Here is a 257,437-nt window from a genome sequence, read left to right on the forward strand (position 1 = left end):
TCGCGCGGGCTTGGCAAGACACACACGCAACATATCAGGACTGTGTGGGCTGACCAAGCCTCCACTCATTCCTTGAATATCAGCATAGGCCCTTGAGGACCTTGGTGTCATTGCATTTCCTACTTTGTATGCAATGGTAAAAAGGTCTCCAAATCCTGACACATTGACAGTACTGGCCAAGAGTAACTACCACACTTTACCCAAAGCCCATGTGGATCCTGTTGGTATTGCATTTCCGATTTTATATGCAATGGTAAAAAGTTTTTAAAATCCTGAAACATTAATAGTATAGGCCAAGAGTAACTACCACACCACAAATGGCCCACCCACCATTACCCATAGGTGGCGCTACAGGCCACGCCTTAATGCATAAAGATACAAGGCTTTGTGGAATGGATAAGCTCACCAAGCCCCCTTCCTTCACTTACTGGCTTGAAATAAAGGCCCTTGTGGATCTTGATGGTATTCCATTTCAGATTTGGTATGCCATTGGTAATTCTGCAGCATACATTTTTCTATACAGTTACAATTTGTCAAGAATAAACATTTTTCAATGGTTCTCAATGCTTTACACGTAAGCCAGTCAAACAAGTTCATATGAAGAATCTTGAGAATGTTTAGTACACAAATCTGAGAAAAAGTTGACTCTAAGATGAAAGGTCGATTTTTGGTGAATCTTTGAAACATGCATGCTTGGCTAATTTCTAGGGAAATTTACAATGAAATGTGTCCCCTGCTCCTCCCCGCGCATGCTCCAAATTCTCACACACTCATTCTTCCCTTGACTCGCGCGGGCTTGGCAAGACACACACGCAACATATCAGGACTGTGTGGGTTGACCAAGCCCCCACTCATTCCTTGAATATCAGCATAGGCCCTTGAGGACCTTGGTGTCATTGCATTTCCTACTTTGTTTGCAATAGTAAAAAGGTCTCCAAATCCTGACACATTGACAGTACTGGCCAAGAGTAACTACCACACTTTACCCAAAGCCCATGTGGATCCTGTTGGTATTGCATTTCCGATTTTATATGCAATGGTAAAAAGTTTTTAAAATCCTGAAACATTAATAGTATAGGCCAAGAGTAACTACCACACCACAAATGGCCCACCATTACCCATAGGTGGCGCTACAGGCCACGCCTTAATGCATAAAGATACAAGGCTTTCTGGAATGGATAAGCTCACCAAGCCCCCTTCCTTCACTTACTGGCTTGAAATAAAGGCCCTTGTGGATCTTGATGGTATTGCATTTCAGATTTGGTATGCCATTGGTAATTCTGCAGCATACATTTTTCTATACAGTTACAATTTGTCAAAAATAAACATTTTTCAATGGTTCGCAGTGTTTGGAGGAATCCGCCATTACTGCTTGCAGTTATATTTAGGATTCCTCCGTAAGGAGGAAACCTATTGTTATTGTTAGTTTTATTCTTTTTTTTTTTATTCTAGTGCCATGGGAGTCAATGGCAGCCCCTAGACCCCTTCGACAACTTTTTGTAAAATTTGGCACACTCATTAAGGACAGTTCATTCTATACCTACACCAAGTTTCAGGTCTCCCATTAGACCACTCTAGCGCCACCAACGGGTCAAAGTTGGACTTGTGTTTACACACGCAACTTTTGAACCGTATGACCGATTTTTCCGGTTTTATCAAAAACCTTTGAAAGCCTACTCCTCCTACAATTTTTGTCAAAACTTCTTCAAAATGACCAGAGATGATCTTCAGACCAAGCCTCACAAAAGTTATCGATTAGAATTGTGATCCTCACAACCGTTTGTCCGGTACAGCCAATCAAATTCAGCAGAAAAGCAGCCAAACAGGAAGTGAAGTCATATCTCAGCAAATCTTCAAGATATCAACACCAAACTTGGTATGATGACTCGGAACCCTCTTCTGAGGATATCTACACAATTTGGTGTCATGTGATCACTGGGCGTGGCCGCAGGAAGCAAAAGTGTGTTTTGGCCAATAACTATTGATTTGTTTGCCTTTATTGAGTGATTCCTTTGTCTCATGATATCTTGGGACATCCCGTGTGTGACTCATAATAATTTGTGATAATAGCCGAATTTATGCGGCCGCCATTTTGAATTCATTGAAAAACGTTTTTTCTGTACTCCTCCTACACATGTTGTCAAATCTTCACCAAATTTAGCAGAGATTATCTTCAGACCAAGCCTCACAAAATCTAACACATGGTTTTCTGATTTTTGAAACCGTTTTTCCGGTAAAGGCAATCAAAATGTGTCATTAAGCCAGCAAACAGGAAGTTGGGTTGTATCTCAGCAAATTTTTGATGGATTCACACCAAACTTGCTGCGTGTACTTGTTACCCTCTTCTGAGGATGTCTAAAATGTTTTCTGGGTTATTTGACTGCTTGGCCACCTCATTGCTGCTTGCAGCTATATTTGGAATTGGTCAGATTTGGTATCCCCTTGGTAAGTCAGCAGCATTGATTTTTCTATACAGTTACAATTTGTCAAGAATAAAAAAAATTCAATGGTTCACAATGTTTGGAGGAATCCGCCATTACTGCTTGCAGTTATATTGTTATTGTTAGTTTTATTAGGATTCCTCCGTAAGGAGGAAACCTATTGTTATTGGTGGTTTTATTATTAGGATTCCTCCGTAAGGAGGAAACCTATTGTTATTGGTGGTTTTATTATTAGGATTCCTCCGTAAGGAGGAAACCTATTGTTATTGGTGGTTTTATTATTTGTAATTCTTGTACCATGGGAGTCAATGGCAGCCCCTAGACCCCATCGACAACTTTTGGTGAAATTTGGCACACTCATTAAGGACAGTTTCTTCTATACCTACACCAAGTTTCATGTCTCCCATTAGACCACTCTAGCGCCACCAATGGGTCAAAGTTGGACTTGTGTTTACACACGCAACTTTTGAACCGTATGACTCATTTTCAAAAATGAGGTACCATTGGATTCCCTGGATCAAGCCGAGTTCAACGCACACCATGGCGTTAATTTCCGGTTATATAGATTTCCCGCCATTTCCGGTTTTATCAAAAACCTTTGAAAGCCTACTCCTCCTACAATTTTTGTCATATCTTCTTCAAAATCACCAGAGATGATCTTCAGACCAAGCCTCACAAAAGTTATCGAAGGAATTTTGATCCTCATAACCGTCTGTCCGGTACAGCCAATCAAATTCATCAGAAAAGCCGCCAAACAGGATGTGAAGTCATGTCTCAGCAAATCTTTGAGATATCAACACTAAACTTGGTAGATCGGAGGAAGACACTACAACATGTTACCATGTGCAAAAGCAAATTCATATCTCAAAAAATGATTGATATAAAGCAAATTGAACTTATCGCTAACGCTAAAATAATGCTTTACACATCAGCCAGTCAAAAACTGATACTCTGATTCAATCACAAGTTCATATGAAGACTCTTGAGAATGTTCATAACACAAATCTGTGAAAAAGTTGACTGTAAGATGAAAGGTCGATTTTTGGTGAATATTTGAAACATGCTTGCTTGGCTAATTTCTAGGCAAATTTCCAATGAATGTCTCCCCTGCTCCTCCCCGCGCGTGCTCCAAAATCTCACACACACTCAGCCTTCCCTTGACACACGCGCGGCCAAGACGCACACGCAACATTTCAGGAGAGTGTGGGCTGACCAAGCCCCCACTCATTCCTTGGTCTTTAGCAAAGGCCCATGTGGCTCTTGATGGTATTGCATTTCCGATTTTGTATGCGATGGTAAAAAGGTCTCAAATCCTGAAACATTGATAGTGTAGGCCGAGAAACACTTTAACAAAAGCCCATGTGGATCTTGTTGGTATTGCATTTCCGATTTTGTATGCAATGGTAAAATGTTATAAAAATCCTGAAACATTGATAGTATAGACCAAGAGTAACTACCACACCACAAATGGCCCACCATTACCCATAGGTGGCGCTACAGGCCACGCCCAAAAGCACAAAGATACAAGGCTTTCTGGAATGGATAGGCTCACCAAGCCCCCTCCCTTCACTTATTGGCTTGAAAAAAAGGCCCATGTGGATCTTGATGGTATTGCATTTCCGATTTTGTATGCAATGGTAAAAAGGTCTCAAAATCCTGAAACATAGATAGTATAGGCAAATAAAAACTTTAACAAAAAGCCCATGTGGATCTTGTTGGTATTGCTTTTCCGATTTTGTATACAATGGTAAAAAGTTATAAAAATCCTGAAACATTGATAGTATATACCAAGAGTAACTACCACACCACAAATGGCCCACTATTACCCATAGGTCTTCCCTTGACACACGCGAACATTCTCAAGAGTCTTCATATGAACTTGTGATTGAATCAGAGTGTGCTTGGCAAGACGCACACGCAACATTTCAGGAGAGTGTGGGCTTACCAAGCCCCCACTCATTCCTTGGTCTTTTGCAAAGGCCTTGTGGATCTTGATGGTATTGCATTTCAGATTTTGTTTGCCATGGTAAAAAGTTAAAAACATCCTGAAACATTGATAGTATAGGCCAAGAGTAACAACAACACTTTAACAAAAGCCCATGTGGATCTTGTTGGTATTGCATTTCCGATTTTGTATGCAATGGTAAAAAGTTAAAAACATCCTGAAACATTGATAGTATAGGCCAAGAGTAACTACCACACCACAAATGGCCCACCATTACCAATAGGTGTCGCTACAGGCCACGCCCTAAAGCACAAAGCACTTCACTTCTTGTGAAGATTAAAGCACTTCACTTCTTGGCTTGAAATAAAGGCCCTTGTGGATCTTGATGTTATTGCATTTCAGATTTGGTATCCCATTAGAAATTCTGCAGCATTGATTTTTCTATACAGTTACAATTTGTCAAGAATATACATTTTTCAATGGTTCGCAATGCTTTACACGTAAGCCAGTCAAACAAGTTCATATGAAGACTCTTGAGAATGTTTAGTACACAAATCTGAGAAAAAGTTGACTCTAAGATGAAAGGTCGATTTTTGGTGAATCTTTGAAACATGCATGCTTGGCTAATTTCTAGGGAAATTTACAATGAAATGTGTCCCCCGCTCCTCCCCGCGCATGCTCCAAATTCTCACACACTCATTCTTCCCTTGACACGCGCGGGCTTGGCAAGACACACACGCAATATATCAGGACTGTGTGGGCTGACCAAGCCCCCACTCATTCCTTGAATATCAGCATAGGCCCTTGAGGACCTTGGTGTCATTGCATTTCCTACTTTGTATGAAATAGTAAAAAGGTCTCCAGATCCTGACACATTGACAGTACAGGCCAAGAGTAACTACCACACTTTACCCAAAGCCCATGTGGATCCTGTTGGTATTGCATTTCCGATTTTATATGCAATGGTAAAAAGTTTTTAAAATCCTGAAACATTAATAGTATAGGCCAAGAGTAACTACCACACCACAAATGGCCCACCATTACCCATAGGTGGCGCTACAGGCCACGCCTTAATGCATAAAGATACAAGGCTTTCTGGAATGGATAAGCTCACCAAGCCCCCTTCCTTCACTTACTGGCTTGAAATTAAGGCCCTTGTGGATCTTGATGGTATTGCATTTCAGATTTGGTATGCCATTGGTAATTCTGCAGCATACATTTTTCTATACAGTTACAATTTGTCAAGAATAAACATTTTTCAATGGTTCGCAGTGTTTGGAGGAATCCGCCATTACTGCTTGCAGTTATATTTTGTAATTCTTGTACCATGGGAGTCAATGGCAGCCCCTAGACCCCATCGACAACTTTTTGTGAAATTTGGCACACTCATTAAGGACAGTTTCTTCTATACCTACACCAAGTTTCATGTCTCCCATTAGACCACTCTAGCGCCACCAATGGGTCAAAGTTGGACTTGTGTTTACACACGCAACTTTTGAACCGTATGACTCATTTTCAAAAATGAGGTACCATTGGATTCCCTGGATCAAGCCGAGTTCAACGCACACCATGGCGTTAATTTCCGGTTATATAGATTTCCCGCCATTTCCGGTTTTATCAAAAACCTTTGAAAGCCTACTCCTCCTACAATTTTTGCATATCTTCTTCAAAATCACCAGAGATGATCTTCAGACCAAGCCTCACAAAAGTTATCAAAGGAATTTTGATCCTCATAACCGTCTGTCCGGTACAGCCAATCAAATTCATCAGAAAAGCCGCAAAACAGGATGTGAAGTCATGTCTCAGCAAATCTTTGAGATATCAACACTAAACTTGGTAGATCGGAGGAAGACACTACAACATGTTACCATGTGCAAAGGCAAATTCATATCTCAAAAAATGATTGATATAAAGCAAATTGAACTTATCGCTAACGCTAAAATTATGCTTTACACATCAGCCATTCAAAAACTGATACTCTGATTCAATCACAAGTTCATATGAAAACTCTTGAGAATGTTCATAACACAAATCTGTGAAAAAGTTGACTGTAAGATGAAAGGTCGATTTTTGGTGAATATTTGAAACATGCTTGCTTGGCTAATTTCTAGGCAAATTTCCAATGAATGTCTCCCTTGCTCCTCCCCGCGCGTGCTCCAAAATCTCACACACACTCAGCCTTCCCTTGACACACGCGCGGCCAAGACGCACACGCAACATTTCAGGAGAGTGTGGGCTGACCAAGCCCCCACTCATTCCTTGGTCTTTAGCAAAGGCCCATGTGGCTCTTGATGGTATTGCATTTCCGATTTTGTATGCAATGGTAAAAAGGTCTCAAATCCTGAAACATTGATAGTGTAGGCCGAGAAACACTTTAACAAAAGCCCATGTGGATCTTGTTGGTATTGCATTTCCGATTTTGTATGCAATGGTAAAAAGTTATAAAAATCCTGAAACATTGATAGTATAGACCAAGAGTAACTACCACACCACAAATGGCCCACCATTACCCATAGGTGGCGCTACAGGCCACGCCAAAAAGCACAAATATACAAGGCTTTCTGGAATGGATAGGCTCACCAAGCCCCCTCCCTTCACTTATTGGCTTGAAAAAAAGGCCCATGTGGCTCTTGATGGTATTGCATTTCCGATTTTGTATGCAATGGTAAAAAGGTCTCAAAATCCTGAAACATAGATAGTATAGGCAAAGAAACACTTTAACAAAAAGCCCATGTGGATCTTGTTGGTATTGCTTTTCCGATTTTGTATACAATGGTAAAAAGTTATAAAAATCCTGAAACATTGATAGTATAGACCAAGAGTAACTACCACACCACAAATGGCCCACTATTACCCATAGGTCTTCCCTTGACACACGCGCGGGCTTGGCAAGACGCACACGCAACATTTCAGGAGAGTGTTCCTTGGTCTTTTGCAAAGGCCATGTGGATCTTGATGGTATTGCATTTCAGATTTTGTTTGCCATGGTAAAAAGTTCTCCAAATCCTGAAACATTGATAGTAAAGGCCAAGAGTAACAACAACACTTTAACAAAAGCCCATGTGGATCTTGTTGGTATTGCATTTCCGATTTTGTATGCAATGGTAAAAAGTTAAAAACATCCTGAAACATTGATAGTATAGGCCAAGAGTAACTACCACACCACAAATGGCCCACCATTACCAATAGGTGTCGCTACAGGCCACGCCCTAAAGCACAAAGCACTTCACTTCTTGTGAAGATTAAAGCGCTTCACTTCTTGGCTTGAAATAAAGGCCCTTGTGGATGTTGATGTTATTGCATTTCAGATTTGGTATCCCATTGGAAATTCTGCAGCATTGATTTTTCTATACAGTTACAATTTGTCAAGAATATACATTTTTCAATGGTTCGCAATGCTTTACATGTAAGCCAGTCAAACAAGTTCATATGAAGACTCTTGAGAATGTTTAGTACACAAATCTGAGAAAAAGTTGACTCTAAGATGAAAGGTCGATTTTTGGTGAATCTTTGAAACATGCATGCTTGGCTAATTTCTAGGGAAATTTACAATGAAATGTGTCCCCTGCTCCTCCCCGCGCATGCTCCAAATTCTCAGACACTCATTCTTCCCTTGACACGCGCGGGCTTGGCAAGACACACACGCAACATATCAGGACTGTGTGGGCTGACCAAGCCCCCACTCATTCCTTGAATATCAGCATAGGCCCTTGAGGACCTTGGTGTCATTGCATTTCCTACTTTGTATGCAATAGTAAAAAGGTCTCCAAATCCTGACACATTGACAGTACAGGCCAAGAGTAACTACCACACTTTACCCAAAGCCCATGTGGATCCTGTTGGTATTGCATTTCCGATTTTATATGCAATGGTAAAAAGTTTTTAAAATCCTGAAACATTAATAGTATAGGCCAAGAGTAACTACCACACCACAAATGGTCCACCATTACCCATAGGTGGCGCTACAGGCCACGCCTTAATGCATAAAGATACAAGGCTTTCTGGAATGGATAAGCTCACCAAGCCCCCTTCCTTCACTTACTGGCTTGAAATAAAGGCCCTTGTGGATCTTGATGGTATTGCATTTCAGATTTGGTATGCCATTGGTAATTCTGCAGCATACATTTTTCTATACAGTTACAATTTGTCAAAAATAAACATTTTTCAATGGTTCGCAGTGTTTGGAGGAATCCGCCATTACTGCTTGCAGTTATATTTATTATTCTTCCGCCATGGGTGTCTATGGCAGCCCCCATAAGCGCTTTGTCGAAAGTTTTGAAATTTGGCACACTCATTGGGGACAGTCCCCTGGTCCAATTCACAAAGTTTCATGTCCCATGCTTCGGCACTCTAGCGCCACCAACGGGTCAAAGTTGGAGTTGTGTTTACACACGCAACTTTTGAACCGTATGTCCCATTTTCAAAAATGAGGTACCATTGGATTCCCTGGATCAAGCCGAGTGCAATGCACACCATGGCGTCAATTTCCGGTTATATAGATTTTCCTCTATTTCCGGTTTTATCAAAAACCTTTAAAAGCCTACTCCTCCTACAAATTTTGTCAAATCTTCTTCAAAATTCCCAGACATGATCTTCAGACCAAGCTTCACAAAAGTTATCGAAGGATATTTAATTTTCAAAACCGTTTGTCCGGTACAGCCAATCAAATTCTGCAGAAAAGCCGCCAAACAGGAAGTGAAGCCATATCTCAGCAGTTCTTTGAGGCAGTGACACCAAAGTTGGTAGGCCTACTCAGAACTTTATTCTAAGGATGTCCTCCAAAAATGGTGTCATGTGACTAAAAGTGGGCGTGGCCGGAAGCATAAACGTGTTTTGGCTAATAACTGTTGAAGTGTTTACCTTAATAAAGTAATTTATTTGTCTGTTGATGTTTTGTGAGATATCAAGCTTGACCATCGATAATATTTCATAACAACCGAATTGACGCGGCCGCCATTTTGGATTTCATGGAAAAGTGTAAAAACCTTTTACACGCCCCAAATTTTGTCCAATGTTTACTAAATTTGGCACAGATGATCTTCAGACCAAGCTTCACAAAGGTGTCTGATGGATTTTCCATTTTCGAAACCGTTTGTTCGGTAGAGCCGATCAAAGGCGGCGGCGAAGCCACAAAAGACACGTTAGAGCGTAACTCAGCAACCATTTTAGCGATTGTCACCGAACTTGGGTTCCATCGTTCCCAAGAGGAGCAGAGGAGGCCTGTGGTGATATACCAGAAAAAAACACTTTAAACACTCAGTACTTTGGAACGCAAACAGATATTTCAACCAAACTTGGTGTGTTGCATGAGTGCAACAGGTTGTTGTGACTTAATTGTTGCGCAAGTGCTATGGAGGCCATGTCCTGCTCTGGACTGCTTGGCCCCTCCATTGCTGCTTGCAGCTATATTTATTATTACACTTCTTCTGTCATTGGAGTCTATGGCAGCCCCTAGAACCGTATGGTAAAAAGTTGTGAAATTTGGCACACTTATTAAGCACAGTCCCCTCTTTATATTCACCAAGTTTCATGTCTCTCATTGGAGCACTCTAGCGCCACCAACTGGTCAAAGTTGGACTTGTGTTTACACACGTAACTTTTGAACCGTATGACCGATTTTCAAAAATGAGGTACCATTGGATTCCCTGGATCAAGACGAGTTCAACACACCCTATGACGTCAATTTCCGGTTATATAGATTTTCCACCATTTTGAATTTTAAGGAAACACGTTTTTTCGCTTCAACTACTTCTATTTTTGTCAAATCTTCCCCAGAATTGGCACACATTATCATCAGACCAACCCTCACAGAAGTTATCAAAGGATATTTGATTTTCAAAACCGTTTGTCCGGTACAGCCAATCAAAATCGGCAACAAAGCAACCAAACAGGAAGTTGGGTCATATCTCAGCTAATCTTTGAGAAATCAACACCAAACTTAATATGATGACTCGTAAACCCTCTTGTGAGGCTGTCCAATTAATTTGGTGTCATGTGATCAGTGGGCGTGGCCGCAGGAAGCAAAAATGTGTTTTGGCCAATAACTGTTGATTTGTTTGCTTTTATTAAGTGATTCCTTTGTCTCATGATATGTTGGGACGTCCCGTATGTGATATATGATAACTTGTGATAGTAGCCGAATTGATCCGGCCGCCATTTTGAATTCATTGAAAAACGTTTTTTCTTTACTCCTCCTACACATGTAGTCCAATCTTCACCAAATTTGGCAAAGAGTATCTTCAGACCAAGCCTCACAAAGAGTTTCACATAATTTTTTGATTTTCAGAACGGTTTGCCCGGTACAGGGAGTCAAAATGTGCAATTAAGCCAGCAAACAGGAAGTTGGGTCGTATCTCAGCAAATCTTTGATGGATTCACACCAAACTTGCTGCATGCCCTCGGAACCCTGTTCTAAGGATTTCTTAAGTGTTTTATGGGTCATTTGACTGCTTGGCCACCACATTGCTGCTTGCAGCTATATTTATTATTATTATTACACTTCTTCTGTCATTGGAGTCTATGGCAGCCCCTAGAACCGTATGGTAAAAAGTTGTGAAATTTGGCACACTTATTAAAGACAGTCCCCTCTTCATATTCACCAAGTTTCATGTCTCTCATTGGAGCACTCTAGCGCCACCAACTGGTCAAAGTTGGACTTGTGTTTACACACGTAACTTTTGAACCGTATGACCGATTTTCAAAAATGAAGTACCATTGGATTCCCTGGATCAAGACGAGTTCAACACACCCAATGACGTCAATTTCCGGTTATATAGATTTTCCACCATTTTGAATTTTAAGGAAACACGTTTTTTCGCTTCAACTACTTCAATTTTTTTCTAATCTTCCCCAGAATTGGCACACATTATCATCAGACCAACCCTCACAGAAGTTATCAAAGGATATTTCATTTTCAAAACCGTTTGTCCGGTACAGCCAATCAAAATCGTCAACAAAGTGTTAAAAGCCTAAGCCTGTAACGGAGGGAACCTGACCACTGCCGCCGCTCAGAGACTCTCAAAGGCCAGTAAAGGGTACGCAGAGCAAGGAATGCGATCAAGGACACAAACGAATGGAATGTTAAGGCTTTATTTTGCCACCACGGTATGGTAAATAATAATGGTAATGGGGAAAATAATAAACAGGGTAAAGGGGAGGGCTGGACAGGACCAAAGAAAATAAATCAACATAAAGGTCCCACAACTAAACACAAAGCAACTGACACGCGAATGAGGTGTCCTACCCAAAAATACAGCGGTGGTCTGCCCAGGTCTAGCTAGTGTATATAAACAGTAAGTTCCTACGGGTGATGTATACCCCGGGGCAGCTCTAAACTACTCCCCAGTCCCTGAACAAAAGAACAAGAAAACGTTCTGGACAACAACACTTAACACTACAAACAAAGCGACCACACACAACACAGCCAACGACTTATTCCCCCCCCCAAACAAACACAGAGTGGCACAATATATACTGGTGGAGGGATGGTTGACGACAGGAACCAGGTGAACCGGATTATGGAGAGGAAGAGTCATGCATAGGTGTTGATGGTGTGAGTCGCGCCACCTATGGGGAACAGACAGTACAGCAGGGAACACACACACAAATACAACACAGAACACCACAGACTGGGGGTCGTAACAAAAGCAACCAAACAGGAAGTTGGGTCATATCTCAGCTAATCTTTGAGAAATCAACACCAAACTTAATATGATGACTCTGAACCCTCTTCTGAGGCTGTCCAATTAATTTGGTGTCATGTGATCACTGGGCGTGGCCGCAGGAAGCAAAAATGTGTTTTGGCCAATAACTGTTGATTTATTTGCTTTTATTAAGTGATTCCTTTGTCTCATGATATGTTGGGACATCCCGTATGTGATACATGATAACTTGTGATAATAGCCTAATTGATCCGTCGCCATTTTGAATTCATTGAAAAACGTTTTTTCTTTACTTCTCCTACACATGTTGTCCAATCTTCACCAAATTTGGCAGACAGTATTTTCAGACCAAGCCTCACAAAGGGCTTCACACGATTTTTTGATTTTCAGAACCGTTTGCCTGGTACAGGCAGTCAAAATTTGCCATTAATCAAGCCAACAGGAAATTGGGTCGTATCTCGGCAAATCTTTGATGGATTCACACCAAACTTGCTGCATGCACTCGGAACCCTGTTCTGAGGATTTCTAAAGTGTTTTACGGGTCATTTGACTGCTTGGCCACCACATTGCTGCTTGCAGCTATATTTAGGATTCCTCCGTAAGGAGGAAACCTATTGTTATTGGTGGTTTTATTATTTAGGATTCCTCCGTAAGGAGGAAACCTATTGTTATTGGTGGTTTTATTATTTGTAATTCTTGTACCATGGGAGTCAATGGCAGCCCCTAGACCCCATCGACAACTTTTTGTGAAATTTGGCACACTCATTAAGGACAGTTTCTTCTATACCTACACCAAGTTTCATGTCTCCCATTAGACCACTCTAGCGCCACCAATGGGTCAAAGTTGGACTTGTGTTTACACACGCAACTTTTGAACCGTATGACTCATTTTCAAAAATGAGGTACCATTGGATTCCCTGGATCAAGCCGAGTTCAACGCACACCATGGCGTTAATTTCCGGTTATATAGATTTCCCGCCATTTCCGGTTTTATCAAAAACCTTTGAAAGCCTACTCCTCCTACAATTTTTGTCATATCTTCTTCAAAATCACCAGAGATGATCTTCAGACCAAGCCTCACAAAAGTTATCAAAGGAATTTTGATCCTCACAACCGTCTGTCCGGTACAGCCAATCAAATTCATCAGAAAAGCCGCCAAACAGGATGTGAAGTCATGTCTCAGCAAATCTTTGAGATATCAACACTAAACTTGGTAGATCGGAGGAAGACACTACAACATGTTACCATGTGCAAAGGCAAATTCATATCTCAAAAAATGATTGATATAAAGCAAATTGAACTTATCGCTAACGCTAAAATTATGCTTTACACATCAGCCATTCAAAAACTGATACTCTGATTCAATCACAAGTTCATATGAAAACTCTTGAGAATGTTCATAACACAAATCTGTGAAAAAGTTGACTGTAAGATGAAAGGTCGATTTTTGGTGAATATTTGAAACATGCTTGCTTGGCTAATTTCTAGGCAAATTTCCAATGAATGTCTCCCTTGCTCCTCCCCGCGCGTGCTCCAAAATCTCACACACACTCAGCCTTCCCTTGACACACGCGCGGCCAAGACGCACACGCAACATTTCAGGAGAGTGTGGGCTGACCAAGCCCCCACTCATTCCTTGGTCTTTAGCAAAGGCCCATGTGGCTCTTGATGGTATTGCATTTCCGATTTTGTATGCAATGGTAAAAAGGTCTCAAATCCTGAAACATTGATAGTGTAGGCCGAGAAACACTTTAACAAAAGCCCATGTGGATCTTGTTGGTATTGCATTTCCGATTTTGTATGCAATGGTAAAAAGTTATAAAAATCCTGAAACATTGATAGTATAGACCAAGAGTAACTACCACACCACAAATGGCCCACCATTACCCATAGGTGGCGCTACAGGCCACGCCAAAAAGCACAAATATACAAGGCTTTCTGGAATGGATAGGCTCACCAAGCCCCCTCCCTTCACTTATTGGCTTGAAAAAAAGGCCCATGTGGCTCTTGATGGTATTGCATTTCCGATTTTGTATGCAATGGTAAAAAGGTCTCAAAATCCTGAAACATAGATAGTATAGGCAAAGAAACACTTTAACAAAAAGCCCATGTGGATCTTGTTGGTATTGCTTTTCCGATTTTGTATACAATGGTAAAAAGTTATAAAAATCCTGAAACATTGATAGTATAGACCAAGAGTAACTACCACACCACAAATGGCCCACTATTACCCATAGGTCTTCCCTTGACACACGCGCGGGCTTGGCAAGACGCACACGCAACATTTCAGGAGAGTGTTCCTTGGTCTTTTGCAAAGGCCATGTGGATCTTGATGGTATTGCATTTCAGATTTTGTTTGCCATGGTAAAAAGTTATCCAAATCCTGAAACATTGATAGTAAAGGCCAAGAGTAACAACAACACTTTAACAAAAGCCCATGTGGATCTTGTTGGTATTGCATTTCCGATTTTGTATGCAATGGTAAAAAGTTAAAAACATCCTGAAACATTGATAGTATAGGCCAAGAGTAACTACCACACCACAAATGGCCCACCATTACCAATAGGTGTCGCTACAGGCCACGCCCTAAAGCACAAAGCACTTCACTTCTTGTGAAGATTAAAGCGCTTCACTTCTTGGCTTGAAATAAAGGCCCTTGTGGATGTTGATGTTATTGCATTTCAGATTTGGTATCCCATTGGAAATTCTGCAGCATTGATTTTTCTATACAGTTACAATTTGTCAAGAATATACATTTTTCAATGGTTCGCAATGCTTTACACGTAAGCCAGTCAAACAAGTTCATATGAAGACTCTTGAGAATGTTTAGTACACAAATCTGAGAAAAAGTTGACTCTAAGATGAAAGGTCGATTTTTGGTGAATCTTTGAAACATGCATGCTTGGCTAATTTCTAGGGAAATTTACAATGAAATGTGTCCCCTGCTCCTCCCCGCGCATGCTCCAAATTCTCAGACACTCATTCTTCCCTTGACACGCGCGGGCTTGGCAAGACACACACGCAACATATCAGGACTGTGTGGGCTGACCAAGCCCCCACTCATTCCTTGAATATCAGCATAGGCCCTTGAGGACCTTGGTGTCATTGCATTTCCTACTTTGTATGCAATAGTAAAAAGGTCTCCAAATCCTGACACATTGACAGTACAGGCCAAGAGTAACTACCACACTTTACCCAAAGCCCATGTGGATCCTGTTGGTATTGCATTTCCGATTTTATATGCAATGGTAAAAAGTTTTTAAAATCCTGAAACATTAATAGTATAGGCCAAGAGTAACTACCACACCACAAATGGTCCACCATTACCCATAGGTGGCGCTACAGGCCACGCCTTAATGCATAAAGATACAAGGCTTTCTGGAATGGATAAGCTCACCAAGCCCCCTTCCTTCACTTACTGGCTTGAAATAAAGGCCCTTGTGGATCTTGATGGTATTGCATTTCAGATTTGGTATGCCATTGGTAATTCTGCAGCATACATTTTTCTATACAGTTACAATTTGTCAAAAATAAACATTTTTCAATGGTTCGCAGTGTTTGGAGGAATCCGCCATTACTGCTTGCAGTTATATTTGTAATTCTTGTACCATGGGAGTCAATGGCAGCCCCTAGACCCCATCGACAACTTTTTGTGAAATTTGGCACACTCATTAAGGACAGTTTCTTCTATACCTACACCAAGTTTCATGTCTCCCATTAGACCACTCTAGCGCCACCAATGGGTCAAAGTTGGACTTGTGTTTACACACGCAACTTTTGAACCGTATGACTCATTTTCAAAAATGAGGTACCATTGGATTCCCTGGATCAAGCCGAGTTCAACGCACACCATGGCGTTAATTTCCGGTTATATAGATTTCCCGCCATTTCCGGTTTTATCAAAAACCTTTGAAAGCCTACTCCTCCTACAATTTTTGTCATATCTTCTTCAAAATCACCAGAGATGATCTTCAGACCAAGCCTCACAAAAGTTATCAAAGGAATTTTGATCCTCATAACCGTCTGTCCGGTACAGCCAATCAAATTCATCAGAAAAGCCGCAAAACAGGATGTGAAGTCATGTCTCAGCAAATCTTTGAGATATCAACACTAAACTTGGTAGATCGGAGGAAGACACTACAACATGTTACCATGTGCAAAGGCAAATTCATATCTCAAAAAATGATTGATATAAAGCAAATTGAACTTATCGCTAACGCTAAAATTATGCTTTACACATCAGCCATTCAAAAACTGATACTCTGATTCAATCACAAGTTCATATGAAAACTCTTGAGAATGTTCATAACACAAATCTGTGAAAAAGTTGACTGTAAGATGAAAGGTCGATTTTTGGTGAATATTTGAAACATGCTTGCTTGGCTAATTTCTAGGCAAATTTCCAATGAATGTCTCCCTTGCTCCTCCCCGCGCGTGCTCCAAAATCTCACACACACTCAGCCTTCCCTTGACACACGCGCGGCCAAGACGCACACGCAACATTTCAGGAGAGTGTGGGCTGACCAAGCCCCCACTCATTCCTTGGTCTTTAGCAAAGGCCCATGTGGCTCTTGAGGGTATTGCATTTCCGATTTTGTATGCAATGGTAAAAAGGTCTCAAATCCTGAAACATTGATAGTGTAGGCCGAGAAACACTTTAACAAAAGCCCATGTGGATCTTGTTGGTATTGCATTTCCGATTTTGTATGCAATGGTAAAAAGTTATAAAAATCCTGAAACATTGATAGTATAGACCAAGAGTAACTACCACACCACAAATGGCCCACCATTACCCATAGGTGGCGCTACAGGCCACGCCAAAAAGCACAAATATACAAGGCTTTCTGGAATGGATAGGCTCACCAAGCCCCCTCCCTTCACTTATTGGCTTGAAAAAAAGGCCCATGTGGCTCTTGATGGTATTGCATTTCCGATTTTGTATGCAATGGTAAAAAGGTCTCAAAATCCTGAAACATAGATAGTATAGGCAAAGAAACACTTTAACAAAAAGCCCATGTGGATCTTGTTGGTATTGCTTTTCCGATTTTGTATACAATGGTAAAAAGTTATAAAAATCCTGAAACATTGATAGTATAGACCAAGAGTAACTACCACACCACAAATGGCCCACTATTACCCATAGGTCTTCCCTTGACACACGCGCGGGCTTGGCAAGACGCACACGCAACATTTCAGGAGAGTGTTCCTTGGTCTTTTGCAAAGGCCATGTGGATCTTGATGGTATTGCATTTCAGATTTTGTTTGCCATGGTAAAAAGTTATCCAAATCCTGAAACATTGATAGTAAAGGCCAAGAGTAACAACAACACTTTAACAAAAGCCCATGTGGATCTTGTTGGTATTGCATTTCCGATTTTGTATGCAATGGTAAAAAGTTAAAAACATCCTGAAACATTGATAGTATAGGCCAAGAGTAACTACCACACCACAAATGGCCCACCATTACCAATAGGTGTCGCTACAGGCCACGCCCTAAAGCACAAAGCACTTCACTTCTTGTGAAGATTAAAGCGCTTCACTTCTTGGCTTGAAATAAAGGCCCTTGTGGATGTTGATGTTATTGCATTTCAGATTTGGTATCCCATTGGAAATTCTGCAGCATTGATTTTTCTATACAGTTACAATTTGTCAAGAATATACATTTTTCAATGGTTCGCAATGCTTTACACGTAAGCCAGTCAAACAAGTTCATATGAAGACTCTTGAGAATGTTTAGTACACAAATCTGAGAAAAAGTTGACTCTAAGATGAAAGGTCGATTTTTGGTGAATCTTTGAAACATGCATGCTTGGCTAATTTCTAGGGAAATTTACAATGAAATGTGTCCCCTGCTCCTCCCCGCGCATGCTCCAAATTCTCAGACACTCATTCTTCCCTTGACACGCGCGGGCTTGGCAAGACACACACGCAACATATCAGGACTGTGTGGGCTGACCAAGCCCCCACTCATTCCTTGAATATCAGCATAGGCCCTTGAGGACCTTGGTGTCATTGCATTTCCTACTTTGTATGCAATAGTAAAAAGGTCTCCAAATCCTGACACATTGACAGTACAGGCCAAGAGTAACTACCACACTTTACCCAAAGCCCATGTGGATCCTGTTGGTATTGCATTTCCGATTTTATATGCAATGGTAAAAAGTTTTTAAAATCCTGAAACATTAATAGTATAGGCCAAGAGTAACTACCACACCACAAATGGCCCACCATTACCCATAGGTGGCGCTACAGGCCACGCCTTAATGCATAAAGATACAAGGCTTTCTGGAATGGATAAGCTCACCAAGCCCCCTTCCTTCACTTACTGGCTTGAAATAAAGGCCCTTGTGGATCTTGATGGTATTGCATTTCAGATTTGGTATGCCATTGGTAATTCTGCAGCATACATTTTTCTATACAGTTACAATTTGTCAAAAATAAACATTTTTCAATGGTTCGCAGTGTTTGGAGGAATCCGCCATTACTGCTTGCAGTTATATTTATTATTACACTTCTTCTGTCATTGGAGTCTATGGCAGCCCCTAGAACCGTATGGTAAAAAGTTGTGAAATTTGGCACACTCATTAAGCACAGTCCCCTCTTTATATTCACCAAGTTTCATGTCTCTCATTGGAGCACTCTAGCGCCACCAACTGGTCAAAATTGGACTTGTGTTTACACATGTAACTTTTGAACCGTATGACCGATTTTCAAAAATGAGGTACCGTTGGATTCCCTGGATCAAGACGAGTTCAACACACCCTATGACGTCAATTTCCGGTTATATAGATTTTCCACCATTTTGAATTTTAAGGAAACACGTTTTTTTGCTTCAACTACTTTTATTTTTGTCAAATCTTCCCCAGAATTGGCACACATTATCATCAGACCAATCCTCACAGAAGTTATCAAAAGATCTTTGATTTTCAAAACCGTTTGTCCGGTACAGCCAATCAAAATCGGCAACAAAGCAACCAAACAGGAAGTCGGGTCATATCTCAGCAAATCTTTGAGAAATCAACACCAAACTTAATATAATGACTCGGAACCCTCTTCTGAGGCTGTCCAATTAATTTGGTGTCATGTGATCACTGGGCGTGGCCGCAGGAAGCAAATATGTGTTTTGGCCAATTACTGTTGATTTGTTTGCTTTTATGAAGGGATTCCTTTGTCTCATGATATGTTGGGACATCCCGTGTGTGATACATGATAACTTATGATAATAGCCGAATTGATCCGGCCGCCATTTTGAATTAATTGAAAAACGTTTTTTCTTTACGCCTCCTACACATGTTGTCCAATCTTCACCAAATTTGGCAGAGAGTATCTTCAGACCAAGCCTCACAAAGAGCTTCACATGATTTTTTGATTTTCAGAACCGTTTGCCCGGTACAGGGAGTCAAAATGTGCCATTAAGCCAGCAAACAGGAAGTTGGGTCGTATGTCAGAAAATCTTTGATGGATTCACACCAAACTTGATGCATGCCCTCGGAACCCTGTTCTAGGGATTTCTTAAGTGTTTTATGGGTCATTTGACTGCTTGGCCACCGCATTGCTGCTTGCAGCTATATTTATTATTATTACACTTCTTCTGTCATTGGAGTCTATGGCAGCCCCTAGAACCGTATGGTAAAAAGTTGTGAAATTTGGCACACTTATTAAGCACAGTCCCCTCTTTATATTCACCAAGTTTCATGTCTCTCATTGGAGCACTCTAGCGCCACCAACTGGTCAAAGTTGGACTTGTGTTTACACACGTAACTTTTGAACCGTATGACCGATTTTCAAAAATGAGGTACCATTGGATTCCCTGGATCAAGACGAGTTCAACACACCCTATGACGTCAATTTCCGGTTATATAGATTTTCCACCATTTTGAATTTTAAGGAAACACGTTTTTTCGCTTCAACTACTTCTATTTTTGTCAAATCTTCCCCAGAATTGGCACACATTATCATCAGACCAACCCTCGCAGAAGTTATCAAAGGATATTCGATTTTCAAAACCGTTTGTCCGGTACAGCCAATCAAAATTGGCAACAAAGCAACCAAACAGGAAGTTGGGTCATATCTCAGCTAATCTTTGAGAAATCAACACCAAACTTAATATGATGACTCGGATCCCCTCTTCTGAGGCTGTCCAATTAATTTGGTGTCATGTGATCACTGGGCGTGGCCGCAGGAAGCAAAAATGTGTTTTGGCCAATAACTGTTGATTTGTTTGCTTTTATGAAGGGATTCCTTTGTATCATGATATGTTGGGACATCCCGTGTGTGATACATGATAACTTGTGATAATAGCCGAATTGATCCGGCCGCCATTTTGAATTAATTGAAAAACGTTTTTTCTTTACGCCTCCTACACATGTTGTCCAATCTTCACCAAATTTGGCAGAGAGTATCTTCAGACCAAGCCTCACAAAGAGTTTCACATGATTTTTTGATTTTCAGAACCGTTTGCCCGGTACAGGGAGTCAAAATGTGCAATTAAGCCAGCAAACAGGAAGTTGGGTCGTATCTCAGAAGATCTTTGATGGATTCACACCAAACTTGCTGCATGCCCTCGGAACCCTGTTCTAAGGATTTCTTAAGTGTTTTATGGGTCATTTGACTGCTTGGCCACCACATTGCTGCTTGCAGCTATATTTATTATTATTACACTTCTTCTGTCATTGGAGTCTATGGCAGCCCCTAGAACCGTATGGTAAAAAGTTGTGAAATTTGGCACACTTATTAAGCACAGTCCCCTCTTTATATTCACCAAGTTTCATGTCTCTTATTGGAGCAGTCTAGCGCCACCAACTGGTCAAAGTTGGACTTGTGTTTACACACGTAACCTTTGAACCGTATGACCGATTTTCAAAAATGAGGTACCATTGGATTCCCTGGATCAAGACGAGTTCAAAACACCCTATGACGTCAATTTCCGGTTATATAGATTTTCCACCATTTTGAATTTTAAGGAAACACGTTTTTTTGCTTCAACTACTTTTATTTTTGTCAAATCTTCCCCAGAATTGGCACACATTATCATCAGACCAACCCTCACAGAAGTTATCAAAGGATATTTCATTTTCAAAACCGTTTGTCCGGTACAGCCAATCAAAATCGTCAACAAAGTGTTAAAAGCCTAAGCCTGTAACGGAGGGAACCTGACCACTGCCGCCGCTCAGAGACTCTCAAAGGCCAGTAAAGGGTACGCAGAGCAAGGAATGCGATCAAGGACACAAACGAATGGAATGTTAAGGCTTTATTTTGCCACCACGGTATGGTAAATAATAATGGTAATGGGGAAAATAATAAACAGGGTAAAGGGGAGGGCTGGACAGGACCAAAGAAAATAAATCAACATAAAGGTCCCACAACTAAACACAAAGCAACTGACACGCGAATGAGGTGTCCTACCCAAAAATACAGCGGTGGTCTGCCCAGGTCTAGCTAGTGTATATAAACAGTAAGTTCCTACGGGTGATGTATACCCCGGGGCAGCTCTAAACTACTCCCCAGTCCCTGAACAAAAGAACAAGAAAACGTTCTGGACAACAACACTTAACACTACAAACAAAGCGACCACACACAACACAGCCAACGACTTATTCCCCCCCCCAAACAAACACAGAGTGGCACAATATATACTGGTGGAGGGATGGTTGACGACAGGAACCAGGTGAACCGGATTATGGAGAGGAGGAGTCATGCATAGGTGTTGATGGTTTGAGTCGCGCCACCTATGGGGAACAGACAGTACAGCAGGGAACACACACACAAATACAACACAGAACACCACAGACTGGGGGTCGTAACAAAAGCAACCAAACAGGAAGTTGGGTCATATCTCAGCTAATCTTTGAGAAATCAACACCAAACTTAATATAATGACTCTGAACCCTCTTCTGAGGCTGTCCAATTAATTTGGTGTCATGTGATCACTGGGCGTGGCCGCAGGAAGCAAAAATGTGTTTTGGCCAATAACTGTTGATTTGTTTGCTTTTATTAAGTGATTCCTTTGTCTCATGATATGTTGGGACATCCCGTATGTGATACATGATAACTTGTGATAATAGCCTAATTGATCCGTCGCCATTTTGAATTCATTGAAAAACGTTTTTTCTTTACTTCTCCTACACATGTTGTCCAATCTTCACCAAATTTGGCAGACAGTATTTTCAGACCAAGCCTCACAAAGGGCTTCACACGATTTTTTGATTTTCAGAACCGTTTGCCTGGTACAGGCAGTCAAAATTTGCCATTAATCAAGCCAACAGGAAATTGGGTCGTATCTCGGCAAATCTTTGATGGATTCACACCAAACTTGCTGCATGCACTCGGAACCCTGTTCTGAGGATTTATAAAGTGTTTTACGGGTCATTTGACTGCTTGGCCACCACATTGCTGCTTGCAGCTATATTTATTATTACACTTCTTCTGTCATTGGAGTCTATGGCAGCCCCTAGAACCGTATGGTAAAAAGTTGTGAAATTTGGCACACTCATTAAGCACAGTCCCCTCTTTATATTCACCAAGTTTCATGTCTCTCATTGGAGCACTCTAGCGCCACCAACTGGTCAAAATTGGACTTGTGTTTACACATGTAACTTTTGAACCGTATGACCGATTTTCAAAAATGAGGTACCGTTGGATTCCCTGGATCAAGACGAGTTCAACACACCCTATGACGTCAATTTCCGGTTATATAGATTTTCCACCATTTTGAATTTTAAGGAAACACGTTTTTTTGCTTCAACTACTTTTATTTTTGTCAAATCTTCCCCAGAATTGGCACACATTATCATCAGACCAATCCTCACAGAAGTTATCAAAAGATCTTTGATTTTCAAAACCGTTTGTCCGGTACAGCCAATCAAAATCGGCAACAAAGCAACCAAACAGGAAGTCGGGTCATATCTCAGCAAATCTTTGAGAAATCAACACCAAACTTAATATAATGACTCGGAACCCTCTTCTGAGGCTGTCCAATTAATTTGGTGTCATGTGATCACTGGGCGTGGCCGCAGGAAGCAAATATGTGTTTTGGCCAATTACTGTTGATTTGTTTGCTTTTATGAAGGGATTCCTTTGTCTCATGATATGTTGGGACATCCCGTGTGTGATACATGATAACTTATGATAATAGCCGAATTGATCCGGCCGCCATTTTGAATTAATTGAAAAACGTTTTTTCTTTACGCCTCCTACACATGTTGTCCAATCTTCACCAAATTTGGCAGAGAGTATCTTCAGACCAAGCCTCACAAAGAGCTTCACATGATTTTTTGATTTTCAGAACCGTTTGCCCGGTACAGGGAGTCAAAATGTGCCATTAAGCCAGCAAACAGGAAGTTGGGTCGTATGTCAGAAAATCTTTGATGGATTCACACCAAACTTGATGCATGCCCTCGGAACCCTGTTCTAGGGATTTCTTAAGTGTTTTATGGGTCATTTGACTGCTTGGCCACCGCATTGCTGCTTGCAGCTATATTTATTAGGGGCCAAGCAGCGAAGCTGCGAGGCACCTATTGTAATTGGTAGTATTATTATTATTATTATTAGGATTTCTCCGTAAGGAGGAAACCTATTGTTATTGGTGGTTTTATTATTTGTAATTCTTGTACCATGGGAGTCAATGGCAGCCCCTAGACCCCATCGACAACTTTTTGTGAAATTTGGCACACTCATTAAGGACAGTTTCTTCTATACCTACACCAAGTTTCATGTCTCCCATTAGACCACTCTAGCGCCACCAATGGGTCAAAGTTGGACTTGTGTTTACACACGCAACTTTTGAACCGTATGACTAATTTTCAAAAATGAGGTACCATTGGATTCCCTGGATCAAGCCGAGTTCAACGCACACCATGGCGTTAATTTCCGGTTATATAGATTTCCCGCCATTTCCGGTTTTATCAAAAACCTTTGAAAGCCTACTCCTCCTACAATTTTTGTCATATATTCTTCAAAATCACCAGAGATGATCTTCAAACCAAGCCTCACAAAAGTTATCAAAGGAATTTTGATCCTCATAACCGTCTGTCCGGTACAGCCAATCAAATTCATCAGAAAAGCCGCCAAACAGGATGTGAAGTCATGTCTCAGCAAATCTTTGAGATATCAACACTAAACTTGGTAGATCGGAGGAAGACACTACAACATATTACCATGTGCAAAGGCAAATTCATATCTCTAAAAATGATTGATATAAATCAAATTTAACTTATCGCTAACGCTAAAATAATGCTTTGCACATCAGCCAGTCAAAAACTGATACTCTGATTCAATCACAAGTTCATATGAAGACTCTTGAGAATGTTCATAACACAAATCTGTGAAAAAGTTGACTGTAAGATGAAAGGTCGATTTTTGGTGAATATTTGAAACATGTTTGCTTGGCTAATTTCTAGGCAAATTTCCAATGAATGTCTCCCCTGCTCCTCCCCGCGCGTGCTCCAAAATCTCACACACACTCAGCCTTCCCTTGACACACGCGCGGCCAAGACGCACACGCAACATTTCAGGAGAGTGTGGGCTGACCAAGCCCCCACTCATTCCTTGGTCTTTAGCAAAGGCCCATGTGGCTCTTGATGGTATTGCATTTCCGATTTTGTATGCAATGCTAAAAAGGTCTCAAATCCTGAAACATTGATAGTATAGACCAAGAGTAAATACCACACCTCAAATGGCCCACCATTACCCATAGGTGGCGCTATAGGCCACGCCCAAAAGCACAAAGATACAAGGCTTTCTGGAATGGATAGGTTCACCAAGCCCCCTCCCTTCACGTATTGGCTTGAAAAAAGGCCCATGTGGATCTTGATGGTATTGCATTTCCGATTTTGTATGCAATGGTAAAAAGGTCTCAAAATCCTGAAACATAGATAGTATAGGCAAAGAAACAGTTTAACAAAAAGCCCATGTGGATCTTGTTGGTATTGCTTTTCCGATTTTGTATACAATGGTAAAAAGTTATAAAAATCCTGAAACATTGATAGTATAGACCAAGAGTAACTACCACACCACAAATGGCCCACTATTACCCATAGGTCTTCCCTTGACACACGCGCGGGCTTGGCAAGACGCACACGCAACATTTCAGGAGAGTGTTCCTTGGTCTTTTGCAAAGGCCATGTGGATCTTGATGGTATTGCATTTCAGATTTTGTTTGCCATGGTAAAAAGTTATCCAAATCCTGAAACATTGATAGTAAAGGCCAAGAGTAACAACAACACTTTAACAAAAGCCCATGTGGATCTTGTTGGTATTGCATTTCCGATTTTGTATGCAATGGTAAAAAGTTAAAAACATCCTGAAACATTGATAGTATAGGCCAAGAGTAACTACCACACCACAAATGGCCCACCATTACCAATAGGTGTCGCTACAGGCCACGCCCTAAAGCACAAAGCACTTCACTTCTTGTGAAGATTAAAGCGCTTCACTTCTTGGCTTGAAATAAAGGCCCTTGTGGATCTTGATGTTATTGCATTTCAGATTTGGTATCCCATTGGAAATTCTGCAGCATTGATTTTTCTATACAGTTACAATTTGTCAAGAATATACATTTTTCAATGGTTCGCAATGCTTTACACGTAAGCCAGTCAAACAAGTTCATATGAAGACTCTTGAGAATGTTTAGTACACAAATCTGAGAAAAAGTTGACTCTAAGATGAAAGGTCGATTTTTGGTGAATCTTTGAAACATGCATGCTTGGCTAATTTCTAGGGAAATTTACAATGAAATGTGTCCCCTGCTCCTCCCCGCGCATGCTCCAAATTCTCAGACACTCATTCTTCCCTTGACACGCGCGGGCTTGGCAAGACACACACGCAACATATCAGGACTGTGTGGGCTGACCAAGCCCCCACTCATTCCTTGAATATCAGCATAGGCCCTTGAGGACCTTGGTGTCATTGCATTTCCTACTTTGTATGCAATAGTAAAAAGGTCTCCAAATCCTGACACATTGACAGTACAGGCCAAGAGTAACTACCACACTTTACCCAAAGCCCATGTGGATCCTGTTGGTATTGCATTTCCGATTTTATATGCAATGGTAAAAAGTTTTTAAAATCCTGAAACATTAATAGTATAGGCCAAGAGTAACTACCACACCACAAATGGCCCACCATTACCCATAGGTGGCGCTACAGGCCACGCCTTAATGCATAAAGATACAAGGCTTTCTGGAATGGATAAGCTCACCAAGCCCCCTTCCTTCACTTACTGGCTTGAAATAAAGGCCCTTGTGGATCTTGATGGTATTGCATTTCAGATTTGGTATGCCATTGGTAATTCTGCAGCATACATTTTTCTATACAGTTACAATTTGTCAAAAATAAACATTTTTCAATGGTTCGCAGTGTTTGGAGGAATCCGCCATTACTGCTTGCAGTTATATTTGTAATTCTTGTACCATGGGAGTCAATGGCAGCCCCTAGACCCCATCGACAACTTTTTGTGAAATTTGGCACACTCATTAAGGACAGTTTCTTCTATACCTACACCAAGTTTCATGTCTCCCATTAGACCACTCTAGCGCCACCAATGGGTCAAAGTTGGACTTGTGTTTACACACGCAACTTTTGAACCGTATGACTCATTTTCAAAAATGAGGTACCATTGGATTCCCTGGATCAAGCCGAGTTCAACGCACACCATGGCGTTAATTTCCGGTTATATAGATTTCCCGCCATTTCCGGTTTTATCAAAAACCTTTGAAAGCCTACTCCTCCTACAATTTTTGTCATATCTTCTTCAAAATCACCAGAGATGATCTTCAGACCAAGCCTCACAAAAGTTATCAAAGGAATTTTGATCCTCATAACCGTCTGTCCGGTACAGCCAATCAAATTCATCAGAAAAGCCGCAAAACAGGATGTGAAGTCATGTCTCAGCAAATCTTTGAGATATCAACACTAAACTTGGTAGATCGGAGGAAGACACTACAACATGTTACCATGTGCAAAGGCAAATTCATATCTCAAAAAATGATTGATATAAAGCAAATTGAACTTATCGCTAACGCTAAAATTATGCTTTACACATCAGCCATTCAAAAACTGATACTCTGATTCAATCACAAGTTCATATGAAAACTCTTGAGAATGTTCATAACACAAATCTGTGAAAAAGTTGACTGTAAGATGAAAGGTCGATTTTTGGTGAATATTTGAAACATGCTTGCTTGGCTAATTTCTAGGCAAATTTCCAATGAATGTCTCCCTTGCTCCTCCCCGCGCGTGCTCCAAAATCTCACACACACTCAGCCTTCCCTTGACACACGCGCGGCCAAGACGCACACGCAACATTTCAGGAGAGTGTGGGCTGACCAAGCCCCCACTCATTCCTTGGTCTTTAGCAAAGGCCCATGTGGCTCTTGAGGGTATTGCATTTCCGATTTTGTATGCAATGGTAAAAAGGTCTCAAATCCTGAAACATTGATAGTGTAGGCCGAGAAACACTTTAACAAAAGCCCATGTGGATCTTGTTGGTATTGCATTTCCGATTTTGTATGCAATGGTAAAAAGTTATAAAAATCCTGAAACATTGATAGTATAGACCAAGAGTAACTACCACACCACAAATGGCCCACCATTACCCATAGGTGGCGCTACAGGCCACGCCAAAAAGCACAAATATACAAGGCTTTCTGGAATGGATAGGCTCACCAAGCCCCCTCCCTTCACTTATTGGCTTGAAAAAAAGGCCCATGTGGCTCTTGATGGTATTGCATTTCCGATTTTGTATGCAATGGTAAAAAGGTCTCAAAATCCTGAAACATAGATAGTATAGGCAAAGAAACACTTTAACAAAAAGCCCATGTGGATCTTGTTGGTATTGCTTTTCCGATTTTGTATACAATGGTAAAAATTTATAAAAATCCTGAAACATTGATAGTATAGACCAAGAGTAACTACCACACCACAAATGGCCCACTATTACCCATAGGTCTTCCCTTGACACACGCGCGGGCTTGGCAAGACGCACACGCAACATTTCAGGAGAGTGTTCCTTGGTCTTTTGCAAAGGCCATGTGGATCTTGATGGTATTGCATTTCAGATTTTGTTTGCCATGGTAAAAAGTTATCCAAATCCTGAAACATTGATAGTAAAGGCCAAGAGTAACAACAACACTTTAACAAAAGCCCATGTGGATCTTGTTGGTATTGCATTTCCGATTTTGTATGCAATGGTAAAAAGTTAAAAACATCCTGAAACATTGATAGTATAGGCCAAGAGTAACTACCACACCACAAATGGCCCACCATTACCAATAGGTGTCGCTACAGGCCACGCCCTAAAGCACAAAGCACTTCACTTCTTGTGAAGATTAAAGCGCTTCACTTCTTGGCTTGAAATAAAGGCCCTTGTGGATGTTGATGTTATTGCATTTCAGATTTGGTATCCCATTGGAAATTCTGCAGCATTGATTTTTCTATACAGTTACAATTTGTCAAGAATATACATTTTTCAATGGTTCGCAATGCTTTACACGTAAGCCAGTCAAACAAGTTCATATGAAGACTCTTGAGAATGTTTAGTACACAAATCTGAGAAAAAGTTGACTCTAAGATGAAAGGTCGATTTTTGGTGAATCTTTGAAACATGCATGCTTGGCTAATTTCTAGGGAAATTTACAATGAAATGTGTCCCCTGCTCCTCCCCGCGCATGCTCCAAATTCTCAGACACTCATTCTTCCCTTGACACGCGCGGGCTTGGCAAGACACACACGCAACATATCAGGACTGTGTGGGCTGACCAAGCCCCCACTCATTCCTTGAATATCAGCATAGGCCCTTGAGGACCTTGGTGTCATTGCATTTCCTACTTTGTATGCAATAGTAAAAAGGTCTCCAAATCCTGACACATTGACAGTACAGGCCAAGAGTAACTACCACACTTTACCCAAAGCCCATGTGGATCCTGTTGGTATTGCATTTCCGATTTTATATGCAATGGTAAAAAGTTTTTAAAATCCTGAAACATTAATAGTATAGGCCAAGAGTAACTACCACACCACAAATGGCCCACCATTACCCATAGGTGGCGCTACAGGCCACGCCTTAATGCATAAAGATACAAGGCTTTCTGGAATGGATAAGCTCACCAAGCCCCCTTCCTTCACTTACTGGCTTGAAATAAAGGCCCTTGTGGATCTTGATGGTATTGCATTTCAGATTTGGTATGCCATTGGTAATTCTGCAGCATACATTTTTCTATACAGTTACAATTTGTCAAAAATAAACATTTTTCAATGGTTCGCAGTGTTTGGAGGAATCCGCCATTACTGCTTGCAGTTATATTTATTATTACACTTCTTCTGTCATTGGAGTCTATGGCAGCCCCTAGAACCGTATGGTAAAAAGTTGTGAAATTTGGCACACTCATTAAGCACAGTCCCCTCTTTATATTCACCAAGTTTCATGTCTCTCATTGGAGCACTCTAGCGCCACCAACTGGTCAAAATTGGACTTGTGTTTACACATGTAACTTTTGAACCGTATGACCGATTTTCAAAAATGAGGTACCGTTGGATTCCCTGGATCAAGACGAGTTCAACACACCCTATGACGTCAATTTCCGGTTATATAGATTTTCCACCATTTTGAATTTTAAGGAAACACGTTTTTTTGCTTCAACTACTTTTATTTTTGTCAAATCTTCCCCAGAATTGGCACACATTATCATCAGACCAATCCTCACAGAAGTTATCAAAAGATCTTTGATTTTCAAAACCGTTTGTCCGGTACAGCCAATCAAAATCGGCAACAAAGCAACCAAACAGGAAGTCGGGTCATATCTCAGCAAATCTTTGAGAAATCAACACCAAACTTAATATAATGACTCGGAACCCTCTTCTGAGGCTGTCCAATTAATTTGGTGTCATGTGATCACTGGGCGTGGCCGCAGGAAGCAAATATGTGTTTTGGCCAATTACTGTTGATTTGTTTGCTTTTATGAAGGGATTCCTTTGTCTCATGATATGTTGGGACATCCCGTGTGTGATACATGATAACTTATGATAATAGCCGAATTGATCCGGCCGCCATTTTGAATTAATTGAAAAACGTTTTTTCTTTACGCCTCCTACACATGTTGTCCAATCTTCACCAAATTTGGCAGAGAGTATCTTCAGACCAAGCCTCACAAAGAGCTTCACATGATTTTTTGATTTTCAGAACCGTTTGCCCGGTACAGGGAGTCAAAATGTGCCATTAAGCCAGCAAACAGGAAGTTGGGTCGTATGTCAGAAAATCTTTGATGGATTCACACCAAACTTGATGCATGCCCTCGGAACCCTGTTCTAGGGATTTCTTAAGTGTTTTATGGGTCATTTGACTGCTTGGCCACCGCATTGCTGCTTGCAGCTATATTTAGGATTCCTCCGTAAGGAGGAAACCTATTGTTATTGGTGGTTTTATTATTTGTAATTCTTGTACCATGGGAGTCAATGGCAGCCCCTAGACCCCATCGACAACTTTTTGTGAAATTTGGCACACTCATTAAGGACAGTTTCTTCTATACCTACACCAAGTTTCATGTCTCCCATTAGACCACTCTAGCGCCACCAATGGGTCAAAGTTGGACTTGTGTTTACACACGCAACTTTTGAACCGTATAACTCATTTTCAAAAATGAGGTACCATTGGATTCCCTGGATCAAGCCGAGTTCAACGCACACCATGGCGTTAATTTCCGGTTATATAGATTTCCCGCCATTTCCGGTTTTATCAAAAACCTTTGAAAGCCTACTCCTCCTACAATTTTTGTCATATCTTCTTCAAAATCACCAGAGATGATCTTCAGACCAAGCCTCACAAAAGTTATCAAAGGAATTTTGATCCTCATAACCGTCTGTCCGGTACAGCCAATCAAATTAATCAGAAAAGCCGCAAAACAGGATGTGAAGTCATGTCTCAGCAAATCTTTGAGATATCAACACTAAACTTGGTAGATCGGAGGAAGACACTACAACATGTTACCATGTGCAAAGGCAAATTCATATCTCAAAAAATGATTGATATAAAGCAAATTGAACTTATCGCTAACGCTAAAATTATGCTTTACACATCAGCCATTCAAAAACTGATACTCTGATTCAATCACAAGTTCATATGAAAACTCTTGAGAATGTTCATAACACAAATCTGTGAAAAAGTTGACTGTAAGATGAAAGGTCGATTTTTGGTGAATATTTGAAACATGCTTGCTTGGCTAATTTCTAGGCAAATTTCCAATGAATGTCTCCCTTGCTCCTCCCCGCGCGTGCTCCAAAATCTCACACACACTCAGCCTTCCCTTGACACACGCGCGGCCAAGACGCACACGCAACATTTCAGGAGAGTGTGGGCTGACCAAGCCCCCACTCATTCCTTGGTCTTTAGCAAAGGCCCATGTGGCTCTTGATGGTATTGCATTTCCGATTTTGTATGCAATGGTAAAAAGGTCTCAAATCCTGAAACATTGATAGTGTAGGCCGAGAAACACTTTAACAAAAGCCCATGTGGATCTTGTTGGTATTGCATTTCCGATTTTGTATGCAATGGTAAAAAGTTATAAAAATCCTGAAACATTGATAGTATAGACCAAGAGTAACTACCACACCACAAATGGCCCACCATTACCCATAGGTGGCGCTACAGGCCACGCCAAAAAGCACAAATATACAAGGCTTTCTGGAATGGATAGGCTCACCAAGCCCCCTCCCTTCACTTATTGGCTTGAAAAAAAGGCCCATGTGGCTCTTGATGGTATTGCATTTCCGATTTTGTATGCAATGGTAAAAAGGTCTCAAAATCCTGAAACATAGATAGTATAGGCAAAGAAACACTTTAACAAAAAGCCCATGTGGATCTTGTTGGTATTGCTTTTCCGATTTTGTATACAATGGTAAAAAGTTATAAAAATCCTGAAACATTGATAGTATAGACCAAGAGTAACTACCACACCACAAATGGCCCACTATTACCCATAGGTCTTCCCTTGACACACGCGCGGGCTTGGCAAGACGCACACGCAACATTTCAGGAGAGTGTTCCTTGGTCTTTTGCAAAGGCCATGTGGATCTTGATGGTATTGCATTTCAGATTTTGTTTGCCATGGTAAAAAGTTATCCAAATCCTGAAACATTGATAGTAAAGGCCAAGAGTAACAACAACACTTTAACAAAAGCCCATGTGGATCTTGTTGGTATTGCATTTCCGATTTTGTATGCAATGGTAAAAAGTTAAAAACATCCTGAAACATTGATAGTATAGGCCAAGAGTAACTACCACACCACAAATGGCCCACCATTACCAATAGGTGTCGCTACAGGCCACGCCCTAAAGCACAAAGCACTTCACTTCTTGTGAAGATTAAAGCGCTTCACTTCTTGGCTTGAAATAAAGGCCCTTGTGGATGTTGATGTTATTGCATTTCAGATTTGGTATCCCATTGGAAATTCTGCAGCATTGATTTTTCTATACAGTTACAATTTGTCAAGAATATACATTTTTCAATGGTTCGCAATGCTTTACACGTAAGCCAGTCAAACAAGTTCATATGAAGACTCTTGAGAATGTTTAGTACACAAATCTGAGAAAAAGTTGACTCTAAGATGAAAGGTCGATTTTTGGTGAATCTTTGAAACATGCATGCTTGGCTAATTTCTAGGGAAATTTACAATGAAATGTGTCCCCTGCTCCTCCCCGCGCATGCTCCAAATTCTCAGACACTCATTCTTCCCTTGACACGCGCGGGCTTGGCAAGACACACACGCAACATATCAGGACTGTGTGGGCTGACCAAGCCCCCACTCATTCCTTGAATATCAGCATAGGCCCTTGAGGACCTTGGTGTCATTGCATTTCCTACTTTGTATGCAATAGTAAAAAGGTCTCCAAATCCTGACACATTGACAGTACAGGCCAAGAGTAACTACCACACTTTACCCAAAGCCCATGTGGATCCTGTTGGTATTGCATTTCCGATTTTATATGCAATGGTAAAAAGTTTTTAAAATCCTGAAACATTAATAGTATAGGCCAAGAGTAACTACCACACCACAAATGGTCCACCATTACCCATAGGTGGCGCTACAGGCCACGCCTTAATGCATAAAGATACAAGGCTTTCTGGAATGGATAAGCTCACCAAGCCCCCTTCCTTCACTTACTGGCTTGAAATAAAGGCCCTTGTGGATCTTGATGGTATTGCATTTCAGATTTGGTATGCCATTGGTAATTCTGCAGCATACATTTTTCTATACAGTTACAATTTGTCAAAAATAAAAAAAAATCAATGGTTCGCAGTGTTTGGAGGAATCCGCTATTACTGCTTGCAGTTATTAGGATTCCTCCGTAAGGAGGAAACCTATTGTTATTGGTGGTTTTATTATTTGTAATTCTTGTACCATGGGAGTCAATGGCAGCCCCTAGACCCCATCGACAACTTTTTGTGAAATTTGGCACACTCATTAAGGACAGTTTCTTCTATACCTACACCAAGTTTCATGTCTCCCATTAGACCACTCTAGCGCCACCAATGGGTCAAAGTTGGACTTGTGTTTACACACGCAACTTTTGAACCGTATGACTCATTTTCAAAAATGAGGTACCATTGGATTCCCTGGATCAAGCCGAGTTCAACGCACACCATGGCGTTAATTTCCGGTTATATAGATTTCCCGCCATTTCCGGTTTTATCAAAAACCTTTGAAAGCCTACTCCTCCTACAATTTTTGTCATATCTTCTTCAAAATCACCAGAGATGATCTTCAGACCAAGCCTCACAAAAGTTATCAAAGGAATTTTGATCCTCATAACCGTCTGTCCGGTACAGCCAATCAAATTCATCAGAAAAGCCGCAAAACAGGATGTGAAGTCATGTCTCAGCAAATCTTTGAGATATCAACACTAAACTTGGTAGATCGGAGGAAGACACTACAACATGTTACCATGTGCAAAGGCAAATTCATATCTCAAAAAAGGATTGATATAAAGCAAATTGAACTTATCGCTAACGCTAAAATTATGCTTTACACATCAGCCATTCAAAAACTGATACTCTGATTCAATCACAAGTTCATATGAAAACTCTTGAGAATGTTCATAACACAAATCTGTGAAAAAGTTGACTGTAAGATGAAAGGTCGATTTTTGGTGAATATTTGAAACATGCTTGCTTGGCTAATTTCTAGGCAAATTTCCAATGAATGTCTCCCTTGCTCCTCCCCGCGCGTGCTCCAAAATCTCACACACACTCAGCCTTCCCTTGACACACGCGCGGCCAAGACGCACACGCAACATTTCAGGAGAGTGTGGGCTGACCAAGCCCCCACTCATTCCTTGGTCTTTAGCAAAGGCCCATGTGGCTCTTGATGGTATTGCATTTCCGATTTTGTATGCAATGGTAAAAAGGTCTCAAATCCTGAAACATTGATAGTGTAGGCCGAGAAACACTTTAACAAAAGCCCATGTGGATCTTGTTGGTATTGCATTTCCGATTTTGTATGCAATGGTAAAAAGTTATAAAAATCCTGAAACATTGATAGTATAGACCAAGAGTAACTACCACACCACAAATGGCCCACCATTACCCATAGGTGGCGCTACAGGCCACGCCAAAAAGCACAAATATACAAGGCTTTCTGGAATGGATAGGCTCACCAAGCCCCCTCCCTTCACTTATTGGCTTGAAAAAAAGGCCCATGTGGCTCTTGATGGTATTGCATTTCCGATTTTGTATGCAATGGTAAAAAGGTCTCAAAATCCTGAAACATAGATAGTATAGGCAAAGAAACACTTTAACAAAAAGCCCATGTGGATCTTGTTGGTATTGCTTTTCCGATTTTGTATACAATGGTAAAAAGTTATAAAAATCCTGAAACATTGATAGTATAGACCAAGAGTAACTACCACACCACAAATGGCCCACTATTACCCATAGGTCTTCCCTTGACACACGCGCGGGCTTGGCAAGACGCACACGCAACATTTCAGGAGAGTGTTCCTTGGTCTTTTGCAAAGGCCATGTGGATCTTGATGGTATTGCATTTCAGATTTTGTTTGCCATGGTAAAAAGTTATCCAAATCCTGAAACATTGATAGTAAAGGCCAAGAGTAACAACAACACTTTAACAAAAGCCCATGTGGATCTTGTTGGTATTGCATTTCCGATTTTGTATGCAATGGTAAAAAGTTAAAAACATCCTGAAACATTGATAGTATAGGCCAAGAGTAACTACCACACCACAAATGGCCCACCATTACCAATAGGTGTCGCTACAGGCCACGCCCTAAAGCACAAAGCACTTCACTTCTTGTGAAGATTAAAGCGCTTCACTTCTTGGCTTGAAATAAAGGCCCTTGTGGATGTTGATGTTATTGCATTTCAGATTTGGTATCCCATTGGAAATTCTGCAGCATTGATTTTTCTATACAGTTACAATTTGTCAAGAATATACATTTTTCAATGGTTCGCAATGCTTTACACGTAAGCCAGTCAAACAAGTTCATATGAAGACTCTTGAGAATGTTTAGTACACAAATCTGAGAAAAAGTTGACTCTAAGATGAAAGGTCGATTTTTGGTGAATCTTTGAAACATGCATGCTTGGCTAATTTCTAGGGAAATTTACAATGAAATGTGTCCCCTGCTCCTCCCCGCGCATGCTCCAAATTCTCAGACACTCATTCTTCCCTTGACACGCGCGGGCTTGGCAAGACACACACGCAACATATCAGGACTGTGTGGGCTGACCAAGCCCCCACTCATTCCTTGAATATCAGCATAGGCCCTTGAGGACCTTGGTGTCATTGCATTTCCTACTTTGTATGCAATAGTAAAAAGGTCTCCAAATCCTGACACATTGACAGTACAGGCCAAGAGTAACTACCACACTTTACCCAAAGCCCATGTGGATCCTGTTGGTATTGCATTTCCGATTTTATATGCAATGGTAAAAAGTTTTTAAAATCCTGAAACATTAATAGTATAGGCCAAGAGTAACTACCACACCACAAATGGTCCACCATTACCCATAGGTGGCGCTACAGGCCACGCCTTAATGCATAAAGATACAAGGCTTTCTGGAATGGATAAGCTCACCAAGCCCCCTTCCTTCACTTACTGGCTTGAAATAAAGGCCCTTGTGGATCTTGATGGTATTGCATTTCAGATTTGGTATGCCATTGGTAATTCTGCAGCATACATTTTTCTATACAGTTACAATTTGTCAAAAATAAACATTTTTCAATGGTTCGCAGTGTTTGGAGGAATCCGCCATTACTGCTTGCAGTTATATTTAGGATTCCTCCGTAAGGAGGAAACCTATTGTTATTGGTGGTTTTATTATTTGTAATTCTTGTACCATGGGAGTCAATGGCAGCCCCTAGACCCCATCGACAACTTTTTGTGAAATTTGGCACACTCATTAAGGACAGTTTCTTCTATACCTACACCAAGTTTCATGTCTCCCATTAGACCACTCTAGCGCCACCAATGGGTCAAAGTTGGACTTGTGTTTACACACGCAACTTTTGAACCGTATGACTCATTTTCAAAAATGAGGTACCATTGGATTCCCTGGATCAAGCCGAGTTCAACGCACACCATGGCGTTAATTTCCGGTTATATAGATTTCCCGCCATTTCCGGTTTTATCAAAAACCTTTGAAAGCCTACTCCTCCTACAATTTTTGTCATATCTTCTTCAAAATCACCAGAGATGATCTTCAGACCAAGCCTCACAAAAGTTATCAAAGGAATTTTGATCCTCATAACCGTCTGTCCGGTACAGCCAATCAAATTCATCAGAAAAGCCGCAAAACAGGATGTGAAGTCATGTCTCAGCAAATCTTTGAGATATCAACACTAAACTTGGTAGATCGGAGGAAGACACTACAACATGTTACCATGTGCAAAGGCAAATTCATATCTCAAAAAATGATTGATATAAAGCAAATTGAACTTATCGCTAACGCTAAAATTATGCTTTACACATCAGCCATTCAAAAACTGATACTCTGATTCAATCACAAGTTCATATGAAAACTCTTGAGAATGTTCATAACACAAATCTGTGAAAAAGTTGACTGTAAGATGAAAGGTCGATTTTTGGTGAATATTTGAAACATGCTTGCTTGGCTAATTTCTAGGCAAATTTCCAATGAATGTCTCCCTTGCTCCTCCCCGCGCGTGCTCCAAAATCTCACACACACTCAGCCTTCCCTTGACACACGCGCGGCCAAGACGCACACGCAACATTTCAGGAGAGTGTGGGCTGACCAAGCCCCCACTCATTCCTTGGTCTTTAGCAAAGGCCCATGTGGCTCTTGATGGTATTGCATTTCCGATTTTGTATGCAATGGTAAAAAGGTCTCAAATCCTGAAACATTGATAGTGTAGGCCGAGAAACACTTTAACAAAAGCCCATGTGGATCTTGTTGGTATTGCATTTCCGATTTTGTATGCAATGGTAAAAAGTTATAAAAATCCTGAAACATTGATAGTATAGACCAAGAGTAACTACCACACCACAAATGGCCCACCATTACCCATAGGTGGCGCTACAGGCCACGCCAAAAAGCACAAATATACAAGGCTTTCTGGAATGGATAGGCTCACCAAGCCCCCTCCCTTCACTTATTGGCTTGAAAAAAAGGCCCATGTGGCTCTTGATGGTATTGCATTTCCGATTTTGTATGCAATGGTAAAAAGGTCTCAAAATCCTGAAACATAGATAGTATAGGCAAAGAAACACTTTAACAAAAAGCCCATGTGGATCTTGTTGGTATTGCTTTTCCGATTTTGTATACAATGGTAAAAAGTTATAAAAATCCTGAAACATTGATAGTATAGACCAAGAGTAACTACCACACCACAAATGGCCCACTATTACCCATAGGTCTTCCCTTGACACACGCGCGGGCTTGGCAAGACGCACACGCAACATTTCAGGAGAGTGTTCCTTGGTCTTTTGCAAAGGCCATGTGGATCTTGATGGTATTGCATTTCAGATTTTGTTTGCCATGGTAAAAAGTTCTCCAAATCCTGAAACATTGATAGTAAAGGCCAAGAGTAACAACAACACTTTAACAAAAGCCCATGTGGATCTTGTTGGTATTGCATTTCCGATTTTGTATGCAATGGTAAAAAGTTAAAAACATCCTGAAACATTGATAGTATAGGCCAAGAGTAACTACCACACCACAAATGGCCCACCATTACCAATAGGTGTCGCTACAGGCCACGCCCTAAAGCACAAAGCACTTCACTTCTTGTGAAGATTAAAGCGCTTCACTTCTTGGCTTGAAATAAAGGCCCTTGTGGATGTTGATGTTATTGCATTTCAGATTTGGTATCCCATTGGAAATTCTGCAGCATTGATTTTTCTATACAGTTACAATTTGTCAAGAATATACATTTTTCAATGGTTCGCAATGCTTTACACGTAAGCCAGTCAAACAAGTTCATATGAAGACTCTTGAGAATGTTTAGTACACAAATCTGAGAAAAAGTTGACTCTAAGATGAAAGGTCGATTTTTGGTGAATCTTTGAAACATGCATGCTTGGCTAATTTCTAGGGAAATTTACAATGAAATGTGTCCCCTGCTCCTCCCCGCGCATGCTCCAAATTCTCAGACACTCATTCTTCCCTTGACACGCGCGGGCTTGGCAAGACACACACGCAACATATCAGGACTGTGTGGGCTGACCAAGCCCCCACTCATTCCTTGAATATCAGCATAGGCCCTTGAGGACCTTGGTGTCATTGCATTTCCTACTTTGTATGCAATAGTAAAAAGGTCTCCAAATCCTGACACATTGACAGTACAGGCCAAGAGTAACTACCACACTTTACCCAAAGCCCATGTGGATCCTGTTGGTATTGCATTTCCGATTTTATATGCAATGGTAAAAAGTTTTTAAAATCCTGAAACATTAATAGTATAGGCCAAGAGTAACTACCACACCACAAATGGCCCACCATTACCCATAGGTGGCGCTACAGGCCACGCCTTAATGCATAAAGATACAAGGCTTTCTGGAATGGATAAGCTCACCAAGCCCCCTTCCTTCACTTACTGGCTTGAAATAAAGGCCCTTGTGGATCTTGATGGTATTGCATTTCAGATTTGGTATGCCATTGGTAATTCTGCAGCATACATTTTTCTATACAGTTACAATTTGTCAAAAATAAACATTTTTCAATGGTTCGCAGTGTTTGGAGGAATCCGCCATTACTGCTTGCAGTTATATTTATTATTATTACACTTCTTCTGTCATTGGAGTCTATGGCAGCCCCTAGAACCGTATGGTAAAAAGTTGTGAAATTTGGCACACTTATTAAGCACAGTCCCCTCTTTATTTTCACCAAGTTTCATGTCTCTCATTGGAGCACTCTAGCGCCACCAACTGGTCAAAGTTGGACTTGTGTTTACACACGTAACTTTTGAACCGTATGACCGATTTTCAAAAATGAGGTACCATTGGATTCCCTGGATCAAGACGAGTTCAACACACCCTATGACGTCAATTTCCGGTTATATAGATTTTCCACCATTTTGAATTTTAAGGAAACACGTTTTTTCGCTTCAACTACTTCTATTTTTGTCAAATCTTCCCCAGAATTGGCACACATTATCATCAGTCCAACCCTCGCAGAAGTTATCAAAGGATATTCGATTTTCAAAACCGTTTGTCCGGTACAGCCAATCAAAATTGGCAACAAAGCAACCAAACAGGAAGTTGGGTCATATCTCAGCTAATCTTTGAGAAATCAACACCAAACTTAATATGATGACTCGGATCCCCTCTTCTGAGGCTGTCCAATTAATTTGGTGTCATGTGATCACTGGGCGTGGCCGCAGGAAGCAAAAATGTGTTTTGGCCAATAACTGTTGATTTGTTTGCTTTTATGAAGGGATTCCTTTGTATCATGATATGTTGGGACATCCCGTGTGTGATACATGATAACTTGTGATAATAGCCGAATTGATCCGGCCGCCATTTTGAATTAATTGAAAAACGTTTTTTCTTTACGCCTCCTACACATGTTGTCCAATCTTCACCAAATTTGGCAGAGAGTATCTTCAGACCAAGCCTCACAAAGAGTTTCACATGATTTTTTGATTTTCAGAACCGTTTGCCCGGTACAGGGAGTCAAAATGTGCAATTAAGCCAGCAAACAGGAAGTTGGGTCGTATCTCAGAAGATCTTTGATGGATTCACACCAAACTTGCTGCATGCCCTCGGAACCCTGTTCTAAGGATTTCTTAAGTGTTTTATGGGTCATTTGACTGCTTGGCCACCACATTGCTGCTTGCAGCTATATTTATTATTATTACACTTCTTCTGTCATTGGAGTCTATGGCAGCCCCTAGAACCGTATGGTAAAAAGTTGTGAAATTTGGCACACTTATTAAGCACAGTCCCCTCTTTATATTCACCAAGTTTCATGTCTCTTATTGGAGCAGTCTAGCGCCACCAACTGGTCAAAGTTGGACTTGTGTTTACACACGTAACCTTTGAACCGTATGACCGATTTTCAAAAATGAGGTACCATTGGATTCCCTGGATCAAGACGAGTTCAAAACACCCTATGACGTCAATTTCCGGTTATATAGATTTTCCACCATTTTGAATTTTAAGGAAACACGTTTTTTTGCTTCAACTACTTTTATTTTTGTCAAATCTTCCCCAGAATTGGCACACATTATCATCAGACCAACCCTCACAGAAGTTATCAAAGGATATTTCATTTTCAAAACCGTTTGTCCGGTACAGCCAATCAAAATCGTCAACAAAGTGTTAAAAGCCTAAGCCTGTAACGGAGGGAACCTGACCACTGCCGCCGCTCAGAGACTCTCAAAGGCCAGTAAAGGGTACGCAGAGCAAGGAATGCGATCAAGGACACAAACGAATGGAATGTTAAGGCTTTATTTTGCCACCACGGTATGGTAAATAATAATGGTAATGGGGAAAATAATAAACAGGGTAAAGGGGAGGGCTGGACAGGACCAAAGAAAATAAATCAACATAAAGGTCCCACAACTAAACACAAAGCAACTGACACGCGAATGAGGTGTCCTACCCAAAAATACAGCGGTGGTCTGCCCAGGTCTAGCTAGTGTATATAAACAGTAAGTTCCTACGGGTGATGTATACCCCGGGGCAGCTCTAAACTACTCCCCAGTCCCTGAACAAAAGAACAAGAAAACGTTCTGGACAACAACACTTAACACTACAAACAAAGCGACCACACACAACACAGCCAACGACTTATTCCCCCCCCCAAACAAACACAGAGTGGCACAATATATACTGGTGGAGGGATGGTTGACGACAGGAACCAGGTGAACCGGATTATGGAGAGGAGGAGTCATGCATAGGTGTTGATGGTTTGAGTCGCGCCACCTATGGGGAACAGACAGTACAGCAGGGAACACACACACAAATACAACACAGAACACCACAGACTGGGGGTCGTAACAAAAGCAACCAAACAGGAAGTTGGGTCATATCTCAGCTAATCTTTGAGAAATCAACACCAAACTTAATATAATGACTCTGAACCCTCTTCTGAGGCTGTCCAATTAATTTGGTGTCATGTGATCACTGGGCGTGGCCGCAGGAAGCAAAAATGTGTTTTGGCCAATAACTGTTGATTTGTTTGCTTTTATTAAGTAATTCCTTTGTCTCATGATATGTTGGGACATCCCGTATGTGATACATGATAACTTGTGATAATAGCCTAATTGATCCGTCGCCATTTTGAATTCATTGAAAAACGTTTTTTCTTTACTTCTCCTACACATGTTGTCCAATCTTCACCAAATTTGGCAGACAGTATTTTCAGACCAAGCCTCACAAAGGGCTTCACACGATTTTTTGATTTTCAGAACCGTTTGCCTGGTACAGGCAGTCAAAATTTGCCATTAATCAAGCCAACAGGAAATTGGGTCGTATCTCGGCAAATCTTTGATGGATTCACACCAAACTTGCTGCATGCACTCGGAACCCTGTTCTGAGGATTTATAAAGTGTTTTACGGGTCATTTGACTGCTTGGCCACCACATTGCTGCTTGCAGCTATATTTATTATTACACTTCTTCTGTCATTGGAGTCTATGGCAGCCCCTAGAACCGTATGGTAAAAAGTTGTGAAATTTGGCACACTCATTAAGCACAGTCCCCTCTTTATATTCACCAAGTTTCATGTCTCTCATTGGAGCACTCTAGCGCCACCAACTGGTCAAAATTGGACTTGTGTTTACACATGTAACTTTTGAACCGTATGACCGATTTTCAAAAATGAGGTACCGTTGGATTCCCTGGATCAAGACGAGTTCAACACACCCTATGACGTCAATTTCCGGTTATATAGATTTTCCACCATTTTGAATTTTAAGGAAACACGTTTTTTTGCTTCAACTACTTTTATTTTTGTCAAATCTTCCCCAGAATTGGCACACATTATCATCAGACCAATACTCACAGAAGTTATCAAAAGATCTTTGATTTTCAAAACCGTTTGTCCGGTACAGCCAATCAAAATCGGCAACAAAGCAACCAAACAGGAAGTCGGGTCATATCTCAGCAAATCTTTGAGAAATCAACACCAAACTTAATATAATGACTCGGAACCCTCTTCTGAGGCTGTCCAATTAATTTGGTGTCATGTGATCACTGGGCGTGGCCGCAGGAAGCAAATATGTGTTTTGGCCAATTACTGTTGATTTGTTTGCTTTTATGAAGGGATTCCTTTGTCTCATGATATGTTGGGACATCCCGTGTGTGATACATGATAACTTATGATAATAGCCGAATTGATCCGGCCGCCATTTTGAATTAATTGAAAAACGTTTTTTCTTTACGCCTCCTACACATGTTGTCCAATCTTCACCAAATTTGGCAGAGAGTATCTTCAGACCAAGCCTCACAAAGAGCTTCACATGATTTTTTGATTTTCAGAACCGTTTGCCCGGTACAGGGAGTCAAAATGTGCCATTAAGCCAGCAAACAGGAAGTTGGGTCGTATGTCAGAAAATCTTTGATGGATTCACACCAAACTTGATGCATGCCCTCGGAACCCTGTTCTAGGGATTTCTTAAGTGTTTTATGGGTCATTTGACTGCTTGGCCACCGCATTGCTGCTTGCAGCTATATTTATTAGGGGCCAAGCAGCGAAGCTGCGAGGCACCTATTGTAATTGGTAGTATTATTATTATTATTATTAGGATTTCTCCGTAAGGAGGAAACCTATTGTTATTGGTGGTTTTATTATTTGTAATTCTTGTACCATGGGAGTCAATGGCAGCCCCTAGACCCCATCGACAACTTTTTGTGAAATTTGGCACACTCATTAAGGACAGTTTCTTCTATACCTACACCAAGTTTCATGTCTCCCATTAGACCACTCTAGCGCCACCAATGGGTCAAAGTTGGACTTGTGTTTACACACGCAACTTTTGAACCGTATGACTAATTTTCAAAAATGAGGTACCATTGGATTCCCTGGATCAAGCCGAGTTCAACGCACACCATGGCGTTAATTTCCGGTTATATAGATTTCCCGCCATTTCCGGTTTTATCAAAAACCTTTGAAAGCCTACTCCTCCTACAATTTTTGTCATATATTCTTCAAAATCACCAGAGATGATCTTCAAACCAAGCCTCACAAAAGTTATCAAAGGAATTTTGATCCTCATAACCGTCTGTCCGGTACAGCCAATCAAATTCATCAGAAAAGCCGCCAAACAGGATGTGAAGTCATGTCTCAGCAAATCTTTGAGATATCAACACTAAACTTGGTAGATCGGAGGAAGACACTACAACATATTACCATGTGCAAAGGCAAATTCATATCTCTAAAAATGATTGATATAAATCAAATTTAACTTATCGCTAACGCTAAAATAATGCTTTGCACATCAGCCAGTCAAAAACTGATACTCTGATTCAATCACAAGTTCATATGAAGACTCTTGAGAATGTTCATAACACAAATCTGTGAAAAAGTTGACTGTAAGATGAAAGGTCGATTTTTGGTGAATATTTGAAACATGTTTGCTTGGCTAATTTCTAGGCAAATTTCCAATGAATGTCTCCCCTGCTCCTCCCCGCGCGTGCTCCAAAATCTCACACACACTCAGCCTTCCCTTGACACACGCGCGGCCAAGACGCACACGCAACATTTCAGGAGAGTGTGGGCTGACCAAGCCCCCACTCATTCCTTGGTCTTTAGCAAAGGCCCATGTGGCTCTTGATGGTATTGCATTTCCGATTTTGTATGCAATGCTAAAAAGGTCTCAAATCCTGAAACATTGATAGTATAGACCAAGAGTAAATACCACACCTCAAATGGCCCACCATTACCCATAGGTGGCGCTATAGGCCACGCCCAAAAGCACAAAGATACAAGGCTTTCTGGAATGGATAGGTTCACCAAGCCCCCTCCCTTCACGTATTGGCTTGAAAAAAGGCCCATGTGGATCTTGATGGTATTGCATTTCCGATTTTGTATGCAATGGTAAAAAGGTCTCAAAATCCTGAAACATAGATAGTATAGGCAAAGAAACAGTTTAACAAAAAGCCCATGTGGATCTTGTTGGTATTGCTTTTCCGATTTTGTATACAATGGTAAAAAGTTATAAAAATCCTGAAACATTGATAGTATAGACCAAGAGTAACTACCACACCACAAATGGCCCACTATTACCCATAGGTCTTCCCTTGACACACGCGCGGGCTTGGCAAGACGCACACGCAACATTTCAGGAGAGTGTTCCTTGGTCTTTTGCAAAGGCCATGTGGATCTTGATGGTATTGCATTTCAGATTTTGTTTGCCATGGTAAAAAGTTATCCAAATCCTGAAACATTGATAGTAAAGGCCAAGAGTAACAACAACACTTTAACAAAAGCCCATGTGGATCTTGTTGGTATTGCATTTCCGATTTTGTATGCAATGGTAAAAAGTTAAAAACATCCTGAAACATTGATAGTATAGGCCAAGAGTAACTACCACACCACAAATGGCCCACCATTACCAATAGGTGTCGCTACAGGCCACGCCCTAAAGCACAAAGCACTTCACTTCTTGTGAAGATTAAAGCGCTTCACTTCTTGGCTTGAAATAAAGGCCCTTGTGGATCTTGATGTTATTGCATTTCAGATTTGGTATCCCATTGGAAATTCTGCAGCATTGATTTTTCTATACAGTTACAATTTGTCAAGAATATACATTTTTCAATGGTTCGCAATGCTTTACACGTAAGCCAGTCAAACAAGTTCATATGAAGACTCTTGAGAATGTTTAGTACACAAATCTGAGAAAAAGTTGACTCTAAGATGAAAGGTCGATTTTTGGTGAATCTTTGAAACATGCATGCTTGGCTAATTTCTAGGGAAATTTACAATGAAATGTGTCCCCTGCTCCTCCCCGCGCATGCTCCAAATTCTCAGACACTCATTCTTCCCTTGACACGCGCGGGCTTGGCAAGACACACACGCAACATATCAGGACTGTGTGGGCTGACCAAGCCCCCACTCATTCCTTGAATATCAGCATAGGCCCTTGAGGACCTTGGTGTCATTGCATTTCCTACTTTGTATGCAATAGTAAAAAGGTCTCCAAATCCTGACACATTGACAGTACAGGCCAAGAGTAACTACCACACTTTACCCAAAGCCCATGTGGATCCTGTTGGTATTGCATTTCCGATTTTATATGCAATGGTAAAAAGTTTTTAAAATCCTGAAACATTAATAGTATAGGCCAAGAGTAACTACCACACCACAAATGGCCCACCATTACCCATAGGTGGCGCTACAGGCCACGCCTTAATGCATAAAGATACAAGGCTTTCTGGAATGGATAAGCTCACCAAGCCCCCTTCCTTCACTTACTGGCTTGAAATAAAGGCCCTTGTGGATCTTGATGGTATTGCATTTCAGATTTGGTATGCCATTGGTAATTCTGCAGCATACATTTTTCTATACAGTTACAATTTGTCAAAAATAAACATTTTTCAATGGTTCGCAGTGTTTGGAGGAATCCGCCATTACTGCTTGCAGTTATATTTAGGATTCCTCCGTAAGGAGGAAACCTATTGTTATTGGTGGTTTTATTATTTGTAATTCTTGTACCATGGGAGTCAATGGCAGCCCCTAGACCCCATCGACAACTTTTTGTGAAATTTGGCACACTCATTAAGGACAGTTTCTTCTATACCTACACCAAGTTTCATGTCTCCCATTAGACCACTCTAGCGCCACCAATGGGTCAAAGTTGGACTTGTGTTTACACACGCAACTTTTGAACCGTATGACTCATTTTCAAAAATGAGGTACCATTGGATTCCCTGGATCAAGCCGAGTTCAACGCACACCATGGCGTTAATTTCCGGTTATATAGATTTCCCGCCATTTCCGGTTTTATCAAAAACCTTTGAAAGCCTACTCCTCCTACAATTTTTGTCATATCTTCATCAAAATCACCAGAGATGATCTTCAGACCAAGCCTCACAAAAGTTATCAAAGGAATTTTGATCCTCATAACCGTCTGTCCGGTACAGCCAATCAAATTCATCAGAAAAGCCGCAAAACAGGATGTGAAGTCATGTCTCAGCAAATCTTTGAGATATCAACACTAAACTTGGTAGATCGGAGGAAGACACTACAACATGTTACCATGTGCAAAGGCAAATTCATATCTCAAAAAATGATTGATATAAAGCAAATTGAACTTATCGCTAACGCTAAAATTATGCTTTACACATCAGCCATTCAAAAACTGATACTCTGATTCAATCACAAGTTCATATGAAAACTCTTGAGAATGTTCATAACACAAATCTGTGAAAAAGTTGACTGTAAGATGAAAGGTCGATTTTTGGTGAATATTTGAAACATGCTTGCTTGGCTAATTTCTAGGCAAATTTCCAATGAATGTCTCCCTTGCTCCTCCCCGCGCGTGCTCCAAAATCTCACACACACTCAGCCTTCCCTTGACACACGCGCGGCCAAGACGCACACGCAACATTTCAGGAGAGTGTGGGCTGACCAAGCCCCCACTCATTCCTTGGTCTTTAGCAAAGGCCCATGTGGCTCTTGATGGTATTGCATTTCCGATTTTGTATGCAATGGTAAAAAGGTCTCAAATCCTGAAACATTGATAGTGTAGGCCGAGAAACACTTTAACAAAAGCCCATGTGGATCTTGTTGGTATTGCATTTCCGATTTTGTATGCAATGGTAAAAAGTTATAAAAATCCTGAAACATTGATAGTATAGACCAAGAGTAACTACCACACCTCAAATGGCCCACCATTACCCATAGGTGGCGCTACAGGCCACGCCAAAAAGCACAAATATACAAGGCTTTCTGGAATGGATAGGCTCACCAAGCCCCCTCCCTTCACTTATTGGCTTGAAAAAAAGGCCCATGTGGCTCTTGATGGTATTGCATTTCCGATTTTGTATGCAATGGTAAAAAGGTCTCAAAATCCTGAAACATAGATAGTATAGGCAAAGAAACACTTTAACAAAAAGCCCATGTGGATCTTGTTGGTATTGCTTTTCCGATTTTGTATACAATGGTAAAAAGTTATAAAAATCCTGAAACATTGATAGTATAGACCAAGAGTAACTACCACACCACAAATGGCCCACTATTACCCATAGGTCTTCCCTTGACACACGCGCGGGCTTGGCAAGACGCACACGCAACATTTCAGGAGAGTGTTCCTTGGTCTTTTGCAAAGGCCATGTGGATCTTGATGGTATTGCATTTCAGATTTTGTTTGCCATGGTAAAAAGTTATCCAAATCCTGAAACATTGATAGTAAAGGCCAAGAGTAACAACAACACTTTAACAAAAGCCCATGTGGATCTTGTTGGTATTGCATTTCCGATTTTGTATGCAATGGTAAAAAGTTAAAAACATCCTGAAACATTGATAGTATAGGCCAAGAGTAACTACCACACCACAAATGGCCCACCATTACCAATAGGTGTCGCTACAGGCCACGCCCTAAAGCACAAAGCACTTCACTTCTTGTGAAGATTAAAGCGCTTCACTTCTTGGCTTGAAATAAAGGCCCTTGTGGATGTTGATGTTATTGCATTTCAGATTTGGTATCCCATTGGAAATTCTGCAGCATTGATTTTTCTATACAGTTACAATTTGTCAAGAATATACATTTTTCAATGGTTCGCAATGCTTTACACGTAAGCCAGTCAAACAAGTTCATATGAAGACTCTTGAGAATGTTTAGTACACAAATCTGAGAAAAAGTTGACTCTAAGATGAAAGGTCGATTTTTGGTGAATCTTTGAAACATGCATTCTTGGCTAATTTCTAGGGAAATTTACTATGAAATGTGTCCCCTGCTCCTCCCCGCGCATGCTCCAAATTCTCAGACACTCATTCTTCCCTTGACACGCGCGGGCTTGGCAAGACACACACGCAACATATCAGGACTGTGTGGGCTGACCAAGCCCCCACTCATTCCTTGAATATCAGCATAGGCCCTTGAGGACCTTGGTGTCATTGCATTTCCTACTTTGTATGCAATAGTAAAAAGGTCTCCAAATCCTGACACATTGACAGTACAGGCCAAGAGTAACTACCACACTTTACCCAAAGCCCATGTGGATCCTGTTGGTATTGCATTTCCGATTTTATATGCAATGGTAAAAAGTTTTTAAAATCCTGAAACATTAATAGTATAGGCCAAGAGTAACTACCACACCACAAATGGTCCACCATTACCCATAGGTGGCGCTACAGGCCACGCCTTAATGCATAAAGATACAAGGCTTTCTGGAATGGATAAGCTCACCAAGCCCCCTTCCTTCACTTACTGGCTTGAAATAAAGGCCCTTGTGGATCTTGATGGTATTGCATTTCAGATTTGGTATGCCATTGGTAATTCTGCAGCATACATTTTTCTATACAGTTACAATTTGTCAAAAATAAACATTTTTCAATGGTTCGCAGTGTTTGGAGGAATCCGCCATTACTGCTTGCAGTTATATTTATTAGGATTCCTCCGTAAGGAGGAAACCTATTGTTATTGGTGGTTTTATTATTTGTAATTCTTGTACCATGGGAGTCAATGGCAGCCCCTAGACCCCTTCGACAACTTTTTGTAAAATTTGGCACACTCATTAAGGACAGTTCATTCTATACCGACACCAAGTTTCATGTCTCCCATTAGACCACTCTAGCGCCACCAACGGGTCAAAGTTGGACTTGTGTTTACACACGCAACTTTTGAACCGTATGACCGATTTTCACAAATGAGGTACCATTGGATTCCCTGGATCAAGCCGAGTTCAACGCACCCTATGACGTCAATTTCCGGTTATATAGATTTTCCGCTATTTCCGGTTTTATCAAAAACCTTTGAAAGCCTACTTCTCCTACAATTTTTGCCAAAACTTCTTCAAAATGACCAGAGATGATCTTCAAACCAAGCCTCACAAAAGTTATCAAAGGAATTTTGATCCTCATAACCGTCTGTCCGGTACAGCCAATCAAATTCATCAGAAAAGCCGCCAAACAGGATGTGAAGTCATGTCTCAGCAAATCTTTGAGATATCAACACTAAACTTGGTAGATCGGAGGAAGACACTACAACATATTACCATGTGCAAAGGCAAATTCATATCTCTAAAAATGATTGATATAAATCAAATTGAACTTATCGCTAACGCTAAAATAATGCTTTGCACATCAGCCAGTCAAAAACTGATACTCTGATTCAATCACAAGTTCATATGAAGACTCTTGAGAATGTTCATAACACAAATCTGTGAAAAAGTTGACTGTAAGATGAAAGGTCGATTTTTGGTGAATATTTGAAACATGCTTGCTTGGCTAATTTCTAGGCAAATTTCCAATGAATGTCTCCCCTGCTCCTCCCCGCGCGTGCTCCAAAATCTCACACACACTCAGCCTTCCCTTGACACACGCGCGGCCAAGACGCACACGCAACATTTCAGGAGAGTGTGGGCTGACCAAGCCCCCACTCATTCCTTGGTCTTTAGCAAAGGCCCATGTGGCTCTTGATGGTATTGCATTTCCGATTTTGTATGCAATGGTAAAAAGGTCTCAAATCCTGAAACATTGATAGTATAGACCAAGAGTAAATACCACACCTCAAATGGCCCACCATTACCCATAGGTGGCGCTATAGGCCACGCCCAAAAGCACAAAGATACAAGGCTTTCTGGAATGGATAGGTTCACCAAGCCCCCTCCCTTCACGTATTGGCTTGAAAAAAGGCCCATGTGGATCTTGATGGTATTGCATTTCCGATTTTGTATGCAATGGTAAAAAGGTCTCAAAATCCTGAAACATAGATAGTATAGGCAAAGAAACAGTTTAACAAAAAGCCCATGTGGATCTTGTTGGTATTGCTTTTCCGATTTTGTATACAATGGTAAAAAGTTATAAAAATCTTGAAACATTGATAGTATAGACCAAGAGTAACTACCACACCACAAATGGCCCACTATTACCCATAGGTCTTCCCTTGACACACGCGCGGGCTTGGCAAGACGCACACGCAACATTTCAGGAGAGTGTGGGCTTACCAAGCCCCCACTCATTCCTTGGTCTTTTGCAAAGGCCTTGTGGATCTTGATGGTATTGCATTTCAGATTTTGTTTGCCATGGTAAAAAGTTCTCCAAATCCTGAAACATTGATAGTAAAGGCCAACAACAACAAGGCCAGTAACAACAACACTTTAACAAAAGCCCATGTGGATATTGTTGGTATTTTTTTCCGATTTTGTATGCAATGGTAAAAAGTTAAAAACATCCTGAAACATTGATAGTATAGGCCAAGAGTAACTACCACACCACAAATGGCCCACCATTACCAATAGGTGTCGCTACAGGCCACGCCTTAAAGCACAAAGCACTTCACTTCTTGTGAAGATTAAAGCACTTCACTTCTTGGCTTGAAATAAAGGCCCTTGTGGATCTTGATGTTATTGCATTTCAAATTTGGTATCCCATTGGAAATTCTGCAGCATTGATTTTTCTATACAGTTACAATTTGTCAAGAATATACATTTTTCAATGGTTCGCAATGCTTTACATGTAAGCCAGTCAAACAAGTTCATATGAAGACTCTTGAGAATGTTTAGTACACAAATCTGAGAAAAAGTTGACTCTAAGATGAAAGGTCGATTTTTGGTGAATCTTTGAAACATGCATGCTTGGCTAATTTCTAGGGAAATTTACAATGAAATGTGTCCCCTGCTCCTCCCCGCGCATGCTCCAAATTCTCACACACTCATTCTTCCCTTGACACGCGCGGGCTTGGCAAGACACACACGCAACATATCAGGACTGTGTGGGCTGACCAAGCCCCCACTCATTCCTTGAATATCAGCATAGGCCCTTGAGGACCTTGGTGTCATTGCATTTCCTACTTTGTATGCAATAGTAAAAAGGTCTCCAAATCCTGACACATTGACAGTACAGGCCAAGAGTAACTACCACACTTTACCCAAAGCCCATGTGGATCCTGTTGGTATTGCATTTTCGATTTTATATGCAGTGGTAAAAAGTTTTTAAAATCCTGAAACATTAATAGTATAGGCCAAGAGTAACTACCACACCACAAATGGCCCACCATTACCCATAGGTGGCGCTACAGGCCACGCCTTAATGCATAAAGATACAAGGCTTTCTGGAATGGATAAGCTCACCAAGCCCCCTTCCTTCACTTACTGGCTTGAAATAAAGGCCCTTGTGGATCTTGATGGTATTGCATTTCAGATTTGGTATGCCATTGGTAATTCTGCAGCATACATTCTTCTATACAGTTACAATTTGTCAAGAATAAACATTGTTCAATGGTTTGCAGTGTTTGGAGGAATCCGCCATTACTGCTTGCAGTTATATTTAGGATTCCTCCGTAAGGAGGAAACCTATTGTTATTGGTGGTTTTATTATTTGTAATTCTTGTACCATGGGAGTCAATGGCAGCCCCTAGACCCCATCGACAACTTTTTGTGAAATTTGGCACACTCATTAAGGACAGTTTCTTCTATACCTACACCAAGTTTCATGTCTCCCATTAGACCACTCTAGCGCCACCAATGGGTCAAAGTTGGACTTGTGTTTACACACGCAACTTTTGAACCGTATGACTCATTTTCAAAAATGAGGTACCATTGGATTCCCTGGATCAAGCCGAGTTCAACGCACACCATGGCGTTAATTTCCGGTTATATAGATTTCCCGCCATTTCCGGTTTTATCAAAAACCTTTGAAAGCCTACTCCTCCTACAATTTTTGTCATATCTTCTTCAAAATCACCAGAGATGATCTTCAGACCAAGCCTCACAAAAGTTATCAAAGGAATTTTGATCCTCATAACCGTCTGTCCGGTACAGCCAATCAAATTCATCAGAAAAGCCGCCAAACAGGATGTGAAGTCATGTCTCAGCAAATCTTTGAGATATCAACACTAAACTTGGTAGATCGGAGGAAGACACTACAACATGTTACCATGTGCAAAGGCAAATTCATATCTCAAAAAATGATTGATATAAAGCAAATTGAACTTATCGCTAACGCTAAAATTATGCTTTACACATCAGCCATTCAAAAACTGATACTCTGATTCAATCACAAGTTCATATGAAAACTCTTGAGAATGTTCATAACACAAATCTGTGAAAAAGTTGACTGTAAGATGAAAGGTCGATTTTTGGTGAATATTTGAAACATGCTTGCTTGGCTAATTTCTCGGCAAATTTCCAATGAATGTCTCCCTTGCTCCTCCCCGCGCGTGCTCCAAAATCTCACACACACTCAGCCTTCCCTTGACACACGCGCGGCCAAGACGCACACGCAACATTTCAGGAGAGTGTGGGCTGACCAAGCCCCCACTCATTCCTTGGTCTTTAGCAAAGGCCCATGTGGCTCTTGATGGTATTGCATTTCCGATTTTGTATGCAATGGTAAAAAGGTCTCAAATCCTGAAACATCGATAGTGTAGGCCGAGAAACACTTTAACAAAAGCCCATGTGGATCTTGTTGGTATTGCATTTCCGATTTTGTATGCAATGGTAAAAAGTTATAAAAATCCTGAAACATTGATAGTATAGACCAAGAGTAACTACCACACCACAAATGGCCCACCATTACCCATAGGTGGCGCTACAGGCCACGCCAAAAAGCACAAATATACAAGGCTTTCTGGAATGGATAGGCTCACCAAGCCCCCTCCCTTCACTTATTGGCTTGAAAAAAAGGCCCATGTGGCTCTTGATGGTATTGCATTTCCGATTTTGTATGCAATGGTAAAAAGGTCTCAAAATCCTGAAACATAGATAGTATAGGCAAAGAAACACTTTAACAAAAAGCCCATGTGGATCTTGTTGGTATTGCTTTTCCGATTTTGTATACAATGGTAAAAAGTTATAAAAATCCTGAAACATTGATAGTATAGACCAAGAGTAACTACCACACCACAAATGGCCCACTATTACCCATAGGTCTTCCCTTGACACACGCGCGGGCTTGGCAAGACGCACACGCAACATTTCAGGAGAGTGTTCCTTGGTCTTTTGCAAAGGCCATGTGGATCTTGATGGTATTGCATTTCAGATTTTGTTTGCCATGGTAAAAAGTTCTCCAAATCCTGAAACATTGATAGTAAAGGCCAAGAGTAACAACAACACTTTAACAAAAGCCCATGTGGATCTTGTTGGTATTGCATTTCCGATTTTGTATGCAATGGTAAAAAGTTAAAAACATCCTGAAACATTGATAGTATAGGCCAAGAGTAACTACCACACCACAAATGGCCCACCATTACCAATAGGTGTCGCTACAGGCCACGCCCTAAAGCACAAAGCACTTCACTTCTTGTGAAGATTAAAGCGCTTCACTTCTTGGCTTGAAATAAAGGCCCTTGTGGATGTTGATGTTATTGCATTTCAGATTTGGTATCCCATTGGAAATTCTGCAGCATTGATTTTTCTATACAGTTACAATTTGTCAAGAATATACATTTTTCAATGGTTCGCAATGCTTTACACGTAAGCCAGTCAAACAAGTTCATATGAAGACTCTTGAGAATGTTTAGTACACAAATCTGAGAAAAAGTTGACTCTAAGATGAAAGGTCGATTTTTGGTGAATCTTTGAAACATGCATGCTTGGCTAATTTCTAGGGAAATTTACAATGAAATGTGTCCCCTGCTCCTCCCCGCGCATGCTCCAAATTCTCAGACACTCATTCTTCCCTTGACACGCGCGGGCTTGGCAAGACACACACGCAACATATCAGGACTGTGTGGGCTGACCAAGCCCCCACTCATTCCTTGAATATCAGCATAGGCCCTTGAGGACCTTGGTGTCATTGCATTTCCTACTTTGTATGCAATAGTAAAAAGGTCTCCAAATCCTGACACATTGACAGTACAGGCCAAGAGTAACTACCACACTTTACCCAAAGCCCATGTGGATCCTGTTGGTATTGCATTTCCGATTTTATATGCAATGGTAAAAAGTTTTTAAAATCCTGAAACATTAATAGTATAGGCCAAGAGTAACTACCACACCACAAATGGTCCACCATTACCCATAGGTGGCGCTACAGGCCACGCCTTAATGCATAAAGATACAAGGCTTTCTGGAATGGATAAGCTCACCAAGCCCCCTTCCTTCACTTACTGGCTTGAAATAAAGGCCCTTGTGGATCTTGATGGTATTGCATTTCAGATTTGGTATGCCATTGGTAATTCTGCAGCATACATTTTTCTATACAGTTACAATTTGTCAAAAATAAACATTTTTCAATGGTTCGCAGTGTTTGGAGGAATCCGCCATTACTGCTTGCAGTTATATTTAGGATTCCTCCGTAAGGAGGAAACCTATTGTTATTGGTGGTTTTATTATTAGGATTCCTCCGTAAGGAGGAAACCTATTGTTATTGGTGGTTTTATTATTTGTAATTCTTGTACCATGGGAGTCAATGGCAGCCCCTAGACCCCATCGACAACTTTTTGTGAAATTTGGCACACTCATTAAGGACAGTTTCTTCTATACCTACACCAAGTTTCATGTCTCCCATTAGACCACTCTAGCGCCACCAATGGGTCAAAGTTGGACTTGTGTTTACACATGCAACTTTTGAACCGTATGACTCATTTTCAAAAATGAGGTACCATTGGATTCCCTGGATCAAGCCGAGTTCAACGCACACCATGGCGTTAATTTCCGGTTATATAGATTTCCCGCCATTTCCGGTTTTATCAAAAACCTTTGAAAGCCTACTCCTCCTACAATTTTTGTCATATCTTCTTCAAAATCACCAGAGATGATCTTCAGACCAAGCCTCACAAAAGTTATCAAAGGAATTTTGATCCTCATAACCGTCTGTCCGGTACAGCCAATCAAATTCATCAGAAAAGCCGCAAAACAGGATGTGAAGTCATGTCTCAGCAAATCTTTGAGATATCAACACTAAACTTGGTAGATCGGAGGAAGACACTACAACATGTTACCATGTGCAAAGGCAAATTCATATCTCAAAAAATGATTGATATAAAGCAAATTGAACTTATCGCTAACGCTAAAATTATGCTTTACACATCAGCCATTCAAAAACTGATACTCTGATTCAATCACAAGTTCATATGAAAACTCTTGAGAATGTTCATAACACAAATCTGTGAAAAAGTTGACTGTAAGATGAAAGGTCGATTTTTGGTGAATATTTGAAACATGCTTGCTTGGCTAATTTCTAGGCAAATTTCCAATGAATGTCTCCCTTGCTCCTCCCCGCGCGTGCTCCAAAATCTCACACACACTCAGCCTTCCCTTGACACACGCGCGGCCAAGACGCACACGCAACATTTCAGGAGAGTGTGGGCTGACCAAGCCCCCACTCATTCCTTGGTCTTTAGCAAAGGCCCATGTGGCTCTTGATGGTATTGCATTTCCGATTTTGTATGCAATGGTAAAAAGGTCTCAAATCCTGAAACATTGATAGTGTAGGCCGAGAAACACTTTAACAAAAGCCCATGTGGATCTTGTTGGTATTGCATTTCCGATTTTGTATGCAATGGTAAAAAGTTATAAAAATCCTGAAACATTGATAGTATAGACCAAGAGTAACTACCACACCACAAATGGCCCACCATTACCCATAGGTGGCGCTACAGGCCACGCCAAAAAGCACAAATATACAAGGCTTTCTGGAATGGATAGGCTCACCAAGCCCCCTCCCTTCACTTATTGGCTTGAAAAAAAGGCCCATGTGGCTCTTGATGGTATTGCATTTCCGATTTTGTATGCAATGGTAAAAAGGTCTCAAAATCCTGAAACATAGATAGTATAGGCAAAGAAACACTTTAACAAAAAGCCCATGTGGATCTTGTTGGTATTGCTTTTCCGATTTTGTATACAATGGTAAAAAGTTATAAAAATCCTGAAACATTGATAGTATAGACCAAGAGTAACTACCACACCACAAATGGCCCACTATTACCCATAGGTCTTCCCTTGACACACCCGCGGGCTTGGCAAGACGCACACGCAACATTTCAGGAGAGTGTTCCTTGGTCTTTTGCAAAGGCCATGTGGATCTTGATGGTATTGCATTTCAGATTTTGTTTGCCATGGTAAAAAGTTATCCAAATCCTGAAACATTGATAGTAAAGGCCAAGAGTAACAACAACACTTTAACAAAAGCCCATGTGGATCTTGTTGGTATTGCATTTCCGATTTTGTATGCAATGGTAAAAAGTTAAAAACATCCTGAAACATTGATAGTATAGGCCAAGAGTAACTACCACACCACAAATGGCCCACCATTACCAATAGGTGTCGCTACAGGCCACGCCCTAAAGCACAAAGCACTTCACTTCTTGTGAAGATTAAAGCGCTTCACTTCTTGGCTTGAAATAAAGGCCCTTGTGGATGTTGATGTTATTGCATTTCAGATTTGGTATCCCATTGGAAATTCTGCAGCATTGATTTTTCTATACAGTTACAATTTGTCAAGAATATACATTTTTCAATGGTTCGCAATGCTTTACACGTAAGCCAGTCAAACAAGTTCATATGAAGACTCTTGAGAATGTTTAGTACACAAATCTGAGAAAAAGTTGACTCTAAGATGAAAGGTCGATTTTTGGTGAATCTTTGAAACATGCATGCTTGGCTAATTTCTAGGGAAATTTACAATGAAATGTGTCCCCTGCTCCTCCCCGCGCATGCTCCAAATTCTCAGACACTCATTCTTCCCTTGACACGCGCGGGCTTGGCAAGACACACACGCAACATATCAGGACTGTGTGGGCTGACCAAGCCCCCACTCATTCCTTGAATATCAGCATAGGCCCTTGAGGACCTTGGTGTCATTGCATTTCCTACTTTGTATGCAATAGTAAAAAGGTCTCCAAATCCTGACACATTGACAGTACAGGCCAAGAGTAACTACCACACTTTACCCAAAGCCCATGTGGATCCTGTTGGTATTGCATTTCCGATTTTATATGCAATGGTAAAAAGTTTTTAAAATCCTGAAACATTAATAGTATAGGCCAAGAGTAACTACCACACCACAAATGGTCCACCATTACCCATAGGTGGCGCTACAGGCCACGCCTTAATGCATAAAGATACAAGGCTTTCTGGAATGGATAAGCTCACCAAGCCCCCTTCCTTCACTTACTGGCTTGAAATAAAGGCCCTTGTGGATCTTGATGGTATTGCATTTCAGATTTGGTATGCCATTGGTAATTCTGCAGCATACATTTTTCTATACAGTTACAATTTGTCAAAAATAAACATTTTTCAATGGTTCGCAGTGTTTGGAGGAATCCGCCATTACTGCTTGCAGTTATATTTTGTAATTCTTGTACCATGGGAGTCAATGGCAGCCCCTAGACCCCATCGACAACTTTTTGTGAAATTTGGCACACTCATTAAGGACAGTTTTTTCTATACCTACACCAAGTTTCATGTCTCCCATTAGACCACTCTAGCGCCACCAATGGGTCAAAGTTGGACTTGTGTTTACACACGCAACTTTTGAACCGTATGACTCATTTTCAAAAATGAGGTACCATTGGATTCCCTGGATCAAGCCGAGTTCAACGCACACCATGGCGTTAATTTCCGGTTATATAGATTTCCCGCCATTTCCGGTTTTATCAAAAACCTTTGAAAGCCTACTCCTCCTACAATTTTTGTCATATCTTCTTCAAAATCACCAGAGATGATCTTCAGACCAAGCCTCACAAAAGTTATCAAAGGAATTTTGATCCTCATAACCGTCTGTCCGGTACAGCCAATCAAATTCATCAGAAAAGCCGCAAAACAGGATGTGAAGTCATGTCTCAGCAAATCTTTGAGATATCAACACTAAACTTGGTAGATCGGAGGAAGACACTACAACATGTTACCATGTGCAAAGGCAAATTCATATCTCAAAAAATGATTGATATAAAGCAAATTGAACTTATCGCTAACGCTAAAATTATGCTTTACACATCAGCCATTCAAAAACTGATACTCTGATTCAATCACAAGTTCATATGAAAACTCTTGAGAATGTTCATAACACAAATCTGTGAAACAGTTGACTGTAAGATGAAAGGTCGATTTTTGGTGAATATTTGAAACATGCTTGCTTGGCTAATTTCTAGGCAAATTTCCAATGAATGTCTCCCTTGCTCCTCCCCGCGCGTGCTCCAAAATCTCACACACACTCAGCCTTCCCTTGACACACGCGCGGCCAAGACGCACACGCAACATTTCAGGAGAGTGTGGGCTGACCAAGCCCCCACTCATTCCTTGGTCTTCAGCAAAGGCCCATGTGGCTCTTGATGGTATTGCATTTCCGATTTTGTATGCAATGGTAAAAAGGTCTCAAATCCTGAAACATTGATAGTGTAGGCCGAGAAACACTTTAACAAAAGCCCATGTGGATCTTGTTGGTATTGCATTTCCGATTTTGTATGCAATGGTAAAAAGTTATAAAAATCCTGAAACATTGATAGTATACACCAAGAGTAACTACCACACCACAAATGGCCCACCATTACCCATAGGTGGCGCTACAGGCCACGCCAAAAAGCACAAATATACAAGGCTTTCTGGAATGGATAGGCTCACCAAGCCCCCTCCCTTCACTTATTGGCTTGAAAAAAAGGCCCATGCGGCTCTTGATGGTATTGCATTTCCGATTTTGTATGCAATGGTAAAAAGGTCTCAAAATCCTGAAACATAGATAGTATAGGCAAAGAAACACTTTAACAAAAAGCCCATGTGGATCTTGTTGGTATTGCTTTTCCGATTTTGTATACAATGGTAAAAAGTTATAAAAATCCTGAAACATTGATAGTATAGACCAAGAGTAACTACCACACCACAAATGGCCCACTATTACCCATAGGTCTTCCCTTGACACACGCGCGGGCTTGGCAAGACGCACACGCAACATTTCAGGAGAGTGTTCCTTGGTCTTTTGCAAAGGCCATGTGGATCTTGATGGTATTGCATTTCAGATTTTGTTTGCCATGGTAAAAAGTTATCCAAATCCTGAAACATTGATAGTAAAGGCCAAGAGTAACAACAACACTTTAACAAAAGCCCATGTGGATCTTGTTGGTATTGCATTTCCGATTTTGTATGCAATGGTAAAAAGTTAAAAACATCCTGAAACATTGATAGTATAGGCCAAGAGTAACTACCACACCACAAATGGCCCACCATTACCAATAGGTGTCGCTACAGGCCACGCCCTAAAGCACAAAGCACTTCACTTCTTGTGAAGATTAAAGCGCTTCACTTCTTGGCTTGAAATAAAGGCCCTTGTGGATGTTGATGTTATTGCATTTCAGATTTGGTATCCCATTGGAAATTCTGCAGCATTGATTTTTCTATACAGTTACAATTTGTCAAGAATATACATTTTTCAATGGTTCGCAATGCTTTACACGTAAGCCAGTCAAACAAGTTCATATGAAGACTCTTGAGAATGTTTAGTACACAAATCTGAGAAAAAGTTGACTCTAAGATGAAAGGTCGATTTTTGGTGAATCTTTGAAACATGCATGCTTGGCTAATTTCTAGGGAAATTTACAATGAAATGTGTCCCCTGCTCCTCCCCGCGCATGCTCCAAATTCTCAGACACTCATTCTTCCCTTGACACGCGCGGGCTTGGCAAGACACACACGCAACATATCAGGACTGTGTGGGCTGACCAAGCCCCCACTCATTCCTTGAATATCAGCATAGGCCCTTGAGGACCTTGGTGTCATTGCATTTCCTACTTTGTATGCAATAGTAAAAAGGTCTCCAAATCCTGACACATTGACAGTACAGGCCAAGAGTAACTACCACACTTTACCCAAAGCCCATGTGGATCCTGTTGGTATTGCATTTCCGATTTTATATGCAATGGTAAAAAGTTTTTAAAATCCTGAAACATTAATAGTATAGGCCAAGAGTAACTACCACACCACAAATGGTCCACCATTACCCATAGGTGGCGCTACAGGCCACGCCTTAATGCATAAGGATACAAGGCTTTCTGGAATGGATAAGCTCACCAAGCCCCCTTCCTTCACTTACTGGCTTGAAATAAAGGCCCTTGTGGATCTTGATGGTATTGCATTTCAGATTTGGTATGCCATTGGTAATTCTGCAGCATACATTTTTCTATACAGTTACAATTTGTCAAAAATAAACATTTTTCAATGGTTCGCAGTGTTTGGAGGAATCCGCCATTACTGCTTGCAGTTATATTTAGGATTCCTCCGTAAGGAGGAAACCTATTGTTATTGGTGGTTTTATTATTTGTAATTCTTGTACCATGGGAGTCAATGGCAGCCCCTAGACCCCATCGACAACTTTTTGTGAAATTTGGCACACTCATTAAGGACAGTTTCTTCTATACCTACACCAAGTTTCATGTCTCCCATTAGACCACTCTAGCGCCACCAATGGGTCAAAGTTGGACTTGTGTTTACACACGCAACTTTTGAACCGTATGACTCATTTTCAAAAATGAGGTACCATTGGATTCCCTGGATCAAGCCGAGTTCAACGCACACCATGGCGTTAATTTCCGGTTATATAGATTTCCCGCCATTTCCGGTTTTATCAAAAACCTTTGAAAGCCTACTCCTCCTACAATTTTTGTCATATCTTCTTCAAAATCACCAGAGATGATCTTCAGACCAAGCCTCACAAAAGTTATCAAAGGAATTTTGATCCTCATAACCGTCTGTCCGGTACAGCCAATCAAATTCATCAGAAAAGCCGCCAAACAGGATGTGAAGTCATGTCTCAGCAAATCTTTGAGATATCAACACTAAACTTGGTAGATCGGAGGAAGACACTACAACATGTTACCATGTGCAAAGGCAAATTCATATCTCAAAAAATGATTGATATAAAGCAAATTGAACTTATCGCTAACGCTAAAATTATGCTTTACACATCAGCCATTCAAAAACTGATACTCTGATTCAATCACAAGTTCATATGAAAACTCTTGAGAATGTTCATAACACAAATCTGTGAAAAAGTTGACTGTAAGATGAAAGGTCGATTTTTGGTGAATATTTGAAACATGCTTGCTTGGCTAATTTCTAGGCAAATTTCCAATGAATGTCTCCCTTGCTCCTCCCCGCGCGTGCTCCAAAATGTCACACACACTCAGCCTTCCCTTGACACACGCGCGGCCAAGACGCACACGCAACATTTCAGGAGAGTGGGGGCTTGGTCAGCCCCCACTCATTCCTTGGTCTTTAGCAAAGGCCCATGTGGCTCTTGATGGTATTGCATTTCCGATTTTGTATGCAATGGTAAAAAGGTCTCAAATCCTGAAACATTGATAGTGTAGGCCGAGAAACACTTTAACAAAAGCCCATGTGGATCTTGTTGGTATTGCATTTCCGATTTTGTATGCAATGGTAAAAAGTTATAAAAATCCTGAAACATTGATAGTATAGACCAAGAGTAACTACCACACCACAAATGGCCCACCATTACCCATAGGTGGCGCTACAGGCCACGCCAAAAAGCACAAATATACAAGGCTTTCTGGAATGGATAGGCTCACCAAGCCCCCTCCCTTCACTTATTGGCTTGAAAAAAAGGCCCATGTGGCTCTTGATGGTATTGCATTTCCGATTTTGTATGCAATGGTAAAAAGGTCTCAAAATCCTGAAACATAGATAGTATAGGCAAAGAAACACTTTAACAAAAAGCCCATGTTGATCTTGTTGGTATTGCTTTTCCGATTTTGTATACAATGGTAAAAAGTTATAAAAATCCTGAAACATTGATAGTATAGACCAAGAGTAACTACCACACCACAAATGGCCCACTATTACCCATAGGTCTTCCCTTGACACACGCGCGGGCTTGGCAAGACGCACACGCAACATTTCAGGAGAGTGTTCCTTGGTCTTTTGCAAAGGCCATGTGGATCTTGATGGTATTGCATTTCAGATTTTGTTTGCCATGGTAAAAAGTTCTCCAAATCCTGAAACATTGATAGTAAAGGCCAAGAGTAACAACAACACTTTAACAAAAGCCCATGTGGATCTTGTTGGTATTGCATTTCCAATTTTGTATGCAATGGTAAAAAGTTAAAAACATCCTGAAACATTGATAGTATAGGCCAAGAGTAACTACCACACCACAAATGGCCCACCATTACCAATAGGTGTCGCTACAGGCCACGCCCTAAAGCACAAAGCACTTCACTTCTTGTGAAGATTAAAGCGCTTCACTTCTTGGCTTGAAATAAAGGCCCTTGTGGATCTTGATGTTATTGCATTTCAGATTTGGTATCCCATTGGAAATTCTGCAGCATTGATTTTTCTATACAGTTACAATTTGTCAAGAATATACATTTTTCAATGGTTCGCAATGCTTTACACGTAAGCCAGTCAAACAAGTTCATATGAAGACTCTTGAGAATGTTTAGTACACAAATCTGAGAAAAAGTTGACTCTAAGATGAAAGGTCGATTTTTGGTGAATCTTTGAAACATGCATGCTTGGCTAATTTCTAGGGAAATTTACAATGAAATGTGTCCCCTGCTCCTCCCCGCGCATGCTCCAAATTCTCAGACACTCATTCTTCCCTTGACACGCGCGGGCTTGGCAAGACACACACGCAACATATCAGGACTGTGTGGGCTGACCAAGCCCCCACTCATTCCTTGAATATCAGCATAGGCCCTTGAGGACCTTGGTGTCATTGCATTTCCTACTTTGTATGCAATAGTAAAAAGGTCTCCAAATCCTGACACATTGACAGTACAGGCCAAGAGTAACTACCACACTTTACCCAAAGCCCATGTGGATCCTGTTGGTATTGCATTTCCGATTTTATATGCAATGGTAAAAAGTTTTTAAAATCCTGAAACATTAATAGTATAGGCCAAGAGTAACTACCACACCACAAATGGCCCACCATTACCCATAGGTGGCGCTACAGGCCACGCCTTAATGCATAAAGATACAAGGCTTTCTGGAATGGATAAGCTCACCAAGCCCCCTTCCTTCACTTACTGGCTTGAAATAAAGGCCCTTGTGGATCTTGATGGTATTGCATTTCAGATTTGGTATGCCATTGGTAATTCTGCAGCATACATTTTTCTATACAGTTACAATTTGTCAAAAATAAACATTTTTCAATGGTTCGCAGTGTTTGGAGGAATCCGCCATTACTGCTTGCAGTTATTAGGGGCCAAGCAGCGAAGCTGCGAGGCACCTATTGTAATTGTTAGTATTATTAGGGGCCAAGCAGCGAAGCTGCGAGGCACCTATTGTAATTGGTAGTATTATTATTATTATTATTATTATTATTATTCTTAAGACTGGGTGTCTATGGCAGGCCCTAGAAGCGCTTGGTCGAAAGTTGTGAAATTTGGCACACTCATTAGGGACAGTCCCCCGGTCCAAGTCACAAAGTTTCATGTCCCATACTTTGGCACTCTAGCGCCACCAACGGGTCAAAGTTGGAGTTGTGTTTACACACGCAACTTTTGAACCGTATGTCCCATTTTCAAAAATGAGGTACCATTGGATTCCCTGGATCAAGCCGAGTGCAATGCACACCATGGCGTCAATTTCCGGTTATATAGATTTTCCGCTATTTCCGGTTTTATCAAAAACCTTTAAAAGCCTACTCCTCCTACAAATTTTGTCAAATCTTCTTCAAAATTACCAGATATGATCTTCAGACCAAGCCTCACAAAAGTTATCGAAGGATATTTGATTTTCAAAACCGTTTGTCCGGTACAGCCAATCAAATTCTGCAGAAAAGCCGCCAAACAGGAAGTGAAGCGATATCTCAGCAGTTCTTTGAGGCAGTGACACCAAAGTTGGTACGCTTACTCTGAACTTTATTCTAAGGATGTCCTCCAAAAATGGTGTCATGTGACTAAAAGGGGGCGTGGCCGGAAGCATAAACGTGTTTTGGCTAATAACTGTTGAAGTATTTACCTTAATAAAGTAATTTCTTTGTCTCTTGATGTCTTGTGAGATATCAAGCTTGACCATCGATAATATTTCATAACAACCGAATTGACGCGGCCGCCATTTTGGATTTCATGGAAAAGTGTAAAAACCTTTTACACGCCCCAAATTTTGTCCAATGTTTACTAAATTTGGCACAGATGATCTTCAGACCAAGCTTCACAAAGGTGTCTGATGGATTTTCAAATTTTCGAAACCGTTTGTTCGGTAGAGCCGATCAAAGGCGGCGGCGAAGCCACAAAAGACACGTTAGAGCGTAACTCAGCAACCATTTTAGCGATTGTCACCGAACTTGGGTTCCATCGTTCCCAAGAGGATCAGAGGAGGCCTGTGGTGTTACACCGGAAAAAAACACTTTAAACACTCAGTACTTTGGAACGCAAACAGATATTTCAACCAAACTTGGTGTGTTGCATGAGTGCAACAGGTTATTGTGACTTAATTGTTGCGCAAGTGCTATGGAGGCCATGTCCTGCTCTGGACTGCTTGGCCCCTCCATTGCTGCTTGCAGCTATATTTATTATTATTATTATTATTCTTAAGACTGGGTGTCTATGGCAGGCCCTAGAAGCGCTTGGTCGAAAGTTGTGAAATTTGGCACACTCATTAGGGACAGTCCCCTGGTCCAAGTCACAAAGTTTCATGTCCCATACTTTGGCACTCTAGCGCCACCAACGGGTCAAAGTTGGAGTTGTGTTTACACACGCAACTTTTGAACCGTATGTCCCATTTTCAAAAATGAGGTACCATTGGATTCCCTGGATCAAGCCGAGTGCAATGCACACCATGGCGTCAATTTCCGGTTATATAGATTTTCCGCTATTTCCGGTTTTATCAAAAACCTTTAAAAGCCTACTCCTCCTACAAATTTTGTCAAATCTTCTTCAAAATTACCAGATATAATCTTCAGACCAAGCCTCACAAAAGTTATCGAAGGATATTTGATTTTCAAAACCGTTTGTCCGGTACAGCCAATCAAATTCTGCAGAAAAGCCGCCAAACAGGAAGTGAAGCCATATCTCAGCAGTTCTTTGAAGCAGTGACACCAAAGTTGGTACGCCTACTCGGAACTTTATTCTAAGGATGTTCTCCAAAAATGGTGTCATGTGACTAAAAGGGGGCGTGGCCGGAAGCATAAACGTGTTTTGGCTAATAACTGTTGAAGTGTTTACCTTAATAAAGTAATTTTTTGTCTCTTGATGTCTTGTGAGATATCAAGCCTGGCCATTGATAACTTTTCATAATAACCGAATTGACGCGGCCGCCATTTTGGATTTCATGGAAAATATCAATATTCATCATATTTTTAACATGGTTTTTTTTTCTCAAATCCTCTCAATCCTCTTAAACTTCTTCAACGTTCTTCTTCCTCAATCTTTCAGCTACAGCCACCATTTAAACTTTAAAATGTTGACAAAACCCTAAACTATTTTTTCAGTAATTCAGCCTTTTGATATATTTTCAACTTTTTTTTATATCACTGATTATGTTTCATTAGTTTTTCAAACCGTTTCTGAGATTTACATGGGTGTCTATGTGAGAGTCTAGAGTGCTGACTGAAACGCTTAGAGTGGAGGGGAGCTTCGAAATCAGTTTCAAAAAGTATTTCTAGTTTGCCAGCATTGCCACAATTTTCACTCTTCATGCTTCATTTTTGGATCAATAGATAGCTAATTATGTGTTGGTCGTAGACAGTTGTCTGTGGAATCCAACAGACTTACACATTTTTTCAGAGCCCCACAAAAGCGAGACAAAGTCCAACTCTCGCCCCATAGAGACCAATGCAAATCTAGTGACACATTTCTCAGACAAAGCACAAGGATGACGATTTCTAAACTGCCAGTAGAGTCGTATTTCTGTCCGCACAGACATATAAAGGACATCTCTGGTTTCGGCAGAGTCTTGGGTCTCGGAAAATATCCTCATTTTTTTTATTGGACTTATAGTTTTGCGTCTAGGTTAACTTGTTTGAGGTGTGGATGCTAGGTAAACGTATATTATTCTCTCTGCCAAGCTTGTTAGCAATCATAGCTGCACCATCACCGTGGCAACCAAACAAACACGTTAGAGACCAATGCAAATCTAGTGACACATTTCTCAGAAAAAGCACAAGGAAGACGATTTCTAAACTGCCAGTAGAGTCGTATTTCTGACCGCACAGACATATAAAGGACATCTCTGGTTTCGGCAGAGTCTTGGGTCTCGGAAAATATCCTAATTTCTTTTATTGGACTTATAGTTTTGCGTCTAGGTTAACTTGTTTGAGGTGTGGATGCTAGGTAAATGTATATTATTCTGTCTGCCCAGCTTGTTAGCAATCCTAGCTGCACAATCACCGTGGCAACGAAACAAACACGTTTTTGAAACTGCTGGTAGAGTCCTATTTCTGACCGCACAGACATATAGGATATCTATGGTATGGTATAAGATTACCGCAAGAGCTGGATTTACTGCTTCATTTTGAAAACTAAGTCGATCATACGAGGTAAGACAAGTTTCTTCACATGTGTTATCAATATTGTCAACATTGTTCAAATTAAAAGTCAAACGTTTTTAGTTACGAAGCATTTATTTGTAGAACTACAGTAGGACTGGAGTGACGTGAGCAAAAAGAAAAACGATTTAGCTAATTTTGGGAAACCTGGATAATAAACATTAGCTAGGACCACCATGTACACTTTAAGCTAAATATTTATACCTTTTTGGGGCAATTTAGTCGATTGTGGAATATAGTAAAACCTTGGTAGTTACGCAGAGGAGTAACTACGCTGCTAGTTAGTTTTTCGACGTCACCCAATCGGTGCTTGTTGACAGGCAAGCAGCAAATCTCTTCTTATATCAACGTTTTGTGTGTGTGTGTGAAGTAAATAGTTACTAGCAATACTATGTCATATTTTAGCTAAACATCAGTAACTTTTTGGGCCAATGTTGTTGCTTCCGTACATTTGCCTGAGGTTGGGATAGGTAGGTTCAGAACTGCCTGGAAACTGGTGTGCTACTGTAGTTGGATAAGTTTAGCTTGTTGATTTTCTCATGTCATGAAACATCCTTCTATATTTTTGCAGATAGCTATACCCATCCATCATACAGACATGATTTTAGGATGTTTGTATCTTACTATTCGCAAGGAAGGTGTGAAAGGGCTGTCCACAGTTCAACATTATGGTTTATCGGATTTGGGAAGAACACACTGCAGGCTACCAATTTGATTTTTTTCTGTTGTAGAGGTGAAGGAAGACTATCGCTGCAAGAGGAGGAGGCAGCTGACTGTTGATTACCAGCACACAGGAGGAGGATCTACTGAACCAGGAACTGCTGGAGGAAGACCAGGACGAGATGGAAAAATGAGATTGAACCTGATACCCAGCCAGGAACATCATCTGGGTATGTATCAATGTATATTATTTGTTTCTGTTTCCCATAAGACTAATACTCATAATAATCAGATTATTATGCTAAAACCTGTAGTCCCTCCTTTGTCGTCACTTCACACAACCCATATTCCCTAGAATGGAAAACATCCTGTAACACAGTGGTTCTCAAACCGGTCCTCAGGTACCACCTGTCCTGCATATGAGATGTTTTCCTGCTCCAACACACCTGATTCAAATAAATGGGTCGTTATCTAGCTCTGTAGAAGCCTGGTAACAAACATGCATTTGAATCAGGTGTGTTGGAGCAGGGAAACATCTAAAACATGCAGAACAGGTGGTATTTGAGGACAGGTTTGAGAACCACTGCCTGGCTATGCTAATCGTAAAAATAGGACTGAAAATAAAACAAAAGTAGTTTCTTGCGCGCCGAAATGTAATGGCAAACGACTTTGCTTGCTTTGCAATAGGAACTGTTTTCAGTTTTGGCAGTCATCTGAGTGTGACCAGTATCGTGACAAGGCGTAGATGAAAAAGGATGTGTTTATTGGTGTTGTCTTCCCCCTGCCTCTTTATCTCCCTGTCTTCTCCCTCTCTTCTCTCAACAGGGATTGCAGTTGAGTTTATGCATTTAAATATATCTTCTGCTTCGCAGTTATTTATAAAAAAAATGATTTACAGTAGATAGTTTGAAAGTTTGTTGTTGTATGTTTTGCTGAGATATCATTCCCCTCACAGTTTAATGTTCAAAACAAATAAAGTGTGTGTTTTATTGAACACATAAAATGCATATTTCAGTGGTGGTGTCCGTTATTTTCAGATGCAATTTATTGTATGCAAAGGTATTTGAGAAGTGGTCATGTGAAATGAATCTTGACATTCTAAATGCTTTAGCCTGTTTTCTCATTTATCACTAGAATGGTCATAACTTTTTAACAATACATTTATATCTGTCTGCTATTCTATATTGCCCACACAATTATGTAAGTGTCATACACTCAGGCAGCGGCGAAGCCGCCAAACGAGACGCAAGAGCCTATCTCAGCAACCATTTGTGCGATTGTCACCTAACTTGGGTTCCATCGTTCCCACGAGGAGCAGAGTAGGCCTGCAGTGTTATACCAGAAAAATAACTTTGAACTCTCAGTACTCTTGAACGCAAACATATATTTCAACCAAACTTGGTGTCTTGCATGAGTGCAACAGGTTATTGTGACTTAATTGTTGCGCAAGTGCTATGGAGGCCATGTCCTGCTCTGGACTGCTTGGCCCCTCCATTGCTGCTTGCAGCTATATTATTAGGATTCCTCCGTAAGGAGGAAACCTATTGTTATTGGTGGTTTTATTATTTGTAATTCTTGTACCATGGGAGTCAATGGCAGCCCCTAGACCCCATCGACAACTTTTTGTGAAATTTGGCACACTCATTAAGGACAGTTTCTTCTATACCTACACCAAGTTTCATGTCTCCCATTAGACCACTCTAGCGCCACCAATGGGTCAAAGTTGGACTTGTGTTTACACACGCAACTTTTGAACCGTATGACTCATTTTCAAAAATGAAGTACCATTGGATTCCCTGGATCAAGCCGAGTTCAACGCACACCATGGCGTTAATTTCCGGTTATATAGATTTCCCGCCATTTCCGGTTTTATCAAAAACCTTTGAAAGCCTACTCCTCCTACAATTTTTGTCATATCTTCTTCAAACTCACCAGAGATGATCTTCAGACCAAGCCTCACAAAAGTTATCAATGGAATTTTGATCCTCATAACCGTCTGTCCGGTACAGCCAATCAAATTCATCAGAAAAGCCGCCAAACAGGATGTGAAGTCATGTCTCAGCAAATCTTTGAGATATCAACACTAAACTTGGTAGATCGGAGGAAGACACTACAACATGTTACCAGGTGCAAAGGCAAATTCATATCTCAAAAAATGATTGATATAAAGCAAATTGAACTTATCGCTAACGCTAAAATAATGCTTTACACATCAGCCAGTCAAAAACTGATACTCTGATTCAATCACAAGTTCATATGAAGACTCTTGAGAATGTTCATAACACAAATCTGTGAAAAAGTTGACTGTAAGATGAAAGGTCGATTTTTGGTGAATATTTGAAACATGCTTGCTTGGCTAATTTCTAGGCAAATTTCCAATGAATGTCTCCCCTGCTCCTCCCCGCGCGTGCTCCAAAATCTCACACACACACTCAGCCTTCCCTTGACACACGCGCGGCCAAGACGCACACGCAACATTTCAGGAGAGTGTGGGCTGACCAAGCCCCCACTCATTCCTTGGTCTTTAGCAAAGGCCCATGTGGCTCTTGATGGTATTGCATTTCCGATTTTGTATGCAATGGTAAAAAGGTCTCAAATCCTGAAACATTGATAGTGTAGGCCGAGAAACACTTTAACAAAAGCCCATGTGGATCTTGTTGGTATTGCATTTCCGATTTTGTATACAATGGTAAAAAGTTATAAAAATCCTGAAACATTGATAGTATAGACCAAGAGTAACTACCACACCACAAATGGCCCACCATTACCCATAGGTGGCGCTACAGGCCACGCCTTAATGCATAAAGATACAAGGCTTTCTAGAATGGATAAGCTCACCAAGCCCCCTTCCTTCACTTACTGGCTTGAAATAAAGGCCCTTGTGGATCTTGATGGTATTTCTGATTTGGTATGCCATTGGTAATTCTGCAGCATACATTTTTCTATACAGTTACAATTTGTCAAGAATAAACATTTTTCAATGGTTCGCAGTGTTTGGAGGAATCCGCCATTACTGCTTGCAGTTATATTTAGGATTCCTCCGTAAGGAGGAAACCTATTGTTATTGGTGGTTTTATTATTTGTAATTCTTGTACCATGGGAGTCAATGGCAGCCCCTAGACCCCATCGACAACTTTTTGTGAAATTTGGCACACTCATTAAGGACAGTTTCTTCTATACCTACACCAAGTTTCATGTCTCCCATTAGACCACTCTAGCGCCACCAATGGGTCAAAGTTGGACTTGTGTTTACACACGCAACTTTTGAACCGTATGACTCATTTTCAAAAATGAGGTACCATTGGATTCCCTGGATCAAGCCGAGTTCAACGCACACCATGGCGTTAATTTCCGGTTATATAGATTTCCCGCCATTTCCGGTTTTATCAAAAACCTTTGAAAGCCTACTCCTCCTACAATTTTTGTCATATCTTCTTCAAAATCACCAGAGATGATCTTCAGACCAAGCCTCACAAAAGTTATCAAAGGAATTTTGATCCTCATAACCGTCTGTCCGGTACAGCCAATCAAATTCATCAGAAAAGCCGCAAAACAGGATGTGAAGTCATGTCTCAGCAAATCTTTGAGATATCAACACTAAACTTGGTAGATCGGAGGAAGACACTACAACATGTTACCATGTGCAAAGGCAAATTCATATCTCAAAAAATGATTGATATAAAGCAAATTGAACTTATCGCTAACGCTAAAATTATGCTTTACACATCAGCCATTCAAAAACTGATACTCTGATTCAATCACAAGTTCATATGAAAACTCTTGAGAATGTTCATAACACAAATCTGTGAAAAAGTTGACTGTAAGATGAAAGGTCGATTTTTGGTGAATATTTGAAACATGCTTGCTTGGCTAATTTCTAGGCAAATTTCCAATGAATGTCTCCCTTGCTCCTCCCCGCGCGTGCTCCAAAATCTCACACACACTCAGCCTTCCCTTGACACACGCGCGGCCAAGACGCACACGCAACATTTCAGGAGAGTGTGGGCTGACCAAGCCCCCACTCATTCCTTGGTCTTTAGCAAAGGCCCATGTGGCTCTTGATGGTATTGCATTTCCGATTTTGTATGCAATGGTAAAAAGGTCTCAAATCCTGAAACATTGATAGTGTAGGCCGAGAAACACTTTAACAAAAGCCCATGTGGATCTTGTTGGTATTGCATTTCCGATTTTGTATGCAATGGTAAAAAGTTATAAAAATCCTGAAACATTGATAGTATAGACCAAGAGTAACTACCACACCACAAATGGCCCACCATTACCCATAGGTGGCGCTACAGGCCACGCCAAAAAGCACAAATATACAAGGCTTTCTGGAATGGATAGGCTCACCAAGCCCCCTCCCTTCACTTATTGGCTTGAAAAAAAGGCCCATGTGGCTCTTGATGGTATTGCATTTCCGATTTTGTATGCAATGGTAAAAAGGTCTCAAAATCCTGAAACATAGATAGTATAGGCAAAGAAACACTTTAACAAAAAGCCCATGTGGATCTTGTTGGTATTGCTTTTCCGATTTTGTATACAATGGTAAAAAGTTATAAAAATCCTGAAACATTGATAGTATAGACCAAGAGTAACTACCACACCACAAATGGCCCACTATTACCCATAGGTCTTCCCTTGACACACGCGCGGGCTTGGCAAGACGCACACGCAACATTTCAGGAGAGTGTTCCTTGGTCTTTTGCAAAGGCCATGTGGATCTTGATGGTATTGCATTTCAGATTTTGTTTGCCATGGTAAAAAGTTATCCAAATCCTGAAACATTGATAGTATAGGCCAAGAGTAACTACCACACCACAAATGGCCCACCATTACCAATAGGTGTCGCTACAGGCCACGCCCTAAAGCACAAAGCACTTCACTTCTTGTGAAGATTAAAGCGCTTCACTTCTTGGCTTGAAATAAAGGCCCTTGTGGATGTTGATGTTATTGCATTTCAGATTTGGTATCCCATTGGAAATTCTGCAGCATTGATTTTTCTATACAGTTACAATTTGTCAAGAATATACATTTTTCAATGGTTCGCAATGCTTTACACGTAAGCCAGTCAAACAAGTTCATATGAAGACTCTTGAGAATGTTTAGTACACAAATCTGAGAAAAAGTTGACTCTAAGATGAAAGGTCGATTTTTGGTGAATCTTTGAAACATGCATGCTTGGCTAATTTCTAGGGAAATTTACAATGAAATGTGTCCCCTGCTCCTCCCCGCGCATGCTCCAAATTCTCAGACACTCATTCTTCCCTTGACACGCGCGGGCTTGGCAAGACACACACGCAACATATCAGGACTGTGTGGGCTGACCAAGCCCCCACTCATTCCTTGAATATCAGCATAGGCCCTTGAGGACCTTGGTGTCATTGCATTTCCTACTTTGTATGCAATAGTAAAAAGGTCTCCAAATCCTGACACATTGACAGTACAGGCCAAGAGTAACTACCACACTTTACCCAAAGCCCATGTGGATCCTGTTGGTATTGCATTTCCGATTTTATATGCAATGGTAAAAAGTTTTTAAAATCCTGAAACATTAATAGTATAGGCCAAGAGTAACTACCACACCACAAATGGTCCACCATTACCCATAGGTGGCGCTACAAGCCACGCCTTAATGCATAAAGATACAAGGCTTTCTGGAATGGATAAGCTCACCAAGCCCCCTTCCTTCACTTACTGGCTTGAAATAAAGGCCCTTGTGGATCTTGATGGTATTGCATTTCAGATTTGGTATGCCATTGGTAATTCTGCAGCATACATTTTTCTATACAGTTACAATTTGTCAAAAATAAACATTTTTCAATGGTTCGCAGTGTTTGGAGGAATCCGCCATTACTGCTTGCAGTTATTAGGGGCCAAGCAGCGAAGCTGCGAGGCACCTATTGTAATTGGTAGTATTATTATTATTATTATTATTATTATTATTATTCTTAAGACTGGGTGTCTATGGCAGGCCCTAGAAGCGCTTGGTCGAAAGTTGTGAAATTTGGCACACTCATTAGGGACAGTCCCCCGGTCCAAGTCACAAAGTTTCATGTCCCATACTTTGGCACTCTAGCGCCACCAACGGGTCAAAGTTGGAGTTGTGTTTACACACGCAACTTTTGAACCGTATGTCCCATTTTCAAAAATGAGGTACCATTGGATTCCCTGGATCAAGCCGAGTGCAATGCACACCATGGCGTCAATTTCCGGTTATATAGATTTTCCGCTATTTCCGGTTTTATCAAAAACCTTTAAAAGCCTACTCCTCCTACAAATTTTGTCAAATCTTCTTCAAAATTACCAGATATGATCTTCAGACCAAGCCTCACAAAAGTTATCGAAGGATATTTGATTTTCAAAACCGTTTGTCCGGTACAGCCAATCAAATTCTGCAGAAAAGCCGCCAAACAGGAAGTGAAGCGATATCTCAGCAGTTCTTTGAGGCAGTGACACCAAAGTTGGTACGCTTACTCTGAACTTTATTCTAAGGATGTCCTCCAAAAATGGTGTCATGTGACTAAAAGGGGGCGTGGCCGGAAGCATAAACGTGTTTTGGCTAATAACTGTTGAAGTATTTACCTTAATAAAGTAATTTCTTTGTCTCTTGATGTCTTGTGAGATATCAAGCTTGACCATCGATAATATTTCATAACAACCGAATTGACGCGGCCGCCATTTTGGATTTCATGGAAAAGTGTAAAAACCTTTTACACGCCCCAAATTTTGTCCAATGTTTACTAAATTTGGCACAGATGATCTTCAGACCAAGCTTCACAAAGGTGTCTGATGGATTTTCAAATTTTCGAAACCGTTTGTTCGGTAGAGCCGATCAAAGGCGGCGGCGAAGCCACAAAAGACACGTTAGAGCGTAACTCAGCAACCATTTTAGCGATTGTCACCGAACTTGGGTTCCATCGTTCCCAAGAGGATCAGAGGAGGCCTGTGGTGTTACACCGGAAAAAAACACTTTAAACACTCAGTACTTTGGAACGCAAACAGATATTTCAACCAAACTTGGTGTGTTGCATGAGTGCAACAGGTTATTGTGACTTAATTGTTGCGCAAGTGCTATGGAGGCCATGTCCTGCTCTGGACTGCTTGGCCCCTCCATTGCTGCTTGCAGCTATATTATTTTATTATTATTATTCTTAAGACTGGGTGTCTATGGCAGGCCCTAGAAGCGCTTGGTCGAAAGTTGTGAAATTTGGCACACTCATTAGGGACAGTCCCCCGGTCCAAGTCACAAAGTTTCATGTCCCATACTTTGGCACTCTAGCGCCACCAACGGGTCAAAGTTGGAGTTGTGTTTACACACGCAACTTTTGAACCGTATGTCCCATTTTCAAAAATGAGGTACCATTGGATTCCCTGGATCAAGCCGAGTGCAATGCACACCATGGCGTCAATTTCCGGTTATATAGATTTTCCGCTATTTCCGGTTTTATCAAAAACCTTTAAAAGCCTACTCCTCCTACAAATTTTGTCAAATCTTCTTCAAAATTACCAGATATGATCTTCAGACCAAGCCTCACAAAAGTTATCGAAGGATATTTGATTTTCAAAACCGTTTGTCCGGTACAGCCAATCAAATTCTGCAGAAAAGCCGCCAAACAGGAAGTGAAGCGATATCTCAGCAGTTCTTTGAGGCAGTGACACCAAAGTTGGTACGCTTACTCTGAACTTTATTCTAAGGATGTCCTCCAAAAATGGTGTCATGTGACTAAAAGGGGGCGTGGCCGGAAGCATAAACCTGTTTTGGCTAATAACTGTTGAAGTATTTACCTTAATAAAGTAATTTCTTTGTCTCTTGATGTCTTGTGAGATATCAAGCTTGACCATCGATAATATTTCATAACAACCGAATTGACGCGGCCGCCATTTTGGATTTCATGGAAAAGTGTAAAAACCTTTTACACGCCCCAAATTTTGTCCAATGTTTACTAAATTTGGCACAGATGATCTTCAGACCAAGCTTCACAAAGGTGTCTGATGGATTTTCAAATTTTCGAAACCGTTTGTTCGGTAGAGCCGATCAAAGGCGGCGGCGAAGCCACAAAAGACACGTTAGAGCGTAACTCAGCAACCATTTTAGCGATTGTCACCGAACTTGGGTTCCATCGTTCCCAAGAGGATCAGAGGAGGCCTGTGGTGTTACACCGGAAAAAAACACTTTAAACACTCAGTACTTTGGAACGCCAACAGATATTTCAACCAAACTTGGTGTGTTGCATGAGTGCAACAGGTTATTGTGACTTAATTGTTGCGCAAGTGCTATGGAGGCCATGTCCTGCTCTGGACTGCTTGGCCCCTCCATTGCTGCTTGCAGCTATATTTATTATTACACTTCTTCTGTCATTGGAGTCTATGGCAGCCCCTAGAACCGTATGGTAAAAAGTTGTGAAATTTGGCACACTTATTAAGCACAGTCCCCTCTTTATATTCACCAAGTTTCATGTCTCTCATTGGAGCACTCTAGCGCCACCAACTGGTCAAAGTTGGACTTGTGTTTACACACGTAACTTTTGAACCGTATGACCGATTTTCAAAAATGAGGTACCATTGGATTCCCTGGATCAAGACGAGTTCAACACACCCTATGACGTCAATTTCCGGTTATATAGATTTTCCACCATTTTGAATTTTAAGGAAACACGTTTTTTCGCTTCAACTACTTCTATTTTTGTCAAATCTTCCCCAGAATTGGCACACATTATCATCAGACCAACCCTCGCAGAAGTTATCAAAGGATATTCGATTTTCAAAACCGTTTGTCCGGTACAGCCAATCAAAATTGGCAACAAAGCAACCAAACAGGAAGTTGGGTCATATCTCAGCTAATCTTTGAGAAATCAACACCAAACTTAATATGATGACTCGGATCCCCTCTTCTGAGGCTGTCCAATTAATTTGGTGTCATGTGATCACTGGGCGTGGCCGCAGGAAGCAAAAATGTGTTTTGGCCAATAACTGTTGATTTGTTTGCTTTTATGAAGGGATTCCTTTGTATCATGATATGTTGGGACATCCCGTGTGTGATACATGATAACTTGTGATAATAGCCGAATTGATCCGGCCGCCATTTTGAATTAATTGAAAAACGTTTTTTCTTTACGCCTCCTACACATGTTGTCCAATCTTCACCAAATTTGGCAGAGAGTATCTTCAGACCAAGCCTCACAAAGAGTTTCACATGATTTTTTGATTTTCAGAACCGTTTGCCCGGTACAGGGAGTCAAAATGTGCAATTAAGCCAGCAAACAGGAAGTTGGGTCGTATCTCAGAAGATCTTTGATGGATTCACACCAAACTTGCTGCATGCCCTCGGAACCCTGTTCTAAGGATTTCTTAAGTGTTTTATGGGTCATTTGACTGCTTGGCCACCACATTGCTGCTTGCAGCTATATTTATTATTATTACACTTCTTCTGTCATTGGAGTCTATGGCAGCCCCTAGAACCGTATGGTAAAAAGTTGTGAAATTTGGCACACTTATTAAGCACAGTCCCCTCTTTATATTCACCAAGTTTCATGTCTCTTATTGGAGCAGTCTAGCGCCACCAACTGGTCAAAGTTGGACTTGTGTTTACACACGTAACCTTTGAACCGTATGACCGATTTTCAAAAATGAGGTACCATTGGATTCCCTGGATCAAGACGAGTTCAAAACACCCTATGACGTCAATTTCCGGTTATATAGATTTTCCACCATTTTGAATTTTAAGGAAACACGTTTTTTTGCTTCAACTACTTTTATTTTTGTCAAATCTTCCCCAGAATTGGCACACATTATCATCAGACCAACCCTCACAGAAGTTATCAAAGGATATTTCATTTTCAAAACCGTTTGTCCGGTACAGCCAATCAAAATCGTCAACAAAGTGTTAAAAGCCTAAGCCTGTAACGGAGGGAACCTGACCACTGCCGCCGCTCAGAGACTCTCAAAGGCCAGTAAAGGGTACGCAGAGCAAGGAATGCGATCAAGGACACAAACGAATGGAATGTTAAGGCTTTATTTTGCCACCACGGTATGGTAAATAATAATGGTAATGGGGAAAATAATAAACAGGGTAAAGGGGAGGGCTGGACAGGACCAAAGAAAATAAATCAACATAAAGGCCCCACAACTAAACACAAAGCAACTGACACGCGAATGAGGTGTCCTACCCAAAAATACAGCGGTGGTCTGCCTAGGTCTAGCTAGTGTATATAAACAGTAAGTTCCTACGGGTGATGTATACCCCGGGGCAGCTCTAAACTACTCCCCAGTCCCTGAACAAAAGAACAAGAAAACGTTCTGGACAACAACACTTAACACTACAAACAAAGCGACCACACACAACACAGCCAACGACTTATTCCCCCCCCCAAACAAACACAGAGTGGCACAATATATACTGGTGGAGGGATGGTTGACGACAGGAACCAGGTGAACCGGATTATGGAGAGGAGGAGTCATGCATAGGTGTTGATGGTTTGAGTCGCGCCACCTATGGGGAACAGACAGTACAGCAGGGAACACACACACAAATACAACACAGAACACCACAGACTGGGGGTCGTAACAAAAGCAACCAAACAGGAAGTTGGGTCATATCTCAGCTAATCTTTGAGAAATCAACACCAAACTTAATATAATGACTCTGAACCCTCTTCTGAGGCTGTCCAATTAATTTGGTGTCATGTGATCACTGGGCGTGGCCGCAGGAAGCAAAAATGTGTTTTGGCCAATAACTGTTGATTTGTTTGCTTTTATTAAGTGATTCCTTTGTCTCATGATATGTTGGGACATCCCGTATGTGATACATGATAACTTGTGATAATAGCCTAATTGATCCGTCGCCATTTTGAATTCATTGAAAAACGTTTTTTCTTTACTTCTCCTACACATGTTGTCCAATCTTCACCAAATTTGGCAGACAGTATTTTCAGACCAAGCCTCACAAAGGGCTTCACACGATTTTTTGATTTTCAGAACCGTTTGCCTGGTACAGGCAGTCAAAATTTGCCATTAATCAAGCCAACAGGAAATTGGGTCGTATCTCGGCAAATCTTTGATGGATTCACACCAAACTTGCTGCATGCACTCGGAACCCTGTTCTGAGGATTTATAAAGTGTTTTACGGGTCATTTGACTGCTTGGCCACCACATTGCTGCTTGCAGCTATATTTATTATTACACTTCTTCTGTCATTGGAGTCTATGGCAGCCCCTAGAACCGTATGGTAAAAAGTTGTGAAATTTGGCACACTCATTAAGCACAGTCCCCTCTTTATATTCACCAAGTTTCATGTCTCTCATTGGAGCACTCTAGCGCCACCAACTGGTCAAAGTTGGACTTGTGTTTACACACGTAACTTTTGAACCGTATGACCGATTTTCAAAAATGAGGTACCGTTGGATTCCCTGGATCAAGACGAGTTCAACACACCCTATGACGTCAATTTCCGGTTATATAGATTTTCCACCATTTTGAATTTTAAGGAAACACGTTTTTTCGCTTCAACTACTTTTATTTTTGTCAAATCTTCCCCAGAATTGGCACACATTATCATCAGACCAATCCTCACAGAAGTTATCAAAAGATCTTTGATTTTCAAAACCGTTTGTCCGGTACAGCCAATCAAAATCGGCAACAAAGCAACCAAACAGGAAGTCGGGTCATATCTCAGCAAATCTTTGAGAAATCAACACCAAACTTAATATAATGACTCGGAACCCTCTTCTGAGGCTGTCCAATTAATTTGGTGTCATGTGATCACTGGGCGTGGCCGCAGGAAGCAAATATGTGTTTTGGCCAATTACTGTTGATTTGTTTGCTTTTATGAAGGGATTCCTTTGTCTCATGATATGTTGGGACATCCCGTGTGTGATACATGATAACTTATGATAATAGCCGAATTGATCCGGCCGCCATTTTGAATTAATTGAAAAACGTTTTTTCTTTACGCCTCCTACACATGTTGTCCAATCTTCACCAAATTTGGCAGAGAGTATCTTCAGACCAAGCCTCACAAAGAGCTTCACATGATTTTTTGATTTTCAGAACCGTTTGCCCGGTACAGGGAGTCAAAATGTGCCATTAAGCCAGCAAACAGGAAGTTGGGTCGTATGTCAGAAAATCTTTGATGGATTCACACCAAACTTGATGCATGCCCTCGGAACCCTGTTCTAAGGATTTCTTAAGTGTTTTATGGGTCATTTGACTGCTTGGCCACCGCATTGCTGCTTGCAGCTATATTTAGGATTCCTCCGTAAGGAGGAAACCTATTGTTATTGGTGGTTTTATTATTTGTAATTCTTGTACCATGGGAGTCAATGGCAGCCCCTAGACCCCATCGACAACTTTTTGTGAAATTTGGCACACTCATTAAGGACAGTTTCTTCTATACCTACACCAAGTTTCATGTCTCCCATTAGACCACTCTAGCGCCACCATTGGGTCTAAGTTGGACTTGTGTTTACACACGCAACTTTTGAACCGTATGACTCATTTTCAAAAATGAGGTACCATTGGATTCCCTGGATCAAGCCGAGTTCAACGCACACCATGGCGTTAATTTCCGGTTATATAGATTTCCCGCCATTTCCGGTTTTATCAAAAACCTTTGAAAGCCTACTCCTCCTACAATTTTTGTCATATATTCTTCAAAATCACCAGAGATGATCTTCAAACCAAGCCTCACAAAAGTTATCAAAGGAATTTTGATCCTCATAACCGTCTGTCCGGTACAGCCAATCAAATTCATCAGAAAAGCCGCCAAACAGGATGTGAAGTCATGTCTCAGCAAATCTTTGAGATATCAACACTAAACTTGGTAGATCGGAGGAAGACACTACAACATATTACCATGTGCAAAGGCAAATTCATATCTCTAAAAATGATTGATATAAATCAAATTGAACTCATCGCTAACGCTAAAATAATGCTTTGCACATCAGCCAGTCAAAAACTGATACTCTGATTCAATCACAAGTTCATATGAAGACTCTTGAGAATGTTCATAACACAAATCTGTGAAAAAGTTGACTGTAAGATGAAAGGTCGATTTTTGGTGGATATTTGAAACATGCTTGCTTGGCTAATTTCTAGGCAAATTTCCAATGAATGTCTCCCCTGCTCCTCCCCGCGCGTGCTCCAAAATCTCACACACACTCAGCCTTCCCTTGACACACGCGCGGCCAAGACGCACACGCAACATTTCAGGAGAGTGTGGGCTGACCAAGCCCCCACTCATTCCTTGGTCTTTAGCAAAGGCCCATGTGGCTCTTGATGGTATTGCATTTCCGATTTTGTATGCAATGGTAAAAAGGTCTCAAATCCTGAAACATTGATAGTATAGACCAAGAGTAAATACCACACCTCAAATGGCCCACCATTACCCATAGGTGGCGCTATAGGCCACGCCCAAAAGCACAAAGATACAAGGCTTTCTGGAATGGATAGGTTCACCAAGCCCCCTCCCTTCACGTATTGGCTTGAAAAAAGGCCCATGTGGATCTTGATGGTATTGCATTTCCGATTTTGTATGCAATGGTAAAAAGGTCTCAAAATCCTGAAACATTGATAGTATAGACCAAGAGTAACTACCACACCACAAATGGCCCACTATTACCCATAGGTCTTCCCTTGACACACGCGCGGGCTTGGCAAGACGCACACGCAACATTTCAGGAGAGTGTGGGCTTACCAAGCCCCCACTCATTCCTTGGTCTTTTGCAAAGGCCTTGTGGATCTTGATGGTATTGCATTTCAGATTTTGTTTGCCATGGTAAAAAGTTCTCCAAATCCTGAAACATTGATAGTAAAGGCCAACAGTAACAACAACACTTTAACAAAAGCCCATGTGGATATTGTTGGTATATTTTTCCGATTTTGTATGCAATGGTAAAAAGTTAAAAACATCCTGAAACATTGATAGTATAGGCCAAGAGTAACTACCACACCACAAATGGCCCACCATTACCAATAGGTGTCGCTACAGGCCACGCCCTAAAGCACAAAGCACTTCACTTCTTGGCTTGAAATAAAGGCCCTTGTGGATCTTGATGTTATTGCATTTCAGATTTGGTATCCCATTGGAAATTCTGCAGCATTGATTTTTCTATACAGTTACAATTTGTCAAGACTATACATTTTTCAATGGTTCGCAATGCTTTACATGTAAGCCAGTCAAACAAGTTCATATGAAGACTCTTGAGAATGTTTAGTACACAAATCTGAGAAAAAGTTGACTCTAAGATGAAAGGTCGATTTTTGGTGAATCTTTGAAACATGCATGCTTGGCTAATTTCTAGGGAAATTTACAATGAAATGTGTCCCCTGCTCCTCCCCGCGCAAGCTCCAATTTCTCACACACTCATTCTTCCCTTGACACGCGCGGGCTTGGCAAGACATACACGCAACATATCAGGACTGTGTGGGCTGACCAAGCCCCCACTCATTCCTTGAATATCAGCATAGGCCCTTGAGGACCTTGGTGTCATTGCATTTCCTACTTTGTATGCAATAGTAAAAAGGTCTCCAAATCCTGACACATTGACAGTACAGGCCAAGAGTAACTACCACACTTTACCCAAAGCCCATGTGGATCCTGTTGGTATTACATTTTCGATTTTATATGCAATGGTAAAAAGTTTTTAAAATCCTGAAACATTAATAGTATAGGCCAAGAGTAACTACCACACCACAAATGGCCCACCATTACCCATAGGTGGCGCTACAGGCCACGCCTTAATGCATAAAGATACAAGGCTTTCTGGAATGGATAAGCTCACCAAGCCCCCTTCCTTCACTTACTGGCTTGAAATAAAGGCCCTTGTGGATCTTGATGGTATTGCATTTCAGATTTGGTATGCCATTGGTAATTCTGCAGCATACATTTTTCTATACAGTTACAATTTGTCAAGAATAAACATTTTTCAATGGTTCGCAGTGTTTGGAGGAATCCGCCATTACTGCTTGCAGTTATATTTAGGGTTCCTCCGGTAGGAGGGAACCCTATTGTTATTGGTGGTATTATTAGGATTCCTCCGTAAGGAGGAAACCTATTGTTATTGGTGGTTTTATTATTTGTAATTCTTGTACCATGGGAGTCAATGGCAGCCCCTAGACCCCATCGACAACTTTTTGTGAAATTTGGCACACTCATTAAGGACAGTTTCTTCTATACCTACACCAAGTTTCATGTCTCCCATTAGACCACTCTAGCGCCACCAATGGGTCAAAGTTGGACTTGTGTTTACACACGCAACTTTTGAACCGTATGACTCATTTTCAAAAATGAGGTACCATTGGATTCCCTGGATCAAGCCGAGTTCAACGCACACCATGGCGTTAATTTCCGGTTATATAGATTTCCCGCCATTTCCGGTTTTATCAAAAACATTTGAAAGCCTACTCCTCCTACAATTTTTGTCATATCTTCTTCAAAATCACCAGAGATGATCTTCAGACCAAGCCTCACAAAAGTTATCAAAGGAATTTTGATCCTCATAACCGTCTGTCCGGTACAGCCAATCAAATTCATCAGAAAAGCCGCAAAACAGGATGTGAAGTCATGTCTCAGCAAATCTTTGAGATATCAACACTAAACTTGGTAGATCGGAGGAAGACACTACAACATGTTACCATGTGCAAAGGCAAATTCATATCTCAAAAAATGATTGATATAAAGCAAATTGAACTTATCGCTAACGCTAAAATTATGCTTTACACATCAGCCATTCAAAAACTGATACTCTGATTCAATCACAAGTTCATATGAAGACTCTTGAGAATGTTCATAACACAAATCTGTGAAAAAGTTGACTGTAAGATGAAAGGTCGATTTTTGGTGAATATTTGAAACATGCTTGCTTGGCTAATTTCTAGGCAAATTTCCAATGAATGTCTCCCTTGCTCCTCCCCGCGCGTGCTCCAAAATCTCACACACACTCAGCCTTCCCTTGACACACGCGCGGCCAAGACGCACACGCAACATTTCAGGAGAGTGTGGGCTGACCAAGCCCCCACTCATTCCTTGGTCTTTAGCAAAGGCCCATGTGGCTCTTGATGGTATTGCATTTCCGATTTTGTATGCAATGGTAAAAAGGTCTCAAATCCTGAAACATTGATAGTGTAGGCCGAGAAACACTTTAACAAAAGCCCATGTGGATCTTGTTGGTATTGCATTTCCGATTTTGTATGCAATGGTAAAAAGTTATAAAAATCCTGAAACATTGATAGTATAGACCAAGAGTAACTACCACACCACAAATGGCCCACCATTACCCATAGGTGGCGCTACAGGCCACGCCAAAAAGCACAAATATACAAGGCTTTCTGGAATGGATAGGCTCACCAAGCCCCCTCCCTTCACTTATTGGCTTTAAAAAAAGGCCCATGTGGCTCTTGATGGTATTGCATTTCCGATTTTGTATGCAATGGTAAAAAGGTCTCAAAATCCTGAAACATAGATAGTATAGGCAAAGAAACACTTTAACAAAAAGCCCATGTGGATCTTGTTGGTATTGCTTTTCCGATTTTGTATACAATGGTAAAAAGTTATAAAAATCCTGAAACATTGATAGTATAGACCAAGAGTAACTACCACACCACAAATGGCCCACTATTACCCATAGGTCTTCCCTTGACACACGCGCGGGCTTGGCAAGACGCACACGCAACATTTCAGGAGAGTGTTCCTTGGTCTTTTGCAAAGGCCATGTGGATCTTGATGGTATTGCATTTCAGATTTTGTTTGCCATGGTAAAAAGTTATCCAAATCCTGAAACATTGATAGTAAAGGCCAAGAGTAACAACAACACTTTAACAAAAGCCCATGTGGATCTTGTTGGTATTGCATTTCCGATTTTGTATGCAATGGTAAAAAGTTAAAAACATCCTGAAACATTGATAGTATAGGCCAAGAGTAACTACCACACCACAAATGGCCCACCATTACCAATAGGTGTCGCTACAGGCCACGCCCTAAAGCACAAAGCACTTCACTTCTTGTGAAGATTAAAGCGCTTCACTTCTTGGCTTGAAATAAAGGCCCTTGTGGATGTTGATGTTATTGCATTTCAGATTTGGTATCCCATTGGAAATTCTGCAGCATTGATTTTTCTATACAGTTACAATTTGTCAAGAATATACATTTTTCAATGGTTCGCAATGCTTTACACGTAAGCCAGTCAAACAAGTTCATATGAAGACTCTTGAGAATGTTTAGTACACAAATCTGAGAAAAAGTTGACTCTAAGATGAAAGGTCGATTTTTGGTGAATCTTTGAAACATGCATGCTTGGCTAATTTCTAGGGAAATTTACAATGAAATGTGTCCCCTGCTCCTCCCCGCGCATGCTCCAAATTCTCAGACACTCATTCTTCCCTTGACACGCGCGGGCTTGGCAAGACACACACGCAACATATCAGGACTGTGTGGGCTGACCAAGCCCCCACTCATTCCTTGAATATCAGCATAGGCCCTTGAGGACCTTGGTGTCATTGCATTTCCTACTTTGTATGCAATAGTAAAAAGGTCTCCAAATCCTGACACATTGACAGTACCGGCCAAGAGTAACTACCACACTTTACCCAAAGCCCATGTGGATCCTGTTGGTATTGCATTTTCGATTTTATATGCAGTGGTAAAAAGTTTTTAAAATCCTGAAACATTAATAGTATAGGCCAAGAGTAACTACCACACCACAAATGGCCCACCATTACCCATAGGTGGCGCTACAGGCCACGCCTTAATGCATAAAGATACAAGGCTTTCTGGAATGGATAAGCTCACCAAGCCCCCTTCCTTCACTTACTGGCTTGAAATAAAGGCCCTTGTGGATCTTGATGGTATTGCATTTCAGATTTGGTATGCCATTGGTAATTCTGCAGCATACATTTTTCTATACAGTTACAATTTGTCAAAAATAAACATTTTTCAATGGTTCGCAGTGTTTGGAGGAATCCGCCGTTACTGCTTGCAGTTATTAGGATTCCTCCGTAAGGAGGAAACCTATTGTTATTGGTGGTTTTATTATTTGTAATTCTTGTACCATGGGAGTCAATGGCAGCCCCTAGACCCCATCGACAACTTTTTGTGAAATTTGGCACACTCATTAAGGACAGTTTCTTCTATACCTACACCAAGTTTCATGTCTCCCATTAGACCACTCTAGCGCCACCAATGGGTCAAAGTTGGACTTGTGTTTACACACGCAACTTTTGAACCGTAGGACTCATTTTCAAAAATGAGGTACCATTGGATTCCCTGGATCAAGCCGAGTTCAACGCACACCATGGCGTTAATTTCCGGTTATATAGATTTCCCGCCATTTCCGGTTTTATCAAAAACCTTTGAAAGCCTACTCCTCCTACAATTTTTGTCATATCTTCTTCAAAATCACCAGAGATGATCTTCAGACCAAGCCTCACAAAAGTTATCAAAGGAATTTTGATCCTCATAACCGTCTGTCCGGTACAGCCAATCAAATTCATCAGAAAAGCCGCAAAACAGGATGTGAAGTCATGTCTCAGCAAATCTTTGAGATATCAACACTAAACTTGGTAGATCGGAGGAAGACACTACAACATGTTACCATGTGCAAAGGCAAATTCATATCTCAAAAAATGATTGATATAAAGCAAATTGAACTTATCGCTAACGCTAAAATTATGCTTTACACATCAGCCATTCAAATACTGATACTCTGATTCAATCACAAGTTCATATGAAAACTCTTGAGAATGTTCATAACACAAATCTGTGAAAAAGTTGACTGTAAGATGAAAGGTCGATTTTTGGTGAATATTTGAAACATGCTTGCTTGGCTAATTTCTAGGCAAATTTCCAATGAATGTCTCCCTTGCTCCTCCCCGCACGTGCTCCAAAATCTCACACACACTCAGCCTTCCCTTGACACACGCGCGGCCAAGACGCACACGCAACATTTCAGGAGAGTGTGGGCTGACCAAGCCCCCACTCATTCCTTGGTCTTTAGCAAAGGCCCATGTGGCTCTTGATGGTATTGCATTTCCGATTTTGTATGCAATGGTAAAAAGGTCTCAAATCCTGAAACATTGATAGTGTAGGCCGAGAAACACTTTAACAAAAGCCCATGTGGATCTTGTTGGTATTGCATTTCCGATTTTGTATGCAATGGTAAAAAGTTATAAAAATCCTGAAACATTGATAGTATAGACCAAGAGTAACTACCACACCACAAATGGCCCACCATTACCCATAGGTGGCGCTACAGGCCACGCCAAAAAGCACAAATATACAAGGCTTTCTGGAATGGATAGGCTCACCAAGCCCCCTCCCTTCACTTATTGGCTTGAAAAAAAGGCCCATGTGGCTCTTGATGGTATTGCATTTCCGATTTTGTATGCAATGGTAAAAAGGTCTCAAAATCCTGAAACATAGATAGTATAGGCAAAGAAACACTTTAACAAAAAGCCCATGTGGATCTTGTTGGTATTGCTTTTCCGATTTTGTATACAATGGTAAAAAGTTATAAAAATCCTGAAACATTGATAGTATAGACCAAGAGTAACTACCACACCACAAATGGCCCACTATTACCCATAGGTCTTCCCTTGACACACGCGCGGGCTTGGCAAGACGCACACGCAACATTTCAGGAGAGTGTTCCTTGGTCTTTTGCAAAGGCCATGTGGATCTTGATGGTATTGCATTTCAGATTTTGTTTGCCATGGTAAAAAGTTCTCCAAATCCTGAAACATTGATAGTAAAGGCCAAGAGTAACAACAACACTTTAACAAAAGCCCATGTGGATCTTGTTGGTATTGCATTTCCGATTTTGTATGCAATGGTAAAAAGTTAAAAACATCCTGAAACATTGATAGTATAGGCCAAGAGTAACTACCACACCACAAATGGCCCACCATTACCAATAGGTGTCGCTACAGGCCACGCCTTAATGCATAAAGATACAAGGCTTTCTGGAATGGATAAGCTCACCAAGCCCCCTTCCTTCACTTACTGGCTTGAAATAAAGGCCCTTGTGGATCTTGATGGTATTGCATTTCAGATTTGGTATGCCATTGGTAATTCTGCAGCATACATTTTTCTATACAGTTACAATTTGTCAAAAATAAACATTTTTCAATGGTTCGCAGTGTTTGGAGGAATCCGCCATTACTGCTTGCAGTTATATTATTTATTATTATTACACTTCTTCTGTCATTGGAGTCTATGGCAGCCCCTAGAACCGTATGGTAAAAAGTTGTGAAATTTGGCACACTTATTAAGCACAGTCCCCTCTTTATTTTCACCAAGTTTCATGTCTCTCATTGGAGCACTCTAGCGCCACCAACTGGTCAAAGTTGGACTTGTGTTTACACACGTAACTTTTGAACCGTATGACCGATCTTCAAAAATGAGGTACCATTGGATTCCCTGGATCAAGACGAGTTCAACACACCCTATGACGTCAATTTCCGGTTATATAGATTTTCCACCATTTTGAATTTTAAGGAAACACGTTTTTTCGCTTCAACTACTTCTATTTTTGTCAAATCTTCCCCAGAATTGGCACACATTATCATCAGACCAACCCTCACAGAAGTTATCAAAGGATATTCGATTTTCAAAACCGTTTGTCCGGTACAGCCAATCAAAATCGGCAACAAAGCAACCAAACAGGAAGTCGGGTCATATCTCAGCTAATCTTTGAGAAATCAACACCAAACTTAATATGATGACTCGGATCCCCTCTTCTGAGGCTGTCCAATTAATTTGGTGTCATGTGATCACTGGGCGTGGCCGCAGGAAGCAAAAATGTGTTTTGGCCAATAACTGTTGATTTGTTTGCTTTTATGAAGGGATTCCTTTGTCTCATGATATGTTGGGACATCCCGTGTGTGATACATGATAACTTGTGATAATAGCCGAATTGATCCGGCCGCCATTTTGAATTAATTGAAAAACGTTTTTTCTTTACGCCTCCTACACATGTTGTCCAATCTTCACCAAATTTGGCAGAGAGTATCTTCAGACCAAGCCTCACAAAGAGTTTCACATGATTTTTTGATTTTCAGAACCGTTTGCCCGGTACAGGGAGTCAAAATGTGCAATTAAGCCAGCAAACAGGAAGTTGGGTCGTATCTCAGAAAATCTTTGATGGATTCACACCAAATTTGCTGCATGCCCTCGGAACCCTGTTCTGAGGATTTCTTAAGTGTTTTATGGGTCATTTGACTGCTTGGCCACCACATTGCTGCTTGCAGCTATATTTAGGGGCCAAGCAGCGAAGCTGCGAGGCACCTATTGTAATTGGTAGTATTATTATTATTATTAGGATTCCTCCGTAAGGAGGAAACCTATTGTTATTGGTGGTTTTATTATTTGTAATTCTTGTACCATGGGAGTCAATGGCAGCCCCTAGACCCCATCGACAACTTTTTGTGAAATTTGGCACACTCATTAAGGACAGTTTCTTCTATACCTACACCAAGTTTCATGTCTCCCATTAGACCACTCTAGCGCCACCAATGGGTCAAAGTTGGACTTGTGTTTACACACGCAACTTTTGAACCGTATGACTCATTTTCAAAAATGAGGTACCATTGGATTCCCTGGATCAAGCCGAGTTCAACGCACACCATGGCGTTAATTTCCGGTTATATAGATTTCCCGCCATTTCCGGTTTTATCAAAAACCTTTGAAAGCCTACTCCTCCTACAATTTTTGTCATATCTTCTTCAAAATCACCAGAGATGATCTTCAGACCAAGCCTCACAAAAGTTATCAAAGGAATTTTGATCCTCATAACCGTCTGTCCGGTACAGCCAATCAAATTCATCAGAAAAGCCGCCAAACAGGATGTGAAGTCATGTCTCAGCAAATCTTTGAGATATCAACACTAAACTTGGTAGATCGGAGGAAGACACTACAACATGTTACCATGTGCAAAGGCAAATTCATATCTCAAAAAATGATTGATATAAAGCAAATTGAACTTATCGCTAACGCTAAAATTATTCTTTACACATCAGCCATTCAAAAACTGATACTCTGATTCAATCACAAGTTCATATGAAAACTCTTGAGAATGTTCATAACACAAATCTGTGAAAAAGTTGACTGTAAGATGAAAGGTCGATTTTTGGTGAATATTTGAAACATGCTTGCTTGGCTAATTTCTAGGCAAATTTCCAATGAATGTCTCCCTTGCTCCTCCCCGCGCGTGCTCCAAAATCTCACACACACTCAGCCTTCCCTTGACACACGCGCGGCCAAGACGCACACGCAACATTTCAGGAGAGTGTGGGCTGACCAAGCCCCCACTCATTCCTTGGTCTTTAGCAAAGGCCCATGTGGCTCTTGATGGTATTGCATTTCCGATTTTGTATGCAATGGTAAAAAGGTCTCAAATCCTGAAACATTGATAGTGTAGGCCGAGAAACACTTTAACAAAAGCCCATGTGGATCTTGTTGGTATTGCATTTCCGATTTTGTATGCAATGGTAAAAAGTTATAAAAATCCTGAAACATTGATAGTATAGACCAAGAGTAACTACCACACCACAAATGGCCCACCATTACCCATAGGTGGCGCTACAGGCCACGCCAAAAAGCACAAATATACAAGGCTTTCTGGAATGGATAGGCTCACCAAGCCCCCTCCCTTCACTTATTGGCTTGAAAAAAAGGCCCATGTGGCTCTTGATGGTATTGCATTTCCGATTTTGTATGCAATGGTAAAAAGGTCTCAAAATCCTGAAACATAGATAGTATAGGCAAAGAAACACTTTAACAAAAAGCCCATGTGGATCTTGTTGGTATTGCTTTTCCGATTTTGTATACAATGGTAAAAAGTTATAAAAATCCTGAAACATTGATAGTATAGACCAAGAGTAACTACCACACCACAAATGGCCCACTATTACCCATAGGTCTTCCCTTGACACACGCGCGGGCTTGGCAAGACGCACACGCAACATTTCAGGAGAGTGTTCCTTGGTCTTTTGCAAAGGCCATGTGGATCTTGATGGTATTGCATTTCAGATTTTGTTTGCCATGGTAAAAAGTTCTCCAAATCCTGAAACATTGATAGTAAAGGCCAAGAGTAACAACAACACTTTAACAAAAGCCCATGTGGATCTTGTTGGTATATTTTTCCGATTTTGTATGCAATGGTAAAAAGTTAAAAACATCCTGAAACATTGATAGTATAGGCCAAGAGTAACTACCACACCACAAATGGCCCACCATTACCAATAGGTGTCGCTACAGGCCACGCCTTAAAGCACAAAGCACTTCACTTCTTGTGAAGATTAAAGCACTTCACTTCTTGGCTTGAAATAAAGGCCCTTGTGGATCTTGATGTTATTGCATTTCAGATTTGGTATCCCATTGGAAATTCTGCAGCATTGATTTTTCTATACAGTTACAATTTGTCAAGAATATACATTTTTCAATGGTTCGCAATGCTTTACACGTAAGCCAGTCAAACAAGTTCATATGAAGACTCTTGAGAATGTTCATAACACAAATCTGTGAAAAAGTTGACTCTAAGATGAAAGGTTGATTTTTGGTGAATCTTTGAAACATGCATGCTTGGCTAATTTCTAGGGAAATTTACAATGAAATGTGTCCCCTGCTCCTCCCCGCGCATGCTCCAAATTCTCACACACTCATTCTTCCCTTGACACGCGCGGGCTTGGCAAGACATACACGCAACATATCAGGACTGTGTGGGCTGACCAAGCCCCAACTCATTCCTTGAATATCAGCATAGGCCCTTGAGGACCTTGGTGTCATTGCATTTCCTACTTTGTATGCAATAGTAAAAAGGTCTCCAAATCCTGACACATTGACAGTACAGGCCAAGAGTAACTACCACACTTTACCCAAAGCCCATGTGGATCCTGTTGGTATTGCATTTCCGATTTTATATGCAATGGTAAAAAGTTTTTAAAATCCTGAAACATTAATAGTATAGGCCAAGAGTAACTACCACACCACAAATGGCCCACCATTACCCATAGGTGGCGCTACAGGCCACGCCTTAATGCATAAAGATACAAGGCTTTCTGGAATGGATAAGCTCACCAAGCCCCCTTCCTTCACTTACTGGCATCAAAATGTGCCGTTAAGCCAGCAAACAGGAAGTTGGGTTGTATCTCAGCAAATCTTTGATGGATTCACACCAAACTTGCTGCGTGTACTTGTTACCCTCTTCTGAGGATGTCTAAAATGTTTTCTGGGTTATTTGACTGCTTGGCCACCTCATTGCTGCTTGCAGCTATATTTGGAATTGGTCAGATTTGGTATCCCCTTGGTAAGTCTGCAGCATTGATTTTTCTATACAGTTACAATTTGTCAAGAATAAAAAAAATTCAATGGTTCACGATGTTTGGAGGAATCCGCCATTACTGCTTGCAGTTATATTTAGGATTCCTCCGTAAGGAGGAAACCTATTGTTATTGGTGGTTTTATTATTTGTAATTCTTGTACCATGGGAGTCAATGGCAGCCCCTAGACCCCATCGACAACTTTTTGTGAAATTTGGCACACTCATTAAGGACAGTTTCTTCTATACCTACACCAAGTTTCATGTCTCCCATTAGACCACTCTAGCGCCACCAATGGGTCAAAGTTGGACTTGTGTTTACACACGCAACTTTTGAACCGTATGACTCATTTTCAAAAATGAGGTACCATTGGATTCCCTGGATCAAGCCGAGTTCAACGCACACCATGGCGTTAATTTCCGGTTATATAGATTTCCCGCCATTTCCGGTTTTATCAAAAACCTTTGAAAGCCTACTGCTCCTACAATTTTTGTCATATATTCTTCAAAATCACCAGAGATGATCTTCAAACCAAGCCTCACAAAAGTTATCAAAGGAATTTTGATCCTCATAACCGTCTGTCCGGTACAGCCAATCAAATTCATCAGAAAAGCCGCCAAACAGGATGTGAAGTCATGTCTCAGCAAATCTTTGAGATATCAACACTAAACTTGGTAGATCGGAGGAAGACACTACAACATGTTACCATGTGCAAAGGCAAATTCATATCTCTAAAAATGATTGATATAAATCAAATTGAACTTATTGCTAACGCTAAAATTATGCTTTACACATCAGCCAGTCAAAAACTGATACTCTGATTCAATCACAAGTTCATATGAAAACTCTTGAGAATGTTCATAACACAAATCTGTGAAAAAGTTGACTGTAAGATGAAAGGTCGATTTTTGGTGAATATTTGAAACATGCTTGCTTGGCTAATTTCTAGGCAAATTTCCAATGAATGTCTCCCTTGCTCCTCCCCGCGCGTGCTCCAAAATCTCACACACACTCAGCCTTCCCTTGACACACGCACGGCCAAGACGCACACGCAACATTTCAGGAGAGTGTGGGCTGACCAAGCCCCCACTCATTCCTTGGTCTTTAGCAAAGGCCCATGTGGCTCTTGATGGTATTGCATTTCCGATTTTGTATGCAATGGTAAAAAGGTCTCAAATCCTGAAACATTGATAGTGTAGGCCGAGAAACACTTTAACAAAAGCCCATGTGGATCTTGTTGGTATTGCATTTCCGATTTAGTATGCAATGGTAAAAAGTTATAAAATTCCTGAAACATTGATAGTATAGGCCAAGAGTAACTACCACACCACAAATGGCCCACCATTACCCATAGGTGGCGCTACAGGCCACGCCCTAAAGCACAGAGATACAAGGCTTTCTGGAATGGATAGGCTCACCAAGCCCCCTCCCTTCACTTCTTGGCTTGAAATAAAGGCCCTTGTGGATCTTGATGGTATTGCATTTCAGATTTGGTATCCCATTGGTAATTCTGCAGCATAGATTTTTCTATACAGTTACAATTTGTCAAGAATATACATTTTTCAATGGTTCGCAATGTTTGGAGGAATCCGCCATTACTGCTTGCAGTTATATTTAGGGGCCAAGCAGCGAAGCTGCGAGGCACCTATTGTAATTGGTAGTATTATTATTATTATTATTATTATTATTATTATTCTTAAGACTGGGTGTCTATGGCAGGCCCTAGAAGCGCTTGGTCGAAAGTTGTGAAATTTGGCACACTCATTAGGGACAGTCCCCCGGTCCAAGTCACAAAGTTTCATGTCCCATACTTTGGCACTCTAGCGCCACCAACGGGTCAAAGTTGGAGTTGTGTTTACACACGCAACTTTTGAACCGTATGTCCCATTTTCAAAAATGAGGTACCATTGGATTCCCTGGATCAAGCCGAGTGCAATGCACACCATGGCGTCAATTTCCGGTTATATAGATTTTCCGCTATTTCCGGTTTTATCAAAAACCTTTAAAAGCCTACTCCTCCTACAAATTTTGTCAAATCTTCTTCAAAATTACCAGATATGATCTTCAGACCAAGCCTCACAAAAGTTATCGAAGGATATTTGATTTTCAAAACCGTTTGTCCGGTACAGCCAATCAAATTCTGCAGAAAAGCCGCCAAACAGGAAGTGAAGCGATATCTCAGCAGTTCTTTGAGGCAGTGACACCAAAGTTGGTACGCTTACTCTGAACTTTATTCTAAGGATGTCCTCCAAAAATGGTGTCATGTGACTAAAAGGGGGCGTGGCCGGAAGCATAAACGTGTTTTGGCTAATAACTGTTGAAGTATTTACCTTAATAAAGTAATTTCTTTGTCTCTTGATGTCTTGTGAGATATCAAGCTTGACCATCGATAATATTTCATAACAACCGAATTGACGCGGCCGCCATTTTGGATTTCATGGAAAAGTGTAAAAACCTTTTACACGCCCCAAATTTTGTCCAATGTTTACTAAATTTGGCACAGATGATCTTCAGACCAAGCTTCACAAAGGTGTCTGATGGATTTTCAAATTTTCGAAACCGTTTGTTCGGTAGAGCCGATCAAAGGCGGCGGCGAAGCCACAAAAGACACGTTAGAGCGTAACTCAGCAACCATTTTAGCGATTGTCACCGAACTTGGGTTCCATCGTTCCCAAGAGGATCAGAGGAGGCCTGTGGTGTTACACCGGAAAAAAACACTTTAAACACTCAGTACTTTGGAACGCAAACAGATATTTCAACCAAACTTGGTGTGTTGCATGAGTGCAACAGGTTATTGTGACTCAATTGTTGCGCAAGTGCTATGGAGGCCATGTCCTGCTCTGGACTGCTTGGCCCCTCCATTGCTGCTTGCAGCTATATTTATTATTATTATTCTTAAGACTGGGTGTCTATGGCAGGCCCTAGAAGCGCTTGGTCGAAAGTTGTGAAATTTGGCACACTCATTAGGGACAGTCCCCCGGTCCAAGTCACAAAGTTTCATGTCCCATACTTTGGCACTCTAGCGCCACCAACGGGTCAAAGTTGGAGTTGTGTTTACACACGCAACTTTTGAACCGTATGTCCCATTTTCAAAAATGAGGTACCATTGGATTCCCTGGATCAAGCCGAGTGCAATGCACACCATGGCGTCAATTTCCGGTTATATAGGTTTTCCGCTATTTCCGGTTTTATCAAAAACCTTTAAAAGCCTACTCCTCCTACAAATTTTTTCAAATATTCTTCACAATTACCAGATATGATCTTCAGACCAAGCCTCACAAAATTTATCGAAGGATATTTGATTTTCAAAACCGTTTGTCCGGTACAGCCAATCAAATTCTGCAGATAAGCCGCTAAACAGGAAGTGAAGCGATATCTCAGCAGTTCTTTGAGGCAGTGACACCAAAGTTGGTACGCTTACTCTGAACTTTATTCTAAGGATGTCCTCCAAAAATGGTGTCATGTGACTAAAAGGGGGCGTGGCCGGAAGCATAAATGTGTTTTGGCTAATAACCGTTGAAGTGTTTACCTTAATAAAGTAATTTCTTTGTCTCTTGATTTCTTGTGAGATATCAAGCCTGGCCATTGATAACTTTTCATAATAACCGAATTGATGCGGCCGCCATTTTGGATTTCATGGAAAATATCAATATTCATCATATTTTTTACATGTTTTTTTTTTCTCAAATCCTCTCAATCCTCTTAAACTTCTTCAACTTTCAAATCCTTCTTCTTCCTCAATCTTTCAGCTACAGCCACCATTTAAACTTTAAAATGATGAGAAAACACTAAACTATTGTTTCTGTAATTCAGCCTTTTGATATCTTTTCAACTTTTTTTAATATCACTGATTATGTTTCATTAGTTTTTCAAACCGTTTCTGAGATTTACATGGGTGTCTATGTGAGAGTCTAGAGTGCTGACTGAAACGCTTAGAGTGGAGGGGAGCTTCGAAATCAGTTTCAAAAAGTATTTCTAGTTTGCCAGCATTGCCACAATTTTCACTCTTCATGCTTCATTTTTGGATCAATAGATAGCTAATTATGTGTTGGTCGTAGACAGTTGTCTGTGGAATCCAACAAACTTACACATTTTTTCAGAGCCCCACGAAAGCGAGACAAAGTCCAACTCTCGCCCCATAGAGCCCAATGCAAATCTAGTGACACATTTCTCAGACAAAGCACAAGGACGACGATTTCTAAACTGCCAGTAGAGTCGTATTTCTTTCCGCACAGACATATAAAGGACATCTCTGGTTTCGGCAGAGTCTTGGGTCTCGGAAAATATCCTCATTTTTTTTATCGGACTTATAGTTTTGCGTCTAGGTTCACTTGTTTGAGGTGTGGATGCTAGGTAAACGTATATTATTCTCTCTGCCAAGCTTGTTAGCAATCATAGCTGCACCATCACCGTGGCAACCAAACAAACACGTTTGAGACCAATGTAAAATCTAGGGACACATTTCTCAGAAAAAGCACAAGGAAGACGATTTCTAAACTGCCAGTAGAGTCGTATTTCTGACCACACAGACATATAAAGGATATCTCTGGTTTCGGCAGAGTCTTGGGTCTCGGAAAATATCCTCATTTTTTTTATACGACTTATAGTTTTGCGTCTAGGTTAACTTGTTTGAGGTGTGGATGCTAGGTAAATGTATATTATTCTGTCTGCCCAGCTTGTTAGCAATCCTAGCTGCACCATCACCGTGGCAACAAAACAAACACGTTTTTGAAACTGCTGGTAGAGTCCTATTTCTGACCGCACAGACATATAAAGGATATCTATGGTATGGTGTAAGATCACCGCAAGAGTTGGATTTACTGCTTCATTTTGAAAACTGAGTCGATCATACGAGGTAAGACAAGTTTCTTTACATGTGTTATCAATATTGTCAACATTGTTCAAATTAAAAGTCAAATGTTTTAGTTACGAAGCATTTATTTGTAGAACTAGGACTGGAGTGACGTGAGCAAAAAGAAGAACGATTTAGCTAATTTTGGGAAACCTGGATAACAAACATTAGCTAGGACCACCATGTACACTTTAAGCTAAATATTTATAACTTTTTGGGCAATTTAGCCGATTGTGGAATATAGTAAAACCTTGATAGTTACGCGGAGGAGTAACTATGCTGCTAGTTAGTTTTTCGACTTCACCCAATCGGTGCTTGTTGACAGGCAAGCAGCAAATCTCTTCTTATATCAACTTTTTTGTGTGTGTGAAGTAAATAGTTACTAGCAATACTATGTCATATTTTAGCTAAAGATCAATAACTTTTTGGGCCAATGTTGTTGCTTCCGTACATTTGCCTGAGGTTGGGATAGGTAGGTTCAGAACTGCCTGGAAACTGGTGTGCTACTGCAGTTGGATAAGTTTAGCTTGTTGATTTTCTCATGTCATGAAACATCCTTCTATATTTTTGCAGATAGCTATACCCATCCATCATACAGACGTGATTTTAGGATGTTTGTATCTTACTATTCGCAAGGAAGGTGTGAAAGGGCTGTCCACAGTTCAACGTTATGGTTTATCGGATTTGGGAAGAACACACTGCAGGCTACTAATTTTTTTTTTCTGTTGTAGAGGTGAAGGAAGACTATCCCTGCAAGAGGAGGAGGCAGCTGACTGTTGATTACCACACAGGAGGAGGACCTACTGAACCAGGAACTGCTGGAGGAAGACCAGGACGAGGAGGAGATGGAAAAATGAGATTGAACCTGATACCCAGCCAGGAACATCATCTGGGTATGTATCAATGTATATTATTTGTTTCTGTTTCCCATAAGACTAATACTCATAATAATCGGATTATTATGCTAAAACCTGTAGTCCCTCCTTTGTCGTCACTTCACACAACCCATATTCCCTAGAATGGAAAAAATCCTGTAACACAGTGGTTCTCAAATCGGTCCTCAGGTACCACCTGTCCTGCATATGAGATGTTTTCCTGCTCCAACACACCTGATGAAATAAATGGGTCGTTATCTAGCTCTGTAGAAGCCTGGTAACAAACATGCATTTGAATCAGGTGTGTTGGAGCAGGGAAACATCTAAAACATGCAGAACAGGTGGTATTTGAGGACAGATTTGAGAACCACTGCCTGGCTATGCTATGGCTATGATCGTAAAAATAGGACTGAAAATAAAACAAATGTAGTTTCTTGCGCGCCGAAATGTAATGGCAAACGACTTTGCTTGCTTTGCAATAGGAACTGTTTTCCGTTTTGGCAGTCATCTGAGTGTGACCAGTATCGCGACAAGGCGTAGATGGAAAAGGATGTGTTTATTGGTGTTGTCTTCCCCCTGCCTCTTTATCTCCCTGTCTTCTCCCTCTCCTTTCTCAACAGGGATTGCAGTTGAGTTTATGCATTTATATATCTTCTGCTTTGCAGTTATTTATTAAAAAAAATATTTACAGTAGAAAGTTTGTTGTTTTGCTGAGATATCATTCCCCTCACAGTTTAATGTTCAAAACAAATAAAGTGTGTGTTTTATTGAACACATAAAATGCATATTTCAGTGGTGGTGTCCGTTATTTTCAGATGCAATTTATTGAATGCAAAGGTATTTGAGAAGTGGTGATGTGAAATGAATCTTGACATTCTAAATGCTTTAGCCTGTTTTCTCATTCATCACTAGAATGGTCATAACTTTTAAACAATACATTTATATCTGTCTGCTATTCTATATTAACCACACAATTATGTAAGTGTCATACACTCAGGCAGCGGCGAAGCCGCCAAACGAGACGCAAGAGCCTATCTCAGCAACCATTTGTGCGATTGTCACCAAACTTGGGTTCCATCGTTCCCACGAGGAGCAGAGGAGGCCTGTGGTGTTATACCAGAAAAAAACACTTTGAACACTCAGTACTTTGGAACGCAAACAGATATTTCAACCAAACTAGGTGTGTTGCATGAGTGCAACAGGTTATTGTGACTTAATTGTTGTGCAAGTGCTATGGAGGCCATGTCCTGCTCTGGACTGCTTGGCCCCTCCATTGCTGCTTGCAGCTATATTCTTCTTATTATTATTACACTTCTTCTGTCATTGGAGTCTATGGCAGCCCCTAGAACCGTATGGTAAAAAGTTGTGAAATTTGGCACACTCATTAAGCACAGTCCCCTCTTTATATTCACCAAGTTTCATGTCTCTCATTGGAGCACTCTAGCGCCACCAACTGGTCAAAGTTGGACTTGTGTTTACACATGTAACTTTTGAACCGTATGACCGATTTTCAAAAATGAGGTACCGTTGGATTCCCTGGATCAAGACGAGTTCAACACACCCTATGACGTCAATTTCCGGTTATATAGATTTTCCACCATTTTGAATTTTAAGGAAACACGTTTTTTCGCTTCAACTACTTTTATTTTTGTCAAATCTTCCCCAGAATTGGCACACATTATCATCAGACCAATCCTCACAGAAGTTATCAAAAGATCTTTGATTTTCAAAACCGTTTGTCCGGTACAGCCAATCAAAATCGGCAACAAAGCAACCAAACAGGAAGTCGGGTCATATCTCAGCAAATCTTTGAGAAATCAACACCAAACTTAATATAATGACTCGGAACCCTCTTCTGAGGCTGTCCAATTAATTTGGTGTCATGTGATCACTGGGCGTGGCCGCAGGAAGCAAATATGTGTTTTGGCCAATAACTGTTGATTTGTTTGCTTTTATGAAGGGATTCCTTTGTCTCATGATATGTTGGGACATCCCGTGTGTGATACATGATAACTTATGATAATAGCCGAATTGATCCGGCCGCCATTTTGAATTAATTGAAAAACGTTTTTTCTTTACGCCTCCTACACATGTTGTCCAATCTTCACCAAATTTGGCAGAGAGTATCTTCAGACCAAGCCTCACAAAGAGCTTCACATGATTTTTTGATTTTCAGAACCGTTTGCCCGGTACAGGGAGTCAAAATGTGCCATTAAGCCAGCAAACAGGAAGTTGGGTCGTATCTCAGAAAATCTTTGATGGATTCACACCAAACTTGCTGCATGCCCTCGGAACCCTGTTCTAAGGATTTCTTAAGTGTTTTATGGGTCATTTGACTGCTTGGCCACCACATTGCTGCTTGCAGCTATATTTAATATTATTATACTTAGGACTAGGAGTCTATGGCAGCCCATAGAACCGATTGGTGCGAAGTTTTGAAATTTGGCACACTGATTTGGAACGGTCTCCTGATTATCGTCACCAAGTTTCATGTCGATCCCTGAAGCACTATAGCGCCACCAAGGCGTGAAATTTGGAGGTGCCTTTACGCCCACAACTTTTGAACTTTGAGACCGTTTTTCTTAATTGAGGTATCATTGGATTCCTTGGATGCAGACGATTCGATTGAACCCTGCGACGTCATTGTCGTCACGATGGTTTTTACGTCATTTGTATTTTAAGAAATTGCTACATTTTCGAACTCGTCCTAGGCCGTTGCTCTGATTTTCATGAAAATTGCAACAGATCATCTTCAGACCATGCCGACAAAAAGTTATCAAAAGTTTATCGATAAGTCAAACCGTTCACGAGTAACGCGCCAACAATTTTGACAAGGAGCACGCCAAAGCAGACGTGAGGCCTTGTCTCTGCGACGGTTTACCGATAATGTAATCACAAGCATGTCATCTAATCATGTTCCTACCACAATCACCTTGATATGTCAAAATATGACTGAATTACAGCTGTTTATTCTTGGGTCAAATCTGACAAAGCTCGCCACGGGATAAACGGCTTCCTTTATTTTATAAAGTGACCAAACACAGCATTTCCCAGTAGCCAGAATAGCTCATTGGGATAAGACGTGCTCCTTTGAATTGCAAGGTCGTAAGATCGAAATCAGCCACAGTCACCGAGCATGTCGTGACACTGGATAATCTGTTTAGCGACGCCACAGTAGCTGTCTAGCAGTATAATCGTAATAGTAACAATAACGTTTCATTGTCATGGGATTTATAGTCAAGAAGAAATTGATTTATTGTGCTTTGTAGATACAACGCTGCTACATCTAGCCAGTGCATTTTGTCTCAAAATGACATGACTGTGTTTTATGATTTGTTTCTTTAGCTATTGAATTTCCATATCGAATGCTGCTTGGCCCCTTCATTGCTGCTTGCAGCTATATTTATTATTATTACACATCTTCTTCTGCCATGGGAGTCTATGGCAGCCCCTAGAACCGTATTGTCAGAAGTTGCGAAATTTGGCACATTCTTTGGGATCAGTCCCTTCATCAATTTCACCAAGTTTCATGTCTCCCATTCCAACCATCTAGCGCCACCAATGGGTCAAAGTTGAAGGTGTGTTTACACATGTTACTTTTGAACCATATGCCCCATTGTCCAAAATGAGGTATCATTGGATTCCCTGGATCAAGACGAGTTCAACGCACTCTATGACATCATACCCAGTTCCATAGATTCTCCGCCATTTTGAATGTAAAGAAAAAGCGTTTTTTCGCTACTCCTCCTACAATTCTTGTCGAATCTTCTTCAAAATTGCCACAGATGATCTTCAGACCAAGCCTCACAAAAATTATTCCCTGGAGCTTTAACTTTTGCAACCGTTTATTAGTTACAGCCACATCAAATTTAAGTGGCTGAATTGATGTGGCCGTCATTTTGAATATAACGTTTTTTCGCTACCTCACCTATAAGGTTTGTCCAATCTTCACCAAATTTGGCACAGACCATCTTCAGACTAAGCCACACAAAAGACATCACATGTTTTTTTGATTATCTAAACTTTTTGACTGGAACAGCCAAACAAAGTCGTCAACTAAGCCACCATAAAATAAGTGAGGTCATATCTCAGCACCTCTTTACTGCATTGACACAAAATTTGGTATACGGACTAGGGACACTGTTCTAAAGAGGTCCAAAATAGGTAATGCCATTTCACCTCTAGGTGGCGCTGCAATCAGCAACAATTTGGCACAATTTATCTTCAGATCAAGCCTCACAAAAGACATCACATGTTTTTTTGATTTTCTACACTTTTTTGACTCGAACAGCCAATCAAAGTCATCAGCCAATCAAAGTCGTCAACCAAGCCACCATAAAAGAAGTGAGGTCATATCTCAGCACCTCTTTACTGCATTGACACCAAATTTGGTATAGGGACTAGGGACATTGTTCTAAAGAGGTCCAAAATAGGTCATGCCATTTCACCTCTAGGTGGCACTGCAATAGGCAAAAATGTTGCACCATTTATCTTCAGACCAAGCCTCACAAAAGACGTTTTGATTTTTGCAACCGTTTGGTAGTTACAGCCAATCAAATTGAGGAACTGATCCGGAAAAGGGAAGTGAGGTAATATCTTAGCCAATCTTTGATGCATTGACTCCAAACTTGGTGTATGGACTCAAGGCCCTCTTATTAAGAGGTTTGAGACAGGTAGTGTCATTTGACCTCTAGGGGGCACTACAATAGGTAGGATTGTGTGTTGACCAATAACCTTTGATTTGTTTGTCTTATTTAAGTGATTCCTTTGTCTCCTGATATCTTAGTAGATCCCGTTTCTGACACAACTTGTGATACCAGCCGAATTGATGTGGCCGCCATTTTGAATGAATGAAACGTTTTTTTGCTACCTCTAGTTGTCCAATCTTCACCAAATTTGGCACAGATCATCTTCAGACCAAGCCTCACAAAAGACATCACGTTTTTTTGATTTTCTAAACCTTTTGACTGGAACAGTCAAACAAAGTTGTCAACCAAGCCACCATAAAAGAAGTGAAGTCATATCTCAGCACCTCCTTACTGCATTGACACCAAATTTGGTAAAAAGACTAGGGACCCTGTTCTAAAGAGGTCCAATAGGTCATGCCATTCCACCTCTAGGTGGCGCTGCAATAAGCAAAAAAGTATCTTCAGATCAAGCCTCACAAACTTTTTCAGATGGTTTTTAATTTTCAAAACTGTTTTTCCGGTAAAGCTGATCAAAGTCGGCGATGAAACCGCCAAAACAGGAACTGAGATCATATCTCAGGAAATATTTGCTGAGTCGCCATCAAACTTGGTACAGGTGCTCGGGACCCTGTTTCAAAGAGGTCCACAAAAGGTTGTGTCATCTAACCGCTAGGGGGCGATCATGTGTCTGACACATGTTAAATTGTGATACCAGCTGAATTGATGTGGCCGCCATTTTGAATGAATGATTGAAACGTTTTTGGTGAATATAAAAAATTCACCTAATTTGGCACAGATTATCTTCAAACCACAACCAGCTTGACATGTCAAAATAAAACTGAATTACAGCTGTTTAAACTTGGGCCAAATCTGACCACGCTTGCCACAGGAAAAACTGCTAATATTTTTACCCAGTAACTGAAATCTGTGATTTCCAATACTGAGAATAGCTCACTAGGATAAATTGGTGTCCTGGAAACTTCAACGTTAGAGGTTCGAATCCAGCCAAAGCTGACAAGCTTGTCATGCCTCTGATTCTCTGTTTAACGAGACTGTAAGCCACTGCAAAGGAAGCCAGGTACACCGTAGTCACTAGATGTCGAAAGTTTCTTCTGGGTCATCTGACCTGCTTGGCCACCACATTGCTGCTTGCAGCTATATTAATAATAATTGTATTTGTAATGCACTTTACATTTAGCTAAATCTCAAAGTGATACAGGTTAAAAACAAGAAAGGGCGCAAATAGTGACAGTTTTCCACTCCGCCGACTTTCTTTTGTTGCTACTACCTGATGACAGGCCGCCAAACAGGGGGAGACCCAGGACACGCTGGAGGGACTATGTCTCTCGGCTAGCCTGGGAACGCCTCGGGGTCCCCCAGGAAGAGCTGGTGGAAGTAGACGGGGAGAGGGAAGTCTGGGCCTCCCTGCTTAGGTCGCTGCCCCCGCGACCCGATCCCCGGACAAGCGGCAGATGATGGATGGATGGATGGATATAGGCCTACCACAATTCATACACAATGGAAATTCCAAGTGCTTTACAAATGAGCAGAAATGTAAGTGTAGTGTGTATTTATTAAAACAAACAAAAAAATTGGTACAATTGTGAAAATTATTAGTTGGAAAATTATAAAGGAGATAAATATTCAATTTTAAATTAGAACCGACGAAAAAGGTATAACTAGTTATTTTGCGCAAACATGTCAGCTCTCACTTGTGCGTAAGAGTGCTCTTGGGTGTGCGTAAATTCTGTTCTTACCCAAGAACAAATCCCAAATAAGAAAACATTGGTGAATGCCAGAATCTTCGTGAAAACTGCGTAAGTGGGGTTTGAGAACACATTTGTTCATAAGAACATTTGGTGAATGAGGCCCAATGCTCTTAAGACAGTGGAGATGGTTGTGGACTTCAGGAAGAATACAGCCCCCATAACCATTGTTGGGGGTAACAAGTTACAAAGTAATGGATTACAGTAACAATATTACTATTATAGGTAACGAAGTAAAGGATTACACATTACACTAAAAATATTGGTAAGTACACTACTTTACTAGACCTCAGGTACGCGCTTTCCTGTGTTACCCAAGCCATTTTTGCCGGTCCGAAAAGTTTAGTGGCGCTTGCATACTTGCCTGTGTGCTTGCTTGACTGGGCACCGTTGCCACAGAGACTGATTTTAGTGATTTTAGTGATGTAGCTGCTGGTCTGTAGACATTAGGCGTGTTCGACCATTGGCTGCTTCAAGTCAGCCGGGCTGCAGGCAGCTGCAGACGACGCCTGCGCTGGATGAAGTCGAACGTACCTATTGACAACCCAGTATCACATGATGCTGGGTTGGCGTAGGAGGGAAGCTGGAAAATGGATGAGACGGAGACAGGAGGGTTCAGCCAGTGGCGATATTCTCATTATTTAAACTTTGTTGCTCGAAAGGACAAAAATATTACAGTAAAATGCACTCTATGTCCAGAAGAGAGGTGTCTTTCAACTGCTGTCAACTCAGTGAGGCAAATTTCTTTGGTCAGATAGTGTGGACGGGTTTACAGTTTTTCTCAAATGCTAAAACACATTTCACAAATGTTTCCTCCATGTTCCCCAATGTCTAAACACAACACCCTTTTCTAAAGCTACATAAACACAATCACACCTTCTCACTTCAAAACTCAAACTTTCACACCAAGAAAGCAGCTCGAAGCTTTCAAAAATGTAAACACTATACGCATCATTACACACTATAGCAAAACAATTGAAAACACAATGCTCAATTTGTGAGAAGGTTCATTGTATAATAACTGCCAATGCATATTTTTAGACACTTTACAGTAATGGATCTTCTTAGATCTCTGCAGAGGATTAGGCATTTAGATTTGTTTGTTTCATATGAAGAGTATACATCTATAGTAAATTCTGCATGTACACTACTGCAAAAACAGAATCTATTGCACACAACAGTACTCTTGAAAACATTGTTGTAAGATCCAAGGACAGCATGCCGGTGGACAAGCCCTTCCAAATCCATGGCCGCACAAAGAGTAATATTACCCCCCCGTTGGCCAGGAACCTCAGTGATGGCTCTTTGGCCAATGATGTTACGGCCTCTTTGCCTTCGTTTCTGCAGGTTGTAGCCAGCCTCATCCAGGAAGAGGTACTCATGAGGTCTGGCCATCGCGTCCAACTGTAATATCCTCTGTGAAAATGTGAAAGTGCACAGGTGTTCAGAACAACAGTCAATCAGGTAGCACAGTATTGTCCAGAAGTAATGTAGGCCACACTGAGCAACACAGTATGTCCACTAACTGTACTGTGTACATGGATGTATACTTACTTGCACATACTCGTAACGTAGGTTTTTGTGTCACGCTCAAAGGGAACCCTATAGACCAGTTTCATCCACATCTTTTGGCGCCGGAGATTGTGTCTATTGTGTCCAAGCTGACATCATCAATGCTCTCAAAGTTGACATTATCGGCAATGACTTTGTCTCTGATCTCCCGGAGTCTGATGTGGTTGTTCTCACGAACCATATCCACAATGAGGGTTTCTTGTGCCGCTGTAAATAAGGCAACCCTTCCACCTGTATGTGGCATTCTTTCAACTCTAAAGAAAGAAACATGTGTTGTCAATTGACATGTTTTACAATACAGTAACAACTCATTTGAAACCAAGAGACTACTTTCACAGGCTTGTAAAATTGTATTGTGACAAAGAAAGCAATAGAGTACAATACCTGTTGTGTTGTCTGAATGCCTTGATAAAGGTAGCCACGGTGAACCTACTCAGGTTTGGACGGACTCTTAGTCCTGCTTCAGCCATTGTCATGCCATGGACAATGATATGGTCAATGACTGATGCTCGCATCTCGTCCGTAATGATGGTGCAAGGTTGTCTTGCTCTCCCACATGGACCTTCTCCTCTCCCTTGTTGGCCTCCTCCTCTTCCTCGTTGCCCTGCTCCTCTTCTTTCATGGCCAGCTCTTCTCTCTCCTCTGACTCGAATTCCGCTTCCCCTAACTCTACCTTCATCCATTGTGTTTGTTTGGAATCTTCAGCAAACTGTGCACTCTGAACTTGCTTTTATACATGTGGTAACAGCATTAGTAACAAGTGTCTTCAATTATGAGTCGTTGTGTGTAATGAATGATGCCAGAGGGCTATGCACGAAACCGGGAAAGGGATTAAGTCGGGATATTCAAGTTATCCTGGATGAATTCAGCTTTGAGTTGGTTGCACGAAAGCAGGATGAATTAAACCCAGCCAAATAACCATGGAGATTTATTCTTTGCAGCTAGCCTGCTCCCGAGCAGGCTAAAAGCAGGGCTAAGATTAATTCTGGAGTCTTGTGTTAAATCAGCTGCCGCTCTGATCCGACATAAACGTTTTTAACAGGTATTCCGCTGTTGTCTGAATGTGTTCTTATGTATTTTTTATTAACATGCATTACTTGTCATTATTGCTGTCACAAGTTTAATTTAAACCCTACTATGCAGTTGTTTTGAAATGGTTGATGAAGTTGCAACTGTGATTTCAATGAAGTCAGTAGAAAGGCGATATAGCCTACACTGCTCAAAAAAATTAAGGGAATACTAAATTAACACATCCTAGATCTGAATTAATAAAATAATCTCATTAAATACTTTTTCTTTGATTCCATTGATAATTGATCAATTTTGTGTGATTTTGTTGTCAGCATATTCAACTATGCAAAGATAAAAAATAGCCTATTTAATGAGATTATTTAATTCATTCAGATTTAGGATGTGTTAGTGTTCCCTTTATTTATTTTTGCGGTGTATAAAGTCCCATTCACCTGTGTTTCTTATTGCACCATGGCATGCCCATTTCTGAACTAAGTTTTGGATGACGAAGCATTGATATTGAGACGTGCTTTCCAACGTGAGAGATTAATACATTGTTTTACAGATATGCTTAAGTGTGGATTGAAGTCACTTATTTTTCTAGTTTCTTTATCTCCAGATACAGTTTCCTCAGTGTTTTCTTCTTGATTTCAATACCAAGGTCTAGATCCTGGAGACTTTTACCGACAGCAATCTGGGCATCTGCCAGCTCAATTAGCTTTTTCAGATGTTGAGTAGAGACATCTGACAATTTGTGAATTCTGTAAACCCATTGATAGGCACAGCAGGAATTGTGCGTGATTTAGATTTCCTTTAGCCCATACTTACTATGTTGCCAGGCTGGCTGTCAGGCTGTAGCCTACTGCGTCTGGATCCTGTTACAAATATATATTATGAGTGCTATATAACTGACTTTTATTGTGTTAATTGTTGTGTGGTTTGAGTTGTATATTATCATGTGATGCCTTCTTGCTGCATACAAATTGCCCTCCTGGAGCAGAGAATAAACTGATCTGAAATTAGTTCTCATCCATTATGGGCTAAATATGCATTTCCATACGATTTACATGATACCTCAGGCCTTCTGGAGTACAGTGACACAGTCTCCTCATCATAAGCTGCAGAAGCCCCTTCCCATACTGCAGAAGTTCCTTCCCCTTGCCATATTGAATAGACTTTGTATTGACAGGATGTGCCAAGCCATGTGCTTTTAATTAATAATACCCACTGGATCTTCGTCTGGTGGCAGGAGAGTAAGTGTGTTGCTCTTTTAAACCAAGGAAGGCCTGTGATGGAAGGGATTCAGGGTGGGACAGCTACTGACCACCTGCAAAAACTGCCCTCTTCCTACAAGGTACTTTCAGGCCTTGTGTGTCCAGCGACACAGTTACTCTCCTGCCACCAGACTGTAGCAGAATATATAGCAGGCATCTTGTAAGTAGTTTCTACATACCATTTACAAACTGTTTACATGCATATTTGCCAGCCTGCAAAATATTTATTTTATCTTGACTTGTTGCCAGGAATTTTTGTCCAGTCATGTTTGTTCTGTATGAACATTAATTGTAGAAATATATTTATCAGACACTGCTTATAGAGATTTGTGCATATGGTTGTAAAACATATTCTTACATTGGGAATAAGGGTTTGAAATTAGGCCTAGTCTTTAGGGTACATTTCCCAAGGAAAATTAATTCCTTCTGCTCACTTTTAAGGCAAAATAGGATAAATAATAATACATTTTATTTACATAGTGCTTTACATGGTAGGCTACTCAAAGACACTTTACAGTAAAACCAGCACATTTAGCACATAAACACAGATATACAGCAATACAACCAATACATGAAACAAGCATATTAAAAGCAATTACAGTGTACAACTTTCTTAGTAAGTAGATATTTTTCAGCCATTACGCTTTCAGTCGGTCCGCGATTGTCTGCCAGGCTTTTCTCTCTGTTTAATAACAACAGCCATATTTCCTTTTTTACATTTTATATGCTTCACCATGCTTCAATTCCGTAATTAGTTGGTGCTTAGCGGGTGAAAAATATGCTGCACGCGTCTTCTCCATTTCTGCATTAGTCAATCTGTGATCGATACCATGGTCTATTTAAGAAAGCCGTGAAGGTGCATGTGGTGTGATCTATAATAGGTGAGACTGTCTGGGCACCAGGGGGCGGTATTGGGGCGGAGTTCCGGCGGTGAATAAAGCTAAGCCATGTGAATCTACCCTGCTGCGTCTGTCTCCAGCTCAAAATGGAGACCGATGATGTAGGTCACAGTCTATTGCTTTTCAGAAAGGGAGATGTGGTGTGATCTATAATAGGTGAGACTGTCTGGGCACCAGGGGGTGGTATTGGGGCAGAGTTCCGGCGGTGAATAAAGTTAAGCCATGTGAATCTACCCGCCTGCGTCTGTTTTACATATCTCAAGAACCCAACACGACAGTGCACTTATCCCAACTATGTACATCTGGACTGACATAGCTTCACCTTCTCATCCTGGTTTGGCAAACGTGCCACCGAATAAGCCGCGATGAACTGATCACATTAACTCCAGCTGCGTTTTTTCAGTTATCCTGGATTTCTTTATTCTACTTTTGTGCAATAGCCCCCAGGTGTGTTCATTGTGTTCAAATATTGCTGACTGTGGCAAGCATTTTGCATCACATGAGCTTTCAGTTGAGAATATGAGCAGAGTTATTTTGCAACTTGTGTTTTAACAAGGAAACATTTGTTAAGATTTATGAGAACGGAGGATTGTGTTTTGTGAATTGTGTCTTCATGTGAAATGTGTTTATGATATTGGAAAATGATGGCTAGATTTAGTAAATGTGTTTAGACAACTGGTCATTTGGTTTAGAGGATTTGCGTTTGTGTTTTAGCATTTGAGAAAAACTGTAATATTCGTTCAAGTGAATGGCTGAGGTTTATATGCCATTTTGTTTTACATGTTTACAATTACAATACACTATGTGGAAAGGCTAAGAGATGCCCTTTATTGAAAATTAAAAAATAAAGTGATGAAAGGGCCATGATGTTTGTCCATGTATCTTTGCGGTAAATTTGGACATTTGCTTAAAAAAAATTGAAAGTAAAGTAACTAGTAGTGAAGTTACTTTTCAAATGCAGTAACTAGTAAAGTAATCTAGTTACAATTTTCAGAAGCACATTTACATTTCATTTACATTTATGCATTTAGCAGATGCTTTTATCCAAAGCAACTTCCAAGAGAGACTTCCAAGTAACTAGTAACTTGTAACTAGTTACTTTTTCTGAGTAACTACCCCAACACTGCCCATAACACAGCGGACTCCCCAGTCAACACTGTTGAGTCCTTCCGCTTCCTGGGCACTATCATTTGCCAGGACCTTAAGTGGGAGCTGAACATCAGCTCCCTCACCAGTCACCAAGAAAGCACAACAGAGGATGTACTTTCTACGGCAGCTGAAGAAATTCAACCTGCCAAGGACAATGATGGTGCACTTTTACACAGCCATCATTGAGTCCATCCTCACCTCCTCCATCACCATCTAGTTTGTTGCTGCCACTGCCAAGGACAAGAGCAGACTGCAGCGTATCATCCGCACTGCTAAGAAGGTGATTGGCTGCAATCTGCCTACCCTTGAGGACATGCACACCTTGAGGACCCTGAGGCGAGCGAGGAAGATTGTGGCCAACCCCTCCCACCCTGGACACTCCCTGTTCCAGCTACCCTTTGGCAGAAGGCTGCGGTCCATCAGGACTAAAACCTCATGCCATAAGAACAGTTTCTTTCCATCTGCTACTGGCTTCTTCAACAAGGCCAACGACTCCCACTGACATTAACTATGCACCACGCACAAGCCACCTTTTGCCCATGCTGCTCATTCAAATTCTTATTCCTATTTTTATATATATTCAATTTTTTTTATTATAATTATTTTTTAAAGGGTTTAGTTCTTAGAATTAGTTTGTACTTTTTATTTTATTTTACTTAACTTAAGATCCGTATATGTTTATTGTCTGCACCTTCCTGCCACAGTAAATTCCGTGTTTGTGTAACATTGGCCTATTGGCGAATAAACCTGATTCTGATCACGGGATTTATAAACACGAATGGATTTACATAAATCACGATTGAAATATTGGTTTATATGACCTACTACCATTTATAAGAATATAAATCATAATAAATATCTGAGTCTAACCTTCTGAGCAACTGGGACAGAAGGTGATTTACTACTTGATTCAAATTAGTGAATTGGGGGAGGATTATCTCAAATAAATCGACTGATTCATACTGTTAGGGGTGCACCGACAGAGAGAGCTATAGAGCTGCTGGTCGCCGCAAAAAAAAAAAAACATGACCAAATAGCAGCATTAGGAGATACGCGCCATTTTAGTGCAACTACTGCCATCCGGCAAGATGGCGCACTTGCTTTGTCTGTAGGCATTACTGACTGGATGGAAAAATCTCAAAAATTGCAACATCAATGCTTAAGATTAGTTGGACAAATCTCATTTCTGAAACAAGGCGATTATTTTTGTTAAATACGACATGACGACAGAATATAGCAGGTATGAACTATGTGTACAGTAGCGTTTTTTCTTCTTGCAATCGATGCATTGCTAGCCTTTGGCTAGTTTGAGGCTAACACCAGTCTATTGTCGGCAATGGTCGCTAATGCTAGCTAGCCTGGCTATGTATTTAAAGTCTAGCACTATACGTATGTACTTATTATTGTATCTGTGTACCTAGTTATGTAGCTATATGGGTAGGCGAACTCTCAGAGCTTGGTTGACTTCCATTCGAATATATTTCCAATCTATAATAAGCCTAACTATTTCGTGGAAATGTTCGAATGTTTGAGGCGTAGTATTCTCAATTCTTAGCGCGAACGATTGGTTTGCCAAATCGGATGTATGTTATTTTAATATAAGGGATGGGATGATGCAAGCATTTCCATGCATGCCTGTGCATGCGGCATGCGCTGGGGTTGCAAGGTTGCCAGGGCAACGTCTTCTCACTGCATCGCGTGCATGTTAACCTCCCGAGTTTGTAGAATTAGCTAACTAGCTTCCTGTACTGCTTTGCCAATGTGAAAAGGAGCGATAGATAAACTAGTGTTTCTTAGCTAGCTACTTCTATTTCGAAAATTGTGCACAGGTACGCTTGTTGATGTATATATGGTGACTTGCTGTCTTGTGCACGCACTTACTTACATATCTATTTGAATGTTCTTATTAAAAACATTTGTCTTCAGGGTGGTTATAGGGGTGCATGTGCTGTGCTGTGCTACTGTAGCTAACAGACACAAATGAAACATGAGCAGACTGCTGGATTATAGCAATTTATACAGCTAGTTATCTACTTTTTTCCTCCAACAAAATATTTTAAAACACAACAGCACGGAGAACAGAACACCGTGCGGCAATTTTGTGTTGACATCCCACCTAATGACTAGTCAGAACTAGGAAACTCCAGACTTGGGGACCCTTATTATTTTACCAGATATTTGACAAATAACTAGTTACACTTGTGATGCCATTCATTGTAGTTTACCATTGAGATATCAATAAATGGCACAGATCTTGGCATCGCAAATCTTAATATGTATTTTCTGTCCTTATATGCAGGTAAAATGAGTAAAGCTTCAGCTGAAACAGACCAAATGATGGAAGAGGTTAGTCTGTTAGTTTTTTTACAACACAGATGATTTAATTGCAGTTACTACTATGTTCTTGTTGTGATTATTTATTTAGCCTAGTGTATGGATTTGTGATATTTATACATCTTTTTCTTACTCTTTCCTTTGTACTAGTTCTTACTCACTGTGCAATGTTTGCCTATTGTACCACTACCTGGCCACCAAATATGGAAAAAACAAGTCACAAATCATATAATAACATACACTCACAGGGCTTGAAATGAACTTCTTTACTTGGTAGAACTGGTTCTCCAAACTTTGAAAAGTTATGAGCACCAGCTAAAATGTAGGAGCACCCACCAAAAATGTTCATATTGTCTTTTCAGCTAATTTTAACCAATCAAAATCTGCATTAAAGTTAAACACGTAAAGATTAAGTTTAAATGGTTGTTTAATGTTGGATAGAAGGTTAGGCCAATCACTGTATCAGCTCATAGCAGACACTACTGTGCATTAGGCAAATTAGAAAGCGTTTTGTAAAGAAATTGAAACAGACCATAACGATTATTTGCGCTCGCTGAAATGCTCCCTAATATATATTCAGTGTTTTGCCTAGGATTTATTCAGGGAGAATGGTAGACCTAATGTTTGCCTCCCATTCAATGAAAAACACTTGACAGGCCCTGGAAGGCACTGTGAGATACCTCGGAGTGCGAACAGGTAGCCTAACAAGAGAAACTATTTTAGCTATTCTGTGCATTGTGGATGAGCCTGTCAAAATGAAACTAGCTAGCATGACACAGCTAGCACAGTATATGCAATGAAGTACATTCCATTCCCAGCACCACAAATAGGTGAATTAACGCAAATGTAATCACTGCCAGTGGATCTAATCTGCACATCGACAGGGGATTTGGTGTAAATAAAAAGGGCAACGTTGCGCTAACTTAAGTCGCAAATGAATCAAACTTTTTAGGCGACGAGCAAGTAGCCAATTGTCTATGTATGACATTTTTGGGTCAGAATATATAGACTAATATATATATATATATATATATCTATCATATATATATATATATAAAAATATATATCATATATATATAGATATAGATATATATATATAGATACATACATATATATATATATATATATATATATATCAGAGAGATATTCATACTTTTAGGGGGGGCGTAAGGTAGGGCTGGGCAATAAATCGATAAAAATAACTATCGAAGTAATGACTTCACTCGATAAAGATATTGCGACGTTAATTCATTTTCAATAATATCGATAATGTCGATAGAGAATAATTAGGAACAGCAGTCCATTTAATTTCTGTGATTCAGCAGGAAGTTGCGGAGAAATGGTAGCCTACGCTCACTAAAATATACTGAGCACGTCGAGTGGAGTACGTAGCTAATGTTAACAGCGGAAAATTAGTCTTATTGCCGAAAACAGTGGCAGCGATAGCCATGGCGAGGGAGCAACTTTCAATGAAGAAATTGTTGATAAAAAGGGTTAGTCTTGTTCAGTTATTTGGAAATTGTTTGGCTTTTTGAAATCCGACAAAGAGCAGAGCAATGATCGGTGCAAATTGGTGTAGTAAACGAACAGGTGGTTACCAAGTCTGGTAATACGACAAACTGCAAATGTGGACTTCTTGACCTCGACCTACGGTCTCGGTTAACAAATGTTTTAACAAATCTCTGCTTTCAAAGGTATTGGTAGATCTGTCGAAAGTCCATATTCGTTTTTTTATATAATATAACAACACTTAGGAAAATCCCAAATCAAACACGACGAATCTGGTGCAGACGCCATGTTGTCAACATCTCCAAGGCAACCGCTTGCTAGGTCTGTAAAAATAAAGGTTTTGTGGATTTCTTATAACGTCTCTGGACATATAAGAACAGCGTTTTGGTCCAATTATAATACTAATATATATGAAACCTTTTTTACCACCTTAAGCAAAATCACTCGTTTGAACATGCAGAAAGTGTGAGTTTGCGCCAAGGTATTGATAAGTAAGCTATTGATAAAAAGCAAGGTTTTAAAAAGCTTAAGTTACTTGACCCCAGGTACGTGCTCCCTGGCCGCAAACATTTCTCTCACACTGCTCTGCCTAAACCTTATGCCGAGTGTAGGGAAAAAGTTGAAAGGAGGAGACTTATTTAGCTACTACAGATCTGTGGTCTATCGTTAAATTATCGTTATCGAATGTAAATATAAATATCTATATCGATAATTTTTTACCCATATCGCCCAGCCCTAGCATAAGGTCGTTTTGGGGGGGCGGCACGTCCCTCCAAAACAATGGTAGGGGAAACACAATTTTTGGAGCACATGCAACCAAAATGGTTACAATTTCAAGCCCTAACTCATCTTTAAAAGATATTGTGCTTAACGTTTTAAATTACTATAGAGGTACTGAGCATTTGAGATAAATATTTCAAATGTTACTTAAATTCAATATATGGGCCCTGCACTACGAAGCAAGTTCAACACGCCCGGGCTAAATTCTTGTTATCTTGCTTCACTAAAGGCCGATTTAGGGTTCTCCGTTTTCCAAAAAACTGAAACATGGGAACGCCCTCGTCTACGTAGAACACCCTCTCCGAGAGCCCCGAAGAGGTTGACGTGCGCTTCCAGAATTGTTTTCCAAAAAACTGAAACATGGGAACGCCCTCGTTTACGTAGAACACCCTCTCCGAGAGCCCCGAAGAGGTTGACGTGCGCTTCCAGAATTTTCTAACTATCCGTCGTAATTTCTGATAGTTACGGATACCCCGTGATCAACAGGACGAACAGAATCCTTTGACTGCCATTGATGAAGTTTACAATTCATATTTCAGCTAAAGAGTACATGTAAATCAGCATCTGAATTAAAATGTGACGAGAAATGGGCTGTGTAGTTGCTGAAAAGGTGTGTATTTTATTGATGAAACGGCGAACACTCGACAACAACTTCCACACAAAAACGGTTTCTCTAAGGTCGTTTTTGACAAAAAAACGTTGCGCCACCTACTCTTCTGGCGGTGAATTGTTTTAAGCACCCACAGCCTACGGAGAACCATAAACAAAGTTTATCCGTCCGCCCGCCCATCCGTAAACGGAGTCTGAGTAGCATATTGTGGCCTTAAGCCTACCAAACGCAATCGCGCTAAGCAAGATCATAAAAGCGGTTATAAACTGCTTAACCAACCCTCTTCAATGCGAATAAATCACTCGCATATGTCACCAAATTTCATGCTAGGCAACTAAAAAGTATCTTTATTTAGCCAATGGATAGTAAATTGTTCGATTTCACTCGCCAGTGACTAGGTTAAAGGCAAATAATAAGTTTAGCGCAGATTTCAATGACGCACCGTTGCTTGATTGCAAGTTAACATGATTGGCTGCTATGACAACAGACGCACAATTAGTTATTTTCCTGCTGCTCAATAATGAATAATGGAGATTGCCAAAGTAACGCAAAGTCGCTAGATTTGTTGCTCGTCGCTAGATAAGATTTTTTGTCGCAAGGGAAGGTAAAATGCTACACTGCCTCTGTCGCTTTCTCTCACAAAAAGATTGACTTTGTCACTCGTCATGCACAAAGAGATGGATGGAAAAAAGCTACAATTCCAGCAACATACAGACTAATTCAGACAGATAATGTAGTCTATTTTCCAGTTGCATTGTTGATGCATTTCATGAAAAAATTCTGGCGAGTAAAATAAAAAATGTACAAGCCAATGGAGACTCAAGCTTCATTGTGTCCGTAGAGGGTTGTTAACATAACCTAGGTTTCCCCAATTGAGCATGACCTTGTTTGAAGAAATAGGGCAAACTTAAGTAGCACCAAACACCAAAAGTAGCACCAAAAGAACCAAGGGGAACCTTCAATTAAGACATGTTTGTAGGTACCTAGCAAAAAGTAGCATCAACTTTCCTAGACCTGTAGCTCTGGCACTAATGCTGAAGGCTCGCTGATATAGCTGTCGGTACAACGACGTAGGTATAAATCGTTGCTAACGTGTGCTGACGTTGTGACTGTGCGTATGTGAGAAAGATGTGTGACAGAGAGACTGAGGGAGAGCAGGGAAAGGAAATGCAGCTGAACGAATACGCTGTGTGTTTTAACCTGTTAAAAAAATAATTACAAAACGCAATATGTGGCGGCCGGTGTTGATTCTGTAGCGCACTGCCACAAATTAGTCTATGTGTGGGAAACACTGTATTATTACATGGCTGAAGACTCGATTCTGTTGGCCTACAATAAAAATGTCACAATTGTAACCAACCTGGCATATTTGCCTGCATGGCTACACTTTTCCATGCTGCATTTGTTATGTTTAAGTCTCTGTAAACATCGGAAGTTGAGTCATATCAAACTGAACGACAAAGCTCAATGCTCTTCTCCATCTCTGCAATACTGGTTATGTCTTCAATTATGCTGGCAATGAACTGGTTGGAAATTATGAAAGGATCATTGTGCAGTTCTTCAGGGCTGTTGAGATGTTTTCAAATGTAATGTTGAAAAATTCCATAGGCTATGACTGTTAGCATTGTACATTGCATTCAGTGTACCTTTCCCCTAGGATTTTTTTTTGCAGTGGGGGCAGGTCTGTCCGACCCCCAGCCCCCCCCCCCCCTCTCGGCCGAAATATATTTTGGAGTAGGTTAATGTAATACTCTAATAACAAATGTAATATTGCATATATTTTTGTCCTATTTTCCGTAAAGCAATACAGTTAGGCTACTTAAAGTATGTTCTAAATGGCAGAAATATGCTGCCAATTAATAATTGACGTAACAACGTATTGTAAATGGTAAGTAGCCTAGCGTATCGATCAAGGTACTCGAAAGCATGTACACTGTCGGCTTCATTTGATCTTGATAGGCTAAGCATTCTTTAGCAAATAATAACAATATACTTACTATTAATTAAAACTACTTCAGCATAATAACGCACCTAAAATACAAACGTGAGCAAGGGTAGCAATCGCTATCGAATCAACAGGCATGCAATTATGCTAGCAGGGGAAGAATACAAACAACAAAAATTACCAGTTAACTTAACTTTGCAATAACTGTAGACTAATACAATAACAGGCTTTAATGAACTGAAAACACAAGTTATACGACTAACAGTTCTCAAAGATGCACACACGCAATCTTAACTGCGCTGTGAAGCGCATGTCCTTGCTGTTCTCCAACATGCACTCAAACAATCACTGCTGATAGACGGCCTAAAATCTTGTACAGCCCTATTTCTGATACCGTGGCGGCAGAAATTTAGCCGTGGCGGGCCGCCACGACAAAATCAACAGGGGAAACACTGGCATTTTATTAATTTATCTGACACTTGTATTGAAGGCTACATATAAAGTGTTAATAGTACAGCAGGCAAGTAAAAACAAAGGCATTAATACTATCGGATGCTCGTCCATATACCAAACATTATTAAAATACCTTAGAACACATTCTGTATTCTTTCTCTGTGCATGTGTGTGTGTGCATATAACTTTTTTTAAGCTTAAACAATAAGCTTCGGTTTTGCTTGTTGTCCATTCAGCCTGGTAGTTCCAAAGAGGCCACTAGGTCCTCATCCCGATCCAGGAGGTAAGTTTACATACACAATCACTATATATACATGCATGTTTGCATACATACATACTTCATGTCTGTTACAAAATTGATTTTATGCTCTATGTTTACAGGAAGCCTACAACAATAAGTAAGCACATTGGACATAACCAAACAGACACCTCGGATGACAGTGAGAACGAAGAACTGACATCTGACAGCCCCTCTGATGGCAAGCTGGTAGTAAGGCCTGAAACATCAGGAAACGAAAGCAGAGATGACTCTAGATGCAGCAGAGGAGCAATGAAGCTCAGAGTGGATCTTCCACGCAAACGCACAGGTTCGATGGTTCATACTGGAAAGAGTACAAATGTAGTAATGCACAGATCGTTGTATTAGCCTACCTTGAGTTGCTTTTGTACAGTGCCAACAGTATTCATTTAGATGTCCCTATTATCAAAAACTGGCCTAGAAGGGACTTATTTGGCTCACATGCTCATTCGGAGACTATTTCTATAGAAGCCCAGCTTCTTGTCTAGCTTATCCACAGTTAACTACAATGCCAGAGGCCTAATGTATAAAGGCGTGTACGCATGAAAATGGATGCAGAAATGTGTGTACGGGTGTTTCTACACAGTTTCAGATTTATGAAGGAACATGTGGCGTGAGAATCTGCGTACCATCCGCACAAATTAGAACCCATGCGCACGCTATGTTTTGACGTGATACGGCGACAAAGTGACCGAAAGGCGGAGAGAAAGTGCATGCATAACAAATGACAATTTTACTTGATCTACAATGGGAGTAAATTGTATAGGCTATCTACAAATTATGCCAATTATCACATTTTAGCCAGAAAGAAAATGTGTATTTGGGCCACAAATGAGTTACACCAAATGTGATTATGCAATTGGTGTGCAATGCTTTAGTACTTTTGGAGGGCATCACCAATAGGAAAATCAGTAAATTAAGTTCAGTGGAATCTATTGTGACAAATGTGTGATATCGGTCGCGTACGCAGTGTTCATTCATTTGAGAAAAAACAGTTTTGTCTGTATGCATACTTTTACGGATTAATTTACGCAGTCTGATACATTTGGCCTCAAGTATCTCTGTGTGTTAAAGGTTTTTGTGGCACAATTATCTTGAGAAATGGGCACTGTATGAAGTAAAAAATCTGCCATGACCCAAGGGCATCATGAGTGGCATGAGTGATGGATAAAAATGCCAAGAAAGTAAAAAGTGTTGTTTCAGTGAATCACTTCTACGGTTGCATATTTTGTGCATTTTCCTTAAAGGCAGCATAGACAAGTTTTTGCAAACCTAGCCATTTTAAAGGTTTGAAAGGAATAAAACCAAAATATCCCACCCTCTCCCTTGAAAGCCACTCCTCCAAAACACATGAACGCACTGCCTGGCTACTGCTGGGAGGAAGTTTGATAAGTAGCCCGTCCAATCATTGCATTTGGTTTGAATGTCATTGAATCCTTAGTGCCGATCCAACCTTAATGATTGGTCATGATTATTACAGTCAAATTTGAACAGCATCTTTATGAAGCTGCTGATTTACAACATTTTGCATTCGGACTGGATTCAAAGAACTGTATTCTTGTCTGGGTGGGAAAGCCTCTTAAGCAGTATTTTATCATAAGTTGGCTGTGGGAGCAAATTACCTTTGAGCCCACATTTGCAATGTCATTTCAAAGTTTAGAGATTTCTTAAAGATTATTATTTACATTAGTTTTATATTGTAATAGCTTATTGGTAACCATAATATTTAATGAAACATCTGTTTAATTGGGCGTTTCATAACATTCGGTTATGCCTATTCAATAAATATAGGCTAGATGTTTTTTTAAGATGGTAAATGTGTACTGTCACATTAAGGTGTGGGTTTGTGGTTGCCCTCGGTTTGTTTTAATGTTTCAGTGTCAAATCAAAGAGTTGGTATCATGGTTCTCATTGGTTGGAGACTAGGTATGGGCCGGTTACCGCTTTCAAGGTATACCGCGGTTTGAAAAAGTCACGGTTTTAATACCTCTTTAATTTTCTGTTATATTATTGCTACGGTATTAGCAGTTTAAGATGTTTTTTGTCTCGTCAAAGATGGAAAGTACAGGAATCCCTCAGGTTTTACGCACCCTCCGGTTGCAACAAGTTAAGAGAGTTAGCGTGTTTAGCACTGGTGAAATACACTTAACAGTACTGTTAGCATGCTACTGACTGAGGCAGATAACACAGCTAATTCACTAGCTAGCATCAGCTAGTTTCACGTTAGCCTATGTTCTACCAGAGCCATAGAAAAATATTTTTCTGGGGAAGTCCAGCCTCAGTCATTACGCTACTACAGCAGTGTTTCCCACAGATTAGAAAGCAATTTGTGTTGGTGGTGGGGGGGTCGCCCTGTGTCTGACCGGGGGGAGTTCAAAGTAATTCCTTCGTTAATAATTCGATACACAGTACTTTATTATACTACCGTAATTTTCGGACTATAAACTGCATCTTTTTTCCCATTTTTCGACCCTGCGGCTTATTTAACGGTGCTGCTAATCTATAGATTTTTACGTTCAATTGTTTACGGACACTAAGATATCAGTAAATTTTTGCTTCAAAATATATAAATATTCAAATATGTGCACACTTTTTAAATGTTTTTCAAAAATAGCCAAAGCTAAGTGGTTAAATGATTGTGATGCTATTAACTAATTTTGCTGGGGAACCCCTAGCACTCCCTCAAGGACCAGTGGTTGAATACCACTGGCATGAGAAACTTTGGCATGAGAAACTTGAAATGTGTTGGAGGGCCGCATCAACAATAACTTGAACTTAATTCTGCTCACTATTCATTTTCCCCCATTGTAAAAAGCAGTGAAGTATATTTTATATGTATGTTGATTAGCTGCTACTGGTTATCAGAAGAATAAGGATATTCTGTAAATATTTATATAAATATTTTACATGTTGGTCAACTAGGAAAAGACTATCGAAGTAACGTAAAAACTAAAACAATCATTACATCGGTGTTTCATTTTATTTGTAACTAGTTAATCTTCACAAACACTGAAAAGTTGTTTTGCAGTAGGCTATGTTAAAGATATGCAATTGATCAACTTTATACAAAAAGCAATACTTTTTTTCCCAGTTAATTTTGTTTTGGAGAGGAATCCAGTGGGCTTGAACAAGTGCATCGAAATCTGTCTGAATGTCTGAGGTGGATATGCGAAAGACAGCTGACAGTTTATGATCCGGGGTCTTCAATTTAACTAGCAAACCATTAACCATCAGCCCACTGAATCAGTCAAGTTATTATATCCCCGTTATTTTTATTTTTATTTTTTGTCCCTTAGTGCCGATTCAAATTATTCCTTCAACACAGCGACCTGTTCTCCAAAACTAAGAACACAGCTTTGACCACAGTAAACAGATACTTAGAAGTCCATGTCTTGTTAAAAACTCTACATTCTGTATCAACCTTTCATTTTTCATTTTTGAGGGCTAACCAACAGCTAACCCTCCTGTCGGTGAGGTTGCGCAAGCGCACATTTGTAAATTGCCTGATCACTAGTCTTTAAGGACTACATATTTACTACAGCTCAACAACATTTTCAGAGGCAAAGACCCACCCCATCTCTGTGTCTGATTAGTTTAGACCACGATATGATCCAACCATGAGTGTGAGTTCCGTCAAAGAAGAAACAAAAGCTTCGTTCTTGGAGAGGCAGCAGAGGTTAGGTGCACCAGTGCGACCTAGGAAAATTGTTGTCGCACCCGTACAAATTTTGGTTGCATATGCGACCAAATTGGTCTCACTCTAGAGCCCTGTAATGTGTGCTGACGTTGTGACTGTGTATGTATGTGAGAGAGACGTGTGAGTGACAGAGATATGGAGGGAGAGCAGGGAAAGAAAATGCAGCTGAACAAATACGCTGCTTGTTTTAAATAGTGTAATAAAAAATTATAACGAAACGCAATATGTAGCGCCCGGTGTTGATTCTGTGGCGCACCGCCACAAATTAGTCTGTGTGGAAAACACTGTACATGTCTCTCAAATCTCCCGCATTTGCTGTGAGACTCACACATTTCAACCATCTCTCACACTGAGAAGTGCAGATGTCTGGTGAGTTGATAGTTGTCTCGAGTTATACAGAGTTAAAAACCATACAATAGGAAACATGGTATGAATTTAAATTTGGGCCTACATTTAGCTGGTTTCACGTATATACATTTATTTAAGTCTTCCACTGTGTGTGTGTGTGTGTGTGTGTGTATTAGTTAAAGTAAAACAATAATTATGTATTTTTCTTTTTAGGAAAAAAGAAAACAACAACTAAGAATTGAACTATTTAACTTGACATGTTTACTGCTGTTCAAATAATAATATATGTTGCTTAAAAATCAAATATATTGTGTTCAACAAAAATATTTTAGAAATGTAATCGCAATACTGTGAAACCGTGGTATTTATCACTTACTAGGTGACGTCAAGTAAGTTTGAGGGTTCAGGGCTTTAGGGGGGTCATTGGGATTGGGCCTTAGTATCATAATACTCTTCAATTTGTCAAAAAATGATACATTCAAGTTGAATATAAGAATATTCATAGTTAAATACATTAAGCTAGTATAACAATACGAGTCTAACATAATGTTATATTGAATAAAGCTCAAAACTTTCGCGCTCAAATTAATGCTCCAAAATGTTACTTGCATGCTCGCATTACTTGATGAAGCCCCTATCTACACCCACATCAAAACGATACTTTGACCTAGGTTTGGGCTAAGCCCCTAATGTTTAGAACGTCTGGCTCCGCCCCTGCCTACCACCACAAATAGAATCGATTTCTGTGGGAAACACTGCAGCATATAGACAGATCCCCGGCAGTTAATTAAGGCATTTGAGTTTTTAATAGTAGTAGTTGGCATTCATGTTGTATTAATAGTAGTAGTTGGCATTTATGTTGTATTATGGCAGGAAGTAGCGAGTAACAGATGTATTTTGCACTTGAAACCTTGTGTTCATTTACAAGTATCAGGTATGGTGCCACTGGCAGTTTTCACACCATTGCTCTTTGTGCACTCACAGACGAATCCTTGCAGGAGAGAGTAAATTGTACTGCCTGCGGACAGCAAGTGAACCATTTCCAGCGCAACTCCGTCTATGAGCACCCCATGCTTAAAGTGCTCATTTGCAAGGTAATCAGGTTTGGGCTAAGCTTCTTGCATCATTAGAGGGATGGCTGTATGGGAAAATTGAAAAATGCATGGTTATTCATCAAAAAAACAAATTATAATAGAGTATTGTTTGTTTGTTGCATTCCTGATGTTGATGTATGCCTAAGATTAAAATGCCATTATTCCTCTACTCCAGTCATGCTACAAATATTACACAAGCGATGACATCAGCAGAGACACAGATGGCATGGATGAGCAATGCAGGTAGGAAATAAAAAATCTCAGATGTTCAGCAAAGATTGAGCAAGAAGCTCTCAGGGCCCTAATTTCTGGTTCAAGATGCAAGCAGAGGTGCATGGCACAAGTTCATGGCACAAGTTCACGGCACAAGTGAATCTAAGGTATGGCCAATACTTTTTTAAGGTATTGGGCGCAATGGCGCACAGTTAAAATTCCCAAAATGTAGTCAAATTCAGTTCAAATTTTAAAATAATCGAAATGAGGGGTGTGGACTTCAGATCCAGCCATCAAAGAAGCACCCCTCATTTTCCTTAAAAGTAGCGCGCTTCTCACCGGCTGAGATAGGAAAGCTTCTCCAAGGAAGAATGTGTCGTTCATACACATGCATATATTTTGTTATGTGATGGAAAATGGTTAATGACAGTAATCATTAGTTAAATTATTTTTATGTATAAAGTTTTAAGATGTGGTCTGACGAGACAGAGATGCTAGCCCCAATGTTGGTTTTATTTGACACCAAACTAGCACAGCTTCACCTGATTTTGACACTCCATTGCTTGACCCACGCCCACTTGGCATAAGTGATGCCATTGCAAGCTATCAAATTAGCAAACATGGCAAGACGAGAGAAAAAAACACAATGTTGTCTGCTTTAGCGCTACTGCCGACATTGTGCCATCCGAAAACTACAGCCCTTAGTCACAGTTTGCAATTCTTAAAGTCTTATTAATGTATGCGTCTGTGTTCCCACATATGCAGGTGGTGTGCTGAAGGGGGGAACCTGATCTGCTGTGACTTTTGCAACAATGCTTTCTGTAAGAAGTGCATCCTGCGCAACCTAGGCAGGAAGGAACTGTCCATCATCACAGATGAGAAAAAGAAATGGCATTGTTACATATGCACCGCTGACCCCCTCCTGGACCTGGTCTCTAACTGCCAACGCCTCATAAGCAACCTAGGGCAGCTGTGGAGTAGGCAGGGGAGGAAGGACAAGAAAGGTGAAGGGGACAAAAAGCGTCACAGAGAGCTCAAATATCACAAGCCAATGGTGAATGGGAAGGAGCACTTGGATGGCTCAGGAACTTTGACATTCTCCTACAAGAAGATACAGGTTCCCAAAGAGCTTTTGAAGAAAGCTAAGAGTCTTGTGGAAACTACCGCTGGATTAAATAGCACATTTATAAAATTTATCCAACAGGCAACAGAGGAAAAGCAGGTCGATAGCGCAGTCAGGCACAGGCATTTGAAGGCCTTCAAGTCTGTACTGACTGATTTGAAGAAGGCCCACTTTGCCTTGGAGGCGGCTTTGGAGCCTGAGTTCTTGAAGCAAGTGATGCAGAATGGAGAAGGCAATGCTCTACCAAACAGGACAAGCAGTGAAAAGATTGTTGAGTCTAACCAAACACATGGCAGCTGTGACTTGACTGTCCATAAGGTAAATGAACATAACGAGGTGGAGGACAAGATGGATGAGGCTGAACTAGAGGAAGACAGACAGTCAGCCCAGAAGGATTTGAATGACATCCTCACTACTTCACCACAGGGGTCTGAGACCAATATAGACACCAATAAAGCCAAACATCAGCCAAAGGCTAAATCTGAGACAGAAGAGCCTAATTGTGATGAACGTGCTGCATCGGCTGATGAATTGTCCCTGGATAAGGACATTGTCTCTGTTCCTCCATCTGTTCCTGATGAACTCTTCCAGATGGTGGAGAGCCTCTCGGATACAACAATGCTGTCTCAGGGGAACAACAGCACAGATAATGAAGACAAGACCCTCAAGTTCACCAGGAGATCACTAGACTCCAAAATGCCTCCTCCTAGGGTGAAGAACCTAATTGTTAAACTTACACCTGTTCCTGTGGTTACCACTTGTGGGTCCAAGAGTGAGGACATGGATGAGGGGCTGAAGGAAGAGGAGGTGAAAGAGGAAGAAGAAATGGAAGATGGCACAGGAGACTTAGACCAGCAATGCAATGTAGAGAGTAAACCCTGCCTCAACCGGAGGTCATCCAGAGTGAAGACCACGCCCTTGAGGAAGGTAGCAGATGGTAAGATTGAGACCGACACCTTAAAGGATAACAACAACAGTGACTTTGAAGAGTCTGAAGGGCACAGCAAAACCAGAGCCTCCAAGAGAAATACGAATTTCAAGGCTGAAGAAGGGGAACATTCAAGCAGCGGCACCAAAGCCTCTGCGGAGCTCAAGGCAGAAGATTCTGATTCAGATGAAGTCCCAGAGATCCTCTTTAAAACAATGGCAGTGGATCAGAGCTCAGACGAGAACCAAGGAGTTGCAAAGGATGAATGTGCTGGCAGGAGTTTGAAGAAGTGCTTGTTCAAGCTTGACAAGACATCAACTGCACAAGAGAAAGAAAATACAACTCCTAAGCGGAAACTTGTGTCCATCGACTCAGAGTCAGTTGACAAATACAAGACAATGTCAATGGCTGCCAAAAAGTTCAATAAGAAGAAGCAGAACAGGTCTGAATCCTCTGAAGACACTGACTTGGAGGTGACAATGAAGAGCTTAAGCAAGGGAAAGAGGACGTTTGGCCAGGCCAAGAAGAAGGAAGAGCAAAAAACAAAGGATGACAATAAGGAAGATGCCAAAGCTGGTGACAGAAGGAGGTCGTATGAGAGCAAGCGCAAATCAAAGAGAGGAATCAAAGTAGATACCAAGCAAGAAGATTCTTCCTCCTCCAGTGAGGACATGGAGGAACCGAAGGCAAAGGGAGGGGGGTCAGGGGAGGAGAGTGGGGACCAGCAGAAGATCAAGCCCATTGTGGAGGAGAGTATGGCCACAGGAGGAGACCCCTTTCACCAGTCCTCAGGTCAGTTTGACAGCTAAATGGAAAAAGCAGACAACAGACTTGTGCAATTCAGCATTCCATTGTGTTGTATTTGCCTTTCTCTTAGACATTGTTTACTTTGGGAAAAGCTGTAGTAGCTTCAAACAATTACCACACATGTATCCATAAGATCCATGCTATATGCACCTAGCTAACTAGCAATGTTTGTCAGCTCTTAGTGTTTCAGTTTACATGTTGTTTTGTTTGTTAGAATAACAAAAAACCTACTATATTGTATAGAAAAAGGAGATTCTCTCAAACAAAGGTATTTTGATTGTTTCTCAACTATTGTTGTCACAAAAAAACAGTAGTCCGGTACAAAGTCGGTACTAATACAAAAAAAAACGGTACCATACCCAAACGTTACCGTAGTAACAAGTTCTGGGTCTATCCGGTACCCATGCAGAGTTGGCAACTTTCGACCACTGATGAGCACTGTGTCGCCAAATAAATCTCACAAGAAGTCGATAGAGGCTCTCTTAAAAGTCACTATATTTTATGCTAGTCGCTAGATTTTATAATTAGTTTGGTTTAGGGAGGCAAAAATCCACTAAATCTAGGACAAAGTGGAAAGACAAAGTGGAAAGAGCTATGATGTAAATACTTTGGGTGTGAGGCAGATGACAGCGGGATCATCGTGGATCACCAAAAACAAATTTACAACCATCCCCGTTCATGTACTTTATGGTTTGCAGTAGGGATGGGCATAATTTATCGACGATCGATTATCGATCATTAAGAATTTCGTCGATGAGATTATTGTTTGGAAAAAAAAAAACGCCACAAGCCCACTCAGTTACCGGCGAGTTTCCATGTATTTCAAAAGTAAACAGGAAGAGGTCACGTTGAAGTGTAGCGTGAGACCATTTTGACTTAAAAATTACTTTGTTCACTGCCAACACTGCAAAGCTGAGTATAAATACAACTCCTCCACAACTCAAATGATGTACCACTTGAAGAACGTACATCTGACCCTGGTTAGTGGCAGTGCATCCTGCGCTCGGTGTTAGCACGGAGGAGCTGCGATGCACAACGAGCAGAGAAAATTACCCAACAGATCTGCAAGTCCATCGAGATGGATATGCTACCCTTAAGTATTATTAAGGGCAAAAGTTTTTATGGAGCTTTGTTAATTAGCCGGGAAAAAAAACGAGGGCCAGTTGTGTTTGAGCACCAGCTTCTAGCTGTCGGCTCCGCTTCTAGGAGTTACAGAAATTGTTGTTCTTCTTGTAATACAGATCTCAATGCGGAAACACGTTGTTTTTTCTATTTTCACTGCATTTTGATATAGCCTATAAATCAGTACTGGGGCATACGAAAGGAGATGGCACAACAGCATTAACACATTTTACAGAGGCTTTTAGATGACATAGTTTGCAAAAATGTTGGTGTTTGGGATGTATATTTACATTTAACCCTTTATAGCCAGACCATTCAAATATGGGATCTTAAATCCCCATGGTTCCTGCCTTAATATCTTCACTGTCCAATCACCGATTTTATTTATGAAAACTGTCAGATACTCATGACAAAATAAGCTAACAGCACTAATTGGTAATTAGGGGTAACTGGCTGTGAATAATTAAGGTATCGTCATCATTGTCATCCATCTTTTTCCTAAGTGGAGCCAGAGGAGGATACATTTACATTACAATTAGTCATTTAGCAGACGCTCTTATCCAGAGCGACTTACAGTGAGTACAGGGACATTCTAGGGATGTGCATCTCCATCACTGAGAACGATGCGATACACCTCAATGCACTGCCAATGATCCGATACATTAAAGATACATAAAAGCAACTACTGATACGATACGATTCACCCCTTTTGCGATGCAGTACGATTCAACACAATGCGATTCAATGAGATGCGATGCAAAATAATATGATGCTATGCATTTTAATATGGTACATAATGATTTATTTCTTTGTCAGACAGCAAATCATCAATAACCTAAACAAGTGAAAGTTTTACTTCACATATTAAACAAAGTCTCTGACAAAAGATCAAATAACATCAGGCCTGGACCTTGCCTTAAACCAGTCCTTCTTTCCTGTTGTAAGTGTTCTCTGAATGTAAAAAAAGAGCAACTATTACTGGCAGTCACAAGTTGCTTTAAACACTAACACCAAACACTAAATTGAACATTTACGTCTTACTTTAAGGTTTTTCTCAATGACCGCCATCTCTCGTCTTACTTTGTCGTACACAACAGGGATTTGTTTCTCGGAGAATAGCTTCCTTTTCTTGCTAGGGGTACCGGTGGAGCTAGCCACTGACTGTAGCCATAGCTGAATCCAAGGGGAGGTAGACGTCTCCCCTCTTCAGGTGACTACCTAAATTAGCCGTGCTGCCTGTGTACTTTATAGCAGCACGACATATCTTGCCAATTGTATGGGTCTTATCAAATTGCCCATCTTTCTTGTAAAATCCGAAGTGTTTCCAAACCTTGGATTTATTGCAATTCGTAGAAACGTTTAACTCTTCCACCGCCATGGAGGCAAGAAGGGTGAAGTGCCTTTCCCAAGGACACAGTCATTTTGTACGGCTAGAACTCGAATCGGTAACCTTCTGATCAATAGCCCGATTCCCTAACCGCTCAGCCATCTGACTCCCCATGAGAGATTTCCTACAGTGTTAGATTTACTGGTTCAAATTGAAAATGGAGGCGATATTGAGTAAATAGTTTCTTAACATGTTGTCAATTTTGTCAGTTAAGTCAAAACGTTTTAGTTATGAAGCATTTGTTTGCTGGAGTAACACAAGTTATTTCAGGACATAATTACATGATCTGGCCTCTGCATTGGTGGCAGGCAGCTACTGATCATAGTAGTACTTTATAAAACGGGTAGATGAAATCAAGCATTCTGATGAGATTTTTTCTGATTGAGAGTGAGTCACAGGGTGTGCTTTATTGAGCCATAAAGTACTGTATGCCTGTTTACATTTACCTTAAAGGGGAGCGTTCCATATTAGTGCACACTCAAAATAACGGTAAGATTTTGCGCGACCATTAGGGTTAGAGTTTGAGTAATATCCTTGCTGGAGAAGGCACTTCCAACACCGAGCCACCAGCAAAGAGAGCAATAGTGGTCGGAAGCGATGTCATCAGAGACGAAGGGGACATTAGAAACGTTTTTCACGGATGCACAATTAATGGAGATATCCAAATCAACATAAGCAAACTTTAACAGCCTAATGTTAGTCTATCGAGTCTTAAGTCACTCGTAACTAGTTTACAGCATATATAGCATATACCCAGTGCCTTCAAAACATGATTGATTTAGAATGTTAAGACCTAATGTTTAAATTAAATATTATTTTATTGAAAGTGTCCCATTGTCAATTTTGTTATTTTAAAGGCAACTTTTATAAAATGAGCGATGTGAATGAATGAGATGGTGCGAAATCCTAGCTAGGCTAACAAACATGATGTTCACAATGCTGCTTGTCCGTTGCATAGCAACAGCCACACGTACAGGACTATTTTCTCTCGGCTACTGAAATGCGATACACAAAGTTTGTTGGCGATAACTATTTTGTGCTGAAAGGCAGCTTACTATTTATATATATATATATATATATATATATATACACACACACACACACACACACACACACACACACACACACACACACACACACACACACACTTTATTTTGAACACTTACTAGGTCCATAGATTACAAAACAACATACAAACATATAATAAAAACACGAGGTACATCATTTTCTGAGGACATTCAGACGCCAATGAGTCAACATATTTGAAAAATAACGTATAGAGCTTAGTGCTGGATTGGTTAGTACCAGGATGATACTGTTCATAGACGTTGTAAGTCTGCACATGCAGCTGTACATGAGTCTGCGCAGCACTGCAGGGCAGGTGGGCACATCCGCATTGACAAACATTTGGCTTGCACTGCTCCATCGCGGTACCCGTAGCAGCATCTGCAAGCCATCATTATAGGCAACATTCAGTTTATGCATACTACTCTTTTTGTAGTGCCTCCACAGGTGGGCAGTATACATGGGGGTACAGTATGCTTTGAACAGTTTGGTCTTAACTGGTGGTGAGCATGCACCAAACTTTCGGATCAGCATATTGGCTTGTCCATAGAGCATTCGACACTGTCTATTTATGTCTCTGTCATCAGACAGGTCAGCACAGATGTAATGTCCCAGATATTTACAATCATCGATGACATTTAGTTTGTTTCCAGACAAGAAGAAGTCAGGGGAAGAGAGTTTAGAGTCCCCCCTGCTCCAGACAATCATGATATTACTTTTCTTTGCGTTGTATTGGATATCAAAATCTGATCCATATTTGGAGCACACCCGTAACATCTCTTGTAGACCAGCACTATATGTACAGATAATCACTAAATCATCAGCATACATAACATATAATGTTGCAGGTGCCGGCCGTCTGCTGCGCGTTGGGCATAACAACACCCTTGAACACGTACTTTATTGACGATACACTACTGCCTCACGTACCTTATTGTTTAAGTATAGCCTTGTTTTTTTTCAGATTTCTCGGAAACTTGCTCAATAAACATAAGCTAGCTACCCTGTGTACTGCTTAAGCTAAATATCTATAAGTTATTTGCAGAGGTTTCAGGTACAAAGTACAAATACTTTGTTACCTTACTTAAGTAGACATTTTGGGTATCTATACTTTACTGGACTAATAGCGCTCGCCGTCTCGCCTCATTTACATTCCAAAACAGGCTATTGATAACATTTAGTCATTTAGAAGTCATTTAGCAGACACTCTTATCCAGAGCGACTTACAGCAAGTACAGGGACATTCTCCCCAAGGCAAGCAGGGTGAAGTGCCTTGCCCAAGGACATAGTCATTTTGCATGACCGGGAATCGAACCAACAACTTTCTGATTAATAGCCCAACTCCCTAACCGCTCAGCCATCTTATAAAATGCCTCTGGAGTTTGACTTTTTGCACCATTACACTATTTGTAGGCAACTAGTCATCATATCTTCCGCTCCATGAAACACGTTTATGCTCAGTGGAAAATATATATGGTTCTTTAATGTATTTGCATTGTACGAAAATGCGTTCATTTTAAATGGGCATAAACGCCCAATGCATAAACATTATAGTCAGTATGGCCTTTAGATAAATACTTCAAGTGGTTTTGAAACAAGTACTTTTACACTTTTACTTGAGTAAAAAGCTTGAATTGATACTTCAACTTCTACAGAAGTCTTTTTAAACCCTAGTATCTGTCGTTCTACCTGAGTAATGAATGTGACTTTTGATACCTCTGTTTATTTGGCCCATTTGGTCAATTGTGGAAGAAAGTCTAACTTTTTGAGTGTAGCTAGCACTAGCTAGTTCATTTTTTGGGGGAGGATTCCGTTTTTTTATGTTTTTCCAATAAACACTAGAATGGTCATAACTTTTAAACAAAAGATATGTCCAATCTGTCTGCTGTTCTACATTGCCCACATAATTATGCCTGTGGTGTTTCTGCAGCTGTCTTGCCGTTTTAGTCGCTAGTTTAGCTAAAATAATGTTCTACTAAAGGTAATCGCACGAGACGTTGGGACGGATAGTAAGCCACCGTGAGCTTCACTTTTTGCCACAAAAACTTATAATGAACCTAAACCGTGCAATGGAACGTAAAATCTAATACAAGCAACGCAATCGTGAGCAAGACAAACCTTTTGACGATTTGAAAATAGAGTTGTTTTTTTTTGCAGTGGGGGAAAATCTGTCTGAACACCACCCCCCCACGGCCAAAAACAAACTGCCAACCCTAACCCTATATTTTAGAGCAGGTTGATGTCATAGTCTAATAGCTAATTTAATATTACACACATTTTTGTCTTATTTCCCCCAAATAAATTGTTAGGCTACTTAAAGACACTGTACACTCAAAGTATGTTCTAAATGGCATAAATGCTGCCATTTAATAATTGACAAAACAACTTATTGTAAATGGTCAGTAGCCTAGCCTATCGATTAAGGTAGGCCACTCGGAATCATGTACGCTGTCTGCTTCATTTGATCTTGATGGGCTAAGCAATCTGTTGCAAATAATATCTGTATACCCACTATGAATTAAAACTACTTGCGCATAATAATGCACCTAAAATACAAAAAGGAGCAAGAGCATGTGCAATTTCGCTAGCAAGGGAAGGATACAAACAATGATAAACACCAGTTAACTGAATTATATTTGCAAGAACTATAGACGAATACAATAACATGCTTAAATGAACTGACAACATAAGTTATACGACTTACAGTTCTAATGGACGCACACACGCAATCTGTGCTGTGAAGCGCGTCTGTGCTATTCTCCGACCTGCCCTGTAATAATCACTGCTGATAGACGGCCTAAAATTTTGTACAGCCCTATTTCTGATACCGTGGCGGCAGAAATTTCAATCAACTTCACAATCAACATAGCGGAAACACTCGCTAATTAATTATTTATGTGATGACCTATTCTGCAGGTAACCAATTCGATTTGTTGTTCAAGTTTTATGTCTCGTGCTGTAAAACTATTGTTGTAAAATGACACTGGTGGCATTGCTTGCATTCGTGATATATGATGACTAATGAAGGCTAACCACTTACTAACTGAGAGTGAGGTCATCACGGGAAATATCAAACAGGCGCTTTAACGTGTCAACCGAGCTTTGACAAGGTTGATATGCCAAAACCGAGGTTAGATATGGATAGTAAAACTCAGACTGATCACTTTCGCTCATTTTGACATTTTCGTCGGAGGGCATTACGGATCCGTATTGAGCTGTGAGTGGGACACCACGTGGAGGGCATGACTGCGCATCAGCCAATCGTAACGCTCGTACTGTTGTTGCCTTTAAATAATAGCCAGTAACGTCTTGTTTTACATATTTACAGAACAATTACTATACCGTGATATATACCGTAACCGTGATATAAAATTACTCATACCATGATAGAAGATTTTGGTCCTATCGCCCACCCCTACACCCAATAATAAATGTATATGAGAGAGAATATAGGTTGCGCCTTGCCATCGGCAAGCAAACCCAATAAATTCTGATGAATCAGATAAAGCCTTCTGATGTGTTTATTACTCTTTCAGCAATTATAACAGTGGATCTGGATATAGGATATGATAGCTCTAAGTACCACCTTTCATGCAAGCCCACAATTATGGAAAGTAATATATTTTTATCCTAGTATGGATAAAGTATTTGACCAAGGTCAAAGTTACCAAGTTAACAGAGAGTCAGTAGTCAACTGAGTGTAGGGATGCGTATGGACTGTTGTATTCTTTGGTCCTTAATCTTTTGACTTATTTGTTGCTTGTATAGGTGATGATGAAGAGGGTAACGATGACATTCAAATGGCAGATGACGATGATGATGACGATCCCGAAAACAGGTAAGAGTTGTGTAAGAAGACCCAGAAAATGTCCCCCACCTTTACAACACCAATATAAAACACCACACTAGCACATCAAACTTAAATAACCTCTGTATTCCTCAACTTTATTCATACTTATATAGCATTATAACCATATTTAGCTCATGTTGATCCCTGAAAAGTCATACCGTTGACCCTGTTTTCAACTATTTCTTAACACTAGAAGCGCTGAGCCAGTTTTACCTACTAGAAGCGTGGTTAGTGCACAAAATTCGCTTATTTAATCTATTAAGTCCGTAGATGTAAAGGGAGCAAAACGTAGGCTATTCTAAATGATCTGTCAGGATAGTTGTAGTAGTTAGGCCGCTTACTTGATTTATCAAATGCAACTTTCATTTTATGTGCTGCTGCCCTTGCGTAACCCGCCATCTACATAAAACCAAAATACACATTCTCAACCAATATATTATCCCCTGCCTATTATAGGCTACACTGTCTGTCTTTCTGAAAATTGTTAAATTGAATAGGCTTAGTATCAAGAGGCTAACGTCAAGTAAATCTCTAGCCTAGAATTTCTGAACAAATTATGTGGCTCTCATTTTTGCAATACTTTATGTCCTGACATAAATTAAGGACATGTTTGCCTGTATAACTTGATCTAATTAGACCATTGAATGTTTATGATGTCCCTGTGTGTTTGTTTATACTTGACTGGGACAACAACGCAATCTTGTCAGCCGACTATATAATGTTGATGATGTTGGGCTACTATAGACCAATTGCAGTCTAACCTGTAATGTGTTTGACATCCATTTAATTTTGCTGAATGATTGAATGACAAAAATGCTCTAATGAAATTATTACTGACAAACGACACGGAAATAAATTACTGATTGACAAAGGCAAGTTCATTTTCCAACCTTGCCTTTAGCGCAAAAATCTTCATCTAGTGACCATTACATGTCAGTAACGGTGTCCCTGTCTGAAGACAAGTGTTATTTGAAGCCTAACTGCGCTATAAGTGGGGGAAAACAGCTTGGCACTACTAGTATTAACCACTTACCTTGCCATGAGCTAGACTTTGCTGACAGGAAGTGGGGATTAGCCCAGCTGGACTGTTTCTGATTAAATACTTAAACAAACTACCAAAGGATTGCCAAGAAGATGCTCCTGGCCCAGATCAAATCAAATTATTCTTCTGGAGCTGAGACTTCCTCTGAGAACGAAGAATTGGACAACGAGGATAATAAGTCAAAGAAGTTGGCCAAAGAAGAAGATGAGGAAGGTGAGCTAGATTGTACCACTGAAGCTTTTGAATGGTTTTGTTTACCAAAGATTAATTTGGCTCTGTAGTTTCAGAAATATATTTTATTGTTTTTGATTTTCAATAAGTGGTTCTCCCTTGTTTTCTTGTGCTCACACTTTAGAAGAGGAAGATGAGGAGGATGATGCTGACTCTGGTTCTGAGGTGGATGTGAAAAAGGGTGGCCGACGCCACCGTCTGCTTAAACACAAGCTCTCTCTAAGTGAAGGAGAGTCAGGAGATGAGAAACTTGTTTCCAAAGGCAAGAAAAAGGAGACAAAGAGGAAGACCCGGCGGAAAGGTATGTGATTGAATTGGAGTCAGTTGTCATAGACTTGGCATGAGACATGAGTCCACTTTATATGTATCACTATATATTATTAAAACGTATGTCTTGATATATTTTAATACTATAATAGAGTAATGGGTTTTAGTAAAAATATTACAGAGAAAACAACATTCCAGTTAGGCTTCAAGCAGAGCTATTGTCCACACATTGAAACCATGGAGTGGCTGGATTACCATCCTAAGTCAAATTATGTCATAGCCATGCCATGACCAAGCAACAGAGGGCAATACAACCATTTTGACACCCAACTACAAGGTCTAGATCAGTGGTTCTCAACCCTGGTCCTCAAGTACCCCCTGTCCTGCCCATTTTAGATGTTTCCCTGCTCCAACACACCTGATTCAAATGAATGGGCATTATCCAGCTCTACAGAAGCCTGTTAACGACCATTCATTTGAATCAGGTGTGTTGGAGCAGGGAAACATGTAAAAAGTGCTGGACAGGGGGTACTTGAGGACCAGGGTTGAGAACCACTGGTCTCGATAACCTCGGCATATACCCCTTCGATGGAAACCGGCTGCTGGTGGGTTTAGACTTGCGAAAGTCAACCAATTTCCTTGTTAGAACCTCTCTTTGTGCATGGGGGCCGAAACAGGAGATGACCTTCCCCAAACTGTTGTCATAAAGATTTAAGTACACAATGACTCAATGATACTTTATGCTTTCGCATTAATATTTTTACCAGTAAAATACAAGCTTACGAGCCTGAAACCCTGAAAAACATCCTCTGTTGTTTATTTGGCTTGATAATGTCCCCATGCAGAAAGCAAAGTCCATACAGACATGCTTTCCTGAGTTTGGTGTGGAAAAACGTGACCCTTGATCCTTGACCTAAACACCTTTGGGGAAAAATGCTCATGCCCTCATCAAGCCAGGTCTAATCACCCCAAATCAGTGCCAAACCCCTTAATGTTCTTGTAAGCAAAACATCCCACATATATACTCCAAAACCTTGTGTCTTGTGCCTTCCCAGATAAGTGGTAGCTGTTATAGCAGCAAAAGAGGCCCCAACTCCATATTAATACCTTTTTGTAAAGGGATGTCCACAAGCTTATATAGGTGAGATGATCAGATGTCCAAATGCTTTTGGCCATATAGTGTATGTTGTTTAGATGCCTATAGTTAGCCTAGGAGCAGTTTCCTCACTGAAATGATCAGAATCAACAGCAAGCAAATGGGGCTATAAAGAAGTTCTGTTGGTTTGTGGGTTGTACAGAAATGTAAATTAAAAACAAAATAAACGCACCTGCATTTCAGAGTAGTGGTAACAGAATCAGTTATGGAAGTATAGGCCATATCCAATCATAGCCCCATAGCCATAGAAGGTTTCATATATATTAGTATTATAATTGGACCAAAACGCTGTTCTTATATGTCCAGAGACGTTATAAGAAATCCGCGAAACCAAACGATTTACAGACCTAGCAAGCGGTTGCCTTGGAGATGTTGACAACATGGCGTCTGCACCAGATTCCACGTGTTTGATTTGGGATTCTCCTACGTGTTGTTATATTATATAAAAAAACGAATATGGACTTTCGACAGATCTACCAACAGCTTTGTAAGCAGAGATTTGTTAAAACGTTTGTTAACCGAGACCGTAGGTCGAGGTCAAGAAGTCCAAATTTGCAGTTTGTCGTATTACCAGACTTGGTAACCACCTGTTTGTTTACTACACCAATTTGCACCGAACATTGCTCGCTCTTTGTCGGATTTCAAAAAACCAAACTACTTCCAAATAATTGAACAAGACTAACTCTTTTTCTCAACAATTTCTTCATTGGAAGTTGCTCCCTCGCCATTGCTATCGCTGCCACTGTTTTCGGCAATAAGACTAATTTTCCCCGGTTAACATTAGCTACGTACTCCACTCGACGTGCTCAGTATATTTTAGTGAGCGTAGGCCACCATTTCTCCGCAACTTTCTGCTGCATCACAGAAATTAAATGGACTGTTGTTCCTAATTTTTCTCTATCGATATTATCGATATTATTGAAAATGAATTAATGTTCCGATATCTTTATCGAGGGAAGTCATTACTTCGATAGTTATTTTTATCGATTTATCGCCCAGCCCTAATAGCAATAATTATATGCGTTGCTACATGCATACATGCAGAAATTGTTTACAATATTTTCAGGCTTCAACCAGTGCTGCTCAAGCATAAAGACTTGGTCAGGGAGAGAAAGAGAGAGATTCGTTAGGCATTGAAGAAAGAGGAGAAGAGGAAGACAGCATCCAACATAGCTAATACATATATATTTAATAGAAGAAAAAAAAGTTGTGTAATGAATGAACCCCCCCCCCCGCCACTAATTGCTTTCTAGTCTGTGGGAAACACTGCTGCATCATGTAAAATGATGATTATCAGCAATAGATTTCCGTCCGAGAACCGTCCTAGTGTGCGATTGTTCTTGATTCTCCTCTCTTTTATTAATGTTTCCCTCTTCCTTTCATCCCCCTGACCCGTGTCCAGTGGGTAGTGATGACTCCGAAGACTCTGACTTTGAGAAGTTGGAAACCAGTTGTGAGGACTCAGCCATGAGTGAGGAGGTCAGCGATTCAGAGAAGGAGGGAACCCGCCGCAAGACCAGGTGAAGAGAGACACATTTTCATACAATATTCAACATGAACAAATTCGGATCATAAAAATGTGGGTTTCTACTTGAGATTACCAAAAATGTTTCATATTTGCTGCTTTGCAGAAAAGCCTCACTGATTACCTTATTATATGTTTGATGTGGTAAACATTCACCAGTTTTGTGTAAGACTTGCTTGTATAAGTTGAACACTAAATTAATTCCAATCAGATCTTCCAAGAAGAAGGGAGAGGACAAGCAAAGGAGCTACCACCAGAAAAAGAAAAGGCGCAGAATTAAGGTCCAGGACTCTTCCTCCAGCAATGAGAAGGTAAAAGGAGATAGCGGATGTGCGTGGACTCCCTTACAATCGGGTTTACAATTGACTTTGGGTTGGATCCTGTATAGTTATTGCTGCTTTTCAACTATTGAGATGCAGTGCTGCTGCTTCCTGCTCTGATTATGTGAGTCTTATTGGTAAAAGCAGCTTTTTTACCATAGTACATGCTAAACTCTCGTCCGCTCATTTGATTGTTTGACCAAGACCTGTTCTAATGATAAATAAGTACATGTTTGGCTGCAGCGGTTAGGTTTGTGGTGGATTTTGCTCTAAGTAATTGTTTGATCAAGAGTTGAGCCATCTGTGTCCATGTTTGTGGTTCTCTCAGAGTGGTTCAGGAGAGGGAAGTGGCTCTGGGGAGGAGGGAGATGATGACAAAGGGACCCCCAAGGGCCGCAAAAAGATACGCAAGATCCTCAAAGATGACAAGCTTCGAACAGAAACAAGGGATGCTCTGAAAGAGGAGGAGGACAGAAGGAAACGCATCGCAGAGAGGGAGGCCTTGAGGGAAAAACTTAGAGAGGTAAACCTCTTAAATCAGGTAAAAAAACGAATCGATGGATTGATTATTCACACTTTGTCTGAGGAGTTAAACCCTATATACGAGGTACCCATTAACATTCTGTCTCCTTTCCGCTATTCTCTCCGCCCCCATCTCTACTCCCCTCTCCACTTCCCTCTAGACTATTGTTGTGCAGGAGTCCTCCCAGATAGTGTGTCCAATCACAACCAAGCTGGTTCTGGATGAAGACGAGGAGACCAAGGAACCTATTGTGCAGGTGCACAGAAACCTGGTTACAAAGCTTAAACCCCACCAAGTTGACGGTGAGAACACAAGCGCACAGACAAATGACCACACGTGTACTGTACGTATAGACACATGCTTGAAAATGCCCATGTGAAAGTTATGTTTTAATGAAGGCTACATGTGCGTAATTTATTTTGTGTGTGTTTTGCAGGAGTGCAGTTTATGTGGGACTGCTGCTGTGAGTCAGTGAAGAAAACCAACACATCATCAGGCTCAGGCTGCATCTTGGCTCACTGCATGGGTCTCGGCAAGACTCTGCAGGTAGGACTGGATCTACCCTTCTTACAGCTTTATCATAGTTCTGTCTTGTCCTTCCCTCTTTGTACCTCTTTCTTGTGCATTATTACACTCTTTGTCTGACCCTCCTTCTCTTTTTTCTTTTTGCCGCTTTCTGTTTCTTAACTTATTTGTCTCTCTTTTGTGAGAGGACTTTCCCTGAAATCTAACCTTAATCAGAGAACATGTAGTCTGACTGTGGTTTCTGCTGTGTCCCCTAGGTGGTGACATTTCTCCACACCATGCTACTCTGTGAAAAGATGGAATTTAGCACAGCGCTGGTGGTGTGCCCCCTGAACACTGTGCTCAACTGGCTCAATGAATTTGAGAAGTGGCAGCATGGCATGAAGGACGAGGAGAGCCTGGAGGTAAGAGATTCTGCTGTTGGTATCATGATAGTTCTACTGTTACGAAGATGTTGCTGTTTGTACCCTGATAGGGCCCTGCACTGAACACCGGGTGACACTGCCCATTTTGAGGACTTTTTAAGCACATATTTTGTGGGGGATATTTTGTGTTTTCACTCTTCAGGTAGATTTCAGGACTTGAAGACGTAAATAGTTTATGTTGGCTCGAACACCATGATGAGTTTGACAACTCAACTAATAGCATCAGAGGAGAGTAAGGTGTGAGATATAATGTCCCTGCCAACAAAAAGCAAGCCCTATTAACCAAAACATTAATTTAAAATAAGTAGCTTTGAACAAACTCTTGCTTGCCATATATGTATTGGTTCTGAAGTCATATGGTAAGCAGAAACTGTTGTGGAATTATTTTGTAAGAATCAATTGTTAAACTGAATTGAAGGTTTTTCATGCTGTTATTTATCAGCACAATCATAACCATCTTTGATACACAAACATCAGACAACAACACAAAACACCTTTGTCATAAACATAAGACAGTAACACAAACCACCTGGCCATGAATCAGATGGGATCAGAAGTAATGCACACAACAGGGTCTCACAAGTTCTAACCTCAATACAGCTTCATCTAGCATGACACAAAGAAAATTCCATACAGCTCCATCTAGCATTCTAGAGTGGAACTGGAAAATCCAGCAGACACCAGAGGGGTGTTCCATCAACGTTGATTAAGGGAAAGCGAGACTTATTTTGCCAAGTCTTACTTACTTTAGCGAGAGTTCCGTTCCATTAAGGTGGATTATTCTAGTTGTAGCTACGTAACCAAGGATCGGGACTAGCCTGATCCATGTCAGGCTAAAAGTCAAGCTAAACTAAAATGTGTTGCAAATAATTTCAAACAGGCTGAAACAGAATCTCAAAAGACCGTTCCGTCGAGTAAATTCCTGCGCTCAAAGCACTTTACGGTGCGTTCACACTGCAGACTTTTTTACCGCTCAGCACCGCCGGCCTTCCCACAGTGCACCACGTTCGGGGGCGTGCCAGACAGATTCATTCAGAGCTGTAGTTCTCTTAAATCACTGTTGTAGTTCTATAATGTCATGGCAAATGTGCAGACAAAATACAACTTTTACACACATTAAGCAATAATCCGACACGCTTTCTAGATCTGACATGATCTTATCTTCAGCACACAATAGGTTATCTTTTTCCACACTTTTTTTAGGCCGAGTGAAAGATTAAATGCCACCAGCACTCTATGTAACGGGTCTTTTTCCGGCTGGAAAAAAAGATGCATCAGACATAAACGTTGACATGTGTAACCTTTTATTATATTACTCGAAATCTGTGCAAATCATTCGCTAGATTATGACTTGCCTCTACACATTCACTGTATGGATAGCGAGTGGCCGCCAGCCAGCATTTCAGCGTTGAATGTCAATCGTGTGCCGGGTGAGCTATAGACTATGCAGCTAGCACAGAAGAAAGTTACGTAATGTGAAGAAACTGAATTAAAGTACAAAATACAACAAACCAAGGACGCCGACAACCTCAGCAACCCTGCGCCAGGCATATTTTTTTTTGTTTACGTCTCTGTAATCTAACATAGACGTATCATACAATACTGGGTATGAAGACACATACGATGAGTTGCTCTTCCATCTTGAAAATTGTCAAAGTTTGACTCAAACCTAGAAATGTTTACCATTACCAACAGTTGCTACGTTACAAGAAACAAGAAACCAACCCGATTGGCCATCGCTGGCGTTTTCACGCTCCTCATTTACATAAAGTTCAGAAAATCCAACTTTCGCTGCCCCGCTCGCCTTCCCACAATGCCCTATGCGAGCTTCGCCGCCCCGCTCACCTTCCCACAATGCCCTACGCGGGCGTCAACGCCTGGTTTCATTGAAAATGAATGGGAAGCCGACGCCCCGCTCTGCCCGCCCCGCTGCAGTGTGAACGCACCGTTAGTCCGTGTTCGGGAACGTAAATTCAGACTTTTTGAAGTGCAGACATGAATGATTCGCGTGTTAAGGCCTACTTCATCTCCCAAAAATATATTAAAATATATAATATTATAAATAAAAATATTGACGTAAAATAAGGCCTTAGAAACTAAGCAGAGCCTCAAGACAAGTTACAATCAATTATGGCGTATCCGTTCTTTGACAAGCCTGTGGTGGATGAAGGTGCTCAGATTATACAAAGAGCGTTTATCCCACCAGCCCCAAGGGTCTTCAGAGACAGAAGCAGTGCTTCCCTGAACAGTATCTGTGGAAGAAGTATAGGTTCAGCAGGCCCAGCATAGTTTATCTAGATAGATTTAATTGTCATTCTTAAATAAAATAAAACATATTAAACAATAAAATAGAACAGTGTTATTTTATATATATATATATATATATATATATATATATAAAATAACACTTTAGCAACTCTTAAGGATGGCAATGAACACATAAGAGCAGCCTACCATCCTTAGTAGAAAGTAATAGAAATGAGAGTAGACTATAATAGTAGAAAGGAGGGTAGTAGACTGCAGTTTATGTAGGTAGGCCTAGACTATGTAGTCTGCTGGAATCACACAAGGAAGCAAACCCACTGAGCCAAGCCTTGACACTGTTCAGTCTGTCTGCATCTGTCTATGTCTTTGCATGTGGGACGTTCTTGAACTATGCCAGGAAATATGAAGGGTATACTTTGCTCCAAGCTGTACCTGAATATTATCATCAGTTTTTCAGGTAATCGTGAAACACAAAGAATCAAGGAGACTTTTTATTCAATTGTATAAAGTATTTTCATTGTTTAAAGTAGCCTATATGTTGACAAGCCTCTATAATACCTCTCCTCTGGCTTCCCCAATATTATAGGTGCAATATACTGTCCCCATGGGTGTCCCATTGGAAGACTCAGGGAGTGACTGCCTGGTGCCCCCATGGTTGAAAGTGTTTCTAAAATGCCTTTGAGTGGCAAAAATAAGACCAAGTGCCCTACTGTCTGCCATTCACATTGTGAAATATGCTTAAGTGCCCAGGATGCCCCACGCAATAAATGACAGTGTGCCCTCTTTAAATGTAAAAACATGTCTTAATGAGTTCCTTTATAGTATAGAAAATGTGATGCAGTATCCAATATGGTGCCCTTATAATGGCCTAAATTGGACTGTTCCCATGCCCTTACTTCCAATGGTAAAGGGTGCTGTTATGAAGTGCCCTTTATGCTGCCCCTACATGAGTGTGCCACATGTTGCCCTTTCCAAAGAAGACAATTAGATGCTGTGCCCAACAGTCTCCCCTAATGTTTCCAGTAGGGCATGCTTTCCCAAAGTGAGTCTATCACTGTCCAAGCCCCTTCTGGATCTGTGGAGGCAGACTATTTTAATTGAAAATACTTGTGATATAATAATGCTAGTCATGCTGAGCAATTTAAAATGACTGTTCTGCCAAACAAAGTGTGCAGTTTGGGTCACCTTCTGATCTAAAAAGTCAGTGCTGGATCTGTGCAATACTAGTCATTTCAGTGAATCCCTATTTCAGTCATGGTTATCTTTCCCTTTTATCTTAAAGCTCAGCATTTAGCTTATCAGTTAATAAGTGCGTGTGGCAAAGTTATTTTTAAGTAATTTGTTGATTTTGTTCAAGATGTGAAGACAAAAACATTATTAGCCCACATCAAGTGCAATTAACCATGGCTTCCTTCAGTGTTTTGAATTTTATCCTGCAATTTTAAATTGCTCCCAAGTTCTTTTTTGGGCTATTATTCTCAATCTCCTGTTGAGAATATCGGCCATAGATAGCCTGTCAGAACGGTTTTAGACAGCTCATCAAATTACGCTAATTATCAGTAGGCCTACATGCATATATATATATATATATATATATATATATATATATATATATCTAGTAGATTTGGTGGGTACAATTTACTCATGTTAACGGTCGTAATAGTTTGACAAGTTGTCTCCCTTGCCATGTTAATTGCGGCAACATTGCCCTTTTTGGGGACAACTCCAAAAAAACTCAAATCTATTTACGCTGCTGAACCACCTTTCTGCTGTTTTACGCTTTGCTTTTTGCGACATAACTCCTATTTTTGACGATCGCCTGATCTGGGCTGCAGAGTCTAAGCTTATTGAGGTCTAGCTTGAATTAGCATTGCCTATTAGTGGAACGGAACGTTAGTGGAACGGCTTCGGGCTTAAGTCTAAGTTGACGTTTACCCAAGTGAGACTTATTCGTGTTAGCGCGACTTGCGTTAGCGACGTTGATGGAACACCCCGCAGCCCTACCCAGCTGATGGCCCTGAACTCCAAAGAACATCCAAGACAATCCCATACAACTGCCTCTAGCATTCTAGAGTGGAACCAGAGAATTCCGTCGACACCAGCACTACCCAGCTGATGGCCCTGAATGCCAAAAAACATCCTTCAACACACAATTTTATAGTACACAGTTCTCAAAAGTCATTGGTCCATCCACAATCACAATAGACATGCAGCTGTCCCATGACCCTTCTTATCATTAACTCCTAATACAATAACCATCATAAACCCTCAGACAAATTGTCCTAAAACAGTCTCAGATTTTTCCTAGATTCACCCCTTAGCAGCTCATCACATCATAAACTCCAGGAAATTTCCATATATTAAATGTTGAACTTCCCTTGTATGGTCATTACTAGGAGTAATATCATCTATACTGTTAGCCATCTGTCCTAACACAACAACTGCTCTGTTTATCAATTAACTCATACAACCCTTTAAACAATGATCTAACCACACTTTAAACACATTTAATTTTACACACATACAATAAAATTCCATATCACTACATTGCCATTAGGGTGGAAATCTTTTCGTACCTTACAACAGCGGTCCCCAACCTTTTTTGCGCCACGGACCGGTTTAATGTTGCAATATTTTCACGGACCGGCCTTTAAGGCGTGGCGCATAAATACATAAAATAAAATTATACGACCGGCATACAAACGGTGGCATTTTCTAAATACAATAATAAACGTGAATCCACTGTGTACTCTTATGCAACTTTATTAGCAGCGGCCTCGTAACATCGTGCCAACAACATAACATAAATCCTCTCTGCCCTTATTATGTCCATGACTCTGCGGCTCTGCCCCGCTCTGCCCCAAACACTCTCTGGTCGCTATGGTAACATTTAAACATGCCTTCAAAATAAGACGCAACACAAAAACAAATATTTAAAGTGCATTTTTTTTTTATAAAACTGAAATAATGTAATTATTTATTCTTTCTCTGCGGACCGGTACCAAATGACCCACGGACCGGTCCGCGGCCCGGGGGTTGGGGACCGCTGCCTTACAATTAATTTGAATTGATTCTTGGGGGTCACGATTCGATACAAAATGTGAATCGTTTTTTTCCCCCAGCCTTAATTGCCATCTTACTGCTGTATTATCATGAATATAGTCATCACATCAGTGCTACAGAGTTGGACAATATGACAAATACATGAGCAATCGACGGTGGGCTGAATCCATCTAGGTGTTTTTTTTTTCTTGGTGGTATTTTGCAGATTTAAAGTCCTTTTGTTTTGGTTATTTAAATTTGAATATATGTTATTTTGTAAGTGCATGTTTTGCAAAATCCTTTACTATTGATGGCTGGGTAACTTGGCCTCGTGCAGTTGATGTGGCTGCTGTTGTCAGTGCTAAAGTAGCACGTTCAGCCAAATGATGCACCGACAAATAATGGTGCAACCAATCACAAAGCTCTAAGTACAGAACAAACCACTGTTTTGAATCACACATCTGATCATTTTTTGGATGAGCAAAAAAAGGACAACCAATTGACCTTCTGCTTTCTATTTATTTGATTATTAACATTAATAATCATGCAACTTAAAGGATGCTGGAGGCTTTTCAAGTTTTCCGCTCCTCAACTAGCCATGACTATCACTGCACTTTTTTTCTAATTTGATTTTTGCCATACCCAGGATTCTTTGGGATTAAACTTGTCCCGTTTATAAACACAACCTTACATCAGGTTTCACTGTTGGTCAATCAGTTCACAAAAGGTACATGCGGGTATGACCTGCTGTTGTCCCATCTAATTTGGGTTTGTTAATTAGTAAATAAACCTTTAGTACTTCTGAATTAAACAGCACCCATTTGGCTAGTCTCTTTTTTTTCTGTATTTTGCATCAATATTTTTGGAATTGTAGAGATCCGTACTACCACTATCCCACAAATTGCCGTAGACATCGGCCAATAGAAACTGTGACGCTTGACGAGTGCTGAGTGAGAAAGCTGGCTTTATTTTTAAGATTGTAAAGTATTTGTCATATGTTACCTATGTTAAAAACACATATTTTTTTATCAGGAACACAGCCTAATATCGGCCCACCTTCAGTAGTTGAAATGAAAAAGATGTCCTTGTGTGTGAGTAAATATAATGTGTGTATGTCCAAGGTGACTGAGTTGGCCACAGTAAAGCGTCCCCAGGAGCGCGCGTACGCTCTGCAGCGCTGGCAGGAAGATGGTGGCATCATGATCATTGGGTATGAGATGTACCGTAACCTCACCCAGGGCAGAAACATCAAGAGCAAGAAGCTCAAAGAGACTTTCCAGAAGACCCTGGTCGACCCAGGTACAGGAAACACGCACACATGTGTATATATAAAGCCGAAATAAAGAAGGGCCTTCCCGAAAATAGTGGCTCAAGTCTGAAGTTTGAACTCTGTCATTGTATGCTTTATTATTAAGATTTCCTAAAGTGGAACAAAAGGGGCTTTCCCAAATAATGAAAAGCACCCATTGAAAGTTGGCAAGATAGTGCCCCCTTGCATAAACGAAGGTCCAATCTGTACAGAACCAGTCTGGTGTGCAAGACAACCCTGGCCTCAACCCCACAGAACACCTTTGGGATGTATTCTTGTGCTATCTACAAGCCACACCTAATAACCCATTAACTTAGCGCCGAACTTCACTCACATTCCTTAAGATTAATTAAAGGAAATTCTAGCATTTATTATATTATTTATATTATTATTATTATAAATAAATAATTGACTTATCTGAATATAAATATAATGATGAGTTCTATCTTGAGTATGAGTTCACTATTGGTATTACGTTATGCATATAGACAATGGGACATTCTTTAATCCTCCAGTTTCCACATAATTTTAGGCCAAATAGTGCGTATATAATGAATTCATACATACAAAGAATTCTGATCTTCATTATTGAACTCCAAATAAAGATGATATAAATCTCCTTGAATATGCCTCACCCATGTCTTTGTCCTGTTTCTTTGTCCTGTATGTGTGCGTGCCTGTGTGTATGCATCTGTGTGTGTTTGGCTTCCATTTTTTTAGGTCCTGATTTTGTGATCTGTGATGAAGGTCACATCCTGAAGAATGAGGCATCTGCTGTATCTAAAGCCATGAACTCCATTGCAACCAGAAGGAGAGTGGTGCTGACAGGAACACCCCTGCAGAACAATCTCATAGAGTGTAAGTGAGATGGCCCTCTTACTGACTCTAAAACTGCATACACAAGTTGAGACTTGACGTGAGACTTCAGCGTAGCCTCCACTTAAGTCAAAATTGATTCGAGTTTTGTATTGAATAGATCGTACTCACAGTTATCTCTTGTACATTCATTCGGAAATGAGGACCAATGAGCGCATCACTGCGGACTCCGCACCGATCCGCCTGTCGATCTCGCGCTCCATTCTTCCCTCACTCATGAACAAGACCCCAAGATACTTGAACTCCTCCGTTTGGGTCATGATCTCCTCCCCGACGGAGATTACACTCCACCCTTTTCCGGTCAATAACTATGGCCTCAGATTTGGAGGTGCTGATTCCCATCCCAGCCGCTTCGCATTCGGTTGCAAACCTCTTGAGTGAGAGCTGAAGGTCACGGCCCGATGAAGCCATCAGGACCACATCATCCGCAAAAAGCAGCGACCAAATCCTGAGGTCACCAAACCAGACCCCCTCAACGCCCTGGCTGCGCCTAGAAATTCTGTCCATATTTTCTGTTTTTTTTATCTGTCATATAGGGCTGCCGCGATTCGTCGACGTCGCTGAAAATACGTCAACATCAATATTTTAAATCAACGCATCTTAAAAAAAAAAAATGTAAAAAAATACAAAAAACGCTTCAATTCATTATCCACCTTATTCTCAGGGGGTCTACTGTAGAAGTGATTATGGGTGCAACTTCCGGTGAGTAGCGGAAGTTGCGGTTTGCTATACGTTAGTCCCAGCCAGCCGTCAACAGTGATTCTTTCTAAAGTAGTTTCAACTATAATTTTACTAAAACTGGTTTGTTTTTAAACATATGTTGTCATTTGATTGTTATTATTATTGTTATAAAATGTAATTGCGGAGCTCTGGTAGGCTACCTGTTGTGCTGTTCGCGGCTTTACTACAGCTAACAACCAGATTTAGCTAAATCTGTAGCTTCCACGACAGTGTGTTGAACACACACCCACAACAAAAAGGGATTATTGTTGTGACAAACGGTAGTTTCCATCGCCTGCCAACAGATGAGTACTACAACAGAATGTAGCTGAAAAACCTAGCCTTGAAGAGACCACCCAAAACACTATCGTATGTGTACTCATTTCATTTTGTGGACAAAAAGCTGACGAAGGAAATCCGCATCCTACTTTGTGTTTGGGCTACGAAAGACCTCCACAGGTTTAGTTGCAGTACTGCCAGTAAAGGTGGGATGCAAGTGTTCATATAGGATTTTTTGTGGGTTAGTAGTGTCCTCGTCCAGCAACACATGAGCACCCAGTCGTTTCTATTTCACCTGACGATTAAACTAAAACCCAGGACCGGTAATGTGGGACTTTGAGGCTCTGACTAGGCTCTATGTCTGCTTTAAGGTAGACAAGGTTGTGTCCCACCTCCTTTATTAAAACTCGACCAACTTTATTGCGGTGGAGGTAGCTAGCTACTGATTAGACTCTGAGCTTTTCAGGTTATTCATTGCTTTACCCGCCGTCCGTAGCAACAGAGTTGCTAAAGTAGCTAACTTTGCTAGTTTACGTTATTTGAGGCCTTTTTTTCAGGTCGGCCTCCCATCCCTCGATAGTAGAAGGCAGAGGTATGATCAAATTGTCCAGATTCAGGTGTAACAGGCTGTGTTCCCACATGTTTTATTTCGCATCAGAATTAGCTTACCGCAATGACTGTTTGAGCATTACCATGACAATCGCCGGCTCCGGAAGTTTCCTTTCTCTTGCTTTTTAGCTAACTTGTTAACCGTAACCATGTAACCATGACGCGTTGCTAGGACAATGGAGGCGTATGAAGTGATTTAAAGACGTTAGCCCTAACGTCCGGCTCTAGTGTGTGGTAAATGTACACTACCTGGTTCTTAGATAATTGGCGAGTATTACTATCGAATCATTACCGAATTGGCATAAGCACCAGCCCAGAACCAGCACCTTGGAATTTTCGGTTTAAAAGGGGTGTGTGTTTGTGTATGTTGGGATATGTTATGTACCTTATCTAAATATTTTAATTAACGTTGGAGTTAATAGTTTAAACCTACAGTTTTGCACTTTAATTTGTAAGCCTTTGTTTGTTTGTCAATGACATATACAGTTTGTTGTTTTCAAAATAAAATGAACTGAAATGGTCCAAAAATTCTATATATTTTATTGATTTTTTAAATATTATTAATCGTTTCGATTAATCGACTAATTGGGGAAAAAATAGTCTACAGATTAATCGATAGAAAAATAGTCGTTAGTGGCAGCCCTACTGTCATACTGAAAGACGTTACATGATGTTTGAGATGGTGGGCACATGTCTTAACTCGTGTGCCCACCATGTCCATATGTACATAACATAAGCCATTGGATGTTATGTACATAGTTTAGGATAGCTATGCAGTATACTATGTAGTTTTAACGTTAGCCCATCCTACCTTGGTTAGAAGGTAAACTCATGTTCATCTTGTTAGCTGAATGGCTTAATTGCACTTTAAGTTGTGCTATGCTCGATTGCACATGTTTTGTATGTCTTTTTTTTTTTTTTGCTAATTTTCAAGTATTTTAATAAAGAAGTTCATGTTTCAAGTTCAAGTGCATGGAATCTTAGAAAATCCTTTATTTATTTTTTACTGTGGTATTGAAATTGTCATCGAGAATTTTGTTATTTTACTGGTATTGGCACCGACCACTTAATTTTTGGTATCATTACACCTCTAGTAGTGACCAAAAGAACGAGATTGCGAATACAAGCAGCCGAAATTAGCTTTCTCCGCAGGGTGTCAGGGCTCTCCCTTAGAGATAAGGTGAGAAGCGGTCATCCGGGAGGGGTTCAGAGTAGAACTGCTGCTCCTATGGGTTGAGAGGGGCCAGTTGAGGTGGCTCGGGCATCTGATAAGGATGCTTCCTGGACGCCTCCCTGGTGAGGTGTTCTGGGCACGTTCCTCTGGGAAGAGGCCCCGAGGAAGACCCAGGACAAGCTGGAGGGACTATGTCTCTCGGCTGGCCTGTAAACGCCTTGGGGTCCCCCAGGAAGAGCTAGTGGAATTGGCCGAGGAGAGGGAAGTCTGGGCCTCCCTTCTTAGGTTGCTGCCCCCGCGACCCAACCCCCGGAAAAGCGCCAAATGAAGGATGGATGGATGGAAAAAAATTAAACTATACTAAAAGAATATGTTTAAGTGACAGTGTATGAGGTAAAGTGACAGTTAAGTGTCAGTTTGGGGCCTTGTTAATAAGGCTGATAGCGGAAGGAAAGAAACTGTTCTTGTGGTGTGAGGTTTTGGTCCTGACGGACAGCAGCCTCCTGCCGGAGGAGACTGGTTGAAAAGGAGTGTCCAGGGTGGGAGGAATATGCCACAATCTTCCTCGCATCAGGGTCCTCGAGGTGTGAAGGATTTCGAGGGTAGGCAGATTGCAGCCAATCACCTTATCAGCAGTGCGGATGATATGCTGCAGTCTGCTCTTGTCCTCGGCAGTGGCAGCAGCGTACCAGATGTGTGTTTAACTTACTCCTCTCCATTTTCTCTCCAGACCACTGCATGGTGACCTTTATAAAGGAGAATCTGCTGGGCTCGGTGAAAGAGTTCCGAAACCGCTTCATCAACCCCATCCAGAACGGCCAGTGTGCGGACTCAACCCCCCAGGACGTCCGTGTCATGAAAAAAAGGGCACATATCCTGTATGAGATGTTGGCAGGGTGTGTCCAGGTAAAGTCCATGAGTTGAGCTACAAAGAATGTTTTCCTTGTTTCTGAAATTTAGTTTTATTTATTTATTATAATTTGTTACTGTTAAAAGTTCAGAAAATAAAATTTTCTGTGCTGTGCTTTCAGAGAAGAGACTACACAGCACTGACCAAGTTCTTGCCTCCTAAGCATGAATATGTGCTGGCCATCAGGGTGACCCCCATCCAGTGCAAACTCTACAGATACTACCTGGAGCACTTCACTGGTAGGATCATCAACCTACATATGCAGTCGTTTCTTGTGGGGGAGGGGTCATTTCCCCTGAGCCGAATTGGTTTACTACAGGGCAACCACTTCCATGCCGCAAAACATACAGACAGTCACACCCTGCCCCTGCTTCACCACACACTACTGTGACCAAGTAGGAGACCGCCCTAATCTGGATGAGATGAGTAAAGGGTAGTGTTGGACACACACACATTGTTGGACAGACATTGTGCCTCTTCCTTTACATACTCAACCTCTGTGGCATTGTGTGTGTAGGTGTGGGAAATGCTTTGGAGGGAGGACGAGGCCGGGCCGGGACCAAGCTTTTCCAGGACTTCCAGATGCTCAGCAGAATCTGGACTCATCCTTGGTGCCTTCAGCTAGACTATATCAGCAAGGAAAACAAGGTGAATCCATCACTCACACACATGCACATTCACATATCCTTCCATGATCACACAGAGTAACCACACTGTAAGCACAATTTCCCCTCATTCAATTCTGCAAACCATACTTCTCACAGTATATATGACTATATGTGTGTGTCCCCTAGGGATACTTTGATGAGGACAGCATGGACGAGTTTATCGCTTCAGAGACAGAAGAATCCTCCATGAGTCTAAGCTCAGAGGATGAGAAGGTTAAAAGGTAATGCAACATGAGGTGATGAAGGTGACTTCTAAGATGGTGGGGTGAGGGGGGACCAATAACATTTTGAGTTATTGTGGCGCAAAAAAAAATCCTCCAAAATATTGCGAACCACTGAAAAATGTATATTCTTCTCAAATTGTCATTGTATAGAAAAATCCAAGCTGCAGACTTGCCAATGGGATACCAAATCTAAAATGCAATACCACCAAGATCCACAAGGGCCTTTGCTTCAAGCCAAGGAGTGATGGGTGGGGGCTTGGTCAGCCCACCCATTCCAGAAAGCCTTGTATCTTTGTGTGTCAGGGCGTGGCCTGTAGGGCCACTTATGGGTAATGGTGGCCCATTTGTGGTGTGGTAGTTACTCTTGGCCAAAACTATTAATGTTTCAGGATTTTGAGAACTTTTTACCATTGCATACAAAATCAGAAATGCAATGAAACCAAGGTCCTCAAGGGCCTATGCTAAGAACCAAGGAGTAAGTGGGGGCTTGGTCAGCCCACAATTTCCTGAAATGTTGTGTGTGCGTCTCACCAAGCTTGCGCTTGTGTTAAGGGGCCAGAATGTGTGTGTGTGAGAATTTGGAGCACGCGCGCTGAGGAGCAAAGGGACTTTTGTAGGTGGTGAATTGAAAGGCCAGAGACGCTTGGTGTTTGTCCCTGGCTTGGGAACCACAATTCACTTTTGGTTAGAATTCTCAGGGAGATAATTGACTCCTTAATATCTGACTCCAATTTTAGACATGTGAACAAGTGCGTTACCTGTAACCTTGAGCACTAAACAGTTAATGACATGAGACACTGACGTAGGTAAAAATCGTCTGCTTGATCAGAGCACCAACCCTAAAGTATGCGTGTTCACTAATCAGTCGTTTATCTCTACTATAATATGGATTTAACCATAGTTGACCTGTAAGATATGCAATCGATCACTCAGAGGCTCCGGTAAATTCCTTGCGTGGAGATCCACTGTAAGTGACACAGAGGCCTTAAGTTAAAACCTACTCCAAAAGTCTATGTTTATAATCAGTTAGCCGCATAAACCAGACTAGATCCAAGTTTTCACCGCCATAGCTTGATAGATACATTTCAAGGAGAACAAGTAACTTCAAAAGGCACACATTAATAGTTTATTATCTAAATAGTGAGATAATCAATACAATGAAATGAAATATTATCAAATACAAAACATACCTTCAGAGCAATGGTTAACAAAGATATTCACAATGAAGACTAGGCACCCAACGCACCGGAGCTGTATCGTAAACAGAACTCAAGGTGATTGGTAAAAACTTCTTCCTATATACACCCACGCCTGTCTAAAATGGGGACACCGGTCATATGACTGAAAAGTTGTCTAATGCATACAAATTCAAATTGGATCATTAATCCTGGCTGCAGTAGATCAAGTGGTGCCCTTGCAAGACAAGGGAATATGTTAAACACATGTTGGTCAGCTGCAGGCACAAACTCTGTAATCCCTGTACAAGTACATGTTACAGTATTAAAATATTTTTTGAATGTAATACATAAAATAAGAAACAAAAGCATATCAAATATGACATTAAAAGCTGTTTAGAACGATATTTACAAGAGCACAACTTTTATTGATCATTTCAGAGTCTTCCTATGTCCACCTTCCTCTTCAACTGTTGAGATCACCTCTCGAGAGGTGTGTCATTAAGGTGCGATTGTCATTTTAGCATTCATGCAAATCAACGACTGTCCCAGAAGAGTGTCTGGGTGACCAGTGACAAAGGGGCTGCCAAAACCACCCTAGACTTTTCATTAGGAAAAAGCCCTTGCAATTAGCCAAGCATGCATATTTCAAATATTCACAATGAATCTACTTTTCATCTTACAACTATTTCTTAGATTTGTGTACTAAACACTCTCAAGAGTCTTCATATGAACTTGTGATTGGATCAGTGTATCACTTTTTTGACCGGCGGATGTGTAAAGCATTATTTTAGCGTTAGCGATAAATTCAATTTGCTTTATATTGATCATTTTTGGAGGTATGAAGTTGCCTTTGCAGATGGTAACATGTTGTAGTGTCTTGCTCGTGACATACCAAGTTTGGTATTGATATCTCAAAGATTTGAAATTCTGAGATTTGATCCAACTTCCTGTTTGGTTGCTTTGTTGCTGATTTTGATTGGCTATACCGAACGCTTTTGTAACGGTTTTGAAAATCTAATATATAAATAATCCCTGATTGATGGTTGCTCTGACGATGATGTGTACTAATTCCGGGGAGGATTGTAAACAAATTGGAGGAGTAGGCTTTCGAAGGTTTTCAATAAAACTGGAAATGGCGGAAAATCTATATAACCGGAAATTGATGTCATGGGGGTGTTGAACTTGTCTTGATCCAGGGAATCCATCGGAACCTCATTTTTGAAAGTTACGTGTGTAAACGCAATTCCAACTTTGACTCGTTAGTAGCTCCAGTGCTCCAACGGGAGACATGAAACTTGGTGAATATAAAGAGGGGACTGTGCTTAATGTGTGTCAAATTTCACAACTTTTTACCATACGGTTCTAGGGGCTGCCATAGACTCCAATAGGAGAAGATGATTAATAATAAGAAAAGGTAGAAACTCTTAAATGGCTTTGCAGCTTTGCTGCTTAGCCACCAATAATAAGAAAAGGTAGAACCACTTAATAAGAAGTGAAGGTAGAAACACAATAGGTGGCTTCGCAGCTTCGCTACTTGGCACCAATTAGAAAAGGTAAAACACAATAGGTGGCTTTGCTGCTTAGCCACCAATAACTAGAGTGGGTACAATTTCTGGGGACATTGTGGGTGTACTTGCATCGGTTGCAGATTTTTTCAGACATTTTACAACTGAGATTTCTGTAAATTTTATATAAAAATGCATAATTATTATTTATAAAGATTACATAGATTTAAAAGCTGTATAAATGAGCATTGCTGCTATTCATTTATACTTCAAAATATTAAGAGTGAAGTGTAGTATTAAACAGTTATTTTCTCATTTCGCCTGCAAGAGGGAATGGTAATAGGCTATGGCAGCCTCACATAGTTGAAAAGTTACTTCCAAGCGAAGAAATTGGGAAATCCTGTATAAAAAAGGTCCTAACCAAAATGACTTAAACGTCCTTAAAGTTGTACCCTTCTAGTGGTATTTTTTAGTATTTACTCATATTGCATTTATTTATACATAAAGAACCTCCTTTGAAATAAGTTTATTCCAACTACGTTATCACCTGCAGTATCTCAAATGCAATCGCGATTCAAACAGCACCATCTGCAAACTGAAATTATGCCCCCCAAAACATAAATAAGCTTGACATTTATTTAGGGGAAAATGGCTCATTCAAAACCAGTTTACTGGAAGCGGTCATTGTCAGTAAGAATGCAAAATGCAACCATTTGGTCGCAGTCTAGAGCCCGGCGTGGAGAAGCCAGCTGTGCTCCGTGCTTGCTTGCGGGTGTGAAGTGCGTGACCGCGTTTTGTATGGCCGTATTTCTGATACTGTGGCGGCAAAAATATTGCCGTGGCGGGTAATTTGTACCTGTCCTAGAAAACGCAAAAAAAAAGGAAATCTTAGTGTGTGTCTCAATCTGTGTAAACCCTTGAACAAAAACATGCACAATGGACTAGATCTGAAATACATTACACTAACATCCCTCGTTTCACTTGTGCTCTCTTTTTCCCATTTCCTACTTTACTCTTCCTCTTGCAGGAAGAAGAAAAGAGGTAAGGGGAGAAAGGGATCTGAGGAGTCTGACAGCGATGACCTGGAGGTGATAAAGGAATGGAACACAAGCTCCCGAGGGGGGAACCCAGAGAGCCGCAACCGAGCCGAGCCTGTGGAGGAAGGTAGATCTAGAACTACTAAAACAGCTCTGGATCGAGCTCTCTTCTGACTGTAAAAGTGAAGCAGCTGTTATTCAAGACCAGACAGGATATAGTACTGCTGGGGTTTGCCGTGACCCTCCCTGTATATTATATAAATGGCAGCCACTGCCGATCTTGTCACCCTTCTGACCTGTGACTGATCCTATTCCCTAGCACGCCCAAGCTCCAGTGGGGGTCCCAGTAGCCCCTCCCCTGACTGGCACAAGGAGTTTGTGACAGAGGCAGATTCTGAGATTCTGGAACACTCTGGAAAAATGGTGCTGCTCTTTGAGATCCTACGCATGGCAGAGGAGGTGGATGACAAAGTGTAAGACAACTCTGCAAAGATTAATTTTAATTATATTTTTAATCACACTGGAACCAAAATATACTATTGTGATTATGGAGGGTATAGTTCATCAGGGTAGCCATGTCTGACTATTTGATGAAGGGAAGATGACTGGTGGAGATATTTACCCTCTACTACCTATTTTCTCCTCCTATTTTCCTCCCCTTCTCTATCATCCTTATGTTCCTCAATCCTCTTCCTCAAGTTTGGTTTTCAGCCAGTCTCTCATCTCTCTGGACTTGATCGAGGACTTCCTTGAACTGGCAGGAAGGGCTAAGGAGGAGGGAAAGTCCTCTCCTTACAAAGGTAGGATCATGTCCATGCAGATATTGTGTATGATCATGTAGGCGTTATAAAAAGGATGTGCTTTCAGATTAATATGCCTAGTTAGTAAATTACACACAGCCGTTTACCAATTGCAATAGAAACCTGCATTTCCTTGCAAACTTGCAGCCTTGATGAGCAAAATAAAACGTCTCTCTTCTGTTTTATTTATTGTGCAATGATGAAATTAAGACAACATAACAGCCCACAGAGAGTCATTCAATCCAAGTTAAGATATTTTAAGGGCTTTTTACATGCTTTATGGAGATAACTAATACCGATTTGTTGGAAGGTACCTTATTCATTCAAACGTATTTACTAGTGCTGTCAGTTTAACGCGTTATTAACGGCGTTAACGCAAAGTAACTTTGTAGTTTTTTTCACATGCTGTTGCAACAACTGCCAACATTAGAAAAACTAAAACACCACACCGGATCTAGCTAGACCGGAAACAAAACAACAGGCACGCCACACACACTTGTTTGGCTTGCGAGCCAGCTAAAGAGTAGTAGCAGAGCCCGTTTACGGATATTAGATATTCTCTGGTAGTAGGCTAACGTTACGTTTTGAGTGGATGGTGAGCGCGAGACGCCGAAATGGATGCCAATAAGATTCTGAATGGAAAGTTTACTTTTAAAAAGTTGCCAAATGGTTCCATTGACAAGACCAAAGTGATCTGTGTGTTTTGTCGTTGTAAACTGAGCTGTCATTGTAGCACGTCCAGTCTGAAATACCACTTGATGGCCAAGCACACAGCTGATGCGATTCATGCGAATTCTCCATCCCCTCTTCAAAGCCAGGCTATTGCAATGTTGTTTACAAAAAAATATATTTGCACGAAGCAATCCGAACCACTTTTTCATGTTGATAAGAGCATTCAAATTTGAAAAAAGAATGGGACAAAAAGAAATCAAGGGACATTTAGAATAGATAAAAATGTGCGATTAGTTGTGATTAATCGCAAGTTAACTATGACATTAATGCGATTAATCGCAATTAAATATTTTAATCATTTGACAGCACTAGTATTTACATCAATTGGAATTGCAAACCTAAACTTTACTTGTGTTTGCATTTGCAAACTTCTGACTTTGTTTATGATATCAAAATTGTATGCTAGACTTCACTCCATTTAGATACAATAGTTACTGAAGACATTTTGCTTCTTAAAAAAGAAGGTATGCACACAGTTTTTACAGTTTTCACAAATCAGACACTGCAATGTATTAAAACAAGCAACAAACGCTTATGCTCAGAAGGACAAAAGGATAATTGGTGTGGAGGTCAGAAAGTACCACCAGTAAGAACAGGCTTAAACATGTTGTAACATGTACACCCAGCATTTAACAAGATTGCTGACTTGGCCAGTCACAATGTTAGAAGCAGCTTTTTTTCAGTCAGTTTTACTGTACATTTACTTTAGAAGAAAGTGTGAACTGTCCTTGCTGAAAGAAAAGGAAATCCTCCTATCTAATGAACACCATAAACCCTACATATTGTAATCAGTCACTTATGAGATATTGGAATCTCACAAAAATAATAATAAATATAGCTGCAAGCAGTGATGCGGGTTCCTCCGCAAAATATTATAAACATGTACACTGTAGAAGATCGAGAGTTGGACAACAAAAGAGAAAAACTACTTCATGTTTGGCCAACAACAATCTGAATGGGGATTTGAACTCATGAGCATAAGGTTACAAGTGAGTCTCTCTATCCTCTCTGCTACACAACAACTGTGGAGATTGTATGAATAGAAAGGGCAGAGTATGAGCTTTGGTCTGCTTTGGGACAAAGGTTAACAAACGGTTGACATTTCAAGGTGAAATTGCATGAAATTGTACGTGGTATTTCAGAATGATGTCATCCTGTTTAACTTAACAGAATCAAAATGATGACAGGCCAAAAGATAATGGCTGGATTCCAACCTACTACCTTATACTTTACAGGTCACCATCCCAGCCCATTGAGCCATTCTCAGTGTTGAATAGTGTCATGTTCAGGAACTGTATTAAAAAGTAAGCTGTTTCTCCTGTGGTAAGCGTTGTTAGATTCAGCCAAAGTTAAGTTTAAACTGCTTATACATTTCCTATGAAAATGGGACAACGGGATGACTGGGTTGCAACTGTAAAGAATAACTTGTAGTTGGAAGGGAATTTCAAATCATGCCTAGCATCAGTGGGGATGTGTCCTGGCTTAGGTTACTGAAATGAATTTGTGCAACAGACAAGGGATCCACCTGAACAATCAATTTACTTCATTAGAGATAACCATTAGCGTTATCTCTACCATGCGAAGACTACAAGTAGCTAGCTACTGTGGTGAACCTGGCTTGTTTTGTGGTGGTTTACACAGTCTCGCTAAACAGATGATTGGAGTGTTGTGATGGGCTCAAATAAACATGCATTGCTATGTTTTACAACCGGAGGATTGATCGGAAGACTAGAAACCGTTTTGTCAGAATAAAAAATTTAAAACTATGCATCTGACTGGTTTTGAACCTACAAGCCTTTGCTTACCAGCACAACATCTCAGCCAATTGAGCAATTCCCAGACGTGGATTACACAAAGTTCAGTAACTGGATAATAAAAAAAGCTGTTTCTCCAATGGCGAGCATTGTACGATTTGGTCCAAGTTCAAACAGCTGTAATTCAGTCATATTTTGACATATCATAAGTGAGTAATAATAATAATAAGTGAAAACTTTGCATGGTACTCCAGAGTCATGTCTCCTTAAAGCCTATTAGGTTTGAACCATCCTTCAAAAATACATTTGATTTAGTGACACAAACATATTCAGGCAATGTGGACATTTACATAAATACACCCCTTTCAGCCATTTTGTACTTGATTCAATTGCCTTAAGTAACATTTTTAAATACGTCAATGATACATATCTGTACAAAATGTCAAGTCAATTAGACCTTTGGTTGAAAAGAAAGGAATTTTGAATGTTTTCCAAAATTATCACTGTACAGGAAAATCCATCATGGCGGACCTTATGGGTCCTTGAGGCTTTTTGTTCTTCATGAAAAATTTATGACCGGGGACCTTTTGAGATATTGGGGTGCAAGGAGAAGAAAAATAATAATAAGAATACCAACAATAACAATAGGTTCTCTCCTACCGGAGGAACCCTAATAAATATAGCCGCATGCAGCGATGCGGGTTTCTCTGCAAAATGGCAAAATATTATAAAAATGTACATTATAGAAGATCTAGAGTTGGACAACGAGAGCAAAACTACTTCATGTTTTGCCATCAACAATAGGCTGAATGGAGATTTGAACTCATGAGAATAAGGTTACAAGTCAATCTCTCTATCCTCTCTGCTATACACCAACTGTTGAGATTTTATGAATAGAAAGGACAGAGTATTAACTTTGGGCAGCTTTGGGACAACGGTTGACATTTGAAGGTGGAATTGCATGAAATTGCGCATGGTACTTCAGAATGATGTAATCTTGAAGCCAATAAGGTTTTTTCAGGCATTTTGGAGTAATGGGGTGCTGGGGAAATCACGTAGACTTTGGGCGTGGCTTATAGGACTTCTTATACATGGGCCAATAAGGTTTGAAAAACCATCGGTCAAAATTATATTTGATTTATTGACACAAAGATATTAAGGCAATGTGGACATTTACATAAATACATCCCTTCCAGAAATGTTGTATTGCATGTATTCTACACATCTGTATCACATTTCAAGTCGATTTGGATCTATGGTTCATGAGGAATATGCTTTTGAAGGTTGTACCAATTTTGGACAGTACAGCAAAAACTATCATGGCGTACCTTATGGGTCCTTGAGGCTTTTTTGTTCCCCTTGAGAAATAAGGTATGTATACCAATTTTCAAGCATTTTGGAGTATTGGGGTGCTGGGGAAATCACATAGACTTTGGGCATGGCTTATAGCGCCACCTATGGGTGTACATGGGCCATTAGCAGTCTGGGAGTTGTGAGTGACCTGTTGTATCATTTTGCTAAATTAGGAAAAAATCGGGTTAAGGACTTTTTGAGCTATTAAGCCATTTCATGAAGAAGAACAAAAATAATACTAACAAAAACAATATAGCGTCAAGCAGCAATGACGGATTTCTCCAAAACATTGCAAACCATATAAAAAATGTTTAAGTTGCCTTTGCACATTGTAACATTTGTAGTGTCTTCCTCGTAGTGTTGAGGAGTAACGGAATACATGTACCGGCGTCAAGTTTTTTGGACCTCTTTAGAACAGGACCCTATACCAAATTTGGTGTCAATGCAATAAAGAGTGCTGAGATATGACCTCACTTCTTTTATGGTGGCTTGGTTGACGACTTTGATTGGCTGTTCCTCATGGCCTATACTTTCAATGTTAGAATTTGGCGAACTCAGTACTATTGTATACAAAATTGGAAATGCAATACCACCAATTTGGGATGGGGCTTAACAGAAGTTTACATGTTCGACTATTAATGACGTTATTGAACAATAATCGATTATTTGCTAAGGCATGACGTCACTCCCCCTACGCATTAAGGTCAAACACGCACACAACAGGACTGATATTTCTCAAAAATAGCTTTATTAAGGAAATAGGGCATTTTGTAGTCAACTTTATTTTTCACAGCGCATTATACCATCAGACGGATTTTAACAGGTGGCGATTACAACACATCACTGCCTGGCTACAGCATAGACCTTTGAAAAATGAATAAATAAGAATAACATTTGCAAATACTTTTCAAAATAAACACCAAGGTCCAATGCTAAAAACCAAGGAGTGTGGGTGGGGGCATGGTCAGCCCACCCTTTTCAAAAAAAGCTTGGATGTGTGTGCGTCTTACCAAGCTTGCGTGTGTGTCAAGGGACCAGAATGTGTGTGTGAGAATTTGGAGCGTGCGCTGAGGAGCAGAGGGAGAGAGGATTTGGGGAAAAAGCCCTAGCAATTAGCCAAGCATGCATATTTCAAATATTCACAATAAATCTACTTTTCATCTTACATTCAACTATTTCTCAGATTTGTGTACAAAACGTCAAGAGTTTTCATATTAACTTGTGATTGAAGTCAGTATCAGTTTTTGACCGTTGGATGTGTTAACCATTATTTTAGCATTAGCAATAAATTTGATTTCCTTTAATTCAATCATTTTTGTAAGTATATTGAATTGCCTTTGCACATGGTAACATGTTGTTGTGTCTTCCTCATGTGTCTCTAGGGCAATGTGGCACTTATTTATGGACACATGAAATGTGTCACAGGTGTAAATTCACCCTTATGTTAATAATTTTGCCATTTTGTGATATATTCCTCATTGCTTATCACCCTATACAAAGACATATATCTGACAAATTAGTTTTATATTTCAAGTCAATCGGAGCTACGGTTCAATTTGAGAAGAATGTTGTCGTTTTGAACAAATCCAATATGGTGGCCATTATAGGTTCCTGAGGCTTTTTTGTTCCTCATGAGAAATAAGGCATATACACTAAATATCAGAATTTATGGACCTTCAGGCTGCCAATGGCATCACTTTGAAAATGGGCAAAGTGGGTGGTGGCCTGTAGCGCCACCTATTGTCTCACGGTAGTTACTAATGCTTTGCAACTTTTTACAGTACTGGTCTAGGGGCTGCCAATGACTCCCATTGCACAAGAATAATAATACCACCGATAACAAGAGGGTTCTCCTACCGGAGGAACCCTAATAATACTAACAATAACAATAGGTTTCCTTCTGGCAGAAAAATGCTAATAGTACTAAAAATAAAAATAGGTTTCCTCCTGACGGAGGAAACTTTAGACATCTTCAGAAGAGGGTTCCGAGTACACACAGCAAGTTTGGTGTGAATCCATCAGTGATGTTCTGAGATACGACACAACTTTCTGTTTGGCGGCTCTGCTGCCGTTTCCAGACAAACTGTTTCGAAAATCTAAAATCATTTTGATGGAGTGAGGAGAGCTTTGATAGTGTAAACAGATAACCAGTGACATGAAAGGCTTGTTGGCAGTTTTTCAACTGGCAAGCGGTTGGCAGATTTGGCCCAAGTTTAAACATCTGTAATTCAGTCCTATTTCGACATGTCAAGGTGATTGTGGTCTGAACATAATCAGTGCCAAATTTTGTGAATATTTGATACATTTTGTAGGAGGAGTAGGACAAAAAAATTGTTTTCATTCATTCAAAATGCCGGCCGCATCAATTCAGCAAGTATCACAAATTAACGTGTCAGACACAGGATCGCCCCCTAGCGGTTAGATGACACAACCTTTTGTGGACCTCTTTGGAACAGGGTCCCGAGCACCTGAACCAAGTTTGATGTCAATTCAGTAAACATTTCCTGAGATATGATATGACTTCCTGTTTTGGCGGCTTCATCGCTGACTTTAATCAGCTTTACTGGAAAATGTTAAAAATCAAAACCCATGTCAACTTTTGTGAGGCTTGATCTGAAGATAAAAACAATAAGACCATTTTTGCTTATTCCAGTGCCACCTAGAGGTGAAATGGCATGAACAATTTTGGACCTCTTTAGATCTATGGAGCTAGAAAGCTGACAAAAGTATCTGAATTTGAATATGAAACATCTGAAATATTTGCGGGTCGAATTTCATAAAACTGAAATATTTAGCTGTTGAATATATAATATCTGAATTATTTGTATGCCGATTTTAATAAAACTGAAATATTTTGATCCAAAAATACACATTTCTAAAATTGAGATTGCAGGAATTCAGATTCTTGAAATTCAGATTGCTGAAATTCAGATTGCTGAAATTCAGATTCTGTCTGAACTAGGCCAAAGGTGAAACAGCTTGCCTTCACAGGGACAAGTAGACGATTTCAGAACGACCGAATATAGACATTCTCTGACCGAATTTTACCCCATAACAAAAGCTAAGAGTTGCTCGTTGGAGGAAGAGTATGGAGCAAGTGCTTATGTAACTTGTAAAAACTTGTGTCTTCTCCTCTGCCAAAATCGGCAGTTACTCTTACCAAGTGAGTCGAGACAGTCATAGGGCGGCGGAGACCGAGGGAAGACGCGGAACAACTGGCAAAGCTATAGCCTATATATTTATGTTCCGTTGTTCTCTTTTCTGTGTTGGAGTTCTTTTAAGAGCTTGATGGCATCAACATCCAGCCTGATATAAAATCATGAACTTCAATTGTGTCTCTTAATTATAATACCCACACAGAAAATCCAGGTTGAATCAAGTCACGCAAGCTAGCTACTGTATTACTAATAGCCAATTTTGGATGGTCAAGCATATTTTTCATTGTCTCCTTATTCCTATCAAAGTCAATGTTCAGCCTATAGGCTATGTTCATTTCCTAAGTGACATTTCAGATCGGTTATGGATAGTGAAATATTTGCTGTCTGAGAGATCGGACATAGTATTTAACAGCATATATATAAGGAGTTATCTATGGTTAACAGGATACATCTGTAGTGCGGCCGGATGTGATTGGATTCATTGTCCACAACGTCGTCTGGAAGTCAGTTTCGATCAAATGCCAACGATCTCCATATTAGATCTTGCCGACGTATCTTCTACACATCGGGACGTATGTGTGCTATCCCAGATACTTATGTGTGATCTGGGTATTCCTCCAACTAGCAACTCAGTTTGTTCTGAGGTAAAGTTTGGTCGTTCTGAAATCGTCTACTTTTTCTTGTGAAAGCAAGCTGTTTCACCTTTGGCCTAGTTCAGACAAAATCTGAATCTGAATTTCCGCAATTTGAATTTCAGCAATCTGAATTTCCGCAATTTGAATTTCAGTAATCTGAATTTCAAGAATCTGAATTTCAAGAATCTGAATTTCAGCAATCTGAATTTCAAGAATTTGAATTACTGCAATCTGAATTTTAGAAATTTGTATTTTTGGATCACAATAATTCAGTTTTATTAAATTTGGCATACAAATCATTCAGATATTATATATTCAACAGCAAAATATTTCAGTTTTATGAAATTCGACACACAAATATTTCAGATCTTTCATATTCAAATTCAGATACTTTTGTCAGCTTTCTAGCTCCATATAAATCAGGGTCCCTATACCAAATTTGGTGTCAATGCAGTAAAGAGGTGCTGAAATATGACCTCACTTCTTTTATGGTGGCTTGGTTAACCACTTTGATTGGCTGTTCCAGTCAAAAGGTTTAGAAAATCAAAAGAACATGTGATTTTGTGAGGCTTGGTCTGAAAATGATCTGTGCCAAATTTGGTGAAGATTGGACAAACTTAATAGGAGAGGTAGTGAAAACACATTATATTCATTCATTTAAAAGGGCGGCCACATCAATTTGGCTGGTATAACATGTCAGACACGGGATATCTACTAAGATATCACGAGACAAAGGAATCACTTAAATAAGACAAACAAATCAACAGTTATTGGTCAACACACAATCCTGCCTGTTGTAGTGCCCCCTTATAGGTCAAATGACACTACCTGTTTCAGACCTCTTAAGAGGGTCCTGAGTCCATACACCAAGTTTGGAGTCAATGCATCAAAGATTAGACCTCACTTCCCTTTTTCCGGAACAGTTGCTCAATTTCACCCAATGATACAAACAAATACAATAGGTGGTAGGGGTTAATAGTCTTTCTGAAGTATCAGAAATAAATACTGATGAATCAGATAAAGCACTCTAATGTGTAATGCTTCTGTTGCTGTGTGTCATTAATACTAAGGGGGGATATGGTATATGATAGCTTGTAACACCTTTTATTAGAGCCAACAATCATGAAAAGTAATACAATTTTATCCTAGTATGCATGAAGTATTTTACCAAGGGTCCTTTTGAAGTTTCCAAAGGGCTTATTATAATTATAATCTACTTTTGACTTGGACTGAGTAAGGCTTAATGCTGTGGCCCCAGTGTGTTTTCCAGCTTATATGTCCCATTTATAGTCATCTGCAGGCGTCTGTATGCAAAACAAAATTCAGGCGGAAATAAAAACGTTCTATTTCATCGTGTTCAAGCTTACTCAAACTAGTAGCACCTACATGGATTCTGACAATGGGAAATAACTTGAGCGTCACCTTTCAAAAGAGACCATGCTTGTAGCTTTCTTTGGGTATGCCTTGTTTAGGCATTTGTGTTCACGCAAAACCATTTTAACAGCGTACATTTTTTTATAGCGCGATTTAATGTTCTTTTTGGCCAAGCAAACTTTCTAGTTTTTTTCACATGCTGTTGCAGCAACTACTGACGTTAGAAAAACTACACCACAGCGGATCTAGCTAGACCGGAAACGAAACAACTGATATGCCGCACACACTTATTTGGGCTTGCGAGCCGGCTAAAGAGTAGTAGGCTAATGTTGCGTTTTGAGTGGACGGCGAGCGCGAGACGCCGAAATGGATGCCAACAAAATTCTGAATGGAAAATGTACTTTAAAAGAGTTGTCAAATGGTTCCATTGACAAGAGCAAAGTGATCTGTGTGTTTTGTCGTTGTGAACTTAGCTATCATTGCAGCATGTCCAGTCTGAAATACCACTTGATGGCCAAGCACACAGCTGATGCAAATTCTCCCCCCCCTCGCCAAAGCCAGGCGATTGCAATGTTGTTTTCAATAAAAAAAATTAAAAACTTTGAACTAAGCATTGTTAAAAACCATTTGGGTGTCAAACCACACAGCCAATGTGTCCACCTGTGATTGCTCAATAAATACTCGATACATGTTCTTCACAATATAGATTGTGTGTGTTTTACACACAGATCGGTTGCAAAGGAAAAAAGCACATGCTTGCAAAGGAGTTCCACATGATACCATAAACATCCGATCATGTAAAAAAATTAGTGGTGGGCCTTTATCGGTGTTAATGTGAGACTCTTATCGGGCGATTAAAAAGGTTTTTGCCGTTAATCTATTCCCAAAGTTGGGTTGGGAACTGGGTCTTTATTACGCAAGCTATGATGACTTTCACCTTGAAATTTTAGTGCGGATGTATACCTTGCCGAATTGCACTGTAGGGGGCGAGAACTAGTCTTCAAACCTGTGTGTATGCCTAGTGTATGAAATTATCACATCAAATGTGACGTGTTAACATGGATGCAGCGATGAAGCCGCTGGGTTTGCTTCAGGGAAAATGTATTTTTAAGAAGCCTCCCAATGGACACCTCAACAAGACTACGGTTGTTTGCACCTTGTGCTATGCGGAATTACTTCTTCCAGTCTCAAATACCACCTAAACGCAAAGCATCCTGTTGCTAATGCGGAAGATGCCGGGCCAAGGCACTGATGTAGCGCAGGGGAAGAGTCGTCGTTAAACTACGATGTTTGAGTGCAACCCGTCAGGACTGCTCTATCAGCCAAGCTAACTAATCTAATAAACATTAAACATTCTAATAAACATCTTATTGAACATCATTTATTTTCATCACCAATTATCATAGTAGAACAGCTTTCTAAAGTAGTTTGTGATGCATTTTGGAAACAGGAGATGAGCCCCTGGTCTAAATGCGCCACCTGGCTTGACAAAACCCGTTCTCAAAGACTTACTTTTAGTCATTATATGGGTAGCACACATTCTGAATGCCTTTGGCAAAATTCAAATGAGCCATTTTAATCTAGATTAACGCCAAGATTACAGTGAGATTAATCTAGATTTAAAAAAATAATCTATGCCCACCACAAAAAAATGCTAATTTAGGCCCAGTTTGGATCAAGATAGCAAATGAAAAAAATCTGAATTGACTTCGACTGAAGCTCTTGCTGTTTGTGCACCAATAATGTACCCTCTTTCAATCAACCCTCTTTTTAGTAGGAACAGTTACTAAAAATAAATAAGCATGTAGAAATATGGGGAAGCTCATTTGATAACTGTGATGCTCTTGAATCGGTGTGATATGTAATGAAAAAAGAAATGGCAACCATTTCTCAGATCACTGAGAAAAATCAATGCGGAAGGTGATCAGACTGTTAGCAAGAAAAGTCCACAAACAATTGCTCAGAAAAGGATATTATGGTAGAACTGTAGTGCATAAAGCTTTTATTACAAAGACGACAGTATATAAGACGGCACTCTCCACCACCATTATCAAAGCACCAAATGAGGGAATATATATTTTTGTGGTACAATGGCACTGCAGCCTCACAGCAAGAAGGTCTTGGGGTTTCCCAGGACTTGCATGATGTAAAAACATTGTTATTACATATTTTGTGAGAAGCTATAAATATATTATTATATACCAGCTCATAGACCTCAAAGTTTTTTGTTGGTGTGTGGATTTAGGAGAGGGGAAGTGGTTCCGGAACCTTGACTACTATCGACTGGACGGCTCCACCAATGCTGTGACAAGGAAGAAGTGGGCCGAAGACTTCAACGACACCAGCAACATCAGGTAAACACTTAGAAACATACCCTTTGTGTGTCTGACAACTATCTTAGCTTAACTAGCTTAGCTCAGCAAGTTGAAGCAAATCTTTGATTTCATGATCTAATTTAACTCCTCACTCCATTCCTCTCTGTCACTGCAAGGGGGCGTCTGTTCCTCATCTCCACAAGGGCGGGCTCTCTGGGTATCAACCTGGTGGCAGCTAACAGGGTCATCATATTTGACGCCTCCTGGAACCCTTCCTACGACATCCAGAGCATCTTCAGGGTGTACCGATTCGGACAGTTCAAGACTGTCTTCGTATACCGTTTCCTGGCCCAGGTTAGTTGTGTCAGGAGCCATGCATCTGTTTAAATACTGATACTCAGGGAGCTGTTTCGGCCTACATGGAACTGTCAACGTCATATTAGGCTCATTTTTTGACTAAAAACATTCTGTTTCAATAGTCCTACATTAAGCCAAATGACATCCTGGGAAAACAGACAGCTTTGTACAATATTTGATAAATATGTAATATTAGATATATGACAATGTTTGCATAATTGTTTGTGGTCCACTATTTTTGTCTCTTTTTCTTTCCAGGGTACTATGGAGGAGAAGATCTACGACCGGCAAATCGCTAAGCAGTCCCTGTCCTTCCGGGTGGTGGACCAGCAGCAAATAGAGAGGCATTTCACCATGAACGAGCTGGCCGAGCTCTATTACTTTGAGCCTGACCTCCTGGATGACCCGTCAGAAAGGAAGAGCAAGAGAGCCACACCCATGCTGCCTAAGGTTTGTGGGGGTGGTGGGGAATGCTGACAACCACCAGTTCTGTGATTTTGTGCTGCCTTGAACTTCTGTGCTCTGGTGATAGACTGATATTTGGCTGGTCCATATCCAATCTCCTCTTGGATGCTTCTGTTAACCCTCTTTCTTTTTCTTCACCTTTCTGTGTGCGTGTGTGTCTGTGTGTGTCAAAGGCCCTGAAGGCCCCCCAACCCCATGGGGTTTAATGAAAACATGCAGCCTTTAGATGGGTCATCCAGCCGCACACAGCTGCACAGACTTCTCTGTTTACAGCTATTTAATAAATAGTCTTCACATTACAACACTGCATAAGGTCCAGGACCGATAGACCTAACCCTAACCTCTCTGAATCTGTTTCACTCCTCTCCATTTCAACTATACTGAATACAAATTTGTTTAAATGACTCCTATCTTTATCACAACTTAACTTACATCTTTTTAAAGTTGACCTGTGTCAAAAAGTGATAAGGGAGAAAACTGCATTCAAAGATTGCAGCAAAACTGTCTGTTCACTGTTATAAATTATTGCGCTAGCTACATAGTATATGAGCCTGTACAAAGTGTCTGAAATAAGAAGCCATAACAACAGGGATGGAGTCAAAGCTTCCATTTACAATTTTGACAGATTTTAACAAGCATGTAATTACAAAAAATGAGTGACTTCAATATTTCTTTTAACCTATTTGGAAAATGTTACATTTCTGAGTTTACTGTCAGTGTCACGTAACCGCTCATCTCACATCCCATTTGCTATTCACCTCGCTAGTCAATCTACAGTACTTCAGACAGGCTTCGGCCAACAAGACATGCCGATTATTTTCTTCTTAAAAATCTTGATTTGATTTGGGGACTATGACATGGCTGGTTAGCTAGCTAATCTTCTTGTCAAACAACCTGTAAAATTATATTTACTGTTTGTCAACCATACACAATGTTATTGCCTTTGAGTCTTGCTAGCATAACGTTAGCTTTTGGGCTAAGCCAAAGGAAACCGGTGTTGGTTCCATGAGCTGAGCGGACTAGAAATATCAGAGTTGGGTAACGTTGAAAAACGTTTGATTTCTATTACAAAATCATTCGTTTTTACCATTGAATGTTTGTAAAAACAAGCAACAGCGTCGGACGGTTCATGCCTCTGCATTGTCCATTATCAGGTGATATTGTACACCTCGTTGGGCGTTATCTACAGTGGCCCTGAAGTGCAAATCACAATAATTGGCAAATAGGAAAACACAACAGCAACATCATAAAGCACAACAACAAATTATGAAGCCCAAAGCAAATAGGAAAACACAAAAACAGTTGTGGTTGCTGATGCAACACACCAGTAACTAATTGATATTATGTGTTAACATACCAAAAATGTCAGTAAATCGAGATGGTGCTGCTGTCAGTCCCGTCGAAGACCATTCAAACAGGTTGACAGCAGGCACTTTTCGTGATTTTCACCCCTCCTTCCTGTTAAAAGACAGACAAGTCCGTCAGGAGGATCCGTCTACTGCTAGATAGGCCCTACCTTTTCCGTAAGAAGTTAATGTCGTTGTGCTTCACGATTTGTCGTTGTGCCTCATGATTTGTTGTTGTGCTTCATGATTTGACGTTGTGCTTTATGATTTGTTGTTGTGTTTTCCTATTTGCCGTTGTGATTTGCACTTCAGGGCCACCGTAATTATTCCTTACTAAACATCTAAAATCTCAATTTGGACAAACAATTTTCGATCTTTTATGTATAGCCAACAATGTGTAGCCACAACATCCAATGGTTTCCGCAGGCCGCCACACAAATACACATCAGCTCAATTTAAAGGAAAATAGGCAGGAAAGTAATGCTGTTTTTCCAAATTTCATGTAAAATCATTCTTATCGGCCCCCATTCCCATCACTAGTGCAGTGACTGTAGGGTATATAATTCAAACAGTGACTGGTTACTTGTTCTAGTTAAACAGACAGATTTGCTGTAGTGCAAATGCTAGTTACAGAACTCGGGGGCTGAACGCTAGGCGGCAAAGCCGTTTATATATTCATATTTATTTGTTGCAGTCAACACTGCACATCTTTGGGGCCTTGCCATATATTTGCTGCATTTCAACTTCATACAGTGCACAGTTTGGAAGATAATCAAGCAATGTGGCTGCATTATTTGACTCATAAATGAAATTAGTAATCAGTCATCCTATTTGCATTTTAATTTTCTTCTTTAAGACTGCTCATTCTTTCCCCTAAATTTAAATGAAAACTAAAAAGACATTTGAAATTTAATTTTCAAAATATGCCCCAGGAAATAGATAAAAAAATTCAATTTGAAATGTAAAATTTTAAAATTAAAATGCATTTCCAGAAATGCATTTTCATTTTAAGAATGTGGCTGCATTATTTGACTCATAAATAAAATTACTAATCAATAATCCTACAAGCAACTCAGTTTGTTATGAGGTAAAGTTTGGTTGTTCTGAAATCGTCTACTTTTTCCTGTGAAAGCAAGCTGTTTCACCTTTGGCCTAGTTCAGACAAAATCTGAATTTCCGCAATCTGAATTTGAATTTACGCAATCTCAAGAATTTCAAGAATCTGAATTTCTGCAATCTGAATTTTAGAAATTTGTATTTTTGGATCAAAATAATTCAGTTTTATTAAATTCGGTATACAAATAATTCAGGTATTATATATTCATATATTCAACAGCAAAATATTTCAGTTTTATGAAAATCGACACACAAATATTTCAGATCTTTCATATTCAAATTCAGTTCGTTTTGTCAGTTTTCTAGCTCTATAAATCCGTTGCTTTGCATCCTCCGACGGATGGTCTGGTGGCCTACGCCGAACAGCTCCGCTATGTCCTTTATTTTTAAACCATTTAATAAATAGTTTTTGATGGACTCGAACGGAATATGGATTGTTGGTCGTCCCCGTCCCATTTGAGGCTCCACAGCATCCAGCCGTTCCAGGACTGAAGAGAGGTTTACTATGGCAACCTCGTTAATGTGTACGTCTGTGACGGCAGAGTATGCAGCCAAGCTCTCTGTGACTTGTTCTACTCGGTCACGGGCATCGGACTCAGATATATTATTAGTTTCTACCAGCTCAGCTAAATCTATCAGTGTCTGCACAATTTGAGGGAGCGCCATGATCTGTGATAAGTCCTCTAAAGACCCGGCAATTCAATCAATTTCCCAGCACATTTGCCATGTAATGCAATGCGTATGTGCACACCACCCCCTACCAAACAAGATGGGTAGCTCGGTCAACAGGGAGCTGAAGAAGAGCGGCTACTGACGTCACTCTGCTGCGCCGCTCAGGATGCATTTTCGTTTTCAAATTATGGGCAGTTCTTTGCGGGCAGAACACGAAAATGAAAATGCAATGTCCGCTCTGTTTTCTTTTTGATTATGGCATAACATGTGCAGTGTTGAGGAAGAAAATGCAAATCGGATGATTGATCACAAATTTTATTTATGAGTCAAATAATGCAGCCACATTCTTAACCCATAAAGACCCGGACCCATTTCTACAGCAAGGCAAATTATGGGGGGCATAAAACATATTAAATAGAGCAGATAGAACACATTTCTCAAATAATTTTCAAAATTGTGCCACTAGGTGACAAAGATCTCAAAAGTGACCTAGATGTCACTTCGGGCTTAAAACAGTTAAATTATATGTTACACCTTAATCTGAATCTTTTGAAATGTATCAGCCTGAGAATGTATTTCTTTGTCTTTTTATTTGTATATCCTCAGATCAACATCCAACAACATAAATACCATCTGAATAATATAAATAAGATTTGTAATTCCACAATGAATAATCTAAAAACTCAACAACTTTTTCTGGAATTTGTGACAAATTTGTTTCTGGGCAAAGTAGAAATATAGACCAGAGCTTGAACGTTTATGTGTATGCCTAGGCAAAATTGTATGTTTTGAAACAGTTTCTCTCTTCAGTGAAGCAGAGACGCTCGTCACATTTCTCGCACACGTGGTGGTTACATTGGTTTTGCAGATTTTACAGCGGCCACGCTTGGCACATTTCACAGGCCAGTGTGAAACCTGGTCCAGACGAACATCATCAGGCACTCCGACACGGACTCTCTTGCGAGGTGCTGATGGAGATGGGGTTCTGCTGTCGAGTGATGGGCGCCCCCTTTGTGCCTGGATGAGGATGAAGCTAGTTGCCACCTCTGCCTGGAATCTTCTTTGATTTAGTGGCCTCTGATCAAGCAGCTTGCAGTCACGGCGGTAGGTCAGCCACGCGTTGACCAGGGCTAGCATGATGCTGTGCCAGAACAGGTAGATGTACCACCTCCGTGACCTCATTTGTATTTGTACCTGGCAATACATCCATCAATGAGGTCAACCCCCCCCCATGAAGGTGTTGTACTCGTTGACGATGTGTGGCCGGTTGACGTCAAGGAATGCCTTCTCTTGTTTGCTCCAGCGGCGAGCTTTGTCATGTGGTTCCACTGCTGTGTGAGAAGAGATCAAGGTGACCGGTCTGTTGTCATACCACTTTACAATGGCCATGGATCCCTCTATTTCAACCCTGGAATCGAAAGATCCTCTGCCTCTCTTGGCTAAACTCTTGTCATCCTCAAGCTGACATCCAGACAAGCGATTGCTGCGAAGTGTTCCTGTAATACATAAACAATAAGACAAAATGAGTGACAAAACTAGAAACAAAAACAAGACTTGTATGTCAGTGTGCATAAGTGTGTCAGTATGTGTGTGTGTGTGTGTGCGTGCGTGTGTGTCTGTTACCCGTCTAGAAGATCTGCCGCTGAAGAAGCTCAAGCACCAGTGGTGCTGAAGAGAACAGGTTGTCAGCGAACACTTTGTAGGTCTGGCCTGGTGGAAGTTTCACACAGCTTGAGCACCACGTCTCCTCCCATGCCAAATGTGGTTCTTTTCCCAGTGCCACCTTCATACACCTGAAAATCACAGAGGATTCCTGTGGAAGTGCAACGGGCCCAGATCTTGAATCCCCAGGGGTGGGGCTTGCTCTTGACATACTGCCTTATTGGGCTACGCGTTCCTCGGAAAGACACCATTTGTTCATCAATAGAGTTGTACTCTTCTGGGGTGATCTGAAGACATTGTTTGCGGAACATATCAAGCCATGGACGGATCTTCCAGCATTTGTCCCCTTCTTGCCTGTTTGATGAATCCGTATTGTCAGCGAAGTGGAGAGATGCAAGGAGGGTCTGAAAACGGTTGTGTGACATGTTATCAGCTACCATGGCACACCTTGTGTTGTTTTCCCAGTAGGTACGGTTTCCTGGAAGCTGGCAAAGACCCATGCGCAGGTACATGCCAATTAGGATTTCCAGCTCCTTGACTGTGGTGTTCACATTTTTGAGCGTGTCAGTGGTTTGGACACTGTACAGATTGGTTTGCTCCATCAATGACTCTATCATCTCTTTTGTAATGAACCTCCTGAAGTACTGCAGGGGAGTGGGAAGCTCGTCTGGAGGTGTGATACTCTCTCCTTTGAACGTGCAGTCAGGGGCTTCAAAAGGTTTCTTTTTCCAAGAGAACATATTTTTTGGGCCAGTAGGATGTTTCTTGGTTGAGGTACTTGGTTGAGGTACTTCTTTTGGTTGAGACACTTCCCCCTCTGGTTGAGGTATATCACCTTCTGACTCACATTCAGACTCACTTGACTCCTGATTCAAAGGAGCGTAATCTGGATCTTCAGCAAGATCGTCTTCATCCGAGCTGGTACCACCAAATCCCTCAATCTCACTTTCATCTCCATTCTGAATCATGTCCAGAATCAACTGGCTATGCTTATTCAAATCCCATTTCTTGTAAATATTGTAAATATTCATGCCTTGCAGCTGATGTCATGATGTAGTCCTAGACTTGCCATTTTAGTAGCTAGCTACCCAACGGGTCTTATTGCAACACATGAATAAAATTATATAACTGATATTGTTTAATTAAGCTGGAATAAACAATATATAACTAAATATAATTGAATCAGCCAAGTAAATTGATCATATCATGATTATTTTTCTTAATGTGACACAAAAGTCACGCCATTTTTTTTCGACAGTTTTTAGTCTAATTGCCCGATGTGACATCCGTGTCACACCAATATTCACTTAATCGTTAAAAAAAAGTTATTCAAGATATGTGTAAACAATGGTTTATTTTTTAACAAACAGCATTATATTTAAACATTGCAATTCATGAATTAGATAATTCTTACTTTTTAGCCTCTGAAAAAGCAACTTCAAATTCGCTAGGTAGCTGGTTTTTCCAAATGCAACTTTCAGTCAAGTTCGATCGGTTGGTATGGAAACACATGATCACCGCATTGGTCACATGAACTATCATAAATGTGCTATAGGTGTTACTCTGGGATTTCAACAGTGAAAAATCAAGGATTCATATAACATGGAACCATCCAGGGCATTCATAGGGCATGTGACACCTGTGTCACCGTGGGAAAATGCATTTCTGGAAATGCATTTGAATTGTGGTCACGATTTTGCAGCCACGTTCTTAAAATGAAAATGTATTTCTGGAAATGCATTTAAATTTTTCAAATTTTACATTTCAAATTGAATTTGGGTTTGAAATTTATTTGCTGGGGCATATTTTAAATTAAATTTCTAATGTCTTTTTCATTTAAATTTTAATTAAGGGAATGAATGAGCAGTCTTAAAGAAGAAAATTAAAATGCAAATAGGATGATTGATTACTAATTTCATTTGAGTCAAATAATGCAGCCACATTCTTAAAATGAAAATGCATTTCTGGAATTTCATTTGAATTTTGGTCACGATTTGCTTCCATACAGAGAATCTAGATTGAAAGAAAAAGTTATCAACTATTGGAGGTCTCCATCTCAATTCCTGCCTCTGTTTGTCAAATAGGTTTGCTGCTATAGCTTTGGGTGCAAGGAAAGCATTGTAGGGGAAAGATATGTTCATCAGCTTGTCCTTGTGATATCTGTATGATCTTTAACAAGCCCACTGACATTTATGTGGCATGGTAATAAAGGGGAGGAGAGGCGAGGTGACCTTTTCATGAGCTGACCTGTTCTGGCCAGGTGCGCAACTGTGATGATAAGAGACACGAAAGCCTAAGGGGGCCTGGGAGTAGGCCAGCTTTGGTCTTGCATTGCTTGGTTCCTTATGCATCACCACTGTAAATTAGTGATTTAATGTGGATTATTCAAATATGCCAATGACTTCTCCTCTTCTACAGTACCAATCATATACCGAATGTGAAGGATCACAATCAAGTCTTCCATTGTTTTGTGTACCATTTGTAAAACTTTGAAGTATTGAATGATGTGTATAATTATCTTGATAATGATATGACATGATATCAGATGTTGCGGGATATGTGTATTGTAAATGTTGTTATGCTATGTGGGCGTCACAATGCTAAGAATGTGACACTGATGCAAACTCTATTATAAGATCAGACTGATCCGATCAGTTTTAGAGACTGGGAAAGAAATACCCATGATTACATTGTTTAAAACCAAACACTAATTTTTCTAACTAATTTGTGTTCTTACATCCTGATTTTTAACAGGTGATACATTAGGTTAGGAAACTGATTTTTTTTTTACCTCATGTTTTAGAAGCATGAGATAGTGGTAGAATGTACGACTACAAACCAAAGAATTGGATGATATAACCGGTTAGTTGTCTTTATCCAGGGCTCCACACTACCTTTTTTCCAGGGAACACTGCAGCCCCTAACTGAACATTTTAGAGGCACGGGCAGAAAATATACGGTAACTGTATTACTGATGAAGCCTTCGGTACTTAATAAAGAAACTACAATGTATTTTCTTTCACAGTAGGCCTGTACGATATGACAATCTCATCCTGATCCTTTCATAACAATACATATCCCGATATGGCACATTTTCTGTAAATTCAATGAATAAATAGTATATATAAAATGGCCACATGGAGAGGCTAATTTCTTGTAAAATTTGTATTACATATTCCACAAATAAAAAGTAGTTATTCATATGAAACGTTTCTCATTTTTAAGGCTCATAATATGCTCCCAAAACTTAACCTGTGCAACCTAAAATTATTTTTGGGAGTATAGCAGTCTACTTGTACATAAATCACTGGACAGGTTCAAGTGGACACTGCACTGAGTTCGGGGCTAAGTTGTGGGTAGCTAGCTACTTTCCTATTCAAAAAATATTGTCTTTGTAGGCTCCTTGAATAAACGATGCACAAAGCTGTGCCAAAGGGGAGAAGTTTGCCAATCTCACGCCCAACTCCTTGCCATAGACTGTATATATACATAGATGGATGGCATGACAGCTCCCCAAAAGTGAAGCTGAAGCATTTTGATCGCCTCCAGACTGGCTGCAGTATAGGTCATAAGTCCAACCCCTCCATGTTTGCTGATGGGACATGAGCTGAACAAAAAAAGAGCTTAAGTAATTCTGTCATTTAAGGTAGTTATCAGGTTCAAGTGCTGAATTTTCCCTCTCAGTTTGTTTTTAATTCGTTATTTGATTATATAAAAAGGGGGTGATATGTTGATGATTGACAGCCGTGATTGACAGCTGCTCTGAGTGAAGTAGTCACAGAGGTACCTGTGGTCTGTTGCATTGTTACCAGTTGCTAACATATTGAATGCATGTGCTAACCATACACTTTTATTGGTGACCTAGCTAAATTATAGTCTAGCTCAGGGGTGGGCAATTAATTTTCCCGAAGGGCCACATGAGAAATTGGGACCATTGTGACGGGCCGAACCAATAGGCTGAACTTAATTTTGCTCAATATTAATTCAATTACCTTATAAAAAAGCCTGTAAATGATATGGTTTTGAGCTGCTGCGAATACATGTTACAGTAAGGCTATGAAAATATGTCAGTGCCAATTTACATACCTTTAAACCTACACAAAAATGCATAAGATGTATGTTAAAGACCAGCAATTGATTAACTTTATCCAAAAGCAATAAGTGCTTTTGATGTTTTCCAGTTCAGTTCAGTTTTTCTTACTCAGTGAGAAAAATACAGTCTGTCTTGTGCTTGAACAAGCACATTGAAGTCTGGTTGAATGTCTGAAGTAGATATGCGAAGGACAGCTGACAGGTGATCATCAGGATCTGCAGCTTAACTAGCAAACCCATCAGCGGCACGCGCCCACTCTGCATCAGTCCAGTTCTTGTATTTGTATTTTGTAGGTGTGTTTAGTCCCGTAGTGCCAATTCAAATTGTAATCCTTCAACACAGCAACCTGCTCTCCACAAACTAAGGACACTGCTTTGCCTTTGACTTCAGTTAACAGATACATAGAAGTCCATGTCTTGTTAAAAACTACGTTCTGTATCAACCTTTCGTTTTTTTTTGTCTTGAGCTGCGATTTTCGAGGGCTAACCAACAGCTCACTCAGTGTCTCCTGTCGGTGAGGCTGCGTAAGCGCACAAACGTAAATTGCCTGTTCACTGTAGTCTTTCAGGACTACAGATTTCCTCCCGCCAATCACATTTATTTATTAGTTTATTAAACAGGCCGGACTAGGACAGCCAAAGGGCCGGGTGTTGCCTGCTGGCCGTAAAATGCCCAGGTCTGGTCTAGCTAAAGATAAATGTGACACGGTCTGATAAAAAGGGGTCGTTGTTATTTATCCGTTTTCTACAGATTGTGAAAATGCGGATTGTAAGCTTTCAAATGATGCATGTAAAAATGAAATCAGAAAATGGTTGATGAAGATGCGTGTATCTGAATGTTGGTAAACCTGGAAAGCTCTTTCCCAGATATTTGGCTTTTAACCCTTGTGCTGCCTTCGGGTCACATGACCAAAAGGTTCATTACGAACCATCGTTGTGTTTACCCAATTTTACCCAATACAAAAGCAAATAAAAATAATTTTCTTTTAACCTTCGCAATGTGGGGGGTCTGAGACAGCCCAACGGTTGAAAGAAAATGCTTCACTTTTATTTTTGTATGCGGTAAAGTTGTTGCAAACGACGGTGGGTCACAATGACTGATGTGTCAGAATGACCCGAAGATAACACAAGGGTTAAGACCTTTTCACGCCTTAAAACGGGGTTCTCCAATCCTGGTCCTCGAGGGCCACTATCCTGCATGTTTTACATGTTTCCCTGCTCCAGCACACCTGATGCAAATGGATGGTCATTACCCGGCTTCCACAGAGCTTGATAACAACCCATTCATTTGAAAGTTGACAACGACTTTATACATTATATTTAAGGGTGACTCGAGACCAAATCTGCCGATTCGCTTGTTGATTAGGAGGGGGGTCGTAAACACAGCCTACATATGAAACATTACAGCTAGTACCCACGCATGGGTAGCCTAGGGAAAAACTGGCTGCACTGTGACGCAAATCACATCACGCACCCACAACTCAACTTGAAACTTAGGTAAACAAGTTATTTGTATTTAGAGATCCTAAACAGTTGTTTATTGTATTGAGTGGCTTCTTCAACACTTAAACTTTTGTAATATGCAAGAAAATTAAAACAATTATACAAGAAGTTTTCGAGACGAAGGAGTCAACCGCCTTGCATTAATCCACTCCAATTGTTCGGATATTGAATGGCTTCGATTGCTCGACAGGACTTATCATCATTAGATACCCCTCTCATTGTTAATTGCTTTAATAATCTATCAGTTCCACCACAAAACTAGCTCAACAGCACAAATACAAGGAAGACAAAGCTGACAAAGTATTAGCTAACTGCTTGGTAGCTAGTACTGTAGCTGGCTAACACAGGTGTGCTTTGGAAAACTGGATTATCTGATCCAGAAAAGCACAGCCTAGCAGGCATAATGTACCGTTTTGAAGGCCGTACAAAAATACAAGGTGTTGATGTAACAGCCTGGAAATGTAGCTAGCTACATGTTACCACCCTATGGCGTGTCTACAGCTGACTTGCCGTTTCATTTAGCTAACCATCTCCCAGAAGTTAACAAGCTACTAAACTGATGTTCTACTGTAGGTAATCGCGCGCAAGTTTGTGACGTTTGTGACTGTGGATAGTCAGTTAGCCACCATTAGCTTCACTTTTCTCGACAAAAACTTAAATGATGCCTAAATAGGTAACACAACCTTCCATCCGATACAAGCAACGTTTTCGAAACCAAGACGAACATTTTGACACCAGCATTGACTATGTAGTGCAACCATTTAAAGTTTTTTTTTAGTTTAAGGGCCCTATTTTAACGATCTGAAACGCAAGTGTCAAACGTGAAACGCAAGTAACTTTGTGGGTGAGACTATGGCGCTATTGCTATTATACTAGTGGGATAAATGACTCTTGCGTCTGACGCAAATCAAAAATGGTTTGGTCTGAAGTAGCTACATTACGTATAGGTTTGGTTTGGGCGTAACGTGCAATAAACCAATCAGTGTCGTCTCAGCGTCTCATCTCCCTTTAAGGGCAGGCACGCTTGTTCCATGGCGGATTGCCATTATAATGGCAGATTTGCCAGGTGCACGCCAGGCAATAGGGTCCAATTGCAGTTCTCCCTCCTCAAGCCCCTCTAAGCCGTAAGGGGCCTGAGGAGGGAGCACTGCAATTGGACCCTTCTCACGCCAGGAGCGGTTCACAGCCGAGGAGACCGACGTTCTCACCAGGGGTGTATAAGATAGAGGTGACTTTATGGGGATGGGAGAAGAAACCCACCCAAATTATCTTTGGTTAAACATGGGTGGGTGTAAATTAAATTTAAATGTATTAATTTAGCAGATGCTTTTATCCAAAGCGACTTCCAAGAGAGAACTTTACAAAAAGTGCATAGGTCGAAGATCATAAACAAAGAGGTAATCACAAAAAACATTGCAGGAAGCAAAAACATACATTGTGAGAAGCAACCAAGTGCCAATGGGAAGAACATTTCCACAATTGTAATCAAGTTCACATACACAGATTTCTCATGATTTTTTTTTTAATCATTGACATGAAAGAAATGTAACACAGCCATAAAATAAATCTAAACAATGTATCGCAGCTTCGCAGGAAGAAGACCCTGGCCTCGCCAGCAGTGCGCACGCACGGGCCAAGCATGCACCCTAAAAATACCATCTGAATAACGCGCCGCTGACTTTAGACTACGTTTTTCTGTGGCGGAATTGTTTTCTGAAACTGCAAAATAGCACCAGGGAACGTTTGCGCTGGAACACGCCTAATTTTTTCGCTGAACCACCCCCAGGAGCGCAAGTTCATTCCCTAATTTCCCACAGACGTGCGTCTGTGGAGAGAAAAGTCTGCCCTGCGCCGAGTGCAAATATAAATTATACATGCGTCAGTGTACAAAGTTAGTTGCGCTGTGTGCAAGATAGGGCCCTAAGTGTTTTAGAGTTTTAAGGGTGGGAAAATAAATAATAATTATTATTACAAATTAAAATGTATATGAGAGAGAATATAGGTTGCGCCTTTCCAAATGCATAAACCCAATAAGAAAAGGTAGAAACACAATAGGTGGCTTTGCACAACGCATTTGTCATTCCCCTTTTCCCTCCTATACTTTTCCTGTCAATACACTGTCACTATGAAAAATAATAACGGCAGCAATGGAAAAAATTGATAAAGATTAGCAAGGAGAAAGTGGGTGAATGTCACCAAGCGGTGATTTGTGGTGAATTGGTAGACTCATCTTTGTTCCTGAAATATGTACATTTTTCTATCTAGAATTTTTGGAATCAGAACCAAGATTCAATAAGAACTAGATTGGACAAGCAGAATCTGAATTGAAACAATACCCAACCCTACTGTTAAGACCAGTGGTAACAGTGTGGTAGAAGTCAATGACGTTGCTCGGTCGTAAAGACTGCTTTCAATGAGCCAGGTTCTGGTCAGGACTCTCATGACTCCATCTAGGTGATGGTGGGGTGTACATGTTTGGACTCTTTAATATGCCCAAATAATTTCCTGGATTAGATCCTATAGAAACCTGCCTCTGTTTAACTCCCGACTCTAGTTTTGTGGGATGATTTAGCTTGTTCCCCACCCCACACTCTGTCCCTCCGTAAAGTGATTTCCCTTCAGGCTCATGCAGGATGACAATAGGCCAGGTCCAGTTACTTACCCTCATTAGTGCTGCCTCAGAACACACACATACAGTGAAGTAGGACAAGAGACTGGTTGGACCACCCCAGAGCATAGTGCTGGTGGGGATTACGCAGACATCCCAAAAATGCACAGTTTTTGGGGTTGGGGTGCTTAAGGGTCAAATGATTGCACTTAATATTTAGTTAATTTTATCTGGACTAGTCTCTTACTCTCCCATCCCCCCTCCTATGTGTTTAAATTTACATGTTGTCATTTAGCAGAAGCTCTTACCCAGAGCGACTTACAGTAAGTACAGGGACATTCCCCCCGAAGCAAGTAGGGTGAAGTGCCTTGCCCAAGGACACAACATAATTTGGCACGGCCTGGAATCGAACTGGCAACCTTCAGATTACTAGCCCGATTCCCTAACCGCTCAGCAGCCTGACTCCCTGTTCATTCTTTCTTTATTTGCAGGTTTGCAATCACTGCTTTATTTTATGCTGTTCTTTGTTTTATTTTGTTTATTTCATATTAAGCTTGGGGTTGTGTACACATTTTCACTGTTGGGGATGATGTAGATGGATGAGCAGGAGAGAAGAGATCCAACAATTGTGCATGGTAACTTATTTCAATCTGAGCAAAAGCAAATGAGGGGACAGGGAGAAAAGGGTGGCAAAAGTAAATTAAGGAGAGGGAGTGACAGAGGAAGAAGAGAAAAGGAAGTAAGTGGAGGAGAAGAAAGGGGGTAATGTAAACCATGTTTTTTTGGCTATGCATGGAATGGCCCACTTCTCTTTGCTCACTCAGGTGTTGTTTTCCATAACAGGGTTGTTATGGAAACAAGGAGTCAAATGGGGAAAAGTCAAATGTCTACTTCTGAGTCTATTTTTTCTGATTCATCTGGATCACAGAATGTAATAAACACATTTCTGTGATGGCTTTTTATTAAATTGCTAGTAATTTGCACTTTATTCCCCAGCAATTGCTTGTCAAATGCGATTAGTTTGGTCATGTTTGAAATGTCTTCAAATAAGACATTGCTTGTAAAAAGGGCTATACAAATACATTTGATTTTATCTTGAGACATCTTTCTCTCCTTCCTTTCTTTTTCATTCAACAAACCTGTTGTGACAACAGTGGAAACAACTGTGTAGACAAGCATGTGAATTGATCATGTTAGATCAGAGATTAAGAATTACTGGAAACAGATGAAAGAAGTGTAGTCTACTTTGTTGAACTATTACCTGCTGAATCTCTAGCCAAGCTTAACAGCTAACTGACCACCTTTCTACTTCTACAGGACCCCGTCCTAGCGGAGCTTCTGCACAGCTACAAGGACCAGATTGTGGGATATCATGAGCATGACTCTTTGCTTGACCATAAAGAGGAGGAGGCACTCAGTGAGGAAGACCGCAAGGCTGCATGGGCGGAGTATGAAGCAGAGAAAAAGGTACTCAGGAGCACATACAACAGCTTAGACTAGTGGTTCCCAAACGTGTGGTTGCCCTATAAGGAAAATGGGGTTACAGGAGAAAATGTCTGTCTGAGAAAAACATCTGCGCAAACGCCCACTCAAGGGAAAGCTATGTCTTTCTTAAGTGTCAACATCCACTACAACAGCGTCCAGGGAATATGCATTTGCAGGACAAAGGCATAGCTAGCTAGTAAAAACTCTAGGCTGTAGTAATAACAGTAAATAAAACATAACAGTAACTCACTCGCGATGGACCAGGCGAACCACTGATGATAATGTGCTGTAGTTACTATAATGTTAGGGGAGGGGCCATGCTCAGTGCCTCCATTACATTATTGAGGCTTGATTCCGGCCGCATCCCAACAATTCTGAACTTGCACCACAGCGCAAATTATTTTTCCGAAACTGTAGCTAGCTAGCTTTAGTTAGCTTCAGGGCTATCAGAAAATAATCAATTGGAATGTTCGAATCACATATGTGCGATGTTCTGTTGTCGGACCCGCATTTGAACAATCACATATGTGTGACGCTACTCTTTAATTGTCGTTAAGAATTTCATTGTCAGCATTTGATTTGATCAATTTCTGGGAGAGCAGCGTTCTACTAGCTTGAATTCCATTGAAACAGAAGTGAATAACTTTTTCTTTGGGATATTCCACTGGATGTAAATTCAATGGACCGGTGGAAGGACAATGTAGTAAGATTCCCCTAACCAGCAAAGTTGGTACGTCAATACCTGTGCATACCAGCAACCTCGGTGCCATCCGAGCGGGTCTTTTCAACAGCTGGGCTAACAGTAACCCACCTGCCGTCGAGACTCACCCCTTAGCATGTAAATAAATATGCTAACCTTTTCAAATCAAAGTCAGTAGGCCTTTGGGGTGTAACAATATATCGCAATGCAACATTTTTACAATATGTATCCGAGAGGTATGGCAATATTTTTACATATGGCGTCATTTTATCCTATTGGTTGAGCTACCAGCACGCAACCTACTCTGCACCTGCATCACGCGTGCATTCACAGAAATAACTTGAACTGAGTTAACTAAGTTGTATGTACAACAAAGAAAGTCATTAAAATATATATATATTGTGGTACGTATTGTATTGTGAACCCAGTATCGTAATACGTATCAAATTGTGATCCGAGTGTAACCAGGGTTTCCCGCAGCACTTGGCAGCTAAGGCGGCTGCCTAAGCAACACCCACCTGCAGCCTTAACTATGTTGTAAAAAATATATATATATATATATTCGCCATGTTACTCTGTCCTGTTTCATTCCAAACCGTGACCGCTAGTCTATCGCACAAACAACTCCCCCCCACAACGCATTAGTCTATTTGTGACGCTACTCCTGTAAGAGTTAAAATAGTTGTGGCCTACTTGCATTTGGATTTTCCAAGGATAGTGAGTGTTGTTTTTTTATTTATTTAGCATGTTGACTGCCATCGGCTATTGGCAAATAACATGACATTTGATGATTGTAACTCACAGATCAAAATGGGTGATGTGCACATGTGGTGTTTTAATGATTTATTTTGAATATGTCTGTGCAATGTTTTTTTTAATATATCCCTGAGTGGAAATTCAAATCTGACGTGCTGCATGTCGCCAATCTTCAAATCGCCCTTAGAAGCATTTTTTTATGTAGCTATATATATATTTCTTTTTTTCACTTTTCACTTTTTTTCCACTTTCCTTTTTTAGTACAAAAGCTACTTTTGCCAAACTCATTCAATATAATAATTTTCAAAACAAATATCACTGAATACGCACAATTTTTTCTAGTCGAGTTTTGGGAGCGTGATTGATTAGCATAATCAATTAGCTAATTTAATGCTCAACACTTGATCGGGGGCTTATTACTTGAAAGAGGAATTATTTACTGTGTCGTCTCAGTTACACTATCAGGTCTTGGAAATATAGTGACTTGCTGAAGTAGGCAAATGGCTAGTAGAACATAACATGTCATAATAATTTCAGTAAATCAAACAGCTGCAAGACCCAGTGAAATTATACAGCTAGCAAACTAAAGTTAGCTAGCATCGCTAACAATATTGGCAAATTCAGCTCCGGCTATCCTCAGGATTTGCAAGCTAGCTAAATGTAAACAATATCAAAAATAATTTTGTAGACGTAACAATGGATTTTGCCACTAAATGAGTGAGCTTTATTTCTGGACATACAATCCACAACCGGTGTGTTACACGTCGCCTATACTCGTGCATGGCTTGTTATTGTAGCGACAACGCTCTTGGTACCCAGAATGCCCCGCGGCAAGCTGAAAAACTACGCAGTTAAGGGCATTAGCTTAGTTAGATGAGCATTGTTCGGAGTTCTATTGTTGTTGTGTTTGTTCTGTTTTGATATGTGAAATGCTATGCTCTGTAGTTTAGATCATTTGAGTGTTCACCCTGATTGTGAATGTTGTCTAGTTGGAGGGCTATCCAAGCTGTCTAATGTGAAAGTGTTCCTGGGTAAATAAATAGTCATGAGCATTATTCCTCATCTTCAATCCTCAACGCTAGTGGGGCTACAGTATCATTGTTCCCGTATCAAGTGCAGCCTATATTCCAGTGCATCTTATACTCCGATTTAGAAACATAAAGCTCCCATTCTGGTGGGATGCGGCTTATAGAAAATGTGGCTTATTTTCCCAAAAATACGGTATGTGATAAAGTGACAGTGTCAGTTGCGGGCCTTGTTGAAAAGGCTAGTAGCGGAAGGGAAGAAACTTCTTGTGGCATGAGGTTATGGTCCTAGCAGACCGCAGCCTCCTGCCGGAGGGAAGTGGCTGAAACAGAGTGACATTGACAAATGCCAAAATAATCAATTTGAGACGATATAAGTGCATAAATAACAATTTCCAAGTCTTTGAAAGAGAGGAAAGATTTTAGTTTTGCAATAGTCCTTAAATGAAAGAAACTACCTTTGACAACAGAATTAATTAGTTTGTCCAATTCTATTGCTGAATCAAAGATAACACCCAAATTTCTGGCATGGGAGCATACCTGTCAACACTCACGTTTTCCCCGGGAGTCTCCCGTATTTCACACCCATCTCCCGCCCCCCTCCCGTTTTGTCATTTCTCCCGTGAAACTCCCGTAATTTGTATGGCCAAACCTCATTATATAAATATTCACATCAATATATTATTTCACTGTGTCCAGTTGCCAGATCTTGTATGAAACGCATCCTACTCACATACTTCATAGGCTATCATACAATTTTCAACCCATTTGTAACCGCAACCAGAGCCCGTCTATATTAACTACATTCTCTGCCGCAACCTACAACCCAGTTGCGCTGTTGATATCTCCGCAGGTAGGCGGGAGAATTTGAAAAATACATGGTTTATTTTTTATAAAGAATCGCATCAGAAATGGCAACAGTCTCAGGTGGTGCTACGGCAAAAAAAAAAATATATAGGCTATAGCTGCAAATTAACAGTAGGCTACACAGTAGCGATTGGCCATTGGGAGCACCTGGAGAATTCCCGATGGGCTGAAGCACTTTTGGTTGCCTTATAAATCGCTTGCCTTATATATTTTATAATAAACATTTCTGCTGAAGATTGAGTGACACGGTGGGCCAGCAACACGGTTGGCCTTTCCCCCAGGACAGTTGGTCTATTCCAAATGAACATCTATGCACACAACAGTGACACTGACATATAGAAAGCTAGCTAGTAGAGACAATATTATGGAAAACCAGGCCAAGAAACGTAAACGTAATTACCTTCACTGGACAATGTTTTACCAATTGAAAAGGCGGCTATGTTTGTTTTACATAAAGCCTCAACTTTTTCAAATCAGCCACAAAAAATTCGCTCGTGCGCTATGCGCGCTCGCATTAAGCGTTGAAATCCCTATAACTAGCATCACATCAGGCACAGAAGTTGCATGCATTAGCAGGGCGCTCGCTGTGGTGGCGTATACGGGACCGGTTCTGGTGGGCCGGTCTGGATCAAAGTCCAGGGCCTATTTTTACTACCCTGACAATAGGCTACATGGACGGAGGAATTTAATGTCTAATCAGCAAGCCCCCCCCCCCCCCCACAGGTATGCATGGGAGTGTACATTGGTGGACAAGGGGCCCATTTTTTGGGATAAATCATCAATCGATCTGGGGGTACCAAAAAGGATAACCTCCGCTTACTCTCATTAAGTTGGAGAACGTTTTTATCCATCCAGCACTTGATATCTTTAAGGTAATCAAAAAGGGACACCGGAGAGTTGGTATCACCTGGTTTTAATGGTAAGTATAACTTTGTATCATCAGCATAACATTATGTTTACGGAGAATGGAGCCCAGAGGGGGCATATACAAAGAAAATAGAATTGGATCCAGGATGGAACTTTGAGGTACTCTACATGTAATCGCTGCCGAAGAGGAAGAAATATTTCCAATATTGACAGAAAAAGTTTGATCTTTCAAATAAGAGTGGAACCACTGTAGAGCCACACCCTGGATACCAACCCATTGCTGGAGACGATCCAGGAGGATAGCATGATCAACAGTATCAAAAGCAGCACTGAGGTCAAGTAATATGAAAACAGCACAATTCCCAGAATCACCGAACAATAACAAATCATTCAGTACCTCAGGCAGTGTTGTTTATGTGCTATGGTGTGCTCTGAAACCTGACTGAAAGTTGTCCAACACAACATTCTCATTAATAGAAGGAGAGAGCAGAGAAAGGACCACCTTCTGCAGTATTTTGGACATAAATGATCATTTAGAAATGGGCCTAAAATTGTAAAGATCTATAGGGTCTAGATTAGGTTTTTTAATAAGAGGCTGAACCACAGCGTGTTTAAAACTGGAAGGAACAGTTCCATTAATAAGAGAGCTATTGATTGTAGACAAAAGACTTGGACCAGTATCTAACACCTCTTTCAAAAAGCGTGAAGGAACGATGTCTGTAGGGGAGAAAGTAGACTTCATATGTGACACTGTCCATCAATGTAGAGAGGGACACAGGCTCTAAAACGTGCAGGACAGGGGGTATTTGAGGACCAGGGTTGAGAGCCACTGACCTAGCATATTGATTACTTGGTAAACTGAAGCCATGTTCATTTTAATACCAAGTTTTTAGTATACAGTAGACTAACTTTTTACAGCAGTGAGAGTACGATGGATGTATGTCCACACAAGTTGTATTATAAATGTTTGCATGCATTTCTGCTTATGACAAGGTAAATACAGTTCAATTACCCCCAAATTTCCAGTTTATTCCTGTTAATTCCCGTATATTCCCGTTAATTTCCGTGGAAAGTGTCCAACTTTGATTCCCGGAATTTTGCAACCCTAGTTGTAAATGAGTAGAAAAAATAATGCTTTTAAATCTATGTAATCTTTATAAATAGTAAGTAGGCTATGCATTTTTATTAGTGCTGTCAGTTTAACGCGTTATTAACGGCGTTAACGCAAACCCAAATTAACGGCGTCAATTATTTTATCGCGCGATTAACGCTCTTTTTGGCCTAGCAAACTTTGTAGTTTTTTTCACATGCTGTTGCAACAACTACCGACGTTAGAAAAACTACAACACCACACCGGATCTAGCTAGACCGGAAACAAAACAACAGGCACGCCAAACACTCGTTTGGTTTGCGAGCTGGCTAAAGAGTAGTAGCAGAGCCCGTTTACGGATATTAGACATTCTTTGGTAGTAGGCTAACATTACATTTTGAGTGGATGACGAGCGCGAGATGCCGAAATGGATGCCAATAAGATTCTGAATGGAAAGTTTGCTTCTAAAAAGTTGCCAAATGGTTCTATTGACAAGACCAGTGATCTGTGTGTTTTGTCGTTGTAAACTGAGCTATCATCGCAGCACGTCCAGTCTGAAATACCACTTGATGGCCAAGCACACAGCTGATGCGAATTCTCTGCCCCCTCGTCAAAGCCATGCGATTGCAATGTTGTTTTCAATAAAAAAAAAAATTGCACAAAGCAATCCGAACCACTTTTCTATGTTGATAAGAGCATTAAAATTTGAAAAAAGATTGGGACAAAAAGAAATCAGGGACATTTAGAATAGATAAAAATGTGCGGTTAATTGTGATTAATTGCGAGTTAACTATGACATTAATGCGATTAATCGCGATTAAATATTTTAATCGTTTGACAGCACTAATTTTTATATAAAATATACAGAAATATGTAAATCTCAGAAACGGTTTGAAAAAGTCCTGAAACATAATCTGTGATATTGAAAAAAGTTGAATAGATATCAAAAAGCTGAACTTAAAAAATAGTTTAGGGTTTTGTCAACATTAAGTTTAAATGGTGGATGTAGCTGAAAGATTGAGGAAGAAGAAGGATTTGAAAGTTGAAGAAGTTTAAGAGGATTGAGAGGATTAGAAATGTTCGTAGAAAATTCTGTCATGGAAGAAAGAAGAAGATGCTGAATAAAGATTCCAAGAAAAATACTTGGAATGCTGAAGCAACATTCCAACAATGAATTTCTTGTTCGTAAGTGATTCACCAAGGCCATATTGATAGCGGTATCCGCAGACAGCAATAATCGTTTGATTCTTAAAGCAATCAATAAAACGGAGGTTACCATAATTTACTCCTCCACCCCCGAAATATCGCTTTACCAGAGTCTGCGCCAAGGTAGATTGATCGGGCAAAACAGGCATGTCTCTGCTCCAACGAGTGACATTAGATGAATCGGCTACGCCATGAGTAATCCACCGATACAGAAGCTGGAGGCCGAAGAGTTGCATAGAGGGGACCATGAAGTCTCCGGATCCTTCCCAACAAACCACCACGTTTGCCCCATCGTCTGTAGCATTTCTTCCGATTGGTGCTAAAGAAAGGTAGTTGACAGCTGATCGCAAGTACAGATAATTGTGGCCCACGACAGTTTGCATGCCCCCCAAACCTCACGCAGCATCGATTCACCACTTTGGGCTTTATGTCGAGGAGAAATTGGCGATCATAAATCAGTAGTGAGGAGACACTGTGTAAACAAATATAAAAACTGCAAAACAGAACAAAGCACAGGTAATCCAGCTGGGTGACGGCTTGCCAACAAATACTCAGACGCCATCGTCTGTCTGACTGAGGGGGCTGTTCCCCCTTCTAATTAATGATTGTGGAGAATCAATGGATTTGGGCTCAACGGTTTCTTTCAAAGTAGTCTCCAGGGGCTCCAGACTGCGACCACATGGTCGAATTTTGCGACCAGTTTTTGAGACAGTGCGAGCATTTTTTACAAGTACTCGCGCATTTGAGACCTTTAAATTTAGAATCTGGGTGTGCACAACGTGAGCACACGTTAGCAATGATGCATAGATATGAAGTTCTAGTAAGACGGCAATATCAGCGAGCCCTCAGCATTAGTACCATAGCTAAAAGTCTAGGAAAGTTGAGGCTACTTTTTGCTAGGTACCTATAAACCTAGCTGAAAGTCTTGGAACGTTAAGGCTATTTTTCGCTGGGTTCCTACGAACATGTCTTAACGGGGTGATTGACTGGGTTTTGGGATATTTCTCACTGTTCCCGGTCTCCGAATAGGGTATGTAACATTGGTTGGGTTTAATATGGCCCGGGTGCTGTTTTATGCCCCCTGATAGATCCTCATAAATTTTCCCGGGAAAAAAAACTAGCTTTTCTCCTTTTAGGGTATGCTCATTAATATTTAGATGAGCTGCGCTCTGATTGGTTGGTTTTCAACGAGTGAAGTTGCGGAGCAGAAACGCAACACTGCCAACAGTACTCACTGAAACACCGAAGGGGGAGACTTGAAATAAAAACTTGCAAATAAATCTATTGTGTCTACACAACACTGGTTTCAACAGATTGTCTAGATATCATTTGAAATGATTGTTACTTGTTTCCACATCTGTTGTAGAAGCAAACTGGATTGACTTAGGTGGGTAGAACGTTACAGCTAAGCAAACTATATTGTAATTCAACTCAGCTTCAGTTAGCTACCTCTAGATATCTTGCTTAAAAATAATTTGACAAAGATCTGGACAAACATGCATCGTGAATTGTAGAATTACATGTAACACGGGTTATTTATTCTAATGAAACATAGTCAGGAACATGAAATAATGTGTTAGCCCCATTGCCAATACATTCTACCTATGCTCTTGTGTTAGCAAGCTAAATTAGTTTACATGCCTACAGTCTAGGTGTTTTCACTATTTGCATTCCTTGCAAATCAGCGTTGATAAAAAGCAGGTCAGCCAGAGTCTAGCTAACATTGACTCGACGGGCATGGCTGATGTTTGTCTATACCGTACCTCTAGGGTAGAAGATCCCTGTGCAGTTTGACCCTCAATTACACATTTGCTCTAACCATTTCACCAAGAACAGTTTTGAAAACCTGGGACAATGTAAAGCAGGATTTGCTTTGAAGCTGTTGCTGAGAAGAGGTGCATTCCAACCTTAGTTATGTTCATCACAACCAGGGTAGGACATTTACATATTTTTTGGGGGGCAATTTTTGCCCCCATTGACGGAAATCCAGGGGCATTTAAAAAAAGTTGGGGGCACTGAAAATTGTGAAACAACATTTTACCTTTATTCAAGATAATAAATATGCTTATTTAACAGTATATGAGCAATTGTCACCAAATGGCAAAAATAAGACTATTAAGCAGTCATTTTTTTACCTCTATTAAGTTATAATTATTTTTTATAATTATAACTTATTATATTTATTGTATTATATTATATATTTTTTATTGTTACCTTTAATCATGTTGTTCCTACCTAGTACAGGAAATACAGATAGGACAGACTAAACAAAGAACAACAGCAAAACACAATAAAAGGGCTATACATGGATTAATTAAATTAAATCTAAAAACAAAACGCTCAGCACATAGAGTTAATATAACTAGAGACAGCTACTTCTGTCTTCCAAGATGGCGTCCCCATTCATTTCTATGAAAAGTGCTCAGTGGCGCAGTGAGGCAAGCGAGAGCTCCTAACGGACCGCGCCATCTTTCCAGACCGACTCGTCCGGTCTTGCGCAGAAGCTTGTTCCTAGCTCCGAAACTCGTGCAAGCTGTATACGTCATACTTTGCGACAACCAGTCGCGAGCTTGTGAGCTGGAGCTAAGGCATAGCAGAAAACTGTCAGAATGTGGTACAACAAGTCCGATCAAGAAGCAGATACATGTGAACGTTACAAAGATCAATACTATTAGTACTGTAGTATTCTACGTGCAGGGCCTATACGTTGTTCTTTTTGCTTCGTGTTTATAGTTTGACTGCTGTATTGTGTCGGATAGCCTAAATAAACTGTAAACCTATATATCTGGCTCCGTCATTGTTCTAGCTTTGCAAAGCAAGCTAAATTAAGCCTATAGCAACCTATGTTACTATTATAATGATGATGTGTACAATATAACGACCATATTGTGGCTATCAGACATGATTTATTCATATTTGTCTTTGCTCCAGAATAACATGTCAACAATCAATAATGACGCCGTAACATGCCACGATATTACAACTAATTATATTATGCTATAATTACGTTTGTCATGCCATGAGCATAATAGCGTTAAATCTGCTTTAAAATAAGGGACATAAACTCTACAAACAACCGTCATGTATGTGTGCAACCATTTGTAAAACGTGCTACAATAAAGGCAAGCAAATGTAGATTATCAAGCCCTTTCTCCTTGTTCTGATTTAGCTCAGGTAAATCAGCGATTTGCTGATGTTCCCTTTTGTGCTCGTCCCCTGTTCGTATCCGCAAACACGTTTCCAGGCAACTTTTCTTGACGTAAGCAAATAAATGGGATGCTAGTTTACCCATTTCGGATTGGTTTCAAACTTTGCAAAAATCAGGAAAAATTATTCTATGAAAAAGCTAGTAGTATGAGCCAGGTTCGAGAATCGAACAAAAATTATTGGGGGAGATAGTTTTAGATCTGTTGACTGGAGTTAATAGAATAAAAACGACCGGACGAGTCGGGGAGAAAATCGGAAATGCAATACCACCTACATCCACCGGAGCTGTTGCCTCAAGCCGAGAAGCGAGGGGTGGGGGCTTGGCTCAGCAGTGCTGAGGGGAAAATGTCATTTCAGATCATTAAAAGTACATATTAGTTTGTGTACAGTGGAGAAAAATTATAAATATGTACGTATACATAAATGAGATGGATTATTTGTCAAATAGCACCAGTTCATCATTGTCGTCATCTGTGTCACTGTTAGCCATTGGAGAAGTTGCTGGTCTGACCTGCTGCCTTTTCCCATAGGGTTTTATATGGGGCCGCCTTGCTTTCTTCCCACTGCGGTCCATTTTTTCACAGCAGATTCGGCACATGCAGCCATGGATGAGCGGCTCTCTGGAAGTCTTCAATCTTTCCTCAGCATCTGCTTAAGCGTCAGAAAGCGTTACACCTCTGTAACTACCATACCTACACTCCACCTTCACTGCTGTCAGCTTTGGGCCATCAACTTTTGACATTTCTTTCAGCACCTCTTTGGAAGTCTCAATAGCCTCCACAGCTGTGGGGAGAGAGATGCTGTCTTTCTGGAATTGGAGAGATAGATGGGACAACTCACCCAAAACTCCCATGTAAAGACCTATATGGAGGTGGAATTCATTGGACTTGACCTTCTTGAGCCATCCTCTCACTCTTGCAGCATCTGCTTTCTTTATATCTTGCCGCTGATCACTTCCCACCTCAGTTAGATGAGCGATGACTGCAGGGATGTTTGTCTCGAGTGCTTTAAGGGCTCTTCCGCGGTGATTAACCCATCTGGTCCCATCTACCCTAGTGGGTGTCAGGACAGACTCGTTTAGCAGTTCAGCCAGCCGGTCCAGCTCCCGTCTTCCCTGACCCTCGATAGAAGGATGTATAGAAAGATAGGAACCCATCAATCTGAAAAAGGAAAAGAAAAACACAAACAAGGCAGTGAGAATCAAAGTACCACAATGTTTATACTGTTGGATTTAGGGTCCAGCAATGCTAATAAATACTATGTTTTTTTTATATCAAAAGTTAAAATATCACACAAACCTCTTGATTGAAATATGTTCCCTGGAAAGCATTCTTACAGGCTAGATCTAAATGATGAGCTAAACAATGAATGCCTATTAGCCATGGCATGTCCATTTTTTGCCTTTGTGTAGATGCCCTGCCTGCATCCAAAGTTAACGCTGGCTCCATCTGCTCCGAAACCAACAAGATGATCGGTCCAGTTAGGGATGCCCTTGGAGATTAACAGTGACCGGATGCAATGCAGGATGCCGTCAGCTGTGGCACTCTGTGTCCTCAATTCTATTAGGATGATAAAAACACACAATGTAATTTTTTAACACACCAAACAAAAGGTAGCCACTTCAGATAAATAATTGTACTCTGTGTGTGTAAATAACCTTTAGATTAATTGATAAACAATAAACTTGAGCAATAGATAATTGATAAGAGATCATTGATCATAGATAATTACCTTAGAAATGCCATGCGAGGGACCATCTTTATGCAGGTATTTCACATAAAGGACCTCCTTCTCAGTTGTTGGCCTGTCTGTACTCCCATCAACTAGGACACTGATATATCTGGAAGACAGTACTTGCTTGCTAACCTCAAGCTGTATTTGTTCTGCAAGGTACTGGGTAAAAACCCTTGCTTATTTGGGGTTAATGTAGGCATCTTCCCAATCAACTCCATGTCATTGCCACATCATGCCACATCATTTCTCCAGTTTGACAAGAAATGGATAATAAGCAAATGGTTTCTCGTGTTTAGCAATATGGTAAGCAATGTCAAACAACTTGACCATTTTCCAGAATGCTGTCTTCTGCATCAGATTCACAGCTTCCACAATTGGCTCTCTGTCATTGAGCTTATTACTCCATGCTTCTGTAAAAACAAAAATAGTATGTTACATGTGATAAGAGACTTCATCTTTACATTTAAACCTTGAAAATCCCCAGTCAACTGCAGTCTCAACTTTACCCAAATAGAGGCTGTTATTCAGAATTTTTTATTTATTAACAAAACCCCACTATTAATTACAAGTTTAAGTTGTTATCATTCACATTAATGCATTAAAATGAATAAATGTTAAATATATTCTACAAATAAATCGTATTTTACAACTGTCCCCATGTTTTTGGTCAGCCCTGTCACGTTACATAAAAACGACATACAAAGAGTGCAATATGCCTTTAAGGTTATGACTCAGAGTCAGCGGATGTGACATAATTTGACTGAGTTGATGCTGTCACTGATAAAGATAAGTTTTTCTCAATGATTTATGATTTAAAGCTTGTCTTTGGATGTTTTTTGAGGAGAACAAGCTACAGGGTCAGTTGCTGTCACACTTAAATATCCTAGAAAAGAATACAAGTTTTGGAAAACCAAAAATGTTATTGAAATGCCTTGCTTTCAAAGCTATCAGTTTTGATGCTAGGAAGCTAGCATGCTGAGGCCGTGTTCACACTTGACTTTTTTTTTCAATTGCCAGCGCCTTTTTTATTTTACATGCAACCCTATGGGGAAAGGACACCTTCTTAAAAACGTATAGAAAAGCGCAGCACCCGACGCCTATTTGAGTAAAATGTTTTTTTTTTTTTTTTGAAAAGCGCTGGGTGACGTCAAGCGCCTTTCTGACAGCTGACCTATCAGGACGAGGAGAGTAGGTACGCTGTACCTTCCCTAGTAACCTTCTACTGTAGTTACCGGTGTTGTATCACCCGATGCATGACTCTGGATTGGCACCCCCTCGCGGGAGCGGGCGCGATTCAAAGAGTGAAGGATTTCGTCTTCATATCGCATCCAAAAGAAGGGGAGACAGAAGTCTCACATTATACCGTCTTTGTTGTTGAATTCAAGAGAATGATGTCTTATCTGTGTAAATATCAGATGCTATTTTCAACACAAAATCCTTAAAATTTGTCATTCAAACGGTATAGTATCGAACGCGAACCAACATTCTTGCTCCACGACATCGCATTCTGAGGAAATATACCCCAGTATGATCATGATGATTGCTACACAAAATGTATTTTGTGTAGCAGGTTCAAAGTATTCCACATTGCATGGCTCTTCATACTAATGTATGGGTTCAAAGGCATGCGATTTTAATGCAGTTAGCCTGTGCGTAGGGTGGGTTACTCAGACAGGTCGAAAACAGCCTTCTGATCCAGAATAGGCTATCAAGCTGTCCTGAAAAGGGACCAAAGGTTTACATGCCTAGCCTACAAAAGATAAGCACTAAAAACAATGTATCAACATCAAAAGAACCATCAAATCCTTTTTTAAGAAATATTCTTATTGTTTAAGTCAATGAAATAAATGAAAAAATAAAACATAATAATCCCTCACCTACCATGGACTATTCTGTTTTCAGACCTGTCCACCCTATACATACACATGTATTGGTATTCAATTTATGCTATTAAATGTACATAATGCTGGCGTAGAAGGATAGAAACGTATGCAGGGGGGGAACATTTAATGGCAGGCATTTAATGGCAGGTTTCGCCTCTTTGCGGCTTGGCCACCAATAACTAGAGAGGGTACAATTTCTGGGGATATTGTAGGGTGTGCTTGCTTGCTTCAGATACAGGTGGGTCCGTTTTCCCTTCTAGTGAAATTTTCAAGCATTTAGCCTACTCATATTGCATAATTCATTAAGAACACCCTTTGAAACAAGGAACCCCCTTTGAAACAAGCTACTGTAACAACGTTGTCACTGGCAGTATTTCAGATGGAATTGCGATTCAAATAGTACGGTCTGCTAACTGAAAATAAGCCCCCCAAAACGTAAATAAGTTCGATATTAATTTATGGGGACATGGGTAATTTAAAAGCAGTTTGCTAGAGGCAAGCTAGCTGCCATTGCTATCCACACTCCACTGATTGTTTGAAAGCGCCGGAAATTTGAACGTTTCTTTTGTAAGGGATAATTAAGCAATAAGCCCCAAGAGTCCGTGGTTTGCGCTGATTTTATAACAGGTAAGGGGAGTTGTTAGGCACGACGCGAAGCGGAGTTTTCGCCAGTTTTGTTTCGCCTTGAAGGGGCTTATTTCCCCGATAATGACCAGCGTTCTATACATTATCCCGCTTATTACACGGCCACTTGCCAACAAAAATTACTTAACACAGTGTGTCTTTTTACAATTTATTTGTTACCATTCGTATTGAAGATCAGCAGAGAAATAGTTCGCCAAAGACGTTGAACTTCATAGACTTTGAGCATTATTTTGGCTTCAAATCAGCTGACGTCGCTAAGCAACAGAGTATGCTGGGGTTGAAAAGTAACTGGACGACTTGCGGAGTGCTACGAAAGAATGAATGTGCTACGAAAGAGTGCTACGTGAATCCGAGGCAAAAGGGCCACTTCCCTTAACAGTATAAAGTTTAGCTATAAAGTTAATAATAAAGTTTAGCTATAGCTGTGGCATTGAAGACAGTACTGTAGCCTACTACACTGCCAGTGGGCGGGCCGAGTCTGTGACTAACGTCAAAACAAGACGCAGTCTCACTCAAATTCCAAGTTTTACACAAATAACAAACTATGCTGACCCGCTGGCTGTCTTCTATGGAGGACCAAACCTGCCATATTTACAAATGAATGAATAAATAAATGTCCACATCCATGCATTTAGACAGAAATAAACGAATATATATATGAATTAATGCACAATTGTCAATCAATAGTTACATATATTTTACATTTATGTATGTATTTATTTTTGTATTCATTTATGTATTCATTTATTGATTGATTTGTTGATTGATTTATTGATTGATTTATTCATTCATTCATTTATATATTCATTTATTTATTCATTTATTTATTCATTCATTCATTCATTGTTCCCAATATGATAATGAGAGGAGGCCAGTAGGCGTGGAAACTGATGTTCAGACATTGCAATCAATCCAGAGCCATAGATTCAATCTAGCTAACGCCTGGGACACACTGGCTGCGAAGCGCCCTGGAGCGCCACAATACGCTACGAATGGCACGATGCTGTTCACATTAGAAGCGCATTTCTCCACGCCGTTCACCAAGCCTTTCACCTTCTCTGAGCTTTCCTTTTATACATGTAAAGCTGACATGGTACATAAACATGGCATAGGCTACAGGCTATTTAGGCAACTTGTTGCTCCAACAACCGTTGCAACGGCATCCCATTCCCAATATAACGTTTGGCTTTTGTTGCCGTATAGTCTTTGTAAAATATGTGCTGTGGGGCATACAACTCCATTTAGGACTAAGCTACTTTTCATCTTCGATGATTTACTTTGTGTCGGCAATCTTCACAAATTTCTCTTCTGCTTGATTGGGGGCTATGACAGATCGTCTATCTCGCTCTTACACACAGGACAAATATGTTGGTTTGACAATCAACAATCAGGATTTTTTATTTTAAAATGTTTACATTTTACATTTCGGATATCATTTTTATCGGGGTAAACACATGGTTGGCCGGTCAGCGTAGTGAAGTTGGGTGTTAAGTGATAGCCCACAACTAACGTAGTAAAATCTTTATAACATGTTTGTTTATCCAAATATCATATATGGTGAATTAAATCTTTGTCAACAAGGTTGGCCAGCCTGTCCATGTTGTCCATGACAGCAAGGATGGATGTAAGGCTACATAATCTAATACAAAGCGTTGAAAACGATCAGCCAATGGTGTGTCAAATACCGCCTACCTATTTTAAATTACACATCTCATTAACATATTGAGAAGAAGAAATACAGGAATGAATGAATGAATACATGAATGAATACATGAATGAATACATGAATGAATGAATAAATAAATGAATAAATAAATGAATACACAAATAAATACATGTAAATTATAAGGTAATATTGATTGACAATTGTGCATTAATTAGTACATTATTAATTTATTTATGTCTAAATGCATGGATGTGGACATTTATTCATTCATTCATTTGTAAATATGGCAGGTTTGGTCCTCCATAGTCTTCGCAATCGCCATATCTTTAAAACACTGCTGTCCATTTAGATGTAAAATTGACCCTGGTACGAAATTAAGAAAATACTCCCCAGACGCAGATCGACAGTTGACTGAGTGTCAACCTGTTGATAACACTGTTGTTGCTGCCGCAATCGTCAATGGAGGCTGACAGGCTCTCAGGCAGCATACAAATAAACGTTTTTACAGCAATCTATATTAAAATCTCACCACCTGGCTGTTTTCACAATAGTCATATCGTCAGAACATTTCCCTCTTTCAGTTTTTTCGTGTAAAATTGAACTATAAAATTAGCTACAAAAAATACTACTCTGACGCTTTCTATCATGGCTGCCGCCTAAAAGACGAGGCGGTCTCACGGGCATCCTGCACTCGCTCAAATTTCAAAGACTGTCATGACAAGATTGCAGTTCCACTTGAAATCGGTTGCCAATTGGTTGTGATTTTGGTATATTTGGTACATTTGGTGGTATTTTTCACTCGTAATCCAAGCTCCAATTTGCGAGCTAGAAAGTCTATCACGTTGTATCCATGCATCGTTGCTAATGTGTGGTGACGTAGCTTGCACAGGTTACCCTTCGTCAACAAATGTTACTTTGTCCCCACAAAAATGTTGTAACCTCCTAAACTGTGCAACGGAACGTAAATCCAAATAGAAGCAACGCAATGAAGACCAAGACGAACCTTTTGACATCGACGTTGTCTATGTAGTCCAAATATTGACGGAGCCTTAGGGACGCGAATATAAACAATAATAAATAATAATAAAAATGTATATGTGAGATAACAATGGTTTGTGCTTGCCGAAGGTCACGCGAGTTTCCGTGACGCTAGTAGCGTCAGTGACTGTGGCTAGCAAGTTAACCACCGTTAGCTTCACTTTTTGCCACAAAAACGTAATTTCTACTTAAACCATGCTATGGCACTTAAAAATACAAGCAACTCACTCGCTACCAAGACAAAACTTTTGACACCTAGGTTGTCTATGTAGTCCAAATATTGATGAAGGCTTAGGGGTGTGACGAGAAATAATAATATATATGAGAGAGAACAAAGGTTGGCCCTTGCCGAAGGTAAGCACACCCAATAAAATTATGTTTTTTTACATTAAAGTTTTAGTATTATAGCCCAAATAATTGGCTGTTCAGCACGAACAATGTAATTTCCACCACAACCTGTCTTTACCACCACAATGAACACCGTGGTGGAAATGACTGGTGGAAATGACATTTCCCCCCTTTCCCTCTAAAATCTCATGCTATGTTAACCTGCTAATATTAGTTTTAGAGTTACAATTAAATATACACAGATAACACTATTAAATTGTATTTATACATTTATTTTTACGTCCATGTTAAATATGAGTTGTTTGGCAATGACGACCAATAAACATACTCTGATTGACTTATATTTACCTTGATTTTCTTCTTTTCATTACCCCCTGTAGGGGTCACACTTTCATCCAGCCATGTGTTCCACTGTGGAGTTTCTGTTGCTATGGTTACTAAGTATACAAACCTAAAACAATGATCCTAGGATTCTATTTCGTACAGTGTGGTGGAAATGACAGTGAACCCAAGGGACAAGGGTATATACTGAAAAATATAGGAACATGTAAATAAATATCACAATATATAATATGTATAATTGAAATATACATTATTTTATCATTTGTACTTGAAATCTACATTATTTAATTTAGAATTAAGCGAGGTGAAGATACAAAGTCTGGCTTAAGGACAGAGGGAAAACAGTAAAACACATTTATAAAAGTTTCCCTTTGGGTGAGGTAAGTGTGGGCCTATATCTCAATCTAAATTATCAGAGTATAATCATCATAGCTATATAATTGTTAACAGTAGCCTACAATATTTTCTACTGGATAATGTATAATAGGCTATTTATTTAAAACAAGGTCTTAAAAAGTATATTTAGATGTGTTTAGAGTCTGTTTTTTTTAATCAATGATGTAAAGGTCTAAAAAAGGACCTCGACCTACGTAACCGTTCACGTCACGTCAATCATGGCGTGTCATTTTATTTTGATGAACTGGTGGATGAGGGAGCCGTCATAGTACACGGCTGAAAGGGAACGTTCTTTCTGGAAGAAGTCATGTGGCCATGTGGATCGTATGATACATGTTTAACCTCTTGGGCTACTTAAGAATAGGGTGCATGCGCCATTAGCTTGACTACTTAAATTTGACTTGAATTTGTAGCGTGAGCTGAAATTGGCCTTTACGGAACCGCGTTTGCCACGCTTGACTAATTAAACTAATTCAAGTCAGCTTTGGGACTTGAAGTCAGCTTTTTTGAGTGGCCTTTATTGAACAGGCCTCAAGTGGGGTGTTGTTTATAGAAAATGCGGCTTATTAAAAGGGCTGTACAAGTCTTAACTTAAATAAGATTTATATGTATAGCCTATGCAATATTATGACAACACATTTCATTGAATTCTATGAATTCCATTTGCTTCACTACCCTTTGTGTGCAGACCGGTAAGTGCAATACTTATGTCATGACATTAGCGGTAGGTAACGGCCTTGGCCAAGGCCTGTTCTGGGTACGGGGCCGAAAGCAAATAAGATTGGGGTTGTTTGGGCGAGTAGCCGCATTCAATTTTCACATCTCCATTTTGTTTGGCCAACACATCTCCGAATCGGTCCAACTTCCTTTGCAGAGCCCCGAGCTTCTCCATGTTGTTATCCATAGTGCGATTAAAAGCCACTGTCAGATTTGCAACAGCTCTGCCCAGCGCATCAATCATGTCGGGCAGCCTTAGGGGGTTTTTGACAGCTGTTACCGTTTCATAAATTTTACAATAAACCAGGGCAGCGCCCAATCCAATCAGCAGAAAGACTGTAATCATGGTTCCGAATAGGCACACGACACGCCACTTCTCCCACGCGTCCATTGAGTAGCCAGCTGCAAACGTCCCGGCAGGACAGTCAGGTTCCCCTGAACCCAAGTTTCTCTTTGAGAGATGGTGTCAATTGCGTTGAGAGACCAGCTGATCAATTCCATGATTCTTAGTTCGGAGAGTGGTAGCACAGTGTCTCACGATATGACCAGTCTAGACAATATAATAGAAGCCAAGCTGGGAAGGTAAGGGGGAGGAGAAGGAGAAAATGTGACTGCCTTTGTCAAGAGCAAAAGACTCTACTGGTTACTCTATATACCACTGTTAACAAAACATGTTTTACCAGGATAACTGGATCTATCAGACCATTGAAGGAGTACAACATGATCATTGAAAACAGACAATAGAATGTTTATTACGGTGGCCCTGAAGTGCAAATGACAACGCCAAATAAGAAAACACAACGCAAAATCAAAAAACAACATTAACTTCTGACGGAAAAGGTGGGGCATATCTAGCAGAGGACGGACCCCCCTGATTGGACAGACGGACTGTCTGTCTTTTAACAGGAAGGAGCGGTAAAAAACACAAACAGCACCTGCTGTTAACCTGTTTGAATGGTTTTCGACGGGACAGACAGCAGCACCATCTCGATTTACTTTTCATTTTCGGGGGGGGGGGGGTCTGAATTTTATGTCACCAACAGTAATTCTGGATTGCCTCCACCAAACAAGTAAATAGGAAATAAGCAAACCAGCAGTAGCCTATGCGCACAAGCGTGAACCACTAGTGTTTCTACTTGCTGGGTATCTTTTACTGTGTGCGGTGGGTATTCAATAAACGGACTCTGGTCCGGAACCGGACTGCAATTCATTGGTGCGTGATTTTGTGCTATAGCCTATATTTTTTTCCTACTAGATCTGCTTTATATCTTCCGTGTCCAATCTAAAGCTCAAATCAGGAGCTGTAATCACCATGACAACTCACTCACTCAACATTGGCCGCAACGTCTGTAGGTAACGCAGGTTGTGTGCGTCATTCGCAACAATGCAGGCTAATCGATTTGCTAACGGTAGCTAGCCTACCTGTTTCTTCCTTAGCAAAAGCAGTATGCATTTGTGGAGCACAAAACCAATGTGTTTAATCTGCAATGAGATGGTTGCCCTTGTCAAAAGTGGTAGAGCTAACGTGAAATGTCACAATGACACAAAGCATAGACACGTGGAACAAAATTACCCCCAGAACTCTGGTCTATGAGAGAAAGATGGCCAGGGGCACGGGCACTGTGCCCTCCTAAACCTAAGTCAATTTTGAATGGGAGTCAATGGGAGAGGTAAGGGCCAGAAAAATAAACCATGGTCCGCTACAGACCCTGGACTGAATGGAAATTTGGTGTGTGGACCTTTTGAGTTTCTAATTGTGTACCCCTGTTTTAGGGGAAGCCGAGCTTCCCTTGCAGTCTTAAAGAAATCTCCTACTGTCATGGGTTTTATTAGGAAGGTGACTAAGGCATACACAGCTTGTGGCAAGTACAACAAACTACCTCTCAAAAGTAAGAACCTACAGGCCTTGTCCTCCATTGATCTTGTGGTGAGGGGCCATTCCCAGGCTGTTACTCAGCTGAAGGAGTTGGCAAGGATCATCAACATTTAGTGCCCTTAGAGGTGGCCAGGAAGAAGAAGTAAAACCAGAAGAAGTGCTAGATAATTTAATGAGTTTATGTCTTGGAATAAAAAATGAAATTGAATATTACAAATTAGTGTTGGTGTATTTTGATCTTCAGAATGTAATTTTACTCTGTGCATATAGGGATGGGCCGGGGATGTCAGGGGGTTGGTGGCAATGTAAGTATATGGATATTTGCCACGGGGCGAGGGCTTGAATTACCTCTCTCTTTTTTGACCATACATGTGTTTGCATCCCTGTGTTATGCCAGGTTGCTTTGCTTCTTGTCCTAAGAATTTCAGTGCCAAACTTTAACAATTATAGTTGTAGTAGCCTACTTGATGCAAGTTTAATCTAATCTAGATAGCAATCACATCAGCAACTGCTCAATTTAAGACAAGAAAGGAGTTTGGTAAATAGAACAGACTATACAAGGCAACCAATTGCATTCATTAAAACATTTTATTATACAATATGTCCAGTGAGAGGGTCATGTTTGTTCGTAGTGAGTGGACCAGACATTTCTGCAGAGCGTTGAGAGCTAGCTGGACGATAGGAACCCTTAATCTGCAGTTCATTGTTGCTAGCTCTAATCACTAACTACGCTAAAAAGATAAGACAAACTTTGTATCCCAACTAACACCAATAACTAGAACTAATTTGACAAAACGTGACTTCAAGTGCTTATACTCATCCTGATGTTGTGATTGGTTGACATCATTTCAACTATTTGTTATGTATGCATTGCATCAAAATCATTCTTAAAAATAGCGAAAGTATCTTCGAGGGATTCATGTTTTCAAAATAGGCATTCTCCTTCCTGTTAAAAGACAGACAGACAGTCCGTCTGTCCAAACAGGAAGGTCCATCTTCTGCTAGAAAGGCCCTACCTTTTCTGTCAGAAGTTAATGTCATTTTGTTTTCCTATTTGCCGTTGTCTTTTGCACTTCAGGGACACCGTAGTTTATCATGTCGGGCTAAGCATTTATAGACCAACTGCACTCAACGTGTGACATCCTTTAGAATAAATTACATTTTGCTGAATGATTGAAGGGCTAGACAACAATCGTTCTAATCACCGACTATCAACACGGAAATTAATGACAGATTGACTAAGGCCACTTCAGTTTACGACCTTGCCTTGGCTGAAGTGCAATCATTAGTGGACCATTGACCCCCCCTATCCGCGCTAAAAGTAGCCAGCTGCACTGTGATGCAAAGTACATCACACATGACGCACAACTCAACTGGAAGCTTAGGTAAACAAGAACAAATTATTTAGTGATCTTAAACATGTTATCTACCGGAAATACAGAATGCAGACAAAGGCCCTTTTTCACCAGAACGTGTCACATTTTAAGAATCTAAATTGAATGTTAAGGGGGGTCAGGTGGCTGAGCGGTTAGGGAATCGGGCTATTCATCAGAAGGTTCGATTCCTGGCCGCGCAAAAAATGACGTTGTGTCCTTGGGCAAGGCACTTTACCCTACTTGTCTCTGTCTGCTAAATGTAAATGTTTTTTAAATATATGTAGTGTAATTCTGATTAATTTGTTATAGATCAGCTGATTTGTCATGCTTCTAGTGGTTTTGTCTGCTTTTACAGGTCTGTCCTAACTTTCTGACTAATCTGTTCCTATTTTAATGTGTGTGTGTTTGTCCTCCACAGGGTATGTCTATGAGGGCAAACTACCCAGCAACATATGCTCAGGTAGACATGGGGGCTGGTCCCTACTTCCCCTTCAACGTGGCGGCACTGGCCTCGATGACGAACCAGCAACTAGAGGTTTTTAATGGGCACCTCATTCTGCACACGGACACTGATAGGGATCCTGCACATCAGCTTACTACCCCTGCCCGCTCTGCCATTGATGCCACTTCAGGGCACTGAAGTGGCATCAATGAAGATGCCACTTCAGTGCCACTTCGGCAAATGTGCCTTGGGGGCAACAGGCTGAATGTTACGTTTTAAGGATCGCCTATGTTTTTATTTGTTTTTAAACTGTTGATTCCTTTATCCCAACCTCACTTCTGTATTTTCTACCTTTCTCTTTCTGTCCTCCTATGTTTGTGTATGTCTAGGAGTTGATCAACCAGGGCCGTCAGAAGGTGGTGGAGGCCACTAACTCTCTAAAGTCTCTACCCAGAGAATCACTGGAGGACATTATCAGCAGTGTGGTGAGAGACAACCTCCCTCCCTGACTTCATTATTTTAAAGGTGACATGACATGCTGTTTTTGGATGCTTTTATATAGGCCTTAGTGGTCCCCTAATGCTGTATCTGAAGTCTCTTTCCCGAAATTCAGCCATGGTGCAGAATTATAGCCACTACAAGTAGTCCCACAATCAGCTTTCCTCAGAACGTGCTGTTTCTGTGTCTGTAGCTTTAAATGCTAATGAGGAGGAGAGGGGCGGCAATATGCGCTAATGTTTACAACGGATGTATCGCAATGGCTCGTAGCCCCCGTTGCTGTAAGATGCCTCGAATTTAGCCATTCTCATCTGATCACCCTGGTTTGCAGAGGTGCACACTCATAGTCATTTCAATGAGGGGAAAGGCGGATATCGCGCACGCCATAACACCAACAGCATAACGGTTATCCAAATAACAAAGAAGTGTACAACACTGGCGTTACAGCATTTGTATTCACAGACACACTTGATGCAATTTGCATTTATCTTTACTTTAGCAACAGTAACTCAGCTGTTGGCTGCAGAGCTAATGTTACAGCCACATTCTAAGGGTAGCAAGCTAGGTAACCATATACAGTAAAGCAACAAAATGATATAGCTTTAGTTAACTTACTTGTCCAAGGTTTGTAGCTTGACCAAGGAGATTTAGTAATGATCCAGAGGTGGAGGGCCAGTTTTGTGTTGGCTCAAGTTGAGGAAACAGTAGTGGCTGAAATGTTTGGCGCAGACATGCAAAACTTTGGGAAGTTGTGTCGGTGCATTTCCAGCGAAAATAAAATTGAGATATTGGTTGTGCATAGGCTCGGATGAAGGAATTAAATAAAGATTTGTGCTTGCATTTGTACATCCAAGCACTGAGCAACTGTTGTGCTTCGTTTGTTTGCTCGCCATGATGTCTCTCCAGGAAAAAACGATATCGCACTTGCCCTTGTACGGTGTAGCTCAGTTTCTCATGGGCGGGCCAGATGATCTGGGCGGGCAAAGCAGAGAGAGGGGAGGTAACCTTTCTCGTATCTACGTCACTTGGAGGAGATTTTCAAACAGAGCGTTTGAGCCTTCATTTGTCAAAGGCGGAGAAGAACACCCAGGGCTTTGTTTCAAAAATTCTAGCCACTGGGGGACCAAAGGCAGGCTAGGGGAACTCATATTAATGTTAAATAACCTCATAAAATGAAGTTTTCATGTCATGTCACCTTTAAATGGGCCCAAAAATGTGTTGCTTTTCCAGATAGTGGAGAAAAGGGAAATAATCCGACCAGCAGAAACCATTCTTTACTAATATGATCAGGGATGTGATTTTTCCGGATCACATGCCAGTATGATGCTGATGTTTATTCGTTAACCCTAACCCTTTGTTTATTTGTTTGAACTCCCCAGTGGAAGGAGAACCCAGCTCTTACAGAATCCCAGGTCCAGTCAATGGCAATGGGCCGGCAAACCAGTATGGAGCTTGAGCTGAACCGTCGCGAGGCTGTGTACCAGGACGTCCTCAACAAGCAGCAGACGGTAGGAACATGCAGGGCCCATCCCACACACAGACCATTTAAGCCTTGTTGACTTTGCAGATGCTTTAAGTTTGCTGCATGTGTCTTAAGATGATCACTGATGAGCAGGCTACAGTCTTACGTCTCTGTACCTCTCTCTATCCCATCCCAATCTACTTTAACAGTTGATGATGTACGTGCAGAAAGTGATCACCAACAGGAAGGTGCGAGAGCAGCAGCTGGCTATGGCCAACCAGGCCACCTACCTGAACCAGCTTGCAATGCAGAACAGCATGTTGGGAGCCTCGGGCCTCAGCCAGATGGACCTTCTTGGCCTGTACCAGCAGCTGCATGGCATGGGCCAGCTTGGCAAAAACCCTGGGCCGTCTAAGGGCCTGTAGAAAGGCCCCATGACCCCTTCAAATTCCTCACTTCACAAATGGTGCACAGCCTATTGTTGTGACTGACAACAGTTAACATTACAGTACATTAAGTTATCTGGTCAAAATATTGCATTACTAATATGGAAAACCTGATTTTACAAGACAGGGAGAAGTGCACTATAAACATGCAGTTTAAGGTCATGTGGTTATTGTCTATATGGGGCCTTCAGGTGAAGAGACTGACATACCATCTAATCAACTTAGAACCCCTTAAGTTCATTTTAATGCAGAGAGAGGAGGAGAAAGAACGTTAGTGTATAGTGGCTGAAAGGGGTCTGTTGGCTCTCAAATTCTGTATATACCGCCTTAATGTTATTCAAATTCAATCTGCATTTTTCATGTATTTAAAGAAGATTAAGGAAAAAATGTTGTATGCACCCCAAATGCTTTGAAGCATTGCATAATTATTTCCCTTAAAGCAGGGCTTGTTATTAATTACAATTCAGTTTTTTTTTTATATATATATATACAGTTAAAAACAATGTCTAACTGAAGTTGATTGAAATGGGACCATAGTGTGGGTTGGTGTCATTGACAATGAGGAGGAAGATTTAAAATGTCATTGCTAAACAATTCCTCCAACAATATCTATTGGCTACCTGTTAGCTGTTGGTGATGTGATGTCCTACTCTTTCTAGGAGATAAATTATACAGATGAGAGATGAGATGGGGGGGGGGGATCTTTTTTTAAGTAGGTTATGGCTTTATCTTCATATCCTGAACAAAGTCTTTGTCGTAAATTGAATTTGAGATATGTTGATAACCTCTTTCTAGTCTGCTTTTAAGTGTTAAAATATTTTGTTGTTGCTATATCATGGTTCTGGAATGTTAGTCCTTCATAAAAAATAAAAAATGCCAGACTTTTTGGGGGGTTTGTAAATCCTGTTCCATGTCATGTGTTTCCTAGCATAGCATTGTGGGTCCATGTTTTCTGTTCCGCCTGCATTGTTTGCAGGCCTGCTGGCCTGTACCCAGGTAACATACCGGGTCCCAAAGAGCAGGATAGCTTAGCTAGCTGTGAAGCTAACCATAGCCAACCCGTCCCTCTGTAAGAATGTTTTCATGTTAGAAATACACCAATTTTTTTGCCATTTATTTGACCCACCATCATCTTGTACTATTTAATATAACAATTTAATAAATAGACCAAAAAGGTGACCACCCTTTTGAGCTTCTATGTATTTCTCTTGTCTTAATTATTTGTTGTCTAGCATTCACAACTATTCATAGTAATAGGCAGTGCCTTCCCCCTGTACTGAATGCATCTACCAGAAAAGGGCTTACTTGGGCCTAGAATATGCTCAAGAATCATTGTGCCAGTTAAACTGTTGAATTTATTCTATATTAAGTATATGCAACAAAAAAAAAAAATTCTCTTTCTCTATATTTTACCTCTAACAATTAAATGAACTTGTAAAATCAAATTGTAAATATTTTGATGACTACATTATCAAAGTGACATTATTTGAGCAAAATGATGTACACTGCCCTAATTTTACCCTACCATACCAATATTTTAAAATAAATTGTATTGATCTGTTATTTGAAGTTAAAGCTGCAATAAGCTTCAGCTGCAACAACTTCAGTGGTCTGCCTGTCTGGTGTAAATGTAAATTCATACATTTTTGTAAATCAAGAGGACGACATTGAAGCCACCTCCTTTAAATCTTTCTCCACCCAATATTGCCTTAATTTCTCATTCTGCCAGGGGTTTCCCCTGCAGGGTTTCCAGTCTCTTCCCACCCCCACATTCCTCTCCCCCTGGAGATCGCCGTTTTTCTTTATTTTTTCTCTTTCTATTACTTTTTCCCTTCTCACAAACTATCTTCTCAATCTCCTCCACCCTTTGGGTCAGCCAGAGGGGCAGAAACATGACAACTATTGTAGATGTTGAAATGTTGATCTCAACCTTGCTTAGCTTTATATTAGTCATCCAGGTTCACAGTTCTGCATCCCTATGGGAATGTCTGGTTTGAGAGCTGCTAACTTGAGGACTTGCTGGCTGGTTGATTGAATGGATAGCAGACTGGCTTTTGGGCTGCCTAATTGGATGGTTGGCCATCAGGTTGAATGGATTACTGGCTGGCTGGCTGGCTGACTGTTTTGCGACTGTTTTGGGTGCAGGCAGATGTTTTTGTCAGTTATGGCTGTTTTCAGTTTCACAATAGACAATACTATATCAATAGCACCGATGAGACCACAGCCTGGGTCAACCAATCATTTCCCTAAAGCCATGCTGATGTGTAAAGCCAATTAAGAGAGCAGATCCAGTTTCAGATTAAATTGGATTTTCCACAATGCACTTGGCCCATATGGAGTCACAGTAGGGCTGTAAGGGGCAGGTCCAGCTTGGCCAGAGAAAGGTTAGGGGGGGATAATACCCATGAGACTGTATGGTGGTTCCCTCGCTGCTGGGAATCTGTCTGTGTATAATCTTATTTCAACACATTCCTCAGTCTTCCCTTCCCTGGGACATGAGAACACATTTCTCATCTCAATCTGTTCCATTGTGGGCTGTAACCCTAACTGTAATTTAAATTAAATGCAGTCACAAAATCGAAATACATGATCTGTGCCAAAGCATCTTTAAAATCATAACCAAATAAATCAGTGCCCACATACTGCACGGGGGGGAGAGAATAAGCTGTATGAGAGGGTTGTGGTAGAGGTGCTTTTTTTAGGATTCGCTTTTTTAGGATTTCCTTTTTGGCCACGAGAAGTCTTTCTCCAGCTAACTTCCACTCCTGGGATAAAGCATGTACTCCAGGTTAAATACAATTCAACGAAAAGCAGGAGCTGCTCAAGGTTTACTGTTTTGGTAGGGAGACATAAATGCTTTTTCTTACAAATTTACAATAACAAAAAAAGTGTAACTTTGTTGGTTAGCTATGCTCTCACTTGCTTTAACTCTGAGCTGGACTTTCTTTCCAGAAAACGTCAGATAGTGTAAAAACGTCAAAAAACGTTAAAACGTCAGATAGTGTTTATATATGATTTTAATTGTTACAGAAGATTCTCCAAGATCCAGGCAATAATGTTCTCTCATGTCGAACACTCAAGAGAAGGACCGTTTTATTGTTAAACTAAATATAAACCAATTTCTGGCTATATTTTACAGCATAAATTTTCAGTAGAATTGAAATCTTCAATAACTCATTTATTGCTAAATATAATCTTTGCAATAAATAAATATATATTTCTAATGAATATGTATAGAAAATACATTGTACATTTCATAAATAGGATTGTCCATATATGTACACCACAGCAGCTTACATATTTAATAATGTTACTACAATTCTGAACATTACAAGTCGCTCTTCTTTCTACCAAACAGCCAAACACACTGGGTAAACACTTTCATAACCACTACTACTGTCAGAGAAGTGCCCACGCGCATACTCACATGCATCTCTTAGTCTCCAGATGCATTCAGGGGTTTTTTGGTCTGATGGATATCAGACCCCCTGTAGATCAGATACGGGCGTATTGGGTGTCTCTTCAACGAAACTGTTAAGGCTCTTTAACCAATTTGATCCACTAGTGTCGATGAACATATCTTTTTATTTCACATCAATTAAAGATTTAGGAAGGAACCTGGTGAACTAAAGGTTTCCTGCTCAACCAGTTGTCCTCAGTTTTACCTCACATATAAGGCACATTATTTTCCATCTTGGGTCTCTGACATGGAGGATCTCACTTTCATTGGCTGTCAAATTGTTAACCTTTTGCACATAGCTTATGAGTTCACTCTACTTTACTTCAATCCCATAGTGTCCTTAGGCCCATGCTCATAAAACATCACTCACTAAAGATGGATTGAGTTACAACATTTTTTGGAAGCAGTTTTAGCATGTAATTAGACACCAACCCTTTGTTGTAACTGCATATTTAAACAGTTTGAAGTTCTAAAACCAGCGTTTATTTAATACATCAACACCTACAGACAGAGAGCAGGACAAAAATATTTTACAACAAGAATCCTTTGTCTGTTGTTGTGAACTGAATCCGTTTTTTGGGGTTATCTGGTAGGTATTTTAGGCTAAACTTGTATTTGTGTCTCTAAATTAGTGTGATCCATAAGCAAAGGTTCCACATGTTTTAACTGCTACCCTGACAGTTTAACAAGCATGACTCATCATTACAGTGAGTTCAATATGTATTTGATCCCTTGCTGATTTTGCCGGTTTGCCCACTAATAAAGACATGATCAGTCTATAAATTTATGATAATATGTATTCAAACATGGAGAGACAAAATATCAAAAAGAAATTCCAGAAAATAACTTTAAAGAATATATTTTAATTAATTTGTATATCATTGAGGGAAATAAGTATTTGATCCCTCTGGCCAAACACACTCAATACTTAGTGGCAAAGCCTTTGTTTGCAAGCACAGCAGTGAGACGTTTTTTGTAGTTAACCACAAGTTTAGCACACACACCAGGTGGAATTTTGGCCCACTCTTCTTTGCAGATCCTCTCTAAATCATGAAGGTTGGTGGGCTGTCGCCTGGCCACTCTGACCTTCAGCTCCCTCCATAGATTTTCGATCGGATTGAGGTCCGGTGACTGGCTGGGCCATTCCATGACCTTGATGTGATGTTTCTTGAGCCAATCCTTTGTTGCCTTTGCTGTGTGCTTCGGGTCATTATCATGTTGGAAGACCCAACCACGGCCAATTTTCAGCTTCCTGGCAGAGGGGAGGAGGTTGTCCTTCAGGATTGTACGGTACATGGCTCCATCCATCTTCCCAGTGATGCGGTGAAGTGGCCCTGTACCCTTGGCGGAGAAACACCCCCAAAACATTATGCTTCCACCTCCATGCTTGACGGTGGGCACAGTGTTCTTGGGGTCATAAGCAGCATTTTTTTTCCTCCACACATGACGGGTAGAATTGAGGCCAAAAAGCTCAATTTTGGTCTCGTCCGACCACATAACTTTCTCCCAATAACTTGGTTCATCTTTCAGGTGATCATTGGCGTACTTAAGGCGCGCGTCCACATGTGCCTTTTTGAGAAGGGGTACCTTTCGGGCACTGCGGGATGTTAACCCATTGCTGCGCAAAGTGTTGCCTATTGTTTCCTTGCAAACTGTGGTCCCAGCTGCCTTCAGGTCATTTGCCAACTCCTGCCGAGTGGTTGCAGGATGATTTTTGACCGTTCTCAGAATCATTGCTACCCCACGAGGTGGAATCTTCTTAGGAGCACCGGACCGAGGTCTGTTGATGATCATGTTATGCTTTTTAAATTTTCTTACAATTGCACCAATGGTTGTTACCTTCAAATCCAACACCTTGCTAATCTTTTTGTACCCCATTCCAGCTTTGTGGAGATCAACAATCCTGACTCTGAGGTCCTGAGACAGCTCTTTGGTCTTCCCCATGGTGAACAGTTTGGAATCTGTCTGATTGTCTGATTCTGTGAACAGGTGTTTTTCACACGAGTGAGTAGTGAGAACAGGTGGCTTCAGTTCAGGTAACAAGTCGATTGGGAGTGTCTACCTGGTCTGTAAAAGCCAGAACTCCTAATGAATACTAAGGGATCAAATACTTATTTCCCTCAATGAAATACAAATCAATTAATATATATTCCTTAGGTTCATTTTCTGGATATTTTTTTTGATATTCTGTCTCTCCATGTTTGAATACATATTATCATAAATTTATAGACTGATCATGTCTTTATTAGTGGGCAAACCGGCAAAATCAGCAAGGGATCAAATACATATTGGACTCACTGTATGTTGGTTCTGGCGCTCTCTGTTTTCTGTCTATAACAGTGCATTGAATGTATGGATATAAATAAATATAAATACATTGACATGGTTTTGTACTAGGCTGTGTTCAGTTAGAGTTGTAGGGAATACTGTGGTGTGTGGATGATCAGATATTTACATTTAATAGACGCTCTCATCTAGAGCGACTTACAGTAAGTACCCCCGAGGCAAGTAGGGTGAAGTGCCTTGCCCAAGGACACAATGTCATTTTGCACAGCCAGGAATCAAACCAACAACCTTCTGATTAATAGCCCAACTCCCTAACCACTCAGCCATCTGATATTAAAGTGGATCTTAAATTTTAAGCCCTGGTTACTCTCGGGCAACAGCCACATGGAACAGAGGCCAGCACCTCTCGCTGGACATCCTTTCCTGCATATCCTCCGGCTTTGTTTCCTCCTACTGTCCTCTCTCCCTCACCCCATCTCTAGTTGTAGCTTTGAGGAAGTAAATCCTATTCCACCTGCAATCAGAAACTGTTCTGCAAGACTGGGTGGTTACATCATGGAAGACACGCAATATCTGGTGTTTATTTGTAGTGACTTGGAAAGGGAGCTGGGGGGGTCACTATTTATACAGAAGGACCAAACAAAACACCTTGGGGGTGAGGAGAGGTAGAGGGGGTAGATCAGACAATTTTTCCACTCTCATTTTCCTTATCATCCTCTTCTTCTTATCCCAGTTTTACCAATGAAGTTTCTGGTCATCTGTACTGAAACAGGTCTCTGTAGGCCTGTTGGATCTTATCGATCTCCACAGGCCGTGGAAGGAAGTGTGTGAGTTTCTGGTGTTTCTTAGTCCTATTCCCCTCACGTGGCGAACCGTCCTTGTTGAGTGCTACATAATAGAAACGTTCCGTGTCCATGTGCTTGTAGAGCGTAGAGGCATAGGTGTTGTACCAATTCTCCTCAAACTGTTCTCTGAACACACACTCGGCCGTAAGTTTCTCCTGAGGTAGAGATTGAGGAAAGGAGAGTGCGATAAGGAGAGAGACATGTATGAATGTAGAAGAGACAATGAAGGAAAAAGGATAGAGACAAAGAAGGAAAAATTAATGAATAGTTTAGTTTAAATGTTTCTCATGTAGCAGTGACAAATAAAAAATGTTTAGAGAGCTTTTTAAAGTGGAAATGAAAGGTAATCAGATGCTTAACTTGAGTGTTTGTGTGGGAGACCTGCTTGATTATATAATCATCACAAACACAGGACACTTGAAGGAGCTTCAAGGCTTCTTATACTAGGGATTTTAGATAGTTACTGAATAAATGCCCTGTAGGGATGACTATAAGAAGAGCTCATACCTGCCCCATAGATTAATGGAGAAAAAGAGAAGAGTGGAGGAGAAGAGAGAGGGTGGGGGGAGAAAAGAGATTAAGAAAGGTGGTGAGTGGGGAAGAGGCTGTAGGAGAAAGATACAGGGAGAGAAGGCAAGGGAAAAAGGGGAAGATAAGTAGGGTAGAGGAGGGAAAAGAGATGGGCAGAGGGTGAGAAAGGGTAGAGGAGAGGAGTAGACGTTGAGAGAAGGAGTGGCAGAAAGAGAGGGGGGATTGAAAAGGGCAGGAGAGGGTGATATTACACTGTAGAGTTAAGCCTGGTTTATGCTTTAATGCCAAAGATGTATTATTTTTTAGGGTGACTTTTTAACCTTCTGTCAAGGGTCTACAGATGACAAATAAAATAAAATTGGTCATTTATTTAACAATGTTAAACTCTCTCCAATCTGCAGATTGATAATACAACCAGAACTCAACTAAACATAGTCTTTCCGTTAGTGAAGAGGCAAACTAAAACACTTTATTCAACGATAGTATTGCAGTCTGTCAATGAAGGCTCATATTTAATTCAATTGTAGGCTTAGTGCTTGGTCTGGATTTGAGCATTAGTGAAACTGAAGGTGTCACAATAAACACACAACACACATGATGGTTGTTATGTCTGACCATGAGTCTGACCAATCATGTGATCATTGTCATCAGACTCTGTGCAGTCGTTCTCAAAAAAATGCGCTCGGCTGTCCAGCCGGCAGTTCTTGAATCGCTCTCATGGTACTTTGATGGCATACGTCACATTGACCTAGCCTCGGCGCGGTCTCAAGTTGGTCAAAAGGGCCGTTTATCAATCCACTTTTTTTCCATTCTTGTACTCTTGCGAACTCGTTTGATGTAATCTTTCATTGCCCAAGTATGTGTTCCAAGGAACACAAGTCACCAAGAACGCCCGAAATACCCTTAAGTGTTTTTGATCCGCCCCTTTTATGGAGGATGCATTGGTTGGTGACTTGGCCAGCGAGAACGCATCTGATTTCCCAGAAGTCATTGCAAGAACACACGCATCTAAAATCGTTCTCCGTCCTCGCGGTCTTACAACTAGAATCCTAGAACTGTTTGGATTGTTTTATTTTACCTTTTTCTGTGTCTTTAAATCAAAACACTTAAAAGTGACCTAATGCTGGCTATTCAGAATCAGAATGAAGAAATAAGCCCCAAGAGGCTGTGATTTACGCTGATTTTAGAACAGGTAAGGGGAGTTGTTAGGCACGACGCGAAGCGGAGTGCCGAAAAGCCCCTTACCTGTTCTAAAATCAGCGTAAACCACGGACTCGCGGGTCTTATTGCTTTTCTAAAACTGTTACTAAAATATTTGATATGGTTTCATCAATAAAAACAATTAGAAACAAAATAGTTTAATAATAAACCGTCATTCTTCCGCTACTACAAAGTAAAGTTCCTACATAAATCGTTGCTACGCAACAGCCAGATGGACATCTTTGCCGTCTTTTTCAATTTGAAATATTTGATGCGCAGTAATATGGAATGTTAAAGAATGTTATGAGGACAACCTATGAGGTTATGCTGGATTTTACAACGGCATGGAACGCAATATACACTGTAAAAAAAAAATCACGTAAAAAAACTGCAAAAGCACTGGCAGCAAAGTTTCCAGACCGATTCTGTAAAATTACAGTCAATAACCATACCACAAAATTACATGTAATAAGCTGTAAAAATACAGAGCACGGTCAAAATTAATCAAATTACAGTTTATTATTGTTCTTAAATGTTGATTAAACCGCAAAAAACTGAAATACTACGTTAAAATACATTTAAAACTAACTAACTTTAAGGTTAATCTCCGTAATTTTAGGGCATTTGTTTGTTACTACATGGAACATTCCAGTCTATTTACAGTAATTTCTTATTATTGTTTTTTTAAGTATAATGGCTAAGAATTGTTTTTATAAAAACGACAAATGTTTGTATATTTACGGTACTACTCAGTCAATTTAAAGAATTAGTAGATACAAAAATTTTCATTGGACAGTGGAAAAACAAGCATAGTACATAAAGATAGCTAAATTTACGGCCAAGCAATGTAAATGTAGGCTATCTAGTAGTTAATTTATGAAAATGTCCCATTGTACCTACAGTGATTTCCTGTAGAATTGTGGTTGTTCCAAGTAAAAAATAAACTACAACAATGTATAAATACTAAATATGTACTTTTAATGAAAAAGGAATGTCTGCACATTTACAGTATTAATCAGTCAATTTAACCCTTGTGTTATCTTCGGGTCATTCGAACCATCGTTGTGTTGCAACAACTTCACACAATACAAAAACTAATAAAAAGCATTTTCTTTTAACCTTCGCAATGTCATGTGACCCACAGGTCACGACAGCTAGTCAGACTCGTTAGATCAGAGAGGTATATTAACATTGCATCGCTGGAGTATGGTCCAGCATTGAGCAAGATCACTGTAAACCGGGCTGCAACGTTATATAGGGCAACTTGTGCATGGTCAGTTAGTGTCCACTACAAGTTATGTTTTTCTCAAGATCTTGAAGCACCATCACACCCTCGAGGACTATCCTGACGTCAGAGGACTGCTGGCAGTGTCTTTCACGACATAGATCCCCACTGTTGTTCTCTCTATGGCACTGAGGAAATCGGTCTCAGCCATTTCCTGGTCAAAAGAAAAGATTCTAGATTCAGAATATTGTCACTTAGCTTGTAAACAATCCAACAGGGTAATCAATTCTACCTTCAGCAAGGACAAACCATATTTGAAAATAGTAATAAAAAAAACGTAAATAGATCCGACGCCCTACTGTTAATGACCTCCGTCACAGGCAAAGCCGCTGCAGGACGGAAGGTAATGTTTTCTCTATAATTTTTTCAATTAATTTTATATGACCAAGAGGGACAGTGTACATTCATGAACATTAAAATGTAAATGCACCCAATTATAGACAAAAAGCTAGTTTACATTGGCAGTCTTCCTTCTGTGTATTTGAATGTCGGTCTGTATGTGTGAACAGGATTAAGCGAAAACTACCATCCCGATTTGTATGAAACTTGGTGAAGGGGTGTAGCATAGGCCAACATAATTCTGACCATGATTCGTCATTAGGCTCCTTAACGATCACTGCAAAAGAGCTGCAGTTCCTGTGCAGACAGGAGAACCTAGCAGAACAACCATCTCTCCAGCTCTCCATTGTAGCCAAATCCCACCTGAGAGGTCACGACAGCTAGTCAGACTCGTTAGATCAGAGAGGTATATTAACATCGCATCGTTTGAGTATCGTAAAAGTCGAGACTTCAGGACCCCGAGTTCTGGACTGGATGGAGTGCTACAGAGATGGCGTTCTGTCAGTCTCCCATGTATGCACAGGAACACTGAAGCTATGTAAGAGTGTGTCTTTTTAGTACAGGTTTACTGTGCAACACTAGTTCACTCCCATGTTAAAACTTTGCCAAAACTCATGATTACCAAGATCAGATTGTTTTTCATCACCGTAAGTTTTGTTTTGAAATACATGCAAGTGAATGTCTGTGACTGAAAGACCATCCATCAACTGTCTTGACGTAAACAGTCCAATAATGGCAATTGCAATTTCATGTAATACTCACCACAAAAACTTGGGCCCACAGTTACAGAGCTGACTCCAGGTGACAATGTAGAGTGTGAGAGAATGTAAATCTGCAGCAACAGAAAAACACACGAGAGCTTCACTTAACCAAACTTAAGTTAGCCTACACATGGATGTAGAATTCCCCTAACTCAACAATACTCAACAAAACACTCCTATTTAACAGTTCTCTGCATTTTGCCAGCTCCACAATCAATTATCTAACGAGTTAACATGCTTTTATCAATTATGTACAACAATAACATTGAACAAGTGCCTTAGTTTTTGGTAAAAAAATGTCCTACTGACCTAGCTAGCTATCAGCTAACGTTATACTGAGGTAAGAGGGGAAAAAAATAGAATCTTGATTCTGTTGAAACAAAACGTTATAGTAGAGATGGCCTATAAAGCAACACATTAGAGTCATGCAGGTCATAACATTAACCGAATTTTAGGATGGCAAATGGCAGATTTAATTAACTGACATTAAATAGCTAGCTAGCTGAGCTCTAACTCCTGAGCTAGCTATAGTCACTCTAAATAATGCTAACGTCAGCTAGCGATTTGCCTTCAGTTTGGTCTAAGTCAATTCCGTTTAGACAAAAAAAGGTTGTAAAGAACATATCACGCACTATATCAGCTTAGCATTCACGTTACCTCTGAATCTCTTTGTCTCTTCTTTAGTCAGTATAATTCCTGAATACTTTAACTTCTGCAGCAGCTCCTCAGTTGAAAACGCCATTCTTGTCCGGTTTTCGCGCCAGGTAAGGTAGTGACAGTTGGGAGAAGCTACAACCACTGCGCATGTGTAAACTCCCACTTGTGTTACAAATCCTACCGGCCTTTTTTTTTTAACCTATGAGGCAGGCTTGGTGACAATGCATGCATTGAAGTCATTAAAGGAGCACTGGACCAAAAACTTACTGTAAGTCGCTCTGGATAAGAGCGTCTGCTAAATGACTAAATGTAAATGTAAATAGATATTTCTGTCCTGCCAGGGGAAGCATGGGTGCATGGGTGGATTTACAATAAATTACTTTTGTATCTATACATACAAACACTATACATACAAACACTAATTAGCTACTTAAAACAACAATTGTACATAAAACAACAATTTTTAAGAAAACTCAATGACCACTGATTTCTGTAATTTCACATGCATTTCCTCATTATTATTAACCTGACAAAATCTGTAAAATATGACCTCCCATGTTATGTAAAATTACAGTTGAATCTGTACAATTACAATGAATTGTTATTAAATAAACATAATATCTATGTAATCTTAAATAAAGGTAAAACACCTGTAATTTTAAGGGTGTAACATTTATTTTACTGCAAATATTGGTAAATCCGCACGCATATCATTGTTTTGTGGAAAAAGAGGAAATATCTGTAAAAAATACAGTGCATTTCATGGTAAAAAAAACGGTTATTTTTTACAGTGTAGCCAATCACAATTAAGGATGGGAACAACCAGTTTTAGAAAGGGATTTATTCGCCATGAAAGTTTGCACAGTCAAGGAATTTGCTTTGGCAGGAAGGTGCATACAATAAACATATAGGAATCTTAAATTTAAATATGTGGTCTATCTATACTAAGGATACATAAACTAGCAATACTAAGTGGAATACATTAAAATAAAATATACAATAAAATAAAATAAAAAATAAAAAGTTGCCATAAAATATAAGTTGCCAATTTACAATATAAAATACAAATATTGGATCAGAATTCCTGTGAACCTGTTCTTTACTTGGCTAACCTACTACATTGGCCTACATTGTTATATGTAGTCTTATTTACAACACTGGGAATCCGGATTTGGTCATCTTGAAAAGTTTGTATCTGGATCAGGGTGATCCAATCCAAGGTTGCTTTGAAAAACCAGTACAAAAGTAAAATGGATTACCTGATCCTGGATAGCAAAACATGGGATTTTAAAATCCAAATAATTCTGATACAGATTAAACTTTTTGAACAACTGGCCCTGGAATGTAATAAGCATTCGGTCTTTGAAAATATATTACCGTGATTTGGGCCTATTCAAAAGTAAACATCATAACCCTACTTATTTTGATGAGGTGATAGCTTTTGTGCATCAGGAACTACAATGCAATGGAAAGATGCAAGGATATCGCTGGTTAAATATACGGGCAATTCAAATTAGATTTGTGGTTTGTGGAGCGCAGTATCTTGGCTGTGTCCTGTTGAACCACGAACCTCTTTAAAAGTATAATTAGATCAGGTCACCCATTACTGCATGCTTTATACATGCCAAGCGGCGGCGTCTGTGTTGTGATGAGGTTGACCATGCAAAGTGAAGCGACGAGGTTCTTTGAAAAAAACTTGACTTTATAAACTCTGAGAATCTCAGACTTTTTTCTTGCAATCACGGAATGTAACTTTTTTTTAACCCACCTGGCCCTAATACGCCGTTGTCGCCTAAATATGAATATGAGTTCGATAATAGATTTTTTTTTAATTGGGGGAGATAGTTTTGGATGTTGACTTTAATAGAATAAAATCGAATCGGAAATGTAATACCACCAACATCTACAGGGGCCTTTACCTCAAGCCAAGGAGCGAGCGGTGGGGGCTTGAGTCGAACACATCTATTAATTGGTTGGATAGCGGAGGTAGGAGTTACAAAGCGTTCCCAGCTAACACATGACGTTGCGGCAACGTTGCCAGTAGGTGCTCAGTTGGTAACCCGCGACGTTACCTTCTGGCAACGTCGTGGCAACGTCGTAGCAACGTTATAAAGGGAATGTTGCCAGTTAGTCCCATGGACAACGTTGCCGCGACGTCGTACCTTGGTCGGCTGGTTACGTTATTTTTAGACCTGTTGGCAACGTTGCCGCGACGTCGTACCTTGGTCGGCTGGTAACGTCATTTTTAGGTCCGTGGGCAACGTTGCCGCGACGTCATACCTTGGTCGGCTGATTATGTTATTTTTAGACCTGTGGGCAACGTTGCCGCGACGTCGTACCTTGGTCGGCTGGTAACGTCATTTTTAGGTCCCATGGACAACGTTGCCGCGACGTTCTACCTTGGTCGGCTGGTAACGTCATTTTTAGGTCCGTGGGCAACGTTGCCGCAACGTTGTACCTTGGTCGGCTGGTTACGTTATTTTTAGGTCCGTGGGCAACGTTGCCGCGACGTTGTACCTTGGTCGGCTGGTTACGTTATTTTTTGGTCCCATGGACAACGTTGCCGCGACGTTGTACCTTGGTCGGCTGGTTACGTTGATTTTGGTCCCGTGGACAACGTTGCCGCGATGTCGTACCTTGGTCGGTTGGATACTGTTATTTTGGTCCCGTGGACAACGTTGCCGTGACGTTGTCCCTTGGTCGGCTGGATACATTCATTTTGGTACCATGGGTTAAGTTGCCGAAGTCGCTCTTTGGTCGCAGGACAACGGATCTCGAGTGCAGTGGTTTATCCATGGAGAGATCACACTGGACTGCTCTCAGTTCTGACACTTTTGTAATGTAGCAATAGTCTACATGAATTTCAATCACACAATATTAAATGTTGCACCCAGCACTTATAAATGTAGACAATGTATGTAATTCATGTGCAGCTCAGCCCCAGCATGGTCATCAATTTTCTAATATCTGCAGGAACATAGCTTTAATAAATAAAAGACTGAATTTGGAATATAAATCTTATATTCTTAGCCTTAGGCCTATATTAAAATAAGTCTTTCATTCTTTACATGTACAAAAACAATCAATGTGTGATGTGTAACATGATTAAGCAAACATTCTTTGTCCAGCACACCAAAGCTGTATGACACACAATGCAAATTTGAGCTGCAATAATTTAGTAATACAAAATTGTTAAATGTGACCAAAAGGCAAGCGATTCTTAAGTTTAATTTCCAAAGACAAGTCATCACAGAAAATTACAATTCTTCCTTAGCAAACCTAGGTTTGCTCAGTCTTCCCCTAAGCAACAACTTTGCGCATGCCCATTTCAACGCATCTCTGAAACTGGGATTTCAGAAAAGAGTTTGCAGGGATTCCAACTGAACGCATGGATTTCAACTGGAAATTAGCTACTTCAAAGGTGAGTTTCTTTACAGAAATAGATTTAAATATATAAACATATTTTCTGAAATTGGATGGAGCATGCTATTACGTATAGGTTTGAAATTTAGGCTATTTAGCCTGGTTACTGTATCTGTTTTCAGATTCACATTGTTTACGTTAGGATTTCGCTAGCTACTAGCTAGTACTAGTAAAGCTAGTATAATGTACTGTAGGGTTAAGGCTAAACCCTCCAGAAAGTTAAATACTGAAAATACATACAAAGTTTAGCGTCTCACAAATCACCCACAAAAGAATCAGTGAAAATAAACGTTCAGAACTGTTAGAAAAAACCTTGTCCGAGAATAGTTTATTTAGCCCTGGAAGACTGTGGAGCTAGCGCGTGGCTGATCACGTTTTGATCAGTCGGGTCATTGGCATGCACAGCAATGGCGTCTATAAAAGTATCATGTCACTAATTCTTCCAATTTGTACATGCCATCTGTTTTTTGAATAAGTTTATTTGTTTTTTAACCTTAAGATGCGTGAGTTCTAAATGTTTCCGACGCTTCCACGAGTGAGCTTTTTCCAAAACGGCAGCTAGGTAGCTTTTATTAGCTTCCGTTACCTAGCTAGCAACCTAGCATAATACTCGTAGCAATGCTCCTACCTGCTAGTGTTACTTGTTAGCCTACTAATTGTAAATTTTGAAGCCATACTATAGCGTTTGTCACATTGTTTGTCTATCGGAAAATAGTCGGTTGTAATGTTAAGAATCACACGTGTGCGACGCTACGCTGTGGGGCCCTGCTTTCGAACGATCACACATGTGCGATGCTGATCCTATTATATTTATATCAAAATGCTAATACTATGTACTTAAACTACATTCCACTTTCATTTCTGTACAGAGTATCCTACCACCGTCACACGGCCTAGCACTGTGTCCCTGGGAAATTATGGTAAAGTAATGATTGACCGTTTTTAACAGTGACAATAATTGTATGAACCATGGCAACCCTAAAGGCTATGTTTTGAAGCAAAAGCATGACTTAAAACTTTTGCATCACCAGACCCCTAGGTGTCAACTCTGGTCTGGTGGAGGAGAACCCATATGGGGTCCAGGAAAACAGCTGGCAGCCAGGCAAGTGCAAATATAAGACACTCAAAGCTTCTCAATAGCATTGCCAACTCATTGTAAGGCATACTTAAGTTGTTCTGATCGTGGCAGGGGGATACATATTTGTCAAAACAACAAATGTTGTCTTACTAATGCTTTGTATACAACCATTCAAGGTAACATGTGTTATTTACATCAATGTTACAGCTAATCTAGAAGAACCACAGTGTATGCCAATCATGTTAACTCTTGTAAACTTGTTTTACTTGTCTTTACTGACAGACACATTACAGGTTATGTTCCAGAAGATGGAGACATTGGAGGAGAACCAGCGAGAGGCTCTCCTATTCAGGCGACGACAGGGCAGACATGCTGAAGAGGTGCCAGTGATGGACCTACAGGTGGCCTAAACACAGGCTGAACTCCAAGACCTTGAGGAGCGCCTTAAGGTGCTGGAGTTCTGAAAGAGGTAGGTGTTTTGAGGTGCTGTGAACTATGGCTTACACGCAGCGTTCAACGTTCAAATTGGTGCTAACAATAAGTTCATGACTTCTAAATGCAGATGCTGTGATGAAGTGGAAGATGGGATTAGGAGAGAAGGCTGTGGAGCTCCTCACAGCGGAGACACTCAAACACGCCCCGGCAGCCCATTCAAAACAATCCAGGTGAATGAATGGTGATGGCAGCTTCCCAATCCAACCTTTCACATGGCTATGTGACCAAAAACTTGAATCCCATAATATTTTTTTTATGATGTATATTATTCTAGATGTGATTTTTGTATGACTTGTATAGCCCCTTTCATCTGTGCAATTATGTTGATAGGACACTAACTTATTTTGTGCTTCATTGTCAGGGCCAACCGACAGGACCTGTAGCGGGGACTGGCAGAAGATTTTCATTCACTGTTTGGCACTTTGTTTGAAATAAAATGACTGAATGTTACATGGAAATGCTGCCTTGTTTATGATTAACTTGAGTTAGGCTACACACCACACAAACAGTCCTCCTGAAGTTGGCTATGTAGCCTATTATACAAGAACAAGTAGCATTTGGGGCAAATGAGGTCTGCATATGAACCTCCAATATAAGCAATAGAATTGAGAAATATGTTAGTAATTAACGTCGCAGTTACGGACTGGCAACGTCGGAAAATTACGTTGCAAAGAGGTCGCGGTTACCGACTGGCAACGTCAGAAAATAACGTTGGGACGACGTCGCGGTTACGGACTGGCAACGTCGGAAAGTTACGTTGCTAGGAGGTTGCTATTACGGACTGGCAACGTCGGAAAATAACGTTGCCACGACGTTGCGGTTACGGACTGGCAACGTCACAAGATGACGTTGCGGCAACCTACTGGCGCCCCACAGATGCACGGTCCCGCAACGTCGCCAAAGACGTTGCGGCAACGTATGTTTGGTCAACGAGTGACGTTGCGGCAACGTAAGGGCAACGTAACTGTGTTAGCTGGGTTGGGATTTCCGATTTTTTTTTAAATGCATCTCTTCATCCATGTTCGCATGTGCTGAACAATCACGCTGTATTTTCCCTTATCTGTTTGAGACATATTCAAAAGCCTTGTTGCGTCTCTAATTCACTATAAGCAAATATGTTCTTCCAACTCATTGTCCATCTCCTCAAGAAATTTCACTGATTCTCTCAAATGTGTCAGACCAGAAAGTTTTTGTTTGTATTTCCCAATATAGCTAGGTAGCTAGCTAAAGTTAGTAGATAGATAGCTACTTAGCTATATTGGGAAAGATGCAAAAAATATTATTTTGTTTACTAAACCACAGTAACTTCTTCTGTGAGGTTTTCCTGCGCTACAAGCAAACAAACCATTTTGTGTGAGTGCAAAGAAAATGCAATGGCTATCAACACAATATGGCTTTATCCTGGTCAGCATCAGATGAGACCAGCCAGTGGACATCTTGGAAGGCAGCGCAGTAGGTGTTTGTGATGACAGTAGAATAGGAGCCATTATGACACTTTTCAGTCAGACCCGCTGATCATACACTGCAGAAATAACTGTTCCCACACTCCTTCTTGTCTCCCTTTCTCCTCTCTTTTCTCTGTAGTTTGTCTTCTCCCCATCCCCTCAACATCACCCTCTCTGTTTCTTGACTTCCAAACCACTTCTTTAAAGTAATAGTCTTCAGCTGACAGCACAACCTGAGAAATAGTTGTGGGTTCACAGATGAGACTGCTGGATGACAATGGCAGGGCTATCAGGGAATCGGGGCTACAGAGCCTTTATGTACATATGTGTGTATGTATATCTCCTGACAAGACAGTCATTCAGGCCTCAATTGGGCTACCATGCCCAATACCATTCAGGGGGACGATTAGGACTGGTACACACAAACATACACACACAACGGGTGTTTTGGCAGAGAATGGCATGTTATTGTACACACAGGATTAGATCAAATGGTGTGTACTGGAAGGGGTTAGTGTTGACAGTGTTCTAAAGCTAGTAGTACTGTAGTAGTAGTTATTCATAATTATGTGAGGTGGCAGTAGTAATATGTAATTGTAAGTGGTGTTGCACAGGAAAGGGGAGGAAATAAGGAATAGGAAATAATAATAAAAACCGGTAAGTCATGAAAAATATGAAATATGCTAATGCAAGAAAACAAAACACAACTAGAGAGGGTACAATTTCTGGGGAAATTGTAGGGTGTGCTTGCTTGCGTCGGTTGCAGAGGGGTCCGTATTTAAATTAAGCAATAAGCCCCAAGAGGCCATGGTTTGCGCTGATTTTAGAACAGGTAAGGGGAGTTGTTAGGCACGATGCGAAGCGGAGTGCCGAAAACCCCCTTACACCCTTAAACCCCTTTCACCTCGCTATGTAGTTCCTACATACATCGTTGCCACGCAACAGCCAGATAGACACCTTTGCAGTGTTTTTTTATTTGAAATATTTGATGCGCAGTAATATGGAATGTTAAAGAATGTTATGAGGACAACCTGTAAGGTTATGCTGGATTTTACAACGGCATGGAACGCGATATAGCCAATCATAATCAAAGATGGGAACAACCAGTTTTAGAATGACATTTTTACAACTGATATTTCTGTATATTTTATATAAAAATGCATAGCCTACTTAATATTTATAAAGATTACAGAGATTTAGAAGCATAATTTTTCTGCTAATTACAACTCAAAATACTAAGAGCGAAGAGTAGAATGAAATAGTTGTCTTCTCATTTCCCCTGCAAGAGGGAATGGTGATCAGTAACCTCATAGTTGAATCAAAACGAATGCATTTGGCAGACCGGTGTAAAAATTGACCTGATCTTTATGACTTAAACGTCCTTTTAAGTTTTTCCCTTCTTGTGATATTTTCAGGCATTTAGCATACTCTCATACCATGGTCTGGGTGAATACTCGATTCTGATTGGCTGCAGGGGTGTACATTATAGGGTGATAACGGACACCTACTGCGTCATTGCAGAAAAATGGTCTTTTCACCGTTCTAAATTATTCCGCTGGCAACACAGGAGCCTGTACAAAATGTCTTAAATAAGTAACCACTGAGTAACCATAACAACAGTGACATAGTCAAAGCCTCCATTTACAATTGTGAAAGACTTTAACAAGATAACTTGTATTTACAACGAGTGACTTCAATATTTATTTTAACCTATTTGAAAAATGTTTCTTTTCTGAATGTAGTGTGTCAGTGACACGTAACTGCTCATCTCATCCCATTCGCTATTCACCTCGCTAGTCAATCTACTTCAGACAGGCTGCAGCCAACACAACGGTAGCAGCAACTCTACACATGGCCGATTATTTCATTCTTAAAAATCTTGATTTTATTTGGGAACAATGACATGGCTCGATAGCTGGCTAGTCTTGTTGTTAAACATACTGTCAAATTATAATCACTGTTTGGAGAAAATGTCAACTTTGATGCAATCATCTCCACCCAGAGAGTCCAATTGACCGTTCCCCAGGCCACGCCCCCTTAGTTATTGTTGCTATGTACGACACAATTCCCGGAACTGTCAACCCAAAAGCCATGGCGAGTACGGGGATAAGCGCTACAGCTGTCAGTGTGAGTGAGGATTTTTTTAGTAATACCTCTGCGATATCTCCCAGATCCAGGCAGAAGGGACTGCAATATGCAGTGGAAGGATATATTCAAAATATTAAAGTTAGCAACGAAGGGGAAACAACAAAATCGAAGCTAAAGCATACAGGTCTGAAGTAGCCTTGTCTGGCCAGGCACTTGAACAGCAAGCACAGGGTTGGGATACTCAGGAATAGGTCGCCCACTCACGAAATTCTACGAAGATTAAAATAAAATAAGTTTATAATGGCTTGTTGGGACGTTTTGTTCAACATTGATACAGTATTTTAAAGCTCCTGGCAACTTGCTGGCATTCGTTGGCTAGCTCAGCTTGCAATTTTACAGACTTTAACATTAACATTTTGATTTTAACATTAACAAATTTGTTGGAGTCACTAGTTATGCACTAGTAGTGGTAATAATACTAGTTTACATGAACCATAACTGTTTGGGGATGTTCTCTCAACTAACATCTTAGATATCGTTCGCCAGCAGCTTAACGCTAGCTAGCTACCTTGGAGCAGACATATGCTTATATGTTTGGTGATGTTCTCTAAATTAAGTTGGGAGTGGGGTCTCCCACACTGTTTTATCCACCGCCGGCACCTTCCCTCTTGAGTCTTCGGCTTTGTAAATGGAAAAAAGACCACACCTCCCTCTAAATTTTTGGGATATCTAGTGTCAGATCGACACATCCCATAGGCACACCGTTTAACCATGTTGCTTCCGACTCAAAGCTTGATGGACCTTCTTCTCTTAGTAGCGGTTGCTAAGGTACGATTGGACGAGGGCCGTTCTAGGGAGGAGTTTCGGGAACGGTCAATTGCTCCCTCCTCAGGCCCCTCTAAACCGGAACCAGAGAATGTCTAATATAGAGAGAACTGCCACTCTCGGGAAACTTCCGGGTTCTGAACTGGTTGAAGTTCCATGTGAGGGCACTAACGAGCGAGTGCAGAATGAATGGAGGTCTATGGAGCGGTACCCCTCAAAATCCACTTTTCTCAGGATATAATTTTTTTGTCCAGTAATTTGAATTGAATTCGAAAGGCGAGGCCAAAAAAATACACACTGCCGGGTTGTAGATTTTTGGAAAGTCGCCTTTCTGTTCTAAAAAACTTTTGAAAATGTCATTGACGTTATACACATCGTACGACTAGAGCTACTGCTTGACGGCAAGCTCTGGTCACTTACTTTTTTCTCTCAGGGCATCGACAACACAGCTGACAGGTTAGGCTCTCCCTGTCAATACACATGCTTGAAAGAGTTTTGGCTTGCTAATGTTGTTGCTAATGTTGCTAATGCTCCGACATTCTGATTCCGCTTTGGATGCCAAGCGGGAGCTCTGGTCGTATCAGTCCTTTACTAACCAATCAGCATTCAGTAGCAGAATGCTAGCGTGTTATGGGCAACAACGACTCACCATGTAAGAAATCAAAAGGACATAAGTACTCGTTCATTCAATTTTCGACCTATAATCCATGTTGAACATGCACAAATTACAATCAAATCAGAGATTTTTCAACAACAATCAGGCGAAAGAGACAAATTTAGCCGTTTAGCTCCATAGACTCCCATTCAACATGCACTCGCTCGCGATCACCCCCAGTGGAACTCTGGTGGAACTGCAGCCAAATTCGGTACAATGGGGTTTAATAGGGAGTGGCAAGGCTCTCCTTAAACAGGCTCTGGTTATACCTCCCTGAAGCCGGAACTCTCTCCTCAGGCCCCTTTTTTCATGTGTATCCGAGGTATTAGCGCCACCGCTGGTCGGAGGATACTGTAGGCTATTTATATTAATAGGAACGGTTTTAGCAGAAGTCAAGCGGAAATTAGCATTGCGGCTAGCGTTACGTACAGGGTTCTAAACTAACGCCCGCCAACCCGCCAAATGCGGGCAAAATTTCATTTTCATAATAAAAAGTCGCTAGCCAGTTTGGCCTGTGATGGCCTACATGAGGCATTTCATGAACGATACATAAGGCTATGTTCTCGGCATGGTTTTTGTTAATTTATCCCCCTGCAGTAGCCTAAGTTTCCCATGAACACTTTGCCGTAGCCTACTCCTACGTTATTGGAATATGGAATATATGTTTAGTACTATTATTACACATCTTTATGATAGAGGTGGTAATTGATGAAGCAACATTTTACATAAATACAAGGATAGCTATTGATTTCAGATTAAGAGAGTATTGTTGTTTGTATTATCAACGTTAAAAAATGAATTACTTGAGAGCCGGCTCTTGTTGCCGTGGAAACAATAAACAATGACACGAGCCAGCTGTTGCTGCTGCAAATGACCAACGGAAAAAATGTGATATTCTATAATGACCACTAGATGGCGCTAAACTGCCAAACCTATTTTCTATGCTTTCCAGGGGCAGAACAGTGATCATGTTCGTAATGTTAGCAATACGTAACGCTAGCCGCAATGCTAATTTCCGCTATGTTAAACTCTATTGACTTATGCTAAAACCGAAGTTCAATGTAAGTTAGCCTATTAATATAAATAGCAGTATCCTCCGACCAGTGGAGGCGCTAATACCTAAAAGGGGCCTGAGGAGAGAGTTCCGGCTTTAGGGGCCTGAGGAGAGAGTTCCGGCAGAGCCTGTTTAAGGAGAGCCTTGCCACTCCCTTTTAAGCCCCATTGTACCGAATTTGGTTGCAGTTCCACCAGAGTTCCACTGGGAGTGATCGCGAGCGAGTGCATGTTTAATGTGAGTCTATGGAGCTAAACGGCTAAATTTGTCTCTTTTGCCTGATTGTCGTTGAGAAATCTCAGATTTGATTGTAGTTTTTGCATGTTCAACATGGATTATAGGTCGAAAGTTGAATGAACGAGTATTTATGTCCTTTTGATTTCTTACAGGGTGAGTCTTTGTTGCCTATAACACGCTAGCATTCTGCTAATGAATGCTGTTTGGTTAGTGAAGGACTGATACGGCCAGAGCTCTTGCTTGATGGCATCCGAAACGGAATCAGAATGTCAGAGCATTAGCAACATTAGCAACAACATTAGCAAGCCAAAACTCTTTCTAGCATGTGTATTGACAGGAAGAGCCTAACCTGTCAGCTGTGTTGTCGATGCCCTGAGAGAAAAAAGTAAGTGACCAGAGCTTGCCGTAAAGCAGTAGCTCTGGTCGTACGATGTGTATGACGTCAATTACATTTTCAAAAGCTTTTTAGAACAGAAAGGCGACTTTAAAAAAATCTAACAGCCAGCAGTGTGTATTTTTTTTGCCTCCCCTTTCGAATTCAATTCAAATTACTGGACAAAAAATTATATCCTGAGAAAAGTGGATTTTGAGGGGTACCGCTCCATAGACCTCCATTCATTCTGCACTCGCTCGTTAGCGCCCTCACATGGAATTTCAACCAGTTCAGAACCCGGAAGTTTCCCGAGAGTGGCAGTTCTCTCTATATTAGACATTCTCTGGTATAACGTGGTCCCAGTTCTTGGGACACCACCGGATAGAAAATCAGGAAATTACGTACTAGAATGAAGACAGTTCGTGCAACTTTGGCTCTTTATCAGGAAATGACGTTCCCATATGAAGAGAGTTTGTGTAACTTCGGCTCTTTAAAACGATTTTCATTGGTTTGAGCGTTTCCATGCCATTCAGAAATATACAACCGCGCAAATCGAAATATTTCTGAAATGCAGGAGCCGGCATCAAACAAAACAGGTACTTTAAGTAGCAACCTTTGTCAAAATATGTGTATTGTATTACTAGAATTTGGTCGATTTTGAAGTCAGAAGTTGTTTGCAAAGTAATTTGTTTGCGAGTTTTTAATTAATGACTGATAAGGCCGTCAGAGTTCTCCTTGATGCTAGCTAACGTTGTTAGTTATTGGGTTGATGCTAACGTTGTTCGTAACTTTTTTGCATTCAGATACATGTAGGAACATCTATCTGTATTACATGCTTGGACGTATACCAATGTTTATCAGTGTTTATTATGACCAGACCATCCTCAAATCTCAAAGCAGAACAGCTATTTATCAGCCTTCCTTTCAGGTCCACAACCCCTGGTACCCTGAGTGTGCTTTCTGCCTACCAACCAGTACCCAGTAGGGTTACTAGTAACCCCTACCCCCTGCTCTGCATCCAGCGCTGGGCCCAGCCTCCTGCTCTATATCCAGCACTGGTCCCAGCCTCCTACCCCTACCGTCTGCTCTGTATCCAGCGCTGGTCCAGCCTCCTAGCCCTACCCCCTGCTCTGCATCCAGCACTGGGCCCAGCCTCCTACCCCTACCCCCTGCTCAGTATCCAGCGCTGGTCCAGCCTCCTAGCCCTACCCCCTGCTCTGCATCCAGCGCTGGTCCCAGCCTCCTGCTCTGTATCCAGCGCTGGTCCCAGCCTCCTAGCCCTATCCCCTGCTCTGCATCCAGCGCTGGTCCCAGCCTCCTGCTCTGTATCCAGCGCTGGTCCCAGCCTCCTACCCCTACCCCCTGCTCTGTATCCAGCGCTGGTCCAGCCTCCTAGCCCTACCCTCTGCTCTGCATCCAGCGATGGTCCCAGCCTCCTGCTCTGTATCCAGCGCTGGTCCCAGCCTCCTACCCCTACCCCCTGCTCTGTATCCAGCGCTGGTCCAGCCTCCTAGCCCTACCCTCTGCTCTGCATCCAGCGATGGTCCCAGCCTCCTGCTCTGTATCCAGCGCTGGTCCCAGCCTCCTACCCCTACCCCCTGCTCTGCATCCAGCGCTGGTCCCAGCCTCCTACCCCTACCCCCTGCTCTGTATCCAGCCGTCCCAGCCTCCGGCCACTAACCCCTGCACTGCACCCAGCCACTAACCTCATTATATGTTGTTATTATTATCATGAAATGTTTGTGTAAGTAACTGATTATTGTTTGTTTTGTATTTAAGGACCATCTAAAAAAAGACGGGCCTTCGAGGCCCTAAGTCAGGATCTCCCTGGGCAAGTTTCCAACGTCAAGTATGATGTTAAACGTATCCCTGGACTACAGACGTAAATCTGTAAATACCAATCTTTTGTTAGTTTAGTAATATTTTACAGTTTTACTTCAGAAAGAAGGATCGCTTATCCACGTTGTCCTATTTGTGTTGCTTTAAGGACCACAAGAAGAAATCCGTGAATACCGGTGTTGGTGTTGATGCTGGTGCGGGTGCTGGTGTTGGTGCTGGTGTTGATGCTGGTGCTGGTATTGGTGCTGGTATAGATGCTGGTGCTGGTGTTGATGCTGGTGTTGGTGCTGGTTTAGATGCTGGTGCTGGTGTTGATGCTGGTGTTGGTGTTGATGCTGGTATATATGCTGGTGTTGGTGCTGATGCTGGTATATATGCTGGTGTTGGTGCTGATGCTGGTGGTGGTATAGATGCTGGTGCTGGTGCTGGTGCTGATGCTGGTGGTGGTATAGATGCTGGTGCTGGTATAGATGCTGGTGCTGGTGTTGATGCCAATTCCACCATTCATGAGAACAGGGTAAGACAGTTATTTGTGAAAATATTGACAATTTCATAGGATTCAATGTTTAACTTTTGGCCAGTGGATAATTGTGAATTAAAGATTCGGTATCTCTGTTTACCTACCTGTAGAGGATTGAAGCATATCTATGTTTTCCATCCCAGGTACCACTGTCTAGCGATCTAGACAAATACATCTGCCTTCTGTTGGAAACAGAAAATGTTATGTTGGTAGATGAGGAGGGTAAAGTGTTCATCATCAACACATTCAACCATTCCACCAAGCGTCTTAATGTGAGTCATTTTTTTAGCCCACGTATTGTAATATTCTACTGACACTGACAGATTTCCTCCTGCAAATGTGTCTAATAATACCCACACTCAAGCATGCCATTTTGGCCAAAAATTAGGGTTAGGGTTAAGAGTTCCTTTCAAGGTTCAGAGTCATGTCTTTGTACAGTAAAATACAGGGGTTAGTTAAACTCTCCCATTCAATATCAAACCCCTATGCTGAATTGGGACTCAATAGCGCCACCTAGAAGTGGTATTGTTTTTAACTGAAAAACTGCTTTGTAGTCACATATAAGCTCTTATCTTTTTGAAATTCTGATAGAAGATCCATTATCACACCCTTAATGCATTTGGTTGGAAACACATGATAAACATTAACAGAAATTGAGTTTTTAAAGATAATGTAAACATATAAATACAATGTACGTAGAAGTTGCATTGATGAATGCTGACTAAGTGTGACATTTATTGGTGTCTAATTAACCGAAACATTCCTTTACAGGTACAATTTGATGAGGATATGGGAAAATATAGCTTTAAAAAAAAGAACTACAAGTCCCATCATGCCCACATTACAATTGCATTGTGAATACCCCATATTTGTAGTCCAATTAAGGTCCGGTAACTCACTTTGGGTAGTTCTCAATGGCAATGGTGTTTTGATCAAGATTAAAGGTTGTATTTTTATTGGCTCTGCTGCAAATGTAATTTAGGGTTTATTTGGGTTAATTTTATGTGTACAGATTTAAAATTGCGATCTGATGTGTCTGTGATGTACCTATGAAGATGTTTAGCCTTTTATTTTGTCTGATGTCTCATATTGTCTCATATATTATACTGTATGTATTTGTTCTCAAATGAGATCGCAAATACAAGCGGCCGAAATGAGTTTTCTCTGCAGGGTGTCCGGGCTCTCCCATAGAGATAGGGTGAGAAGCTCAGTCGTCCGGGAAGAGCCCAGAGTAGAACCGCTTCTCCTCCGCGTCGAGAGGAGCCAGTTGAGGTGGCTCGGGCATCTGATGAGGATGCCTACTGGACGACTTCCTGGTGATGTGTTCTGGGCATGTCCAACTGGGAAGAGGCCCCGGGGAAGACCCAGGACACGCTGGAGGGACTATGTCCCTCGGCTGGCCTCGGGACAAGCGGCAAATGACGGACGGACTTGTTCTTGTATCTATTATTTAAATTTGACATGCCTTGCTATGTATTAGTTTGTAGAGTATCATTAATGATTCCTACCGGCGACTGTACACTACGGAATTCTTCTAAATAAAGTTCACAAAAATAAAGACATTTGTCTACATTACACTGATAACACTGTGTATCGTAACTAATGGAATGACCCTGTCCAATCCAATTACTAGATTGGAACTAAGTGTAAATAACTGTTGTATTAACTACTCAAAACCAAAGTATGAGTCAAGTTCATTTTATACAATATTTATTCACATTTATTTACATGTTAATTTACAGTGGCTGAACTCCCTCAGAGCTATTTGGATAGCTGGCAACCTCCATTTCTACATTGTCAACCTGAAAAAAACCACACAAATAGTGTAAAAACGCTGCAGGGGCTTGCAACCCTGCTTCATTGCTTAAAGCCTGTACACCGATGTATCTATAGGAATGTTAGAACCTAAATTACAGTTAACCTTTAACTTCAGGTTTGTACAATGAGCTGTGTGTGTGTGATATAATATGTGGTTCAAGACTCAAAGTGGGGGTAAGATAAAAAGTACTTTTCTGAGGGCAGGTATGATGCGTTAGTGTTTGGGCGCAGATGGAGTGAATTTAGGGTACAAAGGTGTATTTTTTCAAGTGAGATGAGTGTCTTAACTCTCAATGGCTTACTGATGAAATTGAGCATAGATACACAAATATTTGGGTAATTGAATACTAACATCTGACTAAAGGTAAATGACTAAATGACTAAAGGTAAAGCCGTACAAATGGTTGTATGTGGAGATGATTTTTCGTAGTATGGATGCTGTAAATGTGCCCCTGTTTTCCCCTAGAAATGTGGGGGAAAAAAGTATTAAGTCATGAGTGATATGGGGAGTACATGATGCTGGACATTGGATCTGTAGTTAGCTTGAAGCAGCAAAACCTCAGTTGTGATCTACACACACACCACTGTTTGGAGAGGAAAAGGAAATAAGCATATATGCTTATTGTTCTAACAAAGCAACATGTGCAAAAGTAAAAATGCATTATAATGCAGCTGTGTCAGGATACAAAAAAAAACCATGATGAAAACACACTCTGACATATACAGTGAGGGAAAAAATGATTTGATCCCCTGCTGATTTTGTACGTTTTGCCACAATGCTAATCAATTTATAACAATTTTGACATTTTTTTTTATTGATGTTTTTGTTATTCTGTCTATCGCTGTTCAAATACATGTAAAATGTACCATAACAATTTTTGACTAATTACAGACTCATTTCTTTGTCAGTGGGCAAATGTACAAAATCAGCAGGGGATCAAATCCCTCACTGTATTATTGATCATATGATAAATTATTATTACTTTATAAATACCTAACTATAGTAACAAAACTGTAAAGCGATAAAATTACGGCCAAATAAATGTAATGCCCTTTGTGTTGATAAGTGAAGCTGAAAACACTGAAACTGCTTATATTCTCCAGCATCACAGGTATTTAACACCCAGTCAATGAATTGCTTATGCTCAGAACAACACTTCAATAAACTCCTCAAAAAAAGATCTGAAACGTTATTTCAGTCAATTATTCCTCCCCTTCAATTAAAACCAATTGGTAATGTATTTCATATCATTGGAACGCTGTACGTGCCAGAGTGACCAACGCAAACATGTTGGCTGACTTGCGACAAATCCTGGTTGAGGAATGGGATGCCATCCCACAGCAGTGTGTGACCAGGCTGGTGACCAGCATGAGGAGGAGGTGCCAAGCTGTTGTGGCTGTGTATGGATCTTCCACACGCTACTGAGGTCCCTGACAGTGTCAAATGAATAAAGTGTAATAAAATGGCCAATATGTGTTGTTTTTTCCTTATTACTGTGGGAGAGTGCAATCATCCAATCCACCAAGCAACTCAAAACGAGAGTGAATACCAACAGAAGAATATTGCAGGGGATTTTGGCAAAGAAAATTGGTCCGCTACCCACACGGTTAGCTGTGTTGCTCATTCCACAAATGCACAATCCTTACAAGTTGTAACTCGTTGGTAAGGTGACTAATCAGGCTTTCCAACAATATAAAATACAATACCAATTGGTATTATTGAAGGGGAGGAATAATCAACCAAAATAACGTTTCAGAACTTTTTTTTAGGAGTTTATATGGAACATTGCAGTATGAACATCTACAAAAGAACAATAACATTTCACATGAAGGCAATTACTGTTTAGTAACAAGGGCATGTACTTTCATACAGTAACATAATATTGGAGTAAAACAGTAGTAAGGCCATGTTCCCTTTCATGTAAAATCTTTCTTATTTTCTACCAAAATACCTGAATGCCTCCATATGGGTTCAATTCCCTTAGAGGGGAAATTAACCCAAGAGGTGAATGCCCGAAACGCTCCTCACTCTCCCTACACCATGCATTTATCTGTTCAGAAAATCATTAGATCATTTGTATCGCTTAAAGAGGCTCATTCTACCTTTTCTATATGGACGAATATCATTTTTATGGTTCACCTCATGCATACAAGTGTTAGTGTCCATGAATAAGTGAGATACTGATACACTGCATAGACAAACACAAAAGACACATAGTATTACCTTCTTTTCAATGGACAGCCAACGTGTGAAATGGAACCTGCGTTCCTTCTGCCTCTCGTTTCTAGGACGAAACTTTGGCTGCTTCTTGGGGACAGAGAGTAATTTGTGCAGCATTATAGATATTATGACATACTTAATGGGGACATGGTGAGGGGATACATCGATATTAAGCTGCTTATGCTATATAGGCCAGAAGCATACTTATGTAATAAAAATACAAAAAAATATAACTTATAAATACTAATATAGGTTAAATTGTATTTGTACAATCATCATTTAGTATACCTGCTGCCCTGACGCAAGAACATCCTCCTGACACTCTTCTGGACTCAGATCACCCTCCTGGGTTGCCTGATCCTCAAGATCCTGGACTGAGAGGGAAATATGAAAGTGTCAAGAGTAACTAAGCATAATATTTCAATCAGGCATCAACATTTATTGAAACCAGCATGACATTCAACATAAAATGCTTAAAAGGGCTGGACCAGCGCTGCATACAGAGCAGGGGGTAGGGGTAGGAGGCTGGAACCAGCGCTGGATACAGAGCAGGGGGTAGGGCTAGGAGGCTGGACCAGCGCTGGATACAGAGCAGGGGGTAGGGCTAAGAGGCTGGACCAGCGTTGGATGCAGAGCAGGGGGTAGGGGTAGGAGGCTGGACCAGCGCTGGATACAGAGCAGGGGGTAGGGGTAGGAGGCTGGGACCAGCGCTGGATGCAGAGCAGGGGGTAGGGCTAGGAGGCTGGACCAGCGTTGGATGCAGAGCAGGGGGTAGGGCTAGGAGGCTGGACCAGTGCTGGATACAGAGTAGGGGGTAGGGGTAGGAGGCTGGACCAGCGCTGGATACAGAGCAGGGGGTAGGGGTAGGAGGCTGGGACCAGCGCTGGATACAGAGCAGGAGGCTGGGACCAGCGCTGGATGCAGAGCAGGGGATAGGGCTAGGAGGCTGGACCAGCGCTGGATACAGAGCAGGGGGTAGGGCTAGGAGGCTGGACCAGCGCTGGATACAGAGCAGGGGATAGGGGTAGGAGGCTGGGACCAGCGCTGGATACAGAGCAGGAGGCTGGACCAGCGCTGGATACAGAGCAGGGGGTAGGGCTAGGAGGCTGGACCAGCGCTGGATACAGAGCAGGGGGTAGGGCTAAGAGGCTGGACCAGCGCTGGATACAGAGCAGGGGGTAGGGCTAAGAGGCTGGACCAGCGCTGGATACTGAGCAGGGGGTAGGGCTAAGAGGCTGGACCAGCGTTGGATGCAGAGCAGGGGGTAGGGCTAGGAGGCTGGACCAGCGCTGGATACAGAGCAGGGGGTAGGGCTAGGAGGCTGGACCAGCGCTGGATACAGAGCAGGGGATAGGGGTAGGAGGCTGGGACCAGCGCTGGATACAGAGCAGGAGGCTGGACCAGCGCTGGATACAGAGCAGGGGGTAGGGCTAGGAGGCTGGACCAGCACTGGATACAGAGCAGGGGGTAAGGCTAAGAGGCTGGACCAGCGCTGGATAAAGAGCAGGGGGTAGGGCTAAGAGGCTGGACCAGCGCTGGATACTGAGCAGGGGGTAGGGCTAAGAGGCTGGACCAGCGTTGGATGCAGAGCAGGGGGTAGGGCTAGGAGGCTCGACCAGCGCTGGATACAGAGCAGACGGTAGGGGTAGGAGGCTGGGACCAGTGCTGGATATAGAGCAGGAGGCTGGGCCCAGCGCTGGATGCAGAGCAGGGGGTAGGGGTTACTAGTAACCCTACTGGGTACTGGTTGGTAGGCAGAAAGCACACTCACGGTACCAGGGGTTGTGGACCTGAAAGGAAGGCTGATAAATAGCTGTTCTGCTTTGAGATTTGAGGATGGTCTGGTCATAATAAACACTGATAAACATTGGTATACGTCCAAGCATGTAATACAGATAGATGTTCCTACATGTATCTGAATGCAAAAAAGTTACGAACAACGTTAGCATCAACCCAATAACTAACAACGTTAGCTAGCATCAAGGAGAACTCTGACGGCCTTATCAGTCATTAATTAAAAACTCGCAAACAAATTACTTTGCAAACAACTTCTGACTTCAAAATCGACCAAATTCTAGTAATACAATACACATATTTTGACAAAGGTTGCTACTTAAAGTACCTGTTTTGTTTGATGCCGGCTCCTGCATTTCAGAAATATTTCGATTTGCGCGGTTGTATATTTCTGAATGGCATGGAAACGCTCAAACCAATGAAAATCGTTTTAAAGAGCCGAAGTTACACAAACTCTCTTCATATGGGAACGTCATTTCCTGATAAAGAGCCAAAGTTGCACGAACTGTCTTCATTCTAGTACGTAATTTCCTGATTTTCTATCCGGTGGTGTCCCAAGAACCAGGTGTTTTGTGCAACCGGCCCCAGGACCACGTTATACCTCGCTTCAGGGGCCTGAGGAGAGAGTTCCGGTTTAGAGGGCCCTGAGGAGGGAGCGCTGCATTTGGACCCTTCTCATCATCTCACATCCATTTGCTATTCAACTCACTCCACAGGCTGCGGCCATACTGTCCTAGTACTAGTATATGGCCTATAATGTTCTTGAAAATCTTGATATTGATTTTGGGACAGTGACATGGCTGGTTAGCTAGCAAATCTTATTGTCAAACATACTGTAAAATTATATTTACTGTTTGTCAACCGTACACAATGTTATTGCCTTTAAATCTTGCTAGCATTAACGTTAGCTTTCGGGCTAATATCTCAGCCAAGGGAAAGCCAGCTGGTTCCATGAGCTGAGCGTACTATAAATATCAGAGTTGGTTAACGTTAAAAAACGTTCCATGTTTGTAAAAAAAAAGTTGGCAAGTGACCATAGTATAAGCGGGATAATGCCCTTTGAGGTGTCCAATATCAGCTGATAATGGACTCCGTGGCGCGTCGGACGGTTCACGCCTCCGCATCGTCCATTATCAGCTGATATTGGACACCTCAAAGAGCATTAACCCTTACATATTGCATTCTTTCATTAATAAAGAACCCCCTTTGAAGCTTATTCTAACGACCGAATTCTCACTCCCCCGCAGAATCCCACTCCCCTACGCGTGAACACGCAGTGCCTTCCTAGCGTATTGCTAGTTGCAGTTTGACAAACCGAGGCGATTTTTACAAGCTTAGGTTCCCTCGTCTTATGCTTTGAGTAAACTGTCAGTAGGCTATTTAATTAATGTTTCGTCAAAATACAAGTTATGTTGTGCTGCACTTGAGAGCCTATTGGATTTGTATGTCGTGCTGCTCATAAAATCCGAATGATCGTCTCAAGACAATAGACGTACTTCGGCACTTGAAAACAATGTTATCTGAATGAGGGTAATATGTGAATTATGTTGTAGTTGCTGTTATGTCACTGTCTGTTAAAAGCGAGCATCCTTTGTATTCATTTGTACGAATCACTTTTAGTAGAACTATTCACTTCTGATTCTTGATTACGTTGTACTTGCTGTTATAGGTATACTTACTAAATGCACTATATGCCAATTAATTGGCATATAATCGTCTGGTAAATGAGTATAGCTACATTATTTTACAAATGTAGGCTATATAAAAGGGCCCCTGCTCACAGGTCTCTCCTACCAGAATGCAACTTCTATTTCCCTCTCAGTAAACTACTTGCCACACAACTGTTGTGTTTACAATGATATCCATTTTATAGATCCTGTTTCCCACAGCCCAGTTTGTGTCTTCTAACTTGCAATGTACAGTGCTTGGTTTTAGTACCGGATAAGCCAAGCCTGGACCTTCCCTTTGTGAATGGCTAGTGAAAAACATCTAATAAATGATGACATTTTGATTGGTCCCATCACATTTATTTTAAACAAAAAACTATAATGATATATTTAACAAAAGATAGAAAAAAAGAAAGAAAGTGATCATTAAAATAAGAGTTTTAACAAGTTTGAGGCTTGATCATGAAAACAGGTCAGGGATGTTTACGGCAGGCAGCACAGACATATTCCTCTCAGTTGGATTTTAGCACAACAGAGATGGAACCTTCTGAGGCAGCTGTCACAGCCAACCTGAAATTTTGGATAAACATTAAGATTAATTTGTGGAATGATAATGAATGATTAAACATTAGGAATGACAAAAACTGTCACTGTCCCCTATAATAACATTACCACTTACACAAAGAAATACCAATCCTTCATTATAAATGTTTCTAGTAGTGAAAAAAGTGTTGTATTCAATACCAGTTGACAACCCAGTTAGTGTCGCCATCCAGATAGTCCTCATCCCCGTATAGTTGGGGTGTGTCAGATCTCATTGTCCGGGGGGGGGGGGGGCGGATTTCGTCAGGTATGAAAAACAGTGTTGCCAAAATCCTACTCCATTTTAACTTTTACATTTATGCAACTAGTATCAAAAGCTTTTTATGGCACACTTTACAGGGCATGAGGAGCCACCAAAATAATTTGGGGGTGTGTCAAATGTTATAATACCAAGGTATAAGGGGGGGGGGGGATTTCGGCAGGTATGAAAACAGTGTTGCCAAAATCCTACTCGGAATTAGGATTTAGTTTATTCGTCATGTATGTTATAGAAACAGCAGGGAGGTGCAAACACTAAACATACACAACACAAATCTTAGATTAAGTAAAGGTACAAAAGTTTAAATATTCCTAAAAACTAAACTAAACAATTTAAATATAAAATATATATAAAAAATATAGCTGCAAGCAGCAATGTGGTGGCCAAGCAGGTCAGATGACCCAGAAGAAACCTTCGACATCTAGTGACTGCGGTGTACCTGGCTTCCTTTGCAATGGCTTACAGTCTCGCTAAACAGAGAATCAGAGACATGACAAGTTTGTCAGCTTTGGCTGGATTTGAACCTCTGACGTTGACGTTTCCAGGACACCAATTTATCCTAGTGAGCTATTCTCAGTGCTGGAAATCACAATTTTCAGTTTCTGGATAAAAATATTAGCAGTTTTTCCTGTGGCAAGCGTGGTCAGATTGGGCCCAAGTTTAAACAGCTGTAATTCAGTTCTATTTTGACATGTCACAGTGATTGTGGTCTGAAGATAATCTGTGCCAAATTAGGATAATTTTTGATATTCACCAAAAACGTTTTATTCATTCATTCAGAATGGCGATTACATCAATTTAGCTGGTATCACTATTTAACATACGTCAGACACGGGATCGCCCCCTAGCGGTTAGATGACACAACCTTTTGTAGACCTCTTTAGAACAGGGTCCCTAGTCCCTATACCAAATTTGTTGTCAATGTATTAAGAGGTGCTGAGATATGACCTCACTTCTTTTATGGTGGCTTGGTTGACAACTTTGATTGGCTGATGACCTTGATTGGCTGTTCCAGTCAAAAAGTGTAGCAAATCAAAAAAACATGTCTTTTGTGAAGCTTGATCTGAAGATAAATGGTGCAAAATTGTTGCTGATTGCAGCGCCACCTAGAGGTGAAATGGCATGACCTATTTTGGACTTCTTTAGAGCAGGGTCCCTCGTCCCTATACCAGATTTGGTGTCAATGCAGTAAAGAGGTGCTGAGATATGACCTCACTTCCTTTATGGTGGCTTGGTTGACGACTTTGATTGGCTGATGACTTTGATTGGCTGTTCCAGTCAAAAAGTGTAGAAAATCAAAAAAACATGTGATGTCTTTTGTGAGGCTTGATCTGAAGATAAATGGTGCCACATTTTTGCTGATTGCAGCGCCACCTAGAGGTGAAATGGCATGACCTATTTTAGACCTCTTTAGAACAGTGTCCCTAGTCCCTATACCAAATTTGCTGTCAATGCACATTTCTGATCACTACTTTATCCAATTCTCTGTCTCTCTCCCCCCAACCCCTCCTACCACACCTCCCCTTGTAACTTTCCGGCGCAACCTCCGCTCCCTATCTCCCTCCCATTTCTCCTCTATTGTAACATCCTCCCTCCCTCCCATTGACGAGTTCTCGTCCCACCCCACTAACACTGCCACAGACTCCTTGTTAACCACATTAACTGCATCACTTTACTCTCTCTGTCCCCTGTCAACCAGGCCTGCACGTTCTTCTCCCTCCTGCCCGTGGCTTACGGATGTTATTCGTGAAGAATGGTCAACCCTTCGGGCAGCTGATAGGAGATGGCGCAAGTCCAAACACGGTCTGGACCTTGATAAGTATCACTCCATCCGTAAATCCTTCTCTTCTCACATAACTGGTGCTAAAACCCTCTACTTTCTGAACAAAATTAACTCCGCTCCAAACCCCCACAAACTTTTCTCTACCTTCTCCACCCTTCTTAACCCACCTCCCCTCCACCCTGACAGCAGACGACTTCTCCTCCTTCTTTGAGAAAAAAGTCCCCGACATTAGCAGTCAGTTCCCTAAACCCACCTTTCCTTCCCTCTCACCCTCCATGACTGACCCAACTAAATGTCTAAACTCTTTCTCTCCCCTGTCCGAGGCAGAGATCTCTGACCTTATTCTCTCTCATCGCCCCACCTCCTGTCCCCTTGATCCTATCCCCTCCCCTCTCTTTCAAACCATCTCCCCCTCCATCATAACTTATCTTCTCCATGTCCTAAGCTCCTCTCAGGCCAGAGTTACCCCTCTACTAAAAACAAACTCCCTTAACCCTGCCGTCCTCCAGAACTACAGACTGGTATCATTGTTACCCTTCTTTTCAAAAACAATTGAACAAACTTTCTCTCTCAGAACAACCTGCTTGACCCCAACCAATCGGTTTTCAAGACTGGCCACTCCACAAAGACTGCCCTCCTTTCAGTCACCACTGCCCTCCAGTCTGCCAGAGTGGCTTCCAGGTCATCCGTCATCATTCTGCTGGACCTTTCTGCAGCGTTTGATACGGTCAACCACCAGATCCTGCTCTCCAGACTTTCTGATATGGGCATCACTGGCACTGCACTCCAGTGGATCTCATCCTACCTGTCGGGAAGATCCTACCAGGTCTCCTGGCGAAGCAAACTGTCAGGCCCTCGCCAGCTCTCAACTGGTGTCCCACAGGGCTCCGTTCTTGGACCCCTCCTCTTCTCTCTGTACACCATCTCACTTGGACCAATCATAACCTCCCATGGCTTCTCCTACCACTGCTACGCGGACGACACGCAGCTGTACCTGTCGTTCCCCCCAACTGATCCGGGGATCTCAGCTAGGATTAAGGCCTGCCTCACAGACATCTCCGCCTGGATGACCGACCACTACCTCCAGCTGAACCTCGCCAAAACAGAACTTCTCATCATCCCGGCTAAACCCTCCATCTCCCACGATCTGTCAATCACCCTAGGATCAGTGATGGTGACCCCTTCATCCTCTGCCAGGAACCTTGGGGTTACCATAGATGACGAGCTCTCCCTCACGGCCCACATTGCTGCAGTCTCCCGGTCGTTAGATTCACCCTCTACAACATCCGGAAAATCAGGAGATACCTGTCTGAGCACTCTACCCAGCTGCTAGTCCAAGCACTGGTCCTCTCCAAGTTGGACTACTGCAACTCGCTGCTCGCTGGTCTCCCAGCATGTGCAACCCGCCCTCTTCAGAGGATTCAAAACGCAGCGGCCCGCCTGGTCTACAATCTACCCAGACGCTCCCATGTTACCCCGCTTCTCATCTCTCTCTACTGGCTACCCATCAACGCCCATATCAGATTCAGGACCCTGGTACTGACCTTCCGAGCAGTGAACGGGACTGCACCCGACTACATCAAGTCTCTCCTGCAGCCTCACACCCCCATCCGTCACCTGCGGTCTTCTTCAGACAACCGCCTGGTGGTCCCACCGCTCAAGACCACCCGGTCCTAACACAAGCTCTTCTCCTGCCTGGCCCCCCAATGGTGGAACCAGCTCCCCACCTCCATCAGGGACACTGTCTCCCCACCTTCAAGAAAAGGCTCAATACGCACTTGTTCCGGGAGTACAACAACACTTAGGAATGCTTGCTTGATTGGAACTGATGTTAGTTTCCTCCAGGATCACAATGACTCTTATTGAGAGACTTGTTGCTCTTGTAGGTTAGTTATAACGAAGTTAACTCTTGAACTCTTGTACTCGCTGTGAAATATTCTACTGTTGATTGTTCTTCTACAGGTACAGTCTTTCACTTTTTGGGGTTCATGTTGTTTTAATTTGTAACTTGTATAACTGCATGCTCTTATGGGTCTTCCCTTTGGCACTTGCTAAGTTCATGTTTTGGCTGCTTACAGTGTTTGGGACTACATCGTTGATGATCAGTGACCTATGCTCCTTTGTAAAGCTCTCTCTTGGAAGTTGCTTTGGATAAAAGCGTCTGCTAAATGCATAAATGTAAATAGGTGCTGAGATATGACCTCGCTTCTTTTATGGTGGCTTGGTTGACGACTTTGTTTGGCAGTTCCAGTCAAAAGGTTTAGATAATCAAAACAATATGTGATGTCTTGTGATGTCTTTTGTGTGCCTTGGTCTGAAGATGATCTGTGCCAAATTTGGTGAAGATTGGACAAAGCTTATAGGAGAGGTCGGGAAAAAACTTTATATTCAAAATGGCGGCCACATCAATTCAGCCACATCAATTTGATAACTAACAAACGTTGTGAAAATCAAAGCTCCAGGGGATGATTTTTGTGAGGATTGGTCTGAAGATCATCTGTGGCAATTTTGAAGAAGATTCAACAAGAATTGTAGGAGGAGTAGCGAAAAAACGCTTTTCCTTTACATTCAAAATCGCGGAGAATCTATAGAACTGGGTATGATGTCATAGAGTGCATTGAACTCGTCTTGATCCAGGGAATCCAACAATACCTCAATTTGGACAATGGGGCATATGGTTCAAAAGTAACATGTGTAAACACACCTTCAACTTTGACCCATTGGTGGCGCTAGATGGTTGGAATGGGAATGGGAAACTTGGTGAAATTGATGACGGGACTGGGCCCAAAGAGTGTGCCAAATTTCACAACTTCTGACCATGTGGTTGGGGCTGCCATTGACTCCCATGGGTAAAAAATAATAATACCACCAATAACAATAGGGTTCCCTCCTACCGGAGGAACCCTAAATATAGCTGCAAGCAGCAATGGAGGGGCCAATCAGTCCAGAGCAGGACAAGGCCTCCATAGCACATGCGCAACAATTAAGTCACAGCAACCTGTTGCACTCATACAATACATCAAGTTTGGTTGAAATATCTGTTTGCGTTCAAGAGTACTGAGTGTTCAAATTGTTTTTTTCCTCTGGTATAACACCACAGGCCTCCTCTGCTCCTCATGGGAACGAAGGAACCGAAGTTTGGTGATGTTCGGACACATTTTTGAGTTATGCTCTCACGTGTCTTTTGCGGCTTCGCCGCCGCTTTTGATCAGCTCTACCGAACAAACGGTTTTGAAAATGGAAAATCCATCAGACATCTTTGTGAAGCTTGGTCTAAAGATCATCTGTGCCAAATTTAGTAAACATTGGACAACATTTGGGGCGTGCAAAAGGTTTTTACACTTTTCCAATAAATCCAAAATGGCGGCTGCGTCAATTCGGTTGTTATGAAATATTATCGATGGTCAAGTTTGATATCTCACAAGACATCAACAGACAAAGAAATTACTTTATTAAGGTAAACACTTCAACAGTTATTTAAATTTGGTGTCACTGCCTCAAAGAACTGCAGAGATATGACTTCATTTCCTGTTTGGTGGCTTTCCTGATGAATTTGATTGGCTGTACTTGACAAACGGTTGTGAGGATCAAAAATCTTTTCAAAAAGTTTTGTGAGGCTTGGTCTGAAAATCATCTCTGGTAATTTTGAAGAAGATTTGACTAGAATTGTAAGAGGAGTAGGCTTTCAAAGGTTTTTGATAAAACCGGAAATAGCGGAAAATCTATATACCGGAAATTGACGCCATGGTGACCATTGAACTCGGCTTGATCCAGGGAATCCAATGGTACCTCATTTTTGAAAATGGGTCATACAGTTCAAAAGTTGCGTGTGTAAACACAACTCCAACTTTGACCAGTTGGTGGCGCTAGAGTGCTCCAATGAGAGTCATGAAACTTGGTGAATATAAAGAGGGGACTGTGCTTAATGAGTGTGCCAAATTTCACAACTTTTTACCAGATGGTTCTAGGGGCTTCCATAGACTCCAATGGGAGAAAAAGATTAACAATAATAATAAGAAGAAGAATATAGCTGCAAGCAGCAATGGAGGGGCCAAGCAGTCCAGAGCAGGACATGGCCTCCATAGCACTTGCGCAACAATTAAGTCACAATAACCTGTTGCACTCATTGCAACACACCAAGTTTGGTTGAAATATCTGTTTGCGTTCCAAAGTACTGAGTGTTCAAACTGTTTTTTTCTGGTATAACACCACAGGCCTCCTCTGCTCCTCTTGGGAACGATGGAACCCAAGTTCGGTGACAATCGCTAAAATGGTTGCTGAGTTACGCTCTAACGTGTCTTTTGTGGCTTCGCCGCCGCCTTTGATCGGCTCTACCGAACAAACGGTTTCGAAAATGGAAAATCCATCAGACACCTTTGTGAAGCTTGGTCTGAAGATCATCTGTGCCAAATTTAGTAAACATTGGACAAAATTTGGGGCGTGTAAAAGGTTTCTACACTTTTCCATGAAATCCAAAATGGCGGCCGCGTCAATTCGGTTGTTATGAAATATTATCGATGGTCAAGCTTGATATCTCACAAGACATCAACAGACAAAGAAATTACTTTATTAAGGTAAACACTTCAACAGTTATTAGCCAAAACACGTTTATGCTTCCGGCCACGCCCCCTTTTAGTCACATGACACCATTTTTGGAGGACATCCTTAGAATAAAGTTCTGAGTAGGCCTACCAACTTTGGTGTCACTGCCTCAAAGAACTGCTGAGATATGGCTTCACTTCCTGTTTGGCGGCTTTTCTGCAGAATTTGATTGGCTGTACCGGACAAACGGTTTTGAAAATTAAATATCCTTCGATAACTTTTGTGAAGCTTGGTCTGAAGATCATGTCTGGGATTTTTGAAGAAGATTTGACAAAATTTGTAGGAGGAGTAGGCTTTTAAAGGTTTTTGATAAAACCGGAAATAGAGGAAAATCTATATAACCGGAAATTGACGCCATGGTGTGCATTGCACTCGCCTTGATCCAGGGAATCCAATGGTACCTCATTTTTGAAAATGGGACATACGGTTCAAAAGTTGCGTGTGTAAACACAACTCCAACTTTGACCCGTTGGTGGCGCTAGAGTGCCGAAGCATGGGACATGAAACTTTGTGAATTGGACCAGGGGACTGTCCTCAATGAGTGTGCCAAATTTCAAAACTTTCGACCAAGCGCTTATGGGGGCTGCCATAGACACCCATGGCGGAAGAATAATAATAAATATAACTGCAAGCAGTAATGGCGGATTCCTCCAAACACTGCGAACCATTGAAAAATGTTTATTTTTGACAAATTGTAACTGTATAGAAAAATGTATGCTGCAGAATTACCAATGGCATACCAAATCTGAAATGCAATACCATCAAGATCCACAAGGGCCTTTATTTCAAGCCAGTAAGTGAAGGAAGGGGGCTTGGTGAGCTTATCCATTCCAGAAAGCCTTGTATCTTTATGCATTAAGGCGTGGCCTGTAGCGCCACCTATGGGTAATGGTGGACCATTTGTGGTGTGGTAGTTACTCTTGGCCTATACTATTAATGTTTCAGGATTTTAAAAACTTTTTACCATTGCATATAAAATCGGAAATGCAATACCAACAGGATCCACATGGGCTTTGGGTAAAGTGTGGTAGTTACTCTTGGCCTGTACTGTCAATGTGTCAGGATTTGGAGACCTTTTTACTATTGCATACAAAGTAGGAAATGCAATGACACCAAGGTCCTCAAGGGCCTATGCTGATATTCAAGGAATGAGTGGGGGCTTGGTCAGCCCACACAGTCCTGATATGTTGCGTGTGTGTCTTGCCAAGCCCGCGCGTGTCAAGGGAAGAATGAGTGTCTGAGAATTTGGAGCATGCGCGGGGAGGAGCAGGGGACACATTTCATTGTAAATTTCCCTAGAAATTAGGCAAGCATGCATGTTTCAAAGATTCACCAAAAATCGACCTTTCATCTTAGAGTCAACTTTTTCTCAGATTTGTGTACTAAACATTCTCAAGAGTCTTCATATGAACTTGTTTGACTGGCTTACGTGTAAAGCATTGCGAACCATTGAAAAATGTATATTCTTGACAAATTGTAACTGTATAGAAAAATCAATGCTGCAGAATTTCCAATGGGATACCAAATCTGAAATGCAATAACATCAACATCCACAAGGGCCTTTATTTCAAGCCAAGAAGTGAAGCGCTTTAATCTTCACAAGAAGTGAAGTGCTTTGTGCTTTAGGGCGTGGCCTGTAGCGACACCTATTGGTAATGGTGGGCCATTTGTGGTGTGGTAGTTACTCTTGGCCTATACTATCAATGTTACAGGATGTTTTTAACTTTTTACCATTGCATACAAAATCGGAAATGCAATACCAACAAGATCCACATGGGCTTTTGTTAAAGTGTTGTTGTTACTCTTGGCCTTTACTATCAATGTTTCAGGATTTGGAGAACTTTTTACCATGGCAAACAAAATCTGAAATGCAATACCATCAAGATCCACATGGCCTTTGCAAAAGACCAAGGAACACTCTCCTGAAATGTTGCGTGTGCGTCTTGCCAAGCCCGCGCGTGTGTCAAGGGAAGACCTATGGGTAATAGTGGGCCATTTGTGGTGTGGTAGTTACTCTTGGTCTATACTATCAATGTTTCAGGATTTTTATAACTTTTTACCATTGTATACAAAATCGGAAAAGCAATACCAACAAGATCCACATGGGCTTTTTGTTAAAGTGTTTCTTTGCCTATACTATCTATGTTTCAGGATTTTGAGACCTTTTTACCATTGCATACAAAATCGTAAATGCAATACCATCAAGAGCCACATGGGCCTTTTTTTCAAGCCAATAAGTGAAGGGAGGGGGCTTGGTGAGCCTATCCATTCCAGAAAGCCTTGTATATTTGTGCTTTTTGGCGTGGCCTGTAGCGCCACCTATGGGTAATGGTGGGCCATTTGTGGTGTGGTAGTTACTCTTGGTCTATACTATCAATGTTTCAGGATTTTTATAACTTTTTACCATTGCATACAAAATCGGAAATGCAATACCAACAAGATCCACATGGGCTTTTGTTAAAGTGTTTCTCGGCCTACACTATCAATGTTTCAGGATTTGAGACCTTTTTACCATTGCATACAAAATCGGAAATGCAATACCATCAAGAGCCACATGGGCCTTTGCTAAAGACCAAGGAATGAGTGGGGGCTTGGTCAGCCCACACTCTCCTGAAATGTTGCGTGTGCGTCTTGGCCGCGCGTGTGTCAAGGGAAGGCTGAGTGTGTGTGAGATTTTGGAGCACGCGCGGGGAGGAGCAGGGGAGACATTCATTTGAAATTTGCTTAGAAATTAGCCAAGCAAGCATGTTTCAAATATTCACCAAAAATCGACCTTTCATCTTACAGTCAACTTTTTCACAGATTTGTGTTATGAACATTCTCAAGAGTCTTCATATGAACTTGTGATTGAATCAGAGTATCAGTTTTTGACTGGCTGATGTGCAAAGCATTATTTTAGCGTTAGCGATAAGTTCAATTTGATTTATATCAATCATTTTTAGAGATATGAATTTGCCTTTGCACATGGTAATATGTTGTAGTGTCTTCCTCCGATCTACCAAGTTTAGTGTTGATATCTCAAAGATTTGCTGAGACATGACTTCACATCCTGTTTGGCGGCTTTTCTGATGAATTTGATTGGCTGTACCGGACAGACGGTTATGAGGATCAAAATTCCTTTGATAACTTTTGTGAGGCTTGGTTTGAAGATCATCTCTGGTGATTTTGAAGAATATATGACAAAAATTGTAGGAGGAGTAGGCTTTCAAAGGTTTTTGATAAAACCGGAAATGGCGGGAAATCTATATAACCGGAAATTAACGCCATGGTGTGCGTTGAACTCGGCTTGATCCAGGGAATCCAATGGTACCTCATTTTTGAAAATTAGTCATACGGTTCAAAAGTTGCGTGTGTAAACACAAGTCCAACTTTGACCCATTGGTGGCGCTAGAGTGGTCTAATGGGAGACATGAAACTTGGTGTAGGTATAGAAGAAACTGTCCTTAATGAGTGTGCCAAATTTCACAAAAAGTTGTCGATGGGGTCTAGGGGCTGCCATTGACTCCCATGGTACAAGAATTACAAATAATAAAACCACCAATAACAATAGGTTTCCTCCTTACGGAGGAATCCTAAATATAACTGCAAGCAGTAATGGCGGATTCCTCCAAACACTGCAAACCATTGAACAATGTTTATTCTTGACAAATTGTAACTGTATAGAAGAATGTATGCTGCAGAATTACCAATGGCATACCAAATCTGAAATGCAATACCATCAAGATCCACAAGGGCCTTTATTTCAAGCCAGTAAGTGAAGGAAGGGGGCTTGGTGAGCTTATCCATTCCAGAAAGCCTTGTATCTTTATGCATTAAGGCGTGGCCTGTAGCGCCACCTATGGGTAATGGTGGGCCATTTGTGGTGTGGTAGTTACTCTTGGCCTATACTATTAATGTTTCAGGATTTTAAAAACTTTTTACCACTGCATATAAAATCGAAAATGCAATACCAACAGGATCCACATGGGCTTTGGGTAAAGTGTGGTAGTTACTCTTGGCCGGTACTGTCAATGTGTCAGGATTTGGAGACCTTTTTACTATTGCATACAAAGTAGGAAATGCAATGACACCAAGGTCCTCAAGGGCCTATGCTGATATTCAAGGAATGAGTTGGGGCTTGGTCAGCCCACACAGTCCTGATATGTTGCGTGTATGTCTTGCCAAGCCCGCGCGTGTCAAGGGAAGAATGAGTGTGTGAGAATTTGGAGCATGCGCGGGGAGGAGCAGGGGACACATTTCATTGTAAATTTCCCTAGAAATTAGCCAAGCATGCATGTTTCAAAGATTCACCAAAAATCGACCTTTCATCTTAGAGTCAACTTTTTCTCAGATTTGTGTACTAAACATTCTCAAGAGTCTTCATATGAACTTGTTTGACTGGCTTACATGTAAAGCATTGCGAACCATTGAAAAATGTATATTCTTGACAAATTGTAACTGTATAGAAAAATCAATGCTGCAGAATTTCCAATGGGATACCAAATTTGAAATGCAATAACATCAAGATCCACAAGGGCCTTTATTTCAAGCCAAGAAGTGAAGTGCTTTAATCTTCACAAGAAGTGAAGTGCTTTGTGCTTTAAGGCGTGGCCTGTAGCGACACCTATTGGTAATGGTGGGCCATTTGTGGTGTGGTAGTTACTCTTGGCCTATACTATCAATGTTTCAGGATGTTTTTAACTTTTTACCATTGCATACAAAATCGGAAATGCAATACCAACAATATCCACATGGGCTTTTGTTAAAGTGTTGTTGTTACTGTTGGCCTTTACTATCAATGTTTCAGGATTTGGAGAACTTTTTACCATGGCAAACAAAATCTGAAATGCAATACCATCAAGATCCACAAGGCCTTTGCAAAAGACCAAGGAATGAGTGGGGGCTTGGTAAGCCCACACTCTCCTGAAATGTTGCGTGTGCGTCTTGCCAAGCCCGCGCGTGTGTCAAGGGAAGACCTATGGGTAATAGTGGGCCATTTGTGGTGTGGTAGTTACTCTTGGTCTATACTATCAATGTTTCAAGATTTTTATAACTTTTTACCATTGTATACAAAATCGGAAAAGCAATACCAACAAGATCCACATGGGCTTTTTGTTAAACTGTTTCTTTGCCTATACTATCTATGTTTCAGGATTTTGAGACCTTTTTACCATTGCATACAAAATCGGAAATGCAATACCATCAAGATCCACATGGGCCTTTTTTCAAGCCAATACGTGAAGGGAGGGGGCTTGGTGAACCTATCCATTCCAGAAAGCCTTGTATCTTTGTGCTTTTGGGCGTGGCCTATAGCGCCACCTATGGGTAATGGTGGGCCATTTGAGGTGTGGTATTTACTCTTGGTCTATACTATCAATGTTTCAGGATTTGAGACCTTTTTACCATTGCATACAAAATCGGAAATGCAATACCATCAAGAGCCACATGGGCCTTTGCTAAAGACCAAGGAATGAGTGGGGGCTTGGTCAGCCCACACTCTCCTGAAATGTTGCGTGTGCGTCTTGGCCGCGCGTGTGTCAAGGGAAGGCTGAGTGTGTGTGAGATTTTGGAGCACGCGCGGGGAGGAGCAGGGGAGACATTCATTGGAAATTTGCCTAGAAATTAGCCAAGCAAGCATGTTTCAAATATTCACCAAAAATCGACCTTTCATCTTACAGTCAACTTTTTCACAGATTTGTGTTATGAACATTCTCAAGAGTCTTCATATGAACTTGTGATTGAATCAGAGTATCAGTTTTTGACTGGCTGATGTGCAAAGCATTATTTTAGCGTTAGCAATAAGTTCAATTTGATTTATATCAATCATTTTTAGAGATATGAATTTGCCTTTGCACATGGTAATATGTTGTAGTGTCTTCCTCCGATCTACCAAGTTTAGTGTTGATATCTCAAAGATTTGCTGAGACATGACTTCACATCCTGTTTGGCGGCTTTTCTGATGAATTTGATTGGCTGTACCGGACAGACGGTTATGAGGATCAAAATTCCTTTGATAACTTTTGTGAGGCTTGGTTTGAAGATCATCTCTGGTGATTTTGAAGAATATATGACAAAAATTGTAGGAGGAGTAGGCTTTCAAAGGTTTTTGATAAAACCGGAAATGGCGGGAAATCTATATAACCGGAAATTAACGCCATGGTGTGCGTTGAACTCGGCTTGATCCAGGGAATCCAATGGTACCTCATTTTTGAAAATTAGTCATACGGTTCAAAAGTTGCGTGTGTAAACACAAGTCCAACTTTGACCCATTGGTGGCGCTAGAGTGGTCTAATGGGAGACATGAAACTTGGTGTAGGTATAGAAGAAACTGTCCTTAATGAGTGTGCCAAATTTCACAAAAAGTTGTCGATGGGGTCTAGGGGCTGCCATTGACTCCCATGGTACAAGAATTACAAATAATAAAACCACCAATAACAATAGGTTTCCTCCTTACGGAGGAATCCTAAATATAACTGCAAGCAGTAACGGCGGATTCCTCCAAACACTGCGAACCATTGAAAAATGTTTATTTTTGACAAATTGTAACTGTATAGAAAAATGTATGCTGCAGAATTACCAATGGCATACCAAATCTGAAATGCAATACCATCAAGATCCACAAGGGCCTTTATTTCAAGCCAGTAAGTGAAGGAAGGGGGCTTGGTGAGCTTATCCATTCCAGAAAGCCTTGTATCTTTATGCATTAAGGCGTGGCCTGTAGCGCCACCTATGGGTAATGGTGGGCCATTTGTGGTGTGGTAGTTACTCTTGGCCTATACTATTAATGTTTCAGGATTTTAAAAACTTTTTACCACTGCATATAAAATCGAAAATGCAATACCAACAGGATCCACATGGGCTTTGGGTAAAGTGTGGTAGTTACTCTTGGCCGGTACTGTCAATGTGTCAGGATTTGGAGACCTTTTTACTATTGCATACAAAGTAGGAAATGCAATGACACCAAGGTCCTCAAGGGCCTATGCTGATATTCAAGGAATGAGTGGGGGCTTGGTCAGCCCACACAGTCCTGATATGTTGCGTGTGTGTCTTGCCAAGCCCGCGCGTGTCAAGGGAAGAATGAGTGTGTGAGAATTTGGAGCATGCGCGGGGAGGAGCAGGGGACACATTTCATTGTAAATTTTCCTAGAAATTAGCCAAGCATGCATGTTTCAAAGATTCACCAAAAATCGACCTTTCATCTTAGAGTCAACTTTTTCTCAGATTTGTGTACTAAACATTCTCAAGAGTCTTCATATGAACTTGTTTGACTGGCTTACGTGTAAAGCATTGAGAACCATTGAAAAATGTATATTCTTGACAAATTGTAACTGTATAGAAAAATCAATGCTGCAGAATGTCCAATGGGATACCAAATCTGAAATGCAATAACATCAAGATCCACAAGGGCCTTTATTTCAAGCCAAGAACTGAAGTGCTTTAATCTTCACAAGAAGTGAAGTGCTTTGTGCTTTAGGGCGTGGCCTGTAGCGACACCTATTGGTAATGGTGGGCCATTTGTGGTGTGGTAGTTACTCTTGGCCTATACTATCAATGTTTCAGGATGTTTTTAACTTTTTACCATTGCGTACAAAATCGGAAATGCAATACCAACAAGATCCACATGGGCTTTTGTTAAAGTGTTGTTGTTACTGTTGGCCTTTACTATCAATGTTTCAGGATTTGGAGAACTTTTTACCATGGCAAACATCTGAAATGCAATACCATCAAGATCCACAAGGCCTTTGCAAAAGACCAAGGAATGAGTGGGGGCTTGGTAAGCCCACACTCTCCTGAAATGTTGCGTGTGCGTCTTGCCAAGCCCGCGCGTGTGTCAAGGGAAGACCTATGGGTAATAGTGGGCCATTTGTGGTGTGGTAGTTACTCTTGGTCTATACTATCAATGTTTCAGGATTTTAATAACTTTTTACCATTGTATACAAAATCGGAAAAGCAATACCAACAAGATCCACATGGGCTTTTTGTTAAAGTGTTTCTTTGCCTATACTATCTATGTTTCAGGATTTTGAGACCTTTTTACCATTGCATACAAAATCGGAAATGCAATACCATCAAGATCCACATGGGCCTTTTTTTCAAGCCAATAAGTGAAGGGAGGGGGCTTGGTGAGCCTATCCATTCCAGAAAGCCTTGTATCTTTGTGCTTTTGGGCGTGGCCTGTAGCGCCACCTATGGGTAATGGTGGGCCATTTGTGGTGTGGTAGTTACTCTTGGTCTATACTATCAATGTTTCAGGATTTTTATAACTTTTTACCATTGCATACAAAATCGGAAATGCAATACCAACAAGATCCACATGGGCTTTTGTTAAAGTGTTTCTCGGCCTACACTATCAATGTTTCAGGATTTGAGACCTTTTTACCATTGCATACAAAATCGGAAATGCAATACCATCAAGAGCCACATGGGCCTTTGCTAAAGACCAAGGAATGAGTGGGGGCTTGGTCAGCCCACACTCTCCTGAAATGTTGCGTGTGCGTCTTGGCCGCGCGTGTGTCAAGGGAAGGCTGAGTGTGTGTGAGAATTTGGACCACGCGCGGGGAGGAGCAGGGGAGACATTCATTGGAAATTTGCCTAGAAATTAGCCAAGCTAGCATGTTTTAAATATTCACCAAAAATCGACCTTTCATCTTACAGTCAACTTTTTCCCAGATTTGTGTTATAAACATTCTCAAGAGTCTTCATATGAACTTGTGATTGAATCAGAGTATCACTTTTTGACTGGCTGATGTGTAAAGCATTATTTTAGCGGTAGCGATAAGTTCAATTTGCTTTACATCAATCATTTTTAGAGATATGAATTTGCCTTTGCACATGGTAACATGTTGTAGTGTCTTCCTCCGATCTACCAAGTTTAGTGTTGATATCTCAAAGATTTGCTGAGACATGACTTCACATCCTGTTTGGCGGCTTTTCTGATGAATTTGATTGGCTGTACCGGACAGACGGTTATGAGGATCAAAATTCCTTTGATAACTTTTGTGAGGCTTGGTCTGAAGATCATCTCTGGTGATTTTGAAGAAGATATGACAAAAATTGTAGGAGGAGTAGGCTTTCAAAGGTTTTTGATAAAACCGGAAATGGCGGGAAATCTATATAACCGGAAATTAACGCCATGGTGTGCGTTGAACTCGGCTTGATCCAGGGAATCCAATGGTACCTCATTTTTGAAAATGAGTCATACGGTTCAAAAGTTGCGTGTGTAAACACAAGTCCAACTTTGACCCATTGGTGGCGCTAGAGTGGTCTAATGGGAGACATGAAACTTGGTGTAGGTATAGAAGAAACTGTCCTTAATGAGTGTGCCAAATTTCACAAAAAGTTGTCGATGGGGTCTAGGGGCTGCCATTGACTCCCATGGTACAAGAATTACAAATAATAAAACCACCAATAACAATAGGTTTCCTCCTTACGGAGGAATCCTAAATATAACTGCAAGCAGTAATGGCGGATTCCTCCAAACACTGCGAACCATTGAAAAATTTTATTTTTGACAAATTGTAACTGTATAGAAAAATGTATGCTGCAGAATTACCAATGGCATACCAAATCTGAAATGCAATACCATCAAGATCCACAAGGGCCTTTATTTCAAGCCAGTAAGTGAAGGAAGGGGGCTTGGTGAGCTTATCCATTCCAGAAAGCCTTGTATCTTTATGCATTAAGGCGTGGCCTGTAGCGCCACCTATGGGTAATGGTGGGCCATTTGTGGTGTGGTAGTTACTCTTGGCCTATACTATTAATGTTTCAGGGTTTTAAAAACTTTTTACCATTGCATATAAAATCGGAAATGC

The 257,437-nt window shown here is 40.8% G+C and overlaps 1 protein-coding gene and 4 long non-coding RNA genes across 8 annotated transcripts; 4 read left to right on the forward strand and 1 right to left on the reverse strand.

Annotated features, from left to right (window-relative positions):
• The first annotated feature begins 96,493 nt into the window (after positions 1 to 96,493).
• On the forward strand, positions 96,494 to 98,542 carry LOC146302884 (uncharacterized). The gene is made up of 2 exons (XR_014758166.1): positions 96,494 to 97,522; positions 97,614 to 98,542. It is a non-coding gene; the product is annotated as an uncharacterized LOC146302884 (long non-coding RNA).
• A 12,649-nt stretch (positions 98,543 to 111,191) lies between these two features.
• LOC146302885 (transcriptional regulator ATRX-like) lies at positions 111,192 to 208,705 on the forward strand. 3 transcript variants are annotated; one of them, XM_084697389.1, is made up of 33 exons: positions 111,192 to 111,356; positions 112,416 to 112,462; positions 117,984 to 118,030; positions 118,129 to 118,334; positions 123,075 to 123,184; positions 123,360 to 123,427; positions 124,163 to 126,240; positions 133,598 to 133,667; positions 134,801 to 134,934; positions 135,077 to 135,253; positions 137,778 to 137,895; positions 138,112 to 138,211; positions 138,549 to 138,761; positions 138,904 to 139,045; positions 139,180 to 139,289; positions 139,526 to 139,672; positions 146,122 to 146,299; positions 147,030 to 147,167; positions 150,698 to 150,873; positions 150,999 to 151,116; positions 151,395 to 151,525; positions 151,672 to 151,766; positions 155,480 to 155,616; positions 155,809 to 155,962; positions 156,189 to 156,289; positions 167,541 to 167,649; positions 167,787 to 167,964; positions 168,226 to 168,417; positions 182,749 to 182,898; positions 205,074 to 205,190; positions 205,487 to 205,582; positions 206,975 to 207,103; positions 207,267 to 208,705. In XM_084697389.1, exons 2-33 carry the CDS (start codon positions 112,421 to 112,423, stop codon positions 207,480 to 207,482), a joined length of 6,177 nt encoding a protein of 2,058 aa, XP_084553515.1. In that variant the 5' UTR covers positions 111,192 to 111,356; positions 112,416 to 112,420; the 3' UTR covers positions 207,483 to 208,705. The 3 variants fall into 3 exon arrangements, with proteins under 3 accessions (XP_084553515.1, XP_084553516.1, XP_084553517.1); XM_084697390.1 differs by having other exon boundaries at positions 138,549 to 138,743; XM_084697391.1 differs by having other exon boundaries at positions 118,129 to 118,145.
• Positions 208,706 to 216,961: 8,256 nt separating this feature from the next.
• Positions 216,962 to 219,849, reverse strand: LOC146302886 (uncharacterized). The gene is made up of 3 exons (XR_014758169.1): positions 218,868 to 219,849; positions 218,212 to 218,281; positions 216,962 to 217,264 (listed from the first exon to the last, which is right to left on the reverse strand). It is a non-coding gene; the product is annotated as an uncharacterized LOC146302886 (long non-coding RNA).
• Positions 219,850 to 221,464: 1,615 nt separating this feature from the next.
• Positions 221,465 to 224,321, forward strand: LOC146302887 (uncharacterized). Of its 2 annotated transcripts, XR_014758175.1 has the most exons (6): positions 221,465 to 222,288; positions 223,160 to 223,210; positions 223,322 to 223,392; positions 223,651 to 223,837; positions 223,931 to 224,033; positions 224,225 to 224,321. It is a non-coding gene; the product is annotated as an uncharacterized LOC146302887 (long non-coding RNA). The 2 variants fall into 2 exon arrangements; XR_014758171.1 differs by lacking the exon at positions 221,465 to 222,288 and having other exon boundaries at positions 222,326 to 223,210.
• A 6,759-nt stretch (positions 224,322 to 231,080) lies between these two features.
• LOC146302888 (uncharacterized) lies at positions 231,081 to 232,628 on the forward strand. The gene is made up of 3 exons (XR_014766070.1): positions 231,081 to 231,136; positions 232,320 to 232,430; positions 232,528 to 232,628. It is a non-coding gene; the product is annotated as an uncharacterized LOC146302888 (long non-coding RNA).
• The last annotated feature ends 24,809 nt before the right edge of the window (positions 232,629 to 257,437 follow it).

This window comes from Hypomesus nipponensis, chromosome 1 (assembly GCF_054491055.1).
Source record: "Hypomesus nipponensis isolate SF chromosome 1, ASM5449105v1, whole genome shotgun sequence".
Classification (NCBI taxonomy): domain Eukaryota; kingdom Metazoa; phylum Chordata; class Actinopteri; order Osmeriformes; family Osmeridae; genus Hypomesus; species Hypomesus nipponensis.

What these genes read in the sequence shown, in the direction of transcription:
- LOC146302885 (XM_084697389.1), top strand. Translation starts at nt 112,421, where the DNA reads ATGAGTAAAGCTTCAGCTGAAACAGACCAAATGATGGAAGAG. An exon ending in GTCTCGGCAAGACTCTGCAG is followed by an intron (nt 139,290 to 139,525) that starts GTAGGACTGGAT and finishes TGTGTCCCCTAG; the next exon opens with GTGGTGACATTTCTCCACAC. An exon ending in GAAGACCCTGGTCGACCCAG is followed by an intron (nt 146,300 to 147,029) that starts GTACAGGAAACA and finishes CCATTTTTTTAG; the next exon opens with GTCCTGATTTTGTGATCTGT.